The sequence below is a fragment of the Zootoca vivipara genome, chromosome 14 (genome assembly GCF_965207765.1).
Source record: "Zootoca vivipara chromosome 14, rZooViv2.hap1.1, whole genome shotgun sequence".
Lineage (NCBI taxonomy): Eukaryota > Metazoa > Chordata > Lepidosauria > Squamata > Lacertidae > Zootoca > Zootoca vivipara.
Window position 1 is genome coordinate 32,472,870 of NC_142597.1, and position 284,463 is coordinate 32,757,332.

At 47.5% G+C, this 284,463-nt stretch overlaps 6 protein-coding genes, 1 long non-coding RNA gene and 1 pseudogene across 13 annotated transcripts; 5 read left to right on the plus strand and 3 right to left on the minus strand.

Moving 5' to 3' along the window:
* Positions 1 to 2,462: 2,462 nt before the first annotated feature.
* POR (cytochrome p450 oxidoreductase) lies at positions 2,463 to 62,691 on the plus strand. 4 transcript variants are annotated; one of them, XM_035138969.3, is made up of 16 exons: positions 2,463 to 2,702; positions 24,163 to 24,357; positions 41,161 to 41,209; positions 42,595 to 42,723; positions 43,093 to 43,242; positions 44,275 to 44,399; positions 45,292 to 45,381; positions 46,349 to 46,447; positions 47,942 to 48,058; positions 49,451 to 49,569; positions 54,168 to 54,349; positions 56,056 to 56,205; positions 57,240 to 57,507; positions 58,270 to 58,415; positions 59,631 to 59,716; positions 61,136 to 62,691. In XM_035138969.3, the coding sequence occupies exons 2-16, from the start codon at positions 24,176 to 24,178 to the stop codon at positions 61,278 to 61,280; spliced, it is 2,037 nt and encodes a 678-aa protein (XP_034994860.3). In that variant the 5' UTR covers positions 2,463 to 2,702; positions 24,163 to 24,175; the 3' UTR covers positions 61,281 to 62,691. The 4 variants fall into 4 exon arrangements, with proteins under 4 accessions (XP_034994860.3, XP_034994858.3, XP_088513861.1 ...); XM_035138967.3 differs by lacking the exon at positions 2,463 to 2,702 and adding an exon at positions 6,083 to 6,232; XM_088657735.1 differs by lacking the exon at positions 2,463 to 2,702 and adding an exon at positions 11,527 to 11,575.
* A 2,368-nt stretch (positions 62,692 to 65,059) lies between these two features.
* Positions 65,060 to 83,840, minus strand: TMEM120A (transmembrane protein 120A). Its single transcript, XM_035139333.3, has 12 exons — positions 83,708 to 83,840; positions 79,953 to 80,071; positions 78,158 to 78,286; positions 76,984 to 77,043; positions 75,040 to 75,135; positions 74,152 to 74,241; positions 72,966 to 73,031; positions 70,874 to 70,935; positions 69,927 to 70,019; positions 69,601 to 69,665; positions 67,364 to 67,432; positions 65,060 to 66,222 (listed from the first exon to the last, which is right to left on the minus strand). Exons 1-12 carry the CDS (start codon positions 83,795 to 83,797, stop codon positions 66,118 to 66,120), a joined length of 1,044 nt encoding a protein of 347 aa, XP_034995224.1. The 5' UTR covers positions 83,798 to 83,840; the 3' UTR covers positions 65,060 to 66,117.
* A 25-nt stretch (positions 83,841 to 83,865) lies between these two features.
* LOC132591167 (uncharacterized) lies at positions 83,866 to 96,753 on the plus strand. Its single transcript, XR_009556801.2, has 3 exons — positions 83,866 to 84,003; positions 94,097 to 94,222; positions 94,839 to 96,753. It is a non-coding gene; the product is annotated as an uncharacterized LOC132591167 (long non-coding RNA).
* On the minus strand, positions 85,337 to 97,344 carry STYXL1 (serine/threonine/tyrosine interacting like 1). 4 transcript variants are annotated; one of them, XM_035139337.3, is made up of 10 exons: positions 97,001 to 97,344; positions 95,470 to 95,763; positions 94,945 to 95,006; positions 93,466 to 93,610; positions 93,243 to 93,299; positions 91,682 to 91,827; positions 90,043 to 90,188; positions 88,461 to 88,558; positions 86,196 to 86,305; positions 85,337 to 85,748 (listed from the first exon to the last, which is right to left on the minus strand). In XM_035139337.3, exons 2-10 carry the CDS (start codon positions 95,570 to 95,572, stop codon positions 85,617 to 85,619), a joined length of 999 nt encoding a protein of 332 aa, XP_034995228.1. In that variant the 5' UTR covers positions 95,573 to 95,763; positions 97,001 to 97,344; the 3' UTR covers positions 85,337 to 85,616. The 4 variants fall into 4 exon arrangements, 3 of the variants coding, with proteins under 3 accessions (XP_034995228.1, XP_088513865.1, XP_088513866.1); XR_015946999.1 differs by having other exon boundaries at positions 86,196 to 86,301; positions 94,945 to 95,763; XM_088657739.1 differs by having other exon boundaries at positions 94,945 to 95,763.
* Positions 97,345 to 98,631: 1,287 nt separating this feature from the next.
* On the plus strand, positions 98,632 to 115,530 carry MDH2 (malate dehydrogenase 2). The gene is made up of 9 exons (XM_035139831.3): positions 98,632 to 98,799; positions 103,694 to 103,862; positions 106,358 to 106,441; positions 108,330 to 108,439; positions 108,605 to 108,730; positions 111,003 to 111,080; positions 112,086 to 112,185; positions 114,337 to 114,488; positions 115,207 to 115,530. Exons 1-9 carry the CDS (start codon positions 98,734 to 98,736, stop codon positions 115,336 to 115,338), a joined length of 1,017 nt encoding a protein of 338 aa, XP_034995722.1. The 5' UTR covers positions 98,632 to 98,733; the 3' UTR covers positions 115,339 to 115,530.
* A 27,076-nt stretch (positions 115,531 to 142,606) lies between these two features.
* On the plus strand, positions 142,607 to 155,194 carry LOC118097254 (10 kDa heat shock protein, mitochondrial pseudogene; annotated as a pseudogene).
* A 49,536-nt stretch (positions 155,195 to 204,730) lies between these two features.
* LOC118097252 (kelch-like protein 25) lies at positions 204,731 to 210,759 on the minus strand. Its single transcript, XM_035139985.3, has 4 exons — positions 210,666 to 210,759; positions 209,083 to 209,161; positions 207,017 to 207,244; positions 204,731 to 206,239 (listed from the first exon to the last, which is right to left on the minus strand). Exons 1-4 carry the CDS (start codon positions 210,757 to 210,759, stop codon positions 204,778 to 204,780), a joined length of 1,863 nt encoding a protein of 620 aa, XP_034995876.1. The 3' UTR covers positions 204,731 to 204,777.
* A 10,163-nt stretch (positions 210,760 to 220,922) lies between these two features.
* On the plus strand, positions 220,923 to 278,092 carry SRRM3 (serine/arginine repetitive matrix 3). Its single transcript, XM_088658214.1, has 14 exons — positions 220,923 to 221,146; positions 237,443 to 237,544; positions 240,803 to 240,937; positions 242,008 to 242,088; positions 246,596 to 246,625; positions 247,269 to 247,337; positions 248,598 to 248,633; positions 250,262 to 250,330; positions 251,621 to 251,725; positions 253,594 to 253,771; positions 269,928 to 270,277; positions 270,508 to 270,723; positions 272,080 to 272,217; positions 275,553 to 278,092. Exons 1-14 carry the CDS (start codon positions 220,923 to 220,925, stop codon positions 275,740 to 275,742), a joined length of 1,923 nt encoding a protein of 640 aa, XP_088514340.1. The 3' UTR covers positions 275,743 to 278,092.
* Positions 278,093 to 284,463: the final 6,371 nt, after the last annotated feature.

The window sequence follows — 284,463 nt, forward strand, 5'->3', positions numbered from 1 at the left end:
CAGCTCATAGCTGCTCCTGGAGAGCAGGTGAGGAGGAGGAGGAGAGGCTGCAGCTGTTGTGTGACAGGAGGGCAGAGGGCAGGGCCGCCCTGGGTGGGAAGAAAGGGGGAGCGGAGTGGAGCGCAAAATGTCTTGATTTTTTTAAAAAAACTATGCATCCACATCTAATCTTGCTCCTTTCTAAAAATTTATTGGTGTGTGTGTGTTTTGCAAGTCTACCAAAGAATGAAATAACATAGGGTTTAAAGGGTTTTTTCAGGACGATGGAGGGCATGCATGCTGCATTCTGTTGTTGTAATGGTGGTGACACTCGCACTTCTTTGGATAGGAAATGCTGGGGGGGGGGGAATGAGAGGATCAGTTGGAGTGGGGGACGACGACTGAGCAATGCCCCTATTTTCATCTGAAGAATGTTGGAAGGTATGGGGTTCCTAAGGTGGGGGCATCAGTTGTTGTTGATGTTTGGCCACCAGCCGCCATTTTGAATCAAGTTAGCAAAGCAAAGCGTCACTTTGGCATGACTGTTTGGGTGCTGGGCACTATTTTGAATCAAAATGGTGGACCCCAGTGCGGCTTGGCTGTGGCTTTTTTGGCACAGGTTTGGCTGCCTCACGATATATTATCGTCAAACTCAGCACAAGGGTTTCCAAAGTGGCCTAGCCCTCTTCATTGATGTTTGGATACCGGGATGTTTGGAAACCCAGCCAGATGAACGGGGTAGAAATATTATTATTATTATTATTATTATTAATCAAGGTGGCAGGCTGAAATATAACTTTGGAGTGACTTTGCCCAATTTCTGGTGTGACAGGTCCAAACTCACAAATTGCACTATCCATTTTAAAACCATAATCTTTTTTGATTCCTACAAATTCCTAGACAGCACTATATCTCTCCCCGCTAGTGCCCCATAAAGATCAGAAGTTTGAAAGCCATGTGATCTAATGAAGACAAATGTCACTTCTTCTTTTTTTAGCGTAGTGGAGCAGCAGCTAAAAAAGCCAATGCAATTCTGGGCTGCATCAATAGGAGTATAGCATCTAAATCAAGGGAAGTAATAGTACCACTGTATTCTGCTCTGGTCAGACCTCACCTGGAGTACTGTGTCCAGTTCTGGGCACCACAGTTCAAGAAGGATACTGACAAGCTGGAAGGTGTCCAGAGGAGGGCAACCAAAATGGTCAAAGGCCTGGAAACAATGCCTTATGAGGAACGGCTTAGGGAGCTGGGTATGTTTAGCCTGGAAAAGAGAAGGTTAAGGGGTGATATGATAACCAAGTTCAAATATATAAAAGGATGTCATATAGAGGAGGGAGAAAGGTTGTTTTCTGCTGCTCCAGAGAAGCGGACACGGAGCAATGGATTCAAACTACAAGAAAGAAGATTCTACCTAAATATTAGGAAGAACTTCCTGACAGTAAGAGCTGTTCGGCAGTGGAATTTGCTGCCAAGGAGTATGGTAGAGTCCTCCTCTTTTGAGGTCTTTAAGCGGAGGCTTGACAGCCATCTGTCAGGAATACTTTGATGGTGTTTCCTGCTTGGCAGGGGGTTGGACTGGATGGCCCTCGTGGTCTCTTCCAACTGTATGATTCTATGATTCTAGCTGGTTTGGAGAAAATGCATCTTTTTCTCTCTCCCAGGGTGAACTCTGAAAAAACTGACCCTACAAGTCTCCAGTCTGAACACTAGGAAATGTTGGCTGTGATACTTAGGGACCTACTGGCTAGGGCCTGTAACGCCACTCGCATACCTCTCCCTGACACCTGGAACACTTTCCCCAAGTGCATGCACCCTAATCTCTGAGTGGTGAGAGACTTTGGGGTCCTTGAGCTTCTCACAGCTTGGCTTCCTTGGAATGAAGGTCAATGGAGACTGTGGTGTCTTTTGGATATATGGTTTTATTTACACATCTATACCACCTGAGCATAGGATGGAAGGGCTCACAGCATTAACACCCCGAAAGATCTGGTCTCCTTATAAGGTTTCTGGGGAAGCCCCACAGTCAGCTTTGGGTCTAGCTCAGAGCAAGACATGCCTATGTGTCTCCAGCTTCCATAATCAGCCTAAACTTACAAACAAAACTCTAACCATTGTTATTCTATTTTACAAAGTGATGTCTCTTGCAACATGACTGTGGCAACAGGGCAATCTGGCCTGGAAGCAAATAGGCATGAATTACCACATTCCACCAGCAAATAATAATAATAATAATTTATTATTTATACCCCGCCCATCTGGCTGGGCTTCCCCTGCCACTCTAGGCAGCTTCCTACAAACATTAAAATACATCAAATATCACAGATTGCAAAGGGTTGCACACTGTTCCCTGGGGTATGGCTCATTGAAGAGTTTGCCACCTTTCCAATTTTGGAAAGCCTTCCCCATTGGGACGAAGCCAGCTGTGCCAGCCAATCAGTCTCCACCCTCCTCCTACATAACCTCCACCCATTTCCACAACTGACCTCTGGCACAGGCTGAATCCAGCAGGAAGAGGCTTCAGGATAAATAAGAAACTCCAATGCGAAGCTGCGTATTAAGATCCAGAGCAAGGGGCAAAGCCAGCTCGGATAAATCAAGTTCATCATTCATCCAGTGGCACTTTTCCCGTGTGGACTTTGCAACGTTTACGTCAGCTGGGTTGCATAAGAAAGAACTATCGCTGGGGATCCTTGGAATAACTTTCAATTCCAACTTCAGAACAGGTTAGTGGCTCTCAACCCCCACCAAAATCAGAGCAGTATACAACAATTGGGCATGGAACCACACCAGAAAAACAGTATCAGAAAGCTGAAATCAGAAATCAGCTGGCTTTTGTGGAAAGATGTGTTGACAATTGCCTGTCATAAGCCTGACAGGATAGCAAAATTTTCAGTAGGTGTTTAAAAGTTGGCACAGAAGCCGCTTGCTAAATCTTCAGTGTCAGAGCATTCTGCAAGACTGGGCTGATGACACTAAAGCATAGCTGCCAAGTTATCCCTTTTTTAAAGGGATTTTCCCTTATGCTGAATAGGCTTCCTCGCGAGAAAAGGGAAAACTTGGCAGCTATGCACTAAAGGCTCAGCTCCTGGTTGTTGTCAAATGAGTCTCGCCAACCCAGGGAATGACCAGTGGTGCTCTTACAGATGATCTCAGCGATTGAGCTGTGATATAAGGGTTCAGCAAGTCCCTTGTTCCCTGGACCCAAGTAGTTCAGGGCTCTGTAAATTACAGCCGATTCACAATTTACATGCATTTAACTTGTGCAATTACAGCTTTACATGCTTGGGGGGGGGGGAAGGAGGGACTGTCAGTAATCTCACCCACTATCGCACTCAGCTGGGGGAGTGTGGTAAGTGCTGTGCTTCTTATGGTTTTTAAGGGTTGTTTTGACTATATCTGATTCTAGCTTCAGGCTCTATTCCCGGAACATAACCCCAGTGTAAGCCAAGAGTGGACTGCAATGCAATGACCTCGAACTTGGATCAGTGGTAAATGGGCAGCCAGTGCAGCTGTTTTTAACAAAGGTGTTGCATACTATTAGCCAGCTGCCTCCATCAGCAATCTGGCCACCACATTCTGCACCAGCTGGAGCTTTTGACCAAGACCCAAGGCTAGCCCCACACAGAGTGCATTACAGTAATCCAGTTTCGAGGTTCTCCACGCATGGACTACTGTGGTCAGGCTATCCCTGCCCAGGAATGGCTGCAGCTGGTGAACAGAACACCACAAAGCTGGCGAAAGGCTCTTCTGGCCACAGAAGACTTTTGAGCCTCTAGCAACAAAAATGTATCCTCCTCTCACTCCCAAATGTGATTATTTGACAGCAAGTCCCATGGATTTATGGGGGTCTTTTTATTTTATTTTACGGAAGTGGGCTGAAAATGGAAGCGGCAGAATCCTTTGCTTAGAAGAAATGCTTTTCCGTGGGAATAGCTGCTGAGTGTGGTTTAAAAGGTAAAGGGACCCTGACCATTAGGTCCAGTCATGACCGACTCTGGGGTTGCGGTGTTCATATTGGCAGAGGGAGCTGGCGTACAGCTTCCGGGTCATGTGGCCAGCATGACTAAGCCGCTTCTGGCGAACCAGAGCAGTACACGGAAACGGCGTTTACCTTCCTGCTGTAGCGGTACCTATTTATCTACTTGCACTTTGACGTGCTTTTGAACTGCTAGGTTGGCAGGAGCTGGGACCGAGCAATGGGAGCTCACCCCGTCATGGGGATTCGAACCACCGACCTTCTGTTTGGCAAGTCCTAGGCTCTGTGGTTTAACCCACAGCGCCACCCGTGTCCCAGAGTGTGGTTTAGATTTGAACAGAAGGACGCCAACTGATTGGTTAAGTTTCTGCCTAGCAAACGGAAAGTCCCATGTTCAATTCCTAATGGCATCTTCAGGTAGGGCTGGTAAAGATTCCTGCCTGAAACCCTGAGAGTTGCTGCCCATCAATGTAGACCAGAGGTGGGGGACCTGAGGCCAGCCAGATATTACTGGATTCCAACTCCCATCATCGCTAACCAGCATGGCCTTGGAGAGTAAGGATATCAATAGCTCCTAGACGCAATAATGGCTATGTTTTGGCTCCACTATGGGAGGCATCAAATGCTTCTGTTGCTGGAAACCACAGGAAGAGGAGAATACTCTTGCACTTATGTCCTGCTTGGCGATTTCCCACAAGCATCTGGCTCGCTACTGTAAGAACAAGGATAAGGTTGGCCCTGGTGAATGATGACACCCGCAGACATATTTGCCATAGCCACCAGTACCTTTAGATGCGTTTATGCCAGGTTCAAAATGTAACACACTGGGTTTGATTTGTATCGAGGCAGAACATCTAATTCTGGGCAGAAAAGCTTTGCTGTCTCTTCTAGGCTTATCCTGATAGCTCCAACAGGATACCTGAAAAAAAGAGGAGGGTGGGGAGAGAGAGCTTGATTGATTGACTGATTAATCAGTATCAAACAACAGCAACAAAAAAATATGGTCCAACCCATCTGGATTGCTTCAAAGGAAGATGGGACAAATTTGTGGAGGGGGGAGCTATCCACGGCTACAAGCCATGATGGCTACAGATCGCCTCCACAGTCGGAAGGCAGCATTGCTTCTGGATTCCAGTTGCTGGAAGCTGTGGGAAGGGAGAGAGCTCTTGTGTTCAGGCCCTGCTTGTGGGGTTCTACCTACTGAACTATTAGTTAGCACTTTAGAGCATCTGTGAGAACAGGATGCTGGACTAGATGGGCAATTGGCCTGATCCAGTAGAGCTCTTCTTATATTCTTGGAACAGGAACAAAGGGGAAAAGATACTTCAGAGGTACGCTAGAAGCCAACCTGAGTGTGAGGACAACCTTTGTCACAGAGCGCGCAGTGCTGTTTGAGCTGGCCCTGGATGAGCTTGGCTCAAGAGCGCAAGTCAGGATGTAAAACGCTGCGCACAATGGTGCCACCATATAATTAAAATCATCAAGATTACAATGAATAAGGTTACATATTATTAGCATACAGTTTTATATAATTACTTATATAAAGGCAGCCCCATGGCCTTAATAAATTCTCCTGTTGATTGAAGCTCTGGAATTGTGAGGAAATGTCAGCAGCCCTCTCCTGGGGGCCTGTTTCATGGTGAGGCTGAACTCCATTAGAGGCAAAGAAATGGGTTTTGCCATTTCCTGAAAGTAAACTCCACCCCCGGTGAGTCAGTGATGATATTACTGTATTATTATTATTATTAAGCCTTCAGAAGGGACTTTTGGACCAGTCAGCCTGGCCAGTTTGGCACCTTGCTGCTTTGTTTAATGCATATTTTCCTGCTGCTTCTGTTCCAAAAAGAAGGCGCCATAAATGTTTTAACCTAAAACAAAACTTGCAGTCTGGTTCCCCTTGCAAAAGGCCCGACTACTTGGCCTTCTGGAATCCCACTCCCCCAACTGCGCATGCGCCGTCCCTTTAAAGTCTGACTCCCTTCGTCTCCGAGCAGCATAGGATGTACCATTACGCGCGCATATAGAGTGGGAGAGGAAGATTGAGAGGCACGTTGGGAGCGCCCGCCTTGCCATGAACGGGGACGGTGGAGGGGATGCCGTTTGCTACTCCCCCGCGTCTCTCAGTGGTAGATTCCTCCCGCCTCTAGCTCCGCCCCCTCTCCCCTCCCTCCCTCCCTCTCTGTTTCTCGGTCCGTGCGCGAAGGGAAGGGCCTGCTCGGTTCTGCTGCTGCTGCCGGCTTGCACTTCCCAGCGCCGCTTTCTAGAGGGGGCTCCTAGGTGAGTGGCGGGGGGAAGTGGCCCGGACGCCTGGGTTCTTGGCGGGGGGCGGGGAGGAGGAAGAAAAGCAGGACGCCTGGGTCGTTCTTGCTTTAAAGAGGCTGAGAGCTGAGGCCGGACGCCTGGGTCCCTTTTAGAAACTGGGTGGGTGGAAAGTGGAGAGTAGAATCTGCCGGACGTCTGGGTTCCTTTTGTTTTTGAAAGAAGGAGGGAGAGTAGAGGTCGGTCTCCTGCGTCCTTTTAAAAAAAAAGGGGGGGGGATACAGAGTCAAAGCCCGACGCCTGGGTCCCTTTCATTTGTAAAAGAGGAAGAGAGTTAGAAGCCGGATTCCTGGGTCCATTTTGCTTTGAAAAGGAAGATGTGAGCGGAGGCCGGACGCCTGAAGGCAGCAAACAAATAAATCAGGCATCTCCAAACTTCGGCCCTCCAGATGTTTTGGACTACAATTCCCATCTTCCCCGACCACTGGTCCTGTTAGCTAGGGATCATGGGAGTTGTAGGCCAAAACAACTGGAGGGCCGCAGTTTGGGGGTGCCTGAACTAAATAAATCGGGGGTCCCCTTTTTAAGGGGGCGTTGCAAGGGTGTCTTACAGAACCAGGAGTCATAGGGTTTCTCTTAAAGTTAGTTAAATGCGAATGGTGCTGGACTCCTGGGTTCACTTGGGACGCGGAGGAATGACGTGAACTCAGACCTCTTAATTTTCTTTTAAGGTCTTAAAGTATATACTGTATTATGTCTTTGCTAAGTCTGCGACTTCTGAGTTCCTTTGGAGCTGCTGCTTCCGTCTTCTTTGAGGAACAAGGAGTACGCTTCGAAGAGCCAGAGTTCCCCAGCATAAACAGATAAAAATCAAAGCCTTTTAAAAACAGCAATCATACGCACAGATTTTTACTGTTGTGGGGATGAAATGTGTATAGGTGGGAGGAGAACCGTATATGTGTCCTTTGAGGGAAAAGATGGGATATAAAGACAATACTGTAAATGGATGTGTCTCAAGGTTGGACCGCCTGTGCCGCTCTGAATGCTGCTGGACTGCAACTTCCACCATCCCTGTCCATTGGCCATGGTAGCTGGGGGCGGGGAGCCCGAGTCCAAAAAACGTAGTGAGGACTACAGGGTGTTCCCCATCCTTGGTGTTGAGGGTGGGCTCCTTCCTTCTGGACCTTGGGGCTTTGATCCTGGCTACATGTATACTTTCCTAGAATTGTCTGTCAGAGAGAGCTTGTGTTCTGGAAAGAAGCTACAGGGGAAAAGGCAGGGGATAGATAAATATGTAATAATAATGATGGGGATGATGATGACAGCTCAGTCAGTAGAGCGCGAGACTCTCAATCTCATGGTTGTGGGTTCATGCCCCATGCTGGGCGAAAGATTGCAGGGGGTTCGACTAGATGACCCTTGGAGTCCCTTCCAACCCTACAGTTCTTTGAATGGAGGCCAGATTCTGGAGCATTGTTTGCTGTGGGGGTTATGCAACGTGGACACCAGGGACCTCCTGAATAAGCACAGTGTTTGTGAGCCAGGAGCACGTGTTCAGTTTTCTGGACCGTGGATAATAAGAACCAACTTCTTTGGGATTAGATGTGACAGCAAGGAATGTTTTGACTATCATGCTCCCTGGACTCCAGTCTTTTCTGGAGCATGGGCATCAACAGCTTTTCCCCAAGCAAACCCAGACGTCTTTCACCTGGTTTTGCTTGGGAGTTCTGGTAGATGGCTTTTTATTCCCCTTGCCTTTCAAAGCATGTTTTACTTGTATAGGTGGGCTGAGAACTATATGCTGTCCCCTGGTGTCGGAGGCAGTATGCTGTGGATCTTGAGCGCTGTTGTGTTCAGGTCCTGCTTGTGGGCTGCTACAAGGGATCTGGTTAGCCACTGTGAGAACAGGTTGCTGGACTATAACCCCCCCCCCCAAATCCCTTTGGCCTGATTCAGCAACCAGGCACGTCTTAGGGTCATGTGACTCTTCAATGCTAGGCGTGACTTCAGATGTCAGTAGCAGATTGTAGTGACTCTGATTATAGGAGAATGTTTTATTAGGCCACTTTTGCACCGCCCGTCATTCAAGGCCTCCAGCTGATTTGCAAAGTACTGTAGTAAAAACAAGAAACTATGCAATGCAACCAATATTTTGTAAAAAAAAAATCAAGATGTGAAAAACAGCGCTGGCTAGGGCAAACCCAGCCAAAGGGTGTGTATGTGGGTAGCTTAATGAAACCCACAAGTACCCATTTCCTTCCCCATGCCTGTTTAAAACCAGTAAAAGATTGGGGGGGGGTAATTAAAGTCACAAGACCTTCCCATAGTTTTGGTCCTCTCTTCTCTCTATAGCACTGAAGGAGGATAGTCACAAAAAAGGGAATGAGTCCCCTGGATTAGTTTAACAGAATTGCTTTGCTGGATCAGGCCAATGGCCCATCTAGTCCAGCATCTTGTACTCACAGTAGCCAGGGAAACCTGCATACAGGACCCAAGCACAAAAGCACCCTTGGACTTCCAAAAGTTTCCAGCAACTAGTGTGTGTGACCTTGATCACTTAAAAGCAGGCTGATCAACACCCACCATCAGTGATCTTTGACTCCTGCCATTCCTGTTCGTGGAACATTGGTTTGGCTCTTATTAGTTTGTGACTCCATGCACATATTATATGTCTTCTGTTTATGAATTTTGAAACAGTATAGTGTCGTCATATTATTGGCCGATGTGTTGCTCGTTGTTTGTTGTTCAGAGTGTTCTGCTTTCCACCCCTGGCTGCGCTGACCTGCTTTGGGTCCAAGCTTCCCGAGCACATTGTTTGTTAAAGCCGCATGGTCCATCCAGTGATTCTTGGAAATTATTTCTCTCTTGTTGCATAAGGCCCTCGACTTTGCTTGTTCCTTCCCAACACTTGAGGAAGGAGCAACTTCAGGTTTTTGCTTAGGGTCTGGCTCCTTGCCAGGCAGCTGGATTTAAAAGGACAGTGCCACCTGTTGGCTCAAGGGCGTCATTGCTTCCTTTAGGACACGGCCTCCCAGCAAGCCTAAGCTGTTTGGGCAGTCCTGGTCTGGCACTGACTGTCCTTTGGGATAACCTTTGCCATGACTTGGCAGGGTCTCTGTGCCAGCCAAGCTTGGCATGTCCCCCAGAATGCACTGAAACTGGCCCTGGAATGGTTGGCCAGGTGCTTTGAGCATCTCCCTCCCACACCCCAACCACTTTGTCTCATGAAACTTTTGCATTGCGTAATATTTCTCTTTCCCTGCCGTGAAGTTCTTCTAAGGGAGAAAGTTTAGGGTAGGCGTAGGCAAACTCGACCCTCCAGATGTTTTGGGACTACAACTCCCATCATCCCTGACCACTGGTCCTGTTAGCTAGGGATTATGGGAGTTGTAATCCCAAAACATCTGGAGGGTCAAGTTTGCCTATGCCTGGTTTAGGGCCACGGTCATCCCATGCATTCACAGTGCTTTGATGCCACTTTAAGCGGTTGTGGCTCCCCCCCCCCCAAATTCTGGGAGCTGTAGTTTAAGGACGCTGGGAGCATTTGCATAAAAATACCATGGAGACCCACCACCTGGTTTAAAGAGTGGCCCCATTTTAGCCATGCGCAAACCAAGTGTTAGACACTCAGATATATAAGCTGGGCAACAGTCACCAAAACAGAATGCCTAGTTGCCATTTTTTGGCCAGATGCCTCAAAAGCCGTATTTTTCAATACAATTTTTTGGTTCCTGAATTTCATTCTGATTGTGCAGATAAAATTTAACGGGTAGAATTCTACAAGATGTGTTGCTGGTGTGTGAAAAAGCAGTAAAGATCCAAGGATCCCCAGGCATGTTCCGCCAAATGGTGGAAATGTCAGGGGCCATCCTGGCAGTATTTGGGGATAGTCAGATTATTTGGATATCTAAGAAATTCAGAAATCAACCCAAGATATATTGGAGACCAAGTTCCTCAAGCATTTGGTAAATAATCAACTGTACAGCATAACTTTTACTGGCTGGGGGCTGAAGGCAAATTGTGGACAAAAGTATCAGGAGACCGTAGGCTTAATAGACAATAGGGTTGTAACAGCATTCAAAATTCCCTAGGCAGTGAGCACATTTTGGTATTGGTGTGGGTCCAGAGGCAACCACAAGGAAATCTCTGGATGCCAAGTTGGTGACTGACATCTCTCCATCTGGCTGGCCTCTCCAGCTTTCTTAACCAGGCAAACAGAAGAGTTTATTTATTGCATTTATATTTCACCTTTCCCCCCAAGAAGTACATGGTTCACTCTCCTCCTTGGCTAATCCTAGAATGACCCTGTGATGTAGGTTAGGAGGCTGTGACTGGCCCAGGGTCACCCAGTGAGCTTCATGGCTGATGGGGATTCAAACCCTGATCTCCCAAGTCCTAGTCCGGCGCTCTAACCAGTACACCCTGCTGGCTTGCTAGAGTATGGTATGGGGCAGCTCTATAAATTAAGTAGGTAAATAAATATGAGGAAAGCAAGATGTCACTTAGAGAAGGATCTGAAATCTTTTCCTTGAAGCTTGCATTTGTTATATTCTGGATTGTTTACTTTGATGTTTTGATGTGATGTAAACCACGTAGAGATTTCTGCTTTAAAATATAAAGCAATATAGAAATGATATTACTCGGAAGTCGAACGCTTTGCGAGGTGAACGTTTTGGCTCCCGACCGCCGCAAACCTGGAAGTGATTGTTCTGGTTTGCGAACGTCTTTTGGAACCCGAACATCCATTGCGGCTTCAGATTGACCGCAGGAGCTTCCTGCAGCCAATTGGAAGCTGCGCCTTGGTTCCCGATCATTTTGGAAGTCAAACAGACTTCTGAGGTATGACTGTATAATTATTATACATTGGCTCCCAGTACGTTTCCGAGCACAGTTCAAAGTGTTGGTGCTGACCTTTAAAGCCCTAAACGGCCTTGGTCCAGTATACCTGAAGGAGCGTCTCCACCTCCATCGTTCTGCCCAGAAACTGAGGTCCAGCGCCGAGGGCCTTCTGGCAGTTCCCTCGCTACGAGAAGCCGAGTTACAGGGAACCAGGCAGAGGGCTTTCTCGGTAGTGGCGCCCGCCCTGTGGAATGCCCCTCCCATCAGATGTTTAGAAGACATCTGAAGGCAGCCCTGTTTAGGGAGGCTTTTAATGTTTAATAGATTATTTTATTTCATTTTTCTGTTGGAAGCCGCCCAGAGTGGCTGGGGAAACCCAGCCAGTTGGCAGGGTGTAAATAATAAATTATTATTATTATTATTATTATTATTATTATTATTATTATTATTATTTATTAATCCCCACAGGAGGAAAGATGGCACCTAGACATTCTGTTGTGGCAACCGTAACCTAGGTTTAAGGTACCATTTGGCAATTGGCTTATATATCTCTGTTTCTATCAATGGACCTCAAAAGCGTAATCAAATCTACCCCCCTGCAATGCAGGAATCATAGCTAAAGAGTCTCTCGCAATGTTGGGGACAAGTCTTTCTCTGAGCTTCTTTTGCAAGCCATTTTGGAGAGGCTTGTGTTGAGTGGCTAAGCTGTAATTGATCTCCCTGAGACTCTGTTTGAATAAAGAGACTCTCATCCCCACCCTGGTATTGAGATTGTGTTGCTAACTGGCATTATGAATGCATAAATGCCTCCTTTGGTATTATATAACTGCCCTGTTGCTTATGGCTGTATGTTGCTCTTAAAGCTGTACTGGAGCCGTTCTGGGGGCATGTGAGGTGTTATTTTCCCAGGTTTGGTGGGGCATCTTGGTCTACTTGAGGTGCGATGGGTGGAATATACAGACCATGCCCACCTCACTGGCACTGGGCACCACCACCCTGACAATCCTCGAATCTTGCCTTGGTCATGTTCCCATAATTCCATGCAGTCTTCCCATAATTCCTCTCAAATTGCTTCTGAAAGTGGAAATTGCCTTGTAGGGACAGCCCGGGAAGCTACAGCTTTATTTCTTTTTACACTTTTGTAGGGCTGCCATCCATATATGGGATTTGTCTGTTGAAAACAGCGTCTAGGAAAACCCGGGCGTATGGCAACCCACGTCGGAAGTGTTGAATTTTTGTTGGTCAAATTTCTTTAAAAATAGCTTTACAAATAATTTTTTGGGGGGAGATTTTGCAAAAAGAACCAACCCAGCAGCTTTGCTCCCCCCCCAAAAAAGATAAAAAATATTGTCCATTTTTACTTTTTGAAATATGGCAACCCTAACTTTTATAAGTATTCAATTTTCACATACGTTGGAAGTTTTTATATTGACTGCTGTACACAGCTGTTTGGTCCTCCTTGTTGTTGTTGTTTAGTCGTTTAGTCGTGTCCGACTCTTTGTGACCCCATGGACCAGAGCCCGCCAGGCACTCCTGTCTTGCACTGCCTCCCGCAGTTTGGTCAAACTCATGTTCGTAGCTTCGAGAACACTGTCCAACCATCTCGTCCTCTGTCGTCCCCTTCTCCTTGTGCCCTCCATCTTTTCCAACATCAGGGTCTTTTCCAAGGATTCTTCTCTTCTCATGAGGTGGCCAAAGTATTGGAGCCTCAGCTTCACGATCTGTCCTTCCATGGTCCTCCTTATGAAGTGCAAAGTGATTTATTTGTGTAACAAGTTTTATATACCACTTGATTGTAAGAAAACCTCTAAGTGGCTGGCAAAAATATAAAGCAAAGCCTTAAAATTATTGATAAACAATCAAAGGCAAGTACTGTATATATAAAAAATGGGTATTATGTTGCCCCACAGTGCTAGTTCTGCGGTTGGAGTGGTTGAGTGGGTGCATATGGGGTAAGGTTTGGGTTTTTTTTAAAAAATATGGGGCAATTTGTTAAGGGCTTTATATACCTTCAACTTGACCTGGTAGCAAATTGGCAACTGGTGCTTTTCCGTTTTTTGTTTTTGCTGAAAAGGTCTCACTCATATTAGCAATCTGATTGCAGCATTCTGCACTAGCTGCAGCTTCCAGATCAAAGGGCAAGGGAAGCCCCACACAGAGTGCGTTGCAGTAATCCAATACTGAAAATCACCTTCCCTGAACTATTGGGGCCCACGCCTCCAGGTACATTATTTATGTAAGGTAAAAAAACAGTAAAGGACCCCTGGACAGTTAAGTCCAGTCAAAGGCGACTCTGGGGTTGCGGCGCTCATCTCGCTTTCAGGCCAAGGGAGCCGGCGTTTGTCCGCAGACAGCTTTCCGGGTCATGTGGGCAGCATGACTAAACAACTGAACACTGCAACCGAAACCAGAGCGCACGGAAACGCTGTTTACCTTCCTGCCGCAACGGTACCTGTTTATCTACTTGCCCTGGCGTGCTTTCGAACTGCTAGGTTGGCAGGAGCAGGGACAGAACAACAGGAGCTCACCCCATTGCGGGGATTCGAACCACCAACATTTTGATTGGCAAGCCCAAGAGGCTAAGTGGTTTAGACCAGTGTTTCCCAACCTTGGGTCTCCAGCTGTTTTTTGGACTACGATTCCCATCATCCCTTACCACTGGTCTTGCCAGCTAGGGATGATGGGAGTTGTAGTCCAAAAACAGCTGAAGACCTAAGGTTGGGAAACACTGGTTTAGACCACAGCGCCACCCACTTCTTTATCTCACCCTTCCTCCAAAGCATGTTGCCCTCCAGATGTTGAGAGGGGGGGGATTTTATCTACCTATTTCTGTCATGCCATGCATACTTTTTAAAACTAGATCCACATTCCTCTTGTAGTGTGATCAAGGATGTACAGTGCAGGATTTTTGGAACGGCTCGTTCCAAAATGTGACTGTAACCTTAGAAATCTGCCTCATTGAGTTGAATTGGACGTGCTCCTAAATGAGCGCGCCTAGGATTGCAGCCTAAGTGAGCTTGTGGGGGCTAATGCTGTTATCATATTAACAGCTAGGCATATGGTTGTGTCCTTGATAGTATCTCATCTGTTAACTCGGATAACCAGTTGGACAGCTGGGTAGCTCAGTTGGTTAGAGAGTGGTGCTGACGACGCCAAGGTTTGTAGGTCCGATCCCCGTATGGGACAGTTGCATATTCCTGCATTGGAGGGGGTTGGACTTGATGATCCTCAGGGTCCCTTCCCCCTGTGAGATATTTGTGAGATAACTTTCTTGGTTCAAGGGGTCCAGTTGGCTGGTGACAAATTGCCAGTGGAAGACCCTTTGTCAGACTCTTAAAATGTGTGGAGTTAGACATCATGGTTTGGCTTGTCCAAAAGCAGGTTTCTCTATGTAACCTATTGTGGACTGATAGAATTGAACAGAACCACCATTTAGAACAGTGGCTCTTAACCTTTTTGGGACCGCAGATCCCTTTGAGAATCTGATGGAAGCTATTTGCCAGAAAAATGCACAGAAACACAAAATGTTGCATGCAAATTACTTTATTGCACTGGGGGGGGAAATCTGGTCCACAGACGCCCTGAAGCCCATCCATTGACCTCCTAGGATCCATGGACCCCTGTTTAGGCATCCCTGATCTAGACCCCCTGATTAGTGGACTGTTTCATTCCATACAAACACTGCCTTTGACAGAGTTGGACCATTGGTCCATCTAGCTGAGCATCATCTACACTGACTGGCAGTAGCCATTTAGGCTTTCAGGCAGGGGTTTATTCCAGCCCCATGCTGGGGGATTCAATCTGGAATCTTTTACAAAAGCAGGTGCTCTCCCAGCGAGCTACAACGCTTCCCTCTAAATCAGGGATGGGGTCCACGGGGTCCTCTGAAATGTTGCTGGACTCCCATTAGCCCCAGCCAGCACGGCCAAAAGCCTGGGATGATGGGAGTTGTAGTCCAGCAACATCTGGAAGGCAGTAGATTAAAGAACACTTTAATGATTCTTTGTGTGTATTTGCATACAATTTAGAGCAGGAGGTAGGGATTGTGCTGGTTAGCTGTGTCTTCTGGTCCAGAGGAATGGGTTCCGCACAGGGTGGATTTGATTTAAATCAAACTGATCACGATTTAAATCACGATTTAAATCACTAGTCAGTAAGGCTTGATTTAAATCATAGTTTTCTACATAAAGACTAATTCTTGCTGGTATAACTTTAATATGCAAGTAGATGAAGATTTTTAGAATAACAGCTTTTCATATTAGTTTTTTATCCCCAGTTTAATAGGTTAATCATTCATATTTGGACAACTTTACTGTTGAACTTAGGAAGGAGAAAAATAATCATTACCTTAATAACAATTTAAATAGATTCATTCAACTGAAACAATAACATTGCAGCATATGTTATTTGCTTAAACAAACATCCATGTTTGTTAACTAATTTGGCTAAACAAAAACAATATATATATCTTTTAAGAAACTTAGACTGTCAGCCCAGCCTACACATGAAAAACTTAAATACTGTCCACTCCAAACAATCAGAAAAATATTGTTTCTATTCTATTCACTGAACGTCTTGAAACTTAGCACTGAAGGGGTTGTTTCTGTATTCATAGGTTTGTAGAACAATAGGTTTAAGGTCTTTTTCTCAACTCTGTTCATGTTATAACATTTTTGCTGTGAAGAAGAGGCATGTGATCTCTGTTGAGTCAAATTCAGTTTTGAGAACTGCAAAAGTAAACCAAGCATCTGTGATAATATCTTGTAGGCAGAGAAACTGCCCAATAATCTTACAAAAACCTCTGGAAGAGCATGACATTGTGAATGGATTAATGGAATTTATTTACCCCAAAAATTAAACATATACAACCTTATTCTACATAATTTAAAAACTAATCTTTATTTCATGATGGAATAACCTTCGGACGGTAATATATTTTCCTCAAAAAGCATTTTATTTTATTTTTTAAAAATCATTGATTTTTATCTACCCTGGTTCCCCACATCTTCTCTAGAAAAGGAATTCAGAAAGCAGGAGCGTTGGTTTCAAAATCGCTTTTCTTGAATTTTGACTTCTTTATTTTTAAAAATCTTTTTGGCGAAAGAGCTGGGGAGGATCTCAGTATTGTTCAAGAGGGGCTGTCAGGAAGATGTTTTCCTATCTCAGGCTGAGTGTTTAAATGTCAGATCGACTCCATTTGAGGTCACTGCAACTACTTCTCTATTCTCTATATGAAATTCTGCGAATTGCGCCAAATTATGTACACTCAGGAAGTTCTTTCAGTCCCATTTTGCTTTCTATAGCCTCTTGTCTGAATAAAACCCAAATTACATTTAGTGGGCAGATTAAGAGGAGCAGCTCTCAAAAAGCAAATATGCTCGGATAATATTTCTTTGCTGCCTGGAGTCATTTGTGTGTGTTACGTGTACGCCTGCTGCAAGAGACCCAAAGAGCCCTGTGTTTAATGGCTCTTACGTAAGACACGTGGGGCAGAGAATGTAACTTGACCCTAACTCTACAGCTAATCTTTGCACAAAACATTATAGCTGGGCGGGTTCTGTGCATGCTCTCGGACAAGGTGTGCTCTTCAAAATGGATCAACACCTGAGCGGTTTGGGTTTTGCGGTGGCCAACCCTGCAACGTCAGCAGAGACGACATTGTGGCTTTCAATGTTTTGGTGGCATGTGGTTTTGAAAGCCTTGCCTTGCCCCTTTTCAGATGGTGCTGCCCTCTCCTCTTTCAGATGCACCTGGCTGGTATTACTTTTAACCAGCCAGGTTTAGGGGGTACAGCATCTAGCTTAGCATTGTCTACACAGGCTGGCAGCAACAGCTCTCCAGGGTTTCAGGGCAGGGACATTCTCAGCCCTACCCGGAGACGCCATTGGGGATTCAGCCTGTCGCCTCCTGAGAATGTCCCTGCCCTGAAACCCTGGAGAGCTGTTGCTGCCAGCCTGTGTAGACAATGCTAAGCTAGACGGACCTTCGCCCTAGGGTGCCAGGGCAGGCGGAAGCAATTAAAACACGATATTAAAAAAACTGTTTAAAGCAACTTCCAATCGCAGAAATAGGGTGGACCCAAAAAGCGTACACCTGACTTCAGGTTTCAAAAGCCAGGGTGAAGAGGCGCGTCCTCGGCATTTGCGAGTTCATAGCTCAGGGGGCTACCACAGAGAAGGCCCGCTCCCAACCCCACTGAGCCTCTGAGGATAGGGGAACAGCCAAGAGGGACCCCCTCTGCTGATAGCAGCACCCAAGGGGGGGGGAGTCTGTAGGAAAAGAAGCTTCCAAGCATTGGGAGGCCTTAAAATGCTAATATGAGCGCCTTGAATTGTGCCTGAAAATGGACTCTCATCCCATGCAGCTCTTTTAGAACAGGGGTTTTCTGAGATCTAAACGAGACCCCGGCCAGTTTCTGCATCATCAAGGGTAGCTGGATAAGCAAATGGGTCCCTGCCCCAAGGACCATGCAGTCCTAAATTTGGAGCGGGTGGGGAGGAAAAGATGAGGGCTCTGATTTAGCTGGAGTCTTGCGTAATGAACATAGGAAGCAACTGATATGAACTCAAGCCACTGGTCTATCCAGCTTGTACCGGTATTGTCTGCCCCAGGGATGGGGAATCTGTGGTTCTTAGGGGGTTGGGCTCTGTCTGTCAGCAGGCTTACAGTCTGAAAGGACCAATAATTATAATTATAACAACAACAACAGCAATAACACATATAAAAATATAGTAAAGCGTCAAACATTACACACTTCCTGGTACTAGCCTGTTACTGGCCTGACATTCTTAATTTTAAAAATAATAATAATTCCCTCTGCAATAATGCTGACCAGTTTGGGAAGAGTCAAAGGCTTCTGTTGTGTCATGGGGTTACAGCACATTTCCCAGTGGGTGGAACTCGCACCCAGATCTGGGTGGGAGGCGAGAGTGACAGGTGAAATCCTAGGCGTTTGCGTGCCATCCTCCTCCTCCTCCTCCCACTGCATCTTGAGTAAGTTAGTTGCCTGCCCTATCAACAGTTTCAGTTGTTCCATTCCACTCATCCGCAACCCTTTGCACTGGTCTACCTGGGTGGTAAGTGGTTTATATTTGCTTCTATATAGGTGAGAGGTAGGAATTGCCACACTGCTCGGGGGTAGAGCACCCACCTCCCATACAGAAGGGACCAGGTTCAAACCCGGACGCCTCCGATTAAAAGTATCTGGGGGGTGGGGGGTGGGAACAGGCCATGGAACCTTCCTTTGCCTGAAGAACAATGTTGGATGAAGCTGGATTATAGAATTGGAAGGGGACCTCAACGCAGCCAGGCACCATGTGCATTTTGCACCTGACGATCAGGCCCTTGCGACCAAGTGAAGATGCCCAGGGGCCAGGATGGCGGCTGACGTCTCCACCATCTGGAGATGCATGCCTGGGGGTGATCATTGGTTCTGGACTGTTTTCGCACACCAAGACCACGTCCTGCAGAATTCCATCAGGTGTATTTTATCTGCACCATCCGAACGAATTCCAGGAAGCAAAACGCTTTTTCGGTGCGTCCTGTGCAGGAGCAGCGATCAACGTTCTACTTAATTGTGGTCGCTTGTCTTCAGTTATCCCACCCCACTGCCCTGCTCAGAGTTGGGAAGAGTATCCCTACATTATGAATGGTGGGCGTCCCCATTAAGAAAAAAGAGGTAGGAATAGACCGTTTTATATATCTGGACTGTCCCTGGATCAAGCGACTTTTCTTCTTTTACGTTCTCAAAGCTCTTAACCTAGCTCATGATTGTCATCTGAAATAGCCAGGTGTTTAACAGAGAATCAATCGCAGTCAGTCCATCGTTTGAAAAAGAAGTCTTTAGAGCCGTCTTGCCCCCAAATGACAACTAGACGTTCTGTTTTGGCGACTGTAACCTTGGTTTAAGGAACCATTTGGCGCCTAGCTTAAATACCTGAGTTTCCAACACTGGTTTGTGCATGGCTAAAATGGGGCTACTCTTTAAACCAGGTGGTGGGTCTTCATGGTAATTTCAGGCAAATGTTTCCTTCAGATGTGGATGGCAAAGGCAGGTCTGTGGCAATAAATCAATGGGTTGCTATTCACCAAATAAATTGGGACTTTGGGGTCACCATGCTAGAAAGGTTGGGAACCACTGGGCCCAAAGTCATGCACTTAATTTAATTTCTTTTCTGGGTGATAAAAAACTTTGTACAGACAGTTAATGCTCTTTTTGACGCAGGAAGTTTGATCTGAGTCGAACAGTCCCAGTGTTGTCTACACAGACTGGCAGCCGCTCTCCAGGGGGGGGGGGGACATTCCTAGTCCTACCTGGAAGATGCCATTGGGGATTGAAACTGGGAGCTTCTGCCTCCAAAGCAGATGCTCTGTCACTGAGCTGTTGCCCGTCACCTAAAAGCAAACTAAGGTTCTAGTCCTCATGCCTCCGGACGAATGACTGAATTAAACAGGAATGCGGGATGCTGCTTTATTAAGCCACTGGGTCCATTTGGCTGGCAGTGGCTCTTCAGGGGATATTTGCAACCCTCCGTAGAGATGCCAGGGATTGAACCTTCTCCATACAGAGCAGAGCACTGAGCCTACAGCCCTTTCAGATTGGGATCTGTGACAGGCAGCAAAACAAAAATAACATCACAGAGTTGGGAGGGACACCAGGGGTCATCTAGTCTGACCCCCGCTGCAGTGCATGGCTCACAGCCAAAGAATTCCTGACAGGTGGCCACCCAACCTCTGTTTAAATGCCTCCAAGTTCTTTCTAATGAGCAGAACTGGTTTTCCATAGTGCTAGGCACTGTTCAGGGAAGCTTTTGCCCTGGAGTCCTTTGTCCCTCTTCTGCCCTCTCAGCTGTTCACCTGGCTCCTGAGGAACGTGACTCTCGGCTGCCCTTCCCAGACACAGGCAGATAAGCCTCCCTTGCGTTGCTCCACGGTTGCATCAACCCTGCTTGCACAACGCGACTCCGGAGCGCAGAGAGCCGGCACGATGTCTGAGGGAGGCTGGGCTCAGCGGCCCGCAGGAGGCATTTCCGTTCTGTGGTGGTTGTGCGTGGGCCGTTGTGCCGGGAAAAGTTGCCACGCCGGCCTCTTTCCTCGCCCACGTTTTGATGTCAAGTTTACCAGCTGGCCTGGAATAGGGGAAAGTACCAGGTTGCCTGCCTGGAAATGGGGTGTTGGGTGGATGAGATGACGGCAAACCACTTCTCTTCCTGCAGCTCTCCAGTGTCACCTGGTACCTGCACCACTCCAAGCAGGGTGAGGAAGTCCTTTGGCCACACATCACACTCTCAGGTCTTGCTTGTTAACACTCTCCCAAGAAAATCATAGCTTTGTAGGGAATTCTTGGCCCCGTTGCCCACGCTCAGCAATAAGAACGGCAGGGAGAAATCCAGGTGTTTTATCTGAGAGGCCAGGCCAGCAGGGAGAGGTAGGAGTTCCGTTTTTATGGCACCGATCTGGACAGTTAGGAAGATGTCAAAGTGGCAATCCTTAGCTGGAAGATTTTCCCCCCTTTAAAATATAAAAATGGCGTAGAAATGAAATGGACATCAAGAACCACAAGCCCCACGGGGAGAAAGAATGGCGCCTAGACCAGGCACCCCCAAACTTCGGCCCTCCAGATGTTTTGGACTACAGTTCCAATCATCCCTGACCACTGGTCCTGTTAGCTAGGGATCATGGGAGTTGTAGGCCAAAACATCTGGAGGGCCGCGGTTTGGGGATGCCTGGCCTAGACATACCATAACCAAGCTTTAAGGTCCTATTTGGCGATTGGCTTATATATCTGAGTTTCTAACACGGCCCCATTCCGTTCGACTCCCGAAAACCAAGACGCGGCTTCCGATTGGCTGCAGGAGCTTCCTGCACTTGAGCAGAAGCTGCGTCGGATGTTCGGCTTCTGAAAAACATTTGCAAACCGGAACATTTACTTCTTGGTTTGCGGCGTTCAGGAGCCAATTTATTCGGCAACTAAGCCGTTCGGGAACCAAGGTTCCACTGTAGTTTATGCTAAGAGGCAGTGGCTGGCCCAAGGTCACCCAGGGAACTTTGTGGTCAAGTGGAGAGCTAAACCCTGGTCTCCCAAGGTCCTAATCTGACACTCTAACCACTACACCACTACTGGCTCTCGAGTCAGAACATTGATCCATCTCATCCAGTGTTGTCTACACTTACTGGCAGCAGCCCTCCAGGGTTCTAGACAGGGAACCCTCCCAGCCCTACTTGGTGATGCCCTTGGTGATGGAACTTGGGACCTTCTGCATACAAAGCACCTGCTCTACCCCTGAGCTATGGCACTTCCTAACCTGCTTTATACGCAACTAGACTATTGGTTCCTCTAGCTCAGGCACCCTCTAGGGTTTCAGGCACGGGATATTCCATCCCTACCTGGAGATGCCAATTGGGGATTGAATTTGGGGCCTTCTGCATGCAAGGCAGGTGCTCTTCCACTCAGCTGCGGCCTTTCCCAAAGGATGCTGGACTAGGTGAGCTTCTGACCTGATATAAATTGGGGCTCTTTTCATGTCCACAAGGATTCTTTGCTTTCAAGGCACAGAAGCATGACCACCTGATCTAATCCAGCTGCATTCTTGCACCAGATTGGAATACAAATGTTGCCCTCTCTTGAACTCTGCCTCCTTTCTCTCTTCACCAAACTTCTCCAGCATTCTCCTCATTCCTCTGTGCCACTCCCGCTTCAAATCCTTTCTTACATATACACACACATACCTTGGTCTTTAAGCTGCCTCTTTCTCTCTCTCCGCTTTGCCATTTCATCTCTCTCTCACTCTTTTGGACCCCACCCTTTGCCCTTTCCTGCCCCTCAGGCTTGCCATTGGCTGGAATGCTGTGACATCAGAGCATCCTTTGTCTTAAGACGTCAGAGGCTGCCACCATTTATTTTTACCACCTCCAGATGTTTTGGACTGCAGTGGGCTGGGGCTGAGTAATTTGGGGTCGCAACTCCCACCAGCCCCCAGCCTGCTGAAATTGGCAAAGGTTGGCTTGAAATGCAGATGAATGCATGCAGAACAGAGTGTGTCCTCTCCGTTTACTGTTATAAACACACCTGTCAGGTCACCAATGCTGCCTGGCCTGTTTAACTGCTAACCGCCATGCTCTATCAATTTCCTGCCCACTTCTCTTCCTTGCAGGGAAAGCTCTTTTCAGGAGGCAGAAGGTCAAAAATGCACTCGGTAAAGGGCTGTGCCTTTTACATCACCTGAGGACATTTTTGGGTCTTTGAGCCTCTTCCCCCGCCGTCCCCCTCCCACAGCTCAAGCAGGAAAGGTGCGCACTGAGGAGCCATGGAAAGTGCCCCCCCTTACACAACCTGTTGGCTCTTCACACGCCCTCAATTCCAGAGTCACAGCTTTCTTGGAGTCTTTCTGAAAGTTGAGATGTAGGAAACAGCCCTAATCAGACTCTGCTTAGCTTTGCATATTATCAGGGCTTGCCTCAGGCGTAGGTCAGCAACAAAAATCACCCCAGGCCAGTGAAGTTAAATCTTTATTCAAGGATATGAACCACAGAGCTCAAGCCTCCACAACTCTTCCTAGCAGGACTTGCCCCGATGATGCAGTTGCAAGGACCCCTCTCTCAGACTCCTCCTCTCTAGGCTTTCCCCCATGCAGTCTGCACACAACAAATCTTTGCTCTGCTCTTTTCATTCCTCTGTGTGTCCTGGGAGACCAGGAGGAAGGGGAGCTGGTTGCAGCAGGAGACTTCCTGGATTCTTCAGCTGCCTCTTTACCCCTCTCCTCTCCATCCTTTGCTTCTGCCTCTGAGTCTGGACTGCTCTCTGCCACAGCCTCTTCCTGCTCACTAAACCCTGTTGCCTCTTCAGCTTCCGGCACCTCCTCCTCCCAGTCTGCTCCCTCTTCTCCCTCTGACTACTCCTTGCCCATCTCACCACCAGTCCTCTGGCTCTCAGCTGCCTTCTCCTGGGGGTTCCCTAGGGGGTCCCCCAGCTGCTGCCTCGCACCGCTCCTCTGCATCCAGACAGCCCATGACACATATGTGCTAGGTTTTATTTATTTTAGGATGTGAGAGGGGGGTTGCTGGGTGAGAAAGACAGCGAGCGAAGGGACTGTGGAAACTTCAGTGATGGAGAGGAGGGACGATGGCTTTGCACACAGGCAACCAATTTTTTTGGTCTGCTGTCAGGCTGTGTCTTTATCACATCCAACCCCCAGCTAAAACACAGAGGAAAAGCCCAGGTGCTTCATTGTCACTAATTTCATTTCTATACCACTTTATATTTTAAAGAAGAAACTGCAAAGCACATTAAAACATCAAATGAAGCAATCCAGAATAAAACAAATTCTGGAGCGGGCGCCACTGTCATTTTCTTTCTGTGGCCCCGTGAAAGCCAAACACAATCCACACGCAGAACAACAGGGAAAGGCTCAAGTGTCTCGGTGGTTAGAGCACCTGCTTTGCAGGCCGAAGGTCCCGGGTTCAATCCCCACATCGGTTTGGGAGAGACCCTGGAGAGCCGCTGCCAGTCAGTGCAGACAGTACTCAGCTAAATGGGCCAGTGGTCTGACTCAGTATAAGGTGGCTTTCTTTATGAAGTTGTTCTTCGGTGCTGCTGGATTGTGTGTCTCTTTCGGCCGTCACGCCATGCTCTCTTTTGTAGCAAAGAATAACACGAGCTGCCTTGAAGTTGACATCTAGAAAGGCAGGATAAAGCTTGTGCCGTTGTGAGAGAAAAGGAGTATTTGCCCTCTCTTGTGGAGTAGACTCACCGATGCACTCATGATCCTCCCACATGCCTTGCGAAATTTTATAAGGTGTGGCAGTGCTGACAGTGTGCTGTCAAACTCTTATCTCAACTCAAATCTCCTAAAGTTGTAGCATATACATCACACTACCTGCGCCTCTCTGTAGGTGGCTGTGGCTACTCTGTTTAAGAAACTCTGGCTATGCTCAGAGGTGCTCTTTATTATTATTTCACAATATTCTGAGGCTGCATCTCGCCACTACAGAGCTGATCCCTGCTCGTGTCCCCGGGAGGTTGCTGTGGTTCCAGAATGTCTGCTTTCCTGCCAAGACCTGAAACCGATATGTGACATGTGACGGCTATCTCTTTCTCCTCCTCGCTTTAGTTTTCCCGTTGCCATGGGGACAGCATCATCCAAGGATGACTCTCCCTCCGCAAAGACCCCGGAGGCTTCGGTCCCCTTCAGCATGATGGACGTCTTCCTCTTCTCCATCATCATCGGCCTGCTGACGTACTGGTTTTTCTTCCGCAAGAAGAAAGAGGAGGTCCCCGACTTTACGAAAATCCAGCCGCCAACGGGGTGAGTGGGTTGGTGGAGAGGTCCATGGGTTTCGCCCAGGGCGGCATACACCCAACAGCTTCAGAGGGGCGAGTGCTGGAGTCGCGTTGCCCATGTAGCCTTTGGAAAGGGTTTGGAAGCTGGTGTCTGGGCCCAGGTACAGGAAGCACGTTAAGACAACTTCAATGGCTAGCAGTCTGTTTCCAGGCACAGTCCAAACTGACGATTATGTCCTACAAAGTGTGGGAATGTTAGGGATGTGGATTAGGATATATTATTAGATAGATCCTATCCAAGCTTGTGTTATCAAGCTTCCAATATCAGCAGAGTGACATTGCCCTTTTTGTGCGCAGCAAAACGTGAGTGTTAGGTTTGTTAGAACCTCTACAACAATATTATACTTCCTGGCAAATCCCCTGGCATAATCTGGCATAATCTCAGAAAGCCAGGCTTACGTAGAAAAGTTACAAATATGTACATCTGGGGTCTACTTAGTAGAGTAAGGCTCCATCTGGTCTCACTCTTGGCAGCAGGCCGAGAGGGAGAACCATCCTAACTGTAGATTCTCTGGAGATGTGTTCCCATTGAAGAAGAGATGGCTAAGAGAGAGAATGGCTGCTGGCTAGGGGCTTATCTGCCAGCTAATCCATCTCATCTGCGTGTCTGGAGGAACAGGAAACTGAGCCTTGGTCAGGTGTCCCTCCAGGTGAGTCCTCCATGTGGACACTCTGGGAATTGTTGTGACTTGTCTGCCCCAGTATTCCATCCCACACAAAGCCCTAGGTGTCTTAGGCGCAGGCTACCTGAAAGATTGTGTCTCCCTACACAAACCTGCCTGGTGAGCCCCTTCTCTTGACCCCATCAGCACCAGAGGTGTAGCTAGTGGTGACCCAAGACAGAGCCTTTTCTGTGGCTGCTCCCAGATTGTGAGATCCCCTCCCAGGAGAGGGGACTCCCTCCCTTCCAGTGATCCTTCCACCAGCAGGCTAAGACCTTCCTCTCCAGGCAGGCCTTTAGAAACTCATGTGAAGGCAATGCAAATCTCTGGGCTTTAATGAGTTTTAGTTCCCACTTTTAAATGTGCTTTTATTGTATTTTGACTACTGCTTTCGGATCCTTTGTTTTACGATGCGTTCTATCATGTTTGCTTTTGAAATGCAGCAAGCCGCCTCGAATCCCAGCTTGGGGAGTTAAGCCGGGAGGGAGAGTTTCCTGAATATGCCTCAGAGAGGACAATTCCTCCGCACGATACTAGCATATTTCTTTTCAGCTGGAATTTTTCACGAAAGCGATTCACGGTATGAAGCGATGAGGTTCAGAGGCAGTTGACCCAGAGGGCCAGGTGCTGCGGGCTGGCATCAGTCAACGATGCTTCAGGGCTTGTGGCTCTCCTCCTCTGAAATGTGGTGGCAGCAAAATTTGGGGGTGGGTGGGTTTGTCTATGCAGAATCCTTTGCCCGGTTCACCTTCCATCTTTGCTCCTGCTATGTGTAGATGGCATCCATTCCTGCAGGGGTGGTAGCCCTCAGGCCTGGAGCCAGAATGTGGCCCTGCAGGCAACTCTGTGTGGCCCCTGAATCTCTCCTCAGGCCGCAGACCCTCCCTAGCCCTGCTTTGTAGCCCAGATATTTTTGCCTGGCTGGAATGTGTCCTTGGACGCTGATAAAGCCCTTCGCTGGCCTGGATGGAGAACAGAGAGGGGTCTGTGAGGATGTCTACAAACCAGGCTAAGGTAAAAGTCTCAGTTGCAAGTGTCCGCCTTAAAGCTGGGGGTAAACTCAGGTCTGCATTTAAGGGCAAGCAGGGGTTCTGGATCCTGCAGCAACCGTACAAGGTAACCTTAAGCGAACCGCTCTCTCAGCCTCGGTTTCCCCCATCTATAGAATGGGAAGAGCGACTGAGTTTAGGGATGATGCAACTCCTGCGGGGCTGTTGGGTTCTTACTGTGTGGAGCAATTTAACAGTGTTTTGCAAGTGCTGCACAAGTGCTTTGTTATGATTTTAAAGCACTTGCAAAACACTGTAAGCAGCTTCCTAATCCCAGGAGAGTATTTGAGGAGAATTGCTTGTTAACCACCATCACCTCCAAATTAGCTCAGAGGGGCAAAGCTGTGTGAGAAGGGAGCACATCTAGATACCAAAGGATTGCAGCAGAGACCACGTGGAGCGTGTTTTCTGAGGTCAATCTCTTGAGGCTTCCTGTTTCCGCTGGTGAGAAATAGCTCACTCCCATACAATCGGACCTCAGCCGTGCCAGTAATTCAGGGCTGATATGGGGGTAATTAGCCCTGGCAGACTCCCCAGGGTGGGGAAGGACTGTCTCGTAGACCCGCAGATTGTCCGAGATTCCCAGCTTGCATCAAGGTGCAAGCGGCAGGACGCTGGGTCCCTGAACACGACACAGCTGGCACTCTCCGAAGCCACTCATAGCTGGAAATATATGTTTGATAAAATAATTAGATTTGGACAATAAACAAACATAGTCTGGACCGAAGAAGACTGAGAAAAAATATGCAGAATGGCACAGTTCCTGGTGTTTAAGCTCGGACTTCAAAGAGATTCTTATCATTGTGTTTGGATTATGGAGGTGATCGGTATGTTCTTTTTCTCTTCTCAATTCCTACAATTGTTTTTCTACGCCAAGCCTCATTAAGAAACTTATTTTTTGAAAAGTACAGATGGACTTCTATTTATAATTAAGTATTCAATTGCGCAGCTTTACTTAGACTTGAAAGACTTGATAAAGATAAAAGAAGAAACAAGATGGCGCTTGTTAATATGATACAGCACAGAAAAATGAGAGTTCATCCCTTTTTTGAGGGAAGTGGGAGATGCTTGCTGGCTGACTTTGTAGAGACTTGAGACAATAATTTGGGATAACATACAGTGTATCTGTTTGCAGAATTTCTTCATTATGAGAGAGAAGGCTAAACGGATGTCCAGCAGCCCCCCTTCTAGGGCCCAGAAGGGGGGATTGTGTGGTCTCCGAAAGCTGATCGGTCACCAAATGACTTATATCTGTGGAATACAGTTCATTTACATTCCAATATTGCAAACAGTATGCGTAACATCAAACGACAGGCTTGGACAACAGCCCGGATTGGAATAACTTAACAACATGGGAGTTGCTGTGTCATTAAACTCTAAACGATAGACTTGGAGAACCGCCCGGATTGGAAGATTGGAATGAAGTCAGGAAAAGCTGCACTGGCAAATAGGCAGAAAAATACATATTTACAAATAAAGCTGTATTCGATGGATGAAAGGATATACGATTTCTGACATGATTAAGAATCGCATAGCCAGGGATGGAGAACTTTAAAGCTTTAAGATCGGAATGTGGAAAATATGAGAACAACAAGAAGAAGGCAGTAAAGAAAATATTGGAGATATACTTCAAGGAGGTCCAGGCTATGGGGATCCCGGAAAAACTAATACCGTAATTAATAATTTGGACTGTAATGTGGGTTTTTTATTTTAGTTTATTGTTTTTAATTTTCAACTTTTCTTTATGGTGTGGAGGAGGCCTAGAGGGTGCCCCAGGGCTCTCTGTGTGAGAATGCTGTCATTTTCCCCCAGCTGGGATCAGCAACTGGACCTTCCTCGAGGGATTGGATTTTGTTTACAAAATAGCCCGGGGAGCAGGGGGAGGAATCTGGACCTGTGGTTTGGTTAATGCACCTGTGAGAGGTGGAATGCCACGGTCCCGGTTCGCAAAAGAAAGCTCCTGTGGAACTCAATCCCACAGGAGGCAACGATGGGCGCCAACCTAGATGGCTTGGAAAAGGGATAGGACAAATTCATGTAGCAGAGGGCTGCCGTTGGCTATGAGCCACCTTGGCTCTGCCCTGCCTCCACAGTTTGCTGTGGCCAGGAATGCTTCTGAAAAGCAGTTGCTGGAAACCACAGGAGAGGAGAGGGATCCTGCTTTTCCACAGGCATCTGGCTGGCCGCTGTGAGAAGTGGACGCTGGACTGGATGAGCCATTTATCGTTCTTCTGATAAAAGATGGAAGGAATAAGTATTCTCCAGAATGCAAAAGGTATTATCCGAAAGGGGAACCAACACTGCAGTCCTTTCCCTCCAGGCAATCTCCTTGTTTTGCCATGGGGCTGGCTGGCTGTTCCTGCGGGGTGATGCCCCCATGTCGCTTCGTGACCTTGCAGGGTGATAGATCCCCCTACTTTACAGACATTTTGTCCCCTGTTGCTGTCTAGCCGGAACGTGTGCAGAGGAGGGCAAGCAAGAGGATTAAGGGTCTGGAAACGAAGCCTTATGAGGAATGCTTGAGGGAGATGGGCATGTTTAGCCTCGTGAAGAGGAGACTGAGAGGTGATATGAGAGCCATTTTCCAATACCTGAAGGGCTGTCACATGGAAGATGGAGCGAGCTTGTTTTCTGCTGCTCCGGAGGAGAGGACCCAAGCAAATGGATTCAAATGACAAGAAAGGAGATTCTCGCTCAATATTCTGACTGCAAGAGCTGTTTGACAGTGGAATGGAATCCCTCAGTTCTTTGAACGGAGGCTGGATGGCCATCTGCCAGGGATTCTTTAGCTGCGATTCCTGCATTGCAAGGGGTTGGATTAGATGATCCTTGGTGGCCCCTTTCAGCTCTCCGATTCTGTGATTCTATCTCACAGCCTGTTGGCCTCAGTCTCTCCTTTCCGGATGCACTCCATACATCAACAGCTGTCTTTTCTTCTTCCTCCTCACTAGAGGAAAATGCATTAATTTCTCTTAATAAATGGAGCAGAGGAAGTGTTCATTCACACTTACAATTTGCCTCCTTTTCCCCCCCAGGCAGAGGTCTGACCAGGCATGACCTTTTGGGGGTTTAAAGGAGTTTGTTGAAAATGCATCTTTTACTTCGTTTGACTATAGCCAAGTCTGCTGTCAATTCACTTGTTCCTGTTTCCCTTTGACTGTGAATAATACCCCTTTCCTGCCTCTAATCTTGGCCCCTGATCGCTGCCTTTCCTTTCTTTGCCTCCTCTTTCTCACGACCCTCCTCACCGATCGCTTCTCAGGTGGCCAGGCCTCTCCAAGTCCAAGAATTGAAGCGATGGTTTCTCCAGCAGCAGCCTGGTGGGAGTCCAGAGTCCCAAAACATTTGGAGAGCCCTAGGCTGGTGGGGGTTGCCTTACAAACTAGACCCACATCACTCCCCAAAACAATTGCTCAAGTCATAGAATAAGAGTTGGAGGGGCCCCCGAGGAGCATCTAGTCCAACCCACTGAAATGCAGGAATAGGCAGCTCAAGTCATAGAATTGTAAGAGTTGGATGGGCCCCTGAGGAGCATCTAGTCCAACCCCCTGAAATGCAGGAATAAGCAGCTCAGTCATAGAATTGTAAGAGTTGGATGGGCCCTTGAGGAGCATCTAGTCCAAACCCCTGAAATGCAGGAATAGGCAGCTCAGTCATAGAATTGTAAGAGTTGGATGGGCCCTTGAGGAGCATCTAGTCCAACCCCCTGAAATGCAGGAATAAGCAGCTGTCTCATAAGAGAATCGAACCTGCAACCTTGGCGTTATCAGCACCACACTCTTATGTCCTTATGTTAACTGCAGCTCCCAGGATTCTTTTTTTTGGGGGGGGGGACCATGAACTCTTTAAAATCATTTGTTGATGCTGCTTTAAATGCAGATGGGGCTACAGCGACGGAGGGTCTGTGAGTCTGGAAGCCCTGCCTGTATTCAACCATTCCTTCTGTCGCAGATTCCGCAGCTTGCCTTCCATGCAAAAGCAGAATAATACAAACCAGCTTGTTCCAAGAAGATATGCTGCGTGTTAATTCTGTGGCCCCCTTCCTTCTGCGCGCTGCCTCCCCCCCCCCCCACACACACCGAGGCCCATGGGGCAGGCTGGCTATGGGGAACAACTTTTTTTTATTTTTAAATTAAGTTTGGGGGGGGGGGAGAAGATTGCCCTTTTAGGACACTCTCCCCTCCCTCCACACCTCCCCTTGAGTTATTGTTCTGAAAAAGGTCCTGCAGGGACAAGAGCTGCGGGGAAGTGACAGAGATGCTTTTAATTATTTAATTAAAAAATAGTGCTGTGATGTAAACCTGTTGTTAGGGCAACGGGCGTTTCTCTCCATGAGACGTCTCTCTCTCTCTCTTCCCCCCCCCCCACCCCCTTCAACCTTTGAATGGTTAGAGAGATGGGGAGTGTTGCAAGGGACCCTGGGAGTTTTCATTCTTGAGTTTCTCTCTCTCTCTTCCTCCCCCCCACTCCCGCTTCGCCACTCATTCCTTTCTGCTCCTGCCAGATGTTGGGAGTATAGTTGGGTTCGTGCCGGACCCTCCGGGTAACTTTCGCAAAGGCAGCCGGCACGAATCCCAGAGGGATCGAGCCAGTCTCTTTTGCAGGGACTTGGTATGCAGAGCTCTGCTCTCGGCTCTTAAACAAAAGGGAGGCTGTGGCCGCTGGCTTTTTAAGCTCTGGGAGAGGGCTCAGGGGGGCGAGGGACCCCTCGCGTGCCTGCCTGTCTCGCGGCGGAGCGCAGCTCAGCCCTCCTGGCTCCCTGCAGCTGGCATGAAAGCACAGGGTCGAAACCCACCATGGGCTGCACATACTCGTCTCCTCCCGAGGAGGCTCCTCCGGGGAGGTAAGTAAGCGGATGTGCCCTTTCGGGAGGTTTTGTGGCTCTGCGCCTCGGATGCAAGGCTGGCTCTTCTCGAGCTTGCCTGAGCCAACCTTTTTGGATGCAAAAACTTGCCTGGAGGCTGGCGGGGGGAACTCCGTTGAGAGAAAAGCACTCTGCAGTTCGCAGGGATGCTGCCATGCGAGGCTGGTTTTCTTCTGTGCGGGTTGCAGGAAGGGCTCGATCCTCTTCCTTTTCCTCTCTTCTTTCCCCAACCGTTTTTGGGGAAGGGCTGCAGCCGAGTGGACAGAAAAAGAGCATCTGCTTTGCATGCAGAAGGTCCCAGGTCGAAACCTCAGTGGTCTCTCCAGGGAGGACCGGAAGAGTTCCTCGCCTGAATCCCTTGCTGCCAGTTCGTGTAGATAATACTGAGCTAAAGGTAAAGGGTAAAGGGGCCCCTGACCATTAGGTCCAGTCGTGACCGACTCTGAGGTTGCGCGCTCATCTCGCATTATTGGCCGAGGGAGCCGGCGTATAGCTTCCAGGTCATGTGGCCAGCATGACAAAGCCGCTTCTGGCAAACCAGAGCAGCACATGGAAACGCCGTTTACCTTCCCGCTGTAGCGGTTCCTATTTATCTACTTGCATTTTGACGTGCTTTCGAACTGCTAGGTTGGCAGGAGCAGGGACCGAACAACGGGAGCTCACCCCGTCACAGGGATTCGAACCGCCGACCTTCTGATCAGCAAGCCCTAGGCTCAGTGGTTTAACCACAGCGCCACCTGGGTCCCAAGTTAAAAGCAAAAGGGCGGGTTAAAAAGGAATGTTTTTGCCTGATGCCTGAAGATATGTAATGATAGTGCCAGGCAAGCCTCCCTTGGGCAGCATTTCACAAACAGGGAACCACCCATGGAAGGGGCACAAGGGCCTCAGATGATAATCTCATGGTCCGGGTAGGTTCATATGGATAGAGGCAGAGAAGAGTGTTTATATATACATGTACTGTATGTATTTTTACATGTATGAGCTTACTTTTCCTTCAGTTTGCTCAAAGCCCCCCACTTCACCCTCACAACAACCCTGTGAGGTACGTTAAGCTGATAGAGAATGACTGGCTCCAAGGTCACCCAGTTGAGCTTCACGGCAAAGCAGGGATTTGAATCCTGGTCTCCAAGGCCCTACATACATGCATACCTTTATCTGTATGATGAGTTTCCATGGTTAAAACCATGCTGAAGGTGACTTACAACATAACAAAACACATAATTACAAACATAACGAAAGTAAAGGTAAAGGGACCCCTGATCATTAAGTCCAGTTGTGACCGACTCTGGGATTGCGGCGCTCGCCTCGCTTTACTGGCCAAGGGAGCCGGCGTACAGCTTCCGGGTGACGTGGCCAGCATGACAAAGCCGCTTCTGGCGAACCAGAGCAGCACACGGAAACGCCGTTTACCTTCCCGCTGTAGCGGTTCCTATTTATCTACTTGCATTTTGACGTGCTTTCTAACTGCTAGGTTGGCAGGAGCTGGGACCAAGCAACGGGAGCTCACCCCGTCACAGGGATTCGAACCACTGACCTTCTGATCAGCAAGCCCTAGGCTCAGTGGTTTAACCCACAGCGCCACCTGGGTCCCCACAATACTGAGCTAGATGGACCCAAAATCCAACACCACCAGGTTTTGCGTTCCAGTTTGCTAAAGCACCCAAAGGCCCAGGTGTCGAAATGTTTAGGAGGAGGGGTCCTGTGGCTCAGTGCATGGCAGGATGCTGGCTCCTGGTTCAACACACACCTCACCCTGCATCCCCAGTTAAAAGATCCTGGGGAGCTGCTGCCAGTCAGAGTTAAGTCCAGGCTAAGCTGGATGGTCCATTGCTCTGACCTGGCCCCATACAGTGAGGGGGGAAAGTATTTGATCCCCTGCTAAATTTGCCCGTTTGCCCCCTGACGAAGAAATGACCAGTCCATAATTTTAATGGTAGGTTTTTTGTAGCTGTGAGAGACAGAAGAACAACAGGGGGAAAAAACCCAGAAACCCAGAAGACAAAACTTCTGGGATTGATGTGCATTATAATGGGTGAAATAAGTATTTGATCCCTTTGTAAAAGATGACTTAGTGGCAAAACCCGTGTTGGCAGTTACAGAGGTCAGGCGTTTCTTGTAGGTGGCCACCAGATTTGCACACATCTCAGGAGGTATTTTGTCCCACTCCTCTTTGCAGATCCTCTCCAAGTCAGTAAGATTTTGAGGCTGATGTGTAGCTACTCGAACCTTCAGCTCCCTCCACAGACTTTCGATGGGACTGAGGGCTGGAGACTGGCTAGGCCACTCCAGGACCTTAATGTGCTGCTTCTTGAACCATTCCTTTGTTGCCTTGGCCGTGTGTTTTGGGTCATTGTCATGCTGGAACACCCATCCTCGACTCATTTTCAATGCCCTGGCTGAGGGAAGGAGGTGCTCACCTAAGATTTGACGATACATGGTCCTGTCCATCGTCCCTTTGATGCGGTGAAGGTGTCCTGTCCCCTTAGCAGAAAAACACCCCCAAAGCATAATGTGTCCCCCTCCATGTTTGATGATGGGGATGGTGTTCTTGGGGTCGTAGGCAGCATTCCTCCTCCTCCAAACGTGGCAAGTTGAGTTGATGCCAAAGAGCTCAATTTTGGTCTCATCTGACCACAACACTTTGACCCAGTTCTCTTCTGGGTCATTCAGATGTGCATTGGCAAACTGCAGACGGGCCTTTACATGTGCTGTCTTCAGCAAGGGGACCTTGCAGGCTCTGCAAGATCTCAGTCCTTCACGGTGTAGTGTGTTACCAACTGTTTTCATGGTGACTATGGTCCCAGCTGCCCTGAGATCATTGACAAGTTCCCCCCGTGTAGTTCTGGGCTGCTTCATCACCGTTCTCCTGATCATTGCAACTCCACGAGATGAGATCTTGCATGGAGCCCCAGACCGAGGGAGGTTGACAGTTATTTTGTGTTTCTTCCATTTGCGAATTATTGCACCAACTGTTGTCACCTTCTCACCAAGCTGCTTGGCAATAGTCTCGTAGCCCAGTCCAGCCTTGTGCAGGTCTACAGTCTTGTCCCTTACATCCTTGGATAGCTCTTTGGTCTTGGTCATGGTGGCTAGTTTGGAATCTGCTGGATTGATTGCTTCAGGTGTCTTTTGTACAGGTACTGTAACGAGCTGGGATTACAGGTAAAACCTCTCCCTTACAGCAGGTGCTTCTAATCTCAGCTCGTTACATACAGTGAAGATACCAGGTAGCCTGGCATCTGGCTGGTTGATAGGGGATCAAATACTTATTTCACTCATTATAAATGTAAAGGTAAAGGGGCCCCTGACCATCAGGTCCAGTCGTGTCCGACTCTGGGGTTGCGGCGCTCATCTCGCTCTATAGGCCGAGGGAGCCGGCATTTGTCCAGAGCAGCACACGGAAACGCCGTTTACCTTCCCGCTGGAGCGATCCCTATTTATCTACTTGCACTTTGATGTGCTTTTGAACTGCTAGGTTGGCAGGAGCTGGGACCAAGCAACGGGAGCTCACCCCGTTGCAGGGATTCGAACCGCCGACCTTCCGATCAGCAAGCCCTAGACTCTGTGGTTTAACCCACAGCGCCACCTAGGTCCCTATTTCACTCATTATAATGCACATCAATCTCTGACTTTTGTCTTCTGGGTTTCCGGGGTGTTTTCCTGTTGTTCTTCTGTCTCTCACAGCTACAATAAACCTACCATTAAAAATTATGGACTGGTCATTTCTTCGCCAGAGGGCAAACGGGCAAATTTATCAGGGGATCAAATACCCCCCCCCCCTACTGTAAGTCTCTTTTCCAGACTAATAATAAATCTGTAGGTCTGGAGGCACATGAAGCCACCAGCCACTGAGTCTGGGAAGCCTGTATATGCCACTCTGCGTTCCGCAACAGAAGAAAGGCAGGGTATATACATTTAAGGAAATTATATTAGTAATAATTGTTCTTTGTGCAAGTTCACTGACATCAGCCTCGTAAGGTGGGTCAGTATCGTGTCTTCCCACCCACCCCTTATTTTGCACATTTTTATTTAATCAGGGTTCTCAATATTCAGCACTGGTTTATTTGTTTGGAGTAGTTAGTTTCCCTTAATAGATTCATTACCATGCTGGCTCATATCAAGCCTCCAGGTTGGGAGGCAGTATATCTGTTAAGTTTCTGGGGAGCACCAAGATGGGGAGGGGCTTCTGCCCTGCCTGGGAGCTTCCTGATTGGCTAAATCTGGATGGGTCCATAGTCTCATCCTCCAGGGCTCTTCTTTAATGTCATCATTAGTCACAAGAGGAGTGGAACCTCCATTTACAAAACCAGTCTATCTTTGACGACCAGATGTAACAGGGATCTGCTGCTGCCTCCGCCTGTTCGATTCCCAGAAGAGGCGTCTTGGCTGGATAGTGTGGGAAACAGGATTTTGGACCAGAGGGGCCCCTGGATCTGATTCAGCAGGGATTTTCAGATAGTTTTTTTAAAGCATTCAGCTATGCAGCTGCTGTCACAGTTAGGATGGCAAAGGCGAGAGGAGAATCTCATTTCTGATTCATGCTTGCAGATACCCATTGGGCCATTGGGCTTGAGGGCAAGTCTTCCAAACAACTAGCCAGGGTGGTTTTTGTAAACCAGAAGAATTGAGCCAAATCTGTCAGTATTGTATGAGTCATGAATGATGAGTTCTCAGATTTTATCTCCTGTGGACCTCACTAGCAAGGCTGTTTTAATCTGTTTTAGAAAGTTTCCCTGCAAGGAGCCTGCAGATTCAATTTCTGGTGTAACTGCACTTCCTGCTTAGAAACAGGTCCCATTAAATTTAAGGGGAATAGCTATCCCAAGTAAGAGTGTACTGTATACCTGGGGTTTCCAAAGGCATCCCTTTACCTCCTTCTAAATTGTTTAAATTACATTTTGCAGTGTTCGCTTTTTCTTTTTTATCTTTTGGCAGTGTCCGGCAGGGTGGGCTGATATTTTTTTTGTTTTTAATTTTTATTTTACATCAAGGTGATTTTAAATCTGCAGCAAGAAAATCTTTCTTGGTCAGCAGAGCTTGAGATTCTACTGATGGCTGGTTGACTTTGATGGCCCTCTCCTCCGCAAATTTGTCTAGTCCTCTTTCAAAGCCACCCAAATTGGTGGCCATCACTGCCCTCCTGCGGGAGGGAGTTCCACTGCTGTTTATCTGTTCTAAATAAACCTGTCCTGTCCTCTTTGCATGCCAGGGAAAAGGGCTCCCACGCTCTTTGATGCGAGTGCTGTGAAATGCTGATCCACGATGGACCAGCAAAGACGAGGGGTGTGTTGTTGACTGTTTTAGCTTACAGATTCTCTGACCATGGCTATACTGTTGGCCACAACAGATTGGCAGCAGAGTTCCCCGCCTGTAAAATGGGAGGAGAGAAATGTACCTTAAGAGTAGCGCTCTCTCTCTCTCTCTCCCCCTCCCCCTCTCCTGAATCTGCAGGGTTAATATCCTGTCTTATCCTTCTTCTTTTTTACTACAGCTCCCATTTATTTTTGCTTTCATTCATTTGTTGTGTTTATATCTCACCCTTTTCTCCGAAGGGCTTTTCCTCCCTATGAGGTAGGTTAGGCTGGGACTCAGTGACTGGCTGCCAAGGTGACTTTCGTGGCTGAGCGGAGATTCGAACCCTGGTCGCTCCCAAGTCCTAGTCCGGCACTCTTAAACACTCCACCCCCATTGGCTCTCTTGAGATGAAGCTTTGGCCTATCTGCCTTGCCCATCTGCCTTTTGCCAGTTGTAATTAACAACAACAACAACAACAACAACAATTCATTATTTGTACCCGACTCATCTGACTGGCTTGCCCCAGTCACTCTGTGGTTGGTGAAAGCTGCTCTGAGTTCCGCCCACCATCTGACTCCTCCCCTCCCCTTTGAAATCCTTTCCAAGCTCCACCCTCACCCCCTGGCCCCACCCACTCCAGCTCTGACCCTGCAGATTGTGTGTGTGTCATAGAATCAAAGGGCTGTAGAATCAGAAGGGTCCCCAGGGTCATCTAGTCCAACCCCCTGCAATGCCTCTTTGCGTGTTGTGCTGTGAAATCCAAAGCTGGCAAACCATGCTGATTCCCCCCCCCCTTCCTTTCCCTGCCTGCCTCACATTCTTCTCCTATTGTGAAACAGGAATGGGAACCAATTCCATGTCTCTGCTCTTGGCTGCTGTTAGGAGCAGGCAGGCAGCCAGCTCCTCTCCTCCTCCTCCTCCTTTGAAAAGGATCCTCGCCTCCTGCGGGATCCAATTAGGCCTCTCGCTCGCTCCTCCTCCTGTCTCTCTCTCTCTCTCTCTGTCTCCCCCATGCAAAATAAAAACATCTCCATCTCTTTCGCCTCTTGAGGCCCACGCCTCCCACATCCAGATGTGTGCTTTGTTCAGGCCAATTTGGAGATCCCTCTCGGATGAGCTGTCCTTGTTGCTCACCACCGAAAGCGCTGCTTGCAAAGCCTCCTCAAGAACAGACCCTGCTCGACTTTTTTGAAGCTCGGTTTGCTTGCCTGCCTAATGAGCTTGGCTTTCTAATCCCCTTCTTCTTCCTTTTTTTTGGGGTGTGTGTGTTTGCCTCCTCCCCCTCCAGAGAGCCTTGCCTCCCTCTCTCCAAGGCTGCTGCGCTAAAAGGCCTTGGTGAGGCAACCTCCTCCCCCAGGACAAGGTCTGTTGACGCAACAGTCCCGCCTGTGGAGCATCAGAGTTGAAAGGGGGGTCCATTGGAGGCCAGCCAGCCAGCCCCTGCTCAGGGTGCAAGATCTGCAGTGCTGGTTGCAACACAGCCACCCCTAGAATCATAGAATTGCAGAATTTGGTGGGACCCCCAAAAGCCATCTAGTCCAACCCCCTGCAATGCAGGTAGCAGCCCGGTCTCTCCAGCAAAGGAAAAGCAGCCAGTTCCACTGTCAAAAAGCCTTTCGCCCTTGCAAAGTGTTTCTGAACGCTCACCCAAAACCTGCTCCCTTGCAATGGGTCCCCCGTGGGTCGTGCTCCTGCCCTCTGGAGCAACAGGGGACACAAGAACAGGCTGCCGAATCAGGTCAGTGGCCCACCTAGTCTGACATCCTGCAATTGGAGAAACCCGCAAGCAGGATTCGAGCAGAAGAGCCCTCTCCCCTCCTGTGGCTTCCAGCAACTTGTATTCAGAAGCATTGCCTCGGTCTTGTATACCTGAAGGAGCATCTCCACCCCCCATCGTTCTGCCCGGACACTGAGGTCCAGCTCCGAGGGCCTTCTGGCGGTTCCCTCACTGCAAGAAGTGAGGTTACAGGGCACCAGGCAGAGGGCCTTCTCAGTAGGGGCGCCTGCCCTGTGGAACACCTTCCCATCAAATCTCAAGGAAATAAGCAACTATCCTACTTTTAGAAAACATCTGAAGGCAGCACTGTTTAGGGAAGTTTTTAATGTTTAATACTGTATTGTGTTTTTAATATTCGATTGGGAGCCGGCCAGAGTGGCTGGGGAAACCCAGCCAGATGGGCACAGGGTAAAAATAATAAATTATTATTGTTGTTATTGCTGCCTCCGACTGTGAAGGCAGAGCAGAACCAGCATGGCTAGTAGCTACTGATAGCCTTCTCCTGCCATGTGAGTTGGTCCAATCCTCTTTTAAAGCCATCCAAGCTGATACCTTCCTGTGGAAGCGAGTTCCATAGATTAACGCTGCGGTGCGCGAAGAAGGACTTTCTGTTCTCCGTCCTGAATCTTCCATGTTCAGCTCCATTGGATGTCCAGAGAGTTCTAGTGTTATGAGAGAGGGAGACAAAACCTTTTCCTACCCCCTTTCTCCCGGTTGTGCATCATTTTACAGACGTCTGCCATGTCGCCTCTTACTCCCAAATGCTGCCGCTTCTCCTCATAAGGGAGTCATCCCCTTGATCATTTCGGTTGTCCTTTTCTGAACAGGGTCAGAAATCCACTGTGAGCCCTATAAGTCTAGCTCTTTGTGTGAGGAGGAATGATATAGTAGGAGACTGGGTCAAGAGCTAAAAAAAATGACACTTTGCTTCAAATGCCTGTTTGGCCATGAAGGTTTTCTGGGTGTTCTTAGCCTACGGTAGTCACTGTCTCTCAGCATAACCTTAGGACTTGATTTATTTCTGACTTTTATATTCTACCCATTCCACATGATCCTCTTCCATCTTCTACTCTCTTAGCTATGACATTGTTTTGTCTATTGCTTTTTTGCTGATCCTGTTTCATTGTGCCCTCCTGAGCTCCTCCTGCCCCAGACAGTGTCTGGTGGGGGGGATTTTAAATTGTGGTATGCAAATCCTCTGGGTTAAATAGTCATAGCTCACCTCAAAGGGTGGTCGCTGGAGGAAAAGGAGTGGGGATGCAAAAGCTGCAATAATTTCACCGCTGCCGATGGTGTCAGAACTGCCCCTGCGTATCGTTTTCTTGTAATCCTTAAGAGCGACCCTGCAAGGTAGGCCAAAATTGCATAGATTCATAGAAGATTCATAGAAGATTCATAGAAGATGGAAGAGACCACAAGGGCCATCCAGTCCAACCCCCTGCCAAGCAGGAAACACCATCAAAGCATTCTTGACATATGCCTGTCAAGCCTCTGCTTAAAGACCCCCAAAGAAGGAGACTCCACCACACTCCTTGGTAGCAAATTCCACTGCCGAACAGCTCTTACTGTCAGGAAGTTCTTCCTAATGTTTAGGTGGAATCTTCTTTCTTGAAGTTTGAATCCTTTGCTCCGTGTCCGCTTCTCTGGAGCAGCAGGAAACAACCTTTCTCCCTCCTCTATATGACATCCTATGCAGCCCCCTCATTGCTGATGTTGAAGCCTGAGAGAGTGAGACTCCGGAAGCAGAGGGCCGGTTTGAGCTGGGGACGCCCCAGTTCCTACCTTTTGCTGCTATCTTTCACCACCATTGTGTAAAAAACAGGGGTTTTTTAATAAAAAAAATCTCTCTTCCATGGCCCCTGGGAGAGTAGCTCTCCGCAAGCGTGAGAGATTCTTGCACAGTGAGGGAAACTATGCTCAAGACCAGGCATAGGCAACCTTGGCTCTCCAGATGTTTTGGAACTACAACTCCCATGATCCCTAGCTAACAGGGCCAGTGGTCAGGGATCATGGGAGTTGTAGTTCCAAAACATCTGGAGAGTCAAGGTTGCCTATGCCTGCTCAAGGTTTGGGAACCTCATGCCTGAGCAATGAAAGTGGCCCTCAAGCCCTCTCTACTTGGCCCTTGTATCCTCTCCACGCCACACCTGTCGCTAGCCCGGATTTGCACCCTTGTTGAGTGTTTCTGCCTGGCTGGAATGTGTCCTTGAACTCTGATCATGCCTTTTGCTTGCCTGGATTGAGGAAAGATGAGGATTTGTGTGCGTAAGAACTAGCCTGCTACGCAAAGCTAAAAGGCCCGTTTGCTGCTTTGTCCCATTTTTGCTCCTGCCTGCCGCTGGAATGTGGCCCCTGGAAGGGACAAGACCCTTTTGCATGGCAAAAGCATGGAACAAAAGTTACAGAGTTGAGAATTATCGACATCAGTGGAGTTGGAGATCCAGCCACTAGCTCAGTGAATCTTGATGCCGTGAGACTTTGATAACTTTATCTCTCTTATATAATGAATTGAAAAAGATGTTTAAAATAACATTTGTAACAAACAAACAAACAAACAAACCCAGAAGCTTTCCTTTTGGGAATTAAAAGGGCAGAACTACCTAAACAGCATAGAAATTTATTCATGTATGCGACTACAGCGACAGTAAGAATGTTTTTTGTCCAAAAATGGAAAGAAGTCGCCCCGACGAAAGAAGAATGGAAACAAAAACTTATGGACCATGCAGAAATGGCGAAACTTACCAGAAAAAAAATAAGAACTCAAGATGATAAACTTTTTATTTAAAGAATGGATATGGTTTATTGAATATTTACCAAAAATAGTAAACAGATAAGGACATTGGCAGGATTATTGTAATGACCTGCAGTTTCGTAAGAGTATATAAGTAGATGAATAAAAGCATACATTGATTTAGAATATGTAGGAAATGATAAAAATGAATATCAAGGAACCGCAGAAAGAGGAAGAAGGAAGTCAAGTTTTGAAATGTTAAAATGATTGTGAAACTATTGAAATGTATATATAACTGAAAATCATATGTGTGTGTGTGTGTATGTATATGTATATGTATATGTATATGTATGTATATATTAAAGATAACTCTATCTCTCTTTCCTCCAGAGAGAAGACAACAAATGAGGGCAGCTTCATTGAGAAAATGAAAAAGACGGTATGTTCGACTTTTATTATGTTCATACTTTTCAGCTAGTAGGCCAGAAATGGAAGCTGCCTAAGGCATTGTCCACAAGCCTTGATCCTCTGCTATGGAGTGACTGAGCCAGCTGAATGGTGATACTGGTCAGAAATGCAGGAAGTAGCTTTGTCCCAAGTCTATCTAGCTCAATATTGCCTACACGGGGTGGCAGCAGCGGCTCTCCAGGATTTCAGACTGAAGTCCTTTCCCAGCTGTTCCTAAGGATGATTCTAATCCTTGTGGTTCTTAGGAAAGGGCTGGAATGGGAAGATAACTGCCATACAGAGTCAGATCGTTGGCCTGTCTAGGTCAGTATTGCCTGCACTGGCTGGCAATAACACCAGGGTTTCAGGCAGGGAATATTTCCCATCCCTACCTGGAGGGATTGAACCCGGGATCTTCTGCATGCAAAGCTGATACTCTGCCTCTGAGCTATGGCCTGTACCGGGCAGGGAAGAGCCACCTCTCTGCCAATCAGGTGGTATATAAACGTTGTTTAATAAAAAAAAAACCACCAAAATTTATATTGCATGCATTTCTCCCTAAAATACCATATATTCCGGCGTATAAGGCGACTGGGCGTATAAGGCGACCCTCTACTTTTCCAGTCAAAATATAGAGTTTGGGATATACTCGCCGTAACGAGTATATCCCAAACTTCCAACGTACACCGAATAAAAAATTTCTGTATCTCTTCCAGGCACCGGGGCGAGTTTGGGGGGGGGGAGAGAGAGAGTAAGCGGCTGCCGCTTTCTTTCCATGCAGGGAGGAGGGGAGGGGAGGGAGGAAAGCCCCGCACATCCCCTCTTCCTGCACGGAAAGAAAGTGGCAGCCGCTTACACGGTTGCCGCATACGGCGGGGATGCGGCCGTGGCTGTTTTTGAGCTCCCCCCACCGTTTGCAACGACCGCAGATCTTATACCCGGCGTATAAGACGACCCCCAACTTTTGAAAAGATTTTCCTGGGTTCAAAAGTCGTCTTATGCGCCGGAATATACGGTGCTAATATTTTTGCACTCATCCCTCCCCCCACCCATAAACTCTGAAAATATGCATTTCTTGAAATGAGGACCACTTTGCAAAACTCAGAGGAGCCTGTGGAACTGTGGTCCAATCTGCGTACTGGGTCAGGAAGTGCAAATTTGGGTTGATTTGTGTCAAGCCCCCACAAAACTCTCCCCCATACCTTCCTGCTGTCTGAAATGGAGGGTTTTACCACTTTCAGCTGCTGCCGCAGTCTGGAGCAGACCAACTTTGCATAGAGTGATTCAGAAACCCTTAAGGCGGAGGTTGGGACCAGGCCTTTGGTGATGAGCGATCCGAGAGTTTTTGAACTGACTTGAGTTTTCTTTCCTTCTCAGGGCAGAAACATAGTGGTGTTCTATGGATCTCAGACGGGAACTGGTGAAGAATTTGCCAACCGCCTTGCTAAAGATGCCCATCGTTATGGGATGAGGGGCATGTCTGCTGACCCAGAGGAGTACGACCTGGTATGTTCCCTGCAAATCCAGCCCTTTTGGGTCCTTGACTTGATGAGGGACAAGCCCTGCTCTGCTTTTCCCACAAGCAAGGCCTTCCCTGAATTGCTTCAGTAATAATACTTTGTGCAACTTTGCCTTCTTGCAACCTGAGCATGGTCCTCCCCTTAACACTGGAGATGTGGGACATAATGTGCCCAGCCTTTTGCTTTCAACATCTGTCTTGCACACAAATACTTGGCTCGTCCCAAAGAACGTTTTCAACCAAAGGAAGATAGTTGCTTAAGATCTCATGCCCAGGGGTGTTTGGGATTCTTCTAGGGGAACTCTTGACATCCTCAGGAGCTGTCTCCTTATGTGCTGCCCCACTCTCATTCCCAGGCCGACTTGAGCCGCCTCTCTGAGATCGATAAGTCGCTAGCAGTCTTCTGTATGGCCACTTACGGAGAAGGGGATCCCACAGACAACGCCCAGGATTTCTACGATTGGCTGCAGGAAACGGACGCTGATCTCTCCGGCCTCAAATTTGCAGTGAGCATTTTTATTTCTCCCTCTGCCATTCTTTTTCCGGGGCCCAGGTTTGACATGTCTAAGTGGTATGTGTGTTTGTGTAAAAGAAGATGCGTTGAGGCTATTTCAGGTTCTTTGCCTTGAAATCTAGATGCATCTCCCAGTAAATCTGAATTCTGAGTGGCAAATAACCTCTGTGATTTTAGCATTGTAACATACCCACATTACCCAGCCCCTTAAACCTGCAGAGTCTCCCCGCCCCCTGCTCTTGCCGCATTGCGGCTCTCATGGAAACTTGATTAAATGAGCATCTCATCAGAAGATTGTGGATGTCATGGACTGGCTGGATTCAGAGGAGTGGGGGGGGGAGGCACCATCTGGGGAACCCCCAGGGGAAGAAGGGTCAGAGCCTGGGGATTGGTGGTGGGATGACGATGAGTCGTCAGAGTGAGAAGGAGGAGGAGGAGGTGTCGGAAGCTGAAGAGGCAACAGGGTTTAGTGAGCAAGAAGAGGCTATGGCAGAGAGCGGTTCAGACTCAGAGGCAGGAGAGGAAGGGGGCCCAGGAGACAGAGATGAGGCAGGCTGCTGCAGAATCCAGGGCATCTCCCCCTCCTGCTGTGACCCACTCACCTCCTACCCAGTCTCCCCGAACACGCAAAGAAATGAAAAGAGGAGAGGAGAGCTTGGTTGTGCACAGGCACAGTCTCCGATCGCATGCCAAAAACCCAGGGGACCTTCAGTCCTTCCAGCTGCCTCATTGGCGCAAGCCCTACGGGGAAGAGTTGCTGGAGCTCAACATGGTGACAATGACTTTAACACAACCTCCCCCAGGGTATCCTCATGGACCTACCTGTGGGTCCAGAGCGGCTGCCTGAAGACCTGTGGCTTTCTACACCCTGCGCACAACACGCCTCTCGCGGTGTTGTTTTCCTTTGCTAAACAAAGCCACGGCCTTTGAATCTTTACCAGACCGAAACCAGAGAGATGCGCCTTTTGCAGTGGTTCAGAAAGAGGCAACAAGCTGACGCCGGTAGTTTTTGTTGCCTTCTTAGGTGTTTGGCTTGGGGAACAAGACCTATGAGCATTTCAACGCCATGGGGAAGTACGTGGACAAGAGGCTGGAAGAGCTTGGAGCCCAGCGGATCTTTGAACTCGGGCTGGGAGACGACGACGGGAAGTAAGTGAGCCTTGGTCAGCCTGGATAGCTCAATTGGCATGGGTTGCAGGTTCGAATCCCCGAATGGGACAGCTGCGTATTCCTTCATCGCAGGGGGTAGGACTAGATGACATCTTTAGGACCCTTTCAACTCTATGATTCTATGATTTTAGGACTTCAAGTGCTGAATTTGTCCTTCTCTTCTCACCTTTTAATAAATGCTATTCTGAATGCTTTTAAAAAAAAATTCTGCTGGAACTGCTGAGAAGACTAGAAATGCAGCAGCCACGAAGTTGAGCATCTGTGAAAGTGGCTAGATGGAAATGGCTTTAAACCAGCCGGAAGAGTTCGAGTGGCGGGTTTTGCTTTGAGAAAAGCAGCTCTCTGACTTTAAAGAGGCATATCTGTGATTGTAGAAAGGGCTGAGCATGAGAGAAGCAAAAGAAGTCGGGGGGTGGGTGGTGGGTGGAAATGAACCTTCTCCCTAACCTGGGCATGCAATAAGCTTTTAATCCATGTCCCTGAAACAAGGCTTGAGACGCTGGGCATATAATAATAATAATAATAATAATAATAATAATAATAATAATAATAATAATAATAATGAAATAAACAACCAACTGACTTTTAGAAGACATCTGAAGGCAACCCAGTTAAGAGAAGTTTTTAGTGTCTAATGTTTTGCCATTTTTATGTGCTGTATGCCACCCAGAGTGACTGAGGAAACCCAGTATAATAAAATAATAATAATAATAATAATAATAATAATAATAATAATGCCCTCCAAGGATGGTCTGGCATCTCTCCTCTCCCTTGGGGGGGGGAGCAGCACTGGCATTCAGTTTGCTGCTGTTTTGCTCTATATTTCAACTTCACTTCCCACCCCCTACCCCGCCATCGCTTCTCTCGACAGCCTGGAAGAAGATTTCATCACGTGGCGTGAGCAGTTCTGGCCGGCAGTCTGTGAACATTTTGGCGTGGAAGCCACAGGAGACGAAACCAGGTCAGTCCTAAGAGATGGTGGCAGTAGCGAGATTGAGAACCGCTGCAGATGGAGCATCAGTTTGGGTGTGGGAGACGTGGCTTTGCTGCTGGCTTGCCGTGTGGCCACAGCTAGGCCCCTCTGGGGTGTATGCATCTACCTTTCACTCTGTCCATTGTTTTCAAAGGATGTACTCTGAGTATATCTGATGCAACCCATTGTCTCTGTCTCAAGATTGGCACATGGGAACAGTAAACTCTCTTGAACCTGGTCCTGTCTGCTGATGATTAATTTTATTTCTTGAAAATCTATCCCACCCTTCCTCCTCAAGGCAGCAAACAGCGTACCGTTTAAAACAAAAGCAAAACGACATTTTAAAGCAGATTACAACAATCTAGACACATTTAAAACAACAAACACCTAAAATCAATTACAGTTCAGTTTTTTAAATAGCAGTTTAAAAAGTTAAACACATTATTTCATCTGGTTGACCCCATGGAGTTGCTTGGAACAGTAGCCTTCAGCCAGCAATGCGCCTGAGTCCACAGGAATGTTTTCAAATGCCTGCTGCAAGCTAATAACGATGGAGACAGGTGCACCTCACTAGGGAAGGCATTCCACATTTGGAGAACCACCACCGAAAAGGCCCCGTCATGAGTCAGCACCATCGAGGCAGCCCCCCAGTGGCAGCAGCACCAACAAGGCCTCACCTGTTGATCGCAGGCACTCTCTTAGCTACTAAGCTCCCAAGCCATTTAGGGTTTTATACGCTAGTACCCATGTCTTGACTTTTGCCCAGGGGACCACCCCCGAAAAGGCCCTGCAACGCCACGGGTCATGCACACAGGCCCCTGTTGGTGTTTCCGGAACAGTTCCAAGTCTAAGAACTGGGCAGTACCAAATGCTTGGCTCTCCTCTGTTGTCCTCTGGGGAGCTGAGAAGCTGGCCGTTTTGTCCTTGCCTCTGACTTCTCCTTCTCCTTCCCCAGCATACGGCAGTACGAGCTGGTGGTCCACACGGACATCAACCCCGACAAGGTTTACACGGGCGAAATGGGCCGCCTCAAGAGCTACGAGAATCAAAAGCCGTAAGTGCCACATTTGTGCGAGCAACAGGGTTGGTATCAGAACTGCCCACCTACCCTCCCAAGGGTTGCTGTAAGTTTGGGCCCCAACAGCATTGCAGTAATTGACTTGCAGGTTACCAGAGCCGTAGTCCACTGCAGTCAAAGTGTAGGTGCTTCCACAATCTCTTGCAAATGTGGAACGGGTATTATATGGAACCGGTAGCAGCGCTAGTTCCGTAGATCGAAGAAGTCTCGTGTGTGTATATTGGGTAAGACAATCTCGGAGGTAAACTGGTCCCAAATTGTTAAGGGCTCTATATATACTAATAGTAACACCTTCTTTCTTTTTTTTAATTATTTAGTTTTTCAGGTTTTAAAATTTTACAATTATCCAACAACCAACATAAAAACAAGATTCCAAAGAATCTCCTGAACTTCCCCCTCCCCTTTGTGGGTATTAACATTTTCCTCCTGCATCTTTTATATTAATCCAAATCTTTCGCATCTCAATTATACCCAAAATTCAGCATTAAACTACTGTACAAGTGTTATTCCAATCCTCCTAATGTTTTTAGTTGTTTACAATCATTTTTAAGGTAAATTATGTATTTTCCCCATTCCTGATTAAAATTTTGGTCTTCCTGGCTTCTGATTCTTCCGGTCATTTTTGCCATTTTGGCATAATACACCAACTTGCCGTATTTTTTGCGCCGTAAGACGCACCTGACTGTAAGACGCGCTTAGTTTTTAGAGGAGGAAAACAGGAAAAAATAATATTCTGGATCAAATGTTGTACAGTGGTACAAGTTAAGTACTTAATTGGTTCCGGAAGTCCGTACTTAACCTGAATCGTACTTAACCTGAAGCGAACTTTCCCATTGAAAGTAATGGAAAGTGGATTAATCCGTTCCAGACGGGCCTGCGGAGTACTTAACTTGAAAGTACTCAACCTGAAGCGTACTTAACCCAAGGTATGACTGTACTAAACTATTGGGAGAGGTTGTCGGTGGCTGCAGTAGAGGGAGGAACAGCCGTGCCTTCGCTCCATAAGACACACAGACATTTCCCCTTCCTTTTTAGGAGGGAAAAAGTGTGTCGTATGGAGTGAAAAAATACGGTGATCTGCCATTCTTCTCTGGCAGGGACTTTGTCTTCTTTCCATCTCTGGGCCATTAACATCCGAGCAGCAGTGGTCGCATACATAAATATGCATTTTCTGGTCCTTTGGAATTTCGGCATCTAGAATGCCTAAGAGAAAAGCCGCATTGCTGACCAAGGGTAATGATTGGAATAAAAATAACATTTTGGGCAATACCTTCATTTTGATTACCGATATCCTTCCCAATAATGATAAGTTCAACTTGGGGTGAAGGTGTTACTGTTACTGGGGTCGGGGAACACATTCATTTGGGGCCATCCTTGGTGGTGTCAAACCCAGTGTCCCCACTGCAATGCAATCGATGACTTCAGGCTCGTGGGGCAGTACGTCTAATGGGTCTTGTTGGTTCATTCCAGGCCGTTTGATGCCAAGAACCCCTTCCTGGCGCCTGTTTCTGTGAACCGGAAGCTAAACCAAGGCGGGGACAGGTATCTCATGCACCTGGAACTGGATATTACAGGCTCCAAAATCAGGTAAAATGGCTAAGAATGGGTTTGACCCACCTGCATATACCCCATCTTCCTTGAGTTTGTTGCATGACTTGAAATCTGAAGAGCTCTCCTGGAGCAGGAGAAGCAGATCATGTCTGGGGCTGTCCCCTGATTCTCACAGTAGACAGATGTCTCTTCCAGGGATCCCATCTGCAGAACATGAGAGTGATAATAGTCTCTCTCCAGTCCTCCCTGCCAGCAAGTGATGTTCGGAGATAGACTGCCCCTGAAAATGGCAGTTCCATTCATTTTACGTTGCCCCCCCAAAAACAGTTCCTCTTGCCTTTCGTGAACCTCTTGCTTGCCTGGTGTTTAATCGACACAAAATTTTGCTTTGTACTTCCAGGCATTTTAACCATCTTGCATTTTCCGAGGGCCTAACTGAGCCCTGAAGGGTACAAATACTCTGCTCCCCGCTCCCCCCCCCCCAAACTTGAGCTAATTCTCCTAAAGTAAAAGTGTGCCTGTTTTTCTCTGGTGTTTCAATCCTTTTCCCATACCCAGCTTATGATTTCGCATAAAGGAGGATCGGAGCTTGGGAGGCCTCTTATTAAGATGCATTTTTTTGCGGGGAGGTGGGAAGGAAATGCCAAGGGTGTGTGATGGTCAGGGATGATGGGAATCTAAGTATCCCTGGAGGGCCACAGATCTCCGTCTCTAGCCTAAATGAGTGCAGCATGCTGGAAACTCTCCCTTAGGCTGTCCTCCTGCATTCTCTTCCTTGGAAATAAGCTCTGCTGAACTCAATGGGACTTCAGTTCCAGCTAGAAATGTGCAGGATTTTGCAGCGAGCAATACGACGTCTTCCTTAAGTTGATGCTGCTGTTTAGACAATGAGGTGTTGACAGCTCAGGTTTTTTGAAATCGTACTTCCAGGAAGCAAAGTGCATGAATGCAGAATAGGGCTGCAATACTTCTGGAATCAGCTTTTGATATATATGACAACCCTAGAGATGGTCCAAGAGGTTCCCGTAGGAATTATTTTCACAGATCACTACACAGGATCTAGATCCCAGCCTTGTGCAATAATCACTCTCTTATACAATCACATGCTGAAACCTGATCAGATGCATTTATTCCACTCTATTTCTTCAATTGCGTTTTAAGTGGAATATAGTCAGACCCATGTTCCATCTAGCTCAGTATTGTCTACACTGACTGGCAGTGGCTCTCCAGGGTTCCAGGCAGGGTTTCCGGTCTCTCCCAGCCCTACCTAGAGATGCCACCTGGGTCTCCTTGACCCCAATGCCATGCAGCCTGGGAGAGTTTTGTCCATGGCTGGTGCCGTGGGGCTCTTGAGTGGAGGGTGGGGCACTCGGCTCTGAAAGCCAGACCAGGTGAGACAAGGCCTCTCTCTCTCGATCTCTTTGCTAGGTACGAATCTGGGGACCACGTCGCTGTGTACCCAGCCAACGACACTTCGCTGGTCAACCAGCTTGGGGAAATCCTCGGTGCAGATTTGGATATGGTTATTTCTCTGAACAATCTAGATGGTGAGTATTCTCTCCCCAGAAAAGCAGTCCTTGCAATTGATTCCTTTTCGTTTTGTCAAGCTGACGAACCCGTCCAGGCTCCAGAACAGCAGTCCTCAAAATGTAAATAGCTCACGTAAGCGTAGATATGACCTGTGCTCAAATGATCTTTCATCCCTGCATTTGTTTACAAGACCCTTCACTGAGCTGACTGGAGGGAGGCGAGCTCAGATCACCGGCTCCCTAGGAGATGAGACACAGGCACCCTCCTCCGAGAGCAGTGTCTGGGCAGAAATCACTGAAGTGTCCAGGACGTATGGCAGGCCCTGTCGGAAGTCTAGATTTTGGTGGATTTCCTTAAAAATAGCTCAAAAACTTCTTCTTTTTTTGAGATTTTGCAAAATAAAAATGAAAAAGCTCAACAACTTTGGCCAAAATGAAACAACCCTCAACAACTGTGCCATATTTTTTTTAATATGGCAAGCCTTACCCAAACCTCCTTCATTATTATCATTTAATGCCTCACAGCATACTATGGCCACACACATTCACACAATACATTAAAAGCACTATGATACCACTTGAAGCAGTCATGGCTTCCTTCAGAGAATTCTGAGAGCTGGAGTTTGTTATGGGTGCTAAGTCTCTAGGAGTCCCCTATTCAGCTCCCAGAGCTAAAATTCCCCATAGTTCTTTGTGAGGAGGGTTTGATTGCTTAACTACTCTAGGAATTGTAACTATCTGAGGGGAATGGGGGCCTGCGAACAACTCTCAGCACCCTCAACTACTTGCACTTCCCAGAATCCTTCATTGCAGGGGGTTGGACTGGATAACCCTTGGGACCCCACCCAACTCAACAATTCTATGATTATAAGATGAACCCTTAATCTTCTTCCCTCCTCGGTGCTCCTTTGCATACCAAACAGAGGTCCACCCGCCTTCTACAGCACAGTAGGCGTAACTCTCCAAGAAACTGATAAAATTGTCTACTCCCAAAGGCATTTCCAAATCTGAACACTCTTTATGGCATCGCGCAGAGTTGCACTTCCGTTACAACACTTGCTTCTGTTTGCACAATCTTAGTTCCATGTTGGTGCAAAGAAGCTTTTTTTAAAAGAGAAAAACAAAAGAGCTATTCAAGTTGGAATGAGCTTTCTGGCAGAACCAGTTTCTCTTCCCATGGGGTTCTGGATCTAAAGCTGTTTGGCGCCCAGCTGTCCAGTCTGGTTCCTGGGCTTGAAGTGTAGCCTGCCTTCCAGAATCTTTTCCCATCCTCTCTATGAACCTGAGATCGTCCACGCATTTTCTGCGGGCTGCAGAGCTCGCTTCATCCCATTGAGTTCACAGTTAAGTGGCGGTGGAGTGCCTTGAGTAACTTTGTCATCTGTAGTTTCTTTGCATTTGCCCAGAAGGTTCCTTTGAGAAGTTTGGCTTTCCTTCAGGCCGGCTCCTTGCCCAGTGGCTGATTGAGGCGGATTAAGGCTGTTCAGGGAGTCGGTTCTCGTAACGCTCATTTCTTCTTGCAGGACTTCCTTGTCCCATTCATTTGCTGTTAGTTTAGTTTAGTGATACGGTACTCGACCAGCATACACATATATACATAAAACAATCCAAAATACAATCTAAAATATAAGCAATAAATATAAACCATTTTAACCATTATAAAAATTATTAGATAAAAGAGGGTATCACTACTTGGGAGGGTACAACAAATTTTTGGGCACTACTAAGTAGGTTGGCTCAGATTTTTACGGCTCTAGCGCAGAACCTGGCTACCTTTGCTGCCACATTAGAGTTGGCATCTGAAAGAAGCCACTCTATATACAGTGGTGCCTCGCTAGACGGATTTAATTCGTTCCACGGGTCTTTTCTTATAACGAAAAATTCGTCTAGCGAATCCCATAGGAATGCATTGAAATTTTATTTGATTTTTTTTTTGCCCATAGGAACACATTAATTGAATTTCAATGCATTCCTATGGGAAACCGTGATTCGCTAGACGAATTTTTCATAAAACGAATTCGTCTAGCGAGGCAACCTCCACTCGAAAAATCCTTTTGTTAAGCGGAAATTTCGTTAAGCAGGGCATTCGTTAAGCGAGGCACCACTGTAGAAATTGTCCGAGCGTCCAGGAAGCTCAGCCAGCGTCGTGTGGATGAGCTCGCCTCGCACCTCCTCGTAGTAGCTGCCTCGCAGGAGCATGTGGCCTATAGTTTCCACTTCCCCAGATGCACATGGGCAGCATCTCTCGCACATTGGGATCCGTTTGTACTTCCCTTGAAGAACTGCTGAGGGCATTATGCGATTTCGGGCTAAAGTGAAAGCTCTTCGATGAGAGGGTATTTCCAGATGGGGATAGGTACGTAGCTGGGCGAGAGATGTATCTCCTTTCCTCCTGAATAAGAAAGTGAGGTACTTTACTCAGATCCTTCTGCCTTTCTATATCTGTTATCCTCTGTTGAACAATGATCTTTTCTGAGTCAAGGTCACGTGACCTCAGGCTGGGTGGATGAAGGCCTGTACTTAGCATCTTATTTACTATGGCTTTACTCCAAAGGGAATGATACTTATCTCTTGATAACGGCAAGGTTGCTGTTCCTTTTCTTCAATTGAGCCGCTCTGGTTTCAAGCGTGAATGGGCTTGCACGAGTTCCCTTCAAAAGAACATGAGAAGAGCCTGCTGGATCAGGCCAGTGACCTCTCTATCTAGTCCAGCATCCTGTTCTCACAGGGGCCACTCACATGCCTGTGGGGAACCCACAAGCAAGACCTGAGCCCAAGAGCCCTCCTCTCCCCTCCTGTGGTTTCCAGCAACTGGGATTCAGAAGCATCTTTGCCTCCAGCTACGAAGGCAGAGCATAGCCATTGTGGCTATTAGCCCCTGTTAACATTTGTAAATCATCCAAGTTGGTGGCCATCACTGCCTCCTGTGGGAAGGAGTTCCATAGTTTAACCTAGTGAAGGGCTTTTTTTTCTGCCTGTCCCAAAACTCCCAACATTCAGTTTAATGGGATGTCCATGAGTTCTACGGCTATGAGAGGGAGAAAACCTTTTTCCTTGATCCACTTTCTCCATGCCATGTGTCATTTTATAAACTTCTTTTTTTTTCCTTTTCCTTTTTTTAAATAAATTGTTTATTTGGTTTTCAGATCAAAAGCTTTACAATCACATACCCAATATGCAACATAAAAACAAGATTCCAAAGAAATCTCCTGTACTTACCTTGTCCCCTTTGTGGGTCCTATTGTTAATCATTTCCTCCTGCATCTTTTATGATAATCGAAATCTTTTACATCTCCATTAAGACCAAAATTCACCATTAAACTACAAGTGTTATTCCAGTTCTACTAAGTTATAAAATTCCCCCATTCCTTATTCAAAATTTGGTCTTCCTGATTTCTGATTCTTCCGGTCATTTCCCCCCCCCCCCAATTTGGCATAATCCGCTATTCTTCTCTGGTAGGGACTTTTATCTTCTTTCCATCTCTGGAAAACTTCTATCCTGTCACCTTTCACTTGCCTTTTCTCTAAACTAAAAAGTCTCAAGAGCTGCAGCCTTTTTTTTTCATAGGGGAGTCACTTCTGCCACCAAACCCCAGTGAGAGTGGTGGGGTCTGCCTTAATCTCAAGAGAGAGAGAATGGGAAAATCGCAGGGTGGGAGAGACCACTGTTGAAGTGGCTGTATTCTGAGCCCCAGTCATGTGGGCTTCCATAGCTTATGGAACAGCTCACAGGGCACCCCCAGGGGTGGTTTTGGGGGGCATCTCTATAGGGCAGGGGTGGCCAACTCCCAAGAGATTGCGATCTACTCACAGAGTTAAAAACTGGCAGGGATCTACCCCCTTTTTGGGGGTTCAGGTCAAAGTTGTTGAGCCTTTTTTTAGGAAGGAGGAAGGCCTTGGGGTGGGGTGGGGTGGGGGTGAAAGTTATTGAGGGGTGATACGATAGCCATGTTCAACTATATAAAAGGATGTCATATAGAGGAGGGAGAAAGATTGTTTTCTGCTGCTCCAGAGAAGCGGACACGGGGCAATGGATTCAAACTACAAAAAGAAGATTCCACCTAAACATTAGGAAGAACTTCCTGACAGTAAGAGCTGTTCAGCAGTGGAATTTGCTGCCAAGGAGTGTGGTGGAGTCTCCTTCTTTGGAGGTCTTTAAGCAGAGGCTTGACAGGCATATGTCAAGAATGCTTTGAAGGTGTTTCCTGCTTGGCAGGGGGTTGGACTGGATGGCCCTTGTGGTCTCTTCCAACTCTATGATTCTATGAGTTTTTTCAGGGAGGAGGTAAAATGCTGAGCTTTTTTTTTAGGGGAGCCACAGTTGTTCAGCTTCTTTGGGGGGAGCCAATTATTTACCAGTGATCTACCGCAGACGTCCAGTGATCTACCTGTAGATCACGATCTACCTGTTGGACATGCCTGCTATCGGGGAAGCCCAATTTCCAAATTGAGACCACAAACGGCAGCATCAAACTGCTTTGATAACCGTGGCCCATGCAGGCCCACCAAAGGGTTGGGGAGCTCCTTGGACTTCCAGAAAAAGACCCCCGCAGCTGTACTTTGTGGCAGCGCAGCTCCCAAACTCTCCCTTCTCCTTCTCCGCCTCCTTCCTGCAGAGGAATCCAACAAGAAGCACCCGTTCCCTTGCCCCACGACCTACCGCACAGCCCTGACGTACTACTTGGACATCACAAACCCGCCCCGCACCAACGTCCTCTACGAGCTGGCGCAGTACGCCACGGACGCCAGCCAGCAGGAGCACCTGCGCAAGATGGCCTCCTCCCACACTGAAGGCAAGGTAGGTCCCGGCCACACCCTCCGCAGCTAGCTCCCCCTAGTGGCGTGGAGGCGACGTCTCGGAAACTTCGATTGGGGTTCTGCCATTCCGGAGCTGGCCGTTGTGTGTCGGGGGCGTGGTGGGCCAAGCTGAGTGGGGCAGGGGCTGCTTTTCAGCCGTGTGTGTGTGTGTGTGTGTGTGTGTGCCTGCCTGCTTAACCCTTTCACTACCAAGTTAGAGGAGTCTTGTTCAGTGGTCCAGCAGGAAAGAGCGTCTGGTGGTTGGGGGAAGAGAATCACATACTCCGTCTGTTGCTTCACCTCACTGAATGTCCGATTCCTGCTTTGATTGCTGAGAGGCAAAAAACTCGTATTCTCACCCCACCCCACCCCACCCCCAAACCAGCAGTCCTTCCAATTGATTCCCTTTTGTTACGTCAAGCTGATGAACCGTCCAGTCCCCAGAACGGCAGTTCTTGAAATTTAAATAGCTGGAGGTTTGCCCTGATTTTGCAGCCCAGAAGGACTTGTTTTCAGCTCACGTCAGCGTAGAGATGATCTGCGCTCAAATGATCTTTCTTCACCCCTGTGTTTGTTTACAAGACCCTTGACTGAGATGACTGGAGGGAGGTGAGCTCAGCTCACCAGCTCACACTTAGCTTGGTAGGACAGGGAGCAACAAGGGGTCTCCTACCGGCCCTTTCCGCCAGGATTCTCCTTGCAGACCAGCAGTGTCTCTCCAGGGCTTTGACCAGGGAGAGAATCCCCTTTGTCTCCCCATCCCTACCAGCTGGGCTCCTTCATGGTGCTGAAAACAAATTCTTAAGCTGAGCACATGCTCAGGTCTGTTCAGCCTTAAGTATTTGCCTTCTGCAATAGAACGGACCTTACAGTCCTTTTGCACTAAAATCTCCTCTTAGTTCTCTGTATCTGCATGCAACATTGCGGGTCATTCTAACAAGTCAGGGCAGGGAGGCACACCTCTTCAGGGGACGGCCTATAACTCAGTACAGTAGTTCCCAAACCATTTTTGGGCCGCTGCCCCTTTTGAGTTCCATAAACTCACTCCCAGTGCTCCCTACCCTCCAAAAAGCATTCTTCAGAAGAGCGGTTTGCACAGCCCACTAACACAGGCATCCCCAACCTGCGGCCCTCCAGATGTTTTGGCCTACAACTCCCATGATCCCTAGCTAACAGGACCAGTGGTTGGGGAAGATGGGAACTGTAGTCCAAAACATCTGGAGGGCCGAAGTTTGGGGGTGCCTGCACTAACAGAATAAAATTTAAAACAGTAGCAACGAATGGCACATTTAATTAAAACTATTTAGTTTAATTCAACAAAACGGATGAACTTGATCCAGTGATACCAGCTTTTTGATACATTATTATTATTATTATTATTATTATTAGTAGTATTAGTATTAGTATTAGTATTAGTATTAGTATGCCACCCTATGCTTGTAGATCTTGGGGCAGTTCGCAATATAAAGTTACAATATAAAAACCACAAAATACATAGCTAAATGTACACCTCTGGGACCACCCTTCCCAACAGTCCTCCTTTCCTCTTAGCATCCCACCCCCAGGTCATCCCACTGCTCCTGCCCCCAGGAGGCGCTACTGCTCCCTTTAGGAACCCCTGACAAGCAAGTGCATCTCTTTGTGGGCCTGCCCAGCATCCTATGTGGCTCACTGGGGGGGCGTCTCTTTTTCCCTTGATCCACGCAGACGCTGTACCTCAGCTGGGTCGTTGAAGCCCGGAGGAACATCCTGGCCATCTTGCAGGACACGCCCTCCCTCCGGCCCCCGATTGACCACCTCTGCGAGCTGCTGCCCCGCCTGCAGGCTCGCTACTATTCCATCGCTTCGACGTCCAAGGTGAGCACCGGGAGGCGTAGGGAGAGGGTGGGAGGGAGGTGTTTTCCGGGGCTTCCTCAGGTTCCCAACCTAGCAGGCCTTGTCTGCTGGTTTAATGTGTGGCATTCAGTTCTCTCAATCTGCCAGCGCTAGCCTTTAGTGGAGGTTAGGGACACGGGTGGTCTGAACCACTGAGCCTCTTGGACTTGCCGATCAGAAGGTCGGCGGTTCAAATCCCCGCGACGGGGTGAGCTCCCGTTGCTGTGTCCCAGCCCCTGCCAACCTAGCAGTTCAAAAGCACGCCGGTTCTAGTACAGTCATACCTCGGTTTAAGTAGGCCTCGGTTTGAGTATTTTCAGTTTAAGTACTCTGCGGACCCATCTGGAACGGATTAATCCACTTTCCATTACTTTCAATGGGAAAGTTCGCTTCAGGTTAAGTACGCTTCAGGTTAAGTACAGACTTCCGGAACCAATTGTGCACTTAAACCAAGATACCACTGTACTCAAATAGGTACCGCTGTGGCAGGAAAGTAAATGGCGTTTCGTTTCCATGCGCTCCGGTTCCTGTTGCGCCAGAAACGGTTTAGTTATGCTGGCCACATGACTCGGAAAGCTGTCTGTGGGCCAACGCCGACTCCCTTGGCCTGAAAGCGAGATGAGCGCCGCAACCCTGTAGTCACCTTTGACTGGACTTAACCGTCCAGAGGTCCTTTTTTTTTTTTAGTGGAGGGTTCCTCCCACAGGACTGGTCAAACTGACCTCCTCCTTCCCTCACGCCAGCTGCACTGACAGTTGGCATTCCGTGCCTGGCACCTTCATAGTGTTTCATTTTAATTCTGCAGACTGGAGACTTTTGGGGGCGAAGGGTGGGGGAGAGGAAGGCAGGGCTTGCAGAGTCCTTCTATCCCAGCTTGGTCACTGGGATCACATGCAGCACCGCCGTTGGTTGTCCCCCAACTGCACCTCCGGTGTCATCGGCCCAGGCATGGGACTTGAAGCTCCTCCACCAACCCTGCCATCAGCCTTCTCCCTCTCTTCTCTCCCCCTTCCCAGGTGCAACCCAACTCTATCCACATCTGCGCCGTGCTGGTGGAGTACAAGACCAAGACGGACCGGGTCAACAAAGGGGTGGCCACTACCTGGCTGAAGAACAAGCAGCCCAACGAGAATGGGCACAAGTCCACAGTGCCCATGTATGTCCGGAAGTCCCAGTTCCGCCTGCCGTTCAAACCTAGCACTCCCGTCCTGATGATCGGGCCTGGCACTGGCATTGCCCCCTTCATGGGCTTCATCCAGGAGCGGGGCTGGCTCAAGCAGCAAGGTGGGTGCCGTTCCAAACAAGCCCACCCTCTTTACTGGGCTCTGATTGGCCATGTCAGTGGACAAATGGGGTGGCTTGTTGTTGAATTCCACAATCTGCACTAGGGGATGAGGGATCTCAAGGCCTAGAGTGCTGCGTCTCTCCCTTGGGGCTCTGGCCGCTCACTGGCTGTGCTCTATGCCTGCTGCAACTGCTCTTGCCTGCCTGAAATTTGGATGGAGAGGTGTCCCTGTAGAAACCTCTGGCTTCTCCATGGCTTCCGCAGTTCTTTCCCCCTGTAAAATGGTGGGGTGGGAGCATGAAGCACTGTTTCGCTCTGATTTGACTTAACGATGCTTTTTAGGCCAGTGCTGCCAGGCGGCATAGCAATGTTCTGAAGTCAAATCGGAGCAAGGGCGTGAAGTGTTGCCCTTGCTCTGAACTGACTTGCTGATGCAATGGAGCTCAACGCTGCCTGGCAATGTTGGCGTTGCCTGAAACCAAATCGGAATGAGGGCAGTCCTCCCTGTCTTGGCTCTGGCACCTTGGGAGGGAAAACTAGATGCCACCCTGCAACCCACTTCTTTGTCTCTGAGCTCCTTTGTAAGGGCACGATACAAGTTTAATAAAAAAAATTAAAGAATGAGCCTCACGACGATTGGGAGGCCAGCTCAGAGCAGGGCTTCACGCAGAGACGCAGTGGGCAGCCTCCATCACAAGGGGGCGCCCTGTCAATAAGTTGCACCAGAGTGAAGGATGGCTTGTTTGTTTCTTGCGTTCCAGGCAAGCAGGTGGGCGAGACGGTGCTTTATTACGGTTGCCGGCACGAAAACGAGGACTACCTCTACAAGGAGGAGCTGGCCAAGCTTCACAAGGAAGGGGCCCTCACTCAGCTCAACGTCGCTTTCTCCAGGGACCAACCTCAGAAGGTATTCCTAGATGACCCTCTGGGCTCCTTCCAACTCTGTGATCCTGTGCACCTCCCTTGGTTTTTGCAGGGCTTTGTGTCTGTCAAGCGTAATTCTGGTACTGCAGTGAGACCATCGCCCTCCTCCTTTTCATTGTTGTTTTCCTCCTCTTAATTAATTGGGTGTGCTGTCCTTCATCCGAAGGCCACATGGCAGTTCACCGCATGCAACATAAATTTCACAACGCCCTATCTGTCCGGCATAAGGATCAAAACAGTTCTATAAATGCAACCTCAATGAGGAATGCAAGGTGAAATGCAAATTGTCATAAGAGTATCAGCATAAGGAGGAGGAGGAGGTCAGCAGTGGGGCAGCACACAAATCACTTCTAAGGGTTGGCAGGCCTCTTCAGGGGGTGGGAAAGGCGATTGCACTGATGGGAGAGGAGGGGCGCGTCCTTGTCTCTCTCGTCCCCCCCCCCCCCGCCCCCGGTGCAGCTGAGAAACATGGCATCATGGCAAAGAACTCTTGCCAGGCCGATATTTATGCTCCCCAATCGAGTTTGTGGTTTGGCCATTGCGATTGTCCACAGAGTTGTCATCCTTAGCTCCTCTCTGTTTAAATGTGCCAAGTCACCTTTGCAATCATAAGGACTAGAATCTTTTCCCTATGTGTGTGTGTGTGTGTTTTAATGAAGCAGAGGATAAGATTCTGTAACACCTTCCAGGTGTTGCTGGAATACAACTCCCATAAATCCCTGGCCATTGTCTGTGCTTCCTGGGGGCTGGAGTCCATCAACACCTGGAAGTTGCCACATTGGCTGCTCCTAGTGGATGCCACACGGTATGCTAACCCAGCACCCTCCAGATGTTTTGACTACAACTCCCACCAGCCCTAGCAAGCTTGGAAAGGGCTGAACTAAAGTGTTCAAGGCAGGCATAGGCAAACTCGGCCCTCCAGATGTTTTCGGACTACAACTCCCATCATGCCTAGCTAACAGGACCAGTGGTCAGGGATGATGGGAATTGTAGTCTCAAAACATCTGGAGGGCCAAGTTTGCCTATGCCTGGTTTAAGGGCTGCTTTGTTTGGTTTTTTTGCGAGAGAGTTAGGGTTGGTGGGAGGTTGCTTTGTGCATCTTACAATGCGAGTGCAGAAGATACAATTGGGAGACTTCACAAGCTTGAACGGCTTCTGTTGCCCATCCCACCCCCTAAATCTGCTTCTGCTTCTCTAGATTTACGTCCAGCACCTGCTGAAGAAGAACAAGGAGAATGTCTGGAAGCTGATCCACGAAGGAAATGGGCACATCTACGTGTGTGGGTGAGTACGGGGCTTGGTTGTGCGTGTGCAGAGTCCTCTCTTGAGGCAGCTGCCGCAGTAGATGCAGCAAGCAGGAAAAGGAGGAGGCTGGGAACTGCCCAGGAGCAGAATTTTTGGCTAAACCTTTGGGTTTAGCTGGCTCAGGAGGAGGTCAACTCTCCTTTAGTGAGGAGGTTTGCAGGCAGAGGGCAGTTGCTGTATCCTGCCTTGAAGAGCCTGCCTTGAGCAAAGGAGTTGGCCTGGGTGACTATCTTAAGGCAACTTCCAGGTCATCAATTCAGCTCAGAAGTGAGGCTACTCTACACTCCTGGCAGTGGCTCCCTGGCCCTACCTGGATATGCTGTTGTGGATTGAACCTGAGACCTTCTGCATGCAAAGCAGGGGCTCTGCAACTGGGCTAAGGTCCTTTCCAATCGCCAGTTATATCTGTAAGAGGAGACAGTCCTGGGCAAGGCAGACCGATGGCCTGGCTTACGATAGTCAGCTTCACGTACAAGTATTTACTGAAAGTTCTCGAGAAGTGGTGAAGCTGAACTTCTCCACCAAAAGGCTGTGTATCTCAAGAGCAGTGTTTTAGTTGAAAGAAAATGATGCCTCTGTCTCCCAAAACAATGGGGAATCTGTCTTCAAACCCAATATGAGTTCCATTTGTTGAGCAGGGTTTCCTCCCAGAACCTGGTGCCTTCTGCTCTGTCACTGAGCTGTGAGCCTTTAAAAATTAAGACTTAGGATTTGAATTGTCAAATTTTAGAGTTGGAAGGGAGCCCAAGAGCAGGCATCCCCAAACTTTGGCCCTCCAGATGTTTTGGACTTCCATTCCCATCTTCCCCGACCACTGGTCCTGTTAGCTAGGGATCATAGGAGTTGTAGGCCAAAACATCTGGAGGGCCACAGTTTGGGGATGCCTGCCCAAGAGTCATCTAGTCGAACCCCCTGCAATGCAGGAATCTCAACCAAAGCATCCGTGACAGATGGCCATCCAACCTCTGCTTAAAAACCTCCAGTGAAGGAGAGTCCACAACCTCCACTGTTGAACAGCTCTTACTGTCGGAAAGTCCTTCCTGGTGTTTAAATAGAGGGCTTGCTGTTGTTTGCTCACCAGATTTGGATTCGATGAGCCCTCTGCTCATTTTCCAAAAAAACATTTCCCCATGAGGCTACATTAAGTTGCATAAAACTTTCACAGTTTGCTTCAGCCCTAACCTGAAGCTGCCCACTGAAATGTCACCCCTGTGTGTGTTTCCCCACCCTGCCCGCCTGCACCCAAAACCTGCCCTTGAGTCAAATCTGAAGAGACCTTGTGTGGTTCGATTGTCAAACTAGTGAGCGACCCGGTTGGGTAGGAATGCAATAAATAAGGGCTGCACTTGACCTGACGGGACCTCCCCCCCCCCTCTGCGGGGGTCTTCCTCTTTGCAGCGATGCCCGGAACATGGCCCGCGACGTGCAAAACGCCTTCTACGAGATCGTGGCTGAATATGGGAAGATGAGCCAGCAGCAGGCTGTGGATTACGTCAAGAAGCTGATGACCAAGGGACGCTACTCCCTGGACGTCTGGAGTTAGGGGGGGGCGGTGCTTGCTGGGTAGAGGGGGGCGGTTCTCAGTGGGGGGCTGCAGGAGGGGCAGGAAAGGGACTCTCTCACTTGGCTGCACATTCTGCCCCCCTGTGGGGCTGTGCGCAGGTGTGCACACCTGGCTCCCTCCTTGCTACCTCCCATTCATTCCATGCTAAGAGCGTGCCGCAGGGCAACTTGGATGGCTTTCCAGGGGGAGGTTAGGCCACCTCAGGCCAGAATTGCCAGTCTCTCTCTCTCTCTCTCCCTTCTCTCTCTCTCTTCCTTCTCTCTCTCTTCCATTGCTGCTGCTGCTGCTGCTGAGAGGACTTCTGGGTGTGCAGTGCGTTTCACCCTCCCTTCTCTACACGTCAAAACTTACTTTTCTGGGAAACGGAACTTCTCTCCTGTCCCGTCTGGCAGGCTTCTCTGCATCAGGGGAAGCTGCAAAAGCGGGGCTCGGGTGCTGACCCCCTCCCCTTAACTCCTCGGAAGTTAGCCTGTGGGAAACGATCAGGCTCTTCTCCCCCACCCCAACCCCCACCCCTTTCCCAAGCTGCTGTGAAGGGTACTCCTGCCACAGCCGGAGATGGCATTGCTTTGGGTTTTAGTGACCAGTGACCTGTGCTGTTGGGGGGGGGGTCCACAGTAGGATAACAGGATGGGGGTCAAGTGGAGAGCGAAACGGCGTATTTAAGAAGCCAGCAGTGTGAGCCGAGGGTGGCTCTCTTTCTCCCCCCCTTCACTGTGCCTAGAACAAGCTTGGAGACCTTATACCACCTGTGTGAAATTGGATCAAAAGCGGGAGGTGTTCATTTGGGTTGGTGGCTGTCCTAATCCCATACCTGTGCTGAAGGCAGATTGGTGCTGCATGCTGGCATGTCCCAGGCTCACCTGTCTGGGGATGGCCGTGCTGCCTCTTTTGCCTGGGTCCCCTCCTGTTACAGCCTCATTGGATGAAACTCTCCCCCTCTCTGCTGTGCCAGCAGACAGCCGTGGAGGGTGGCAGTGGATCAGGGTGGCGCAGTTCAGTCTGGGCAGGAGGACAGTACCTGGCTGTCCAGCCCTCTTTTGTTGGCACTTATTTCCCCCCCCCCAATAGTGGGGAAGCCCATTCTGGACATGGCGGCCCCCTCCGGCCAGTTCCTAGGCCTGCCTGTCATTTCCCCCTTGCTGAGACCGATGGGGTGCTGCCCCTAGCATGAAAAATGTGTGCCGTGGCCGAGCCCAGCCATGGCGCTTTTCAGTCCCAGCGTGGCTTGCCTCCCCAGCCATGCGACTTAATGGTTCATGTTGAAGCTGCCGGCGTGTGCCTAAGGATGTACGTTTGGATTGGGTGCTGGGGAGAGCAGCTTGTCCGCTGAATGTACATAACTGTAAGGAGACTTTGCTCTTGGAATAAAATATGGCCTGATTCTTTTGCTCTGCCTCCTTCGTGGCCTTGCGTGGGGTGGGGGGGCTTGTGGAGCTGAAGCTGGAACTGGAGTGATGCCCCCAACCTTACCTTCCACCAAACCATTCGTTGGTAACATTATCAAGGCACGTGTAGTGGGCAGCAACCCACTTGCCAATGCTGCTAATCTTTACAGACCACTATTTGGAGAGAGCTTTCACTACAGGGTTTCCCAGGCTGAGAGGTCCACTTGGAGTCCACAACGTGGTCTGAAGAAGTGTGCATGCACACGAAAGCTCATATCAATGACAAACTTAGTTGGTCTCTAAGGTGCTACTGGAAGGAATTTTTTTTGTGTGTGGATTTGGGGTTGGAGATGGGAGGCAGCACAGCCAATGCACGATTTCTTACGCTGAGTTACCATTTGAATTGTATGAAATGTAAGGAAGGAATCACAGAATTATAGAGTTGGAAGGGACACTGAGGACCATTCTAGTCCAACCCTCTGCAGTGCAGAAATATGCAGCTGTCCCATATGGGGCTCGAACTCGCAACCCTTGACACCGTGCTCTAACCAGCTCAGCTATCGTGTGCTTAGGAAGCCACAAAGCCAGACGGCATCTGGCACGGTGCATTACAACAGGGAAATGCAAGGATCTTCAACTTTCAAGTGGGGTGTGTGTGTGTGTGTGTGTGTGTGTGTGTGTGTGTGTGTGTGTGTGTGAACGAACCACTGTTACTGTCATGATGAGGGGAAGAGGGGGTGGTGTTCTGCTTCTCCTTTTCAAAGCCCCCTAAGCTCATAGGGGCTAACCAAGCATCTTTTGGCATCCACATAAGAGCCTGCTGGATCAGGCCATCAGAAACCTACCGTACTTCCTCCAATAGTGGAGATGCTTCACAGCCATTGCTTGCCCTCATCCTCCATGCATTTGTCAATAACGTTTTAAAGCCATTCACATCGGTGGCCATCATTACTTCATCAAAAGGCTTACAGTTTAACAAAGACCGTAAGTGAAGAGCTCATAGGATCAAAACTGTAGACTGCAATGCAGTAAATGCAACTCAAGAATCCACGACGGACAGCCACCCTAAGCTCTGCTTAAAAACCTGCAAGGAAGAAGACTTCACCACCTTCCCAGGTAGCCCATTCCATTCAGTCAGAATCTCCTTGTCATTTGAATCTATTGGCCCAGGTCCTGCCTGCGGGAGGAGCAGAAAACCAGCTTGCTCCACCTTCCATGGGACAGCCCTTTAGATAGTTGAAGACTGCCAAAAGCTCACCTCTCAGTCTTCCCTTCTCCAGGCAAAGCACACCTAACACCCCTCCCTGGCTCTCTCTGTGTGCTGTACAAAACGCTGCATCCCATGTGAAAATCCCACAACACGGAACAACACTTGCATTTTCTCTCTCTCTCTTACTATTTCACATATGCTGCTTTCATGGGAGAAGAAAGGATAATGCAGAAATTCAACACAGCCACCTCGCTGGCTGCTTTAGGACTGCAGCACATGGGCGATACCTGCTATCCTGCGAACTGGAGGCATTGCTTCAAAAGAATGAATGGAAGCTGAACTCTGCACTTCCCTCAGATGTTTGATGCTCTCCCAGAAGCTCCTGCTCAGAGGCACCTTGGCACTTGCACAAGACACCCCATTAATTCCAGGAATCTCTTTCAGCCTGAGGACTGCATTTGCTTCGGGCAACCTTTTCGAGTGGGTACGAGCAGAACAGACTAGTAGACTGTGCTGCCCTCCCCCCAAATCAGGTTTTTTAAATAAAAAATGCTTACACAAGCAAGAGGCATTATCGCACTTCAAGGACACATTCCCATCACAGGATGTCAGGGAGAGAGAAAAGAGTTCTTTCCAAATGGAAAGGCACGCAAAGGAAGCTATCCTTTTCTCTTGCTGCCCAGATAAAAAGGCAAAGGTAAAGGGACCTCTGAACATTAGGGCCAGTCTTGACCGACTCTAGGGTTGCACCGCTTATCTCGCGTTATTGGCCGAGGGAGCCGGCGTGCAGCTTCCAGGTTATGTGGCCAGCATGACAAAACTGGCAAACACCGTTTACCTATTAATCTACTTGCACTTTGACGTGCTTTCGAACTGCTAGGTTGGCAGGAGCTGGGACCGAGCAATGGGAGCTCACCCCGTCGCGGGGATTCAAAACGCCGACCTTCTGATCAGCTGCCCAGATACCTTGCTGTAAAAAAACCACCCAATGTCCCATCTCTCTCCTCTCATCACCATGCAATGGCCCCAAATGTGCCTTCCTGTTCAGCTGGACCCATTAATAGCCAACCGTGCTGGCAATTGCAATGGAGATTGTGCAAAACCCTGACCCACCCCTCCTCTCCCCTGCTGGTTGAAAGGCATGAGAGGCAACAAAGGCATTTCCCTCTTTTTCTTTTATTCCAATAGTTTTTTTCCCCTTTTTTAAATACGACATGCGTACATTCTTTGAGACGACTGTGACACAGACCAGCTCCTCCCAGCTTCCTGAAGACATCGATATGCACACAAACACACAAAAGACACCACAAAGCTTGAACAAGACACTGTCCCCCTACTACACCACCATGTAGCAAATTCAGACCATGCTGTTTCCTAATCCCCACTTTCCTGAAAGCCTTTGGAGGCTTCTGAGCAATGGCAGTGCCGGACCCTTGGCAGTGGAGGCATGCCAACCACTTCTCACTGCCCACCATCCGCCAAGAACCATCCCTGGGTCACAGGAGGGGGAAGGCTGCTTGTGTGCAAGGCTGGGGAAAACCTCCTTTCTGCCACCCATGCACCCTGGCCTCGGGATGTAAGAAAGCAGACAAGGGTGCAGGCTGAGGGTCCCTTCTGAGGAGCAGAGCAGCACCCGTGAGACAGGAAGTGATGCTCTGTATGGCAAAGGCAAAGATTTCTTGCTCTGGCAAAGGGGTTCAAAATGGGCCAGGGGAGGCCCTGCACAATATCCTCACTACTTACACATACTGTGGCTTCAGTTGAGCCTGCTTCCTTCTTAAAAGTCTGCTAGAAAAGAGCATGGGGGCAGTTGGCAATCCATCGCCTGCTCTTGTAGGAGGGCTGGGCACAAGGATACCATAGAGAGTCATGTCCAAGTGGGTCACTCTAGGCCTCCAGCATGCTACTATGATCCTGGAGAATCTCCTCCCACTGTTGAGAACAAGGTCCTGTCCTCGGCGGAAAAGGTCACAGGAGTTTGCCCATTCATGAGCCGCTTTGTTTGAAGCACTGGTTCAAAGTCAGTGGATTCCGGGAGAGTTGCGCCCAGCGCTGAGCGGATCATCTGTTCAAGACCAGCTGGAGCAGGACCAGCGCTGCCTCCAGCCAGGCGAGAAAATGCCAGAACGGCAGATGGCAAAGACAGTTTTGTTGGAGCGGGTGGGGGGGAGAGGACAAGGAGAGTGGGGTGGGACAGGCCCCATAAGCCCTTCCCCCTTTACTCCACCTTGGCCTTGTCCTGGAATTTCTGGTGAACAACACGAAGGGTGGTGAAGAAGTTGCCGGTGAAGAGGACGAAGAAGGGGAGGCCACACATCAGCACCTGCCGGAGGAATTTAAGACTTGGTGAGACTTTGCACTGCCAGGAAGGGGGGGGGGAGACGGCAGGGGGTCACCCCAGCAGTTCTCCCAGGCAGCGGGTGGTACTTCTTGGAGATGAGTGGACATCCTGTCCCCATCCAAAGAAAGAAGCGGTCACAGACCAGCATGATGAGTGAATCGATTTATTGCAGTCAAGGACCAGAGTGTAGCATGATGAATCTCTTTTTTTTTAACTTGTTCCAAGAGCTGTTCAAGAGAACCTCTATTTCCTCTGTTTTACATGCTGTTTCCAGAGCTCCAGCAAGTTGTGTATCGACCCCTCTCCTGTCTTACTTGCCTTTTGGCTCGTGGTCCTGTCCCCCCCCCCCCAGTGAAAGTACCGTTAGGACATTTATAGAATCATAGAACTGTAGAGCTGGAAGGGACAGCAGCGGTCATCTAGTTGAACCCTCTGCAATGCAGGAATCACAGCTAAAGTTTAATTTAGCCAAATTGCATTACCATCTATCCCATCATAAATTTATTTATATCCTGCCTTTTTCCTTGACAGGGATGCAAGGCAGCTTACAGATAAAATAAGAACAGCTAAAGACGTTTTTAAAAATAGTTTAAAAAAACAAAACACTAATAGAATTCAAAACTTTAAGATCTATTGAAAACCATACACATAATTACAATAAAAACAGCACAGCACCAACCCTTTCATAAAAAGCAACCAGTTCCCAAAAGTCTGTTGGAGTAAGAAAGTTCTCACTTCCTTATTCAATAATTTGCTAGTTTTCTTATTTAATAGGATCTAGAAGTTGCACCTGGCCTGCAGAGAAGCCCACGGTTGGTTCACACAGCGGCAACCAGAATCATGCACCCTGCCCCTCGCACGGAAGGGGGGGGGGAAAGGAGTTATCGGAAGCTGGTGTTGGAAATGACGGCTCCACCCAGGGGTTCCCCAGCTCCCCCCCCCAAGCAGCCTTCAAAATGGGGAGCAGACCTTGAGATAGAAAAAAGAAGGGCTTTCTGTCCTCAGGAGGGTTGGTGTTGACAATCCTAGCCTAGCTGGGCCCAATAGCCTGATGCTGCACATATGGAAGCTTCCTCTGAACATTTCACAGGGTTAAAACAAAAGAGGCAAAAGTAGCTCTTACCTGCCACTCCTTGCATTCTGGGTGCCTGGCCAGTTGGAAGAGGGCGAGGGCATTGTAAAGCTGCCAGAACTAGAGGAGTCGGGGGAAGAGAAGGGAGCACAGACGTTTTATTTTATTTGCAACATGTTACACAAGCCAGTGTGGACCAGCGGTTAGAGTGCTGGACTTTAGGGATGGGGAGACCAGGGTTCAAATCCCAACTCAGCCATGAAGCGCACCGGGTGGCTTTGGGCCAGTCGCTGCCTCTCTCAGCCTAACCTACCTCACAGGGTTGTTGTGGGGATGAAATGGAGAGGGAGGCCTACGGGCACCACCGCCTTGAGCTCCTGGGGGTGGGGTGGGGTGTAAATGTAAGTCAGTAAATAAATAAATAATACCCCAGTTTCGGCGCCACATGAAAGTGACAGGTGGTTGGTGGAAGGACCCCGAGTGAGAGGCAGGGGATTGAAGATCTCCCAGGGTGAGAGATGGGGAAAGGCAAAGGGAGATTGGGGTCGCTTTCACTGAGAGAAGCTTCTGTACTTGTGTGCCGCCTTTGCTGTCAAGATACCGTGTTGCTCGTTTTCTCGCCTTTTTATGCCGTTAGGAGAATCTGCACTGTACTATGCACTTCTTACAATAACTGTTTTTATTTTCTTTTATGTTGCATCAATATGACATTATGTTATTTGCGGCATACGTTGTAAAAACGCCCCGTGGTCTTCTGACGAAGGGCGGCATACGAATATAATAAATAAGAACAAATCCAATCTTCTTCGCTTCCCCACCCACCCACTCCCCTGCAAAGGCAGTTTAGGAGCATCTCAGTGTTCAGCCCCCCCCCCCCCCAAGGCCACAGCCACAGCTTCTGATTAGAGAAACACACACTCCTTGCGGGCTGCAAGCTGAGTGCTTTCCTCAGACCTTTCCCTCCAAAACCTTCTCTTCCTCTATAAAGCCCAGTGCAAACTGGTGTGTGTATGACTGGAAGACAGTGACTGAATGAATCCCAAATCTACCCTTCAGATTACTATTTATATGTCCTTTTTGTTCCACCTAGTGCCCCCAAAAAGAGAATCATTTTTCCTCACTGCTAAGGGAGGGCTGTAGCTCAGTGGCAGAGCTCCAGCTTCAATCTCCATGTAGTGCTGAGGGAAAACTCCTGCCCCAAACCCTGGAGACCCACTGCTAGCCAGTGTTGACAACCCTGGGCCAGCTGAACCAGTGGTCTGACTCTGTAAATGGCAGGTTCCTCTGTATAGCACTTTTTTTTTTAAAGGCAAAAGCAGGCATCTGTCACAAGGACCTCTCTCCTAAAGGAACAATGCATCTGCCCAGTATTATTTTAGGATCCGCAGGCTGTTGTTGATAAGTTTGTATGCGGTGCCCAAGGAGACCCACACTCTGCCAGGGTCTTTCTCCAGCCCAATGGGAGACAAGGGTCCTCTCCAAACCTCCTAATCAGCAGTGCTATCCTCTGTCAGGCTTCGGGGAAATCAGTTCCTTCCCACAGGGCAGCCCAGAATCAGAGAGACGATAAGAGTTCTTACCAAGCCATTTATTCAATAATTCACAGAGAATGACGAAGGAATGCAGCCTTCCTAAAAATGGAGATGCTCCAACTGAACTCCTCCCCCCCCTCCTAGCAACAACACTTCCTCTTACGGTGGCTGCCAGGGGCTAATTGTCTCTGAGTCCTTCGCTCTTCAACTTTCAATGCATGCTGAGTTCTGGGAGAAGGGGCCCCAGAAATGTTCTCCAGTGATAATGTGTCAGCCGGCTGCTCTGTCTCTGTCTCCCCCTTCTCTTCTCCCAACACCTCCCAACTCTTCTGTTCGCCTGTCTCTGGGCTGTGACCTTCCTCAAATCACTGCTGTGATTCAACACAGTTGTACCTCAGCTTCCAAATGCCTTGGGAGTCGAACGATTGAAAACCGGAAGTGAGTGTTTCGGTTATCGAACGTTCTTTTGTAAGCCGAACATCTGAAGGGGCTTCCGCAGCTTCCCAATGGCTTCAGGAGCATCCTGCAACCAATCAGAACCCGTAATTTGGTTTCTGAGTGTTTTGGAAGTCGAACAGACTTCCAGAATGGATTCCGTTCGACTTCCGAGGTACCACTGTACCGCCTTCCTCTTCTCTGGGAAGTTAGGGGGGGGCGGTCTCCACCATTCCTCCTCAGTCTCGTCTCCCTCAGCCCAACCCCTGACATCCCACCATTCCTAGGCGCCCTCCCCCCAAAATGCCATGGCACACTTACCTGGCCAAAGAACAGGAACGGGAGCAGGAAGGTGAGGCCTCTCCACATCCAGGACTGGAAGCCCTCTGCGGTTGGTGGGACAGAAAAAAAAGAAAGATATGTTGCAGAGGAGTGAAACTAGCTGCGTCTCTTGCACTACACCTTGCGGCAGGAGTCTTAAGCAGTGGCGACGATCTCACAGCTGGACTGCAACTCCCATCAGTCCCAGCCAGCAGCGGCGATGGGGAACGCAGAGTCCAACAGCTTGAAGGGTCACAAGCTTGCCTCTCCTAAGCTTGGGCTTAGGAGCAAGAGGAGAGGAGGCCAAAGCAAGAGATGCCACTTACCCACCGTGAGGTCCATGGTGTGTCGCTCACCCAGGGCTCTCAGCCGGTACAGGCAACCGCTCTGGTAATAATACTGGAGGAACTGGACAAAGCCTGTCAGAAGGAGTTGGCGAGAAAGGTCACTGTTGGGGGCAGCTTGGAAGGCCGATTCCAAAACCTGGCTTCTCAGGCGTTGCAAAGGCTTTCAGAGCATCAGAGGTTAAAATAATAATAATAATAATAATAATAATAATAATAATAATAATCTAGTGGGTCCCTTCCAACTCCCTATTTTTCAAGAGGGTCCTGGGAATTTGAGCTTTGTTTCTTTAAACAGACTTTTTTGCTTGCTAAGAAATGGGACAAAAGTTTGATTCGTAAAGAGGCAGCGTGATGTTGTGGTTTGTGTTGAACTAGGGCCTAGGAGAGACCAGGGTTCAAATCCCCACTCAGCTGTGTAGCTCACTGAGTGCGACCCTGGGCTGGTCTCAGCCTCTCAGCCTAACCTATCTTACAGGTAGAGAGATGTGCGTAGAAACCAGTCAAATGTAGGAAGGTAAAATTGACATCATCTGCTCCGCTCAGTTGCCTCTGACCCTGCCCACGGCTGTCAGGTGCCCTGAGAAGACTGTCTCGAAGGAGTTTGGCCCACCAGGGCTATAAAAGACTTCCTCACACCTGCCTTCCCGTTCTAGCCAACAAACCCCTTTCTTTCTTAACAAGGAAATCTGGAAGTTTCGCTAGTCTCACCTGGACAATTCTGCTTGCAAGCTCATGTGGTGGAACTGGAGGCCTCTATCCTACTCAAGAATGGAACTACTGAAATTAGCACTACTGAAATTAGTTCACGTAGCCCACTTCTGAAAATGGGCTTGGCTAATTGAGCACGTTGCCCCACCCACATGGTTCCGAGGCTCAAAGGTGCCCTCGGGTGACCTTCCTGCTTCCCTGTGGGCAGCTTCACTTACTTTGATACATGGAGAAGGTGAGAAACTGGTTTCTGAACTTCTGGTACATGAGACCGTCTGGCCTGCAAGGACACCAGGAAAGTGAGATCAGGTGGAGGGGAGGGCGGAGAGAAAAGGAGAAAAGGAAAAGTATGCTCATTTAGAAATGAATAACCCATTCTCCTAGTGCAGGGTGGGGACCCTCCACCCCATGGGCCAAATTGGGCCCCCAAACTGTGGCACCCGCCCTGTGGAACACCCTCCCACCAGATGTCAAAGAGAAAAACAACTACCAGACTTTTAGAAGAGATCTGAAGGCAGCCCTGTTTAGGGAAGCTTTTAATGTTTAATAGATTATTGCATTTTAATATTTTGTTGGAAGCTGTCCAGAGTGGCTGGGGAAACTCAGCCAGATGGGTGGGGTATAAATAATACATTTATTATTATTATATTGTTGTTGTTATTATTATTATTACTATTATATAAACTGCTCCAATTGTGGAGCAGCTATTCATTTCATACAATTTATATAACACTTTTGAGGGTTTGTTTGTTTTTACCCTTTTTGAAAATCACTTTGTGGTTTTCTTTAACAGTCGTAGACTCAGAGAACCGTAGAGTTGGAAGGAACGCTGCGAGGCTGGTAGAGCCCTCCAGCGCACCGAGACCAGGTCTTCTCAGAGTCGGGTAGCTTGGGAACGCAGCCCAAAGTGGGTTCAACTCCATTGAAGGGAGTTAGACGAGATTACCCTGTGCGTTCCTTCCAACTCTGCAGTTCTCTGAGTCTGTGATTGTTAAAGAAAACCACAGAGTGATTTTAAAAAAAATTGAATAAAAACAATGAGTAAAAAAACAAACAGCTATGCAAAACATTCAAATAAGAATTAATTTTTTTTAGCTTATCACTGATTTTAAGATTAAAACACGTGTAAAGATTCTACATATCTGGACAGGCTTGCCTGAACATAAATGCTATTAGCAGGCGCCGAAAAGAGCACAGGGAAGGTACCTGACTGGTATCAACAGGCAGGGAGTTCCGAAGTGTGGGAGTTCAATTCTACCTGATGTCCTAACATCAGACAATTGGCAGGTGGGGCGGTCCAACCCACTTGTAAAAATTGGCTAGTGTGGTGGTGTGATTCAGATAAAGTTCTGGCCTGCTGGGCCAAAATTGCTCCCTGACTCCATTTAATGGCAATGCTTGCAGCAAAACAAACAAGCCAACAGGAAAATGAAGGATGGGCACAGCAGATGAAACTTCAATGAAGGTTCAAGAGAGCTTCCTCCAACAATGCTGGGGTAGACAAACTTCCTATGTACATATGTTTAACCTATGTGGTGGCTTTAACTAGGGGAGCGCACAGAGCTGTGCAGTGTAAACCATACATTCACAGAGACATACAGTCTTGAAATATACAGCACAAACCTACATTTTCTCAGCACAGGGGAAAGTTTGTAGCTGAGCTATAGATCTTGTGCTTTGCATGCAATAAGGTCCCAGGTTCAATCACCGAAATCTCCAACTCTGTAAAAATCGGCTTCCTATGCTATTACTTATTTATACGCTGCTTAATGCCATGGGACAATTTATACGCTGCTTAATGCCATGGTTTCTAAGCAGCATCCCACGAGGTTACAGGAAACCTTGCAGAAGATGAAGTCAGTTAACTACAGAAATCAGAAAATGATTATTTAAAATGACTACTGAAATAATAATAAAAGAAAGTCTTGAGAACCTGTGTGATATGCTGATTAGAGTGTTGAACCGGGGTTCAAATCCCTGCTTAGCCGTGAAGCTCACTAGTTGTGACCTTGGGCCATTCACCACCTCTCAGCTTAACCCACCTCACAGGGTTGTTGTGAGGATTAACCGAGTAGGGGCGAATGATGCACGCCAACCTGAGCTCTTTGAAGGAACAGGTGGGATATTAGTGCAACAAATAAAATGAAGGGGGCCAGCCAGCCAAGAAGGAGTTCTGCAGAGTTAGGCCCCCAATACTGAACGCAGAGCTCCTGGTGAATGTGACCTGGGCCTCTGAGCCACAGGGCACCACCGACGGCCACCAGGACGTCATATAATGGCAACAGAGAGGATGCTTAGCTGAGGACTCACCAAGTCAGCATGACGCCGGAGAGGAAGGTAGAGATGTAGTGATGGAGAACCCACCAGCCTTTAATTCTGAGGAAACACACGGGATGCGGGGTGAGGGGGAGGGGAAAAACTTTCATTAGAGAGTGTGAACTTTAAGCCCTGTAGCTCAGCACACTTGCAAGATGACAAGGGAACATCAACAGGCAGTTGCAACATGGCTCCAAGGAAGGCCATCAAGCAACAGCCAGTGGCAACCTGCAACACCTTGGCTCAGAGGTGACCAAGCAGGTGCCTGTGCCCCAGACTCTCAGCTTTCATTTTCTTCTCTCTTTTAAAAGGAAGTTTCTAGGCCTTGTAGGAAAAGTTAAGGGGCAAAACATGCGGGTGCTGTTCTATGCAATGTATTTGAAATGCCAGCCTGCCCAAACATGCCTATCAGTCATAGCTGCCAAGTTTTCCCTTTTCTCATGAGGAAGCCTAATCAGCATAAGGGAATTTCCCTTAAAAAAAGGGAGAACTTGGCAGCTATGCTATCAGTGTGAGTCACAAAGGGTCCTAGAGGAGATAGGCAAACAACCAGGCTGTTAACATTTATATTAATGCTACCGGTAGCAGCCTGGCATTATTTGCGCGTGCTAAATGACAAACAAACAAACAGTGCCGTTTTGAAACCAGTGGTTAAACTCAGTGCAGTTTTGAAAGCTTCAGTCTGCTATCTTGATTCAAAATGGCATCCAATCATGGAAGGATATCTTCTCCTTGATCTCAGGAACTATCATGATGAATGGGCTTAAGATCTCTTAAGAGGTGTCTAAATGCATAGCGAAGAAGCGACTATCCAAAATATACAGCTGTATGAGGAGAGGCCATGGAAAAGTTCCCAGGCTCCACCTTGTAGCCCTTCTAGTTAGGGGTCAGACAGAAGGTCTAGCAATGGCTTCTGTCTGCCCAGAATCCAGGAGCAACTGCTGCCAATCACAGCAGGCACAGCTGCGCCAGATGGACCACGGGCAGCTTCTTATCCTACCACCGTCTCTGTAAGCACAAGAGTCCCTAGTTCCGCTCCCGGCACTGCCGGTTAAGGTTGATCTGAAGAAGCGAGACTTGAAGAAAGTCTTGGAAAGCTCAGCCGGTCAGAGGACACCGGCCTGGCTCATCATCTTTTCAGCTCTGCCTCCAGAGCTTTCAGTGGGTCTGGACAACTTACTTGGATCCGTTGTTGATCAGGATGCTCTCACGGATGGTGAGGGTGCAGTAGTACCAGACCAGGAGGAAATTGAAGACGGCATCCGTCACCCTGCGGCAAGCGGTGAGAGAGGGAAAGGGTTACTGGGCATAGTGGAACAGAAGGGGTTCATACTGGTCTTCCTTCTTTTGCCTGCAAGGCGCCCTGCAACCTTTAACAACCTCGGGTTGTTGGAGAGATGGAGTGGAGAGATGGGCAGCTCCCTCCGTGGGCTCTGCTGTGACAGGCTGGCCCTATCAGGCCTCCTCTCCCCTCAACTGGTGCCTGGGGGCAGCCAGCCCATCAGGCAGCGTCAGTAGAAGACATCTGAAGGCAGCCCTGTTTAGGGAGGCTTTTAATGTTTAATAGATTGTTTTATTTTATTTTTCTGTTGGAAGCCACCCAGAGTGGCTGGGGAAACCCAGCCAGATGGGCGGGGTATAATTAATAAGTTATTATTATATTATTATGGGCAGTAGCAGGATTCGCACCATCAGCTTTGCCGAGAGACCAGCTCCATCAGGCACTTCCCAGCCCTGAACGGCGCTGGCTGGTCTTTATGAGAACAACTCTCTAGGAATGTGTCCCTCAACTTGATTTCTGCCTCCCTCCCCTTCTCTCCCTCCCTGTTTTTCCTTGTGTGGTGGTGGTGTTTCTAGATTGTAAGCCTGCAAGCAGGGCCTTTCCTGTTTATAACTGATTGTACATAAGGCTCTCCAGAAGCCTTTGGGGCCAAAGAGCAAGGTGCAAACGCTCTAAGGAAGAAAGAAAAATCACTGCTTCAGAGGGATGTCATTCAAGCGAGCAGGGATAGGAATGACAGCTCACTTTTAACAGTGCGGTCCCAATCCAAGGCTGCCGGAGACTCACCTGGAGTTAAGCAGGAACCGGCAGGTGAAGGAGATTATGAGCAGGATGATCGTGAGGTACAGCTTGAACTTCTCATACTCATCCTTGTACCTGAACCTAGAACAGGGAGGCAGAGCAGTGAATGGACTTGGCCCAGCACCCAGCTTCCAGGGCTCAGCCTAAGCTTTTATTTGTGGCATGGGACCCAGGCTTGGGCAACCCCCAAACGAACCTGCCTAGGCATTAAGATCATGGAAGATGCCTTTCTCCAGGTAAGCTGAGGAATGCAGTAACTGGGTTAATTCCCCATGAGTCAGCAGAGATGCTTCACTCCCCACAATGCACCTGCAGGTATCTGGTGACTGTTATCTGTGTTACTGGGCAGATCTGGCAAATAACTTGGTGTATAAAAGGGCTCAGGTTACAGCAAACTGTCTGAGACGCTCCTACATTGGCTCCCAGTACGTTTCTGAGCACAATTCAGAGTGTTGGTGCTGACCTTTAAAGCCCTAAACGGCCTCTGTCCAGTATACCTGAAGGAGCGTCTTCACCCCCATCGTTCTGCCCGGACACTGAGGTCCGGTGCTGAGGGCCTTCTGGCGGTTCCCTCGTTGTGAGAAGCCATGTTACAGGGAACCAGGCGGAGGGCCTTCTCGGTAGTGGCACCCGCCCTGTGGAACACCCTCCCATCGGAGGTCAAGGAGATAAACAACTACCTGACATCTAGAAAATACCTAAAGGCAGCCCTGTTTAGGGAAGTTTTTAATCTGTGATATTTGATGTATTTTAATGTTTGTTGGAAGCCGCCCAGAGTGTCAGGGGAATCCCAGCCAGATGGGCGGGGTATAAATAATTTGTTGTTGTTTAGTCATTTAGTCATGTCTGACTCTTCGTGACCCCATGGACCATAGCACGCCAGGCACTCCTGTCTTGCACTGCCTCCCGCAATAATAATAATAATAATAATAATAATAATAATAATAATAATTATCATTATCATTATCATTATGGGTTGTGGTAGATTTCAGGAATTGCATGAATTGTTGAAGGCTATCTGTTGCAACTGCGGATTTGAGTGAAAAGTATCATCTGAAGAAGCAGCTGGAAAATTGCCAGGCTTCAAAACTCAGTGAACTCTATCAGTTGCAGGACTTTGCAAGCAACAGAATTCAGGGCTTGGCTGTGGACAAATAATGAGATTCATCTACGTTCATGAAGCCTGGAAAAATTCTGCATACACGAATACACAATACTGTAGTTCTGAAAACGTGCTTTTTCAAAAGGACATTTCTCCATGTGTCTCATCAATCACCATGTCACTTTCCCTTCTCTAATTTTGTGGAAAGGTGGTCTTGATTTAATCACCCAGTTATGCTGATTGATTAATCAGCTAAACATTGTAGCTGTTATATTAATGAAGCTTCTAGTCCTCATGGTGGCAAAACACACTGGAATGCAGGTGAGCAAGGCCGCTTGAAATCTTAAATCTTGAATAATGGATGGCTAAGATTTTCAGTGATGGTGGGTTTCAGTGTGTGTGCCCCTCTTATAAGTAGCAAAACCAGAAGTTATGCAAAATAGTAACATGACAGTATGCAAAATGAGAAATAATGTAAGCATTTGCTTATTTGCATAATTAATGCAGACCACAGAATTCAGCTTCTGCTGGTGCAGAATTCTAGCTGGCTGTCCCACCTCTCTGCCCCCACCCACTTCAGCCTCTAAATTCTCCTTCAGCTACAAACATTTCCTGTAGCCCTGATTGCAAGCATTCTGCGATTCCATGCAACTGTATGGTGGAAGAAAGGAAGCAGCACTGGAAAATGAGCATGACACCAAGCATTCCAAGAACCTCAGCCTTCAACAAAACAAACAAACCCGCCCCAAAAAACAAGTTCATAGTCCATTATGAGTGCAAACCACAAGGCAAGCAATGAAGCAAAGCATTAGGAGATCAGCATTTACTTTGCCTGCTTGCTGAGCAGAGTGACATTCACGTTCCCCAGCACGAGACTCAGGTACAACCTGGATCACAACAGAAAGAGGAGATAATTAAATACACCTCTGCAACACATCCCCAAGCCAAACTGCTCCCACACGCCAAGTGCACTCAACATCTCAGACTGCAGGGTAAGTCTGCTGTGTTGCACAAGAGTCATGAAAAATGAAAGTCCCAAGAGCTGAAGAAGAGCAATGCTGGATGAGGCCAGTGGCCCATCTAGCCCAGCATTTTGTTGTCACAGTGGCCAACCAAATGCCTGCAGGAAACCCGCAAGCAGGATACAAGCACAAGAGACTGCTACCCCCTCCTGTGGTTTCCAGCAACTGGTCTTCAGAAGCATTATCGCCTCTGACTGTGAAGGCAGGGCAGAGCCATTGACATAGCTGCCAAGTTATCCCTTTTTTAAAGGGATTTTCCCTTATGCTGAATAGGCTTCCTCGCGAGAAAAGGGAAAACTTGGCAGCTATGGTCATTGATATAGCCTTCTCCTGCATGAAGTCTCAGGCCTGCTTGTGTTTAGGGTATGAAATGTTAAGCTATGAAAACAGTCAAAAGCAGAATTGTAAAGGTGTGTGTGCGCTCATTACAGACACTGAATAATTAGGACAGGACTGAGGGATTTGGGAGCCCTCCAGATTTGGGACTCCCGTTGTCCCCAACCACTCACCGAGGCAGATGGGAACTGTAGTCCAACATCACCCCCCTGATGTAGGACCACACTAGGAGGAACATTTTCCTGTTCTATTGACAGCAGTTAGCTGCAAATGGCTAAAAGGAAGTCTCCCTTAGAATATAAAAAATTCAGAACCAACCAACCAACCAGGGAGGGCTGCTTCTTTCAAGTGAGTTCCCTCAAAGACATCTGATGGGCCACTTTTGAGAAAAAGGGTTTTGGGTGGGAGCCATCAGAGTCCCATTAACCTCCCAGCTGCTGGACTTCCAGAGCTAACCTCCGTTCATTATAAGTACTATTTAACTTGGAAAGAACCGGCAGCTGAGTTTTGCTTCCCCCTCGTCCCTCTCTGTGCCTTTTCCCTCGTGCGCTACAGCTTGATTGTATGCATCTGCTCTGGAAGCGTTCATTGGTTGAACAGCAGAGTTCTGATGCTCTTATAAATAGAGGGTGTGGGCCCTTACCCATTCTTCTTGGGCAAGTAGGCCTCCATTTCAAAGAAGACATCCTGCCGCTCTTTGATCATGCTCTGGAGCTCCTGGAAGGACTCCTTCGGTTCCTCCTCATTTTTGTCGGCAAGAGAGCACTTGCACCTGGGCAAAACAGCATAATAGAAGTCATGCAACCACCCAAAGCACAATGAAACAGCAGCAGAAACACGCCACAAACAAACAGCAAAATAATCATCCATCAAACGCCTTGTGCCAAAGACCTCACTGGGGAGAGCGGACAGCCACAACCGAGAAGGCTCTTGCAGTGTAGCTGGAAGCCAAGTGGAGCTGCTATCCTATTTCTTAAAGAGGGTCAGGCAGAAAAGGAGATGAAACACCCCATCTACCAGTCCCTCTAATGTCAGAATATACAATACAGTAGTTTATTGCAATAGTTAATTTAGGATTTGGCTGTGGACCAACAAAGAGATCCATCTACGTCAGGCATGTCCAAAGTCTGTTTTGGGGACCTAATCTGGCCCACCGGTCGCTAATAAAAGCTCAACAACTTTGGGGTTAAATCCCTTGAAATTGAAAAAAAAAATTGAAAATTGAAAAAAAGTCCAACAACTTTGGGGTTAAATCCCTTAAAAAGCTCAACAACTTTGGTTGGCCTTCACACATGTTCACTCCATCAAATCTGGCCATCTTTGAAAAAAGTTTGGGCACCCTGATCTAGTTTGGGCACCCCGATCTACATTCATGAAGCTTGGAAATTTTTTGCATTTAAAAATACACAATAGTTCTGAAAATGTGCTTTTTCGAAGGGATTATTTCTCCATGTGTCTCATAAATCACCATCGTATAAAAAGCACTTTCCCTTCACTCACACAAGGAATGAAGGCCTCTCCTAAGATCTCCAGATCTTTGCGTACTTGCATTAAAACTGTATATATTGTAAATGACACATGGCCTAATTGCCTGGAAAGGTGCTCTTGATTTAATCACCCAGTTAACCTAGTTGATTAATTCGTTCTTCTGTTAATGAAAGCTTCCAGAGGTGTTGAAATCTTAAATATTGGATAATAGATGGCCAAGATGGTGGTGGATTTAAGTCCCCGCGTCCCTCTCATGATGAGCTAGAAGGGCAGTTAACTACATTTCAGTAGCCCAGAAAATCTGCATTTTTCTTTGCAGTGTAAGAACTTATGGACTTTGGCTGTTGTGGAAGAAATAACACATAAATCACATGTCACTAGAGGGATGGAGGACTCAAGAATGTGAGAATTTATTTCTTACGCTTCAGGCTTAGATGCCCAACATTCACCCTCCATGCCAGTTCAGGAAAAATTGATACCTTGATTCTTGCTGGTATGTTACCAATTCTTCATCTTATTATTGTTTGCTTGCTTTGTATATGGTGCGACAGAATACCCTGCTTTTGCAATGTAGGGTTGTTAGCAATGGTCATTTATAAAAAGAATATAATTGCTGCTTGCAATCCTTAATTGGTATGATGAATACCTCCTACACCTTTGTTTCACTGGCCTATAATCTTGCTTTGTTGATACTCGTGGCAACAAACAACTGGCGGGTCACCATAACAAATAAATTCGGACTTGTGAGTCGCCATACCCAAAAGGTTGCGAGCTGCAGGATTAGATGACAGTCCCTGCCCACCTGGTTGCTAAACCCACATTGCTCAAGTGATGCTTGACTCAGCAACGCTCAGGCAGTCCTGGTGGCTCCGGTAGCCAAGCCACAAATTGACCCGCAGCAAACTCCCCCAGGGAAGCAGGCGCTGCTGCCGCAGTTGCCCTCAACATACTTTTTGAGGGCCAGAGAGAGCTCCTTCAGCTGCTTCTTCTGCCGGCTGATGGAGCTGGAAATCCCATCTTGGAGTTTGGTCAGCTCCTCCAGCTTCTGCTTGTACAGCCTGTGAGTCTCCTAGCCAGGAAGGAGAGAAAGGGTGTCAACTGAGGCTGGAGCCTAAAACCTCTTTAATGGGAAGGGAGCTAAGAACATGTTTCATTATTACATCGCCCTCATTCCAATGTATTTTATCATTTATTGCATTTACACCCCACCTTTTCCTCCAAGGCACTCAAGGCGGTGTTCATGGTTCTCTGCTCCTCACTTAATCCCCACAACAACCCTGTGAGGTCGGTTAGGGCTGAGAGGCAGAGACGGACTCCCCCAAGGTCACCCATTGAGCTTCGTGGCTGAGTGGGGACTTGAACCCTGGTCCGGAAACTCTAACCGCTAGACCACACAGGCTCTCTCTCTCTCCTCTTGAATGAGTGAAGACCCAGGAGACAACCTGTTTAGGGAAGTTTTTTATGTTTGATGTTTTATCGTGTTTTTACTGTTCTGCTGGGAGCCGCCCAGAGTGGCTGGGGAAACCCAGCCAGATGGGCAGGGTAATTATGATTATGATTATTATTAACCACTCAGGGCAACACATGCGCACACACTTTGACATTGGAGCACCAAACCAAGGCTCTCTCAGCCCAATGGTAGGATTCAGAACAGCAAGGAGCCGTGTGAGGGTCTCGGGCACAGCAGAGGAGCAGGGGCTGCCCAGTGTTGGCCCCTGTGATCAGGAAGCAGTGCAAAGGTCGGGATTTGGGCACCACTGCCCCCAACCCCAGGATCATGATAACAAGAGGAAGGGGTGGGGGTGGAGAGGTAACATTTTAAACCAACCTTCGACAACCTGGTGCCCTTCAGATTCTTTTTTTTTACAGCCGTGACCAATGGCATAGTTGGAATCCAAAAGGTTGGGGGAGGGGGTTGCCTGGTTGGCAAAGGCTACCTTAAACAGACAATGGGCTTACTTGCAATGGGCTTACTTGCAATGGGCTTACTCCGAGGAAATTTTTGGCAGTGTTTACAAAGATGTTTGCTTGCATTCCCCACTTATACTCTATATACATAGGCTTGCTGCTTTCTCATCCACAGTTGGATGTATGTAACACATTTCTTTCTATCTACCCTTTCTGTCTGAAAGTCCCCAAAGGCAACAAAGCATCTACTGTACTTGAGAATGGATCAAAATGAAGTTTCTAAGCACCTCCTCTTGCACGCATAGGAAGGGGGAAAGGGAGTTGCCGCAACTGAGCCTCTTGGGCCAAGGAAAAGGGGAGGCATTGCTTAATCTGTTGCATTTTGCAAGAGAGTAGAATAAACTTTCATCTGATGCAAATGTACATCAGAGAGGCAGAGAAACGAACTCTGTCATTATTTTAAGTTTCAGTGTGATCATTAAAAAGGTGTGTCCTAATTATTCCAGATTCCAGGGTGGTCCAGAGATCACTTGCATCTCTGTGGTGAGCACACAAAATGACTTTAAGGCCACACTCCTCAGTCATTAACTCACAGGGCACACAAAGACGGCCACTAGCCAGATGTCAACAGCGTATAGCGAACCTGACAGTGCTGCCATGAGATTATGTATGCAAACGAAACAACATCAATTATGGCTGTGATGCTTAGCTGATCAACCAGTTAGCAATCTGGAAATATTTTGATCCGCGAAAGCAGCCTCCTCTGACCTAGTATTACCCAGATGTTTTAGATGACAACTCTGATCAGCCCCAGCTGGCTGAACAAAAATGATTTCTTTTTTAAGTTGAAGGGTTTTTAAATGAGGGTTTTTTTAAATACTACTCGAAGTTTATACAATTATGCATTACATGGAGCAAGTGGATAGAGGAAAGTTGTTCTCCCTGTCATAACACAAGAACTCGTGGACATCCAATGAAGCTGAATGTTGGAAGATTCAGGACAGGTTAAAAAAAAAAAAGTCCCCCTTCACACAGCACATGGTTAAACTATGGAACTCACTCCCACAGGAGGCAGGGATGGCCACCAACTTGGATGGCTCTAAAAAAGGATAGGACAAATTATTGGAGAAGGCTATCAATGGCTGGGAGCAGTAATTCTTTTGAATGCCAATTGTTGTGCTCACATCCTTCTTGTTGGCTTCCTAGAGAAGGAATCTATAAGATCCGTTCTGAATTGCTGGTGGATAGCCCTTTCTTAGAAATGGCATGACCCACTCTTTCGCAAACTTATGTAGTACATCTCCAAAAAACTACAGAAGATGCTATCATGTTGCAATACAGCATCGTTTACAAATTCTGTCCTAGTTCTTGCTGCAGGACATTTTTTTTTTGGCTGTATAAAACATTTGAGTAGGACACTGTAAGGCAGGATTGTGTGCGCAGATTATAAACAACTGAGCTACAAGAGGGCATGGCTACTTCAAGGGTCCCAAGAGGGACGAAACTAATTAATTAAGATACTATGTCTAGCACAGTCTGCTTATTAAGACCATCATCTTGTTTTTGACAGTGGCCCTCTATTTTCATGAAGGAAAAGGCTGTCTGTGGCTTCTAGCCACAACAACAACCATGGTTTACCTCCACAATCTGAGGCAGCCTGCCTCTAAATGCCGGTTGCTGGCAATCACAAGTGAGAAGAGGGCTGTTGTGCTTGCAGGCTTCTCAATGGGAAAACTGCTTGGCCAGTATGTTAGAATAGGTGGGCCATTGGCCTGATCCAGCTGCCTCTGAAAAGCTTACAATACCCCCCCCCCGTCCCAGCCCCAGCAATTTTGTGTTCAGAGTCATGCTGCTTCTGATAGTAGAAATATGATTAAAGCATCAGGACTAGTAGCCACTGATTAAAAGCCTTATTGTTAAACTGTTATTATTTAATACTGGGGAAGGATACTCTGTATGTGCTCCTTGGTAGCTTCAACCATGTTGCCAGGGAATGCACTCTGCATATGCTCAAAAGCACTCCATCCCACAGAGGGAACAGAATTAGAAAGCACTCTGCACATGCCCAAGGATGTGCTCCTCTTCAAAGTTATGGATGGGATAGGAAAGCACTCCACACATGCTCATAAATGCTGCTTACTTTTCACACACAGCAGGTGGAGGAAAGAAAGAAGGGCACTTCCTTCACATTCACGTGCTCATGCTTATTTTTAAAGTCCCAAGTGAGACAAAGGAGTCCAGATGTATGCTCAAAGCTGCTTTCCTCTTCACACAAGCCAGGCAGGCACTCTGTACGTGCCCAGAAGCACTCATCACACACAGTCATTCAGCACACCCCAAGAGACATTTTGCTATAAACACAGAGGGGGAGGCATTCTGGACATGCCCAGAGGCACTCTCTGTCATATGCCCAAAGAGCTCTCGCCCCACAGATATACATAAAACACGGGAGGCATTCTGCACATGCCCAGAGGCACTCAACACACAAGTCACTCAGCACATCCCCAGGGGCACTCTAGCTACACAGAGAGAAAGGGGGAGGCACTCTGCACATGCCCAAAGGTACCTTCTCTTCACACAAAGAGGTACTCCGCACATGCCCACAACATCTCTAACATTTTTATACAGAGCTAGAACCCCCACCCCCACCCCGCCTAGCAAAGGGTCCCCGGGCTCAGGTCCCGCCACCTCACCACAGCACGAGTGACGTCATGCCCCTCCCCATTATGTCACTTCCCGCCACCTCCCCACCCCTATGTTGCCCTCCCATCGCCTGGAAGGTGGGGGATTGCGGCACCTGCACGCGCTGGAAGCCGTCCTGCAGCTCCTCCCAGTCCCGCAGGCAGTCGCTGACCGAGGCCCGTCGGCTCATGGCGGCGGCAAGCATAGCGGCGAAAGAAGTCCTCAGCGGCACTGGGGGGCCGAGCAATAAGAAGGGGAGGAAAAGAGAGTGGCACTTCCGGAAAGCAGCTCCAGCCAATCCGCGGCGGAACCCCGTCTCGCCCTGCGTAGGCGCAGCCAATCGACGCCGCCTCTAGGCAGTAGGGGGCGGGACGTATCGAGGGGCAACCGTCGTCGCGAGGGCACAGAGAGGTGAGGGGCTGTGGGCGGGGCTTTCCTTTTGTCCTAGAAGCACGATCAAGGAGGGACTTTGCCATGCATCATATTGTATTAATTCAGGCATGCATGAAAATTAGAAAATTAAAATTGTTGTACAGCCTTCCCCAGGGAAGTGTATGCAAGCATGAATAGCCATTTCAGGGCTTCTGTTGGAAGATTCGGGAGAGATGAAAGAAAGTCCTTCCTGCCACAGTTGCATTGTTAAATTGTGGAACTCCTTCCTGCAGCTCAAAACATCTGGAAGTTGCCAGGTTGGAAAAGGTTTGTTACATAGAAAAACCTGTCTCCCATTTCTCCACCCACCCACAAAATGAGTTGCCCACTGATAGTGGTAGCTCAGCAATATCTGGAGGGCCAAAGGCTCTCCACTCCTGCTCTAGCATGAGCATACAGTGGTGTACCTTCATAGCTGCCAAGTTTTCCCTTTTCTCATGAAGAAGTCTATTCAGCATAAGGGAATTTCCCTTAAAAAAGGGGATAACTTGGCAGCTATGGTACCTTGGTTCCCAAACAGAATGCGTTCTGGAAGTCTGTTCGACTTCTGGAAACCAAGGCGCGGCTTCCGATTGGTGCAGGCGTGCCAGAAACAATAGAGGAAGCCGAATTGGACATTCGGCTTCCAAAAAATGTTCAAAAACCGGAACACTCACTTCCAGGTTTCGATCATTCTGGAGCTGAAACGTACGAGTACCAAGGTGTTTGGGAACCAGGGTATGACTCCATAACTTCCATCGTATGCTGACACACCTATTATCCTGGCCCTTGGCAAATGAGCACTCTTTCTCTCTGGATACAAGCTTTTCTTCTGAATATAAATTGTTTTAACTGATTTTCAGCCGGAACTCAATCTGGCACCTCTCAATGCCCTTTTCAAATGTGTTGGATTATTCAGTGTGATGTTGCCTTCAAGCATGGGGTCATGCTTTCCCTTGTGCCGTGGCTAGAGACAGGAAATCTTTGGTGATGGTGACAGTATCCTGGCTGTGGGATGCTCTCTGTAGAGATACTCTGCTATCGTCTACTTTACTTGCCTTGCTGGCCTAATTCTTCCCAGGTTTCCACAGGGAAGTGATTTCTTATCATTCCTGTCTTTGTGTTTTTACGGCCTTTTAATTTCCTTCAGTTTTTAATATCCCATTATTGTTGTTTTCCATGCTAATACTTGCATTTTTCTCTTTTGTTTGGTGCCTTTTGAAAAGCTTTTGCTGAGAGGCGGGACATAAATCCTTCAAGTTCATAAACAAATAGACAGGCCATAAAGCTCCCTGGTGCAAGTTCTCAATGATCTTGATAGACAAGTTCCAGATACACAGAGGCGGAAGGTATTTATTTCTGAATAAAGCACACAAAAGGTCCTAACGCCACTCAGCTCTGTACACGGGAGTAAAGAGAACCTGTGAGATATGCCATAAACCTGGCAGGATAGAGATAATGATAATGAAAAATAAATATTATTATTACTATTTTTTAAAAAAAAACCCAACTCCCAAAACTTCTGTTTCAATCACCACCACTCGAAAGCCGTCAAAATTCCATTGCAGGAAGCCAACAGTGATTCAGGGACTTTCTCTGTCACCCGCTCTTGGTCAGTAATTCGGTTCAGCAATATCGGTGATCTCGCTCAGGTAGATGCGTGCCTCCCATTCTGACAGCTGTCGCACAAACCCCCGATTGGGCCGCATGTTGATTTTGCACTTCTGAACATAGCTCCAAGCTTTCTACCAAAAAAGCAAGCAAATAGCAGAAGTAGCAGGGAGAGTGGGGCGGAATCTGTCTTCTGACAACAGGGAGAGGAGGGATCTGGACACTCCACCCCGCCCCCTAGCATCTTGGTCAGGTAACTAAGCGGCTTAGCATGCTGAAGGTCCCAAGTTCAATCTCCAGCTCAAGAGTCTGGTGATGGGAAAGACACCCTTACCAAAGAACTTGGTCTTTCTTCCCAGCCTTACCTGGTGACATTCTTTGTGCAAAGCCAGCACTACTGTTGTGATTATTTATATCTGCCTTTGCTAAGTACATGGAGCTTTACAAACAACGAGGGCAACGTCATTTTGTCGTGCTTCTGGATTTTGGCAGCCAGAAATGAGCACCCCAAGGAGGGTTAAAAGGCAGGATATATGGATTGTAAGGAAACAATCCTGCCTGCCCCCTCCGCCTCCACTTACCTTTAAGTAAAGCCTGCAGGAATGCATGAGATAAGCTATGATCACTGTGCTGCACCTGCTTATGCCCATGGTGGAGAAAACCAAGATTCTTTCCTTGTGGACATGACTGTCTAGAAAAGAGGAACAAAAATAAATGCCCACGTGGTAATTGGACATTCTAAGCAAAAGGCTCTTTTCAGCTTTCACTGTGGACGTTGAGTTGGCGAAAGTGACCAGGAGAGGCTGTAGGGTTTGGGTAAGATTTGCTGGCTAAATGGTTACAGGTAGGTAGCCGTGTTGGTCTGCCATAGTTGAAACAAAATAAAAAAAATTCCTTCCAGTAGCACTTTAGAGACCAACTAAGTTTGTTATTGGTATGAGTTTTTGTGTGCATGCACACTTCTTCAGATACACTGACACTGAGAGGGTGGGGAAGGGTATTACTCAGAAGGGTGGTGGAAATGGTGATTGGCTGATAGGTGTGGTAAACCTGTTGACAACTGTTAACGACTGCAATTGGTCTTACAGGAAAAAGCAAGGGGTGAGATGGCTAGAAATAGCTTTATCATGTATAATGAGCTAAGAATCCAATGTCTCTATTCAGAACAGGTCTCTCCATGGTTTTAAGTTTGGTAATAAGTTGCAATTCAGCAACTTCTCTTTCCAGTCTATTTCTGACATTCTTTTGTAATGCAACAGCTACTTTGAGATCTTGTATAGAATGTCCTGGGAGATTGAAGTGTTCTCCTACTGGTTTCTCTGCCTTGTGATTCCTGATGTCAGATTTATGTCTGTTTATCCTTTGGCGTAGGGTTTGGCCTGTTTGTCCAATATAGAGAGCTGAAGGGCACTGTTGGCATTTGATGGCATACACAATGTTAGAAGATGAGCAATGTTAGAAGATGGCTAAATGTGGTCAGCCCTACCATTAGGCAGAATGAAGCATCCACCTTAGTCAGGAGATTCTGGGAGACAGCTGCCCCTAAGACGGCCCACTGCTCACAGTTGTGGTGGAAGACATTGCCTCATCATCAGGGTGGAAGGAATTTTCAGTGCCAGTCTGCTGCCAAGTCAGCTTCAAAAGGGCAAGCACACCATTGGGTTGCTAAATGACTGTGGTGCCCCCCCCTTTCCTCAAGTGCATCTGCCTGGCTGCAGTGCGTCCTTGAATTGTGATAATCCCTCATGCTTGTGCTGATGAAAAAGTGTTTGTGTGTGTGTAGAAAAATCTCAGGCTTTTGCGTGGCCAGAATTTGGTCTCAGGCTGTTGGGAAATGTAGCACACACTGCATCTGGTCAGCACCAGACCGGCAGTGGCTGATGTATAACTCTCTGAGCCACATGAACCCTCACTGACCCCGACACTGGACTTCATGGCGAGCTGGGGAGATTAAAAAAGAAAATTCTGGGTTGATGGGGATATTTTTGGACTGGGGAGAGGAGTATTGGTGTGTTGAATTTTTATGTTTATCTGTTGCTGGGTGGGGGTATTGTTTGGTTTATTGTTGGTGTACTGCTAATGTTTTTTGTTACTGTTATGGGGGGAAGGAGCTGGTGGGGTTGGGGTTTTTTTTTGTTTGTTTCCCCAATATGGAATCTTAATTCCCCTCACCCCTGCTATTCTATGGTATAAGGCATATATATTTAATATAAGTCTCCTGGAGATCATTTGGGTGACAAGCAACTAATAAATTTAATTAATATGATTAATATTTCCACAACCAGGAAGACAAGTGTATAAGATTGTTCTACAGGGCTTGGGAAGTTCTGGCCTGCAGGCCAGATTTAGCTTGGCATGGGTCTTAATTTGGCCTGGAAGGCTGTCCTGCCCCTCCCCCCCAAAAAACCACACCCACCTTTCCCTGTAGCCTGATATCATATGTGCATCAGACACAGGGGTGGGGGGTGGGAGGTAGAGACACAGCTGGATCAGCTGCGTGACCAAGCTCCCCATGGGGAACTCAGGCAGACAGGTGATTCTGCAGAAAGCATAGGACTGGCAAAGCTCCTTTGGCTTGTGCTTTCTGAGCGTCCAACTATAAGCCGGGTTCTGGGTGCTTGGGAAGCGCTACACAAGGGTTTTTGACACAGCAGGTGGGATCATCCAGCTATCAATTGGGCATCTGATAGGTGAGTTGTCCCAACCCAGTTGGCCTGCAATGGTACGATAGTGATGAAAAGGCTCCCCACCCCTGTCCTACCAGTTCAAGAGCTTGGTGCACCTCCTTGGCGTTTCCCCATGCTTAGGGCCTGGGGTTAGAGGAGAAGCCACCTTGGTCTACTCACCAATGAAGTGGCAAATCTTGGGAAAGAAGGAAAAGATCTCTGCATCTGGAGAATCCGGAATGGGGATATGAAGCAGTCTGTCATCGTCTTCAAGGAAACTGGGAAACAGCAAAGGGAAGACCTGCTGGGGCACTTGCAAAAAACTCTACCAGCCCAGCAAAAAAATGGCAAATGATGCCAGTATAGTCACCAACCTATTTGCCCAATGACCAGAAATGATGGGAGCTGGAAGTCCATCAACATCTGGAAAGCCACAGATTCCAGTGTTTAGTTCAACTCCCCAGCCCACCTTGAAGCCCAAAGGGTGGCATTGAGCCAGTCATTCTCTCTCACCATACCCTACCTCATGGGGTGGGGCAAACTCTGGAAGGTTAGCTCCCTGGGGGAAGGGGAGGGGATAAAAAGGCAACAAATAAAGGGGGGAGGGGACAAGGGCCCACAATCAGACACCAAGAACAGTGTTGATAATGATGAGCCCCAAGAGGTTCATGGCTGAATGGGGCTTTGAACTGGGATCCCTTTGATCCCAGCCCAACACTCTAACCCAGCGGTTCCCAAAGTGGGCAGTACCCCCAAGGGACAGTGAGATTCCGGGAGGGGGCACTAAGAGGCAGTGTCTCCACCCGCTTCATTCAGCCCAGATACTGAGGTCCTCCCCAGGCAAAGGGCCTTCTCGGCAGTCGTGCCCACCCTGTGGAACGCCCTCCCAGCCGATGTCAAACAGATAAACAACGATTTGACTTTCAGAAGACACCTGAAGGCAACCCTGTATAGGGAAGGTTTTGATGTTTGTTGTTTTACTGTGGTTTTGTAATTTGTTGGAAGCTGCCCAGAGTGGCTGGGGCAACTGAATCAGATGGGCAGCCTAGATATAATAAATTATCATCATCACCACCATTATTAGGCAAGGGGGCAGCAGGCGGGCTCTGGAGGTACAAATGACTAACAGGCTTTGAAAAGGTGGCACCACAAGTTTGCCCTTTTTCGGTAGTACCGGTACATACTATTTGATTCTTAGTTACAAAACACAGTGCTTTTTTCTGGGAGGATGCAGGGGTACGTATACCCCTAAACATTTTGTGAATCTAAGTTTGGCCTCATTGAGGGGCAGTATTTCAAAATGAGTAGGAAAATGAGAGTACCCCCAAACATTTTTTTTAGAAAAAAAGCACTGACAAAATGTATAACATTAAGGTACATACCTAACAGGTTCACTGATTAATTACCGGTAGTCCTCTCCATAGGCAAGTTCATCCATTTTGTTGAATTAAGCAAAAATTAATTGGATTCTGAATAAATATGTAATTAATTATTACTGTTTTGAATTGTATTGTCTTATTATATTCCTTTGTGGGTTGTGCAAACCGCTGCAATGCTTTTTAAGGGTAGTGAGCAATGGGGATGAATTTTGGGGACCAAGGGGGTAGAGACCCCCAAAAGTCTGGGAACCACTGCCTTAACCTTTAAACACAACTCTGGTCTAAAGATTATTTATGGGCTTGTAACTTTTGTGGCCTTCTTTGCAAGCCTGGAAAAGAACGGACAGCCAACTACTGCTCAGCCGGTTGTCACTGGAACTTACAATGTGCCAGCTTCTTCGCAGACATTGAGATGGGCTTTGATTTTCAGATCCTTCTGTATCTGGCTGTCACAGGCCTGGGTGTAATTTCCCATGTACAAGCGAGCAGGCAGGATCTCCACTGGGTAGGGCTTAAAGGCCTCTAGCTCCTTTAGGGGAAGGACATATCATCAAAATCAGCAGCAGCATCTTCCTATTTATCACTCGCCCATCACCACCAGGACCATGGCATGCTCAGATTTAAAAACAGTTAAAACATATTACATCCACAATAATAGGGTTGATCCCAAAAGTATTCTTAGAGTGGTTTAACAAGCTTCCCTCTGATAATTTTAACTCTGTGAGGGGAACAGGGGCCTCCGAACAACTCTCAGCACCCTCAACATACTACAGCTCCCAGGATTCTTTGGGGGAAGCCAAATGTTGTGAATAAGGCCTAGGTGAGTTGAGGAGAGTGGCCTAGAACATGCAGAAATAACGAGTAGACCAGGGGAGGATGGGTCTCCTGAGCTTCTCTGGAGGCAAAGAAGTTCCAGGGACTGCCAGCCTGGTTTCCTCTTCAGCACAGGGTTGCCATACATCCAGATTTTCCCAGCCGGAATACTGCAGTCAGAAGCAGCGTCCAGGTGGAAATCCCCAACATGTATGGGAAAATCCAGGCGTTTGGCAACCCATGTCAGCAAGAGGTCAGCAACTTTTGTGTCTGAATTTTCACTTTTCGAAATATGGCAACCCTAGATCAGCAAAAAGTGACTATAAGGTGTCTGAAGAGGCAACAGAGTTTAGTGAGCAGGAAAGGGCTGGGGAAGAGAGCAGTCCAGAATCAGAGGCAGGAGAGGAGGGGGAGCCAGGAGACAGAGATGAAGCAGGCTGCTGAAGAATCCAGTCGTCCCCCCTTTCCTCCTGCAACAAGCTCCTCTCTCCCCTGGTCTCCCATAACAGGAATGAAGCAAAGAGAAGAGGAATGAAGCAAAGAGAGGCATGATGAAGGAGCCCCAGGTTGCTTGGGGTGGACTTGGAGGAGGAATCTTGGAGAGCAGTGGAAAGCAGGGGTCCTTTAGTCCTTGCAACTGCCTCATTAGGGCAAGACCTTCTGGGAAGAGTTGCTGGGATCACTAGGCCTGTGCTGTTTGGGTTTCTTTGAATAAAGAGTTAACTTCACTGACACTGGTGTTTCAGTGCTAACCTGTTCCTGAGTCCGGCTCCTGACAGCTACTCTATCTGGCACTTAGAACTCTCCCCAGGCCATCTTCACTGGTGGGGCTTCACACCAGGGTGTTTTGGCCCAGCTGGAAGGAATCCCTGAGCTCCGATAATGCCTCGAATGACTGGAGGCTAGAGGGGTAGTGACCTTGCGTAGAAACCAGTCTACTGCACAAAGGTATACATTCATTGGTCTGCCCGCTCTTTCTTCTGGACCTGCCAATTGCCATGTGGCCCTGGAAGGTTGCACTTTAGGGAATGCAGCCCCCCACCCTGGCCTGAAGGTCCAATCAAAAGGGGGGCGTGCACCCAAAGTTACACCAACACCCCATACCCTGCCAAAAATAAGCACACTGAGAGCAGCAGCCCAACCTGAGGAGGAGATGGCAACAACCCCACTAAGAAGTTGAGAGCCTGCTCTCCGAAGTCTCCCTCTCACCTGAGGCATCCAGAATATCTTCTGGGTCCGCAGGTAATGGTAAGTTGCTGTGAACAATTCGTACCCGCCCCTCAGGACCAGGACTGGAGAACTGGTGAACTGCTGCATAACCCTGGCACAGCGAGGTGCAGATCCCACTGGGGCATCTAGATAAATTGTGAGAGGCATTTGTTTTAAAAGAAAAGCACTCCAGAGGCATCCGCTTCTGGCCTTGTCACCAGTGAAACCATTGGATTTGCTATGTATTGCATTTCTCCCATTACTTTTTTAGCGCACCATTCAAAACAATCGGATGACAATTTCTGTTACCTTTTCCTCCCACCATTCAAGACCACCTGCCTCTGAAGCCATGCCTCTTCCCATATACTCCCTCCCCTGGGAGGGGCACTTGTAGTGTGTTTGGCGATATCACATAGAGACATAGGAAGCTGTGTCAACCTAGCTGAGTACTGTCTACACCGCGGTTTCCCAAACTTGGGTCTCCAGCTGTTGTTGCACTACAATTCCCATCATCCCTAGCTAGCAGGACCAGCAGTCAGGGATGATGGGAACTGTATAGTGGTACCTCGGTTCTCAAACTTAATCTGTTCCAGAAATCCATTCCAAAACCAAGGCGCGCTTTCCCATAGAAAGTAACGCAAAATGGAGTAATCCGTTCCAGACTCTTAAAAAAAACAACCCCTAAAACAGCAATTTAACATGAATTTTACTATCTAACAAAACCATTGATCCATAAAATCAAAGCAATAATCAATGTCTTGTACTGTACTATAAAATATATAAGACAGTATTGTAGATAATTTTTTTAAAAAAAATTCTTACCTGCACTGATTATAGTCATTGTTTGGAAGGGGGGGGGGTACACAATCAATCAATCCATCAGTAGCTGAACTGGGTTCCACACAGTGACACAAACAAATCAACCAAAAAAGCCTCAAAAGCAAAAATACAAAATAAATAGCAAAAACAAAAGTGCCAAACTTAATCCATTCCGGAAGTCTGTTTGACACAGCTTCTAATTGGTGCAGGCTCCCCGGATACAATAGCCGACACCCACATCGGATGTTTGGCTTCCAAAAAACGTTTGAAAACCAGAACACTTACTTCCAGGTTTTTGGTACTTGAGTACCAAGGTGTTTGAGAACCAAGGTATCACTATAGTCCAAAAGCAGCTGAAGACCCAAGTTTGGGATACCCTGGTCTACCATGACCAGCAGTGGCTCGCCAGGAGTTCAAGCAGGAGTTTTTCCCCAGCCCCATCCTGGATATGCCTGGAACTGAACCTGGGACCTTCTGCATCCAAATCTGGTGCTCTGCCAATTAACTAACCACCCATCCATGCTGATATCCACAGGGGGCTTTTTGATCAAAACCTGCAGAGCCACTTTCTTTTGCCCTCAGAACTCAATAATGTGTTTTGTTCACACCAAGTGCAGTGAGGAGGACACTTCAAAACCAGACCCTTTGGCTCAACAGAGTGTCTGCCTGTTTCGCTCGTAGCTCCCTGGCTTGTCTTAACAACCTCTAGACTGCCACCATCATGATTACAGATAGAACTTACTCTCCTCAGAAGATCGCTTGGTTCTTAATTTTTTGATGTCCTCTCCCTTGTCAAATGCTGGGTGGAGGAGAAAAAAAATATGAGAAAATTTGTAACAGGTTATTAAGAGCTTTTACTTCAAGATGTGTCCCAGCTCTTTTTAAGCTTTGCTCTTGCATGAGCTAGGATTATGAGATCAAAACAGCAAGGCTGCGCAACCTGCAGCAGAAAGAGGAAGACTTACGGGTTAGATCTTTATCCACTTCATACAAATCATAATCCATGTCATAAGCAGCCTCCACCGAGGTAGATTTGCCATCGTATACCACGCAGTATCGAACACACTCCAGATTGACGGACGGAGGAACTATGAATTTGCCCAATGGATTCTTTAGAAAGAAAGAAGAGTGGGGGGCTGGATTAATGACTTTGTGAAAAGTAATATACTTCTTACTGTGTTGCATGAAAGATACTTGCATTCTGAAAGACGTGTCTGCTTGGAGCCCTTTTACCTCTTAGGCCCAGGTCAAATCTTGTACCTTTCGCATCAACGGAACTGAAAGGCACAGAGATCCTTTCAATTACCTTTCTGTTGTTTTGTTACCATTAGCATTCTTTGTTCAATTTATGTCGCCTGCTCCAAAAGTCTCTTGGCGACAAATTTTACATAAATAATTAAAGAAAACAGCCGGCAAGTTTAATGCTAAAACAAATATCCGTCCCCCGCCCTAAACAAATAATGCATTACACCTGATTCTCTCAAAAGCCTGGTAAAAGAAGTATGTGAAGGGAGGGAACCTCAGAATTGGGGCCAAATGCGGTCTATAGACCTTGGGACTCTCCACAGGCTAAAATTCCCCCTCTCTTTCCCTCAGGCCATGCCCCACACCGGCCCTACTTTGTACTCTCCTTGAGTGTTTTTGCCTGGCTGGAATCTGACAATGCTTCTTGCGTGCTTGCTTGGAGAATGGAGGGGCAGCACACGAGAGTCAAACATAAAGGTAAAATTTACATCTCTACCCACTTTCCTCTCTGGTTCCATTTCCTGCTGGCATGTGGCCTCTGGGAGTTTGCTCAGAAAGCAATGTGGCTATTGGCCTGAAAAAGGTTATTTCTCTTAACTCTAAGGCATGTCATATAACCAATATGCTTAAGTCTAATTAATGCAAGAAGAGATTAATACCATATGTGAAGAGGTTTGAGCTGGTTGCTCCAGCTCAAGAGCATGGCTCTCATCAGTCATTCTTGAGTTCGTATACCAATAATCTAGGAACTTTGACAACTTTGTAACTAACCTAAGTTTTACTGCCTATGCAACTTCTCTGAAGCGCATGAACATAAATCATTTGTGGTCTTTTCTTATCCTGTGGGAAGAGGGAACCTTTGGGGAAAAAATATTTTCAGGGGACATTTTGGAACTCACTTGAAAGAGCATATTATAAAGGTTTTACAGCCTGCATTTACATACATATTTTGTGATGTTAAATCTCTGCAGGGGTTCTCTCACCAAAAAGAAATTTAGATCTCAGAATCCAATGATCTATTGCACCCACATATATAACATAGTTTTTTTTTATTTTAATGGTTTAATTGCTCCCGCCAACCTTTGCCTTACAGTGAAAGGGCTCCGGCAGGGGAGAATCTAATGCTTCACCTAGGGTCTCTCCAAGCAACAGGAGGTGGCTGCAAACAAACAACCAAGACACCCTAAAATGTCACTCGCCTTTCTGACTCGTATCGCTGTCATCAAGTGGCTTTCATTGTACTCCCTCCTCGTACGAGCATCTGAAAGAAATGCAACAGGGCAGAAAAGAAAGACACGAGGAAAGCAAATGACTGAATTAAAAACAGTGAGAAATTTGATTCCACCTTTGCTATTTTTTTTCAAATGCTTCTGCATTCTCTTCATTTCTACTCTACATGAACAGTTTATCTGCAAAACAATGTGATTTACTTTTGTGAAAGGGTAAGAATTCCCCCTTGCCCTGTGTTTCTGCCTGAGTCACTGGTTTGGCCTTACCTGGGGCAAGTAATCCTGTTGCAGGTCTGCAATTGGAAGGGACACTTGATGCACAGGCAGCAGAATGGCAAAGCCCCATAGAATATGGCCTACAGTTCAACGTGCTAACAAGTATTTATACAAAATACATAGACAGAAAATATATCAGAGTCACAAATAATAGAAGTCATATAAATGTTCAATGAACAGAAATAGAAGACGTAGTCAGTATGAAAGAACATAACTTACCCATTAAACAGAGATAGTTTGGTTCTGCTAGTCTAGAGATTTTTGTGGACTGGTTCAACATATTATACAGTTCTGTTGGTTCACACAATGCCACCCCAGCCATAATGCTAGACAAGAATGATTCAACACTGAGGACACAACTGTATTCTCAAACTGAACTCTTGTAAGTAGACTACTTCACATTCAGGTAGTTCGTCCACAAACAGAAAAAGGCCCCTTCATATCTCAGCTTGCAGTCTGGAAATCCAGGTAGTTTGTTCTGTGCAGGAATCTGGGTGTCTGGATACTGTTCGACTGAAAAAGCAAAGGGAAAATGTGGGTTGTTAACCAGGGCTTCCTTCTAGTTATAGAAATCACACCACCTTTAATGAATTAAGAATATACGAAGAGCCTGCTGGATCAGGACAATGGCTCATCTAGTCCAGCATCTGATCCTCCATTGTCACTGAAGACAGAGAGACGCCAACAACAATATAAAATAAATAATACAGATGCGTATAGAGATATGCAGTTCCTAGTTAAGCTCTGGATAAGCAGTGATGGCCCCCAACTTGGATGGCTTTTAAAAAAAGGATTGAACCAATTCATGGGGTAGACTATCAATGGCTGCTAGTCACGATGCCTATTTTCTGCCTCCACAGTCAGAGGTGGTAATGCTTCTGAATACTAGTTGTTGGAAACTGCAGGAGAGGGTGATGTTTTGTTTTGTGCTGCCCTCCCATGTGCTGCCCCCTGCAGCTTGCAAAAATAAGAAGACTCTCTGTCTCTGGAGGTTCTTGGTTGTAACTAGTTAAGATATACTCACTGAAATCAATCGAGTCAGTGTAGTGCAGCGGTTAGAGTATCAGACCAGTCACTAGAACATGCAGTACCAGGGTTTAAATCCTCAATCAGCCATGAAGCTAACTGGGTGACTTTGGGCCAGTCACTGCCTCACACAGCCTAGACCACCTCACATCATTGTTGTGAAGATAAAATGGGGAGGAGAAGAAGCTATGTATGTATGCCAACTTGAGCAGCTTGGAGAAAAAAAAACTGTGATACAAATGCAATAAATAAAATAAAATAATCACGCCCCTTGGACCTGCCCACTGCAGGAATGATGTAAGGGTGCAATGAGATAAAGCCTGCAAACCACCCTTTAAGGAAAGATGGGTTATCAATGTAATAGCAAGATTTTAACTGTATGCTTCTGAAAAAAAGGCGAGACCAGACCACAACAGGCAGATTGTGACCATTTTGTCGCTTTGTGTAATAAATATATGCTCCATCTTGCATCACAAACTGGTACAATTATTTTTTTAAAAAAAAGGAAAAAAGGAAATGTTCCTCAAATATCAATCAATCCAATTCATGAAAACAAATAATACTAATAATTGTTATTATTAATGACTGAATTATTATCATCAGCACAGCATGATGATAGTTACAGGCAGGTAGCCGTGTTGGTCTGCTGTAGTCGAAACAAAATTAAAAAAATTCCTTCCAGTAGCACCTTAGAGATGATGATGAATGATGGAAGCCCACCAACCTGAGTGTCCTCGGGTTCCCGTTGCTATGACACCTGTGGCTCCCGTTGCCATGGTGCGTTTGTCAACTGTTGCCACGGTAACCATGGTCCCTTGTATTCCACAATGCCGGCGGCTGCGACGTCATAGTCACGGAACGCTATGGGAACCCATCGACGGGCGAGCAGGACACCGGGATCTATCTCTTCGTTATCGGCTCGGCTTCTTTCCATCCGCGAGCTCACCGCCCCACGCCCTTCCCTCACTTTCGTTAGGCCCATCATCTCGCTCTTGCTGTTGCTGTGGAGCGAGGCTTCACGGTACCCAAGGCTTGACGCCATTGCCGGTCTTCTCACGCTCGCTGATTATCGCGATACTTTGGCGCAACGTCTGCCGCTAGCATACGGGGTCCTACACGCAACAAACTCTCGCGAGAGTTGCAAAAAACCCTATTCCCCCCCCGCACCTTGCTCTGTTCTATTCGTAGGACATCAAAAGTACCTTTATCGGTTTTAAATGTCAAAAGGATTGTTGTTATAAATTAGCTTCAGCTCCATTCATCCCCTTCCCCATTACTCTACTCTCAGGATAGTTTAGGCTGAGGAAAAATAAATCAACTGACATTCTCAAGAACCGACAAGTACTGTATTCTGTATACAGGTAGGTAGCCGTGTTGGTCTGAGTCGAAGCAAAATAAAAAAATTCCTTCAGTAGCACCTTAAAGACCAACTAAGTTTATATTTTGGTATGAGCTTTCGTGTGCATGCATGCACACGAAAGCTCATACCAAAATATAAACTTAGTTGGTCTTTAAGGTGCTACTGAAGGAATTTTTTTATTTTGTATTCTGTATATTGGCTTTATGCCCCTTCGCTGTATCTGCATAGGAAAAATAATATGAGGGTCTCAATCTTCAATTGTACTTTATTAGGGTTATTCCCACCCCCCTTTTCTGCTACTGTGCAACTTCACGGAAAAATTAAAACATTTATATATATTTTAGTGTTTACAGGTTATTAACATGAAGTTTTCTGTCTTTGTGTGAATGACACCCAGGGTTTAAATCAGCATTTAGGGTTAAAATGGAGGGGATATATTAATTTCTGCAGGCCAATCGCTCTTTTAAATGGATAAATGTAAATTTGAAAGTTACAGGTCTCTGAAATAAAGCCTTTGTGTATCCAGTGAGACTTAAACTAATCCAAATTAAGGGACATGATTTAACAGCGCATTCCTAACCAATGTATATGCAGAAATAAGTCCCATTGAATTCAGTGGGGCGTTACTTCCATGAAAATGGGTTTAGGATTGCATCCTCATTTAAATCCATTAATTTAAATGGATTTACTCTGAGTTTGCAATTCACTGTATATTTTTGTGTGTGTGTGTGTGTGTGTGTGTGTGTGTGTGTGTAAGATTCCTCCACCACCGCCAAAATGTATTTTTGATTACTATATTAACACATATATCAAATATACAAAAATATTTTTAAAAAGTATATAAAAATTAATCAGATTCCCCGAGAGGTACATATATTGCGAGGCAGAGTGCAAAAACATCGCGAGAAAACGCGAGAGGGGCTTAAACTTTAACTGGGTGGGCGCGGCGAGCGTGAAAACGGAAAGCCCAAAGCGGCAAGAGACCGAGCTCTCGCGAGACAACGACAGCGAAGTCTCGCGGTGCCCTCGCTGCCTGGAGGTCGTTCCCGAAGGAGAAAGAAGCCGCCGACTTCCCACGCCGTTCGCAGCTGACGACCATGTTCTCCCGCCTCACCCGGCCCGCCTCCGTCGCGCTCCGCAGAGGGTTCGCCACCTCCTCCCAGGTAGTTGAAGCGGGGAGCCGACGGGGGCCCGTGAGGGTTACATGATGTGGGGCGACGCCGCGGCGGCAGCGAGTAGCCGTGGCTTGGGCCTGCTTGAATGAGAAAGTGCGCATGCGTTTGGGGTGTTCTGTGCTCGGCGCTGTGCAAGGCAGCCAGTTTCGGTGGCGCTGCACCCCGCGTGGTTACGAGGGCTGGTCGGCTGTTGCCCACTTGATTATTTTTTATTATTACTCTGCTGCATTTTAATCCAAGGAGCTCGAGATGGTGCACATGGTTCTCCCCCATCTCCATTTCATCCTCAAAACAACCCTGTGAGGTAGGTTAGGCTTAGAGGCAGTGACTGGCCCTCAAGGTCACCCAGAGAGCTTCATGCGAGAACTGGCCTCCCCCAGGTTTTTAACACCACACTGGCTCGGTGTTGGAGGTTATAGCTGACTTCATCTTTTCCCTTTGGGTTGGTTGGTGAATTCATTCAATCACATACACTTTCAAATGAGAGAGAAACTTCCTAATGTTGAGTGGAGGTGTGATCCATTCATCTGCATAACGTCTTAATAGGCGTTTATTTGCTGCAGCTTGCAGTCATTGCAGCTTTTATGTAAAATGCATTTAGCATATACAAACACAACTGAGCGGTAACGCTTTCAGATTCAGAATTATACAAAGGTAAGATTCAGAGAGCACCATGGGTGCTCCTTATTTTGAATAGCAGCTGCTGGAAATTTTGCAGTCTTTGCTGTTACTTGATTGTGTCTCTCCGCAAGGGGAAAAGTTGCATAAAAAACAGCTGTGTGTCCTGGATGAGACCATTATAATAAAAAACATTTTGTCTTATTTTGGTAATCCCCTTGATAAGTGTGGTAGTCTTCATTTTAAAATAATTTGTTTTAATTCATTTTATTTATTCACACCAAGAGCCAATGTGCTGTAGTGGTTAGAGTGTCAGACCAGGACCTGGGAGATACCAGGGTTCAAATCCCCACAGCCATGAAGCCATGACCTTGGGCCAGTCACTGCCTCTCAGGTTAACCTGCCTCACAGACTTCTTGTGGGAATTAAATTGAGAAGAGGAGAAAAATATATGCCACGTCAAGCTGTTAGGAGAGAAAAAAGGTGTAGGATAAATGCAGTAAATAAATTAAATTTTATTTCCAGAAGGAATCTATGACCTCTGACAAGATAAGATAAGATAAGATATCTTTATTGTCATTGTCCCCTTGCTACATCCACTCAGATAAAGCATTCCGCATAATCCAAAATTACAAAAAGCTAATTAAAAACAGTAAATATACTACAAAATAACAAGTAAAATAAGATGACTTCAAAGTCCGGGCTTTCCATTTAAGGCCAAAATTGCTCTAGAGAAGAAACTGTTCCTGAGACGGCTCGTTCTTGCCTACATTGTTCTATATCTCCGTCCCGATGGCAGGAGCTGAAAGAAATGGTGACCAGGGTGCGTTGGATCTCTTGATATATCTAGTGCTTTTCTATGGCACCTGGTGGTGTAAATTTGTTCTAAGGTGGTGAGTGAGCAGCCAATAATGCTCTCTGCTGTTTTAATAATTCTACACAGCCCTGCTCTGTCCTGGGAAGTACAGCTTCCGTACCACACACATAAACCGTACGTGAGCACGCTCTGTATGGCACAGTGATAGAAGGCAAGCAGCAGCTTTTGTGGAAGATGGTTTTTCCTTAAAATTCTCAAAAAATACAGTCTCTGCTGCGCCTTCTTCACAAGCCCCCTTGTATTAACACTCCAGGACAGATCCTCCTGTAACTCAGTGCCTAGAAATCTAAACGTTGTTACCCTCTCCACACAAATTCCGTCAATCAAGAGTGGCTGGACCTCGTTCTTCTGTCTCCTAAAGTCCACCACAAGCTCCTTAGTTTTCTTTGTGTTTATGAGCAAGTTGTTGACTCTGCACCACTGTCAGCCGCTCCACCTCATCTCTATACTCAGTTTCACCCTCCTTATCCTTATCTTCCTTATCAGAGATGAGCCCGATCACGGTTGTGTCATCTGCAAATTTGACAACCCTATTTCTAGGGTGGGCAGCGACACAATCATATGTATAAAGAGTATAAAGGAGCGGACTAAGCACACATCCTTGTGGTGTTCCTGTGTTAGTCCTAAGCATGTTTGACATATAAGGGCCCAACCGGATGATGTTTGTTGACCTAAATGTTTTTTAATTGATCGGGTCTCTTGACTAAGGCTCTAGAAGTCTTGGTGAGTAAACTATTGGGAATGGAGGAATGTGCTTCTGGAGTAGAGGAAGAGAACTGCTTGTTGAAAGTCCACTGGTAGGATCTTCAGTAAATTGCTTAGTTTGAATAGCTGCCTATTAGCCCAGCAAGATGTGAAAAGCCAGTTCAGATAAAGATTTGGGCTAATACTGTGTTTTAAATCCCATTTAGATGGTAGGAAGTGGGTGGCGCTGTGGTCTAAACCACTGAGCCTCTTGGTCCCAGCTCCTGCCAACCTAGCAGTTTGAAAGCACGCAAAAAAAATGCAAGTATGTAAATACCTTCTGGCGGGAAGGTAAACAGCGTTTCCGTGCACTGCTCAGGTTTTGCCAGAATCAGCTTAGTCATGCTGGCCACATGACCCGGAAAAACTGCGGACAAACGCCGGCTCCCTCGGCCTGTAAAGCGAGATGAGCGCCACAACCCCAGTCGTCTGCGACTGGACTTAACTGTCCGGGGTCTTTTACCTTTACCTTTTTAGATGGTAGGAATTGCATGACCCTTTTGCAGATGACTGAGCAGAGGCTAGATTGAAAAAGAAATGTGGAGGAACATGCATTGGCAGTGCCATTATGGGGTGTTAATCAAACTAGTGATGGAGGAGCACAAGTCAGGCTAGCATGGTTGGAAGGTTTGCTGAGGAAGTGAGTCTTGTTTCGTTGGGGGACCAGGGTGGAAGGAGCAAGACTTGGAGGTGTGTGTTGGTGGAGGGGCAGGTTCCTGATGGCAGGTGATCTTATGGTCAATAAAGTTTCATGGCATTGTCTACAGTCTACACCACTTCCTTTTAGCTTGATGCGCCTCTCAAAATAACACAAGGACTCTCATCCTGTTACTTTTTTTTTTTTTTTGCTTTGTCCCTGATCAGTGCTCTGCTTCTTGGTTGTTTGCCAAGAAAGCACTTCATTAACAAGTTCAGGCCTTGCAGTTAATTTGTACAAATGTCTTGCAACATCCCTCATCCTGGCCACTTTCCAGACCTTTCACCCTTCCAAGTCAGGGCCTTTTGCAACTCCCACCTACTAAGGGTAACATTTCTGCTCATTTCTTTTCAGGGTTGGGGGCTCTCCTGTTCTTGCACAATTGCTGCTAGTACTTCCCACTGGGGCAAGAACACTCCATTCTGAATCATCTGTGTTCGCTGCAGAAAGCTTTGCAATATCACTGGCACCTGATTACCTACATTAAATTCCTGGGCTTTGCAGAGGGAGGGAGGTGGAAGACAGAATCTGTTACTCTTCAGTTCACTGCTAGCCTTAAACTTGAAGAGCTTTTGCTCGTGCCTGTTACTTTTTGTCAACTTTCCCCCTTTTGCTCTGCTTAATTCTATTTATTAAAAGATTTATAGCCAGACTTTCATTATGAAATAACAAGACAGTTAATAGGCTAAAATCAGTACTGTACAATAAACAAGTAAAAGACAAAGAAGCACATGGAAGTAATTGGAGAACTTGGCAGTGGCTTAACTTTTCCTTGGCCCAGAGGATAGAAGTCTCTCTTGTCTATCAGCAAAGCTGCTTACAAGTCTCCTATGGTCCCTAATCAATTACAGCTAATATATAGTGGGGAATTCTTAAAGAAATGAAGGAGAAAGGTTTGGTGCTCAATTTCCAGCAGGATTTAGCTCCTGAGTTTTGGGCAACTCTTGTCCTGATTGTGCTTTGGGTGACGCTAGTTAATTTCTTCTCTACAAGTTAGTGGTCAGAAAGCAGGGCATTGTTTTGGATATGACAAAATGGGTGGGGGCTCTAAATCACCTTTAGGCTAATATTTTCTGCTGCTTTTAATCCTCCCGATGTTAAGAAGTGGTAATGTGAATAGAGAAGTGTTTTGCTGAGGCTGTCTATTCTTATTGTATCTTATTTATACCATGCTTTTGGCATTCATGGTGTCTTTCAGGGTTACATAGGTCCCTGCTTTCAAGCAGTATACTGTCTAAAACAGTGGGGAAAATTTAGAGGCAGAGAGAGGCAAGGGTACTGTAGCAAGAGAAGAACATTGGCACATGCCAGTCCCCTTATTTAAAGTTTGGTCGTTGTTGGGGATGAGGGATAAGCCAAGCCAGAGTCTGTGCTGAACAAGTGTGGCTTAAGGAAGGATTTGAAGGAAATGCAATAAGCTGCATAATTTTTTTTTACAGAAACTCCCATATAGGATATAGGGTGCTCTTCCAAATTTGAGATCTTTAATTCCAGGAAGGTTACAAATTCTAACCAGAGAATACCAATTTGCTTGGCTATTGCCATAAACATATAAAGTAATTTGTATACTGATCTCTGGTGTATGTTCAAAAACTTTTCCTTAGATGGGGAAAATACTTAGACCTCTGGTGCTTGGGATAACCGGGGTACTGTTTTGTATGTCTGGAAGTGAGGCAGGAACTGTTGGGTGATGAAGCGAGATTTGGACTTACGCTGTATGGCAGCATTTGCCAAGCTGGTACCCTCCAGAAGTTTTGCACTACAGCCAGCACAGGGCATCCAGGCTGTCATGCAAGCTTCAGGTGTTCTTCGTGTTATGATGAAGGATGTGATGTGACCATGTAAAGTTTTGGGAAGCTCTGCACAAGAGCATCACTTCACCACTTCTGGTTAGTGCCTGAGAATATTCAATTTTAAATCATTTTCTTCTCTTTGCCTGCTCTTAGAACAATGCTAAGGTGGCCGTGCTTGGTGCTTCTGGTGGCATTGGCCAACCTCTCTCTCTCCTACTGAAGAACAGCCCCTTAATCAGTCGCCTCAACCTCTATGATATCGCCCACACTCCTGGTGTAGCAGCTGACCTCAGCCACATCGAAACGAGAGCTGAAGTGAAAGGTATGAGTTGCTGGTTAAACTTCTGGCCTAGTGCTCTGTGTTTATATATAATTTGTGTGCTCCTAATCCACAGCATTTATAGATGTAGTTGGTTGTAAGAACCCATAATGGATACGTGTTCCCCAGAACTAGAGTGAGCCAAAGCTGACAGAAGGCACTTTGTGCCACCTGAGCTTCAAGCAACATTGATGGATTCAGAAGTACCCCTATGCAGGTACATCCGGTCCAGGGAACCACCCGCTAACCGTGTTTCAGTTTTATCTGGCTTGAGCTTCAGATTATCCTGTCCATTGCTTTCTCTAAATGATTGTAATTCATAACAGGAGCAGGGAACCTGTAGATGTGGATTAACGTGGACTCCCAGTGCCATAGCCACTATGGTCAGTGGTCAGAAATTGATGGGGCTTTGTAGTACAGCAGCAACTAGAGGATCCTGGGTTCCCACCTCTGATTCATAGCCAACCTCCCATGCATCCGGTCTAGGGAACAGCCCACTAACAGTGCCTCAGTCTTATCTGGATTGAGCTTCAGTTTGTTGGCTTTCATCCAGTCCATTGAAGCAAGACAACAGTCTTGCACATCCACTGCCGATATAAAGGAGAAGTAGAGCTGTGTGTCATCAGCATATTGCCCAATGCAAGGAATACACACTTTAGATTCTCCCCACCCCACAAAACTGGACAGAGATCCTGGAGGGGGAGAGAATTTCTATATACAGCAACTCCCCTTCTCCAACCCTCAAGTCTGCCCTGGTGCTGCATCGAGTACCTAGGTGAGCACAGCCAGGTAGGACCAAATATGGGCTTTAGGCTGATAAATGTTCCCCACCCCTACAGTAATCCATAGTTTAGCATTGCAAGAATGAACTGCAGTGAGCCATTGGTTTGGGTGCTTCTCTGGTGTGGCTGTAGAAATAGATTGCTGTGCTGAAAAAACTAGAAAAGTATTGGGCTACCTACCACTACAGGCTTCCCACAAATGTACTTGCCTAGTGGGAAAGTGTGTGTGAGGTCTTGGAAAAAGTTCCTGTTCTTCTCTGCTTTGGAAAAGGTGGAGATGCTTGTCATACTTGTGGTTGGACAAAGGGTGTTCAGGCTGGTGATGTGGCATCAGTGTGATTTGTGTTTATTGCAAAGGCATATCTGTGCCAAAGTGCAAACTCATGAATGCTCTGGAGTATAGAACAAGGGAGAGCAGGGTGGTTCCTTTTTTGTGTTGTAGCTGTTAGCAGAGTTGAAGGTTTAGCCTCATCCTTCCATTTCCCACCATGAATCATGTTTGTGGGAGGTGGAACCACAGTGACAGAGAATCTCTGCTTATCTACCTCTCCTGATCTACCTCTGCCCTCTTATTCCTAGAGGACATTGTAAGAAATGCAAGTTTGTGTGTGTGCGGCTGCAGTGGCTATGAATCTCGCCATGAGTTCCTCTTTCCCTGTTGGAAGGTTGCTTAGAGAGAAACACATTCCCATTTGCAGTATCCCACACTCTGAATTGAGCAAGCAGCAAAGAGTGGTCCATTGTTTGTCCTCCACAGTAACCCAATCTCTGTGTTGGGAAGGACAAAGCTTCAGTCACACTCAACTGCAGGTTTAATTAAAAATGATATAAAGCTTATGGAGAGGCTTCTGTTGGTTGGTTCTTGAGCTTGATCAGCTCAGAGCTCTTTGTAGGACACCCCCCCCTCCCGGTCTGAATATGCCTTCCCAATTTGAGTAAGTGAAGTGAAGTTGGCTGGCTAGCTTGCTTGACATGCTATCGTCTGCTGCTCCATGAAGCTCTTAATCTGCCTATATTTGTGCCCCATTGAGGATCAGTTTATAGTGCTGTTAATAAAGCCATAAAGGGTTTGGAACCCACTTACCTGAAGAGGCATCTTGGGCTGCCCATGTCTTAAGATGAAGGTTAAGACATTTTTATTTATCCAGATATTTTAATTTGTGTAATCTTCAGGGTGAATATTTCAATGTTGATTCCCGATGTTAGCGTGCGTTGTCTTAAGTTTTAATTATAAATGATGTATTGGGTTTTAGTTAAGTGTATTGTCTATATCAGGCATCCCCAAACTTCAGCCCTCCAGATGTTTTGGACTACAATTCCCATCATCCCTGACCACTGGTCCTGTTAGCTAGGGATCATGGGAGTTGTAGGCCAAAACATTTGGAGGGCCACAGTTTGGGGATGCCTGGTCTATATTGTCAAAATCTGTTTAGGTGAAGGGTGGTATAGAAATGTGTTAAGTACAGTATTGACTGGAAGCTGCAAGGTGCTGCATCTTGATGCAATGGAATACTGCTCCAGGATGCTACTTTTAAAATAAACAGTAGGAAAAAAGTTAGCTTCATCAACAGCAAATTCCTAAGCACCGCTCATGTTGTGGTCTAAATGTGTCTTCAGTTCCTGCACACACACATAATTCAGCATGTTGAATTCATCTGGATGAATGATCTGCCAATAGAAAAGTGTAAATACAGCTATCTCTTTTTTTCACTTCAGGTTTCCTGGGACCCGAGCAATTGCCAGAGTCTCTGAAGGGCTGTGAAGTTGTTGTTATTCCAGCCGGTGTTCCTAGAAAGCCGGGTAAGTCTTTTAATCTACAGAAATTCTAAAGGGGTGCCAAGTCGCGTGTGATTGTTGGGTGACTGCACCTGGCATCTCCCGGTGCCCCTGTTGAGGCACACAACTTTGTGCCTGAGGAATAGGTATAGTATTCCGGGACAACTCGTACCTCTGCCTCCCCTGGTAGGCCATTGATCAAAACAGTTCCTGCTTGAGCTTCTATTAGACTCAAAGGGCTGTGCATAAGTCTTCTCTTGGTGGCTGTTTAGTGAAGCTGGAATAAAGCGCTTGACACCTTGTATTTTATTTTTATTTATTGTATACAATTATTTATATCCTGCTTTCTGAGGCAGCTTACAGGAAACATTTAACTGCATTTTTAGAAACCACAGTAAACAATGTCAGCATGCATAGACCGTAACTGGGAGTCTTCCCACAGGGCAGTTGGCAGGAGAATGGCCTGAGGAGAAAGCTCAGCAAACTTAAAATAGCTTGTAATATTTTATTAATTCCCTCCCTCTCTATTCTCCAGGCTTCTCCCAGTTGCCATAGGAAGGCCCATAACTCAGTGGTAGAGCAGCTGCTTTGACTGCAGAAGGGCCGTTGTTCAATCCTTGGCATATCTAGGACTGGGAGAGATGGATGCCTGAGACCCTGGAGAGCCACCACTAGTCCAGGTGTAAATAATACTGAGCTAGACTGACCTTTGGTTCAACTCTCCATATAAGGCAGTTTCCTATGTTCCCTTAATTTGTTACCTTGTTCAACATTTGCTAGCCTGAATTCCTTCCTGCAGACCTTCAGTGCTTCTAAACCCCACAGTCCAAGAATGTTTGGCGGGGAGGAGAGAGGTAGGCTGGAGCCCTTTTAGGCAGTGCAAAGTCTGTTTTTCCTTGAAATACTTCCCCACTGGTTGTGCCTCCTGCCACTGTCTCCATCTGACACTTGAGAACTTTGCTCTTGGGCTACCCAATGCTGCAGGCATCCACAGACATGCTTGCCAACTTCTGGCAACCATGCCTTTTAATTTAAATTTGTCAAGAGCTCCTGCCCTCTTCTCAAACCTTGGGGGGGGGGAATCAGTGTGAGGCCTTGGGGAGAGACCCTGCTCTTTCTTCAGCTTTGGGGAGGTATGCTTTGTTTGGCATTCAAAGTGGTTCAGTGCAGTGCAGCTGAATTCTGACCTTCAACCCAGCTTGCAGTTGGGAAGAAAGGCGGAGACCTTCTGCAGAATTACACTGCGCCTCAGAGGTACTTGGAGCACTCAGTGTGAAATTGCCACCAGGGGCGTCATTCCTCCCTCCACTCTGGAGGGGATCAGGAGGAGCCGAATTTTTTGCTGCCTGCTGCTGCCGGGGGGGGGGGGTGGTGCTTCAGCCTACTCTGTTCCATGCTGGCAACCAGAGATGGTTGAAGTGCAGTTGTGTTGCAGACAAGGGAGGCACCTGCCTTTTCCTGGGGCATGTATGTCAACAGCACAGGTGGAGCCTCTTTTTCAGCCCAGGGACTTCATTCCCTCATGGGCAGCCTTCTGCCAGTCAGTGATGGGCAGGTCAATGGATATACAACTCTTCTTTTGGTGTGGTAGACTACATTCCAGCCATGCAAAAGTCTCCACATCTCTCCATTGCCCTTCTAGGCAAGCAAAGAGGCATTAGCACAGTTCAAAGGCACTCGTGGTGGATGTGTAGCAGGAGCAGAGAGAGGCATGGCCTAGGGAGTGCCGTGAGGGCCAGAGGGATATGGAGGGCCGCATTCATCTCAGACTCTCAGGTCCCCTGCCTCTGGTGTAAAGTTCCCAGCTGGGGACTTACCTTAAGTGTACCTATGATGTGATTTCTCTTTATCTGAATGGGGGTTAGATAGATACTGGAAAGCAGCTAATAAGTTTCTCCACTGTGCTCTGTAGGCATGACCCGTGATGACCTTTTCAACACGAATGCCACTATTGTTGCAAACCTGGCTGCCGCTTGTGCCCAGCACTGCCCTGAAGCCATGATCTGTGTGATTGCAAATCCGGTAAGCAAATTCCAGCCTCCCTTTGCTGGGAGTAAAGGAGTGCAGTGTGTCTTGACAGTAGCCAGATTGAGAAACAGGTGTGTGCCTTTCTCTCTCTTCTCTCCTGATATAGAGGGAGCTTTTGTGCATTTAAAGGGGCAATGATTTTTTTTCTTCCCCTTTCAGGTCAATTCTACCATCCCAATTACTTCTGAGGTCTTTAAGAAGCATGGGGTATACAACCCCAACAAAATTTTCGGCGTCACAACACTGGACATTGTCCGAGCAAACACTTTTGTGGCTGAACTGAAGGTATGTTGTTGCAGTCTGGGCTCACATTTGGCATTCAGGACTCCACTAATGTCCTTAGGTATCGCTGTAGCATAAGGATTTGTGGTGATGGGACTTCGCCAGATTCCTGTCTGTGGTACAGGTCCAATTAGAAAATGAAATTTTGACTCTGTCCTTTCGTAAGCCCAAGTCCTTGAGCTGCCTCCACCCCTGCCAGAAATGGCTCTACTGTAGAAAAGGTACCTGGATTTTAATTTTCTTAAACCAGTTTTTAATGCTACAAACTTGGTTACTGAGTACAGATTTGGGACGTGTCTTCCAGCATGTGGATAATCTAAACAAGGGACTGTGAACAGAATCCTGGTTCAGAGAGTAGCAGCTGCAGGAGGGAGTAGCCAGTCGAGAGGGCAAATCATATTGCACCTAAGCAGGGGCAGCCAACGTGGTGCCCTCTGGATATTGTTGAACTGTTGTTGAACAACAGCTGGATTCCTTGTACCCTTTAATCTTTCCTCTGCAACTACAGAGGGCTGAATCAAACCTATAAAAATTACAAGCTGCCATGCCCAGCAGGCTGTTGGCTGGGTGGCAAACACCCTGCCGTGGGCGGCACATTAGCTGTTACTTGGGTGATTTGGCATTCAACAGCCTGGTTGCTGCCTCAATGTCTGCTAGGATCAACACCCTAACCTTAGACTCTGCGGGTCCTGTTCTCTGCCTGTCCAGTCACAAAGCAGAAGAAGGCAGCTTGACGTTTCAACACTCTGTGATCTCTTTGCCAGCTAGGCACACTTTGTGAAAGACATGGAAGGCCTATTGTCCTGGGCCAAAGAAAATCAGATCTCTGGCCAGCTGCTGTCTGTTGAAACAGAACAGCATGTCCTCCCTTCACCTTGGCATAAGGTTGCAGGGATAATAAATAGAAATCCTATGATGTAGTTTTGATTTACTCCTCTGCACTTCGGCTGCAGGCCAAAACATTTCCAGATTATCTTCTGCATATTATTAACCCGCTCTTGGGGTTGGGAAGAAGCGGTGGCCGAAGAACCTCTGAGCGCAGTTCAGTGGCACAGATTGTGGGTTCAAGTGCTCAGCTGTATTTCCAGAAATTAGGCCTCTCAAATCTGTGCTCATTGTTCTTTTGCAGCCAGGGCCCTTTAAATACCTGCTTTTTCTCAGGGTTGCAGGGTTGGGTTACCTTGATGTTTCTGTTCTGCCCCCATCTGCAGTTCATTTGCATTTTGCAAATTAAATTTAGTATCGCTATATTTTACAAAGGTTTTTACCTTTTACCACTTATTTTTGGGAAGGAAAGATAGGCATGGGAATTAGGAGAGACAGAATGGCAGAGGTGCTAGAGCAGGCACCCCCAAACTGCGGCCCTCCAGATGTTTTTGGCCTACAACTCCCATGATCCCTAGCTAACAGGACCAGTGGTCAGGGAAGATGGGAATTGTAGTCCAAAACATCTGGAGGGCCGAAGTTTGGGGATGCCTGTGCTAGAGCCTCACTTTTTATCACGCCCAAGTCTTAACCGGACATTTCCCACTAATTCGAGTGTTTCTCAGTTCCATGAGAGATGGGAACTCCCCCACCCCCACCACCCAATCATAAAATGAAAGTCAGGATCTTGGGAATATTGGTTCTGTATCATCACAATCCATCTGCAAGTGCAGAGAGCATGTACATATCATTTAATTTTTTTAAAAAAGAAAAGTATGTTCCGTCAACAACATGCATCAGATCATTTCCAGAATGGAAGTGGATATACTAATCTTTGGCTGTGTTCACACCATATATGTAAAGCACTGTGATACCACTTTAAGCCAGCATGACCTCCCCCAATGAATCCTGGCAGATGTAGTTTTTTAATAGTGCTGACTGTTGTTAGGAGGCTCCCTATTCCTCTTCTCAGACTACAATTCCCAGAGTTCCATGGGAAGAGGATTGGCTTTTAAATCACTGTGAAGTTTAGCTCTCTGAGGGGAATAGGAGTTTCCGTAACAATTCTCATCGACCTCAAAAAAACTACAACTCCCAGGATTCTTTGAGGGAAGCCATGATGGTCATAGTGCTTTCTCCTAACCCGTCTGGCTACCTGCCCATCGCTAGGCACAAGTTTAAAGGGCTGGTGCACTTGCAATACAATTGTGTCTGCTGGCCTTATTAGTTCATAGGATTGCTGCTGATTGTGGCAGAGACAGTGTGCCAATTCCTACTTCTCAATGAGCCCATCCAGCTTGTTGCAGATGTTGACTACAGATTCTTGCTGAAACCTGGCTCTCTTCCACAGGGCTTGGATCCAGCTCGTGTAAACGTCCCTGTGATCGGCGGCCATGCAGGAAAGACCATCATCCCTCTGATTTCTCAGGTTTGTGTTAGAGTCCTAACTGTTCCAGAGTCTCATGATGGCTCTGGAAAAGTTGCCTGTGTGTATATGTGAGAAAAGTGTCTGTTATCGTCTTCTAGGAGAGTTTGGCTATGAATGGGAAGGGAAAGGCTTATGTGACCAATTGGAAAGAGAAACTGAAAGCACTACAGTCAGTCTCATTTTAGGGCATGCGATGGTGAGTTCAGAGGGGGCATGCACAGGAGGCAGTGATGGCTATTTGGGTGGCTTTAAAAGAGAATTGGATAAATTCCTGGAGGAGAGGGCTATTGATGGCTACTAGCCTTGATGACTATGCTCTGCCTCCACAGTTGGAGGCAGCCATGCTTCTAAATAGCAGTTTCTGGAAACCACAGGAAGGGGAGAGTGCTCTTGCGCTCAGATCCTGCTTGCTGGTTTCCCACAAGCTACTGTTTGGCCACACTGAGAACAGGGTGCTAAACTAGCTGGACCATTGGTGTGCTCCAGCAGGCTCTTTTGTTCTTGCACGTTAAAATTCTCCTGATCGACTGATGACAAAATTCTGCATTGGGAGCTCAGTGACAGTCGATGCCAGAAGCTTGAAGTCAGTGGCTGTCAGCTGATAGGCACTTCCTTCAGGCTCTACTTCCTGCAAGATTTGGGTATGCTACTGATTTCCCCATGGGGACAAGCGAGTGTGATTTGGAGGAAACATCCTTGTGGGCCAGATAGGAATCTCCGTTGAGCCTCATTCGACCTGCAGGCTGGAGATTCCCCACCCATGTTGTTGTATCCAGCCAAACTCTACTTGGGAGTCAACCCATGGATACCAGCAAACCTGAGTTATGTCATTTAATTTCAGTGGGTCTCCTCTGAATGTGACACATGTTGGAGACAACCCTTAATCTTATAAATGCTTAAGCAGGGTACATGTAACGCTCGTTTAAAATAATTTTAATAAAATAAACAAAACTTAATATATGACTCATACATGGGTGAATCATAAATCTATTCCTCCTCTTACAGTGTACACCCAAAGTAGATTTCCCTCAGGACCAGTTGACAGCCCTTACTGGGAGGATTCAGGAGGCTGGGACAGAGGTTGTCAAGGCAAAAGCAGGTGCAGGTAGGTTGACTCATGGGAACGTTCCCCCTCTGGATTCCCATGTAGTATCCTTAAATGGGGCAGTGTTTCCAGTGGGGCTTAGTGAGTTATCTCCTGCAGATGTCCTCCTTGTGCCCCTTCCTCACCAGGTGTTTTGCCAGCCAGCAGTGCAGCTTGTTGAGCTTGTTGTTCTTGTCCAGCTGGACTGATCCCTCTCCCAGCCCAGCAACCACAAAGGAAGCAGGTGAAAATGCTACAGCTGAGGCGAGAGTGTTGAGCTTCCCTTCAGCTCTGCAGTCCCAAAATAGCTGGCAGCTGGGAGTGTTCTTTGTGGCAGGGCCAGTGGAAGCAATGTCCCTACAGTTTCTTAATCTGACCAGTGGATGGAGTTTAGACTGGTCCCCCCCCCCGGCCTTCATATTCTTCCTGAGAGACAAAGTGGTGCGATGTCCCAGTGACCCTTGTTCCCATTCAGTGAAACTTTAGACACTTCATAAAGGGCTGTGTGAGACGGTTATTGCCATGAAGGTGACAATCCAGATTTTAAGACATGACATGAAAGGAAAAAGGAAAAGGAGTAAGGTGTAAAAGGAACAAAGTTCCTATAAGGGCCATCTGAAATGGGGGGAAATGGTTCAGGAGGAGGAGGACCCATATAGTGGCTGGTATGTAGTTCAGCTGATGAGTGTGGGTTTCTACTGTCTCATCTCCCATTGCTGCAGATGAATTCAGTATTTTGCAATCTTTAAAGCGGGGGTGGGTAACCTGTGGTCCTCCAGGTGTTATCAGACTCTACCCCCCCCCAAAAAATAATAATCCCAGGCTATTGACCATACTGGCTGCTGGGAGTTGGGAGTCCAACCACATCTAGCGGAGGGCCACAGATGTTTCTCTCTCTTGTCTTAAAGCAACCCTGTTTAGTGGGGGAGGAGTATTACTGTCCTTGTATTGCATATCGGGGTATCCAGCGTGGTGCCGTCCAGATGTTGTTGGACTCTCAACTCCCATCAACCCCACCCAATGCGGTCAGTGGTTGGGGATGGTAGGCATTAGGAGTAAAAAATAATCAAGAGGGCACCATGTCAGCTATTACAGATGGGTAGCTGAGGCCGAGAGAGAATAGCTGGTCCATGGCAAAAGTGAGATTCAAATTCAGGACCCCTTGATTATTAGCTCATGTTGTTAGCTAGTAGGCTGCACCAGCATACACCTTCTGAGGCATGCTGTGTGCTGGGAAGCTTTGCTGTATTCCTTTTGGGGAAACAATTGGCCTGTGGGGGGCAGGGTTCACCACTGGAACATTTCCCACATCACTCTGGATGATGATGTGCAATATTTGAAAAAAACATTGTAATATTTAGAAAAGTGTTTCCTTTGTGAATATTATATAGGCTATAAGCGTTAAAAATAAGATTTTGAAGTAGATTTAGCAACGGTAGAATTTAAATAATTGGTTAATAGATTAAAGGTAAAGGTAAAGAGACACCTGACCATTAGGTCCATTCGTGACTGACTCTGGGGATGTGCGCTCATCTTGCATTATTGGCCGAGGGAGCCAGCATACAGCTTCCAGGTCATGTGGCCAGCATGACAAAGCCGCTTCTGGCAAACCAGAGCAGCACATGGAAACGTTGTTTACCTTCCCGCTGTAGCGGTTCCTATTTATCTACTTGCATTTTGACGTGCTTTCAAACTGCTAGGTTGGCAGGAGCTGGGACCAAGCAACGGGAGCTCACCCCGCCACAGGGATTCGAACCGCTGACCTTCTGATCAGCAAGCCCTAGGCTCAGTGGTTTAACCCACAGTGCCACCTGGAATAATTAAATTAAGATTTGGTTTTTAGATGATGGGGAATAAACTGCTAAATATGTATTATAATGAAAATCAGAAAGAAGGGAACGAGGGAAGTCATTTGATGATGTGAATGAAAATAAGGTTTATATAGGAAATGTTTTTATGTATTTTTGTTTTTAGTTTTGTTTTTTATTATTAGTTTGTTTGTTGCATTTTGTTCATTTATTGTTTGTTAGAAATGTTATTTGTTTGTGGTTGTTTCTTATAAAATGAATAAATATTTTATTTTATTTTTAATTGTGCTGGCATGATAGGTAGGTAGACCCCTTGTCTGTGTTCCTCCACGGTGTTGAATCTTTTCCCATTTCCCCCCAACAGGATCAGCCACGCTCTCTATGGCTTATGCTGGTGCACGGTTTGTTTTCTCCGTCCTGGATGCGATGAATGGGAAGGAGGGGGTCATTGAGTGCTCTTTCGTACGGTCAGAGGAAACTGAGTGCACATATTTCTCCACGCCACTGCTGTTTGGGGTATGGAGCTATGGTGACACTTGTGTCTATTTGCATATATGTGTAGAACACCTTCCAGCCACATGATTCTCGAATTCTGCCTCATCTTTTTATCTGACTTTTCAGGCATATATCTGTCACTGGCATTGTGTTTGAGAAGCCTTGGTCTCAGGCTCATAAACCTAAAAAGACAAGATACCCAAACTAGGGGAAGGGGGAGTGGAAGGAAAAAGGATAGAGGAGGGAGATAACTTTGACAATGCCAGAAGGAAGTGGTGGGTTGTGAACGGGCATTGAAATCCCTCTGGGGCCAGGCTAGGTGACCTTGCTTGGACAGAGAGAGAGCAGAGTTCAGGGCTGGGCAGATTTTGCAAAGGAGGTCTTCAGCATTACCCAACCCTAGGTAGTTTAGGGAAGCCTTCCCCAACCTCCATGTGTTTTTCCTGCTAGGACTGGAATTGTTGTCTTTTAAACATGGTGTGAATGTGGCCTTTGTAACAGAGACTTTTCCAGCTAAAGCAGGCACCCCCAAAATTCGGCCCTCCAGATGTTTTGGACTACAATTCCCATCATACCTGACCACTGGTCCTGTTAGCTAGGGATCATGGGAGTTGTAGGCAAAAACATCCGGAGGGCCGCAGTTAGAGGATGCCTGAGCTAAAGCAACATTTGTCTCTCTAGCGTCTGCTTCATTGTGCTAATCTCCCCGCCCCTCACTTCCCCTTTCCTTCCCTTTTAGAAAAACGGCATTGAGAAGAACCTAGGCATTGGCAAGATTTCTCCTTTTGAAGAGAAGATGGTGGCAGAGGCAGTTTCGGAGCTGAAAGCTTCCATCAAGAAAGGGGAAGAGTTCGCCAAGAGCATGAAGTGAAGATCTGTTGATGACAAAAGAAGAGAACTGAAGCCCCCTTAATTTATTTTAAGGTGCATCATGTCACTTTAAAGGCTCCCGGAGCAAAGCATTGAGTTCTGCTTCCAGGCCTTGATGTTAGCCCTGCCCTTTAAATCTGTTGATTGGAATTCCGTTCCTCAATTAAAAAACAACCTGTTTATTTTTCCCCAATGTGTTCCCTGGGTGTAACCAGTGTGTGGTGATGTGTGGGCGTGTGTATGGGCGTGTTCACATGCATGTGTTTTTGTGTGTTATCTGGACCTGTTCCCTAAAAGAGGCACCCCAAGATCAGTGCTTTGAGACTCAAGAGTTTTTCCGAAAGGAAGTTTTGGGGTTGTAGTAGGCTTATCCCCACATACCTCTGGGCAGTTGAGGTGGTTGGAGGGGAGACCTTAGATAGCTTTGCTTTTGTATGAGCAGATTGTTATGCTTTCAGCCCTGTGGTGGAGACGTGGCCCATCTGATGTATCTGCACATATACCTCTTGATGGGAATCAGGTTCCCCATGCCTGATAGAGCAGTACATAGCCTCCAACATTTCTCCAATGAAAATAGAGACATCCCATTCAATAATGATAAACTTACTATTTCTACCTCACATACCTTACTAAGTTGCCCCAGCTACTCTGGGCAGATTCCAGCATATATAAAAACATAATAAAACATTAAATTTTTTAAAAAACTTCCCTAAACAGAATTGTCTTCAGACGGCTTGGGGGTCAGATAACTCCATAGCCACCACCGTTTCTCCAATGAAAATAGGGACATCCTAAGGAAAAGTGGGACATTCCGGAAACAAATCAGAAACCGGGATGTCTTCTCGAAATCAGGGACATCCCTGGAAAATAGGGACTCTTGGAGGGTCTGACTGTGTTGTACAGACTATAGGTAGAAAGGCTGGGTGTTTGAATACTTAACACATGGAACATGTCTGACAAGAAGATAGCAAAACAGTTTCCCTTCTGGGCTTGTTGTGTATATTCAAGGAGTTTTACTGGAGGGCAGGGTCTGTAAAGTTGTGACCACCGGCAGCTTGGAGGAGAATAGCCTGCAAATACTTCCTCCAGCACCCTGAATCTGTTGGTTCTGCCTGTAGGTGTCATGCTGTCCCTGGAATGCAGATTCTTTCCCTGCTTGTTTATATGGTGGTTGAAATTTGGCAGTGAGATACTAAGACCCTCATCACATCATAAAGCCACTACAATACCAATTTATGATATATTCTGAGGTTTATAGAATTGTAGAGTTGGAAAGGGACCCCGAGGGTCATCTAGTCCAACCTCCTCCAATGCAGGGAATCTCAACTAAATCATACGTGTGAGATGGCCATCCAACCTCTCCTTATAAACCTCCAAGGAAGGAGAGTCTGTTCTGCTGTCAGAAAGCTCTTCCTGATGGTTAGTCGGAATCTCCCTGTAACTTGAAGCCATTGGTTCTGGTCCTACCCTCCGGAGCAGGAGAAAACAAGTTTGCCTCATCTTCCATGTGACGGCCCTTATGATGTTTGAAGATGGCTATTACACCTCATCTCAGTCTCCTCCGTTCCAGGGTAGACATACCCAGTTAACACAAGGACCAGAGATGGGGGGTTGGCCTGATTCAGCAGGCAGGCTCTTAATGTGTTCCTGGACAGGGGAAGTGGACAGCCAGGAACAGCAAGGATGGAAAGTGGATGCTGCAGGAGTCAGCCTAAGGCAGGGGTCCCCAGACTTACCGGGCTTCGGGCCGGAGGGCAGGGGAGTGCGCGCCAGTGCGCATGCGCACACGCACACGGTCGGGGGAAAAATAGCCGAAAATCGCTTGTGCGCATGCGTATGGGCCTCGCCCGACCCGGAAGTGCATCGGAAATGACCTCTTCTGGGTCGGGAGAGGCCCATACGCATGCGCACAAAGGATTTTCGGCGATTTTTTGCCGATTTTGAAGATCGTTGCCGCACCGTAAGAACAGGCGGCGGCAGCGGGCGGCGGGGGTCGTCGCGGGCAGGATTGGGAGGCCAATTGGGCCGCATCCGGCCCGGGGGCTGTAGTTTGGGGACCCCTGGCCTAAGGGAACCCACACTTCAGGTGCCCAGCCCTGACACCAGCCTCAGAAGCCTCAGTTTTCTGTGTGCCAGCCTCTCAGATGTTTGCCATGCCCTCCTCATGCCATCAAGCCTAACTCAGCAGGAGAGATGTCACCAAGGAAGGACAGTCTCACTTTTCCTCCATTTCTTCCTGGTTGGTGTCAGTGATGCAGGGCAGGGGGAGCGAAGATGCCCAACTCTAGAGCAGCCTTCCCTGCCGTTCACCAAGCATAAAAGACTCGACTGCCATCAATCAGAGTCCCCTAGGCTGGCAAGAAGCAGCCCCCCAGAGGAGGCTGAGACAAAATCATAAACCTGTAACAGACCGGAGAAGCATGAGACGCGTATTCACTTAATAACAGCCATTTGGGAAGCACCAAGAAGAAAAGGCGGAGATAAAGGAGAACGGGCTTTTTAAAACACTGAAATCAGTTTGGCAGTTACTAGGGTGTGCAGATTCTGAGGCCTCATTCACACCATGCATTTAAAGCTCCAGGATACCACTTTCAACAGTCACCGCTCCACACAAATAATTCTGGTACCTGTAGTTTGTTAAGGGTGCCAAGAGTTGTAAAATTAATAATAAAAATAAGTTTTCCTCCTATCTCCTCTCCATTTTTAATCAAGGCAGGACACTCAAATTTCATCTCTCAATCTCGATAGTCTGATTCATATTACAACTGCCTGTCTCCTCTGGAGGCACCTTTAATTTTGATCCAATATTCCAAATTGTGAAGCAGCTCTGCCTCTTGCAATGGCGGACTTGGAGTGTACCTCAGTGGCGGAGGGCTTGAGACCCAGCATCTTAACCCCCTTGCTTCTTCAGCAGCAGGAGCAGGCACAAAGACATCCACAGGTGCCCTTGTCCCCCGACTGCCTTCAGGTGTTTTTTTTTTTACAGCCTCGGGTAACCCCCTCCCCTCCGTCTGAGTCTGGTCCCAGAATGGGAGAGACGTTGCCATTTTTGTAGCTGGAGTCAGTCAGGGCCCTGCCTTCTCAGGCCAAGTGGGAAAGGCCTGCAAGGCACAGTAAATACAGCAAGAAGGCCTGGGATGTCTTTCTTGGGCACGAACAATAAAGCTAATAAGTGAAAAGTCAGCTCCGTGGACACACTCTGCATCCACAAGGTGGGGAGATTTGGTTACCTCCTTCGGGTGCTGGCTACATGCGTGGCAGCTGTCGTTGGACTATTGCCTTCTGCAGAGGAAAAAGGAAGCTGGATCAGACGCCTTTCGTGACACTACAAAACCCACCATGAACAGGTGCAAGAGAGCCCACAAGCAGGCCCAAGCCAGGAAAGACTGGCCTCCCTCAGGCTTAGGCCCAATCCTTTGCCCCAAAGGACCTCCATGGGCCCTGCAGCCTCCTGGGCAGAGGTGGAAGGGCAGCACCAGGGAAGAGGGCCGTACATGCCTTTGGCATCATCCTGACACCCCAAGGACACGCCACATTATTTGCATTAGTTGCTGTGGGAGCCTCTTGGAGGGTGGAAGTATTCAAAGAAATGAGTAAACGAAAAGCGGGCTGCTTACTTTGAAGTCGGGACCTTTTGGCATGGGCAAGGAGCAAAGATACGCTGCTGGCTGCCAGCTCCCTCAGCTTCTTCTCATTGGCAGCTGCGTAACGTCTGAGGTCCTGTGGGAGGAAAGAGCACCTCAGAGTTGGGGCCAGTTTGAGCCAAAATGCCAAGCACTGCCCCCACCAGGGAGTTTCTTGCAGTCCTTAACAACCCCTCAGGCCATAGGCGTCAACTTCCGGATAGGAAAATAAGGGATCAGTGGTGGCGCGGCACTGGAAGTCGCTTCTACACATGTCTGGACATGCGTAGAAGCGACTTCCGGTGCCGGCTCTGCCCGATTTCCGGTGCCCAGACATGGGCAGAGCGGCACTGGAAATCGGTTCTGCGCATGTCCAGACATGCGTAGAAGCGACTTCTGGTGCCGGGCTGCCCGTGTCCGCATGTCTGGGCACCAGAAATTGCTTCTGCACATGCTGGGGCATGCACAGAGGTGATTTCTGAAGCCAAGTGAGCGAGCAGCCAGCCGGGAGCCGGGATATGGCTGCCGGCGCCGGCAGGAGCTGCAAATCTGAGGGATTTACGGGATATTTTTCAATTCGGGAGACCAGTGGGAAACAGATTTAAATCCAGGGGTTTCCAGCGAAAAATGGGAGACTTGACAGCTATGCCTGAGTCCATCAGGACACTTATATTCAGTAGCAGGACCAGATTGCCATCATACGGGGCCTCACTGAGGTGGCCCCACAGCAAGCGCTGAAAATGTCCCTTGAGCTCCTGTAGGTGATGCCCATTTTCATCCCAGCGGGTCCACGGAGGGCGAAAAGGGAAAAGAGAAGAGATTTTGAGTTATGGGTTAAATCAGGCATCCCCAAACTGCGGCCCTCCAGATGCTTTGGCCTACAACTCCCATGATCCCTAGCTAACAGGACCAGTGGTTGGGGAAGATGGGAATTGTAGTCCAAAACATCTGGAGGGCCGCAGTTTGGGGATGCCTGAATTAAAGCCTTGTAATGTGTGAAGAAGAAAGAGCCACATAAAGGGAACTCAAGACTAACAACTTACCTCCTGGTCCCCTTCATTGTCTTCATCCGCAGCTGCCTGAAAGGCACAATGCAGGATGGTCCTGCGAGCTTCAGGGGGGAATTACGACTTCATGAAGCTGGAGAGATGGAGGGGAGAGTGTTACTCTGCCTCCTCCGAGTCTCCCTTGCCCCAGTCTCCCTCCTCCCACCGCTGTTCCCCACACTGAGCTTATCACACAGAGCTCTGCCCTACCACAACAACCCTCGCCCGTTAAAAGAAACAGCTTTTCAAGGTCCAATGGCTGAAATGGCAAAGGTCAGGCTGTTAGTTCATAGTGAGGTTCAGAGACAGGAGAATTGGGGGCAAAGACCACAGTCAGCGGGCAGAGGGTCTGAGGGATCCAGTCCCTACTCTCTTGTTTTCCCTAGTACTAACCTCAGGCCTTGAAGAGCTGTGGCACAACTGCAACAAGAGAAGGACATGGGGACAAGTTAGTTAATCCCTTAGCAGCTTCCAAGACTATTCCAAGAAACTTCTCCTTGATTTCCCTGCTTCTACACTCTTACTACAGGGGTGGCAAACCCCAGACTTTGGAGGCCAATCGTGGCCTGCAGCCCCCAGAATGTGGCTCACAAGAGAATGTGGCCCTCTAACTGTCGCCCAGGCCTATCCAATCGGCTGCCTCTCCCTCCTGCTTCCACTAGAAAAGCTTCCTCTCCTCTCTCAGTCAATAGCATCTTCATCAGACCCCACAAAACTGGTTGGCCAGTGGGGTGGGTCCAGATGAGCCTTGGGTCAGATCCAGCAGTCTAGCTCTTCTGATTTTTTTTTTTATACTAGCTTCAGCTCCCCCCACAAATTCTATACCCTGAGCTGCCACCCTAGCCTATTCCTGCCCTTTCCTTCCAAAAAATGGTGGCGGGGGGGGCACTTGCTCCCCTTTTGCCACAGGCTGCTCCTGGCGCTGGAGCACTTTGTTGCTCCTTCTTAGTGTCAGAAAATTTCTCAGTCGCCTAGGCTCAGAAGAGATGATGCAGAACAGAAATAGAGAATTGCCGGATAATGAAGAAGAAAGGGTTAATGAAATAGAGGAAGATGAAAATTTATAAGAGGTGGAAAATGATTTAAGATATAATATGAAAATTGCTAAAGATGAATTAAAAATGGAACCAGTGAGGGAGGAATCGAGGAAGTCTATATAACAACGTTAAGTAATGGTTACAGGTAGGTAGCCGTGTTGGTCTGGGTCGAAGTAAAATAAAAAAATTCCTTCAGTAGCACCTTAAAGACCAACTAAGTTTTTATTTTGGTATGAGCTTTCGTGTGCATGCACACTTCTTCAGATACAGTGAAATAGAAGTCCCCAGGCACTTATGTAGAGAAGGGGTGGGGAGGGGGTGGGGAGGGGGAGGGGAGGGGGGATCACTCAGAAGGGTGGTGGAAGTGGGTGATTGACTGACTGATAGCTGTTGATGACTACTTCTAGGTCAAGAAGTCAGGTTGCTAAATGCAAAACCTCCCACACAGAAAAACCATCCTCCACCGCTGCACTATCAAACATCTCCCATATCTCCATAGACTGGAAAGAGAAGTTGCTGAATTACAACTTATCACCAAGCTCAAAACCATGGAGGGACCTGGTTTGAACAGAGATATCGGATTCTTATCTCATTATACATGATAAGCGATCTTCAGCCATCTCAACCCTTGCTTTTTCATGCAAAACCATTTGCAGTCGTTTTCGGTCATCAACAGCTATCAGTCAGTCAATCACCCACTTCCACCACCCTTCTGAGTGATCCCCCCTCCCCTCCCCCTCCCCACCCCCTCCCCACCCCTTCTCTACATAAGTGCCTGGGGACTTCTATTTCACTGTATCTGAACAAGTGTGCATGCACACGAAAGCTCATACCAAAATAAAAACTTAGTTGGTCTTTAAGGTTCTACTGAAGGAATTTTTTTAACGTTAAGTAATGTAGATTGTCGATGTTGTTATTCTTTTTTCCTTTTCCTTTTTCTATTTTTGTATTATTTTCTTTTTTCTTTCATTCTTATAAAATGAATAAACATTATTTGAAAAAACAACAACAATACTTCTATAAGCAGCAGCCTAACCGACCAGGGGACCAAACTAACTGACACATAGTGGCAGTTGGTCCTCTCTTAGAATGTTGGATTTGACTGACATATCCCACATTCATAACATATGCAAAGAGGCAGCCAAGAGAATTCAGGGCTCGGAGAGAAAGGGGGTACCAGCTCCTGCCAGTCCAGATAGTTCATGCCCTTATTGCCTCAAGACTGGATTACTGCCATGCCCTGTACGTGGGGCTTCCCTTGTGCTTGACCTGGAAGCTGCAGTTAGTGCAGAATGCTGCAGCATGATTGCTCGCTGACAGGAGTGAGGCCTTGTCGACATACAACACCTACAGTGTTTTACCTTTTTGTAAACTGCTTTGAGTTTTTTTGTTTTGTTTACAATGAAGTGGTGTGTGAATTTTATGAAACAAACAAACAAAATAAACAGGGAGACGGGGGAAGTTTTTGCCCCATCGAATAGCAGAACTCTGGGTCATTAATTAACATCGATGGGGACTTCTTCACATAATGTTTAATTGGTTTGTGAAATCAGCAGCCGAAAGATGTGCAAAGGACAACCAAGGTTGGAAAGAGGGGGTCACACCTATTCATACTGTTCTATAGTATGTAGAACTTCCAGGTTTGGAGGCAGTCTATCACTGAAGCCACCTGTCAGAGGACAATCAACAGGATTGGGCTATTCCTTGTAGGCTTCCTGGCTGGCCACTGGACCAAACGGGCCTTTGCTCTGGTGTGAAGCCCTTTTTCCTGCCATGCTATATCCCATGAGGGATTGCAACACTCCACCCCAAAGGAAAGAGAAGCATTGCCAGCATTTAAAGGGCACCCCTGCCTAGTCTTTTGAGGACAGCCCTGCCCAGAGAGGGAGGAGACCTCTAGGTGGGTCCAAGAAGATGAGCAGAAGAAAGTTGGGCGGCTGAGAGAGAACGGTGGTGGAGTCTTGCTTAGAGGCAGAGAGACCCACAGAAAGGGGGGAGAATGCCTATTGGGCTTGACTGTTGGAGAGATGGAAGATGGAGGCGGAGAGACATGTAGTACTTAGAGTGCTGGACCAGGGTTCAAATCCCCATGAAGCTCACTGATTGACCTTTGGCCAGTCTTTTCCCCCTCAGCCTTGCCTACTTTGCAGGGTTGATGTGAGGGTAAAAACTGGTGCTGGGGAGAACCATGTATGCCATCTTGAGCTCCTTGGAGGAAAGCTGGCCTATGAATGTAAATAATGAATGTAATTGATGAGATGGGAGAGGAGAGGAGAGGAAATGGGAAGGCAAGGAAAGAGTGTGGAGGATCTGAGCTCTTCGGGAGGGGAGCTACTGGCCAAGACGATTTCAGGGGGCTGAGGCTGTGCAGGGGATCCCAGGACCCCACCTCAGGAGACATAGAGAAGGGGAAGAAATCCTACTTACAGTCTGAATGTGGTGTCCAGAAGAAGTCCTCCCCTCCTTTCTACACTACCTAACTAGCTAAGATGCCCACCCAAGCCTAATTCCAACCCCCAGCCCAGCCCAGCCCAGCCCTAAGCCTAAACCCTAACCCTTGCCCTAATCCTATGCCTAACTCTACCTATCCCTCTATATACAAAATGAATATAATATGCACAGATGTGCACGAAAATAAAAATGTAAAATAAAAAATATTTTAAAAAGAATAAAAAATTAAAATACAGAGCAAAAGTAAAAAAATAAAATCTATTTAAAAATATAATAAAACATTTAAATTAATGTTTTATTTAATAAAATATTAAAATAAAGAACAAAAGTAAAAATAAACAAAAAATATTAAAATATACAATTGAAACAATTAAAATCAGATTTAAAAAAAATCAAATAAATCAAATAAAAGTCAAAATGAGAAAATCCAAATAAGAAAATCCAAAGCCTCTCCTAAATCTTCCCCCAACCGCACCCACACCTCTATCTCTCCTGATCTCTCCTCACTAACCCACAGTGGACATCTGTAGTTGGTGGCTTTTAAGGGAGAAGCAAGAGATGTCACAAAGGAGGGCAAGTCATTGTTACCATGGCAACCCATCCACATTGACCCTGGGCCAATCTTGCCCCTCCTGATGTTTCTTCAGAACTTTGAAGCACCTGCTGTTCCGTCTGCAGGTTTGCTGAATCTTCTCTTTTGGAGTTCATGTTGTTATATCAGATCAGCCACATTTCCAAAGGGAGACAATCCCAAAGTCCCTTTAAATGCAGTAGAAGATTCCCAAGTATAGGGGTGTCCATAGCACAGGATTAGACAATCTGCTTTGCATGCATCAACATCCTCATCCTCATAGATAATCCTGGACGACATCTCTGAAACCCTGGAGAGCTGCTGCCGGTCAGTGTAGACGATGCTGAGGTAGATGGGTCCATGTCTGACTCTGTCCAAGGCAGTTTCCTATGAATATTCCTCGTAAGTCATTTACCCTGAAGACAAGCAAGCTAACTTGGAGTAAGGTCAGTGGATGTAAGAACAGAGGAAGAACCTCCTAAATCAGGCCAATGGCCCATCTAATTCAGCATCCTGTTCTCACATTGGCCAACCAGATGCCAATGTAATTCAGAAGCTTCGCTACCTCTGGCCGTGGAGGAAGAGCATAGCCATTGTGCTTAGTGGCCATTGAGAGCTTTCTCCTCCGTTAATTCCCTAAACCTATTTTAAAGCCATCCAGGTTGGTGGCTATCCCCATAGCTGCCAAGTTTTCCCTTTTCTCACGAGGAAGCCTATTCAGCATAAGGGAATTTCCCTTTTAAAAATGGATAACTTGGCAGCTATGGGCTATCCCTGCCTCCCTGTCGGAGGGAGTTCCATCATTTAACTCTCTGCTGTGTGAAGAAGGACTTTCTCTTATATGTCACGAGTCTTCCAACATTCAGCTTCATGGGATATCCGTAAGTTCTAGTGTTCGAAGAGAGGGAGGGAAAAAAATTCTCTACCCACTTTCTCCATGCCATGCCTAATTTTATAATCTTTTGTCTTGTCACCTCTTACCTTTTCTCTAAATGAAAAGGTAAAAAAACTGCAACTTTTCTTCATAGGGGAGTTGACCCTTCATAGGGGAGTCAAACGGTCCACTTTCAACTCCTAAAGAAGTCCAACTCTATAATTCTGTGATTCTTTGATTCTAAGTCCTGACACTTGCTAGGTCCAGGAAAGATGGTGGCCGAAAGGGCCCTACGGAAAACAGGGCTATGCACTAGGAATTCCATCGTCCAGGCCCAGGGCCTTCTTTAGCAGATGCAGTGCCAGGGTGCAAATATCCACCCAGCGCCCCCAAATTACCACGGATAGTGGGGTGGGTGGGTGAAGCTGCTCACTGTCAGCCATCGGGGGGTGCAGCTCTCCCCCATGCCGCTGTGGGAGAGCGATCCCCACAGAGGCCTGGGAGGGAAGCTGCATGCCCGCCAGCCATATAGTTGGCGGGACGCAGCTGGCATGCATGCAGGGAAAGGGGAGGCAGCCGGCAAAGCCACACAGCTCCCCCACTCGCTGGGGTGCCCCTGAGAGGCCGGCACCCGGGCGTGACACACCACTAAGCCCTATGGGAAAGACGGCTCTGTCCAGACCTCTGGTCTGAAGCCACTCTCATTGATTATCAATCAGAATAATGTACCACTTGTCCTCACCATGCTAACGTAGATAAATCTGTTAATTTCGTTTTCTCTCTCTCCAATTTCTCATTCCCCCACCCACTCTTCAGTTCAGTTCTCCACATTCCTGCACCAGTTTTGCAAGGAAACCAAACCCTGGGTAAACACTGGAACCCCTAGAGTCTTTCACCGCTCAGGGAGCGATCCAAAATCAGAACCAAGGGTCTCTAGTCGGTGCTTTGGCCCATCGCCTCATTTCCTCTAAATGCCCTGGCTCTTCGCCCAGTGTTTCACCACAGAACTCACTCGTTTTATTTCTTTATTGCTAGATTTCCCTTCTCAGAATGAAGGTCACACGGTAAAACGCTTGTGGAGATTAATAGCTAATTTCTGCTACAACCAATGCCCAACGTGTGTGGGAATCATGCCAACGGCATGTCACCAGGGCACAAGCAATACGTCTCCATTGCTTTGCTTGGAATCTCAGAGAGTTGCAGTGTTCCTGGCTTAAGCCAAGAGGAGCCTGAGGTGGTTTGGGGAGAATTCTGGGTGGTAGATTATAGACTCTTATATGCATCCCCAAACTCTGAGTGGCAAAAGACTCCGAGGTTGCCTGCACTTTGGTTTCTTTGGCATGAAGGTCAATGGAGACGGTGGTACCTTTAGGATATTTTTATTTACACACATGTACAAGCAGAGCATGGGACGCAGGTGGCGCTGTGGTCTAAAACCACAGAGCCTAGGGCTTGCCGATCAGAATATTGGCGGTTCGAATGGGGTGAGCTCCCATTGTTCGCTCCCTGCTCCTGCCCACCTAGCAGTTCGAAAGCACGTCAAAGTGCAAGTAGATAAATAGGTAACACTCCAGCGGGAAGGCAAACGGCGTTTCTGTGCGCTGCTCTGGTGTCGCCAGAAATGGCTTTGTCATGCTGGCCACATGACCCGGAAGCTGTCTGTGGACAAACGCTGGCTCCCTCGGCCAGTAAAGCGAGATGAGCTCTGCAACCCCAGAGTCGTTTGTGACTGGACTTAACTGTCAGGGGTCCCTTTACCCTTCACATTTACAACCAGAGCATAGTGTCAGGGACTGGGCAGAGGAGAAATGGTGGAGACTGCCTCCCCATCCTGACCCTTCCAGGGAGGAGGAGGAAGAAGACAGTACAGTAGTATCTTGGTTCTCAAATTTAATCCGTTCCGGAAGTCCATTCCAAAACCAAAGCGTTACAAAACCAAAACGTGTTTTCCCATAGAAAATGGATTAATCCATTTCAGACTTTTAAAAACAACCCATAAAAAAGCAATTTAACATGAATTTTACTATCTATAGAGACCATTGATCCATAAATTGAAAGCAATAAACAATGTACGGCAGTCACACAATCAATCAATCAATCAATCAATCAATTGGTAGCTGAACTGGGTTCCACACAGTCACAAAAACAAAGCCGCAAAAACGCAAAATAAATAGCAAAAACGGACAGACCTCAATGTAACACTCAAATCGGAAGCATAACACTCAAAACGGAGCATGTTCGGCTTCCAAAAAAAGTTTGCAAACTGGAACACTTCTAGGTTTGCAGTGTTTGGGTTCCAAGTTGGTTGAGTACCAAGGCATTTGAGAACCAAGGCACCACTTTTACAACAAGGGTTTGAGGGATGTAGCAGGGGAATGACACGTTGTCATTAGAAAGCATTCCAGACCCTCCATCTCCCAGAACCTGACAAGCCTTAAAAAGAGGAGAGCAAAGAGCTCGAAGACAGAGGGCATGTAGCAGCACCCGTAGAAGTGACAAATGAAGATGTGGGAGAGACCACGTGTGTGTGTGTGTGTGTGGAGATTCACTCGGGACAATGCCATTATCCAAGAGGCTGGGTTCTATAGCCTCTCTCTGTAAAGATTGAAATAAAAAAGGACGGTAAGAAACTCCCTTGTCTTTATACTTTCCTGGGCAACCAGCCGGGGGCCGCTGACAGCATCCTGACACAGTATGGAGCATCTCACAACATTAATGGTCCCAAAGATCTTGCTTCTCCATTAGATTTCTAGAGAAGTCCCAAAGTTGAGCTTAGGCTCAGCACAGAGCCAAACATGGCTGTTTCTCCAGCTTCTAGCATCACTCCATGTTCTCATATATACCCAGCCCTGCTTTGGCCTCTCGTTCTTCATCTTAGGTAAGGGGAATGGGGATAATGCCTACCCCTGCTTCCTGGAGAACACCATGACTTAGCTTAGCAGGAGCTATTGCTTTGAGATGCTGATGCAAACGCTTACCTGGCCTGTTCTCATAACACTGGAATTTGTGGACACCCAATGAAACCGAATGTTGAAAGATTCAGGACACATAAAAAGAAAGGACTTCTTCACACAGCACATAGATGAACTGTGGAACTCACTCCCATAAGAGGCAGCGATGGTCGACATAATAATAATAATAATAATAATAATAATAATAATAATAATAATAATAATAATATTATTTATACCCTGTCCATCTGGCTGGGTTTCCCCAGCCACTCTGGGTGGCTTCCAGAAGGATATTAAAATACAATAATCTATTAAACCTTAAAAGCTTCCCTAAACAGGGCTGCCTTCAGATGTCTTCTAAAAGTCTGGTACACAGTTGTTTTTCTCTTTGAAATCTGGTAGGAGGGCATTCCACAGGGCGGGGGCCACTACCGAGAAGGCCCTCTGCCTGGTTTCCTGTAACTTGGCTTCTCGCAGCGAGGGAACCGCCAGAAGGCCCTTGGCACTGAACCTCAGAATGATGGGGGTGGAGACGCTCCTTCAGGTATACTGGACCGAGGCCATTTAGGGCTTTAAAGGTCAGCACCAACACTTTGAATTGTGCTCGGAAACGTACTGGGAACCAATATATAAAAGTTGGACAGATTCATGGAGGAGAGGGCTATCGATGGCTCCTAGCTGTGAGGGCTATTCCCTGTCTCCACAGCTGGAGGCAATAACGCTTCTGAATCCCAGTTGCTGGAAGCCACAGGAGGCAAGAGGGCTCTTGTGCTTGGATCCGGCCTGTTGGCATTTGGGTGAGAACAGAATGCTGGACTTGATGGGCCAACTGGCCTGATCCAACTGGCTCCCCTTAGGTTTTCATGTTCTTTGAAAAAACAGACATTTCATTTAGCTATGTTGGTTAATAGATACATCTAGTTTTAAACTCATATTCAAATGCACCCACACATACACCCCCTCTTCCAAGTCCAACATTTCATTTATTCTTCCCCACTCACAATACTAACTTGGCCATTCAGCTTTATTCAAGTGTATTGCATTGTTTCACAAGCTGGCATTTCACCGCGTCAGCAAGTTCCCTGTGACTGGTTCAGAGGCTTGTTTGACCACCTGTGTCACATGTACCAAGACGTGTTGGCTCAAAGTTCCCACCAGCGCCCTCAGCCCTAGAGGAGGACTCTGTTCCTTTCATAAGGGCAAACAAAGGAAAAATAGCCTTCACCACCAGCAAAGCCAAAGGACGTAAATCTCAGCGGGTATGCTGGGAAGCTACGTCCTTGATGGAGGAGCACTGTAGAGATTGGAAAGCCCTACATAAAGAAAATAAATGAACTATCCTCCATGCACACAATATGCATGCTAAAAATAGATTAGATGTGAAAAATGAAACAAAAATAAACAAACCTGCACCCAGAGAAACAGGAATCGGTGACCTGTATACATGATGCAAACCGGGGAAATTATACATCATTTATCTTCAAAATAACTGAGAAACTTCAATTGGTCCAAGATGCAGTGGCCAGATTACTGGCTGGGGTTCCATTTAGATCTCGAATAACCTCTTTTCTAAATGAGCTGCGTAGGGTGCCAGTTCATTTCCAGCTCCAGTTCAAGGTGCTCATATTACTGTAAAGGTAAAGTAAAGGTAAAGGGACCCCTGACCATTAGGTCCAGTCGTGACCGACTCTGGGGTTGCGCGCTCATCTCACATTATTGGCCGGGGGAGCCGGCGTATAGCTTCCAGGTCATGTGGCCAGCATGACAAAGCCGCTTCTGGCAAACGAGAGCAGCACACGGAAACGCCGTTTACCTTCCCGCTGTAGCGGTTCCTATTTATCTACTTGCACTTTGATGTGCTTTCGAACTGCTAGGTTGGCAGGAGCTGGGACCAAGCAACGGGAGCTCACCCCGTCACAGGGATTCGAACCGCCGACCTTCTGATCAGCAAGCCCTAGGCTCAGTGGTTTAACCCACAGCGCCATATTACTGTATGAAACCCTAAATGACTTTGGTCCCCAATACCCGAAAGTACATATTTTTAGAACCCACCTTATTTCTGCTAAGTTGCTTTAAACTGTTTTTAATATGACATTTCAATTTCTGTAACCTACCCTGGGAATTCAGGGTGATGGTCCATTTGGCTCAGTATTGTCTACACTCCCTTGGCAACAATGACTCTCCAGGGTTTCAGCCAGGGGACATTCCCACACCTACCTGAAGCTACTAAACAGGATTCAAATTGTGTAGTTTTACATTGGCTGAAACATTTTACATCTGGAATTATAAATTGTGTGCTTTTAAGAGAACAGGATTTTATTTTTCATTACTGTCATTTTACAACTGTGTTTGAGATTAGTTTATCCCATTAGAATTCATTTGTTATTTTCATTTGTAAGCCGCCGTGCCAGATAAATGCCCCTAATTCAACCCACAGCACTGGAGGAAAACAAAACAAAACTCCTCATCATTATGAAAGATGATAACAATATCAATTCGCTTCAAAGTGTAATGTGACAAATCCAGCTACACACCTCGCTTTTGGTAGCGCAAACATTTTGAATTCGTTGTAAAATAGGCAGTATCAATCATGATTATACATCCACATGACGATTGGAGGGAGTTTGCGTCTCAACACCTGTTGCAAGCGGGGAGAGTGCTCTGTGACTCAGATTTTGCTTTTGGCATTTCAATGAGGAACTGGTTAGCTGTTGTGAGAACAGGATGCTGGACTGGATGGGCTCCCACTGGCCTGATCCAGCAGGCAGGCTTTTCTGGTGCTCTTATTTTCATTCATTTAATTTCATAGAATCATAGAGTTGGAAGAGACCACAAGGGCCATCCAGTCCATTTCTATGCCACTTTTCACCCGCATGACTCGCAAAGCCGTGTGCATACAATAAATAACAAGGACATCACGATGACAACACAAATCGTATAAAACAGGCATCCCCAAACTGCGGCCCTCCAGATGTTTTGGCCTACAACTCCCATGATCCCTAGCTAACAGGACCAGTGGTCGGGGAAGATGGGAATTGTAGTCCAAAACATCTGGGGAGGCCGAAGTTTGGGGATGCCTGGTATAAAATAACGAACAAATACACAGTTAAACAATTACAAACCATCAGTTCAACAACCACCTTCTATGAACCACTAGAGTGGTGCCTCGCCAGACTAATTTAATTTGTTCCGCGGGTCAATTCATTTTGCGAAAAATTTGTCTTGCGAATCGAGGTTTCCCATAGGAATACATTGAAATTTCTTTTTTTGCCCATAGGAACACATTAATTAAATTTCAATGCATTCCTATGGGAAACCGCGATTCGCAAGACGAATTTTTCGCAAAACGAATTCATCTTGCGAGTCACCGTCAGATCGCAAGACGCATTCGTCTTGCGAAAAATTTGTCTTGCAGGGCATTCGTCTTGCGAGGTACCACTGTATTAACAAAACAACTTAAAAATAGGCTCAAAAACAGCAAAACCACAAGGGAAGTCATATTATAAAATTCACAAAGCGTTACAGCACTTAGAACCCACAAAACAGTATTAACAACATTAGCAAACCAACAAACAAAATGAAACTAAGCACTGCTGAATTCACACTTTCTCTTTCTCTTGCCACCCCCACAACTCATAGTCTTCCACTCAGTTCATCAAAAGACACAGAAACATAAGGACCGTGGCAGCCATATAAATTGACCCCTTTCTGAAGGAGGATTGGTTGTTAAACACTCTGGAAAGTGTAATTCTGTGAGGGGAATAGGACAGGCATTCCAAACTGCGGCCCTCCAGATGTTTTGGCCTACAACTCCCATGATCCCTAGCTAAGAGGACCAGTGGTCAGGGATGATGGGAATTGTAGTCCCAAAACATCTGGAGGGCCGAAGTTTTGGGATGCCTGGAATAGGATGCTCCTGGCAACTCTCAGCACCCTTAAAAGACTACAGCTCCCACAGGCCTTTGCAGGAAGCCACGACTGTTCAAAGTGTTATCATGGCATTTTAAATGTATGTTGTGCTTTTACAAAAGCAATGTACACAAGTAAATAAATACATTAGCAGGATTTTTTTTTTTAAAAAAAACCCAACCACTTGTAATATTATAGGTAAGGTAAAGGGACCCCTGACCATTAGGTCCAGTCGTGACCGACTCTGGGGTTGCGCGCTCATCTCGCATTATTGGCCGAGGGAGCCGGCGTATAGCTTCCAGGTCATGTGGCCAGCATGACAAAGCCGCTTCTGGCAAACCAGAGCAGCACACGGAAACGCCGTTTACCTTCCCGCTGTAGCGGTTCCTATTTATCTACTTGCATTTTGACGTGCTTTCGAACTGCTAGGTTGGCAGGAGCTGGGACCAAGCAATGGGAGCTCACCCCGTCACAGGGATTCGAACCGCTGACCTTCTGATCAGCAAGCCCTAGGCTCAGTGGTTTAACCACAGCACCACCTGGGTCCCCCTGATATTATAGACAATGTACAAAAATCAGAAGTAATCAGAGATAAAGATTTTATTGACATGCATGAATGAGAATACAGGGACCAAGTATAATAAAGGAACCAAGGAACCAAGTAGTATAAAGGAACCAAGGGAGGGGGTGGAGGGAAGCCAGGGGATTCAAGTAATCCCATACTGTGGATTCAATGTGGATTGTATATATAGTTGTTTTAAATGTTTTATTTTTTTGCTCCCCCCCCTTAAAAGTAATGTTTTTGTTTTTGTGAAAATTAATAAAAATATTATAAAAATGAATGAATGAATGAATGAATGTTGTGAATGTGACCTGAGAGAAACCAAAACTGGCAGATGACTTGTTCCTGGGATGTGCCAGGGGAATTGGGCTCTCGTAGGCCAGGCCTGTTGATGCCAAGCATTCTCTCCTTCTCTGTGTGGATGACCTCATTGGTGCCCCCACACCCCCTGCCATCATCAGCCGGTGGAACCTGGACCATATTTGACTCTGGGGATTCTGAACCTTCTTCGTAGTCAAATGAGTTACCATCTATTGAATGGCTTTTCCCTGTGCAATTATTTACAGTACTGCCTTCCTAAATCTATAGCCGTATAGTCACTTTCAGTTTATCCTCATTTCCTTCTATTATTATTAACGATGATGGTTATTTCTTTCTGCTATTATTATTATTAATTGTTGTTATTTCTTGATTTCTTCTCCTGCGTGCCTGGCGCGACCCAGATTATTCCTTGCCTCTCTCTCCAACACCTACTGATCTTGGGTATATTATTATTTATCATCTTCATCCTCATCTAAACAGCAGCGCTGCGTTTCCCCCCCCGCCAAAGAATCTTTTCTTCCCTCCGGCACGTCCCCACCGGGACTTGGATTGGAGCAATTTATCTCAATTTGACCTGCCGGGCTCCTGGGCTAGTGATGTCACACAATTCAATTACAAGATGGATGGATTCCTTGCAAGGAGGAAGGGAGTGCTGTGGCGAGTGATTAGGCACAAGCCGTGTGTGTGTGTGTGTGTGTGTGTGTGTGTGTGTGTGTGTGTGATACTGAACCTGTCGCATAACATTGCAAAGTTTTCTCCTCCGCGAAAGAGGAATCTGTATTTCTATCTCATTTGCAGAGCTCTCCAAGACTCCTGTAGAATTTTGCTGTTTGAAGGGTTGAGCTTACCCTATCATTAGGGAATGTTGGTGTGGGTCGTGTGCTCGTGTGTATCTTGGGAGTGATACCTAGGTGTGCCCTATTTTTTTTGGGAGGGGTGCGGGTAGTGCTGTGGTCTAAACCACTGAGCTTCTTGGGCGTGCCGATCAGAAGGTCGGTGGTTTGAATCCCTGCAATGGGGTGAGCTCCCGTTGCTCTGTCCCAGCTCCTGCCAACCTAGCAGTTTGAAAACATGCCAGTGCAAGTAGATAAATAGGTACCACTGCGGCGGGAAGGTAAATGGCGTTCCCATGTGCTCTGGTTTCTGTCACGGTGTTCTGGAAAGCTGTCTGTGGACAAATGCCAGCTCCCTTGGTCTGAAAGTGAGATGAGCGCTGCAACCCCATAGTCGCCTTTGACTGGACTTAACCATCCAGGGGTCCTTTGCCTTTTACCTTTTTTACATAGGTGTGCCCTAATTTTTTTAATAAATAGAAATGTAGATTGGGGAGAGGGTATGGAGTGTCTCCCTCAACTGCCTCGACCTGTGGGGAAGCAGCAGTAGAGGAGACACAAAGGCGGAAGGGAAGCAGAGAGAGATGCAGGCAGAATAAAAAGTCTGTCTCATGGAATCCGAGATGTGCTCACCCCCTTTTGCTCCCCACAAGTGCTGAACGATGTCTCATTTTCTAGGGCAAGACGATGAAGGGATCTTAATCTGTCTTGGTCAATTTGGGGTTAGCTCACAGACTGGTCAAAGATTAAGATCATGGAAACTGATTGTAATTTTGGGGTCCCAAGTTCTGCTCCGAGGGTTCCTTTCAAGCAAGTACGCGTAGAGAGAAAAGCACCAGAGGCCAACAAGACGTACCCTCTGAACATCTGATGCTCTGGAGGGGAGCTCTGGCCTAGCAAACCACCACCGCTTACACAGTGGCAATTTGCAGTTTTTAACTCTCCTGAAAATTGGCCAGCATTGTAGCGTGAATTTCTCCGAAAGCAGTGACCAGGAGCCGTCTGGCCTCCACATTAGGAGCAGCTTCATAAAGGTAAGAGGTGTTTGGCAGTGGAACAGACTGCCTCAGGAGATGGTAGGCTGTCCTTTGCTGGAGAAACCCCACTTCCCAACAGCTCTTACCTTTGGGAAGCTTCTCAAAAATTGCTTCCCTGCCATATCCACCTGCTGCTTCCATTCCTGCCCTCTGAAGCAGCAGAAGACGATTACGCATGATGGATATTTGAGAATGGCTATCAGGACTCCCCTTAATCTTTTCTCCAGAAGCGGTATTGCAGTGATACTCTATTCCTTTCATTTTTGTAAGTTGCCCTGAATATTTATTAGAAATGCTGAAAATAGATAAGATAAATGCTTCCTGAATACCAAAGGAGTGCTGAGGAGGGATTTTTAATCCTTGTCACCAGCTGGTTCTAGTCAACGGCCAAACTGAGGAGGTGATGAGGGTGGGGGGGGGGCAGAGATCCCCTCCATATGTGGCCTCCTTAGCTTCTCTTTCTACATGTACGTGTTTGTAGAAAGAGCCATTTGAGCAAGAACTTGGGATCCCAATCAATTACGATCTGAGCACGAGCCATTATTGTGATGAGGCAGCGAAAAAAGGCTTACACAATCTTTTTAACAGAACCATAGTTTCCAAGTCCTGGGATATCATTGCTTCCCTTTATTCTTCACTAACCACCAGGAGGAGTGCATCCAATTCTGAGTGCCACATTTAAATAAGGATGTAGACACATTTGGACGGGTTGAGGGGAGGGCAGGAAAGATGGAAAACAAGTCCTAGGAGGAAAGGAGCCTGGATAAGAGAAGTTTCTTCAAATGCCTTGAAGGCCTGAGACATAGAAGAAAACAGATTTTGTGTGTGTGTGTGTGATTTAACACGCTCTCATATGAAATATTCCCAGGTGAGGTACAGCCTAAAAACACTCGAATAAAAACAAGGAACACATCAGTAGAATTTGGTACAAAGTGTCCCTATTTTCCAGGGACAGTCCCAGTATCTGGTTTGATCTTGGAATGTCCTACTTTTCCTTAGGATGCCCCTATTTTCATCAGAAAAATGTTGGAGGGTATGGAGTTATGCAATCCCTGAGCCAAGGAGATAAGTAACTATGCAACCTTTAGGAGACATCAGAAGACAGCCCTGTATAGGGAATATTTTTTAATGTTTAATGTTTATGTTTTTATATCTGTTGGAAGCCGCCCAGAGGGTATGCTGGTGGACAAAGGATCTCAGGTTCGAAAGACCTCTGTCTGAACAATACAGGTTTCAGAAGATGCCTTAAGGCAAGCGGGGATGGCCCTTCCGAATTCCTGTTGTCAAGGTATCTCACAGGCCTGCTGTGCTAAAGACTCAGCCCCTGGTAAACGTAAGCCCCTCTATGTGGCAGGATTCAGCCCTGCCCCTGCTCCTGCTCCTGAGGTTCTTCCTGAAGCTACCGCCTCCATTTGCAGGAAATATCTGCAAGACGTTTCTACGTGCCCAGCGGCATCCGATTTACGGATACTAGGAGACGGCAGAGAACTGACAGCTCCTTCGGGGCCAGATGACGGATGTCTTAATCACTGACCAAGAACGGTCAGCTCACCTGTCAGGGGAATGATATAGCGATTCAGTCAACTGGAGGAATGGAAGACAAACCTGGCACAGATCTGGAAGCTGTTTTCGTTCCCTCACTAATTGGTCGATCTTTTCTGTTTCCTGAAAATCAAGAGAAGTGGCCGTTACTGGTCTGCGGAGGGCACCACAGATGTAAACAATTTTCCCTGTGTAGTCTCTCGACCTGACCCGAATCTCCGGTTTTAATTGCTGTGATGAACACAAGAGCATAAGAAGAGCCAGCTGGATCAGGCCAATGGCCCATCGAGTCCAGCATCCTGTTCTCACAGGGGCCAACCAGGTGCCCCAGTGGGAAACCCACAAGCAGGACCACAAGCACAAGAGCCCTCTCCCCTCCTGAGGTTTCTGGCAACTGGTATTCAGAAGCATTATTGTCTCTGACCATGGAGGCAGAGCAATCACGGCTAGTAGCTCTTGATAGCCTTGTCCTACTACATGAATTTATCACATCCTCTTTTTAAAGCCATCCAAGTTGGTGGCCATCACCACCTCCAGTGGCAGGGAGTTCCAAGGTTTAATTATGCATGAAGAAGGACGTTATCTCCCAACACTCAGTTTCATTGGATGCCCATGAATTCTAGTGTTATAAGATAGGAAGATAGGGAGAAAATTGTTTCTGTATACACTTTCCCTATGCCATGCATTTTAATAAATTTATAAATTTCTATCAAGCCACCTCTTAGTCGCCGTTTCTCTAAATGAAAAAGGTCACAAATGCTGCAACCTTTCCTCATAAGAGAGTTGCTCCGGTCCTTCAGCCATTCTGTTGGAGCTTTAATAGGATTGCTTTAGTTTAGATTTTAATTCATAGAATCATAGAGTTGGAAGAGACCACAAGGGCCATCCAGTCCAACCCCCTGCCAAGCAGGAAACACCATCAAAGCATTCTTGACATATGGCTGTCAAGCCTCTGCTTAAAGACCTCCAAAGAAGGAGACTCCACCACACTCCTTCGGCAAATTCCACTGCCGAACAGCACTTACTGTCAGGAAGTTCTTCCTAATGTTTAGGTGGAATCTTCTTTCTTGTAGTTTGAATCCATTGCTCCGTGTCCGCTTCTCTGGAGCAGCAGAAAACAATTATTATGGATGCTTATATTTCAATGCATGCATAACTGGTTTTTATACTTCGTAGGCCACTTAGAAGCCTAGGATTGTGTCAAACTAAGTCTCAGACCCATAGAAATTAATGTACCTGTTACTTGCATCCATTAATTTCAGTAGATCTGCTCTGAGAATGACTAAGGCCTCACCCACACTATGCATAAAAAAAGTATCATACCACTTTAAATGACCATTGCTTCCCCCCAAAGCATCCTGGGAAGTGTAGTTTCTTAAGGGTGCTGAGAATGGTTAGGTGACTGCTTTTCCTATCATAGAGCTACAATTGTCAGACCATAGCTGCCAAGTTTTCCCTTTTCTCGCGAGGAAGCCTATTCAGCATAATGGAAAATCCCTGAAAAAAGGGATAACTTGGCAGCTATGTCCCAGACTTCCCTATCAAGCCATTCTGCAAATTTTAGCTCTGGTAGTGTTAGACCCTGGACATGCAATAAGCCCCACACCACCATTAAAAATTGGGCTTGGACTGGCAGGCTGAAACAGAGGAAGAAGATAAAGCAGGTACTTTGCCACCAGTCTGAGAGACACAGCATAAAAGGAAAAAGGGATGAGGAGGGCAGAGGAAAAAGAAAAGCAAACTTAGGCAGCAGTTCTTAAATAGCAGTTGTTATGAAAAATGTACCCCAAAATGCGTTGCCTTTTAAGAAGGACAGACGCGGGTCGGAAGCTCCAAAATTTGCACTAAGTTCAGCTCCGCCGGGAAAATGACAGAGACCACACGATGCTGTCAGGAAAAACAAACTGATCCCTTTATTGCAGAATGCAAAGCTACAGCTGTAGGGTCCCTGCCTCTGGAAAGAAGGAAGGAACCCCGGGAAATGGTGAAGTCCCCCTATATACCCTCCTGTTCATGCATGGAAATCTCTGGACTAGGAGGGAGGGGGAGACAAGGGCGACGGGTGGGAGATCGGATTAGCTGGGTGCGGAGATGACTTCTCCTTTCAGATGGAGAGATGTCAATCTCTCTTCTCCTGTCGTTGATGGTGCTCCCTGTTGTTTGGCAGGAAGGGCAATCAGTCGAGATGGGTGCAGAGGTGGGGCAGTTCCTGGCGATTTCCATGGGGTGGAAGTCCGCCCGGCAGTGTTTTCCTCCAGGCCATGGAAGGGTGGGCTACGTTGAGGATGGCAATTTATTTGAATAAAGTTGTTCCAGCTAATCCCTCTATTGTCCGTGTGTCCTTGAATGGGTATAGGGTGGTAGTAGGGCAAGGTTCAGGTGGGTTGGGATCATACAGGGTTCATACAGAAAATATACCTGGAAAACATACCTAATGCAGGGATTTCTAATTAAAAGGTAGCAGTCCTGACATATACAGTTCTAAGATATAAAACAGCAATTCTAATACAGAGGCAGCGGATAGAGATTTCATGGTAAGAGAACATATAATAGGCTGTATTATTAACTTGAGTAGAAAAGTTTAACTTTGGATTTGGGCGGTTTCCCCCCCCCTTCTGGAAACATTGTTTTGTTCTGGGCGGAGGGGAGGTGGAGAGGGGAAATGTGTGAGTTTATGCTAACTGTTGTGCATATGCAGATCCTTAAGCCTTCCTTCAGGCAGGGTCGAGTCCTAGCTGGAGGGGTGGGGAGACAGGGAAGATGGCATTGAACAGGATTCTGGGTATTGCAGCTGTCAAATTCTGTCACCCCTCTCTGTTCATTAATAATGGTGTCCTGCAACCCCCCCCCAATATGATTTTATAACAATTTTATAACACAGTCCTCATAATGACCAGCTGTTGGGGCACCAGTTCATGGGCAGGAAGAGCCCAATAGAGCTGTCTGAATGAACTGGTGTTCCTATCTCTTCCACTGAGGCAGCTTCCAAGCAGCAGTAAAGGAAAAAGAAAGATTGTGGGACCACCCCCAGCTAACCAATAAAATGGGGTGCACCACACCAAGTTGCTTGAAGGAAAGGCAGCATAGAAATGAAATGAAATATAATGAACTAATGAACAAACGGTAGCCCCAGGAGAATTTCTTTCTCCATTTAAAAGGGTATTAGCTTCTTGTACCTTCATTTCCTAATTAATGCCTGCATGCAAAAAATGAAATAGAATTCACCTCCACTTCCTTTTTCCAGTTCCTCCTTTGGTCGCTGTTGCAGAGCAGATGGTTTAAAAGGCAATTGAAACTCTCCCCTTTTCCAGAAATCATTTAAGCGAACGGTTAAGTGATTTTGTTAAAGGGGGGGGGGGGACGGATCTGTGTTTGCGCAGCAGCCTTTGAACTGGAGTTCCTTTGATGTGTCACAAGCGCAGAGGGACCATCGCCGTGTTGGCGGGTCTCCTTGGGACTCCAAAGGGCTGAGGAGATGAAGGCAACTCGGTGATCCATCAGTGCCGAACAGGATGAAAGGGCCTGGAATGGTGGAAGATGGGGAGACGGCAGAGGAAGGGCGGGGGGGGGGGTCTCAAAGGAAAACGGAACGGCCTCGCAAGTCGCAAAGCAAATTGGACAATCGCAGCCATAACTGGACACACCTGGAGTCAATATGAATAAACTTGGGTCTCACATTCTGAGACAATGTGACTTTTAGGTGATTATATACACAAATTGTGCCAATATCAATCAAATCCATGTGCCAGCCGGCAGCAGATTTTCAGTTAGCAACAGCTCCCCCCGCTCTGCTGCCCAGATGGATTTGGTAATCTGTATCTCTCCTCTTCTTTTGCAGCATTTGACTTGCATCCATCTTTGGATATACATCTCTTCAGGTTTTCTCCATGGTTCTCTGTTTAGCTTGTCCACCCAATGCATGGGTGGTGGTGCTCTCCAGGGCTGGGCTTGCCTATGAGGTGAGGCAGTTGCCTCAGGCGGCAGGCTGAGGGACAGCTGGGAAGAGCGACAGATCCTGGCCCTGAGGAGTGTGCCGCTTGCTGTCTTCTGAGCTTGTTGACCTCCTCCTCCACCTCCTCCTCTTCTGTTTTGGCTCAAGTGGCAAAATGTCCTGGGCCAACCCTGGCTGTCCTCTTGGTCTTTCAGAATTGTAGGGTCTCCATACTAACACTGCTTTATTCCATTGACCTGAGTTGTCTCTTCTTGTTCTTATTTTTTTCTCCTCCTCCTCCTCTTCTTCTATATTTATACTCTGTCTTTTCCCCTTACAGAGACTAAAGGCAGCTTACAGATAAACATTAGAACAGCTGAAACATGGGGTGGGGGAGAAGAGAGATAATTAAAAAACAATAAAACATTGATAGTGATATCGGCAAAAATCTGCCCTTATTCCCTTATTGGGTTCTCCATCGGTTGGAGAATATAACAGAGGCCAACCAGAAAAGTTTGAGAAGCAAAGCCTTTATTTGCTGTTGCAACAGGGTCCTTCCCCTCATGCAGGAGAACAAGGAAGGAACCCAGAACAAAAGAGAACCTCCACTTTTATCAGTTTTCCCATCACCAAGAAACACCCCCAATACATCATTCCTACATCACAGCTATGTAATCAATACCTCACAAAAAGGAGGGTTCAAGGTAGAAATCTGAGCACTTTTGACATCTCAACTCACCCCTCCCAGGTGTGAAATCCTAAACACAAAGAGAAATTAACATTTTTGTAAGAGTTGATCACTGTCTTTTGTTTGGAGGAGTCTTCCATTGTGAATGAGATGGCTAGCAGTCTGGCACCATTTATGGGGAAATGTCCAGTTGGCAGAGCCTCCGGCTGATAGGATTATGGCTCCCAAGTTGCTAGTCATGTGGAAATGTGTGTGTGTGTGATTCAGTGGGGTGGGGAAACTCCTACAACAAGATGGATATCACTTTAATTCTGGTCAATTTGGGAGAGTCAAAATGGTTTTCAGGCCTGTCTTCCTGTACTGTTTGCATGGTACATTTATGAACATTTATTATATATGTGTGACCTCAAAATTCTTATAACAATAGAATTAAAACTCTATCTCGTGTCTGTCTGTCTGTCTGTCTGTCTGTCTGTTTGTCTATCTATCTATCTATCTATCTATCTATCTATCTATCTATCTATCTATCATCTGTCTATCTGCATGGGACACGGGTGGTGCTGTGGTCTAAACCACAGAGCCACTTGGGCTTACTGGTCAGAAGGTCAGCGATGGGTGAACTCCCGTTGCTCTGTCCCAATTCCATTCCCCCCCTCATTAAATTTTCTGTTTTACAATTGAGAGTATTCATTTAAACAACCTTAAAATATCAATGGGGGTGTGTGGGTGGTGCTGTGGTCTAAACTACTGAGCCTAGGCCCTAGGGCTTGCTGATCAGAAGGTCGGCAGTTTGAATCCCCGCGACGGGGTGAGCTCCTGTTGTTCGGTCCCAGCTCCTGCCCACCTAGCAGTTCGAAAGCACCTCAAAGTGCAAGTAGATAAATAGGTACCGCTCTGGCGGGAAGGTAAACGGCATTTCCGTGCGCTGCTCTGGTTCGCCAGAAGCGTGACCCGGAAGCTGTCTGCGGACAAATGCCAGCTCCCTCGGCCTATAGAGCGAGATGAGCGCCGCAACCCCAGAGTCGTCCAAGACTGGACCTAATGGTCAGGCGTACCTTTACCTTTACAATATCAAATTGCCATTCTTCTTTGGTTGGGGCCTCGCTCGTTTTCCATTTTGGGCCTAACGAAACACTGGCCGCAGTAGTAGCATACATAAATAACATTTTTTGACACCTGGGAATTTCTGTCTGAATTATCCCCAACAAAAAGGACTCTGGTTTTTTGAGGGGTGGTGGTGGTGGGTGCTTTTAAACATCCCCCCCCAGTTCATTATGAATTATTTCCCAGTTCTCCCACATATTTATGCCTGAAACCTTCAATGAGCCTCCTCCACCCAGCACTGCATGGATTTGTGCCAACTTCCTCCTCCTTGTTCCCAGAATGCCTTGCCAAAAAACCCTCTGTGGAAAAGGACATCCTCTTTTCCTGCAGTGACATCACGCCATCCCCCGTTACCCTGGCAACCTCCCTCTGCGCCTGGCAGAGCCTTGTGCCTGGTTGATGACTTCCACTGAAGGACCAATGGAATGGCCATCAGCTTTATTGTTTCTTCAAGGACCCACCGTCCCCAGGCTGGCTTCATCAGGGAATTAGCTAGTGCTATTCGCAGCCCTTGTTAAATCCAGGAATCCATGGGTTTGCTCAAACCCTGACCTTTCACTAAATGGAGGGATTATGGGGAGGCTGCCCCCCCCCAAATTCACAACAATATCTTCAGTTAGCTTGGACCTAAACCATGTAGGGCTTTATCAGTCATAATCAGCACTTGGAATTGTGCCTGGAAACAGACCAGTAGCCAGGGGACCTCTTGTCTGCTCCCTATAACCGGCCCTGGTCAATAATCTGGCTGCAGCTATTCAACTGAAGCCCAAACTCTTTCTTTTAGGGTTAATGGATGCACAACTGGAAAAGGACTATGAAAGATTATTGCCATATGATTACGGCGGTGAGATATGCACAAAGATGGAAAGATACAGCCCTACCTACTACGAAGGGAATGGTTGATAAAATTATCGGACTCAGCTAAGATGGCAAAGTTAACACACTTAATTAGAGAAAAATCATTACTGACATTTATCAAGGATTGGCATCTTCTTGTGGACTTGAAAGAGAATATGAACTTGCAATATCAGGATTTGGAGATTGAAAAATAAATATTGGCTTATTGAATAGCTGGATTTTAATGAGTGACTACTACTTTTAGCTGCAGTTAAGAGAAACAGAAGTATTTATTTGCTTTTATTTCCTCCCTCCCTTTCTCTTTCTCTCTTTTTCATTTCCTTCCTTCCTTTCCTCTTTCCCCCTTTTCCTTCCCTCCTCTTCCATTCCTTTTTAGGTAAGATTTTAGAAACATTTCTTTTATTTGGATGTATGATAAAAATATACTTTGTATTTAGTATGAACTTTTGCATAACTTTGGATAAGTATTTACCTTTATCCACCCAATCCATTCATTCACCCACCCACCCACCCACCCATCCAATCTGGCTGCAGTTCTCTGAGCCAGTCAAAGTTTCTGACCATTTTTCAAAGGCAGCCCTATCATGTGGGACTGCATCTCACTAATCCAAATGTGATGTACCTAAGGTGTGTTTCATTGTGTGTTTCATTGTGGCCAAATCAGACATCTCATATGGCTATTCAAACTTCTCAGCCTTTTCCACTACATCCATAACTTTTGATCCATACTGTTTGTGGGGGACAGGAGGCAGGCAGGTGTGGAGGACTCCCTGGTACTGAATGGGGTAACTGTGCCCCTGAAGGACCAGGTGCGCAGCCTGGGAGTCATTTTGGACTCACAGCTGTCCATGGAGGCGCAGGTCAATTCTGTGTCCGGGGCAGCTGTCCACCAGCTCCATCTGGTACGCAGGCTGAGACCCTACCTGCCTGTGGACTGTCTCGCCAGAGTGGTGCATGCTCTAGTTATCTCTCGCTTGGGCTACTGCAATGCGCTCTATGTGTGGCTACCTTTGAAGGTGACCCAGAAACTACAACTAACCCAGAATGCGGCAGCTAGACTGGTGACTGGGAGCGGTTGTCGAGACCACATAACACTGGTCCTAAAAGACCTACGTTGGCTCCCAGTACGTTTCCGAGCACAATTCAAAGTGTTGGTGCTGACCTTTAAAGCCCTAAATGGCCTCAGTCCAGTATACCTGAAGGAGCGTCTCCACCCCCATCATTTTGCCCAGTGCCGAGGGGGCCTTCTGGTGGTTCCCTCGCTACGAGAAGCCAAGTTACAGGGAACCAGGTAGAGGGCCTTCTCAGTAGTGGCACCCACCCTGTGGAATGCCCTCCCACCAGAGGTCAAAGAGAACAACAATTACCAGACCTTTAGAAGGCATCTCAAGGCAGCCCTGTTTAGGGAAGCTTTTATTTTATTTTTAAGCATAATTTTTATTGATTTTACAAATTACAAAAAACGGTACATACATGAACACCTTTTCCACCTTCTTCCCACCCCCCTCCATGGGTCCTCCCCTGCCGCAGAAGTATCCCACGCAGGTGAACAGTCAGAGATGGTCCATTTTATGGTTGGATTTCTGTCCTCCTCCCCCTCCCCTGCCCCCAAAGCCCCCCCCCCCTGCCACCAGAGAGCTTCAGGAAACCAGGGCAGTACGCAGGAAGGCATCCATCCAACCATCTGTTCTCATACCAAAAAAAGAGTAAAAAGAAAAAAGAAAAAAAGAGGGAAAAAAAGAGACAAAAAAGGAAAAACAAAACAAAAATAATCTTTTTTCCATTCATAATTAATAAACCATATTTTGTGGACTTCCCCAACCTCCCCCCTTCCCCGGTTTTCATCCCTTTTTTTATCCTCTTCAACAGTTTCTTATTCTATGAAATAATTACCTTTATACCTTATACTACTTTAAAACTTGACTATTATCATTTTCACCAAATATCCAAATCACTGAAAAATCAAACTCCCATTTTTTCTTCCCGTGCCTAATTTCCCCCCCCTCTATAAGCCTCCATATTTTCACCTTTTTCCAAAATCAATTCACTTTTAAACTATAACTATTCCCAATCTAACCTTTCATCCCCAATTTCCGGCTCCAACCCCCCAATCCAGCAAGTTCCGTAGTCAGCAGTCCAGTTTTAATCCTAATAATCCATCCTATTAATCACAACCTCACTTTCCCTTCACCCCACCCCCTTTTTGCAGTATTTTGCCATCCAGGCCTCCATACAGCACCCCTGAGTTTCTTCTCTTCTCTGCTTATTTTTTTCCTCTTCCCTGTGGGTATTCTGGAGTTCCAGTAAATCCAATCGTACCCCCCTCAAAGGAGGGGCACTCCACCTGACTTTTTGTAGAGTAAAATCATCTTTTCTTTCGTGGTGGGCTTCATTTTGTATTATATTGTCACAGTCCTCATCTTCATCTTTTCGTTCCAAGTCACAGTCCCCATCATTGTCAAAATCCTCCAAATCACTGTCACTGTCATTCTTACACTCGTCTTCCTCAGTTTCAGTATCTTCATCCTCTAAGAAGTCATATTCTGCCATCACCATCTGGAATTGTTGCTTTAACTCTTGCTGTTGTGTCTCCTCTTGACATAGTCCTATTCTTACTTCCCACATTATGGTCAAAACAGTCCGCTGGAACTCAGGCGAATACCTTTTTGTTGACATAGTTCAATCCTGTCAAGGTCAAAACTTGTCACATGTGGTGGAAAATGGTCACAGTTTATTTTCTCGACTCCATTTTAACAAGCTGGCTGCATTCTCCAAATCTTATTAGAAATAAAGTTCAGACTCACATTTCAAAAGCATATAAACCGAAAAAGGATTTCCAGAAAGTCCAAAAATAGAAATAAAAATAAAATTCCACTTGTAGATCCTGATCAGCTCACTGGGTTGTCTGGGCTGCCGGCTCCCGGGGAAAAGAAAGGTCTTTCTTGATCTTAACCTCTTTCTGCAGGGTATTCACAACCGCAGTCTTTCTCCCCTTTTACCCTGCATCTAGGGGAGATCCTCTTTGATGCCTTTGAGGGAACCTTTTAAGTTGAAATCTTCTATTTACGGCTTCAGATTTCTATTTACTGTCTCTTAGGTTGCCGGTGGGGGGTGGTGGCTTCCTCTTTTTTCCCCTCTCTCCCAAATCCAAATTATTTTATAATCCAAATCGTGAGATTACTTACACTCTTATTTCCAATCGTTTTTTTTCCAGAAGAATCCAGCGCTCTCCGCCTTCGGCTTGAAGCTTCTCTCCGCTAGGGTAACGTTGTCGCTCAAGATGCCCCCCGCGACTTCTACCCTCCTCGCTCCGGAGCTCTTATTAGAGCTTGCCGGAGAGTTGGGGAGTCCGGATTGGGGCTCTGCCGAGCAAAATTCGCCCCCGGGACGCTCTTCCCGAGGTTCTAAGGGGCACAGCGTCGCTCTCGCTGCCCTCCCCACTCCTAGCAGAGACGGGCCGTCTCAGAGACGAGACGGGACCCCGCCGATCGGCGCTGGCGCTGAACCGGAAGCCGCCTGTTTAGGGAAGCTTTTAATGTTTGATGGATTTCTGTATTTTAATATTTTGTTGGAAGCCGCCCAGAGTGGCTGGGGGAACCCGGCCAGATGGGCGGGGTATAAATAATAAATTATTATTATTATTATTATTATTATTATCATCATCATCATCATCATCATCTTTGTCGTATCCAATTTTTAGTTTTTCTATCTTTTAACGCTATTCCTAACACCACATGTTCCATGGCATGTTGTGTTATTCTTAAACTGTTCTTGTTTCTCCAATTCCCCACTAAAGGTAATACTGTATGCATGTACTGAATACTTTAGCTTTCAAGTCTAAGGAAATATTGTCATTTTTTCATTGTAAAGCTGAGTTTTCCAAAGGCCGCCCATGATGGTTTTGTTCTTCTCTTTATTTCCACTGTTTGTTTTCCTCTTCCCTGTGTGATTTCTTTCGTCCAAATAGATGTATTCTCCAACTTGCTCCATTTATTTAAACCACAGTTTATTGTTGCCTCAGTAACAATGGTTTGTTCAGGCGAAACATCCTGGACCCAGAGACATCATGCTAAGCTATGCCCACTGTGGAAAGTGCGCAGTAGGAAGGCTGACCTTCTGCACAGTCAGGTTTTAATAAAGCCAACTTTTAAGGGTTCACATGCTGTGCAAATGTAGCCTTTGTCTGCTCCAGAAGGACTCTCTTTCCTATCTCCTTACACATTTGCACACTCCTCTTATTAGAAAAATAAGACTTAAAATGGCATTTCAAGGTCACGCCGTTGCACCTCCCTGTCGCTGGGGAATCCTCACTTTACCAGCTTCTGCTGAAGAGGCTATTTGTGAGGCACCAGCAAACCGAGAGGCAGAGAGGCGATTGTCTCCTTTGCACGGCGGTGAGACGCGCAATGGAAATGGGATTCCTCTCGGCTTTACAAAACTAGCCTCCTCTGGGAATGCGAGAGGACAGAGACAACGTCTGCTGCAAAGATAGCTGGCTGTGTTTTCATTTCCCACTGCCTCAGTCTCCTTCCTTCCCATCCGATCTCTTTCTCACTCACTCAGCCAGATCTCCTTATCTCTCCTCAACCATTTCCCTCTTTGGTCTCTTTCAAATAATCTGGGAGAAATATTCTGTTCGGGGCCTCTGGATGGTAGGAAGTTCTAGGGTCAATCTTTGGCTCCAGGTCCAGTGTGTGTGTGTGTGGCACCTCAGGCCTATGGGCTAGATGTGGCCCCCTAGGCTGCTCTATCAGGCCCCTGGCATAGCTCCTGGGCCATGCCTCTCACTCGTGATTTAACCAGGAATGTGTCCCTGAACTGTGACAATACCTGAATGGAACATGGAGAGTGAGGTGTGTCTGGCCACACCCCATTTTGTCACACCCACCACTGGGATGATGTGGCCCCCAGAAGGTTAGCCAGGAAGGAATTTGGCCCTCTGGCTGAAAAAGCTACCCCTCCCCTGCTGAAGCTGCACTTTGTTTGTTTGTTTTTAAATATGATTTTTATTAAATTTTCTGTTTTACAATTTCAGATAAACATTTTACACACTCAAGATGTCAATGACTTCCCTTCTTCTCTTTCCATGGTTCATTTTACATATCTTATATCCCTGCATAGTTTACAAAAACTATACCAATCAGTTTTCCATTATTACATCCATCAAAACTTATTAACACTGTTGAATTTATCTTAATGCAGCCAGCGTTTTCAGCTGTATGTAATTATTTCCCATATATTCAATAAACATTTTCCGATCTTCTTTAAACATATGTTCATCTTGTTCTCTTATTCTATACGTTAAGCCACAATTTTGACAAGGCTCAGCTGGTGATTTTGTGAGATTTGTTGAAAGTCAGCTTGGCATAGGGGTCAGAGTGCTGGACTAGGACGTGAGAGACCAGGGTTCATAGAATCATAGAATCGTAGAGTTGGAAGGGTCCCTGATGATCATCTAGACCAACCCTCTGCAATGCAGGAATATGCAGTTGTCCCATACGGGGATCGAACCTGCAACCTTGGCATTATCAGCACCAACTGAGCTTTGTTGTTGTTGTCGTTTAGTCGTTTAGTCGTGTCTGACTCTTCGTGACCCCGTGGACCACTGTGTCTTGCACTGCCTCCCGCAGTTTGGTCAAACTCATGTTCATAGCTTCGAGAACACTGTCCAACCATCTCGTCCTCTGTCGTCCCCTTCTCCTAGTGCCCTCAATCTTTCCCAACATCAGGGTCTTTCCAAGGATTCTTCTCTTCTCATGAGGTGGCCAAAGTATTGGAGCCTCAGCTTCACGATCTGTCCTTCCAGGGAGCACTCAGGGCTGATTTCCTTCAGAATGGATAGGTTTGATCTTCTTGCAGTCCATGGGACTCTCAAGAGTCTCCTCCAGCACCATAATTCAAAAGCATCAATTCTTCGGCGATCAGCCTTCTTTATGGTCCAGCTCTCACTTCCATACATCACTACTGGGAAAACCATAGCTTTAACTATACGGACCTTTGTAGGCAAGGTGATGTCTCTGCTTTTTAAGATGCTGTCTAGGTTTGTCATTGCTTTTCTCCCAAGAAGCAGGCATCTTTTAATTTCGTGACTGCTGTCACCATCTGCAGTGATCAAGGAGCCCAAGAAAGTAAAATCTCTCACTACCCAGTTCAAATCCCCTCTCGAGCATTCAGCTCACAGGGATAATCACAGTCTCTCAGCCTAAACCTACTTTGCAGTGTTGTTGTGAGGATAAACATGGGAAAAACCATGTTCGCCACTTTGAGTTCCTTAGAAGAAAAGTGGGACATAAGGATATAACATAACTACGACAAAAACAATTTGCAAATATAGAAGTAAACCCTGAATGGGCAGGCTTTTCCAGATTAGTCTAACCTGTAGTGAGGATCCTCAGGCCTAGAAGGCCCAAATATGCTTCCCCCCCCACTCCCTATCTGCCCCTTGAAATTCTGTCTAGGCCACACACCCCTCTTCCTACCCCCCCCTGCCTCACTGTACCTTTCTCCTGCCTTTTCTGTTTATTAATGATTGAATCCCACCCCCCCCCAGTTTATATCCTGCCCTTCCAAAGGAGCCCAGGACAGCAAGCATGCAAATACTAAAACAAAAGGCAGTGTGGTGTAGTGATTAGAGTGTTGGACTAGGAACTGGGAGACCAGAGTAGCCTGATGGATCAGGCCAGTGGCCCAACTAGCCCAGCATCCTGTTCCCACAGCGACCAACCAGATGCCCATGATCAGAAGCCCGCAAGCAGGATCCGAGCACAAGAGCAGCCCTCTCCCCTCCTTTGGTTTCCAGCAACTGGTATTCAGAAGCAATACTGCCTCCGACCATGGTGGTGGAACAGCAACCATTGATATAGCCTTCCCTCCATGTATTTGTCTAATCCTGCTTTAAAGCCAGTTTGGTGGCCATCACTGCTTCCTGCGGGAGGGAGTTCCATTGTTTAACCATGTGAAACTTTCTTTCATCTGTCCCCCACCCCACACCCAGGCGAGCCCCCACGTCCACTTAGCTCAGTCTGCAGTTTCGCTCTTGTCCAGCAGGGGTTCCCTGCAAACCTGAGCTAAGCTGCTTTGGAGAGGGAAGCGTTGGTAGCTGCAGTATCAGTGGAGTTGTCGCTAGGGGGCGATGTTTTGAAACCTCTCCTGTTCCTGTTTTTCTTGTTTCCCCCCCAAAACATGTTTTTACCTGTGACAGGTGTGACATCTGTATAATCTAAGTATATGGAAACACTCGCGTATTCGCATGTGACATTGTGTCCAAATTTCAAGCGGTTTCAGAAAAAAGTGGAGACACACAAACATGGACATTTTACATTTCTATATACAGTACTGTATATAGATGTGTCCGTCTTTAAGGCGCTACAAGAACCTACTTGTTGATTTATCCAGGACAAGGATGAGACATTATAAACAGAGGAACTTGGGGTACATCATATTTAATCTCCAAAACCCTACAGCCCTTGGCCTTTGCTCTCTGAGGCAGGTTGGCCCAGCTTCAACCTGGGCACGCCAGCTATCATTTAGCACCCTCCCTCCTCACTCTGCCAGCACCCACACAGGGAGGAGAAGTTTCATTTAAAAGCACTTGATTCACCCCCTCTCCCCCTCCCTCTCCTCCTCCGATCGGCAAGATTAAAAAGCGTGCACCAGAGGTTGTTTTCAAGCAGAGTTGACCTTCTGTTCTGGCTCCTGATTGCCGCGGAGAGCCGAATGTTTTAATGGGCTGGCGTCTTGGAGATAGATGCCGCCGGGAACATAACGGACGACTGCATCAATTTCTAACAGTCCTAACTAGTTCACTCGACACTTCTGGAATGGCAATGCTGCTAGGCGGGTGCCGCTGCATTTTGTTGGGGTGGGCTTTGCCCCCCAACCCCAAGTCAGTGCAACCTGGTGCCCTGTACTACAGCTCCCATCAGCCCCACACAGCACAACACGGTGCCCTCCAGACAATGACTTCAAAAGAGGAATAAACAAATTCATGGAGGAGAAGGCTACCAATGGCTGCCAGCCATAATAATAATACAATTTTTTTATTAATAATAATAAATTTCTAGTTATACCCCGCCCTCCCCAGTCAAAACCGGGCTCAGGGCGGCTAACACCAATAAAATTACAATATGACATAAAAGAAAATTAAACAATTAATTAAAATACAGATTAAAATTTAAAATGCAGCCTCATTTTAAGTAGTCCATAAATCCAAACCATGAGGGAGGAAAACACAGGGGTCAGACTGAATCCAACCCAAAGGCCAGGCGGAACAGCTCTGTCTTGCAGGCCCTGCGGAAAGATGACAAATCCCGCAGGGCCCTGGTCTCCTGTGAGAGAGCGTTCCACTAAGTTGGGACCAATACTGAAAAGGCCCTGGCCCTAGTTGAGGCCAATCTAGCCACCTTATGGCTCGGGATCTCCAGAATATTGTTGTTTGTGGACCTTAATGTCCTCTGCAGGGCATACCAGGAGAGGCGGTCCTGTAGGTACGAGGGTCCCAAGCCGCATAGGGCTTTAAAAGTCAAAACCAGCACCTTAAACCTGATCCTGTACTCCACCGGGAGCCAGTGCAGCTGGTAAAGCACTGGATGAATGTGATCCCGCGGCCGGGACCCCGTAAGGAGCACCCGCTGGAGTTTCTAGGTCAGTTTCAAGGGCAGCCCTGCGTAAAGCGAGTTACAATAATCAAGCCTTGAGGTGACCGTCACATGGATCACTGTGGCCAGATCAGGGCGAGAGAGGTAAGGGACCAACTGCTTGATACGGCGGAGATGGAAAAATGCCACCTTAGCTGGGGCTGCAACCTGTGCCTCCATGGAAAGGGAGGCGTCGAAGGTTACACCCAAGCCCTTGACAGAAGGCGCTGGCACTAATTGAGCCCCTGCAAGAGATGGGAGTTAAGCTCTGCCTCCTCTGTTGGAGTCAGCAATGTTTCTGAATACCACAGGAGGGCTCTTGAGCTCGAATCCTGTTTGCAGGTTTTCCCATAATGGGCATCTGGTCGGCCATTGAGAGAACAGGATGCTGAACTAGAGGGGCTGCTGGCCTGATCCAGCAGGCCCTTTTTATGTTCTTGTGATTACACTTGGGGCTCATCCACCGGATCCTGGACTCAAGGAACCCACCTTGGGGGCCCCTGCAGACAGGGCCAGATTAAGGTCTTTAGAGGCCCTAAGACCTCCACATGTAATTCCGAATAAAAACAACGGGGGGAAACAACAAAGTACACACTCGTTTTATGTATTAATTATAATGATATGATATGATGATATGATATGATATAAAAAAATTCCTTCAGTAGCACCTTAATGACCAACTAAGTTTTTATTTTGGTATGAGCTTTCGTGTGCATGCACACTTCTTCAGATACACTTGAAACAGAGTCAGACCCTTATGTATATACAGAGGGTGGTGGGGGTGGGTGGGAATGGGTGATGGGCTGATGGGAGTGGCAAACCTGTAGATGGCTGTTAACGACTGCTAATGACTGCAGTTGGTCCTGCGGGGAAAAAGCAAGGGCTGAGGCGCTAAAGAAAGCTTGATCATGCATAATGAGATAAGAATCCTATGTCTTTGTTCATCCCAGGTGGCTCCATGGTTTTAAGCTTGGTAATGAGTTCCAATTCAGAAACTTCTCTTTCCAGTCTGTTTCTGAATTTTTTCTGTAATAAAACAGCTGCTTTGAGATCTTGTATAGAATGTCCTGGGATATGTCCTAATAAAAACATAGTTGGTCTTTAAGGTGCTACTGAATGAATTTTTTTATTTTGCTTCGACTCAGTCCAACACGGCTACCTACCTGTAACTATGATATGATATGATATATAGAATTCAAACCCAGAACTCATAATTCAGAATAATGAAACATGGATTCATTGCCACACATGCAGAATCTGATTCCTTTGCATTGTTTTGATTTAACTTTAATAGGACACTCACACCATGCCAATTCAGGTGGGGATGAGTAATGAAAAGAGACCAGAAACAGGGGGAGGAGTGTGGAGGGCAAGGAATTCTAAGAAAGTCCTGGTTCCACAACCCCACCAATGTTCTTTTTGAAATATCAAATCCTTTCCTTTCTTTTCCTTCCTTCTCCTTCCTTCCTGTCTTAAAACCTTATCTCTTTTTGGCCTGTCTCTTGGGGTATAATCCAGCACAGCTTGGAGAGGCTCTTTCCATGGTTTTCTAAGGGCTGGCAATGTGTGGGGTGGGGTGGAGTTTCCTGCCCCCCAAGTCTCCAGTTAGGGGGTGAGTGCAACAGGAAGTTGCAGCTGGGGAGCCCAATAATGACCCTTTCCCACCTGCCTCTGTTGTTCCCTCTATAAACACAACCCCTTGCCACATTTAGGCTGGGGGGGTGGGGTGGGAAGCCCTCTAATAGGACAAATAGAAGGCTTTTTTCAAGCTTACTTGTTCATTTTGGGGAATGTATCTTCCTGAAGGGAAGCCTCTTGCCTCCCCTGCTGCAGATCTCCAGGAAGATTTTTATTATTATTATTTTAAAAAGTTAAAACATCGAAAAAAGAAAGAACATTTTTTTGTTGCTGCCGAATTGCTGGCAGGGAGCATGGAGTGGAATAAATGTCTGTGTTGGCAGCCCAGAACAGTTTATCCAGTTTGCCAATCAGCTCATGGGCTTAAAGATTTTGGTGTGCTTGCATCCTGCACTGCTTTATTTAACAGGGAGTTAAACTAGATGATATCTGAGCTCCCACTCTGTGATTCCACAGCTGGCCCAGGAAGACTTGTGCCTAACACACACACACACACACACACACACAATTTCATAAAATTTATACACCAGTTGTTTGGGGGGAAAGACCCTCTACGTGGTTTGCAGAAAAGCTAACACAATAAAACCACCCACAAAGAAAAATTAACAACAATCATTTAAGGCTTATGAAAGATTTAAAATAACAATAGACTAAAAACAAATAAAAACTCGCACCAACCATTTGGACAGGCTTGCCTAAACAGAAATGTTCTCAGCAGGCACTGGCAGAAGTACAATGAAGGATCCTGACTGATCTCAATAGGCAGGGAGTTCCAAAGTGTCGGTGCTGCCACACTAAAAGATTGAGCTCCTATATGAGCCATCTTCTCTAACACACAGGTCATTGCCCCTTTCTGGGTAACTTTATTTGCTGGTTCCCCGTTTGAGTGACGCCCCACCTGGGTGTGAATTGCAGCGATGTGGGCGAGACGCCACAGCTCTTGGCTTCCCTCTCTGCAGGAAAGGAAAGGAAAATTAATTACCGGCTGTTAGCATTTGGATCCAGCTCCTTGTTTTCGCCACGCAGTGCTTACGGGTAGCCCTCCAAAACAACATGAGCCAGGTGCTTGGAAATGGAAATGGAAGTTTTAGCGCAGAAGGAGCTGGCAAGGGGGGGAGAGGGAAGGATCCCAAACCCATGTGAATCATACAGGACAAAGCCCTGTTTACTAATTGCCACCTTCCCCATCACTTGTGAGATTTAATATGGTGGAGGTGGATAACCATCATTCAGGAAAAATGCAGGGCCTCCAAGCTACGCTTTTGCTGTTGTTGATTTGATTTGATTTATTATAGATAGATCAGATATAGATAGATAGATAGATAGGTAGGTAGGTAGATACTTTATTGTCATTGTACATAGTACAACGAAATTGAATGCCATCCCATAAAAACAAAAACACAGTTACAACCACACATACACATACATGATAAAAAAAATTCCTTCAGTAGCACCTTAAAGACCAACTAAGTTTATATTTTGGTATGAGCTTTCGTGTGCATGCACACTTCTTCAGATACACTAGAAACAGAAGTGTCAGACCCTATATATATACAGAGGGTGGTGGGGGTGGGTGGGAATGGGAGATGGGCTGATGGGAGTGGTAAACCTGTAGATGGGTGTTAATGGCTGCTGATGGCTGCAATTAGTCCTGGGCTGAGGTGCTAAAGAAAGCTTGATCATGCATAATGAGATAAGAATCCGATGTCTCTATTCATCCCAGGTGCTTCCATGGTTTTAAGCTTGGTAATGATTTCCAATTCAGCAACTTCTCTTTCCAGTCTGTTCCTGAAATTTCTCTGTAATAAAACAGCTGCTCTCCAGTGGTAAAGAAGGACAGAAGCTTACTCTGTGGGTTCCTCCTCTCTAAATATTGATTGAATGATTGAGTGGATTGATTACATTCCTATCCCACCTTTCCTCCCAAAGACGCTGACACTGTGGGTTCAAAAATAGAATCAAACAGGGCGTAAATCCATGTCAGGAGTTTTATCCCCTCTTTGGCCATGTTCTGGCTGAAAGCTGTGCACCTAAGTCTGTAACCAGAGGGAGCATTATGACCTCAGAAAAATTCCAAGCAGAAGTTCAACAAGCCACTATTTTGGCAACTGGCTCTAAAGGCAAGGATGGAGACCCTTGTCCTCTTAGCGTAAAAGTTCTCCTACCTGAGTACGTTGGAACAAAGGACAACAAGAACCATTTCATATTTAGAGATGGTGATATGCTTGGAAAATGCAAAGACTGAGCAGATCCCCTAGCTGCATCATTGTGAAGTTTTCATTTGGCAAAGAGTGATCCAATGGTTTTGTTCCATCATATAAATAATTTCTTTGTTCTCTAATAAATACAAAGTCTCCCAAATTACCATGTACCACCGTGACTTCAAAATAAAATATTGTGTATTAAAAGAAGAAGAGGAAGGGAGAGGAAGGAGCATCTTTGGTTTCTGTTGTTTTTAAAATGAGAAATGTTGGTTAGTTAACTGCTACCCAAACTCTGCTTTCTCACCCTGCTCTTATCAATGTGATTTTGCACAGATGTCCCTTGCAAACCTTAAACCCCTTTCCAATAAATCTCTTCGCCCTCCTCTCCTTTCCAAAACAATACCAATATTAATAATACGTACTAATAAACACAATGACATAAGATGAGCCCTGCAGGATCAGGCCAGAGGCCCATCTAGTCCAGCATCCTGTCCTCACGTTGACCACCCAGATGCCTGTAGGAAACTCACAAGCAGGATTCGAGCACATGAACACTTTCTCTTCCTGTGGTTTCCAGCAACTGGTATTTGGAAGAATTCCTGCCTTTAGCTGCAGAGGCAGGGCATAGCCACCTGGGCTAGTAGCAAGCGACAGCCCTCTCCTCCAGTAATTTCTCCAATCTTCTTTTAAAGCCATCTAGGCTGGTGGCCATCACTCCCTCCTGTGGAAGGAAGTTCCACAGTTTAACTATGTGCGAAGAAGTCTCTTTTTTAATCTATCCTGAATCTTCCAACATTCAGCTTCCACAAGTTCTTGCCTTATGAGAGGGAAAGAGGGACGATTGCCAATTTTTAAAGAACATTTTTGTCACATGTATATCGTTTTCTTTATTTCCAATATATAACAATTACAAAAAGAGAGAGGAAAACTAAACAAAAACAAAATCCCAACTCACCCTATTGCAGGACGGATCAATCTAGTTAAGTTTGCCAAAGTCCGATCTGTGACTTCGGTAGTTGCTACTCTTCAGGGTTATCAGTACAGTATTTTATAAAAGGTTGCCATATTTCAACAAAATTGTCTACATCATTTGTCTTATTCAATGCATGTAATGTCTTTGTTAATTTTTGTGATAGACCATACATTCTGTTTCCAATGAGAGATGCACCGATGTTCCAATCCTTTCCATTTTTATGCTACATCTGTTTGCCGCTCTGAGCTCTTTGGAAAGGAAGGGTGGGATATAAATTCAAAATTAAAAAATGCTAATTTAAGAAAACAAACCTTGCAACCACTTGAAAGAGAGGAAGCAGCCAGTGGCCAGTGACATTCACCTGCCCCGTGAATGTTTTTGTGCATAAATTTAGTGGCTGAATCTCCTGGGGAGCAAAACCAAACCAATGGCACACCCTCCCCAATACAGACATTTCCAAATTTGAAGTACGTGCATCACTCGCTTTCAAATTGCATGCAAGGTCTCAAATATGCAAGCCATTAAAAAAGAGGAGAGAGAGAGAGAGAGAGAGAGAGAGAGAGAGAGAGAGAGAGAGAGAGAGAGAGAGAAGCTAAAGCTCAGAGTAGGCTCATGAATTTTTCATTGTCAGAGGAAAGAAAGGGCAGCTGAAATTGGCTAGGTGGGCCTCACACTGTTATCTTGCATGGCTGCTGCGACAGTACGAGGATTGCCAGACCTCCAGGTCTTGCCTGAAGACGTCTCCAGGTTTCCTGGCTCCCAGCTGCTGTGCCTTCTGGCGACATCCAGAATGCACAGCATTGGTTACCCCCCCCCCACCGTAGTAGAACAGCATATGCCCCTTGTCCAAAAAAAAAGACAGTGTGGTGCAGCTGGTAGAGTTTTGGACTAAGACCCGGAAGACCAGGGTTCAAATCCCCACACAGCCAGAAAGCTCACTGAACGACCTGAAGCCAGTCACTGCCTCTCAGCCCAACCTACCTCACAGGGTTGTTGTGAGCATAAAACGGCATGGAGGAGCACCATAAATGCAACAAATATTTTCCCTTTCCTTGCTAGTTTCGCTCCCCTCTCCAACTTCTCCGTCAGCCTCTTGTCTTGGGCTGAACCTTTGCGTGTCGAGGTCACCGGGTTTCCCCCCAATAAATTCACACACACACGTTAATTAAGTTTAAGGTTTTTGGCATTATTTTGGCCACAACTTTATTAAATTACAATCAAATGTGAGTGGTTGCTTAGGCATTGGTTAACCCATCTGTTCCCCGCCCTGGGACAGATTCTGCACTGACTTCCTCTAGGCATTTTGTGGAAGTCAGTAGGTAAACATTCCCTGAGGGAGGACGGAGCCGGGTACCCCTTCCTTTGTCCTCCCTCGAATGTTCCCCGAGGCACAATTTGCTCTTTGTTAGGCCCAATCCCCTACCGGGGTACTGACGAGAGCCGTTCGAGCCCCAGGATTCCTTTAACGGAATACCTCTATAAGCAGCTGCAATTTAGCGTAACTTTCCAGCCTTTCCATACTCCTCTTACCAGCCAATCTCTTACCAGCCAATTTTAACCAATGCCTAACCGCCAACCTTACAAGTTGTGACGATTTGCTATGCAGTAGGCAAAAACCAAATGGCAACGTTCAATCAGCCAGATGGCAAAATTCCTACCGAGGCCCCTGTCCCAAGGCAGGCGACCCCATGAGAGGCACAGCAATGTCAATTTGCAAGACACCCTTTAAAAAGGAGGTGGGTGGGCGGGAGATCCGAAGCGCTTGGCAAAAGCGAAACCAATATAGGCACACAGTGGGTTTATATAGGCTAGGGGCCGACCCTTACTCTAGCTTGCAACAAGCTTTTCTTCCCAGCAACAGCACCAAAATACCCAGTCATCCCGTGGCCATCTTGCCTAATCTGCCTAGCAACCCAGGGTCTTCCTGATTCCCCTCCCGGAACGCGTGCTCTCCATGATTGGAGAACCAGTTTTCTGAATCATCCTATAAAAATACATTTCTTTGGTGGTTAGCAACAGGAAACCTCCAAGTCCTCGTATGCCACAATAAATGTACAGTGGTACCTTGACATACGAATGCCTCGACTTCCGAAGGTTTCGACTTACAAAGTCGGCAAACCCGGAAGTCTTTTTGCCGCGCAAGCGTTCTGCACCTGCGCAGAAGCGGCGCGCATGGTCTGCGCATGTGCAAAGCACAAAACCGTGCTTCGCGCATGCGCACAATGGACGCTACGACAACCGAAGGCTTCGACTTACGAAGAGCGCCGTGGAACGGATCGCCTTCGTAAGTCGAGGCACCACTGTATTTGTCTTCAAGGTGCCACATGGCACACACACAATTTCCTACCTCTCTGTGTGTATATCTCCTCCTTTGTCTTTCAACACACATCATCCCCACTCCTATCCAGGAAGAACACAGATACCTTTTGGGCACACAGATGTTTATTTTTGGTTTCTGTTAGTGTCATGGGCAGAGATCTCTCCTGGCAGCTCCAGGGGGAAATCTCAGAAATGCATCGTTAGAGCTGACAAGTGTAGCAGTGTGTGTGTGTGTGTGTGTGTGTGTGTGTGTGTGTGTGTGTGTGTGGTGGAAGGTGGGGTGGAGAGTTTTTTTTTTTGTTGTTGCAAAACTAGCATCATCTTAGCACAAATATTTGAGGGCCAGGTTGTTCCAGCTCTACCGCTGATGGCAGATTTGAATGACTGCTGTGACACAGTGGAGACCCGTGGCCTTTAAAATGGTGTTGGGCTCCAACTCCCATGAGCCTCCACCATAATGTTCAATGGTCAGAGATGATGGGAGTTGATGTCCAGAAAATATCAGGAGGGTCACAGCTTCCTCATCCTTGCTTTTAAAAAGAAAATGGTCAGGTTTCTAGTCCTTATGCTTGTAGGTTGGTATACAATGGCTATTGTTATTTTAGAAGCCAGAAGATTCCAACTCCCAGCAGCCTCAGCCAACATGGCCATTCCGATGAGAGTCGGAATCCAACTACACCTGGAAAGCCACAGCTTCCTCATCCTTGCTTTTAAAAAGAAAACATCACGTTTCTAGTCCTTGTGCTTGAAAGCAGGTACACAATGCCTATTGTTATTTAAGAAGCCGGAAGATATCAATTCAGCCAGCATCGCCAATTGTCATCAGGGGGTTGGAGTCCAGAAATATCTGGAGGACCATAGATCCTCCAATTTGGCCTGCATGAGCTTTTTTCCCCATCACCCATCAAAATTGTTGTGAGCAATCTTTTGGGAAATTACAGATAAAAATACCCCCATGGGCAGGCATCTGCTGGGGGGGGGAACAGAACCTCAATTAATTGAGTACTTTCAATGCTTTTCAATAATTTTTGTGGCTCTAGGGGGGGCAGCTACCCTCCTGACCCCCCGGCTATGCCCATGTGCTTTACCACTGAGCTACAGCCGGTCGCTTCACTTCCTAAGTCCTGCAAGCATCCAGCTGCTAGTTGTAGTTTTCTGTGAAGTCCACAGTCTTTTAAAGGGTCTTTTGCAATGCAAGTTTAATAATAATAAATAATAATTTATTATTTATACCCCGCCCATCTGGCTGAGTGTCCCCAGCCACTCTGGGCGGCTCCCAATTGAATATTAAAACAATACAGCGTTAAATATTAAAAAGCTTCCCTAAGCAGGGCTGTTTTCAGATGTCTTTTAAAATTAGGATAGCTGTTTATTTCCTTGATATCTGATGGAAGGGCGTTCCACAGGGCGGGTGCTGCTACCGAGAAGGCCCTCTGTCTGGTTCCCTGTAACCTCACTTCTCGCAATGAGGGAACCGCCAGAAAACCCTCAGCTCTGGATCTCAGTGTCTGGGCTGAACGGTGGGGTTTGGAGACGCTCCTTCAGGTATACAGGACCAAGGCCGTTTAGGGCTTTAAAGGTCAACACCAACACTTTGAATTGTGCTCGGAAACGTACTGGGAGCCAGTGTAGATCTCTCAGGACCGGTGTTATGTGGTCCCGGCAGCAGCTCCCAGTCACCAGTCTAGCTGCCGCATTCTGGATTAGTTGCAGTTTCCACGTCACCTTGAAAGGTAGCCCCACGTAGAGCACATTGCAGTAATCCAAGCGGGAGGTAACTTCTTTTGTAAGAGAGGTTTCTTGATGAAGTCCTCAAAGCAGTAAGGAATCGAGCTCTCGAGAAAGGCAATCGTCCTGAAACACATTGGGTGTATCTGCAGTAAGGCACCTTGGAGACACCTTTGTTTTCCTCGTCCAGTGCTGACTGGAAGAAGCTCTCCGAGGTTTCAGACAAGCAGCCTCCCCCAGCCCTGCCTGGAGATTCCACCGAGGATCGGGACCTGCTGCATGAAAAGCAGATGCCCCCGGCCAAAGCAAGATTCTGGCCATTATTCTGAATAAAGGGCTGACTTATGGAGAAGCATAGTAAACCGCCTTCTACTGACCATTTGTCCATCCAGTTCAGTATCGGCGACAGGCGTGTCTCTCAGCCACACCTGGAGATGTCAGGGATTGTACCTGTGTCCAAAAGGAGACCAAAATGATCACGGGGGTGGAACAACTCCCCTGTGAAGAAGGCTGCAGCATTTGGGTTTTTTATTTCAGAGCAGAGGATTTCAACCATCTCCCTTGACCAACCACATTCTTTCTGCAGCACCCCAATGGGGCTCAGGAGCCCAGTTTTGTCACCCCTTGCCTGCAGAGCCGGCAGCCCTTCACCCCCTTTCAAACACCTTCCCTTGGGGAGTGTTCCCTCAGCTTCTTCTCCCCTCTCCTTGGGTCTCCTCCAGGCAGCTGCAACTGCCACTCCTGGTCTTTGAGCTGCCCCCTCTGTTCCAAAGACAGGTGCCTCCTCACACTGCCCCACAGGGGCCTGGGAAGCACCCCCTGGCCAATCCTAGAGGCACCATTCACCTGCGGAGCTGCTGCAACAAACAGCTGTGCAAGCCTTTGGGAGGCAGAGATGCAAGAGGGCATCAGAGGAGGGAGGGAAGGAAAGAGGAACAGAGGCCAGTGTTTCCCACGGCACCCCTGTTTATCATTCAAGGCACTCCAGGGTGCCATGGCACACTGCTTGAAAACCACTGGTTTAGAGAAACAGTGAGCAAGAGGTGACATTAGAACAGGCATCCCCAAACTTCGCCCCCCCCCAGATGTTTTGGACTACAATTCCCATCTTCCCCAACCACTGGTCCTGTTAGCTAGGGATCATGGGAGTTGTAGGCCAAAACATCTGGAGGGCTGAAGTTTGGGGATGCCTGCATTAGAAGGTCATAAAATTATGCATGGCATGGGGAAAGTGGTTGGAGGAAAGTATTTCTTCTTCTCTCGCAACACTAGAACATGCGGACATCCAATGAAGCCGGATGTTGGAACATTCAGAACAGGTAAAGGAGTCCTTCTTCGCTCAGTGCACAGTTAAACCATGGAACTCCCTCCCACAGGAGGCAGTGATAGCCACCAACCTAGAAGGCTTTGAAAGAAGACTGGACAAATTCATGGAGGAGGAGAGGGCTATCAGTGGCTACTAGCCACGATAACTCTGCTCTTCCTCCACACTTGGAGGCTGCAAACGCTTCAGGATACCAGCTGCTGAAACCACAGGAGGAGAGAGGGTTCTTGTGCTCAGGTCCTGCTTGTGGACTTCCCAAAAAGAGGCATCTGGCTGGCCACTGTGAGAAGAAGATGCTGAACCAGATGTGCTATTGGCCTGATCCATCAGATTCTTCTTATGTTCTTATCTTCTGCATGCAAAATAGATGCTCCACCACTGAGCTCCCTTAAGGAATGCTGCACCCTTCTTGATTCCAGCTGTGTATCTGATCATGGCTTGCAACATTCCGTTTGTGCTCCGACCCACAACTTTCTTTCTCCCCTGCCCCACAGGGATCCATCCACCCCACAGTCACCTTCCTTCCCCATTTCAATCTTCTCTCTTCTACTCAAACTGTCCTCAAGCATTTGCTCTAACCCAACCCCTTCCTCAACTCTACTATATATATATATATATATATATATATATATATATATATATGGTTTCCCTTCCTGATTTATGCAGGTTGTTTGCAGGTTTTATGATTGCCATTTACCGGTTTATTTAGGGATTTTAATTTCTCTGGCTGTGATTTACCGCACCGCACAGCAGCAGCAGCAGCGACGACGACGCGCCAGGCTTCTCTCTGCTACAGTTTTGGCGTTCTGCTAATGTGAGGAGAGCTGCACACCAGATACCAGAAGTTGCCTCAAATTAAAGAAGCGTCTGGGAGAATAAATGGATAGAAATGAGACAAGGTTTCACATACACACACCCCACCCAAAAAAATCTCTGCTATGGAGGAGTGGAGAACTCTAGAACAGCCTTTCTCAACCTGGCGCTCTCCATATGCTTTGGACCACACCTCTTTTCAGCCCCAAACCAAAAGTTTTGGACTACAGCCCCCAGCAACTTGCAACAGATCCTGCCCAAATGCTTCTGACCACAACTACCACCTGCCTCAGCCCAGATATTTTGGACTGTAATGTCCATCAGCCCCAAACCCAGATGTTTTTGACCACCGCTCCCATCTGCCTCAATCCAGATGTTGTGGACTACAAGGCCTATCAGCCCCAGCTGGCGCAGGGAAGCCTGATCTAGAACAATGGCTGGCAACTACTGTAGTTTTAAAACTTAAGCTCCTTGGCCCATAGACCTGCTTCTTCGTTACAAAGCTCTAACAATATCAAATGGGCTTTATTAACAAACAACAAGGGATCCTGGGAGTTGTGCATTCAGGACTGGCCCACCCATGAGGCGGGGTGAAGCAACTGCCTCAGGTGGCAGAAACCCCTGAGGTGGCATCTACACTGCCACCTCCACTGTTGGTGGAGAAAAGCCACAGGCATCAGTGCCAATTTCGGGTGAGATGTTGGCAGAACCTGCTGCTGCCACCATCACACTTTGCCATGCCTCCACATAACCTAGGTAAAGGGTGCTTTGGCAGGGGCAAGGAGTGGATGGCAGCCGGGCAGGATGGCCCTTACTGCATTGGTTCCAGCAGTAAAACGAGACTTGCTGCCCCAGTGTGTACTAAAAGACAGTTTAGAACAGGGTTTCCAAAACTCGGGTCTCCAGTTGTTTTTGGACTACAACTCCCACCATCCCTAGCTAGCAGGGCCAGCGGTCAGGGATGATGGGAATTGTAGTCCTAAAACAGCTGGAGACCCAAGTTTGGGAGACCCTGATTTGTAAGTGCAACAAATAAATGCAATCAGGATGCCCTCCCACTAGTCTTTTCTCACTATTCCTCCCCCCCCCCTTTTGGAAAAACAATAAACTGAGCAAATGCACAACAATTACCTACGAAAATATGGCAACTTCTGTATCGACCAAACGTCGATTTCCAAAGAGGTTCTCTTTGATTCCTGCGGTTTATTTGGCATTTCCCTTTTTAACATTTCCCTTTGCCCTTTCCCTGTCGAATACTTTCGGAGCGGCTTTCAAAGCCGACGGCGCCGAGTGCAATAAACCGAGAAGCCAGACTCTTCTCCAGAATCCAGCGTGAATTTCCCCCTTCTTTCTCCTGCGCCTCCCGCTCTGCTCCTCTAGGGGGCTCTGTGGGAAGCGGCGTCGGGGAGGAGGCCGTCCCTTCTTGCACCAAGCCAGGGCCGGCTCTATGGCACTGAGCTGTCCAGCACTTCAGGAGGCGAAGCTCAGTAGTGGAGGATGCTGCAAAGAGGGAGCCAGAAAGAGCCTTGAGGGGGGTGCGCTTGAGAGTAGAGAGAGTGGGCTTTGGGGAGGGTGCAAGAACAGGGTGGGGTGGCCCAGGGCCCTGGGCTGGAGGGCCCAGGGAGCCAGGAGAACCGAGCTCCAGTGGAACCAAGGAGAACGAGGCTGGCAAGAGCGAGGCCAAACCCCATCTGCAGTTATTGGCACGGACACAAGATTGCGCTTCCTTCTCCAGCAAGGTAGGGAAAGGAGATGTGGGGCGGGGGAAATCCTGGCTGGGGGGTTTGGGGGGCGGCGGCTGAAGGTGTACGCTCTGCCTGCGTCTGCTGGGGGAGTGGGGAACCATTACAGATTGCAAAGGCTATGTTAGAAGACACAGCAGTTTTGGTGTCAGCGTCTGGGGCGGAGGGAGGGAGGCAGAGCTAGCAGGAGGTACCTTGGCTGCAGTCCCATCTGCTGTGTGCTTGATATTTCTTTGCAAAGAGCAGGTGGGGAGGGGGGGGGAAGGCACCATGCAAGGGCTGGGGGTGGGGAGGGCTGGCCGCCGTTGTGTCTCCCGGGAGGGGAAGGATTAGAAGGCTGGCCTCTCCCAACAACCCTGTTCTCCGGCATGCGTTGGAAAACAAATAAGCTAGGCTGGACGGTATGAGAGACTCTGGTTGGGGTTGGGTCGATGCAAGGGGAGGAGGGGGGGCCATGCCTCTACCCAACAACACACGCCCAAGACTTCAGTTTTCTAGGATAGAGAAGGGGGAGCAATACTCACGGAGAGAGGGGAGGGAGGGAGGGAGAGAGGGAGAGAGAGGGAGACAGATGGAGGGGACACTGAACTACAGCAATATTTGACAGCTTTCCTTCAGAGACTGGTGGGGAGAAGGACAGGCACGGGTCGTCTCCTTGACTGGCTGAGCTCAGTTGTCTAGGGACACGGAGAGTGGATGTTGGGATGTCAGAGGCATTAGAGTCGCTTTGGTGTCCCCTCCCCCCCAAAAAGAGGTTGGGTCTCTTTCCCCCCCAACGGGTTTTTCTCTCTAGGTTTGCAGCCAGGAGCAAAAGAGGGGAAAGTTTTCCAGGGGAGAGAAATGCCGTTCTTAGAGGAGAGGAGATGGAAGGGTTTCCTCAGGGGTCTCTCAGATGTCCTCTAGGATCAGGGGGCGATATCTCATCGATGCAATTTTGACCCAAGGTAGCCGGGAGAAGAAGTTTGCTCAATTTGAGGATGGTGTGCAACCTCTGAATTATTCATCGTGGAGGGCTTGGAAGGATTCCCAGGAAATTCTGAGCTGTAAATTTGAAGGGGCGTTGCTTGGAGGGCGGTGGGTTTCAGATGGTATTAGATCACTGGAAAAACTGCTCTTCTGATAATAGCGATGTGCCTGGGTTTTTTTTTTTTTGGTGGAGGTGGGGGAGGTGTGTATGCATATATCTATATTTATATATCTGGGCATGTGGGAATTTGCACAGTAAATCAAAGTTTTGTGTATTGAATGTGAGTTGACGTACAAGAACACGGAGAGGAGAGGGAACCCTCACAAACTTTGTCAACATTTAAGGAAGCGGGGAAGGCTTTTGTATGAAATTATTCTTAATAATAGTTATCATAACAATAGCTATTATCTAACAATTATCTCACGCTTGACGTTTTTAAAGTGCTCTGCATATGTTAAAAGGTGAGCAGTCCCCACCCCTTGGCTCACAACCTAATAGACATGACACAAAAGGAAAAAAGGAATGAGGAGGGAAGAGGAATGCAAGCACTAGGACACCTGCTCCTTCACCAGCTGGAGGATGAGGCCAGACTGCTTCTCGCTTTGACATGGTGTTCTTCCTGGGGGGTCATGGTGGGGGTTCAGCCTCTCAGTGGCCCTGGTTGGTGCTAGAGCAGGGATCAGCACCCTTTTTCGGCCATGGGCCAGTCCACCGTCCCTGAGACCATGTGGTGGGCCGGACTATTTTTTGGGGGGGAGGGGAATGAACGAATTCCTATGCCCCACAAATAACCCAGAGATGCATTTTAAATAAAAATACACATTCTACTCATGTAAAACATGCTGATTCCCAGATGTCCGCGGGCTGGATTGAGAAGGCGATTGGGCTGCATCCGGCCCACGGCCCTTAGGTTGCCTACCCCTGTGCTAGAGGACAGTCTGCTTCCTTTCTGCTCTGGAGCCCCAGGGCAACTGACAGTTGAAGCAGAGTCTGTCTCCCACCCCCACCCAGGAGGCAGGGAGGAAGTAAAGTTACTGCTGCTGCTTCTTTGGCCAATGGATGGGGCCAGGCTGCGATGCTCTTCCTGGGAGGCAGGAGATGCATCTTTTCCAGGGCCCCTAATGCCCTGACTAAGGGCAGAAGGGACAGTGTGCTGCTCCCCTTTGGTTTTGTTGTCCTGGGGCATCAAATAATTACAGGAACAATTGCAGTTTCAGGCAGATGCTGTGGCAACAACACAGCATAATTATACCCAAATAGAGGATAAGCCTGTGAATGTACTGTAAATGTTAGCTAAATGGAGCCTTCATGGACACAGGCACTGTACCTTGGAGTCCCAGGGGCCAGGGGCAAATAATCAAGGTACAGTCTTTACCTTCATGCCTGCCTGAGGGTACTCAGGGTAACCTGGCTGGCTGATAGAGAGAAGTTACAGTGGTTCAATGCATATCTGAAGCTGCCTTGTTGCCCTTGGGGTTGGTCTGGAGCAGGCATCCCCAAACTTCGGCCCTCCAGATGTTTTGGACTACAATCCCCATCATCCCTGACCACTGGTCCTGTTAGCTAGGGATCATGGGAGTTGTAGGCCAAAACATCTGGAGGGCCACAGTTTGGGGATGCCTGGTCTGGAGGCTACAGCTGCCGCAGAATGAAGTAGCTTGGTTGCTTATGGGGGCAAGCTCCCACCAGTATATAGCACCTTGCTTGTGGGATCTGCATGGGCCGCCAGTCTGCTACTGAGCCAAATTCAAAATGTCGTTACTAAAACACAAGTCTCCATGCAGGTCAGAACCAGGTGACTTAAGAGGTCGCCTCCTCCTTTATACACCCAGTAGGTCACTGCAGAGGAGTTTGTCCTGCGAGTTCCAAAGATCTCAGAATCCTTCTCTGCAGGACCTCAGAGCAGGGCCTTCACGGTGGCTGCCCCTGTTTCTATGGAACAACATTCCTGACAACATACAACAGGCAGCCACTATCTGCATTTTCCACAAATGGTTGAAGACCTCTTTGTTCTCATGGCCTTTGTTCTCATGGCCCGCTTGTTGGGGTTTTAGTCTTAGAATCATAAAAGTGTAGAGTTGGAAGGTACCCTGAGGATCATCTAGTCCAACCCCCATGAAATGCAGCAATATGCAGCTGTTGGGGATCGAACCTTGGCGTGATCAGCACCACGATCTAACCAACTGAGCTATCCAGGCTTGTTTTGAGCGTATTGGTTGTTTTTGTCTGTTTAACGGTTTTAATTATCATCGAGTTGTAGTAGAGTTGGAAGGGACACCAAGGGTCATCTAGTCCAACCCCATGCAATGCAGGAATTTCAGCTAATGAATCCCATTATCATCATAACAGTGATAGCGTCCCACCGTTACAGCAACTCGCCCATGATTGTCAACTCCAGCAACTGGCATGTTTGGAACTTTGTAGGTACCAGTCACCAAAGAGGGGTGTGTGTGGCACAATGGAAAATGGGTGCCACTTTGGGAAAGAGTGGGAAAAGAGGCAGGGCCACAAAATGATGCCCCGCCAATCAGCCGCCTCATCAATTGCGGGTGGGGAGCCCACCTCCTCACTTGTTCACGGAGAGATGCTCTTTCCACATCTCATCTGTTCTAAACAGAAGGGAAGGGGGGTTCCCAGTCCTGGCATCCAGTGAAACGTGGGTATGTTTGAGGAGCTGTGTTCAAGGTAGGAGGGACCAAGCCAATGCGCACAGGAACTGAGCAGGAAGAAGGACCTCTTGGATGAGGCCAATGGTCCATCTGGTCCCGCATTCTGTTATCACGGTGGCCAAGCCTGTGGGAAACTTCCAAGCAGGATCTGAGCAGAAGAGCCTTCTCCCCTCCTGTGGTTTCCAGTGACTGGCATTCAGGAGCAGTACTGCTTCCAACTGTGGAGGCAGAGCATAGTGATTGTGGCTAGTAGCCATTGAGAGCAAAGTGTCTCCTGCGCATTACGGTTTTTGGAGGGGCTGTTTATCTTTTGCAGGTGCACAGTGGTGACCACGAGCCCTGGTCTGCCCTGGCCGGCAGTGGCTCTCCAAGGTTTAATGCTGCTGGAGATCCTCTTTTGATGGATCAAACCCAGCCAGGGGGCACCCGCTCAAGCAATGAGCTGTTGCGTCTCTTCATTTCATTTCTGAATCACATCACATAAAGCATTCCAAAGCGATTTAGCAATAAGACATAAAACATAAAACAATTTTGAGCCCAGCACAGATCTAAGTCAAAGACCATTATGTCTTTTACAAAAGTGCAGTTCAAGTGCCCAGAATGCTTCATAGGCATGGCCTGAATAATCCTCACAACAACCCAGTAATGTAGGCCCACACCCATAATCCAACCAATCTCTTTCCTGGGCAGTTTCTCCAGCTATTTATAATTTCTTGCAAAGATTTAAGCATGTAGCATTCCCAAGGGCTTTCTTGGGAGCCATTAGGTTCACCCAAACTGCACACCCATCTGTCTGGAGTGCACTTCCAGGGATGAAGTCAAACCGCTGTGTTAGCAGCCTCGAAGTGACTTTCCTGGGGCGCAAGCCTGGGCAGTGTTTATGGAGGTCCTATGCTGCTCAGGCAACAAGACCCCCCTCTCAGCCCTGATGATGTGGCCCAAAGGAAAGCAGAACAATACATTTGGCACCAGCTTGGCTGCAGGAGTTGCTGGAAGGAGGCGTACAAAGCGCCATCCAACCGTCTTAGGGACTCCACTCCAGATTTGCATAGGGTTTACTCCTTAGTCTTTTCTTCTCCCAAAGATGTCCCACAAGACAACAGCAGAGGGTTACGATTAGAATTTTTCTTCTCCTAGATGGGCTGCCTTTCCAGGTGGCCAAGCCCCATCTGCCCCTCACTTCCCCTCTACAGCAGGCATCTCCAAACTTCGGCCCTCCAGATGTTTTTGGACTGGTCCTGACCACTGGTCCTGCTAGCTAGGGATCATGGGAGTTGTAGGCCAAAACATCTGGAGGGCTGCAGTTTGGGGATGCCTGCTCTACAGCATGTGCAGAAACTGCCTTCTTGACTAGTGAACCCACTATTGGTCTCTGCTCAATCCGCCAGAGCCTGTCTTCACAAGCAGAGGAAGTCCCTAATTCACAGAGGGTTTGAGACTGATTGGCTACCCTCATCTGGCTTAGCCAGCCAGTCAAAGTCTTTCCCAGGGTGTGGCCACAGTTGCATGCTGACACCTTCTAGGAGCCACAGGTGAGAGCTGACTGAAGGGTGGGGACCAAAGGTGAACAAACTCCCCCAGAAGGGGCATGGCGTGTTCCCCACCAGAGGTACTACCCCTCCCCTAACACCCCATACAGCCCAAGAGGGATATAATACTATACAATTTTTGTAGTGTGATGCTCTGGAGCTCTGCTTTCAGAATATCTCTAATGGGGGGATGTATTAAACTATTGTTGATATACCTGAAGGAGCGTCTCCACCCCCATCGTTCTGCCCGGACACTGAGGTCCAGCGCTGAGGGCCTTCTGGCAGTTCCCTTGCTGCGAGAAGCCAAGTTACAGGGAACCAGGCAGAGGGCCTTCTTGGTAGTGGCCCCTGCCCTGTGGAATGTTCTCCCACCAGATGTCAAAGAGAAAAACAACTACCAGGCTTGTAGAAGACATCTGAAGGCAGCCCTGTTTAGGGAAGCTTTTAATGTTTAATAGACTACAGTATTGTATTTTAATATTCTGTTGGAAGCTGCCCAGAGTGGCTGGGGAAACCCAGCCAGATGGGTGGGGTATAAATAATAAATCGTCATCATCATCATTATCATCATCATCATCATCATTACAGCTATATTCCACCCATCCTCCAAAGAACCCCCATTTTAATTCACATCAGTCCTGCAGAGTAGGCTAGGTGGCAAAATGAGAACAATGGGCTTCATGGTGGCTGAGGAAGGAATCTGACATTCGATTTGCCCCCCCCCCCAGCCCTGATTACACCAGTCTAGCTAGACAACTGAACCACCCGTAGATGAAGCTGCCACTGAGGTTAGCAATTTCTTAAATATGCCCTCACTTCACAGGACAGAGGTGGGGGATGCTTTTCAATTCGACAGCCACATTCCTTCCAGTGTGGGAGGTGAAAAGTGGGCGGGGCACTTCCCACCTAGGCAAAAACACTTAAGGAGCGGGCAAAGAAGGGCCAGTGAGGGGTGTGGCTTGGGGAGGGTGGTGCCTAGAAAGTAGGTGTGGCCCAGGCAGAGTGGGTGTGGCCCAAGGCGGCATGGCCTGGGGAGATTTCTGAGTGCCAGATAGATCAGCCAAGAGGGTCACATTTGGCCTGAGATTCCCTGTCACTGTCCTGTGACTCATATATTGGGATGTCTTAGGTTTTGCTTGTGGGTTTTGCTTGTGGGGACCCAGGTGGCGCTGTGGTTAAACCACTGAGCCTAGGGCTTGCTGATCAGAAGGTCGGCGGTTCGAATCCCTGTGACGGGGTGAGCTCCCGTTGCTTGGTCCCAGCTCCTGCCAACCTAGCAGTTCGAAAGCACGTCAAAATGCAAGTAGATAAATAGGAACTGCTACAGCGGGAAGGTAAACGGCGTTTCCATGTGCTGCTCTGGTTTGCCAGAAGCGGCTTTGTCATGCTGGCCACATGACCTGGAAGCTGTCTGCGGACAAATGCCGGCTCCCTCGGCCAATAATGTGAGATGAGCGCGCAACCCCAGAGTCGGTCACGACTGGACCTAATGGTCAGGGGTCCCTTTACCTTTACCTTTTTTCCCACCGAGGCAACTGGCTGGCTACTGTGAGAACAGGATGCTAGTCTGGATAGCCCATTGGCCTGGTGCAGCTGGCTCTTCTGGGAGCTGTAGTTTGTTAAGAGTGCTGAGAGACAACAACAACAACAACAACAACAACAACAACAACAACACCCCGCCCACCTGGCTGGGTTTCCCCTCCCAGAACTATAATTCTCAAGGTAGCTTAACACTCAGTCCCTCTTTACAATGAACTCCGGGGACCCATAACAAACTACAGCTCCCATAATTCTTTGAGGGAGGATATGACTTTTAAAAGGCGTATCACACTGCTTTTAATGCATGGTGCGGCCTATGCCTTCCTGATAACTGTTTTATATTATTTTATACATGGAGCTTAGACGCCCTTTTATTATTAGAATCATAGAATCGTAGAGTTGGAAGGATCATCTGGTCCAACCCCCTGCAATGCAGGACTCCCAACTAGATCATACCTGTCAAGTGGCCCTCCAACCTCTGCTTAAAAACCTCCAAGGAAGGAGAGGCCACAACGCCCTGAGGGAGTCGGTTCCACTGTTGAACAGCTCCTACTGTCAGAAAGTTCTTCCTGATGCTTCGACGGAATCTCCTTTCTTGTAACTTGGTTAGAGTCCTACCTTCCAGAGCAGGAGACAACCAGCTTCCTTCCTCTTCCATGTGACAGCCCTTCAGATATTCAAAAAAGGCTACCATATCTCCTCCCAGTCTAAACATGCCTAGCTCCTTCAAGCGCTCTTCGTAAGGCTTGGTTTCCAGACCCTTGATCATCTTTGACTGCCCTTCTCTGCACCCCTTGCAGCTTGTCAACGCCCATCTTAAATGACTATATTATTAATATAGTTATAACACTTTCTCAACAAAACAAATGAAATGCTGTATTAGGGGGAGGGCAAGTGACAGAAAGAGAGGGACGTAGTTGCATGGGGCATGTCACCCTCTCAGGACTTCCTCACCTTTGATCCTGCTCACAGTTGCTGTGGAGGAAACCACTGGGGTGTTTTAGGGCCATCCAGTGAAGGTGAACGTTAGAAGATGTGAGCCTCAAGCCTCTCTGCCTGGGCCTTGGAACTGTCCCTGGCTATGCTCCTCAATGTGCCTCGCACTTTCCTTAAGTGTTTTTCCTTGGCTGGGATGTGCTCTTGAACCCTGATCTTGCTTTTATGGGCATGGGATGGAAGTTTGTGCAAAAAGAAAGTAGCCGACTTTGGATAGGCAAAATTGCCCCCCCTTGATGGACCCATCTTTGCCTCTGAGAAAGAACATTGCCCTCAGAACGCGGCCCTCAGAACATTGCCCAGACCAGAATTCAGGCCTCAGGTAAAAAATAAAATAATGTTCAGGTTTCTTCTTCTTTTGGCTAAGGCAGGGGTGGCCAACTCCCAAGAGACTGCGATCTACTCACAGAGTTAAAAACTGGCAGTGATCTACCCCCTTTTGGGGGGTTCAGGTCAAAGTTGTTGAGTTCTTTTTATGGGCTGCAGGGCTAAAATGTTTAGCTTTTTTCTTCTCTTTTTCTTTTTCTTGGAGGTGAAATAAATTACCTGCTAAAGGGAGGGGAGGGGGTCAAAAGCTCGGCGGAGCGGAAAGGTTTTATTGTTTGTTATTGTATGGTTGTATGTTGTGAAAGTAAGAAAAAAAAATTATTAAAAAATGTTTAGTTTTTTTAGGGGAGCCAAAGTTCTTGGGCTTCTTTGGGGGGAACCAGTGATCTACCAGTGATCTACCACAGATGTCCAGTGATCTACCAGTAGATCACGATCTACCTGTTAGACGTGCCGGGGCTAAGAAAAAAAAACCAATCTACATATATACATGTTGTCTGACAGTTTCCCAGCTTTCATACTACATGCTGGAGGAGGTCATTTTAAGGAGAGAAGCTAAACAAGGCAGAGGTTACTTTGGGTGTACTGGTGTGTCGGCGTGAGTGTTTGCAGAGCTATAGATATATATTTTTCTCCCTTTCCACCCCTTCCCCCACCTCGCACTGCTGTCGCCATTCTCTGGACAGGTGGCACACCAACTTACATAATCCTATCAGCCCAGGAATAGCTGCTTCTCTTATATAACTGTGATCAATGAGAGACAAGACGGGACGGAAAGCCGTCAGACAGAAAATAAGCCAGGTGGGTCAGAGGAAATGCATGCTGGCAGCAGCTGCAGATTCACGCAGCACAGGGTTAAACTATGGAACTCAGTGCTACTGGATGCACCTATGTTCTTGTTATGCATACATATTGGGGAGGGGAGAACCTTTGGGCCGGATGTGGCTCCTCAGCCTTTGCTATGGATGTCCTCAGGGCACATACCCCTCACCAGCTGTGTCTACCAAAGTGCTTTTGGCTGCCAATAATGTGTCCTTGAATTGTGATTGCAGAAGGGTCATAGTTCTGTAGTAGAGCATCTGCCTTGCATGCAGAACATCCCAGGTTCAATCCCCTGTGGCATCTCCAGGTAGGGCTGCCTAAAAACCTTGAGAGATGCTGCCAGTCAGTTTAGACAATACTGAGTTAGATGGACTAAAGATCTGGTTCGGTATAGGGTTGTTTAACAATGTATTGAGAATGCCTTTTGCTTGTACAGATGAGAAGATCTATCCTTTTCGTTTTTGTCCTTTCAGAGGAAATTCATTCCTCCACCTTATGCAACAATTTGAAATTATCTTTTTTGGAAGAAAAAAAAACCATTGTGAAAATTCATCAGCATCGTAATGCAAATTTCTCCTAATAAACACATTTGTTTATGCAGATTTGACTAATTTGCACATTTTTGCAAACAGTTCCCCCTAATGTAAAATATATTTTCGCATGTTATTTCCCGGCCCCCAGCCCCAGTGCATGCGGTTTGGGTTGGGGGAATGACATTTGCAAAATTCGGATAGGTGTGGATTTCAAGGGGAAAATGTGATTCAGTTCTCAGATTGTTTTGGAAAGTGTGTATTTGATGCATGCGTCTATCATTGTGAATTGAATCAGATTTCTGTTCTATCAGTGTTCTTTATGGCATGAATGTGGCCTTGGGTGACATTCCCAACCGTGTTCGTATGGGGAATGCTCTCAGACAAGAAAAAAAAGAGAGATCTAGGTCCAACCATGCAATAAACCCCTTTAAAAGTTTCCACTCATGATAGGACTCCCACATCACTAGGGACCAAGGGATCAGCTTTCCACATTCCAACATCAGTTTGCAATTTCTTTTGGTGGGAATGATTGCATGAAAACCCACCGGTTTTTTCATTAGCGTTTTCCCCGACTAAACACATGTTCCTGCGCAACTTTGCACCCATTTCTGCAAAGCAGCTTTCTTTCACAGCATGCATTTGGGTCTGTTAATTTTTTTTTTGCTAATCTGTGCATTTATCAAAGCACACTTTACCCCAGTAAATGCATGTTTGTGTATCTCACTTGGCTGGAGAACTGCATTGCAAATTTCGAAAAAGTGTGGGTTTCGAAGGACGGCTGCATTTTGGTTGGTGCATTGCTCTGGAATGTGTAGATGAGGGAGGTTTGCTTTGAAAGGTGAACTGAATCATCTCTCTCTCCCTCCCTTACGGTGTCACCACCTACTGAGCTGGCACACTGTCCCAAACCCGCTTTTAACACTGCGGCTGACACAACCAACCCCCGCTGCCTGTTGTTTGCTAGGAATTATGACACTTAAAGGGAGAACGACAGGGAAAGAGAGACGGAGAGAAAGAAAGGGAGCTGGACCTTGATGCGGGGAGAGCCAAAATGTTTTTTTCTAGCCATTGCAGCCCTGTCAGCACATTCCTGCCAAGAGATGAGATTTATTGAAGCTGTTTACCTGGCGCTCTTCTGACTCCCGAGACTTAAGAATGTTTGAACAGAAGAAGAGCTTGCTGGACGAGGCCAATAGCCCGTCTGGTCCAGCATCCTGTTCTTACAGTGGCCAAGCAGATGCTCCAGTGGGAAACCCACAAGCAGGAATTGAGCAACAAGAGCACTCTCCCCTCCTGTGGTTTCGAGCAACTGGTATTGAGAAGCATTGCTGCCTTCAACCATGGAGGCAGAGTATAGCCAGCATGGCTAGTAATAATAATAATATAATAATTTATTATTTATACCCCGCCCATCTGGCTGGGTTTCCCCAGCCACTCTGGGCAGCTTCCAACAGAAAAATAAAACACAGTAATCTATTAAACATTAAAAGCCTCCCTGAACAGGGCTGACTTCAGATGTCTTCTAAAAGTCTGGTAGTTGTTTTCCTCTTTGACATCTGTTGGGAGGGCGTTCCACAGGGCAGGCGCCACCACCGAGAAGGCCCTCTGCCTAGTTCCCTGCAACTTGGCTTCTCGCAACGAGGGAACCGCCAGAAGGCCCTCGGTGCTGGACCTCAGTGTCCGGGCAGAATGATGGAGGTGGCCATCAATAAGCCTTGATCCTCCACAGATTTGTCCAATCCCCTTTTAAAGCTATCAGTGTTGGTGGCCATTGTTGCCTCTTGTGGGAGTGAGTTCCACAGCATTAATGTGGCACTGCATTAAAAAGTCCTTCCTTACATCTGTCCTGAATCTTCCACCATTCAGCTTTCTTGGATGTCCATAAGCTGGTCTGACTCAGCCTAAGACAAGGTCCTCTTTTCTTATGAGAGACTAGGGCTGCATTCACATGGCAGTTTATTCCGTCCCCCTGACATTTCTCTCTACCTGTTGATCTCCACATCAGGGGTGCCAACCTGAATAAAATATTGGGTACATCATGAGACGGGGTGGGTAGAGCAGTTGTGCTTTGCATGCAGAAGGTTCAGTCCCTGGCACCTCCAGGTATGCTCCCATCTGGGAGGGCGGGGAGGAAAAACACAGAGAGGTGCTGCTGGTCAGTGCGGACAATACTGAGCTAGATGGACCAGTGTTGCAACTCTATATAAGGCAGCTTCCCTGTGTAGGTTACGGATGAAATCTGGTGCCACCTGGCATTCCAGACTTGGATTGTCACATTGCTGCCTGCCTGGCACTCTGTATTTTCATGTTTCACAGATGGAGGACTGCTCTTGTTTTTGCTCAGCACGTATCATGTGTGCTCACCGGCCTGCAATTCCAAGGGATGAGGAGTTGCTTAAAATGGAGTTAAGGTAAAGGTAAAGGGACCCCTGACCATTAGGTCCAGTCATGACCGACTCTAGGGTTGCGCGCTCATCTCACATTATTGGCCAAGGGAGCCGGCGTACAGCTTCCAGGTCATGTGGCCAGCATGACAAAGCCACTTCTGGTGAACCAGAGCAGCACACGGAAACGCCGTTTACCTTCCCGCTGTAGCGGTTCCTATTTATCTACTTGCATTTTGATGTGCTTTTGAACTGCTAGGTTGGCAGGAGCTGGGACCGAGCAACGGGAGCTCACCCCGTCACAGGGATTCGAACCGCTGACCTTCTGATCAGCAAGCCCTAGGCTCAGTGGTTTAACCCACAGCGCCACCTGGGTTCCTCAAAAATGGAGTTAAACAATAGCAAATAAATTTAGAATGTGTGAATGTCAGAATGACCCGTTGGATTGGGTCAGCTGCCTACACAGTCCAGCATCCTGTTCCCACATTGGCCAGCCAGATGCCTGTGAAAAACCTGCAGGCAGGATCCGAGCACAAGAGCCCTCTCCCCACCTGTGGTTTCCAGTAACTGGGATTCAGAAGCAACCATGGAGGCAGAGCCATTGATAGCCTTTTCCTCCATAAATTTGTCTAACCCTCTTTCCAGGTTGGTGGCCATCACTGCTTCTTGCGAAAGGGACTTTCCTCATCATTAGCCATTTTTGTGGGAGATGTCGGGGATTAAACTGGGAGCTTCTCGGGTGCTCTACCCCTGAGTGATGCCCCATTTTATATGTGAGCATTTGAAGGTGCCTTCTGCTGAGCCAGACCAATGATCTATGTAACCCAGGGCTGTCCTATGGCGGGGAAACTGTGGAACTCAATGCTTCAGGGTGCTTTTGGAATGGCTTCCACACATGTGTGTTAAGACACACACACACACACACACACACACACACACACACACACACACACACACACACACAACACACGGTCTAACTTCAGCTGCGATTACCCAAATGGAGAATCCACTTGTATACATTATCAGACCCTCCAAGTGTGCCTATTTTCCAGGGACAGTCCCAGATTTACATAAGCTGCCCCAGTTTCTGAATCGATCCCAGAACATCCCGCTTTTTCTTAGGATGTCCCTATTTTCATTGGAGAAATGTTGGAGGCTATGAAGTTATGTGACCCCTGAGCCAAGGAGATAAGTAACTATGCAGTGGTACCTCGGTTTAAGAACAGCCCTGTTTATGAACTATTTGGTTTATGAACTCTGCAAATGAAATGGATGAAAGGGGAATGAGCTGGTGGGCCTTTGTCAGGGGTCCCAGCCTCTGAAAAGAAAGTTGATAACAGAGCTGGGCTGGGGAGGATTTTTCAGGCTGAGGGCCACATTCGCTTCCGGGCAACCTTCTGATCCCCAGATGTTTTAAATAAGGTGATTGACTCTCCTGCATTGGAGGGTCTGAAGCAGAGGTTGGCTGGCTTCTTTAGCCGTGATTCCTGCAATGCCAGGGGCAGGACGCTTAGTTGGCTCTAAGGACCCCTTCCAACTCCGCAATTCTAAGCAACGGGGCAGGTGTTGGAGTTAAAGCCCTTTTCGTAAGCCTCCTAAAAGCATCCCACTGACCACTGTTAACAGAAGGAGTATCAGAGTAAACATGGCCACTGTTTGCTCCAGGAACGTGATCCCTACATTCTGCAGTCAATGGCTGATATGCAGCCAGGTTGCCATGGGGAGAGGCAGGCACCGTGTTTGCAGGATTCCCCTGGGGGACTCTCACAAGTGAGTGTCAGGGTCTGTTTACTAGCATCTGTTTGGCAAGCGACGGAGGGCTTGCACCTGGGCGGGGGGGGGGGGGAGAGCAGCGAGACATGTCGCTTCTCCAAAAGGCTCATGGGCATGCCACTTTAAATAATGAATATGCGTAATAATTTGTTGCACTGTATATTTTAAATGAGGGTGTTTTAATGTCCTGATGGATTTGCTGTTTTGTGTTTTAATTATGCATTGATTATAAATTTTATGAATAGAATTATAAAACCCACTTAGAAGCCACTTTGGCCCAGATCTGCCAGTGTCACAGGTGTCACAAAATACCTGTTCTGCATTTGTAAGAAATCAATCTTTTAGTGTGGCATCACCTGCACTTTGGAACTCCCTGCCTCTTGACATGAGGCAGGCGCCGTCACGGTATTTTTGTCAGTGCCCGCTAAAAACATTTTCATTTGGAATGTTTATTACTCTTTTCAATTGTTTCTACAAATACTGCTTTATTGGTTTTTAAACTGCTGTGAGGTTTTCTACAATCCAGCGGAATATAAATTTTATGAAACAAGTAGGTAGGTAGGTAGGTAGGTAGATAAGCCATATATAAAACAACAATAATGGTTATTATTTATTAATTAAGCTTAATAATCTATCTTATAAACAAAAGTATCTCAAAGTGACTTTCTACAGCAAGCAAACAAACAAAGACATAGACATACATTTAAACCAGCAAAAAATAGAACAAAGGAAAAGCTAAAAGATGGTCCCATTTTTAGGATACACCCGCTTAAGGAGGCAACAGGTAACCAACAGCCAAAAGTTTGAAGGAAAAGAAACGTTTCTGCCAGGCACCACCACCACCACCACCACCACCACCACCACCAACAACAACAACAACCTGCCCTTCAACTCAAGATTTCAGTAGCTGGGTATGAAAAAGCAAGAGGCTTATGACCTCATACTTTGCTGCTGTTGTCTCATTCCGGATAGAATCCACAGGAACAACTAGAAAAGCAAAGTGAGGGTCCAGGCAGGAGAGCAGTACCATGGACAACTCCAAGTGGAGCTACAAATGAATGTTGCTCCAGCAAAGACCCAGATCCAATTGTGGGCTTAAATAGGCTGGGTCCCATGCCATCTGAGGAAGGGAGGCCTCTTCTGTGATGGAGTGCACCCCACCGCTTGCCTCCACTCTTGCCCTGCCTTGAGATCTTCGCTGCCACCAGATAGGACATTAATTATCTTCCAGGCTGCTGCTTATCAAACAACCTCCAAGCATTCCCTGGGGTCTCTCTGTTGCTTCCGTAGGTGGCACGGGCGAAGGCTATAGCCATGAGGCTGTTTGCATTAAACTGAGACCACCCAGGTTTATGAAAGAGGTATTGATTTACTAAGGGGGGGGGAGGTAGAGAATATGGAATATAAAACATGCAAAATGTTACAAACGTTTGAAACCATCCCCCCTTGCTCTTTCTGTCTTTCTGCTACTTTACCTCCCTCCATCAACCCTCTTCTCTTGGCACCCTTCCTCCCTGTTTCTCTCTTTCTGTGCTACCCCTTCCTCCTTCCTTGCTGTCCCCATGAAATTACCCTAGATCCACATGAAACTGGGGCAAGGGTCAACATGGCTCTAGGGGCACTCTAGGGAGGGAGCTGAAGCCTGAAAAAATGACAAAAAATAACTACCATTATGTGTGTGTGGTTTTTTTTTTAAATGGCATTAATAAAAGACACGAATATGGATATAAGTAGAACAAGGATTCATCAAGGGATATCACTTCTGAGTAAAATCAGGATTGTCCCTAGTAAATCAGGTCAACCGCGGTGTGCACAACTTCAATGTTTCTCCCCCTATCTGAGAAGTCGCACCTGCCAAAATTCTCTCTTTTATTCAGATGTTTGACATTTCTCCCTCTTTCCCCGCCTCTCTCTCTCTCTCTCTCTCATTTTGCAGCTGGTCAGGCTCAATTCTAAAACAAAAAACCCACCTGAAATGAAAATCTAGTTCACTTACAATAAGAAGTTAAATGCCATGGGAGGGTGGTGTGATGTGGTGTTGGGGTAGCATATGTTAACTTCTGACATTCAGTGGATTTTAATAACTACCGGTTGGGAGGGGGCAGCATCAAAACACACTGGGGGGGGGAGATGTAAGCTGGGATTTAGCGCATCACTGGAAATAATATAAGAAGGATTTTAGGTGGAATTATAAATGGCTGGGGGGTGTTATATAAAAAGTGAGGGACATCTACCACTGGGTACTTCTCTGTTATTCAGTGTTTCGAGAGCACTTAAATATGTGTAAGATGCTTGGGAAATAAGAAATAATCACCCCTCATTCAGGACTCCCCGTTGGTGGTAGAGACGGTGGAGAGTCTCATCTGGGCCATTTTTTAAAAAATGAACTAACCCAATCTGCACTTCCCAGGCAAAAAGTGAGTCAGAATGAAGTTCTCTTCTTCTTCTTGCACATCGGCAAATTTTGGGATTTGGTTTCCACCTGGAAATAAAAGCAACCCCAAGATGCATACAAAGAGCTATGGCTGTGCTCTGTCTCCACAGTCAAAGGCAGCAATTCTTGTGGACACCAGCTGCTGGAAACCACAGGAAGGAAAGAGGCTCTTGTGCTCGGATCCTGCTTGTGAGTTTCCCACAGGGATCTGGTGAGAACGGGATGCTGGACTAGATGGGCCATTGGCCTGACCCAGCTGCCGGAGTCGTCTTATGTATGTGATACGTAGCTTAGGATAGCAAGTTTTTTTGGGGTGTGTGTGTGCATATTTTAGGGTACAATGCAGTTGAAAATGACTATTTTGTGGAAGAGGCACGTTCCCAAACAATTCAAATGTCTGTGCGGATTTTACAAATAAAATAAGATAAAATAATTTTTTTCAGAGGTGGATACAGAAATGGAGCAGGCTTATGACAGAGCATGGACAAAACTGATGGGGGTCAGAAATAGATGGATCTGTCCATCCTTTGTTGGTGGAGGCCTGTAGCCCACAGGAATCTGTCCATACACATTCAGATGCCTTTGAGAAGGTGATGCTGAGATGCCTACTATCTGTGGACATCAAGGTTCAGAGTTCAAAAGGAGAAAGCAGCTTCCTCTGGAGATCATGTTCCTCTCCCCGATTTTGGAAACAGACATCGAAGCTTTCTTATATTGAGTCAGACCATTGGTCCATCTAGCTCAATATTGTCAGCACTGGCTGGCAGCAGTTTTCCAGGATTCGGGGCAGGGGTCTTTCCCAGCCCTACCTGAAGACTCCAGGGTTTGAACTAGGTACTGAACTGTGGTGCTTCCATTAAAAGTAATACAAGTCACTGGTCCTCATGGTTCTGATTTAAACCAGAACATAAATTACATAGGAAGCTGCCTTACATTGAATCAGACATTTTTGGTTTCCTCCAGCTCTGTACTGTCTACACCAGACATGGCCAAACTTGGCCCTCCAGCTGTTTTGGGACTACAACTCCCACCATCCCTAGCTAACAGGACCAGTAGTCAGGGATGATGGGAAATGTAGTCCCAAAAGAGCTGGAGGGCCAAGTATGGCCATGCCTGGTCTACACTGTTTAACCTCTAGCCCTAGGTGGAGATGCTGGGGATTGAACCTGGGACGTTCTGCAGGCAATGCTGGTGCTCTCTGTCGCTGTGGCCCTTCACCTCGCTTGCAATACCTCAGTTCCCACCTCAACATGCACTGGGGCAGCCCCACTTCTTCCATCGTGCCATGCCATCAAAGGCTGTTGTCCACCTGAGATGGCATCCATTATTTTGCTCTGCATTCACCCAACATCTGGAACTTTAGAAACCAAGGGAATGTGGTGGTTTTTGTGATGTAAAGCAGTAGCAACAAAAACAGGCTGGAGGCTGTATGATACATTAGATGCACACACTTCTACAGTATTATAATCGAGGTTGTAGTTTCATTTCATTTCGTACCTGGCCTGCGTCTTGAGGGCTGTCACCTTGCAAGGTTCTTGTAGGGATAACATGGGGAGGGGGAGAAGTGAGTACCTTGGGTCTCACATTTAATCCATTCCGGGAGTCTATTCGACTCCCGAAACTGTTTAAAAACCAAGGCGTGGCTTCTGATTGGCTGCAGGAGCTTCCTGAACTCAAGCGGAAGCTGTGTTCAGGACATTCAGCTTCCGAAAAACATTCACAAACCGGAACACTTACTTCCGGGTTTGCGCTGTTCAGGAGCCGATTTGTTTGACAACTAAGCCATTTAGGAACCAAGGTACCACTGTACACCACCTTGAGCACCTTGGAGAATAGATGGAATATAAATTTATGGAAGGACACACGCCCCTTTTTGGATTCCTGCAAAGGTCACACACCCCAAAGTGACATTTGCTTGCCCTGGTTTGAGGTGCTGTGTGTGGTGGGAAAGATGGCAAAGTATGCCATTAGAAACTCAGAACTCCAGGGTTCCTGTGACACCTCTGCAAATCTAAAGCAGCTTCAGATGAGTCCAAGAGGCGGCTCATTCTGTTCCTCTTCCTTTTCCACCCATCCACCCTCCCAAACTCTGACTAATGGGAATGTCAGGGCATGGAGGGAGAGGAGGAATTGCATCTCCTATTAGATTGATTGGCGCCCATCACTGGTTGCTAAGCAACCTGGTTGCAGGTTCACCCGGCTGTCTCCAAATGGGCTTAGGAGCCAGGGTGAGGGGCATGAATTGTGGGTATATATATATATATACACACACACAGGGAGAGAGAGAGAAAGAGAAAGAGAGAGGAAGATGAACAAACGCACACAGGAGGATGCTTTCCCTGGTCCAGCAATGAGGCAGTTGCTAAGCAACAGGACTCCTTCCTGACTTTCCTTCCGCAGAATCCACAAGCACATATTTTTGGAAACAGCGGGGGGGAGGGATATTATATAATTGAGGTGGGAGGAGGAAGTTAATTTAAACCACATCTGTTGGCCGTAGATTTGGCAAGAAGTCCAGACCCACGGCAGCGGAGTCCTCGATCGGCAGTTCCAAAGGAGATCTTACTTGGGATGCGGTCTAAACTCTGTTGAGAGGAGTAAAGAGGTTAAATTCCTTTGCTCAGAGTGGGCTCTCCAATGTGTGCCCCAACTAATTTCCCCGGTGGTTTTTTTTTAATTCCACTCTCTCTCTTCTTGTTCCAGCTGTGTACCTCCATTAACAAAAGTACAACACGGGTTTCCCTCTCATCATCACCTTTGAAAAGGGCGGCATGTTTGATGATATTTGTTTTTGAGGATAATTTTGTCATCATAACAGGCTGCTGTGGATGTGCTCTGGTCCTGCAGAAGCACTTGTTGTTTAGTCGTTTAGTCGTGTCCGACTCTTCGTAACCCCATGGACCATAGCACGCCAGGCACTCCTGTCTTGCACTGCCTCCCGCAGTTTGGTCAAACTCATGTTCGTAGCTTCGAGAACACTGTCCAACCATCTCGTTCTCTGTCGTCCCCTTCTCCTAGTGCCCTCAATCTTTCCCAACATCAGGGTCTTTTCCAAGGATTCTTCTCTTCTCATGAGGTGGCCAAAGTATTGGAGCCTCAGCTTCACGATCTGTCCTTCCAGGGAGCACTCAGGGCTGATTTCCTTAAGAATGGATAGGTTTGATCTTCTTGCAGTCCATGGGACTCTCAAGAGTCTCCTCCAGCACCATAATTCAAAAGCATCAATTCTTCGGCGATCAGCCTTCTTTATGGTCCAGCTCTCACTTCCATACATCACTACTGGGAAAACCATAGCTTTAACTATACGGACCTTTGTCGGCAAGGTGATGTCTCTGCTTTTTAAGATGCTGTCTAGGTTTGTCATTGCTTTTCTCCCAAGAAGCAGGCGTCTTTTAATTTCGTGACTGCTGTCACCATCTGCAGTGATCAAGGAGCCCAAGAAAGTAAAATCTCTCACTGCCTCCATTTCTTCCCCTTCTATTTGCCAGGAGGTGATGGGACCAGTGGCCATGATCTTGGTTTTTTTGATGTTGAGCTTCAGACCATATTTTGCGCTCTCCTCTTTCACCCTCATCAAAAGGTTCTTTAATTCCTCCTCGCTTTCTGCCATCAAGGTTGTGTCATCTGCATATCTGAGGTTGTTGATATTTCTTCCGGCAATCTTAATTCCGGCTTGGGATTCATCTAGTCCAGCCTTTCGCATGATGAATTCTGCATATAAGTTAAATAAGCAGGGAGACAATATACAACCTTGTCGTACTCCTTTCCCAATTTTGAACCAATCAGTTGTTCCATATCTAACTGTAGCTTCTTGTCCCTCATAGAGATTTCTCAGGAGACAGATGAGGTGATCAGGCACTCCCATTTCTTTAAGAACTTGCCATAGTTTGCTGTGGTCGACACAGTCAAAGGCTTTTGCATGGTCAATGAAGCAGAAGTAGACGTTTTTCTGGAACTCTCTAGCTTTCTCCATAATCCAGCGCATGTTTGCTATTTGGTCTCTGGTTCCTCTGCCCTTTCGAAATCCAGCTTGCACTTCTGGGAGTTCTCGGTCCACATACTGCCTAAGCCTGCCTTGTAGAATTTTAAGCATAACCTTGCTAGCGTGTGAAATGAGCGCAATTGTGCGGTAGTTGGAGCATTCTTTGGCACTGCCCTTCTTTGGAATTGGGATGTAGACTGATCTTCTCCAATCCTCTGGCCATTGCTGAGTTTTCCAAACTTGCTGGCATATTGGGTGTAGCACCTTAACAGCATCATCTTTTAAAATTTTAAATAGTTTTTCATCATGCAGCACATCATTAAACTATGGAACTCACTTCTGCAGGAGGCAGAAGCACTACAACACCACTTTAAACAGTCATGGCTTACCCCAAATATTCTTGGGAGGCTGAGAGTTGCTAGGAGACCCAATTCCCATAGTGGTTTAGCAGTCAATGCCTTTTCCCAGGGAACTCTGGGAATTGTCATTCTGTGAGGAGAAAACGGGAGTCTCCTTATGACTCTCAGCACCCTTAAGTATGTTAGAGGGAAGTGAGTATAAAAATGAATATATTGGACAAAATAACACAGAGAGAAAAGCATTATATTAGAGAATAAAGCTGGCAGAAATGTGTGCCTTAGTCAAAAATGTTGTTTATTAAGGGAACCTTTGCACCAAAGTGCTGATGGATTTTCATGAGGATTATTGTAAAGAAAACTCACAAATTGCTGTGGGAAATTGAATTTTAAGATGGGGAAAATGAGAAACAGGGAGTTGAAATTGACCCTTTTAGCCATCTATGTGGATAAAGAATGACTATTAAACTGGTGGTGAGTATGTGCTAGGGGACCTCTCCACTCCTTAGTGGATGAATATATTGACTTTTCTTGCGATGCTTAAAAAGGATCCCTTTGCATACAGGCATATCATTTTCTTTACGTACAGGATCTCTTCAGCCACAGCTTGCAAAGGGGATCTCATTTGCTCAATGTAGGAAGCACACCGATGTGGGGTGGCTGTTGTGGAGGGAGGCAGCCGATGAAACCTTCAAGTGGCTTATCTCCCCGTCGCCACACAGAGGGATCCACCGGCATTTTCCGGATTTAGACACACTTAGGTCAGTGCTAAATTGGCAGCAGAGCAGTAAGGCATTTGCAAATCCAGAGGGAAAGGTCAGGCACGGCATCAGCAGCAGTGGGGCGGCAGAATGCGGCTGGGTTAACCCAGAAATGTGAACCACACAGGCTTTGGAGCATGCTGCAAAGGAGGTCAGAATGAAGGAAGGGGAAGACACATCTGCCTACACTCAGAGAGCGAGAGAGAGAGAGAGAGAACGAGAACATTGCACCCTCCAGTATTTGGCAGGTGAAAATGGGGACATGCTTCTCATTCCTTCCATTTCTGATGTTGAGGTTCTGCATTCCATTCATTTTGTAATCAGAATGACACCACCCAAGTCCAAGGGGTGGGAAATCCTTCAGGGTCGGTCTCCCCCCCCACAATAGCCCAAAAGAGGATGGAGGAGGAGTGGATCCAGTTGGACTACTGTGGACAGTTCTGATCACCTCGGAAAGGACATTGCAGAGTTGGAAAAGGTTCAGAAAAGGGCCACCAAAATAATCAAGGCAATGACGTGACCTCACCCTATGAGGAAAGGTTGCAGGGCTTTTCGTTGAGAGAAAAGGCAAGTAAGAGGTGTCATGATAGAAGCGTATAAAATTAGGCATGGCATGGAGAAAGTGGATAGAGGGAAGTTTTTCTGCACCTCTCATAACACTCGGACACATGGACGGGTTGGGTGTGAGGATCAGAGAAACAGAAAGTCTCAAGAGAGCGGATTATATATAAAGAATATTTAAATCTTTATAGTTTCAACAATCCCATATTGACAGGACTGGAATGATATTTGTAAAGGAAAAATAAACAAAGTGTTTAAGAGAGAGAAAAAAAGAAGACATAGTAACAAAAAACCTGTGAAAAAAATAAGGATGGAAGATACCAGGTATAATGAAAAGGGTTGGAGGTGCCACATGTTTAAATCTGGATGTAAAATTTTGGAAGTGTTTTAGGTCTTTTTTGTTTTGTTCAATCTTTCTTTATTCTTATGTGTATGAGTTAAAATGTACGAGAATTCTTTTAAAACATATGTTTGTACATCTGTGTACTTTTAAATAATTTTCAATAAAGAATATTTTAAAGAAAGGACACATGGACATGGCATGAAGCTGAATGTTGGAAGATTCAGGACAGAGGAAAAACCATCCTTCATCATGCAGCACATCATTAAACTATGGAATTCACTTCTGCAGGAGGCAGCGTTGGCCCCCAACCTGGATGGCTTTGAAAGAGGATTAGACCAATTCATGGAGGAGAAGGAGGGTGTCAATGGCTACTAGCCCTGTTGGCTATTCTCTGCCTCAACGGTTGGAGGCAGTAATGCTGGAAACCATTGGAGGGGAGAGTGCCCTTGTGCTTGGGTCCTGCTTGTGGGTTTCCCGGCAGAGGCATCTGGTTGGCTGCTGTGAGAACAGGATACTGGATTAGGTGGCTCACTGGCCTGATCCAAGAGGCTCTCGTGGGTACCAGTTACCAAGTGGGAGCTCTCCTTGGTGCTGAAACAACCAACCTGCCTCACCCTGTGAACTTTTGCACTGGGTCAGAGCAGGACAGTTAAGTCTGGGTTCTCTCTGGCTGTATAGATTGCATCCATTCATGGCAAAACCTACCCAGATTGCCTTGCCCCATATATGCCCACAAAACCACTTTGCTCGGCAGAACGAGCACTTCTTAAGATCATTGCTACTGAATGTACATTCCGCTGCAAGCCACAGCTAACTGTGGCTCCCAGATGTGTGTGCATGTAGACCCCACATTTTTTTCAGACACAGACTATGTCACACTTGGCAGCTCCAAGTACACACTTAGTGTGTACACGCCCCTCCCCAAACACAGAAGAAACAGCCCGAGAAACTGAAGCTCCCCCCAAACATGTGAATTGACCTCCAGTGTCTGAAAGAGGGCAGAACTGTGATTTACCCCATTAGTTGCCTTTGAGGACAAGGCAGCTCAAGATGGGTCAGTGCCATGCTTATTAAAAGAGCTGCATGAATGATTAATAACTCTCCGGAAAGCGAGATGTTGTCCAGACAAAGCTGTGCCTTTCAGCTGAGATACAGCCTCGCGTCAGCTGGATATCTGAGACAATGCCTCGTCTACCCTCGCCGGAGCATCGCCATCCTCGGGCTATTCTCTAACTGTGCCACTTCCAGCTGGAGCAGCATTGTGCGGGCCCACATAACTGTTCTTTTAAACCACGGTAGGGGACCCTTTTTCAGCCAGAGGGCCCTGCCCACCATTGCCTCTGGCCTCTTCCACCCCTGCACCAAGATATGATTCTTACCTTTGTGCTCTGAAAATCGCCCGCCAAATTTCCAAGGTCAGAATTCTCCATGGATGATTTCTCAACTGCATTTCTGAGACCAAGTGAATGCTAGTAGCCACCTGGGAAATTCTGGATCCTCCCCCCCTTTTTGGTAGCCACCAAAAACAGAGGCCTGTACCTAGAGTAGACCTGTTGAAATTTATGAATGTGACTAACTTAAAGCAATTAATTCCAGTAGTTCCAAGTATTTATTTATTTCATACAATTTCTACACTGCTTGGTTTAAGAAAACGACACACCTCAAAGTGAGAATAAAGCAATATAATGATCAGTAAAAACTGTTAAATACAACTAATTGCACCATTCAAAAAATAAAGAACAGATTAAAACATGTAGTGACGTTCTGCATGTCTGGGCAGGCTTGTTTAAGCAAATCTGTTTTTAGCAGGCACCAAAAAGAGTACAGAGAAGGTGCCTTCACAGTATCAATAGGCAGGGAGTTCCAAAGTGTAGCTCCTGCCACATCAAAATATTGATTTCTTACAATTGTGCAGTGGGTATCATGGGGCATCTGTAATAGTGGTGGTTTTGCAGTTCGAAGTGGTTGACTGGGCATATATGGGGTTAGGCCACCTCTCGGGTAAACTGGTCCTAAGTTGTTAAGGGACCTAACTTGGATACAACCCAGAGGGAGGGGGCAAGTCGGGGGGGGGGGTCTGTGCCAATTTCTTTTCTTTAATCATGTATTATTATTTTTTATAAAAAAACATAAACTGGGAGGGGGGGGACCCACAATCCTGTACTCTCATTTTTATTTGCTTGCACAAGCTCAGCCGCAATCCAAAGGAGCTTTGATCTTAATTATATTTCCTCTGCCAAACAAAGTATGACATTAAAGGAATGTGGGAGGGGGGGGGAACCCCTTTGTAGCATCTAGCTATTCCTCTTCTCACCCAAGATTATTGTCATCAGGTGGATTTTGATGCCTAATGAGATGGCAAAACCACCGTCCCTCTTTTTTTCTTCCTCTGGAGGCCGATTGTAGGGGAGGGCCGCTAATGTTTTTGAGCCAGTGGGCACCAGTAAAATTGCAGTCTATTGTTTCTTTCCACACAGAGACCTAGATTACATCCTCCTTAGTTAGCAATGGGAGGGAACAGGCACCCCCGGAAAAAACCACACACCTGTTTTCAGCCAAAATGTTCCCTTCCAGATGGTGTTGGAGTCCAATTCCCATCACACTCAGCCAACATAGCCAACAAAGAGGGGATGATGGGAGTTGTAGTCCAACACCTGGAGCATACCATACTGGCTACCCTTGACCCAGCCATTCAGGAGGATTCAGGAAGATCCAGCTCTTGGGAGCAAATGAGCCCATCTCCAAAACAAAAGAGGCAGTTGCGTTTCCACAGCAATCACTTCTAAATTGGCCGTAAAGGTAAAGTGACCCCTGACCATTAGGTCCAGTCGTGACCGACTCTGGGGTTGCGGCACTCATCTCGCATTATCGGCCAAGGGAGCCGGTGTACAGCTTCCAGGCCATGTGGCCAGCATGACAAAGCCACTCTGGCGAACCAGAGCAGCACACGGAAATGCTGTTTACCTTCCCGCTTGGAGCGGTACCTATTTATCTACTTGCACTTTGATGTGCTTTCGAACTGCTAGGTTGGCAGGAGCTGGGACCAAGCAACGGGAACCTTCTGATCGGCAAGCCCTAGGCTCAGTGGTTTAACCCACAGCGCCATACCATAGATGCATCTAAATTAGGATGTGCAAATTTTATGCACTTCTGTGCTCCCTTTTGGTCTCCCTCTCTATATAGTCAGTGCATAACTGGCCACCATATCCTTCACTCTTCTGGGCTGGCCTGTGGTTGTGCAAGCCATCTGTTGCCAAATGTTGCCTGGCCTCAACGTGTCAGTCTGCCTTTGCCTGCCTTGTACCCACTGGTGGAGGAAAGGGTGGGTGGGGGGAACGCACCGCCCCAGCACCATTGGGGAGGGAGGTACCATTGCGGCTGCTCCCCTGACATGTGCCGCGCACCCCCCACTGCGCCGGGTGCCATGCCCCCAGCATGCATGTTATGCCCCTGCGGACGGCATGCCACACCCCCGAGACATGAGTCACACTCCTGGGACGTGCGCCAGCCACGCCCCACGCCTGCTTTCCGCCCCCAGTGCTGGAGCATGCCGCTTCGCCACTGCTTGTTCCCTCTGCTTGCTGCCATCACAGCCTTCCTCTGGGTTTTTCAGCTTTTTGAGGGATGCATCCAGGAGCATAGCGACAAATGCTGAAGTGCAGGGTCCCTTTGTAAGAGTCACAGCCATGCCTCCTCCCAGCTGCCACCCCTTCTAAGATTATACAGCCTTTTGAGATTGGGGGGAATAATTGGGGGTGCACAGCAATGATCACTGCTAGGTCTACTTTCTGGGCACATACATGGGCTCAGGATTTGGAATGCTCCATTATCTTCTTTTGGAGTGACTTAAGTTGTAAGTTCCATTGCATTTAGCAGAACTTGCACCCCATTCTCTTGAACCCAGAGCACTTTGTGTTTTCAGGGTCCCTAAATTCTTAGCTTTGAAGCATACAGAGCAACCCCTCCCCCACGGTGTTCTTTCCACACATCTTCTCTTCAGTGGCCAACTCACCTCCTTTCACTCTGATTGGCTCCAATCAGCACAAAGGGCGAGAAGACTTCTTAGTGGCTCCCACTGTTCAATGATGGAGACCTCAAAAAGCTGCCTCCCTTTGCTGAATTATACTGCTCAAGCAAAGTAAGATAAAGGATTATGAGCTCAGTTCAAGTGCCTAGACCAGTCATCCCCAAACTGCGGCCCTCCAGATGTTTTGGCCTACAACTCCCATGATCCCTAGCTAACAGGACCAGTGGTCGGGGAAGGTGGGAATTGTAGTCCAAAACATCTGGAGGGCTGAAGTTTGGGGATGCCTGACCTAGACTCAGAATGTGCTCAGAGGCACTTTTGCTCTTTAATTCTACTCGTACATCCTTTGCATCTGGCCTTGCTTTGTAGATCTTGGGGTTCCAAGAAAGTAGATCTGACCAACTGGATGTCTGTCCTGCTTTAAGACGTCTAGTCCAAACACTTCCATCCCTGATGGTCCGCAAGTTCTCTTAAATTAGCATTTTAATATATTTTTTCTTTGACTAATATACACCTTTTTGCAAGCACTTTCTCCCAATATAATGATTTTTGTGTGTTATTTTCACTAACATGTACACAATTTCTCCTAATGGATGCATTTTTGACAGTGATACGTTCTTGTCAATTTTGTTACGGCCTCAGCCCAGTATACCTGAAGGAGCGTCTCCACCCCCATTTTTTTAGCCTGGACACTGAGGTCCAGCTCCGAGGGCCTTCTGGCAGTTCCCTCCCTGCGAGAAGTGAGGTTACAGGGAACCAGGCAGAGGGCCTTCTCAGTAGTGGCACCCGCCCTGTGGAACGCCCTCCCATCAGATGTCAAGGAAATAAACTACTATATGACTTTTAGAAGGCAGTCGTGTTTAGGGAAGCTTTTAATGTTTGTTGTTTTATTGTGTTTTTAATATTCTGTTGGGAGCCGCCCAGAGTGGCTGGGAAAACCCAGCCGGATGGGCGGGGTATAAATAATAAATTACTATTATTATTAACATCTTTTGGTTGGAGGAAAGCTTCACAAAATTCAGATGAATGCCAATTTCAAGGAACAGCTGACTTTCAGTTCAACCTAAAATTCGCATTTTGGTTCAGCTTTTGAGCCAAAGAATCTATGGCGTACTTTGAAGGAGTGTGTGATCTTTAGGTTATCTGCATTGCGTTATTAGTCTGAGGAGTGGAAAGCCATTCAGTTTGCTGAAAAGGTGGATCGAATAAAATCCTTAAGTGCCCCTTGGCCGGCTGGCCTCTGACATTTTTTACTGAATTGTATTTTGGGGATATTGTGAGGCAGGGGGCATCTCTGGGGATGTTTGGGGGAGGCACGGCTAACTTCCCTCCAGCCACCTCTCTGGGAGATGCTGAATCCCCTGCGGCCAGCCTGGTGGCAGGATGGTTGGTCAGATGGACAGGTGATTGACAGATCCCAGGCTCCCCGGGGAACGGTGGGTGGAAGGAACAAGTTGCTAAATAATTCAGGCAGCACTCCTGCCTCCCTTGACACCCCTTTTGTTAACAAACATCATCATCCCTTCCGGAAAAAAACCAAACCTAAGCATGTAAGCGAGGAGACAAAGGAGAGATGTACTGTATATTAAAAGGTAAAGGTAAAGGGGCCCCTGACCATCAGGTCCAGTCGTGTCCGACTCTGGGGTTGCGGCGCTCATCTCGCTCTATAGGCCGAGGGAACCAGTGTTTGTCCGCAGACAGCTTCTGGCTCGTGTGGCCAGCATGACAAAGCTGCTTCTGGCGAACCAGAGCAGCACACGGAAATGCCGGTTACCTTCCCACCGGAGCGGTCCCTATTTATCTACTTGCACTTTGATGTGCTTTCGAACTGCTAGGTGGGCAGGAGTAGGGACCGAGCAACGGGAGCTCACCCCATTGCAGGGATTCAAACCGTCGACCTTCTGATCAGCAAGCCCTAGACTCTGTGGTTTAACCCACAGCGCCACCTGGGTCCCTATGTACTGTATATTACCATCTGCCAAATTATACTATCTGTAACCCTTGTCTTGCACTGGGAAGGGCAATCAGGGGGGGGGAGAGACCACTTTTCATGGTGGCACCAACCAAGGTAATTGGGTGGGGGATCCAAAACATCAAGGAGCCAATCTGTATATGTGGACTGTACCATTTTCAGGCAGCAGGTGGGAGGCCAAAAGAATCCTATACAAAGCCCTGCTTTATCAAATCATAGAATCGTAGGGTTGGAAGGGACCCTGAGGATCATCTAGTCCAATCCCCTGCAGTGCAGGGATATGTAGCAATGGCCCATCTAGCTCCTACGTGTCCTGCTGAACATCAGAATTTTTCCAGGAAGCCCGCATAGAAGTATTGAAGGGAATAAGCCTCCCCTTGCTGTTTTGCCACCCAGCACTGAAAGCTAGACTGCCTTTCAGCATGGAGGTTCTGCTTCACCAACAGACCTTGCAGCCTTTGCATTCTGATCCTCCATCCATTTGTCAAAGATGCTGCAGTCGCATCCTGAACCTTCGGTCCTTCAGGGGGCTGAGCTGGACGACTTCTGAAGACCCCGTCCAGCTTGACAATTCTTTTCAAAGTTGTGAAGTGTGGGTAGGGGCTGTAGGCCAGTGGTAGAAAATCTGCCTTGGATGCGGAAGCTCCCAGGTTCAAATTCTCAGCACCTCCAGGTAGGACTGAGTAAGAACCCTGATTGAAACCCAGGAGAACCACTGCCGGTCAGTGCAGCCAGTACTGAGCTGGAAGGGCCCAATGACCCGACTCAGCATGAGGTAGCTCCTATGATTTGTCAAAATCTTTTTTGACTAATAAGCCTTTCCTCTGGTTAAAAAGGCAGGTGAGGCAAATCAATGTTCTTCGATCGCTCAATGGCCCCTTAATGGAGCCACCTCTTTCCAGCCAGACCCTTGCAAGGTGTGTGTGTGTGTGTGTAGAGAAGCATTTTGCTATCCTTGAAATTAGCTTCTGGAGAAGAAAAGCCCACGTCTGCCCGTGCCAAAGAAAGCCAAGCCCCTTCCTTGGCTTTTGAGGACAGGAGGAAACCACATTCATCAGTGATTAACTAGGTTTCCCATTGAATAAGCCGCGCTGCCCTGCCCGGTCGTGCCCCAGGTGTCTGCCTTGCTAATCGGCTTATCGAGAGAGAGCAGCGCTTGCGCTTTGGGCCTGGCTTGTGCTTTGATGCTAATGCAGGCAAGTGGAGCGTTATCAGGCGTCCCGGATTCCACCTTGGCCGGATGCTGCTGGAGATGCTGCCTCCTGTTTTGCCTCGCTGCCAACCTCATGTTTCGCCAGTTACAAGAAATCGCCTCCTGGGAAAATAAGATGGGCCTTCCTCTGCTCTATTTTTTCCCTCCTTTAAAAACTAGAACCAGCGTGAAAACATAAGTAGAGCCTGCTGGATCAGGCCCACCTAGCCCTGCGGGAAAAAGGGGACATCCTGTTTTTTCATGGCCATTTTGGGTGTTGCTATCTCTCACACTGCGGATGGTGAGAGCAGTCACGAAATTAAAAGACGCCTGCTTCTGGGGAGAAAAGCAATGACAAACCTAGACAGCATCTTAAAAAGCAGAGACATCACCTTGCCTACAAAGGTCCGTATAGTTAAAGCTATGGTTTTCCCAGTAGTGATGTATGGAAGTGAGAGTGGGACCATAAAGAAGGCTGATCGCTGAAGAATTGATGCTTTTGAATTATGGTGCTGGAGGAGACTCTTGAGAGTCCCATGGACTGCAAGAAGATCAAACCTATCCATTCTTAAGGAAATCAGCCCTGAGTGCTCACTGGAAGGACAGATCGTGAAGCTGAGGCTCCAATACTTTGGCCACCTCATGAGAAGAGAAGAATCCTTGGAAAAGACCCTGATGTTGGGAAAGATTGAGGGCACTAGGAGAAGGGGACGACAGAGGACGAGATGGTTGGACAGTGTTCTCGAAGCTACGAACATGAGTTTGACAAAACTGCGGGAGGCAGTGCGAGACAGGAGTGCCTGGCGTGCTCTGGTCCATGGGGTCACGAAGAGTCGGACACGACTAAACAACAACAATCTCTCACACTCACATCCTGCACTCTCGCCACACACAAAAACACACACGTTTTTGGGCGCTGCACAATATCTTGCCCTGAAAAAAGTGCTTTTTTGGGGGGGATGAGCATAAGGTGCAGGGTAAGTGACTCACCTGGGAGAACATCCCAGAAGATGTGCATCCTGGTTTGGGGCCTGAAGGAACCTCAAGAGACAACTATGTGAAGCAGTCTGATCTTGCAGAGCTCTTCTGATGTTCTCACTAGAACCAAGAGAATGGTTTGCAGCGCACTACAGCCTCACATCACAACAGGGGCATTTCAGATGGCCGGCGGGTGGCCATCACATCACCCAACTCCTCTGTTTCCCAGTGGCTGCTCCCGGGGGAAATGGCTCACTCATGTTTACATGGCAGAAGGAAAAGCTGGAGTTATAAGATTGGTGGGAGCTTCAGGGCACAGTGAGTCCCCTCCGCCAGGCCCAAAGCAGCCGCTTGACTTTTAAAACAAGGAATTCCGAAGCTGTTTCCCCCCCAAAGCTGCTGGTGCTTGGGCAAATGGGTCAGTTAAGAAAGAGAAAGTCAGAGATCACGATAATTGCTGCATTTTAGATGCTTTTCTTGCTCACTCGATTGAAACTGCTTGAGGGGCGCTGCAGATGGTGGAGGAGGAGGATAAATGGGTTGGCTTAATTAGATTTATGGCTCATCCTGTTCCCAAAGACTGGGGGCAGATGTCATCGCCCTTGTATACAAGGGCTGGATCACTACCCCACTCCATATTGTATCAAGGAGGAATGGCCATGCTTGGATCCAAGCCGGGCTCCTTGAGGTAACTCTCCAGTAAGAACATAAGAAGAGTCCTGCTGGATCAGGCCAATGGGCCATCTAATCCTGTTCTCACAGGGGCAAACTAGATGCCCCAAAGGGAAGTCATCAAGTGGGACCCGAGCAGAAGAGCCCTCTCCCCTCCTGTGGTTTCCAGCAACTGCCATTCACAAGCATTGCTGCTTCCAACTGTGGGGGCAGAGCAGAGCCATCGTGCCTAGTAGCCTTTGATAGTCCTCTCCATGAATTTGTCTAATCTGCTTTTAAAGCCATCTAGGTTGGTGGCCACCACTTCCTCCCTTGGGAGGGGGTTCCATAGTTTAACTCTGCGCTGTGTGAAGAAGGACTTTCTTTTTTTTTATCTTCCCTGAATCTCCCAACATCCAGCTTCATTGGATGTCCACGAGGTCCAGCGTTAGGAGAGGGAGAGAAAATTGTTTCTTTCTAAACTTTCTCCATGCCCTCCAAATTGTTATAAGCCACTATCGTGTCACTTCTTTCTCGTCTTTTCTCTAAACTCCAACATCCCAAATGCTGCAGCCCTTCCTTATAGGGGAGTGTTTCCCCATCTGGTCTTTAAGCTGCAATCATGGACACTCTTGCAAGGGAGAAAACCTCCTTGATCTCTCTGGGACTTACAGCTGAAACTCAGAAAATTAGAATATCGCCGAAAAGTGCATTTATTTCAGTAATGCAACATATATATATATATTAATTTTTACAAATGCTTTCTTTTGGAAATTCCACAGTAATAAAACAAATAGTTGTTGTTGTTGTTGTTTAGTCGTTTAGTCGTGTCCGACTCTTCGTGACCCCATGGACCATAGCACGCCAGGCACTCCTGTCTTGCACTGCCTCCCGTAGTTTGGTCAAACTCATGTTCGTAGCTTCGAGAACACTGTCCAACCATCTTGTCCTCTGTCGTCCCCTTCTCCTAGTGCCCTCAATCTTTCCCAACATCAGGGTCTTTTCCAAGGATTCTTCTCTTCTCATGAGGTGGCCAAAGTATTGGAGCCTCAGCTTCACGATCTGTCCTTCCAGGGAGCACTCAGGGCTGATTTCCTTAAGAATGGATAGGTTTGATCTTCTTGCAGTCCATGGGACTCTCAAGAGTCTCCTCCAGCACCATAATTCAAAAGCATCAAATCTTCGGCGATCAGCCTTCTTTATGGTCCAGCTCTCACTTCCATACATCACTACTGGGAAAACCATAGCTTTAACTATACGGACCTTTGTCGGCAAGGTGATGTCTCTGCTTTTTAAGATGCTGTCTAGGTTTGTCATTGCTTTTCTCCCAAGAAGCAGGCGTCTTTTAATTTCGTGACTGCTGTCACCATCTGCAGTGATCAAGGAGCCCAAGAAAGTAAAATCTCTCACTGCCTCCATTTCTTCCCCTTCTATTTGCCAGGAGGTGATGGGACCAGTGGCCATGATCTTGGTTTTTTTGATGTTGAGCTTCAGACCATATTTTGCGCTCTCCTCTTTCACCCTCATTAAAAGGTTCTTTAATTCCTCCTCGCTTTCTGCCATCAAGGTTGTGTCATCTGCATATCTGAGGTTGTTGATATTTCTTCCGGCAATCTTAATTCCGGCTTGGGATTCATCTAGTCCAGCCTTTCGCATGATGAATTCTGCATATAAGTTAAATAAGCAGGGAGACAATATACAACCTTGTCGTACTCCTTTCCCAATTTTGAACCAATCAGTTATTCCATATCCAGTTCTAACTGTAGCTTCTTGTCCCACATAGAGATTTCTCAGGAGACAGATGAGGTGATCAGGCACTCCCATTTCTTTAAGAACTTGCCATAGTTTGCTGTGGTCGACACAGTCAAAGGCTTTTGCATAGTCAATGAAGCAGAAGTAGACGTTTTTCTGGAACTCTCTAGCTTTCTCCATAATCCAGCGCATGTTTGCTATTTGGTCTCTGGTTCCTCTGCCCTTTCGAAATCCAGCTTGCACTTCTGGGAGTTCTCGGTCCACATACTGCCTAAGCCTGCCTTGTAGAATTTTAAGCATAACCTTGCTAGCGTGTGAAATGAGCGCAATTGTGCGGTAGTTGGAGCATTCTTTGGCACTGCCCTTCTTTGGAATTGGGATGTAGACTGATCTTCTCCAATCCTCTGGCCATTGCTGAGTTTTCCAAACTTGCTGGCATATTGGGTGTAGCACCTTAACAGCATCATCTTTTAAAATTTTAAATAGTTCAGCTGGAATATCATCACTTCCACTGGCCTTGTTATTAGCAGTGCTTTCTAAGGCCCATTTGACTTCACTCTCCAAGATGTCTGGCTCAAGGTCAGCAACCACACTACCTGGGGTGTACGAGACCTCCATATCTTTCTGGTATAATTCCTCTGTGTATTCTTGCCACCTCTTCTTGATGTCTTCTGCTTCTGTTAGGTCCTTACCACTTTTGTCCTTGATTATGGTAATCTTTGTACGAAATGTTCCTTTCATATCTCCAATTTTCTTGAACAGATCTCTGGTTTTCCCCATTCTATTGTTTTCCTCTATTTCTTTGCATTGCTCATTTAAGAAGACCCTCTTGTCTCTCCTTGCTGTTTTTTGGAAATCTGCATTCAGTTTCCTGTATCTTTCCCTATCTCCCTTGCATTTTGCTTGCCTCCTCTCCTCCGCTATTTGTAAGGCCTCGTTGGACAGCCATTTTGCCTTCTTGCATTTCCTTTTCCTTGGGATGGTTTTCGTTGCTGCCTCCTGTATAATGTTACGAGCCTCCATCCATAGTTCTTCAGGCACTCTGTCCACCAAATCTAAATCCTTAAACCTGTTCCTCACTTCCACTGTGTATTCATAAGGGATTTGATTCAGATTGTATCTTACTGGCCCAGTGGTTTTTCCTACTTTCTTCAGTTTAAGCTGGAATTTTGCTATAAGAAGCTGATGATCTGAGTTACAGTCAGCTCCAGGTCTTGTTTTTGCTGACAAATAGTTACAATAATTCAAAAATAACCAAAAATAAACATTGCTATTACATTTCATTCATTCCATTCCCTTTATAATTGACCCGCCTAATGACAAATAATTACAATTGCAACAAATAAAGGCTTGACATATCTTGCTTTGCATATCATGCATCTATCTCATTTATTGGTTTCACCTTTTAAGTTGCATTACTGAAATAAAGGCACTTTTTGACGATATTCTAATTTTCCGAGTTTCACCTGTACTTGTAATAAATAAGCTTTGATTGCTTGGGTATTTGGATTTTGCTAGATTCACTCCCTTGCTGTCCAGGAGAGCTGTCCAAGGTGCTGAAAAGCTCTTGTGCAGAGGTGGAGAACCTTGGGTGTGTAGGTCAGGCATCCCCAAATGTCGGCTCTCCAGATGTTTTGGACTACAATTCCCTTCTTCCCCGACCACTGGTCCTGTTAGCTAGGGATCATGGGAGTTGTAGGCCAAAACATCTGGAGATCTGTCACCTGTAGATCACCTGCCATCACAATGATGTCAGGTGACCTCTTTCCACCTGTGCAGCTTAAAACCAAACCATGTGAGAAGAAGATCAGTGCTTTGTGAGGCCTGACAATCAACTGATCTTTGGTGCTTGCAAAGTGCAGGCTTTTGCAGACACGGACAACCAGCTGATTGCTGACATCCTGCAACCCTAGCCTGAATGGACAGCAGATTCTACCTACCTACTATCTATCTATCTATCTATCTATCTATCTATCTATCTATCTATCTATCTATCATCTATCTATCTATCTATCTATCTATCTATCTATCACATTTATAACCCACCTTTCCTCCAAGGAGCTCAAGGTGTGCCCATGGCTCTCCTCCTCCTCATGATTCTCTTCCAACAACCCTGTGAGGTAGGTTAGGCTGAGAGACGGTGACTGGCCCAAGATCACCTAGCAAGTGTCATCATGACCAAGTGGGAATTTGAACCCTGGTCTCCCAGGTCCTCATCCATCACTTATAACCACACTGGCTCTCAGTCAGGGGTATCAACTTGAATAAAATATTGAGGCCCCCAGGTATGCCCAACCCTGCACAATCAATCACAAGACACAGTGTTCACGCACCATTTGAATGGCAGTGCCCATCAACTTTGGGGTCCCCCATTCCCTTCAAATATTTTTTTGGGGGGGAGCAAAGGGACCTCGGCCCTTAGGAGTTGGCTCCTATGCTCTCAGCGACTTGGGAGGAGCCCACCGGTTCATTCAAATGGACTCGCGTTCTGACTTTTTGCCATTCAGCGTTGCACATTCTGAATCTAAGGGGTGACGCTGGAGGCGGGGGAAGTTCCCCTTGAGGGGGTGACACTGGGAAAATTTGGAGACCAGCGACTTAATTTGATCCACCTCTGAAAATCTCCATTGCCAACCCCCATCTTTTGGATGGGGCAGGGAGACAAGGCAGCTCTTGCTCTTTCCAGAATGGGGTCTTTCAAGGCCTTATGCTCTGCTAGGATTATAGTTGGAGAATCTGCTAGTGCTGAGCCTCTGAGCTCGTGTGTGTGTGTGTGTGTGTGTGTGTGTGTGTGTGTGTGTAGCAGCTATTTATAATAGGATTGTTCTTTGCTGCGTAGCCATCTCTCTACACCCCCCCCCATTGCCCGGCACCACATCCATGCCTCCTGTGTAATGCACCGGCTTTTATTAGCCATTAGCCCTATTACTCATGTCTGTGACTTTATTTCATCCCGCCTCTTTCCCTTGCATTGTACTTGGCTTGCCTATAAAATGCCCCCGACTGAGATTCTGAAAAGGAGAAAAGGGATCATAAAGCCCAAAGTGGGCACCGTGGGGAGTAGGGGCAGCGAAGCCCATTAGCGGTGCTGTTTTCCAGGATCCCTCCCACAAGTCTGCCAGAAATTCAGATTATTTTTAAAACGATGGCTCTGGATTGGAGGGAGGCTAATTAATTTCACCAGCCCATGGTTTCTTTCTTCTTAAAAAAATAAAAATAAAAATCAACAAGGTCTGGGACTCAGATCGGCCTTTAGGTCAGGCCCTCTCGTCTCATTTTGGTACCTCAGTCAAGAGATGAAAGTGACAGGGAGTCTGGCTGCACCAGGAGATAGATCCATCAGTTTAGCTTGTGCATTTCTCCATTCTTAAAACATCTCGTGGAAATTCATCAGCATCCATTCACATTTCCCTTAATATACTTGTTCATACACAGTCTTGCCTAACATATACAATAAAGCTATGTAAAGCTTTTCCTGTGAATGCATTTCTGTATAGCATTTTGTTATTATAATCACCATAGTCATTATTTATTGTGTTTCTTAGAGGTTCGTTGAAGGTGCTGAGATTTCTTAGGAGACCCCTCTATTCCCCTCACAGAGCTGCCATTCCCAAAGAAGTTTAACAGTCATTCTCTTTTCCCAGGGAATTCTGGGAATTGTAGTTCCATGAGAGGAACAGGCAGTGTTTTTTTTCCCTGGGGGGGTACGCAGGGGTACGCATAACCCTAAACATTTTGTGAATCTAAGTTTGGCCTCATTGAGGGGCAGTATTTCAATATGAATAGGAAAATGAGAGTACCCCTAAACTTTTTTTTTAAGAAAAAAAGCACTGGAAATAGGGGTCTCATAACTCTCAGCACCCTTAATGAGCTCCCAGAATCCTTTGGGGGAAGCCATGACTGTTCAAAGTGATATCATAGAGCTTTCAATGTACGGTGCGAATGTGGCCTATGTCTACTCTGGAAAGGATTAGCACAAGAAATGACTTTGAGGGCACAATCTTATCCTCAATTGCCACACACACACACGCTGAGGTGGAAGGTGAGAGGGTGGGTATGTTGATGTGACACCAGGCCTTGATTGGGCGTGATGCCATCATGTGACATTGGTGGGGCTGGCGTGGGAGTCAATGGGATTCTGGGCCAGCTCAGTCCCTCCCCCCATCAACCACCAGAATGTCCTATTTGGGGCTCCCTATTGTTGGGGATCCTGCAGGTGGGTACTTCTACCTGCCCATATATTTGGTAGGAAGCACAGGGAGGTCTGAGCTGGCATTGTGACGTTGGCATCAGATGCAAGAGACAAATTCAAGCTAGCACCAAGCAGATTGCTCCATCTAGAAGAAATGCTTTGTGGGTTCTCCTGATCTCTCAGGAGGTGTCAGGGCAAAGAAGAGGGGGGGGGTTAGCTCTATTTCTCTATCAGGTCATTGTGTGGGCTTCCACTGGTGCAACCAGTTAACTGAATCTGGCCCGCTGGTCAGTTGGGCTAGGTAAAGAGACATCTCCACACAATCTACCATGCCTGGTGCAAATTGTGGTTTGGACTGCACCTCCAAATCTCTCCCTTGACTTTTCACAATTTGCCAGGTGGTTTTGGGCAGGTGTGCATGGGAATATATTTAGGTTCCTCCTTTTCCATCCTCCCACAGGCTTTGAAGCATCAAGCAGAGGGGATCCCAGTTCCTGGAGGAAATGTTTTCATGAGGAGAGAAGGCCAGGAGCCTGCTCAGTGACGTCCACCTAAGGGTAATGCATCCCATCCTTTGAGAGGTAAGCTTCCGGGGTGACGGGAAAAGGGTATTGCTCCAGGGATGTGGACTGTATTTCTGTGCTAGGAAGAGGATTGGTTTGCAAGTATAAAAAACCAAGGACAGTAACAGTGTGTTGCTTGAACCTCTGAATGCTTCTTTATATAGAAAATGCACAACCAAAGCTGGGCTGGGTGGAAATCTTCCTGTCCGACACTGGCGGAAGCTCAAACTGTGACTGTATTACGGGCAAAGCAGGGAACTGTTGTTTTTTATCTAGGCAGCAGGAGAAATTTGACTCTTCCCACCTAGAAACAGGACAAAGGTAAATACGGTGCCTGTTGCTCCACCCATTTTTGCCTGCCAGCTCCTCCCACCACTGACATGTAGGCCTCAGAAGGTTGCGCAGAGGGGAAGAATGTGACCCTCAGGTTGAAAAGGGTTCCTCACCCCGGTGTACTGTTTTGGGGGAAGTGAATTAGGTAGGCCCACAGGAAAGAGGTTAACATCTGGTTACCGTAGCAGCCATTTTCTTTGAGATCCGCCACAGCCCAGAGCTTCAGAAGCAGAATATCAGCTGGGACATCTGAAGTGTGGGGGGCATATCAATGCCTTTGCCCCTCCCTAGAAAATCTTGTATGTTTTGCTTCATTTTAAAAATTATTTTAAGCCACTTTGGGGGCTCCAGTTGGTATACACAGCTTAAAAGGTAAAGGTAAAGGACCCCTGACAGTTAAGTTCAGTTGCAAACAACTCTGAGGTTGCGGCGCTCGTCTCGCTTTACAGGCTGAGGGATCCGGTGTTTGTCCACAGACAGTTTTCCGGGTCATGTGGCCAGCAAGACTAAACTGCTTCTGGTGCAATGGGACACCGTGGTGGAAAGCAGAGCGCACGGAAACGCTGTTTACCCTTCCACCACAGCGGTACCTATTTATCTACTTGCACTGGCATGCTTTCAAATTGTTAGGTTGGCAGAAGCTGGGACAGAACAACAGCGGGAGCTCACCCCGTCACGGGGATTCGAACTGCCGACCTTCTGATTGGCAAGCCCAAGAGGCTCAGTGGTTTAGACCAGTGCTCCCCAACCTTTTTATCGCCGTGGACCAGTCAACGTTTGATCATTTTACTGCGGCCCGCTGAGGGGGGACGACGTTGATTGCTTATATTTTATTTAGATCAGTGGTTCCCAACAGGTGGTCCGCGGACCCCCAGGGGTCCGCGAGCTATGCCAGAGGGGTCCGTAAGATGCTATTAGAATAAAAAATATATTAAATATATTTTGTATGATAACAGATTTTTTGTTTTGGCCGCTTCCTGCATGAGCAGAGTCTAGCGCAAAACTAGAATTAGATAGAGGCAGTAGTTCTGCTGTATGCCGTTAGGTGGCGCTTTACAAACACTACTGTTTTGCAAAGAGGCAGCACGCGCATTCTACTAACGCTCACCTCCCCAAGATGCTTTGCGCGCGTCGGCTTCATTTGTGCGCTACTGCGCAGGTACCCTGTCTTCTCCATTCCCCTCCCTCCTCCCTGGCGCAAGCTACCTCTTTGCAAAACAGTAGTGTTTGTAAAAAAAGCGTTGTTTTTCGTGGAAGCTACAGTTCGCGTAGTTAAAAATGGACCGTTGGTTAAAAAGTGGTTTGTTAAACAACAAAGGCCTATAGATGAAGAGGAAGATAATGCATTTGATATTTCAGAAATAATGGACTCAAAGGACAGATTTAACTCATTTCATTAAGAACTGAAAATTAAAACTAACTGTATACTGATGGAGTACTCTGTTGTAACTGTAAAAAACGTATAAATATAAAATATAAAAAGACTCTTAACTTGGCTCTCACTTTTTAATTTTAGGTTTAGGAATTAATGGGGGTCCTTGTCACAATAGCGGCTCGATGAGGGGTCCTCGAGAAAATTTTGTTGGGAATCCCTGATTTAGATTGTTTTGATTTAATCATTTTAATTTAATTGTATTTAATGTTCCTTGGGTGGCCCGGTACCAATTGATCCATGGACCGGTACCGGTCCGTGGCCCGGGGGGTTGAGGACCACTGGTTTAGACCACAGCACCACCCGCGTCCCAGCTTAGAAATGCTCTAAATAAATGAGGGAGTCTGTAAGTAGTCCTATCAAGAGTGCTACAAAGTGTAACACAAAGCGGTTGTGAGGTCAACCTGCAATTATGTGAGTGAAAGGAAATGCTCATAGGGCCCAATAATGTGCAGTCTACAATAACGCTGGCCACTGCCTGCCTGCTAGCTGGACTCTACTGGCTCAGAATGTTCTAGGGTGCCAAAGAATGTTCGCAGACATTCCAACTTCTGAGTGACATTGAAGATCAAGTCGGTTCCTGTGAGGGTAATGGGAAAGCCAGTTGGGCCGAGGGAGGAAAAGAAAGGAGCTCAGAGCATCAGGGAATGTTCACAAACATTCCAACGGTTGAATGACCATTTCAGGATGTCAGAAATCAGGGAAATGGAAGGTCAGTTGGGCTGAGGGAGAAAAACAAGCCAACTCGCAGAGCTTTGAGGTGTGGGCTTTGGGAGCGGAAGCAAAGGATCAGAGGCTTCGAGGAGTCAGGAATAAGAGGCAGGTGATGAAACCACACATCGGATAATGGGGACCGCATCCTCTTGTTTGCAGAGGGAGCTTTAGTGGCGGGTGTGCGGTGGAGCTGTGGGGCTGCCCTCCTGAGTCCAGTATCACCTCACCTTACCTGGCTGCTGCTGCTGGGGTAGGACCATAGCTGCCAAGTCTCTCGTTTTCCCCGGGAAAACCCCTTTTTTACTTACCTTTTCCCAGTGGTCCCCCGTATCACTTCGTCTCCCGTTTTTCTCCGTTATTTTCTCCTGCCAGCGGCCATTTTTTTCCTTTCCGGTCTGCCCTTCTATGGGCACCAAAAATGGCCGCCACCAGCTTCAAAAGTCGCATCTACGCATGTCCGGAAGTGCATAGACGTAACTTCCGGTGTTGGCGGCGGCCATTTTTGGTGCCCATAGATGGGCGGAGCGACACCGGAAGTTGCGTCGGCGCACTTCCTGACATGCGTACAAGCGACTTTCGAAGCCGGCGGCGGCCATTTTTGGTGCCCATAGAAGGGCAAAGCGACACCGGAAGTTACATCGACGCAACGTCCGGTGTCAAATGGCTGCCGGTCCCGGATTCTGCAGTCCGGAACTTGGAAGGTAAGGGTAGGGCATGGCAGTGAGGAGATCAGGGCTGGCTCAGAGCTGCCCCGCCATAATCCCAGAGCCATCTAGGTAGGCTGCAGTGATGCCAGTGCTGGGACAGCTCCAAAGCTCTGGACCAGCACACTGGCCGCTACCGAAAGGTAGGTTTAGCAGTCACAACAACAGCGACAACTGGGTATTTGGCTCCTCTCTCTTTTTAAATAAACCAATTAAAAATAACAAGGGCCAAAAATGTGCTAAGTAAGGTTGGCCACCGGGCTGGGTTCCAAGCTGTCTTCCGCCTGCTCCTCCACCTCAGAGGCGGATCCCCGGTGGAAGACAGCCAGGATGTTTTTTCTTGGGACCTTGAGCGGAATGCAGCCAAAGCCAAACGCCCCATAGTGGGGGTCAGGTAAAGTTGCCCCGCACTGGACCCAGTTCTGCTGGCCTGGCTCCCAGTAATGGATGGCGCTGGAATAGCGGTCGTTGCTGTCGCCCCCGAAGACATACACCCTCTTCCTCCAGCAGACGACGCCCGGGTAAGAGATGGCGATGGGGAGGAGAGGGACGGAGAGTTCTTGGTTCACCGTGCCATCGCTCAGCAGGCAGACGCAACGGCCGGTGAAGTACCGGGACCCTTCGTTGCCCTCTCCGGAAAGTCCCCCGACCACAAATATGCAGTCGCCCAAGGTGATGGCGCTGGCCTCGTAGAATTCAAAGGCCATGGGGACCTGGGACCAGGCGCCGGATTTGATGTCGTAAACCAGGAACCCCTTGTGAGGGACGGGAATTTCGGAGTCGTCCCTTTCCCCGCCGACGAGGTACAGTTTGCTCTTGAGCGTCACAGAGGTGAAATAAGTCAAGGCAAAGGGGAGGCTGGAGATGTCCGTCCACTCCTCGCGCTCCAAGTCGTAGCTCTCGGCGCACACGAGAGTCCCGGTGCTGTCCCAGCCGCCGGCGGCGTACAGCCTTTTCTGACATAGGAGGAAAGCGTGCCACGCCCGGGCTGTGGTCATGGGAGGCAGCTTGGACCAGTGGCCCCCAAGCGTGTCGTACACCAGCAGGTTGTTGGAGTAGGAGCCATCTAAATGCTGCCCGCCGGTGATGTAGAGCTTGTGGCCCAGAGAAACGCAGCTAGGTGAGGTCAGCGATTTCAGGTCGGGAAGCTGCTCCCACTGCTCATTGGATGGGTCAAAGAAGTGCACGTGAGAATCCAGCTCCTCATCACCAAGGTTCATCTTGCTCCATTTGGGAAGCCCCACGCACACAATGCCCTTGTGGTACATGCCTTGCCGTAGGCCTCTGCTGGCCCACAGCCGTTCAGGGACGCTGAGTTCCTCCCATGGCAGTCGGACGCACTCATAAAACTCTTCCGTCTCGGCGCGGACCTCGGCGAGTTCCTCGGGGCTCAGGAGAGAGAGGCGGATGTGGTCCATCAGGGCTGCGTGCTTCAGGAGGCGCTCGTCAGGGTTGTGGTACACCCAGCGGCGCATGGCTCTGTAGACGGTCAGTTCGGAGTCCACCTCCAGGCCGTCCGAGGCAATTATGCTGACCAGGATGCTGAAGTCGAGGGCAAGGAAGGCTGTGAGCGCGACGAGGTGCTCGAAATGGAAGGCAATGTAGCGAGAGGCCGGGCGGAGGAGAGGCTGGTGGTTGTGGGAATACGCGAGCACGTAAAGACCTAAGCAGTTCTCCATGGAAATCCTCTCCACGAGGAACCTGCAAGGAGCCAAGGAAGAAAGACTTTTTTCACGTATGGCTTGGTGGAGAGGAAGCAGGTAGACCGGGACATGCTTTTCTCCCTCTTTCGTAATATCAGAACATAGCAGAGCAATTCAAAGTGCTGCTTTTGACCTACAAGCCGCCCAGAGTGGCTGGGGAAACCCAGCCAGATGGGCGGGGTATAAATAATAAATTATTATTATTATTATTATTATTATTATTATTATTATTATTATTACAAAGCCTTATGCCTCAAGGACTGCTTTTCTCCATATGAACTAACCTGAACCCTGCAGCCATCATTTCAGGCCCTTCTTCATGTGCCCCTTCCATGGAATGGTGGCAACAGAAGAACAGGGCCTTTTCAGTGGTGGCTTCCTATTTCCTCTCACCAGGGAGGCCCCATCATTACATATCTTCAGGTACAAAACTTCCTTTTTAAACAGGCCTTTGGCCTTGAACCCCTTAGAGTAGATGGGATGTTTTAATGTATCCCACCCCCTAGTCTTATGTATTGTTTTTGTTGCAACTCATTTTGTAAGCCATGTTGATTTACCATGGCAAAAAAATAAGGAGACTGAAGAGAACATGCTGGTTCTGAACTGGCTGTGCAAGCCCACAGGGATGTGTCTTTAGATCAGGAATGGCAAAGTTGTGGCCTTCCAGCTCTTTGGACCCCATCAGTGGCCAGGAGTGACGGGGAAGTATATAGTCTGGAAACATGTGAAGGGCCACAGTTTCCCCTTCCCTGTTTTTGATGCCCTTCCTTATTACCTGGTGATGATTTCCAACGCGGACATGATTTGAAGCCTGCTGGCTGCTGTGAACAGCTCTTCTACGTCTCCAGAGAGGAGGAGCAGCTCCCCTGTATAGATGTAATCCAGGAGCTTCTGGAGGGAGGAGGCGGTCAAATCCATCAGCACAATTTCCCCCTCCCGGGATTCCTTGAAGGTGCTGGTGAACATTCTCTGGAAGTAGAGGCTGATGGAAGCCAAGAGCGTTCTGGAGGGAAAGAGGAGAGATGCGCTAGGATGCATCACACAGAGAGAAGAGGCGACAGAGAACATGCTTTGCACCTGGGCCAATTCTACCATTAGAAATAGCGAGGCTGCTGCATCAGGCAGGAGTTGCTGGGGGTGGGGGTGGCAGGGACCGGCAGCAAGGATTTGAAGGGCAGGGCCGTTGGTGTCATGTGTCCATCCCTCTACTCCTGACCTAGCCAGCCGCTCGTGGATGGGACAGCAGTTAAGGATGCTGTCCCATCAGACGTGTGAGAGTAAAGCTTCAATTTCTGGTCTAGCTTTCATACATACACTGGGGTGGAGGGATCTTGCCTGCTTCAGGCAGCAAAATGTCTTGAGCAGGCATGCAGACCGTCTGGGCCAAATCCCCAGCACCTGTGGTTAAAAGGAGCTTAAGGAGCAGAGTGAGGAAATAATAATAATAATAATAACAACAACAATAATAATAACAACAACAACAACAACAACAACAACAACAATTTATTATTTACACCCCGCCCATCTGGCCGGGTTCCCCCAGCCACTCTGGGCGGCTTCCAACAAAACATTAAAATACAGAAATCCATCAAACATTAAAAGCTTCCCTAAACAGGGCTGCCTTGAGATGCCTTCTAAAGGTCTGGTAATTGTTGTTCTCTTTGACCTCTGGTGGGAGGGCATTCCACAGGGTGGGTGCCACTACCAAGAAGGCCCTCTGCCTGGTTCCCTGTAACTTGGCTTCTCGTAGCGAGGGATCCGCCAGAAGGCCCTTGGCGCTGGACCTCAGTGTCTGGGCAGAATGATGGGGGTGGAGACGCTCATTCAGGTATACTGGACTGAAGCCGTTTAGGGCTTTAAATGAAAGAGGCTGATGTGCAGCTGCCTGCCATGTAAGAGTGGTCTGACTCTGTTTCTAAGGAGGTTTCGCATACTAGGGAAGCACAGCACAATCTCTCTTCTGTGGACCTCACTCAGTATAAGGGAGCTCTCGGTAAGAAGGGCTGTAGCTCAGTGGTGGAACAACTGCTTTACATGCAAAAGGTCCCAGATTCAATACCCAACAACATCTCTGGTAGGGCTTGGAGAGCTCCCTGTCCGAAATCCCAGAGAGCCACTGCCAGTCTGTAGACAACAGAAGGACATAAGAAGATAAGAAGAACCTGCTGGATCAGGCCAATGGCCCATCTAGTCAAGCATCCTGTGTTCACAGTGGCCAAGCAGATATCTGTAGGAAACCTGCAAGCAGGATCCAAGCACGAGAACTCCCACCCCCATGGCTTCCAACAACTTTAGCATTTCTGACTCTGACTGTGGAGTCAGGGCATAGCCATTGTGGCTCGTGGACATCAATAGCCCTCTCCTCCTCCATGCATTTGTCCAATCCTCTGTTAAAGCTAACCAAATAGGTGGCCATCACTGCCTCCTGTGGCAGGTAGTTCCATAGTTCCATAATATTGAGCTGGATTGATCAATGGTCTGACACAGCATAGGGCAGCTTCCAATTTTCTGACCCCGCCTTGATGCAGGTCAAGTCCACTTTCTGTGTGTCTCAGCCAAAGTAACTTTGCACCTCTTCTCCTGGAATGCCTCAGCATATACTCCTACTTGATAAATGGCCTCCGTCCTTTCCTCAAAGTCACTCCTGAGATGCCCCTCCCCAGCAGAGCGTGGCTTAGAGCAGTGTTTCCCAACCTTGTGTCTCCAGATGTTTTGGGACTACAACTCCCATCATCCCTAGCTAGCAAGACCAGTGGTCAGGAATGATGGGAATTGTAGTCCGAAAACAGCTGGAGGCACAAGGTTGGGAAACACTGGCTTAGAGTACTGCTGGCTTCTTACCTGTGGCAAGGGAACTTTTTTCCTTCGGCCACCAGGGTGACATCACAGAGCTGTTGAGTCTGGTACAGCTGCCTGATACCTGCAGGGGTGAGAGAGGATGACATGAGGGGGTTAAAGGAGGCCGGTGAGCAGGTTTCACTTCAACACACCAGGTGCTAGTGCAAGTACATTAAAATGTTAATCATGAGGTTGCCGGATCAGGCCACATTGCAGTAAATAGCATAAAATGAAGAGGACAACAGAGTGGCACATAAAATTTGCATGTGCTAATTAATGCACCCAACCCTTGCTAAAAACAGGATTGAATTCCCCACGCATCAGCTGATGTGCGGGGAACTCAAACCAGCTTGTTCGCTGTCTCCCCTGACACCAACTGTGACGGGTGGGAAGAAGCACCTGCCTCCCTATCGCCTGACATCATTGTGATGTCAGATGACTGACAGGCAGCAGTACTGCCCACCTGTCAAAGTTGGTGGAGAAGGGGTGGGATAGAGAGAGATGAAGATCTGACCCCCCCCCGAATGAAAAAAGGTTCCCCATCTTTGCCCTAGAACATAAGAAGCAATGAAAAAAGAACAGAATGTTTCAAGGAAAAGGTACAGCATCCCTTTCCTTTATAGCTGGGCACGTATAGGAAGCTACAAAATGTTTAAGATTAGGAGGGAAGGATTCTAGGCAAACTTGCTTTCCCAGCGAGCATTGATAGTGGGAATGATCCTGCACAGAACTCCTGCAGCCAACCCGGTTCTGCTTGCTTGTCATGCAAAATCGAACATACAGGGATAGGGGAAGTCCCTGCCAACCCTTTAATTTAGTTACTACTTATTTTGTAACATTTATAAACCACTTGATTGCATTTTTTTTTTAAAAAAACACCTCTTAAAGTGGTTTTTAGAAAAGATGAAACCATAAAATTACCAAGAAGAAAAAAGAACAACAACAATTGAAGACTTCCAACAAGTTAAAATAACAACAGGTTAAAAGCAGATTAAAACTGGGAGCAACTTTCTAAGTGTGTGGACAGGCTTGCCTAAGCAAAAATGTATTTAGCAGGTGGCCAAAAGAGTACCGAAAAGAGCAATCTATGCTTCTTGAAAAAGAACTGTCACGAATCTTCCAACATTCAGCTTTGCAGCACGTCCTTGAGTTCTACCGTTTTCAGAAAGGGATACATACTTTTCTCTATCCACTTTCTCGGGCGCAGGGGAAAGACACCGATGAGGGTCAAGTACTGGGAGTGCTGGTGTTGCAAGATCTGATTCAGGGGCCTCCTGCTGGCAGCCAGCTTCAGGTTTGGCGAACCCTCCAATTGGCAGCATTGGGGAGCATAGGCGCCGAGGGGGGTTCAGCCCCTCCAATAAAATATTTGAGTGGCCGCCACCCCCAAATTTGATGGCCATTCAAATGGTTTGTGTGCACCATGTCATGTGATTGGTTATGTGGGACCGGGACTTATTCCCCCCCAATACTTTATTCACGTTTGCACCCCTGTTAGGAAGCCACTCTGGCTCCTTAGCCTGCAACTCTGTAGCCTCTGGCTCAGTGTCCCAGTCACAACTGGACTCCAGGGTCATCACACTTACCCTGCTTGATGATGTGTTTCAAAGACAGTAGTTCGCTTTGGGGGTCATCTGACCCCAATTCTTTCTCCCTCGGAGCCTCTGTAGTCTTAGCCATTGGGGGTGTCTGGCGAGTAAAGCTGTTATCCCCATGAACAAAGATACAGAATGTTAGGTCCTTAATGTTGGGGTTATTCAAAGGGGTGCATTCATTTCAACCTGTTCACACAGACCAATAATAATAATAATAATAATAATAATAATAATAATAATAATAATTTATTATTTATACCCTGCCCATCTGGCTGGGTTTCCCCAGCCACTCTGGGCGGCTTCCAACATAAAAATAAAATAATCGATTAAACATTAAAAGCCTCCCTAAACAGGGCCTGGCAGTTATTTTTCTTTTTGACATCTGGTGGGAGGGCGTTCCACAGGGCGGGTGCCACTACCGAGAAGGCCCTCTGCCTGGTTCCCTGTAGCTTGGCTTCTTGCAGCGAGGGAACCGCCAGAAGGCCCTCGGCACTGGACCTCAGTGTTTGGGCAGCACGATGGAGGTAGAGATGCTCCTTCAGGTATACTGGACCGAGGCCATTTAGGGCTTTAAAGATCAGCACCAACACTTTGAATTGTGTTCGGAAACGTACTGGGAGCGTTTCAACACTTTCAAGACCGGTGTTATGTGGTCTCGGCGGCTGCTCCCAGTCACCAGTCTAGCTGCTGCATTCTGGATTAATTGTAGTTTCTGGGTCACCTTCAAAGGTAGCCCCACATAGAGCGCATTGCAGTAGTCCAAGCGAGAGATAACTAGAGCATGCACCACTCTGGCGAGACAGTCCACAGGCAGGTAGGGTCTCAGCCTGCGTACCAGATGGAGCTGATAAACAGCTGCCCTGGATACAGAATTAACCTGTGCCTCCATAGACAGCTGTGAGTCCAAAATGACTCCCAGGCTGCGCACCTGGTCCTTCAGGGGCACAGTTACCCCATTCAGGACCAGGGAGTCCCCCACACCTGCCCGTCTCCTGTCCCTCACAAACAGTACTTCTGTCTTGTCAGGATTCAACCTCAATCTGTTAGCCACCATCCAACCTCCAACCGCCTCCAGACACTCACACAGGACCTTCACCGCCTTCACTGGTTCTGATTTGAAAGAGAGGTAGAGCTGGGTATCATCCGCATACTGATGAACACCCAGCCCAAACCCCCTGATGATCTCTCCCAATGGCTGCATATAGATGTTAAAAAGCATGGGGAAGAGGACAGAACCCTGAGGCACCCTTAAATGCAACCTTAGAAACGCAACCTTAGAAACACAGGATCATAGAATAGAATCATAGAGTTGGATGGGACCTCAAAGGTTCTTCCTGTTGTTCTGCTACTAATAATAATTGCATTTATAGCTCATCTTTTACCCCCCCAAGAAGCTGAAAGAAACTGACATGGTCTTCCCACCCCTCCTCATTTAATCCCCACAACAACCCTGTGAGGTAGGCTAGTCTTGAGAGGCCGTGACTGGCCCAAGGTCACTCAGTGAGCTTCATGTTCAAGTGGAGGGATTTGAACCTTGGTCTCCCAGTTCCTAGTCTGACACTCTCACCACTACACCACACGGGCTCTCTAGGAAGCCGCCTGATATTGACCAGACCACTGGTCCATCTAGCTCAGTATTGTCTGCACTGACTGGCAGCAGCTCACTATGGTTTCAGCCCTACCCAGAGTTTCCAGGAATTCAGCCTGGGATCATCTGGTGAAGATAAGGTGCTCTACCACTAATCTATGGGCCATTTCCCTAAGAATAAATCAAGATTCCAGTCCTCATGGTTCTGATGTAAATAGGAATGCAGGAAGCTTCCTTATACTGAGTCGGGTTTTGGTCTCTCTAGCTCAGTATTGTCTAGAGCAGGCATCCCCAAACTTCGGCCCTCCAGATGTTTTGGACTACAATTCCCATCTTCCCCGACCACTGGTCCTGTTAGCTAGGGATCATGGGAGTTGTAGGCCAAAACACCTGGAGGGCCACAGTTTGGGGATGCCTGGTCTAGAGAGCCAGTGTGGTATAGTGGTTAAGAACAGGGGACTCGTAATCTGGTGAACCGGGTTCGCTTCCCTGCTCTTCCACATGCAGCTGCTGGGTGACCTTGGGCTAGTCACAATTCTATGAAGTCTCTCAGCCTCACTCACCTCACAGAGTGTTTGCTGTGGGGGAGGAAGGGAAAGGAGATTGTTAGCCGCTTTGAGACTCCTTCAGGTAGTGATAAAGCGGGATATCAAATCCAAACTACTCCTCCTCCTCCTCTTCTTCTTCTTCTTCTTCTTCTTCTTCTTCTTCTTCTTCTTCTTCTTCTTCTCCTCCTCCTCTTCTTCTTCTCAGTGGTAATGGCTCTCTAGGGTTTCAGGCAGGGGAACATTTCTGGCCTGACCTGGAGATATATCTGGGATTCAACCCGGGGACCCTCTGCATGAAAAGCAGATCCCCTAACCCCTAAGCCATGTGGACCTTCTCATAGGAAGCTGCCTTATACTGAGCCAGATCCAATTAATCTAACTCTGCAACATTCATTCATTCATTCATTCATTCATTTACACACACACACACACACACACACACACACACACACACACAGAGAGAGAGAGAGAGAGAGAGAGAGAGAGAGAGAGAGAGAGAGAGAGAGGTGTACCTATAGGCTGTCTTTTTAGCCCCAATAAACAAAGCAAATCAATAATGGAATCAAGTTAAACCCAAGCAGCTGCATTACTGTTGTTGTTTTTTAAGCATAAAACAATCCAGAATCAGACAGCATTTTTAACGCATTTTCTAAGAGGGTTTTGTTTTTTTAAAGAAAGATAGTCCCTGTCCATAAATATGCAATCCAGAGAAAAGGACAGGAAAGAGGAAATTAAGCTGAGGAGAGCCTTCACATTGAGAGGCAGTCTACCTTTATATTGCCCTTATCGCACTTATTTCAAGATGGGGAAAGCTGTGAGCTTGCAGGTGTTGTTGGATTCCTAACTCCCAGCAGCCCTGATAATTGAGCTTGCTAGCTGGGGCTGGCATTGGTAGGGGTGAGAAACATCAGAGCTTCTTCTTCTTCTTTTCCTTCTCCTTCTCCTTCTCCTTCTCCTCCTCTTCCTCCTCCTCCTCCTCCTCCTCCTCCTCCTCCTCCTCCTCCTCCTAGCTGAGGTTGGATGGCCATCAGTCAGGGATGCTTTAGTAGCGCTTCCTGCGTTGCATGGGGTTCGAATAGATGACCCTTGGGGTCCCTGTCAACTCTACAATTCTATGAGTCTATGATTATTTATCGATTTATTGATTTCCCACCCTTCCCACCCCAGGGCAGATTGCAGCATTAAAACACAGTATTAGAAACAATTCAAAACAACAACTTAAAACCATAAAAAACAAGGCAGGTCCTAAAAAACATACACCTCAAGTGCCAAACGATCACAGTAAAGTAGTACAACATCAGCAATCTCCAAAAACTGTATAATGAAGGTGTCCAAATGCACCTCTGTGGGGAGGGAGTTCCACATCTTAGGGGCCACCACAGAGAAGGCCCTCTCCCCTTGGCCCTCGCTGAGGGTGGAGGAAATTTGTCTATAAGGAAGGAGGTAACCTTTCAGATATTTCAAATGTTCTCCACTCCCAAATGGGTGGAATGGAGGATCTAAGGGTTTCTCAAGCTAAATTAAGTATTTGTTTAGTAGGATTATAAAAATAATCATATTGTGCTATCAACATACATCACAAAACAATGCCCAAAACTGGCAGGGCCCTTCGCTCCAAGGAGCCTAAAATTTGTGCTTTAATTGGTGGGCAGGGAGCAACTGAGGAGGGAAGGGAGAGAAGGTAAAAAAGAGGTGGTCAAATGCAGACAGACTGTAGGCAATGAGGACCACCATACCTGGGCCAGGGGGAGGAGTCAACAAGCCCATGGGGGAGAGAGCTAGACAAGTGAGCTGGGGGAGAGATACCTCACAGGAGTGATGAGGAAGCATCATCTCGGTTGCCGGGGTAACCAGGATCCAGTGGGTTGGGGACACATCGGCCTGGTTGCCATGGTGACAAGGGCACAGATGCCTTCTACCTTTAGGCCCAGCAGAAGTGAGAACCTTGGGTGACACCCACACCACGCAATATCTTTCTGCAGAGCTAAAGTTCCCAGCTCCTCATGGAAGGAACCATGTGCTTTAAATGTGTGTTAAAAGGGTGTGGATGTGACCTTTAGGGATCTCAAGCGAGTTGTGAACATCGTTCAAAAGGAAGCAGGCGGTCAAAATCCATTTTAGGGCTGTGGGGGACAGACATTGAGCAACTTTAGCCTACAGCAAATGAAACACATTAAGCTCCCTCGCTCCTCACCAAACAGTACGGTTGGCAATTTACCTGGGTTTGTAGCAACAACAGGTGGAAATGTAAACCAGTACATCTTCTAGGATCACTTGGAAGAGGCAGCGTGGTGTAATAGTTAGAGTTTGGGATTTTTTGACCTGGGAGACCAGGGTCCGAATTCCCTCCTGGCCATGAAGCTCACTGGCTGACCTTGGGACAGCCACTGCCTCAGTATAGACCAGTGTTTTCCAAACATACAATAGCTGCAAACCCTTTTTGAGAGTCCATTCTTTATGGCGTACCCCACTTCTTGCACAAAGGTGATAGGGGTAGTTTTAATAATACTATTTTATCTATAATAAAGTAAAATGTGAAGAAGGTGTTGTGTACCTTTTGAAACCCTTTCATATACCCCCCAGGTATGTTTCCCACACTTTGGGAAACACAGCACTAAGGCGAAATAAAAATGCATACATTCATAGTGATAATATAGAGAATTTGCATTATATTATTATTATTATTATTATTATTTAAAAAAACAAACTTTATTTTATATCACAACAAATACAATCGGTCAAAATCAATAATAAAATAAAAAACAAATTACAACCATAACAATGTTGCAATTGTCTTATTTTCCCCCTCTCCACCCCCCCTCCTCCCACCCCCCTCCCCTGCGACTTCACAACCTGGCCTGAACTAATCCCCTTTATCTTCCTTTTTATTCTTAATATACATACCTTATTTCAGTATTTACAATAAGTTCATGTCATTCTTCTCATCTATCAAATTTCCTAGCTCAATCTCTCTTATCCTACTACAGTTAACACATTATATTTCTAAAGAGAGAAAGAAAAAGATAGAACCTTTAAACATTGGAGGTAAGGCTTAAGTTATCTACCTTGGTCTGCATATAGTCTGTAAGTGCTTTCCAATTAGGCAGCGTGGTGTAATAGTTAGAGTTTGGGATTTTTTGACCTGGGAGACCAGGGTCCGAATTCCCTCCTGGCCATGAAGCTCACTGGCTGACCTTGGGACAGCCACTGCCTCAGTATAGACCAGTGTTTTCCAAACATACAATAGCTGCAAACCCTTTTTGAGAGTCCATTCTTTATGGCGTACCCCACTTCTTGCACAAAGGTGATGGGGGTAGTTTTAATAATACTATTTTATCTATAATAAAGTAAAATGTGAAGAAGGTGTTGTGTACCTTTTGAAACCCTTTCATATACCCCCCAGGTATGTTTCCCACACTTTGGGAAACACAGCACTAAGGTGAAATAAAAATGCATACATTCATAGTGATAATATAGAGAATTTGCATTATATTAGAGGGAATTGCTTGTTAGAGAAAACTGCATACAAAAATGTACATATTAGGAGAAATTCACACTGAAGGGCTGACGAATTTTCATGAGATCTTGTGTTTTTGTTTTTAAAATCACCAACTGATGTGGAGAACTGAATATTGCAAAAATAAATGAAAATGAGAAGCCTAGAGGACCCAAAATTGACCAGTCGTGCCCCTCCTTCCCTGTCAAACATCAAAAGCAAACCAAACACAATGCTGGTTTAAAAAAGAAAAAAAACATATTGTTGGGCACCAAAAATCAATGGCCGTCCATTACAAATGTGAGCTGCTGAATGAAGATCCAGTACAATGTGCAAACATTCAGGGAATACCCAGCGAACAGTCAAGGTCAACCTTTGCAGAGGAGAATGCAAGGGAACGGGGATGTGTTACGACTTCTAGAAGAGGGCGTCTGTTTCCAGCACATTTTCAGGCTTGCCTGAGAGGGCTGCTTTCACACAGGCGCGGTGCTCCACCTCTCCTCCAGTAATTCCTGCCCAATCATTCTTATCTCCTGCTGAATCCATCTCCATTAAGTGGCTGATTGCTTAATTATAAGCCTCTATTCTGCCCTCATTCCCTTCTGTTCCTCGCTAGCAGCCGGCAACCGTCTCTCTAGTCAATTCCGCGGCCAACAGGGTTAGACAGCTGTATTTATATTTCTGCTTGGTGTTTGAGCGCTCCTTCAGAATTAGCTGAAAAGCACTCCCGGGCTGTGTTGTGCCACAAATGCCCACTGCCGGTAATATGCCACCAACGTGGGCGGAATTGCCAATGGAGGCACGAGGCAGTCCCTTGCAAGGGGAGCGAGGAATCTCATTCAGCCTGAGGACCGTATTCCAACTAGAAGGAGAAGGCTACTCCAAATATCCCATAGTGTAGGAAGGGACCCCAAGAGTTATCTAGTCCTGGAATGCAGGAATCCCAGCTACAGAAGCCCTGACAGATGGCCACCCATCCAACCTCTGGTTAAACACTCGTACCCCCAGGAAGTTCTTCCTAATAGGCTGCCTCATTCATGGGCCAACTTTGCTGAGTCATGTAACAGGGGTGGATTCTGGTGATGGAGGTTAATTGGGAGAAGGGAGCAGAGGAAAGCAGGACCCCGCCCCACCCGTTCAGTGTGTCTGTGCCATAATTTGCAACCAGCACCTGCCAAGTTGCATGCAGCTTTCTTATTAATATTTTTAAAATTATTATTAAAGGGACTCTCACCCACCTGGAGAATCCAGCCCTCCCTCTGCCACCTGCAGGGGGCTAGGCAAACCTGGAGACTTCAAACAAAATAAAAAAAATTCCTTCCAGCAGCACCTTAGAGACCAACTAAGTTTGTCATTGGTATGAGCTTTCGTGTGCTTCTTCACATACCTGGAGCTCTGAGGCAACCCTATTAGTAGCATAGCGCTGCATTTGCCTTAGCAGAACAGTCCAGCTATACGGGCTTCCTGGTCGGGGCGTAGAAGTTTGCCTACACAGCATCTTCACTCCCCTGCATTCACACAGCGGTTTATTCCATCTCCCTGGCGATTCCCCACCTGTTTATTTCTGCATTATTCTTCTTTGGCGATCCCTTGTAGCCGAGTAAGATTGTCTTCCATAAACACGGTTTTAACAATGAGTCCGTAAGTGACTGTGCAGGCCAATTCTGGATCCACACATCCTTCCACAGTGGGGACATGGGTTTCCGGGCGGGAGTTGATTGAGCTTTCACTCCACAGAAAAGCGACTTCCAGTAATATAGTAGAATACGGCGCAAGTTTAGTGCTCGTTTCCGCATCACTGCTCCCAGAGACAATCCGTCTGCAAATAGCATGGAAATGGGCTATATTCGGCTACATGTTCCTGGAACTGGCTTTTGTGTGAAAACGCAAACATAATGCAGACACTAACAGGTACGGAAAAAGAATAATCTGCTCGTAGGAAAATAGGACCTTTCTTTACACCGAGTCAGACCAACTCGAGGACATCCAATGAAGGTCGGAAGATTCAGGAGACAGATAAAAGAAAGGACTTTTTCATGCAGCACATACAGTAGCTGAATTATGGAAATCACCCCTCCAGGAGACAATGAGGGCCACCAACTTTAAAAGAGGACTGGACAAATTCATGGAGGAGAGGGCTATCGATGGCTACTAGCCATGAAGGCTAAGCTCTGCCTCTACAGTACACGATGCTTCGGAATACCCGTTGCTAGGAACTGCAGGAGGAGAGAATGTGCTTGTGCTCAAATCCTGCTTGTGGGTTTCCCTTTGCAGCATCTGGCAGATTTAGGGCAGCGTGGCCGGTTCCCCCACACCGGGCGTTGAGCCGAGGGGGTGCTGCAGGGCGGCACAACTATGACGCCGTAGTGCATGCGCAGAACAGAAGGTGCTGGGTTTGGGCTCTGCTGGAATTTGAAAGGCCAAAGGCCACTCTTGCACCTGGTTGGCCGCTGTGAGAACAGGATGCTGGACTAGATGGGCCATTGGCCTGATCCAGCGGGGCTCTTCCTATCTTCAACTGAATCGTTCATCTCAATATCATCCACACTCATCAGTCGTGGCTCTCCAGAATGTCGGGCAGCCTTTTCTCCTAGCCTTACCTGGAGAGGGATTGCAAAGCAGATGCTCTGTCCCTGAGCTAAGCCCTTTTTTCCTCTTGCCAAAGCCGACCCCGTCAAAAGCTTCCAATCTGCAGGGAAGTGGGGGGTGGGGAGAGCTATGGAGCAATGTTCCAGATTAAAAATAGAACTGGGGTGGTGGTGGTGGTAGTTATATTCTCAGATCCTCTTTCCCTTGCAAGCCACACACTGTTTGGGTCGCTCCTTTCCAGCCTAATTGGTGTTTTCCGTCGCGTTCAAAGCCGCCAGATCCCTCGGGTGCATATGCTTATTTATTGGGCATTTCTCTTCTCCCGCGTTCTCTCGCTCTCGCTCTCCCGCACCCCAGTGCCGCCGCCAATACTTTTGCACGCAGGAAGATGGAGCTGGCAAATTAGCATCTTGATTGTGCAAAAGCAGAAGAGGAGGAAAATGAGGCAACGTGTCTTCTGCAGAGTCCAGAGCGGTGTGTGTGTGTGTGTGTGTGTGTGTGTGTGTGTGTGTGTGTGTGTGATGCATAAGGAAGATACAAGCAATTACGCTGCCCCTAATAAGAGGCTCATCAAATGCCAGGGCAAACTCCCCTGGGGTATCCCTGCTGCTTGCACTTTCAAGCCAGGACTGGCATTAAATATTCTGATATCTGGACAGGAATTCTGATCAAGGTCCGGGAACTGGGAGGAGAACACACACACACACACACACACACACACACACACACACACACACACACACACACCATAGCTGCCAAGTCTCCCGGTTTTCGTGGGAAACCCCTGTATTTTAAACAGTTTCCCGCTGGCAGCCCGGTTGAAAAAAATCCCGTAAATCCCCCGGATTTCCTACCTGCCAGGGAGGCTCCATTTTGAGTCCTGGCGCCACCCAATTTACGGTGTCCATACAAATGCTGCTGATCCCGCATTTTTCGGCGGGAGACTTGGCAGCTATGACGCACACACACCAGCCTCATTTCTCTCTGAGCTGCTCCAATTGCTCAAGTCCTTTAATCAGCAATGCTGCGGCTGGCCACTGTGGTGGGAGACATACTGCCAATCCAGCCACTACAGTCTGGCTGCAGAATAAGAGGCTGAGCCAGTGGTGAACGGATGGGGAAACTCAGACTAGCAGCCTCAGGGCCCAGTAGAACCTCAGTGGAGCCTCAGGTCTCAATTGAGCCTTAGCAGACCCTCAGGCTTTGGTGGAGCCTCAATGGAACTTGGAGCCTCAATGGAACTTGGAGCCTCAATGGAGCCTCAGGTTTCAGTGGAGCTTCAGGTCTCAATAGGGCCTCAGTGAACCCTCAGGCTTTGGTGGAGCCTCAATGGATCTTCAGGCCTCAATGGAGCTTCAAGCTTCAGTGGAGCCTTGGTGGACCTTTGGGTCTCAATGGAGCCCTCAGAGGATCCTCAGGATTTGGTGGAGTCTTTGTGGAACCTCAGGCCTCAATGGAGCCTTGGTGGATTTCAGGCCTCAATGGGGCTTCAATAGAATGTCAGGCTCCTCAGTGATAAAGTTGGGTTATTTTATGCTTCGGGGTGAATGGGCTTGTGAAAGGCAGGGATGAGGAACCTCAGGCCCAAGTGCCAGATGTGGTCCTCTAGGCTTTTCTTTCTGGCCCTTAGGACTCCTCATATCATACACCCTTCTTCTCCGGATGTTACCCTGTTTATTTATTCACATCACCTGTACGTCTCCTTTTAGCCAAAAAGGCTCCCAGAGCGGCTTATGAAAAGCAATCCTAAGGCACTCCCCTGCCCAGTGGCTCACAATCTTAAAAAAAAAAAGACAAGACAAGTCACACAAGAAAAAAAGAGGAGGAGGGAGGAGGGAAAAGTGAGCCTCCTGAGAAACTTCGCTCCCAGAGCCTCTGAGTAAGAGAGCACCTGGCCTTTTGCTTAACTCCTGCTGTGTTTTAGGATGCAGAAATAAACATGCTTTTTTCTTTCTCCCTTTCTTCAATCTCAACAGGGTCTGCAGAAGGGCCACCCACCCACCCACCCAAATACACACCCAGCATTCATGGCTCTCTACAACAACGGTGCCAGGATGCCTTCGCCACAGGAGGCCTCCAATGGCTTCCCCCAGGCGGGGGCCTCGGGCACATGGCACAAGCCAGAGGACGAGGTGAGGCTGGTGGAGGCCGGTTTGGTGAAGAAGGCTCACCGAGAGATCCTGGACCATGAGAGGAAGCGGCGGGTGGAGCTGAAATGCATGGAGTTGCAGGAGATGATGGAGGAGCAAGGGTGAGCTCAACATTCATTTACTATGCATTTACTACTACTACTACTACCACCACCACCACTACATTTATATCCCATCTTTCCTCCATGGAGCTCAAAGTGGCATGTATAGTTCTCCTCATTTTATCCTCCTAACAGCCCTGTGAGGTAGGCTAGGCTAAGAGTGAGAGCCTGGCCCAAGGTCACTCAGTGAGCTTCATTGCTGAGTGTGGATTTGAACCCTGGTCTCTACCACGTCCTTGTCTCCTTGTCCATTATGTTACTGCTGACTGCTATTATTATTATTATTATTATTATTATTATTATTCCAATTCTATTTATTGACATAGCTGCTAAGTTTTTCCTTTTCTCGCGAGGAAGCCTATTCAGCATAAGGGAAAATCCCTTAAAATAAGGGATAACTTGGCAGCTATGTTTATTGACTTAGTTTAGAACATTTGTAAACCTCTTAACGTTTTGAAAACCTCTAATATAAAAGCAAAAAATATCATCAAAGCAAAAATACAGCCCAAGACGGGTAAAAGAGCAGCACAAAAGCATATCATTCTAATTATCGCCGTCAACACCAGTGTTGTGAGATGTGCATCTGAACCCACACTTGCACACATTCAGTGCACAGCTCTGAGATGATTGGAATCGTTTTGCTAGAGTCAGGACGTGCCTCCGTTCTGAATATGGGCTACATAGGAGGGAGTATAAAACCACCAGCCTCTGCTTGTCCTGTCGCCTTCTGGCTTACAGTTCCAGGGGAGGCCAAGTATACAGTGGTACTATTACTTCCCTTGATCTATAGCATCTAGATCAAGGGAAGTAATAGTACCACTGTATTCCGCTCTGGTCAGAACTCACCTGGAGTACTGTGTCCAGTTCTGGGCACCACAGTTCAAGAAGGATACTGACAAGCTGGAACGTGTCCAGAGGAGGGCAACCAAAATGGTTAAAGGCCTGGAAATGATGCCTTATGAGGAACGGCTTAGGGAGCTGGGTATGTTTAGCCTGGAGAAGAGAAGGTTAAGGGGTGATAGGATAGCCATGTTCAAATATATAAAAGGATGTCATATAGAGGAGGGAGAAAGGTTGTTTTCTGCTGCTCCAGAGAAGCGGACACGGAGCAATGGATTCAAACTACAAGAAAGAAGATTCCACCTAAACATTAGGAAGAACTTCCTGACAGTAAGAGCTGTTCGACAGTGGAATTTGCTGCCAAGAAGTGTGGTGGAATCTCCTTCTTTGGAGGTCTTTAAGCAGAGGCTTGACAGCCATATGTCAAGAATGCTTTGATGGTGTTTCCTGCTTAGCAGGGGGTTGGACTGGGTGGCCCTTTGTGGTCTCTTCCAACTCTATGATTCTGTCCTCCTGTTTAGTGGAAAAGTCATTACCCTGTTAGCCACTGTGAGAAGAGGATGCTGGATTAGAAGGGCCAGTTGGGAGGTTTCCTAAAATACGTATTTTATTTTCTGTATGCACCTTATGTATTTATTTGAAGAATTTTTGCCCTGCTCTTTCACGGACACCCCCGAATACCCGAGACAATTGTCCCACACACCCAATAACATTTTGAACAGCTTGAAGGATGTACCGTGGCAGGGGCCTCCTTGGCACAAAAGGAAGCTCTAAGCGACCCTAATCCTGCACCATCCCTCCCTTCCTGTAATGATTAATCCAGCCCCAGACAGAGCCCCATAAGAAACAGGCCTCCTTACTCCCCCCACCCCCACCCACTGAGAGCTCTGTTTAAAATGAAAAACAAGCAGGCGCTCTTTGGATGGGAGAACCTGCTGGAGAAGACAAATATTTGCAGTGGCACATTATTCATGGCATGGTCTTGGCAGTGGGGCTGGGCATCAGAGGGATTGAGCTATGCTGGAGACGGCAGATGGGCCCCTTGCTTCTCATTAGCTGTTTATTTATTTTGCAGAGGGAGGCTTTTGTTTTTTTTTTGAGAGCGTGAAGGAAACAACCCTGAATCGGAAACAAAGAAAGGAATTACTTCCTTTGTGGCTCTTGGTAGGGCGTATGGACCCTCCCAGTGGACACACCACAAAAATTGTTATACTAAATTCTGGGGTTGGCTTTTACAGGCTCCCTCCCCCCCCCATTCAGTTCCCCCCTAGGTTGGAGAAGATTGAGTGGAGGCAGATTAGATAAATAAAGGTCTTTATTTTTCTGCTGTGACAGAGTTTCGAGGACAGTAAGAGCTGTTCGGCAGTGGAATTTGCTACCAAGGAGTGTGGTGGAGTCTCCTTCTTTGGAGGTCTTTAAGCAGAGGCTTGGCAGGCATATGTCAAGAATGCTTTGATGGTGTTTCCTGCTCGGCAGGGGGTTGGACTGGATGGCCCTTGTGGTCTCTTCCAACTCTACGATTCTATGATTCTATGAGGAGGCAAAGACCCAGAGCAAAGGTGTGTAACAGCATTTAAAGACTTTAGAGATTGCCCAACCCCTTAGCCAAAGACCACCCAAAAGCATCATATAAGCATCACAGAAAGAGGCGACTGCAACACAAATTTGAGAGTGTGGATTGTCGATCTGATAACCCTTGCTGATTGCATTATCCTGGCCAGTCCGGGCCATTCTTTTCAAATGGTTGTTGTTGTTTAGTTGTTTAGTCGTGTCCAACTCTTCTTGACCCCATGGACCATAGCACGCCAGGCACTCCTGTCTTGCACTGCCTCCCGCAGTGTGGTCAAACTCATGTTCGTAGCTTTGAGAACACTGTCCAACCATCTCATCCTCTGCCGTCCCCTTCTCCCTAGTGCCCCCCCATCTTTCCCAACATCAGGGTCTTTTCCAATGATTCTTCTCTTCTCATGAGGTGGCCAAAGTATTGGAGCCTCAGCTTCACGATCTGTCCTTCCAGTGAGCACTCATTTCTGAAACCATTGTCACAGACCTCCTCTATTCAATCTACAAAATGTGCTCTTTTGACAGACTCTGAACAATTTGTAAACGAAAAGAACGATTGGGAAAGGCTTTTCCAGGATACACTTCTGCTGCAGAGGAAATATTTGGGGTCATTGAGAGAGCCAGGATGGTTTTGGGATTTTTTCAGGGAATATTTCCTAATTTTGAAGGGCGAAGGGTTGGTTTTCAGTGGAATGTGGCCCACTATGTGTGCACACCTTAAAATTATTATACAGTGGTATCTCCAGTTACGAACTTAATTCGTTCCGGAGGTCCGTTCGTAACCCGAAACCGCTCGTAACATGAGGTGCACTTTCACTAATGGTGCCTCCCGCTGCTGCCGCGTGAATTCTTCTCGCATCCCGGGGCAAAGTTCACAACCAGGGGCATCTACTTCCGGGTCAGCGGAGCTTTGTTACCCGAAGTGTTCATAAGCAGGACGGTACGTCACCCAAGGTTCCACTGTAATACCATAGGTGGGGCAAGCTTGTTTCTCCTGCTCATTGGTCCCAAACCAATGGATTCAAAGAGAAGGGAGGAGATTCCGACTAATCATTAGGAATAACTTTCTATAACGGAGAGTTGTTTGACTGTAATCCAGCTACTCCTGGAGGCTGAGTCTGGCGGATCGCTTGAGTTCAGGAGTTCGGGAGTATCTTGCAACTTATGATAAGGTGCAGGACAGGAACCTTTAAGATATACTCAAGATGTAACCCCTGACCCTTTATGTCCATTAGTTTTATCAGTATTATTCCTGGGGATTCCTGAGGAAGGGGGAAGAGAGCCCCAAAAGTGTATAAAACCCTCATGCAAACTGTCTTTCTTTGTACTTGCTTGTGAGTTGATCACGCAGTGCCTTTCTGCTAGCAGAAATAAACCTCTTTCTCTGAAGCAACCTCGGTGTCTTTTGACTCCTCCCTCCCTCCCCGGGAGCAACGCCACGTTCCTAGCTAACCGGAAAAGGCTACAGGACGGACTCCCTCTCTTTCATTGGAAGTTCTTAAATGGAAGTTAGATGGCCATCTGCCAGGGATTATTTAATGCTGCAATTCCTGCATTGCTAGAGGTCAGACTAGATGACAACTAGGGAACGCTTCCCCACAATTCCATGTTTCTGTTATACTGTTGCATGCCCCACCCCACCACCAATCTCTGAACGGTGCATTCCAGGGCCCCCAGGCATATACCCAGGCTTCAGTTTCCTTGGAATGAGGGACAGCGGAGACTGAGGGGTCTTTAGGGCATATGGTTTATTTGCACATATATACAACCTGAGTCTACAATGGAGGGGCTTCTTCCATAGCCACAGCCTTGGATTCCAGCAGAAATCAGGCATTGCTCTGTCTCTCAGCTGCCCAGCCTGCAACCTGCTTCTAGCTTCTAGCTCACCCACTTCTACTCTGTCCTTCTCACCAGAACCACTTCCTTTGTTACCCTAAAACCCTTACTTAGCACATTGCCAAGAAACTGGCCTGGCTATTCCAACAACCGAATCCTTGCTGGATCCAGGAATTGGAAGGGACTCAGGCATGCAGCCTAACCCTGCCGCTAAACTCATAACAGTCCTAATTAAATGCATGCTTGCCTCTAGGAGCTAGAGGGCTACACAAGCACTTTTTGCCACATATGCAACAGAGCACATGCATTTAACACAACACAAGCATCTGCCTTCCATGCAGAAGGTCCCAGGTTCAATCCCTAGCATGTTTTGGCAGGGCTGGGAAAGACTCTCTTCCCCAAATCCCGGAGAGCTGCTGCCAGTCAAAGTAGACAGTGCTGAGCTGGATGGGCTGATTCTGTATAATGCAGCTTCCTGCGTTTCTATTTAAACCGACCCTTTACTGAGAACGACGAGGGCTGGTCTTACTTTATTAGAAGGGGCCATAGCTCAGTGGCAGAATGCCTGGCCGGCATGCATGAGGTCTCTGGTTCAACCCCTGCCATCTTCAAGCAAGTTTGCAAAAGACCCTTGTTGCAGAAATGCTACCCGTCAGTGTCGGCAATGCTGAGCTTGATGGGTCAAGGGGTCTGACTTTCCTAATAGGAGGCTTCTAGATGGGAAAGAGAGAGAGGGAGAGAGAGAGGGGGAGAGGGAGAAGGAAGGAAGGAAACGAGCTAAAACAGCTGTAGACTCCCCCCCCCTCCAGTAGTATCCTGGGGTGCTGAACAGCCTCAGCCAATTTGGGTCCATTTCCAGCCTCTCCAGGCTTGTGATTTACAACCAAATTCACAGTATGTTTGGATGAAAACTGCAGCAGCTGGAAGGACTGTTGTTTCAAAAATATACGTAGAAAGATTGATTTGGTTACCTGTGGCAACACGGCAAATTCTGAAACGGTACTTCCCAGCGCCACACACACTGCCTGGCCCCCCACAACCACTGGCGCTGCGAGAGTGTCACATGCCACCCCAATCTCTGAGTGGCAAGAGACTCCAGAGGTTTCAGGCATCTGCCCAGGCATCTGCCCAGGAAGGTCAGCGGAGACTGTGGTGTCTTTAGGATACATGGTTTTATTTATACAGATATACAACCTGAGTATAGGATGGAGGGGCTCACAGCGTTAACACCCCCAACCTTCCTGCTTCTCTATTAGTCACAGCTTTAGATCCAGCACAGAGCAAGCAAGTTTCTGTGTATCCAGCTTCCCACCTTGCTTCCGTGCTTTGATTAGAGTGCATCTGTGGTCGTGGTAAGATTCGAATGCAGGTCTTCCAGCTCATAACTCATCTTACGCACCACACCAGCTTCTAAAAGCCCAGGCCGTCTTGATACCCCCAGACTCTCCGCTGCTCTGGGGCTGACAGTGCGCCTGTTCCTTTGTATCTGCCTTCCTTTGAATTTTACTTTCCGCTGTTGAATTTTGATGTATATTTCAAAAGGCAATGATTTAACAAGTCTGTTGGTTCCTGCTTTCTCTCTCTGCCACTCGCCTTGCCGGCTTCCTTTCATCTGACAACCGTCCTGAAGCATCTCGAAGCCACAGACTGTTTTCATGTCGTGGGACTTCAGAGAGATGGGGAAAGGGGGGGGGGCGACCAGGAAGCTGCTAAAACAGCACAAAAAGCCTTTACTCATTCAAGCCGTGTGCCGTGGCAAACGTGTCTCTCTCCCTGCCACTTTGCCACCATAATTGCCAGCCCGGATGAGAGCAGACAAACGCATTGAGGCTGGATCTGTCGACAGCTGCTAACCATGAGAACTAAATGGAGCTGCCATATTTAATGGCAGTCTATCTGAGAATTTCAGGTGCTGGGCAGGGGGGCAAACAGGGGAGGGCCCATATATACCTGAAGGAGCATCTCCACCCCCATCATTCATCCCAGACACTGAGGTCCAGCTCCGAGGGCCTTTTGGCAGTTCCCTCACTGCGAGAAGTGAAGTTACAGGGAGAGGACAAGGAAGGGCCGGCCCTTTTAAATATTGTTGCGGGATGAGCACTTTTAGTTGATAATGTTGCCATCTCTTTTTGATGCATTTTAAATTTTGCGCTTTGTATGCTTTTATAACTGTAAGCCTCTTTGATACATTTTACGTAGCAATAATAAATACAACAAATTATTATTATATTGGGGAAAATGGAAAAAAAACATATTAGGCAAAATAAAAGTCAAATGTGTGTACAGTATATTAGCAGAAATTATTCTTAAAGGCTGATGGCGACTTAAAAAAAAAAAAGAATAAATAAATAAATAAATAAATAACTGATCTGGGAAATTAGCAAACTGAAGTGAAAAGGGAGAAAATGAAATTAACCTGTTGGTCCATCTGTATCCTACCAGTGTTGAAATAAAATCCATCTGCTAGTCCAGTCAACTCCTGTACATGGAACAGGATTTGAGGGGGTATGTGTGTATGCATCTTATCCTTTGCCTCAAAAAGCTTTAGTCCAGCCCTAGATCTGGCAGGGAGCTTCTTGTGATTTTAAAGGTAAAGGTAAAGGTAAAGGGACCCCTGACCATTACGTCCAGTTGCGGACAACTCTGGGGTTGCAGCTCTCATCTCGCTTTGCTGACCGAGGGAGCCGGCGTACAGCTTCCAGGTCATGTGGCCAGCATGACCAAACCGCTTCTGGCGAACCAGAGCAGCGCACGGAAACGCCATTTACCTTCCCACCGGAGTGGTACCTATTTATCTACTTGCACTTTGACGTGCTTTTGAACTGCTAAATTGGCAGGATTGATGCTTTTGAATTGTGGTGCTGGAGGAGACTCTTGAGAGTCCTATGGACTGCAAGAAGATCAAACCTATCCATTCTTAAGGAAATCAGCCCTGAGTGCTCACTGGAAGGACAGATCGTGAAGCTGAGGCTCCAATACTTTGGCCACCTCAGGAGAAGAGAAGAATCCTTGGGAAAGACCCTGATGTTGGGAAAGATTGAGGGCACTAGGAGAAGGGGACGACAGAGGATGAGATGGTTGGACAGTGTTCTCAAAGCTACGAACATGAGTTTGACCACACTGCGGGAGGCAGTGCAAGACAGGAGTGCCTGGCGTGCTATGCTCCATGGGGTCACGAAGAGTCGGACACGACTAAACGACTAAACAACAACAAGTTGGCAGGAGCAGGGACCGAGCAACGGGAGCTCACCACGTCGTGGGGATTCGAACCACCGACCTTCTGATCGGCAAGCCCTAGGCTCTGTGGTTTAACCCACAGCGCCACCCGCGTCCCATTTTATGTGATCTTACAAATCCATATAAGCACATATGCTATACTTCTAGCATTGCTGTTGGGATCTGGGACTTCCAATTCACTGTGCAAACAAACAGAAGAAACACAGGAGAGTAGATTTGAAAACATCAGCGCCAGATCTGACCAGGTGTGCAAGGTGTCACAGACTTCATGCTCCCCCCCCCCCCGAGATTGATTCCAACTCTGTTGCAGCTCAGAGAGTGTGTGCTTTTGGAGACAGGGGAAATGATGCAACTCTGTGCTCAGATAACACAGATCTGAGTCCCAGATCTGAATCCGTTCCAGCCTGGTTTTGGAACACAAACCGCCCTTGCCATCCCCGTGGGCGATGTGTGCCGAGAGACAGGCAAGGGGGAATGCTACCTGGGTGATTTCCCTGGATCCTTCCATCCCTTTGGATGCAGCAGCAACCAGCTTGGGTGGTTTCTGGAAAAAGAGGCTTGGGCAAGTTGATAGGGAAGGCTATCAGTGGCTACAAGCCATGATTGCTGTGTCCTACCTCCATCATCAGAGGCAGTAGGCTGGGGATCATGTGCAAGAGAGAGTTATTATGCTCATATTCCACCTGCAGGCTTCCTATAGGTATCTTGTGGGTCAATGCTGGAATTGGTGGCCTTTGGCTCTTCCCATTCCTCAGCATCTCCAGGTAGGGCTAGGAATGTCCCCTGCCTGAAACCCCAGAGAGGCGCTGCCAGTCTGTGTAGACAATACTGAGCGAGATGGGTCCATGGTCTGATTCTGTATAAGGCAACTTCTTATGTTCCTGTGCTCCAGGTGTTTACATTATAGGAAGGGCTGGGAAGGTATACATTATAGGAAGGTTACAATATAGGAAGGTAGGACTGGGGATTTCTCCTGCCTGAAGCCATAAATAGAATCAAAGAATCATGGAATTGTAGAGTTGGAAGGTGCCCCCAAGGGTCATCTAGTCCAACCCCCTGCAATGCAAGAATCTCAGCTAAAGCCTCCATGACAGATGGCCATCCAACCTCTACTTTAAAGGAAGGAGAGTTCACCAGTTCCCAAGGGAATGCATTCCACTGTCAATCAGCTCTTACTGTCAGAAAGCCCTTCTTGATGTTTACTCGAAACCTCCTTTCTTGTAACTTCAAGCCAGTGGTTTGAGTCCTACGCTCCAGAAAACAAGCTTGCTCCATCTTCCATGTGATACCCGTTTAGATATTTGAAGATGGCTCTCATATCATACCATACTTGTCAGTGCAATCCTGAGTTGGGTAGGCTACAATGGTCCAAAGCGGCTTCCTCTGATTCTTTGCACTGCACGCCGGAAATTTACGCAGAAACTAAGAGCTGGGCTTTGTGTGTTGCAGTAATGCAGTGTTCCTCCTGAGAAGGGGGTGGGGTGGGGAACTACCCAATGTAACAGCAAACAAGGCAAAATAGGGAGCAGTGTTTGTGTGTGTCGGGGGAAGGAGCTGGCTGTCTCTTCCGCACTACCTGAGCTCCGACACTCAAGGTGAACTGCTCAATTATTGAACGGCGAAACACGTCTGGAGACCATGAAATATTCAAGAGCCCTCAGATGCCAAGCTGAGCCCACACAAGGCTTTCGTCTGAGAGAAGAATGAATGGGAGCTGCTGCCCCTTTTCAGATCAGTTGGTTCTTCTGCTCCAACAAGCAGGAGGAAAAGTGGGACATCCTTTGGGTGGGTCCAAGGCAGAACGTAAGAAGGCTGGGGGGGGCTCAAAGGGGGGCTCATCTAGTCCTGTTCTCGCAGTGGCCAATCAGATGCTTGTGGGAAACCTACAAGCACAACGGCGTTCTTCCCACCTGCGATTCCCAGTAATTGGTATTCAGAAGCATTACTGCCTTCAACTGCAAACCCAGAGTATCGCTTCTGTGAACAGAAAGAGGCCAGGCATGCACCGGAGACAAATGAAGATATGGGTGCCTCTGAGCATGCATAAAGAGGACTTTGCATATGAAAATTGTAAAACATCAGACGTTAAATAAATTTCCCGATACTGCAAGTGAAAATCCGAAAGCATAGGAGAATAAGGATGTATTTGCCTGGTGCCTAAAAGCTGGCAATATTGGCACCAGGCAAGCCCTCTAGGGGAGGAGCATTCTGTAGCTGTGGGGCCACCACTAGAAAAGGCCCTGACCGCCCTCCACCCTTGGAAGAGGCACACAAAGAAAAAGCTTCTAATGATGATCTGAGGCCCTGGGTCTGTTCATGCAGGGATATGAGGCCACTCAGCAGGATCAATATTTGAACTAGGTGGCTTACTTCCTCCTTCCTCCTCCTCTTTGTAAAGATCTTTTATATAATTTGATAACATACTGCATATAAAACAGGGAGGAAATTAAAAGACGAAAAAGCAAACCCTAAAATGGGCACATAAAGTACGATTGCATATGGGTTAAGTGACAAAGTCCAAGTCATGAAAGTTAAAAGCAAGAATAAAAGTTATCTGCACATAAATAATGAATATTTGTCTTATTTAGTTCCAGATTTGCCAGGCGTGGGACGAGGGTTGTCTTGAAAATGGTGCTTTTTCCATATATGAATTTAAAAAAATGTCTATAGCTTCCAATCCTTTGCCAAAAATATCAGATGATGATCAACCCTTCCTTCACATTGAAGCCCCAGGGTGTGTTACAACATTAAAACACAGCATTTAAAACAGTTCGAAATAATTGGCAATCATAAAAAACAAGGTAGGTCCTAAAATTATACACTTCAGGTGTCAAAAGCCAGTGTCAATAGTGAAATGAGGCATAATTTTCTCCATTGCAGGTATATTACAGAGTGAGTGGAACCAAGCATGCAGTGTAAGATTTGGGGCTGTTTCCCACCGAGTTGCAATTGCTAATCAAGCTGCCGAGATCATACATAAAGCCAATTCTTTCGACAAATGCATCTGCACCATCAAAAATATCCAGCAACATGCATTTTGGGCAGCAAACTAGGGAGCTTTTAGATTTGGAGCTGAGCCTATTAAGTGAATCCGCATATGAGCTGCCACACCTGAGCTCTCGGGATCAACCCAACAGGAGGTTTTTTTTCCTGGGCACATTCTAGAAGGCAAAGGTGTGGGTTCTGAAACGTCGTGAAATTTCAGAGGTGTGCAAAATTGCACTTCTGTACTAACACCACCCTTCTGGCTCCAGCTGTGCTCACCTCCCAGCCTGACATGCCCACATACCCTACTGAGCGTAGCTGAGTCACCACGATATCTTCCCAACAGGACGCTTTGCATCCCTTGAAGGCAGATGAAGGAGAATTATTGATGGCCTCATTACCCAAGCTTCTGCCTGCATGGGGGGAACCCCAGGGTGCTGCCAAGGGGTGAGAAATGAGAAGGAATGCTCAGCATCACGCAGGATCAGGCTCTAAGCATTACCCAAAGGCACATTACTTGTGGGTGGGCGCAAGTGGGTGGGCGACCCTGTTATTGAAGCTTCTCGTTGGCCCTGTGTCTGCAGCCTAACACAGGAAAGCGCATTCACGGACAGGAAGTGGAAGAGAAATCAGGATGCCGTGTTTCTCTGAAAATAAGACACCGTCTTATATTTTCCCCCCTAAAATAACAACACTATTTTCAGGGGATTGTCTAATTTTTTTCCTTCTCCTCCTGCCGCGGCCTGCATTGCTGCTGCGCCTATCACTATGTCTTATTTTCGGGGTATGGTTTATGTTCCTTGAATGCTTAAAAATCCTGCTACGGCTTATTTTATGGCTACGTCTTATTTTCGGAGAAACAGGGTAACAGCAGTCCAGCTTCAGTAGGGATACACCAGCCCTGCTCTTGAATGAAATAACAGGAATCTATTGCAGCTGCCACCCTCTATATACCACCACATCCCTGGGAGTAAGCTCTATATTACACAGTGGGGATTACTGGGGAGTAGACATTCCTAGAAGTGTGGAAATAAACAGTACAGTAAATTGCAAGAACTCGGGCCAGGAAGAAGATGAATTTCAAGTAAATCTTCAAAAGGTTTTATTTATGTAATGATGAATTCAAATAGGAATCAATTCCAGTATGATAGTGAGGCAAATAGAAATAAATTCCAATGAAAAAATCCCAGGACAAGGCCCTGTTTTGACAACTCTTCATCAGCAATGTTTTAATGGTCAGAGTGTACCAAGTATGTTTGCAGGCAAATTGTCTGCAGGAATTGCAAGAATTCATCATTACATAAATAAAACCTTTTGAAGACTTACTTGAAATTCATCTTCCTCCTGGCCCGAGTTCTTGCAATTTACTGTTTGTTCCTAGAAGTGCAACATTTACATTGACTTACTACCCTCCCTGGAACCCTTTTGGCACCCGCACCGTAACATTTCTGGCGGAACTGATAGCTGCACGAGAGAGCTTCCGAGCAGGAGCAGTCTATCTGATATGTGAGGACTTGGGATTTCAATGTCCTCAGCTGTGCTGATTTCACCCCATTGGGGTGTGAAACTGGATAGTAAGCTGCCTTATGCTAAGGGCTCACCCGCTCTTCCTTTCATGTCATGTTTCCAGGTACAGATCTGGGTTTTCTGCTGGGTTTTGCTTGTTTTCTGTCCTGGCACCTATTTGCTTCGATTCAGCAGCAGTAAAACATGGATTTTTCCGGGGAAAGCACCGGAACAAAACAATACTCGACCTCCGCCTAGAAAAAAAGCACAGGGCAAAAGTAAGTGTGGGTGAGCCCTGAGACACACCACTGGTCCACCTAGCTCAGTATTGTCTACACTGACTGGCAGCAGCTTCCCCCTGCCTTACCTAAATACCTATACATAATAATAAAATCAGTGCTTTTTTCGGGGGGGGGGAAGGTGCCAGTACTTACCACACAAGGGAGGGCTCTCAGACACCTGCCAGAGCATCTCGCCTCCTCCCTAAGCTGGGCAGAAGCTTCCTGGGCTCGGGGAAGGAGGCATGAGGCAAGGAGAAAAGCACTGAATAAAATGATAATGCTGATACTGTAATGTTAATGAGAATAATACCTGGCAATGCTGGCAATTGAACCTGGGACCTTCTGCATGCAAAGCAGTGGCTGTTTCATTGACCTCCAGTTCCTCCTCCTCTAATAGAGAGCCTGGCCTGCATATAGGAAGGATTGTGGTGCTGGGCTTATGCACGGCTGCTCAGTACAGCAATGGGCATGGCCAGAATCCTGTTTCTTTTTAAGGGGGTTGGCAAAGCTCCTGCCGAGCTGCTGGGCGCCCCCACCCCCCAATCTCCTCTTCTCCCCGCCTCTCCAGGATGTTTCACCAGATGCTATAAATCATTGAGCTATCGACCCACTGACTCTTGAGGCATGGCAGCCGGAGAGAGGGGGCCTCTGGTTCCGAGCAGAGAGCAGCGTCCAGCTCCTTTGGCTGGCCCGTAACTCAGAGTTAATGGGCCATGAAAGCTGTGGAAGCCAGGCTGAATCACCCAATAAATACTCGGCCGGGCCTCTTAAGTCAATTGGGAAGGAAAAACAAAGGGGCCCTTTTCGCACCGAGGCCAAACGCCAGAGATAAAAAGCAGCACCTGGGCAGGGGGAGACCTGCCCACCCTGACTATATTTCCCCACTTCCCCCTCTCTCTTTCTGCCTCAGGCCAATGGCCCACCCACTCCAGCATCCTCTTCTCGGAGCACAAGAGCCCTGTTCCCTCTTGTAGTTTCCAGCAACTGGTATTCAGAAGCATTGCTGCCTCCAACCGCAGAGGCTAGTCGCCATCAATAGCCTTCTGTTCCATGACTTTGTCCTCCTGTAAAGCCATCCAAGTTGGTGGTCATCACTGCCTCTAGTGGGAGGGAGTTCCATAGTTTAACTATGTACCGTGCAAATGAGTACAAAACCCTCCCTAGGTGCCTGATCAGATTTGCCTCCCTACCCCACTTCCCCACTGAAATGCCTGGGTTGTTTTTGTTTTTTTCAATTACATGAGAGCCTAAGCATGAATCTTCCTAAGGAGATGAAAGATGTCGGAGACCGGCTGGGCTTCTGCAGCACAGTTGATCTTCCCAAAAGATTTGTCTGTGACGCGTTCTTTGTGGGGCTGCCCTTGAAGGCGACTTGGTCCAAAATGCAGTGAGCAGAGCTCAGCAAACACCCATTTTTAAATCTGACATCAGGAACCACAAGACTGAAAAACCAGTAGGAGAACACTTCAATCTCCCAGGACATTCTATACAAGATCTCAAAGCAGCTGTTTTATTACAGAAAAATTTCAGGAACAGACTGGAAAGAGTAGTTGCTGAATTGGAACTCATTACCAAGCTTAAAACCATGGAGCCACCTGGGATGAATAAAGACATTGGATTTTTATCTCATTATGCATGATCAAGCTTTCTTTAGCGCCTCAGCCCTTGCTTCCCCCCCCCCCCCCAGGACCAATTGCAGTCATCAACAGTCGTTAACAGCCATCTATAGGTTTACCACTCCCATCAGCCCATCACCCATTCCCATCACCCCACCCCCCACCCTCTGAATATACATAAGCGTCTGGTGGATTCTGTTTCAGTGTATCTGACGAAGTGTGCATGCACACGAAAGCTCATACCAAAATAAAAACTTAGTTGGTCTTTAAGGTGCTACAGAAGGAATTTTTTTATTTTGCTTCGACTCAGACCAACACGGCTACCTACCTGTAACCATTTTTAAACAGTTATCATCATCATCATTATATTGATAATGACTGGTTTTCAACACAGATAAAATACAAAAGCTAATCACCGAATCGTACTTAAATTCAAATAGCGTTAAAAACACAAAAAAACCCCAAATCTATTGAAATACATGTGAGGAAAAACAGCAGAGCATTATAAAAGCCCTTTCCTTTTTTAAAAAAAAAACACGACAACAACCAGTTCCCAAAGGTGTGCCAGAATAAAAGAGTCTTTGCCCGTCAGCGGAAGGACACTTGCCAGTTTGTTTCCAAGCCCATTTCAAGGACCTCACATTAGTGTCTAAAGCCCCCCAAAGGCCCCCAAATATCTGAAATAGCTTCCCTACAGATACTTTTAGGTGCCCTCTTGGTAGTTCCACTGCCCTCAGAAGATTGGGGGTGGCAGGTGGACAAGGGCCTTCTCTGTGGCGGCCCCTCAGTTGCGGAAATCTCTCCCAACTACCGTGTGTCTGGCACTTTCATTGCATGGTTTTCACCCGAAGCTGAAGATGCACCTCTTTACCCAGGCTTTGGCTACCTGAGAGAGAAAGAGATTTTAGGACCCACCCCGGGTTTTTTGGATGGTAAATTGTTTTAATTGAGTTTAAGGTTCTATTTGGGAGCCGGTTGAAGTTAAATCCGAAGACAGAGTTCCTCTGGCTGGGTCAGGACGACATGGGGTTGGGGGGCCAACTCCCATCTCTTGAGGGGGCTCAATTAGTGCCAGCGCCTTCTGTCAAGAGCTTGGGTGTAACCTTCGACGCCTCCCTTTCCATGGAGGCGCAAGTTGCAGCCACAGCAAATGTGGCATTTTTCCATCTCTGCCGTATTAAGCAGTTGGTCCCTTACCTTTCTCGCCCTGATCTGGCCACAGTGATCCATGCGCCGGTCACCTCCAGGTTTGATTATTGTAACTCGCTTTACACGGGGCTGCCCTTGAAGCTGACCCAGAAACTCCAGCGGGTGCAGAATGCCACGGCGAGGCTCCTTACGGGGTCCCTGCCACGGGACCACATTCATCCAGTGCTTTACCAGCTGCACTGGCTTCCGGTGGAGTACAGGATCAGATTTAAGGTGCTGGTTTTGGCCTTTAAAGCCCTATGCGGCTTAGGACCCTCGTACCTACGGGACCGCCTCTCCTGGTATGCCCCGCAGAGGACCTTAAGGTCCACAAATAACAGCATTTACTAATTTTCCTTTTGTATCCCCTTTACGTTATTCTTACTGCACATTTTTATGTGAGTCCTGCTAATGTTTTAATTTGTTCACATCTTCAAATAGTCTGTACATTTCCCCCATTCTGTATTAAAAAGTTTGTCTTCTTGGTTTCTTATTCTCCAGGTAAGTTTTGCCATTTCAGCGCAGTCCATACATTTTAGTTGCCAATCGTCCTTCATTGAAGTTGCTTCTTCTTTCCATCTCTGGGCGTAAATCATTCGGGCAGCCATAGTACATAAATAGTTTTTTCCCCTGTTCTTTCAGTACTTCTCCACCAATTCTATCTAAAGGGAAAGCTTCTGGGTGTTTTTTTTTATAAAAAAAACCCAAAAGTTATCTTTAGCATTTTTTCCAACTCATTATAGATCATTTCCCAGAAAGCTTTGGTTACCTTAGATGGCTCTATTTTTATAATGTTCTTATCTGTCCTGGGACACTGAAGTGAAGGGCAGGTAAGAAATGCAATGAGATGATGATGATGATGCCACAAAAAAAGCCAAAATCAAATTCTCCCTCGACTGTGAAGCTCACAGGGTAACCTTGGCAGGCCATTCACTGTCTCTTTCAGGCCAACCTTCCTCACCAGGTTGTTGTTGAGATTAAATATAGAGGGGGAGAACTCTGTATGCCTCCTTGAGGTCCTTGAAGAAAATTGGAGAGATAGAAGTGCACTTTTTTAAAATAATAATAATAGAGTCATCGAATCATAGAACCTTGGAGTTAGAAGGGACCCTAAGCGTCATCTAGTCCACCTGGCTACCAGGCAGGAATCATAGCTGAATAATGGGCAATTGTGGGGGGATGAAACCATGAGTATTCCTGACTAACTCTGTCCCCCACGTTCTTTGCTTTGTCTGCTACGGCAGGTATTCCGAAGAGGAGATCCGTCAGAAAGTGGGGACCTTCCGGCAAATGCTGATGGAAAAGGAGGGTGTGCTCACCCGCGAGGACCAACATGGGCGGCAAATGTGAGTAGGAAGGGATTGCTTGCTCATACCAATCACTTGCCTAGCCCGTGTGAATACACCTATTGATATATATCTGTATAGGTGCTGCAAACTCTGCTTGTTTTAATATCTCCCTCCTGGCTTCCGGTGTGCCTGAGCCACCAGAGCCTAGTTTTCCCTGAACTCCTTGCATCTAGAAAACTAACGTGTCAGGGCAAAGGATTCCTACCCCCACACAAAAAATCTCCTTTCATGTAGAAAACTAGCATGCCAGGGAGAAAGTCGGGTTTGAAAGCTTCCAGGTCAGGCAACCCAGCAGCTCATTTTCACTGTCCTTGCAGACTGCTTTTCCCCTGCCCTCAAACACAACAAGCTGGTTGGTTCCCTTCCGGATGGACTGATTGCCACCACGGACCACGGCTTGGCCTCCCTGCCCCCACTTGAGAGGCCCTCTCCATCATTAACGCTTCTGAGCTTTCCCAGGTTTGATAGTGACTTAGCTGCCATGCCAGCAAAGCGCATATTATAATCCATTAGCCAGCACTGGGGGAGGGGGCAGGAAAAAACCAGGTCACTGAAGAGGACAGGAATAGAGCTTGCTGATTCATTGCACAGGAAGGCCTCGTTTGGGTGGGGGAACTGGGGCGTACGTGGAACTTGGGACTCCGAGCTGAGAAATGCAGGCAAAAGGTAGAGCAGCTTGTGCGGTCCAGGGTATCATCGTATCACTTTCAATCATACCTTCCAACTTTTTCCGATGCAAAACTGGGCTACGCACGCACTTTCCAGGTTGTGCTCCTGGGAGACTCATGTGACCCACACCTTGCTCTCACCCCCAAAATGTGCTTTTGGGGTGAGCTCTTGCGCGGTGCCCAAAAACTGGGCAACCCAGTCAGATGGGTGGCATATAAATAAATATTAGTATTACAAAATTATGCGTGGATAGAGGAAACGTTTTTCTCCCTCTCTGAAAACACTATTTCTCACGGACATCCCAGGAAGCTGAACGTTGAATGACTGTCTGAAGACAACAGTACATAGTTGATCCGTGGAATTCGCTTCCCTTAGAGGCAGTGACGGTCACCAACTTGGATGGCATTAAAAGAGAATTGGATAAGTTCATGGAGGAGACAGCTACGGTATCAGTGTCTACTAGGCATGATGGTTCTGCTCTGTCTCCACAGTTGGAGGCAGTAATGTTCCTGAAGGAGCGTCTCCACCCCCATTGTTCTGCCCGGATACTGAGGTCCAGTGCCAAGGGCCTTCTGGCCGTTCCCTCACTGTGAGAAACAAAGCTACAGGGAACCAGGCAGAGGGCCTTCTCGGTAGTGGCACCCGCCCTGTGGAACGCCCTCCCATCAGAGGTCAAGGAGATAAACAACTACCTGACATTTAGAAAACACCTAAAGGCAGCCCTGTTTAGGGAAGTTTTTAATCTGTGATATTTTAATGTATTTTGGTATTTGCTGGAAGCCGCCCAGAGTGGTGGGGGAAACCCAGCCAGATGGGCGGGGTATAAATAATAAATAATAATTAATAATAATAATAATAATAATAATAATAATAATAATAATAATGTTCCCTGTAGTCATCTGGTTGGCCGTTGTCAGAACAGGATGCTTGGACTAGATGAGCCATTGGCCTGATCCAGCAGGGCCTTTCCATATCATTTCTGGATTGGATTAGGGAACTCACTCAATAATAGATCGGTTTGTAGCAGCCCCAACCAAACCATATCGTGGAAAAACATGGGAGTCTCATGCTCTGCCTTTGTGCGTCTGTGTTTGCAAAATCGTAAGCGCTTATAAATATCAAGGCTGGCAAATGGTTTTGAGAAACTGACTCACTCCTCTTTTGCCTGGCATCCCCAGGAAAAAAGCTGAAAGGGGGGAATTATATGGGGAGGCCACAGCAGCCTGCAGACACAGCCCGGGAAGCATTAATCTCTGTCACTAAGGGAGCTTAACCCAATTACAAACCGAGTGAATAATTGGCTGCTTTGAGGGAAATGAACCCCAGGATGTTTTGGCTCAGAAGAATACAACAGAGACATCAGTGGGCTGGAGAAGCCAGGGAAGGAAGCATGGTTGTCACGGGAAAAACCTATTCATGGCTTTTGCCAGTGGTAACTGGAGTGCAGATTAGCTGGCTGTGAATAGCGCATGTTGGGTCTCCTCATATACTTAGGGCTCAAAGGGGGGGGAACCCTTTATAAATGGCAGCAGGGTATACCCATTCAGAGCAGGGACAAAATGCATTGCCCTCACTCTGACTTGGCTTTGTGTTGTTCTCCCACACTCCAAAATCATAAGCTGCAAGGGGAAGTGATGTCATCATGCTTGCTAGAGTCCCCTGAGTTCCTCACATAAGAAAAGGTTTGAGAGAGTGTGGATTTGCACATTGTGAAATAGAAATCAAGCCCTCGCACTGTGATTGGGGGAAAGGTCTGTTCAAGACTCTGTTTATTAAGACAAGGCAATTGCATTGAAGAACACCCGCTCTTTAGCACTCAATCGGAGAAAACAGCAATTTCCCGCAGATTGCTGTTTGTTCTGATTTAAAGCTAAAGAGAGGTTTTTTCCTGGGAAGGGAGCGGGACAAGGCGAAAACCGCTCGGATCCATGCTTTCTAGACACAGGGCAAGTGGAAGTGTGGTTGAGTCTATCAAGAGAGGTGTCCTTAAGACAGAAGCCGGCTCAGGCCCAGGAGCAAAGCAAGGTGGGGGCAGTGGGGGTGGTCCGCCCTGGGTGTCATCACCGAGGGGATGACATTTGTTCCCGCCGGCCACCCACGACTCTTGCCTACCACGATCCGTTGGGGAAAGGGGGGTAGTTGCACCGCTTTTCAGTGCTTCGTTTTGACAACCCCGTGCTCCCAGGCTGCTGGAGGAGGCAGGCGAGCAAACAAGTGGAGGGTGGAGGGAAGGAGAGAAGCAGAAGCTATCAACTCAGGACCCAAACCCTGTAACCTCAAAGAAAGCTCAACAACTTTGGCCAACCCTCCGCCCCCCAAAAAGCTCAGTAACTTTGGTCAATCCTTCCCTAAAAAAAGCTCAACAACTCCTAGCAATGCGAATGGGTAGATCACAGCCAGTCTTTTTATACTGTGAGTAGATTGCAGTCTCTTGGGAATCCAACTAGATTTCAATTTTCCTCACTGGGTACCACCTGAGCTTGCTACGCCACTGCTCAGGCCTATTCCAGGCCCGAATCCTTGCAGAGCCCGGATCCATACACGCCGCTTCTGCAACGTCCCCTCCTCCTTTTGTCTTTGGTGCAGAGTGATCGAGAACCATCACGCGGTGGATGACAAAGAGTACATGATGCAGTACCCAGAGTACGGGAAGGGATGCCCTTTGCAGTGCGACTGCACGACCGACTGCTACCAAGACGACAGCAGTCACCGTGAATACAGGTGAGTCTCCCGTGGCGAACACAGGTCATTTCCCACGGTTACAAGAAGGGTCTCTGCGAAAAGGTGTGGAGGCACTTCTTCATCCTCTGATGGTGAGAAACAAACCCTCGGGCAGTGGTTCTCAAAGTGGGCAGTACTGCCCCCTAGCTGATGTGGCTTTACTTGTGGGGGGGGGTGTTTCTAAGAGGCAAGCAGGAGGCAGGAGGACACAGAGGCCAGGGCGTGGCAGGGGGATGCTAAGAGGTGAGGGGGCGGTAGTGGAGCACTGTAGGTGGGCTTCCCCGAACCCATTGATTGCTTATTTACCATTGACCAGTTTAGCACCTAGAGCGAAACACCTTCCTCGCTTCGTATTTAAAGTTTTATTGCTCTGGATCACTTACAAAGCTATTTAATTTGCCACGTTTGTTTGTATTTACGGTTCTTGTCACAAGATAGCCAGTTATGGGAAATAGCCATTGATTTTTCTTATAAATTAGCTACCATAGGTCTGCGGTAAGCGAAGGTTTGTTCATGCCTGCTAAGGAGTTATACATAAATAGCTCATGCTATAAATGTCCTTTGCCCTTGCGTCTTTGCCAGTGATTCCCCCCCCCCCCTGCAATGCCTGGTGCCACTGAATCGCCTTCATCAGTTTTGTTGAATTAACTAGACAGAAGGTTTTGAGTGGATTTTAAATAAATGCTACTGTTCTGAAATTGTTGCTGCTGCTGTTTTTGTTAATATGTCACCCATCTGACTGGGATGCCCCAGCCGCTCGGCAGCAAACTGCTATTCTGAAGGATGTTTTTAACAGGGTAGGGAAAACTGAGGGTGAATTTATGGGACCAGGGGGGCTGTGCCCCCAAAATATTTGGGAATCACTGAACTGGCTTACAGCAAGGTTCATCAACGTGGTGTCCTTCAGAGGTGGATGGACTACAACGCCCACCATCCCTGGCTCTTAGCAATGTCACCTGGGGGCTGATGGGAGTTGGAGTCTTATTAACTTATGGAGTGTATATTGTGTTGGCGACGCCCTGTAAACCAGCAAGTGCCTATCCTAAAATCCTCCTCCTCCTCCTCCACAGGCTGAAGAGACGATCCAGCAGCTCCACCTCTCCTCCACCCAAGAAGAAAAAGAAAAAGAAATCGGGTCATCGCCGGAGCCGGTGAGTCACCCCCCAGTGGCGCTGATGTTGGGTTGGGTTGGAAGGGAAAACAAGTGGATAAGACCCGACCCAGGGACTCTTCAATCCAGCCAGAATGCTGGGCTTTGAGCAAGTCCTAAACCAAGGATGTGGGAACCTTTGACCCTCCAGGTGTCTCTGCTGTTACCGCAATGAATTTATTCATAGCCTTCTAAACCGCAATCTGCAAAAATAAATAAATAACCCCAAAGTTAAAAACAGGCACATTTGAAACAGGACTGAAACCCAAACAAGTGGGCACTCATGGTAAAGACCAGGGGTCAGCAAACTTTTTCAGCAGGGGGCCAGTCCACTGTCCCTCAGACCTTGGGGGGTGGGGGGGTGGACGGCGGACTATATCTTGAAGAAGAAAAAATGAACTAATTCCTATGCGCCACAAATAACCCAGAAATGCATTTTAAATAAAAGGACACATTCCGCTCATGTAAAAACATGCTGATTCCCAGACCGACCGTGGGCCGGATTGAGAAGGCGATTGGGCCGCATCCGGCCCCCGGGCCTTAGTTTGGGAACCCCTGGTAAAGACCATTTTATCCAGCTGGGAAAGCCTGCCGGAACCAAAACGGCGTAATCCGTTTCTGTTAAGTGCAGATAGTGGGCACGCCTATTGTATCACACCGGGAATGCTATTTCAGTTGGTTAGAGCGTGGTGTTGATAATGGCAAGGTTGCAGGTTCGACCCCTACATATTTCCTGCATTGCAGGGAGTTGGACTGGATTGCCCTCAAGGGGCCCTTCCAACTCTTATGATTCCATGTTTTAGATTTCTCCCAGGCTGAAATATACTTGGAGTCGAGAGTGAATTTCATGCTCTTTATTCAGCTCGTAGCCATCAAGGAGAAGAAGAGAAGAAGGATGCCCTTTTCCCAAAACCATCTGCTTATATACATTATTTACACAATGGGCTTTGTGTGATTGGCTACTTCAGGGCTACACCTGTGGGCCAATCAGTTTGTGGATTGACTTATGCCAGCCGCCTGATTGGTTGCTCCTGCAGGCCAATCAGGTTGCGGATTCACTTCCACCTGGAGTTGGATTGGGTGGCTCCTGCGGACCAATCAGACTGCTGATTCTGGATCCTATTGTTCTATGATTCAGCTCAGTACATAACACAGGCCTTTGTGCAGTCACAGAGGCAGCCCCCAATCCTGCCTGCAACATGACCCATTGAACTCTGGGCTCAGCCCAGCTTCCCTGTGGTTGGTGTTGCCAGTTTCTTCTGCCTAACACAGAGACCGGCTCTGCGTCCCCCGGCACAGAGACACTTCTCGATTATTCGCTGTGCCAGTATTCCAAGCCTGACTGTGAAACACATCTATTCTGGATGTAGAAAGGGGAGGTGGGGGGTCTCAGCCGTTCTTCGCCTCCAGTTCTCTCCCCACCCCCCACCATCCTGATTTCAGATCCCTCCGCTAATGATTTCCTCCTCAGAGCTCAGCTAACATTTTAATGAGTGTGGCTTTCTTAAACCAGGCCAGGGGGAAATGAAACTAATGAGGAAAGTAGCAGAAGGGGGTAGGGAGGGACAGGGGAGAAGGGAGCTGTCTCCTCCCTTGAACCAGATGATGATGTACAGCAGTGTTTTTCAACCTTTTTTGGGCAAAGGCACACTTGTTTCATGAAAAAAAATCACGAGGCACACCACCATTAGAAAATGTTAAAAAAATTAACTCTGTGCCTATATTGACTATATATAAAGTAATTCTCCCACGGCACACCAGGCAACATCTCGCGGCACACTAGTGTGCCGCGGAACAGTGGTTGAAAAACACTGATGTACAGGTCCTGCTCGGTTTGGGATGCCAGACAAGCAAGGGAGGGGGCATGTGGTAAATCTTGGCTCCTTTGAAAATTCCCCATAGGGCTGAGAGGGTTCATCCCAGAGGACCACCCTATGGGGGCTCAATCAAAAATCAAAAATCCTTTGAAGCCTTAACCCAGGGGACAAGATATTCGGAAGGTTGCCTGGGTAACTGGGCACAGGAAGTGATGTCACAGGGGTATTTGGGGGTCTTTGGCATGAGGCTTGGGATAGCTAAAGTGAAAGAAAACCATTTTGGCAGGCTTGCTAATGGCAGGCTGGGGGGAGATCATAGCCTCCAACATTTCTCCAATGAGAACACGGATGCCCTATTCAATAATGATGATGATGATGATGATGATGATGATGATGATGATGATGATGTTATTAGTTATACCCTGCCCACCTGACTGGGTTGCCATAGCCACTTGAGGCAGCTTCCAACATACAGTGGTACCTCGGGTTACAAACGCTTCAGGTTACAGACTCCGCTAACCCAGAAATAGTACCTCGGGTTAAGAACTTTGCTTCAGGATCAGAACGGAAATCGTACTGTGGCGGAGCAGCGGCAGCAGGAGGCCCCATTAGCTAAAGTGGTACCTCAGGTTAAGAACAGTTTCAGGTTAAGAACAGACCTCCAGAATGAATTAAGTTCTTAACCCGAGGTACCACTGTATATAAAAACATAATAAAACAGTTAAAAAAACCTTCCCTCTACAGGGCTGCCTTCAGATGGCTTCTAAAGGTTGTCTCTTATCTCCATGCCTTAGGGGGGGAGTGTCACATAACTCCATATCCCCAACATTTCTCCAGTAAAAATAGGGACATCCTAAGGAAAAGCGGGACATTCTGGGATCAAATCAGAAGCCAGGACAGCTTCTGTAAATCTGGGACTGTCCTGGAAAATAGGGACACTTGGAGGGTCTGGGAGATGCCTTACATTCCAGTGCTGCACTGCTGTGCAGAACAAGCCCCTCTTGTGATGACCATGCTGTAAGAACAGTACTTTGCAACAATACAATAAAGTCACTGTCAGTATCCTCGAAGGCTGCATTTCCTGCAAATACATTGTGCTCCCAAATGGTTCCGCGAGTCGATAATTTACAGGCAATCACTATAATTATAACGCAGTACGATAGGAAACGTTAGCAATTCAGCAGCGGCTGCTTATTTGATGCAGGGATGGGGAATGTGGCAGCCCTCCTTCAGGTGCATTTGGTTTCCCCTCCCATCTGCCTGTCAGTGGTCAGGGATGATGGGAATTGTAGTCCGGCAATGGGTCCTGGAGGGCCACAGGTCTTCCCCTTGCCTCTGCTTTCAGCCAAAGGATGGGGAGAGCACCATGGCCAATGGTATCCAAAGCTGCTGAGATCCAGAAGCAGAAACAGTCCCACTCCCCTTATCCCACTCTAGTCAGAGGTCATCAATTAGGGTGCCTATTAGGGTCCCCAAACCACACCTGAACTCAGCTTGAGATGGATCCTGATCATATATATCCTGCAGGAACTCCTGGTATTAATAATAGCAACACTACCCAGAATAGCTCAGTCGGTAGAGCATTAGACTCTTAATTGCAGGGTCATGGGTTTGAGCCCCACATTGGGCAAAAGTATTCCTGCATTTTAGGGGGTTGAACTAGATGACCCTTGCGGCACCTTCCAGCTCTGCAGTTCTGTGATTCTATTATTATACCCCCATTAAGTAAATAAAAATAGCATTTGCCAACCCACCAACCCCCCCCCCAAGAAATGCCTCGACAAATGGGGCAGGGGAGGGGGGAGCATCAAATTGAAATCATTAAATTGCCAGCTGCATAAATGAAATGTTATGGATTGCATTAAGAATTATTGGAAAGATGTCCTCATAGCAAAAGCGTGGTCTTAAGGGAACAAAGCAAGATTATATGGTGGTGTGAAAATTGCAGTATATGCATTTTATACACACGTTACCCAAGTGAATACATTTTGTCAGGTTGGAGACGTGCATTGCAAAATTGGGAGAGGTGTGAATTTTGAAGCGTGTCTGTGTTTTGTTTGCATATTGTTCCTGGAAGTGTGAATTAAGTAAGCTACTACCTAGCATCACCCCAACTCCCTGCTGGGGTAGGTCTTATGCTTAATGCCACCTAAGTAGGGCTAAATTAAAGCAACACACATGAAACACCCCTCCACCACCCTTGCAAAATTGTATAAGCCTGAGGAATGTTGTTCTGTCTTGGACTGACCTACCTCACAGGGTTGTAGTGTGGAAAAACTGGAAAGCCCTAAGCTCCTTGGAGCAAAAAAAAGTAGGGGGGGGGGTACAAATTTGACAGATGGAACTAGAGTTCTCCAACCCCAAATCCCTGGCAATGCTTCTGAACCCCGCAGGTTCTGATGCCTGCTTTCACCTCCACAGGGACTAGCAACTTGCTCGAGAAAGCTGAGATTCTTTGGGTGTCGAATTGAACGCTTTCTGTGTTTGTGCAGGGTCACAAAAACACACACACAGTCCTGATAGATGTGTCCTGTGTAATTTACTTACTGGTTTTAAAAAATATGGCAGGTTAGACACCTGTCCGGCCCGGTCCTGATTTCAGAAGTCTACCCTGTACTCCAAACCGTCCGCTCTTTTCAGAGAGACACTCCTTAACCTCTCCTTTGTCTGTTCCCTGTCTTGCAATCTCAGCAAAAAAAGGAAACCTGGATCTGAACGTAGGTGAGTGCCAACAGAATTTGCATCATCCACATGATCTATAATTCCCCATATATTTATAGAAACCCATCCAAGGTGTTTGGTTTTCACGGTTTCCCCCCACACGGTTTCCCCAGCCACCTAAAAAGCAGTCCCATAAAGTAAGGGGGGCTAATTTGTCTGGGTGCCTTTAACCCTTGGGATGGCTTTTAAAAAGAATTGGACAAATTTGTAGAGGGGCAGGGCCGGCTCTAGGTAGAGTCCCGGTGGCGCGGGGCACCAGGGCGCTGGGCCGGTAGGCAGGGCGCTGCATGGCAAAGCCGTGTGGAAGCCATGCTTGCGCCGGAGCGATCTCCGCCCCTCAGCGCCAGGGCTCACGACCTGCTCGAGACTGCCCTGTAGAGGGGAGGGCTCTGCCTCTACAGTTGAAGGCAGCCCAGCTTCTGCCTCCCATTTTCTAGAAACCACAGGAGGGTAGAGGGGTCTTGTGGTCAGGTTCTGCTTGCAGATTTCCCATATAAAGTATCTAGTTGGTCTCTGTGAAAACAGGAAGCTGGACTAGATGGGCCATTGTCTTGATCCAGCAGGCTTTTCTTATGACATTCCCTCTTGCTGATCAGCTCCATTTCCTCCTGACAAACTGACTTAGTCCTTTTTTGCTTTTCAGCGGCGATAGCTCTTCCCCGGTCCGGAAGGAGAAGAAGAAAAAGACAGGGAAAAAACATCGGAGAGACAGGTAAAGGACTCAGGGCTCCCCCCTTTTCGTCTCCCCCTATCAGTGGGAAGGTCCATAGCTCAGTGGCAGAGCTTTTCATGCAGAAGGTGCCCCATTCAATCCCCAGTGGCATCTCTGGGGAGGGATGGAGGAAAAGCACTGAGAATTCTGGCAGCATCTCTTTGCATCTCAAATGCTTCACTAACAGAGCCAGAACCTGGGTTCCATTTTCTGGTCACTCTGGACTGTGACAGGATTTTGGAAACTTGTATGGGTACATCTGGGCAAGCAGCCAGTTCCAAAGCTGGCCAGTAGCACTGCCAACTGGCCTAGGGATCCGGACCCTGGAGGCAATTGCCTCAGGCTGGTAGGTAGAGGAGGCAGAGCAGTTGGGGGACTGATGCAGCCTGTCCTGTCTGTCCCTCCATGGCTTATCTGGGCTGCCCATCCATCACTAGTCAGCATGCTGCCATCACCAGCCAGCAGCGCCACCTGTTGACAGCCAAGCAAACTGCAGCATGACAACACCCTTCCATTTTTATTATATTCGATCTCCAACACCCCTGGCTAGGGCCCTAGGGAGCCACTGCCAATTGGTGTAGACACTACTGAGCTAAGTGGTTCAATAGTCTAACACAGCTTCCTTTGTTGTTATCTGTCTCTTCCACCAGACAATCTCCTGTTGACAGGAGAGTACATACTTTTTTTTAAAGCAAAAGGTCCCAGGTCTGACCCCCCCGCCCAGCATTTCCAGTTAAATGGAGGCCCCTGGATTGGAAGAGACATTTTTTTTCATGAAATCGAGGTGTGCCACTGCCAGTCACAACAGGTTAGAACTGGGCTGAATGGACCAATGCGCTGCAGAGAACTAACAGAGGCTATAGATTATCGCAGCCTTCAACTCCCATCAGCTCTGGCAGGATGCTGTGAATTGTAGTCCAGGGATAGGGCAACATGGCTGTGTTGCATAGAGACAAGTTGCTGCAGGTTCCGTCAGTAAGGGCCATGGTCAATATTTCTGTTGTCTGGACTGAGATGGTCTGGATGGGCAATTTATTTATTATTATTAAATTTATTGCTTACCATCAGGAGGTCTCAGGGCTGGTTCCAGCAATTTAAAATTCAGGAATAGGGTAATTTGGGTGCTGCATCTTTGGTGTGGCTCTTATACAAGGAAAGAGATATTTGGCTATGCGCTCCCCCCCCCCTTTCTCCTGAACCATCTCAACCAGTGTCTCTCCTTTCCTCTCTTTGTTTCTGTTCTCGCTGGTTGCCCATCAGGTCTGCGTCTGGCTCTCGTAAGAAGAGGAGGCACAGGTGAGGGTTAATGGTGTAGATTCCTTCCCCCCACCACATACCTTGTCTCCCCTAATCCCACATCCACATTCCTCACCTCAGGAATTGCTTCCCCCACCTCAGCCGTGACCGGCAAGGCAAACTATGCACTGCCCTCTAGTGGCCAAAGACCACATTTGATCCTCTTTCTAGAACAAAATCACCACTTACCCCCTTGACGGGCTCAAGGTCTCTTCCTTGTGTGGTGTAGTGGTTAAGAGCGGTAGACTCGTAATCTGGTGAACCGGGTTCGCGTCCCCGCTCCTCCACATGCAGCTGCTGGGTGACCATGGGCTAGTCACACTTCTTTGAAGTTTCTCAGCCTCACTCACCTCACAGAGTGTTTGTTGTGGGTGAGGAAGGGAAAGGAGAATGTTAGCCACTTTGAGACTCCTTAGGGTAGTGATAAAGTGGGATATCAAATCCAAACTCCTCCTCTTCTTCTTCCGGCCAAGCACAGAAGAAACCAAATTGGTGCAGGGCCATGAAAGTAGCTCCATAAAGGCCACCGTAGCCAGGCACGAAAAGGCCAAAGGATCTGGGTTCAAAGGCTTGCAGGGAACAAGGAAGGTCATTTGACTTTCCGGGGTGGGCGTCACCAAGAATTCACCTGCCAGGAACTCCTGGAGGAGTTCGCTCCATAATGATGGGGCCACCACCAAGGAAGTCCAGCCTTGGACATCCAGATGGGTGCAGGGGTTACCTGTGGAATCTGCCGTGGAAAGATGTCATGATGGCCCCTAACTTCAAAGGCACTTAAAAGTTGAGTCGAACTGATGTATGGAAGGAAAGGTTATCAATGACTACTAATCACGGAAAACATGCCTCTGAATACCAGAACAACAGCAGGAGAAATGACTGCGCTCCTGCCCTGCTTGTGCGATTCCCAGAGGCAACTGGTTGCCAGCTGTGTGAAACACGTCACCCAGAATCTGCCATTGGAGGCGGCTACCTCATTTTGTCTAATGGTAGAGCCGGCCATGGCAAAGATTAGTTGGGTCAGCTCTCGGTCTGATCCAGCAGGGCTCACCTTATGTTCTTGCATGAAGTACGGTCTCTGGAGCTGTTCTCTGCAAGCTGGGCAGGGTGTGGTGGCCAGAATGTATATAATAAGGCGTAAAATGCACCAACATTATAATCACTTGGTGAGAACAATGGAACTGCAAGAGCATTCAGTGCAGGCACACAGAGCTCCCCTCGTCTGCAACAGCCTCCCTGTTCATTTCAGCACAGGAAGCTGATTTGAAGGTATAGATAAAAGAGGTGGGCCATGGTGAGGTGAGATGGTCAGAAAATAGCCTGCCCCTCTGATTTCAGACCCTCCCCCTAAGAGTCCATGGAGGGGCTGATAAGCAGGTCGGAGGTTTGGCGCTTGGCAACCTGAGTCAGGTTGTCACCAGGGGAAGCTGTTCCATGAAATATTCTAGAAGGAAAAACTGGCTGCTGATGCTGGTTTCTCCTCTCCTCCTCCTCCTCCTCCTCCTCCTCCTCCTCCTCCTCCTCCTCCTCCTCCTCCTCCTCCTCCTCCTCCTCCTCCTCCTCCTCCTCCTCTTCTTCTTCTTCCTCCTCCTCCTCCTCCTCCTCCTCTCTCTCTTTTCGTGTACGTTCAGTTTTCTGCTGTCTCATAGGTCCAGAAGTCTCAAGAGCAAAAGGAAAGAGAAGAACAAAGACAGAAAAAGGTGAGGACCAGAATTGATTCCGCCCCACCCGCAGAAGCAAATGGCACAGAAATTAGCACACGTTGCATGCTTATTCCCATGTTACTTGCAAGCGGAATCCCCCCCCCCCCCCGGAAGCAAATAAAATGGGAATTAGCCATCTTGAAAGAGCAGGACCCGAACCAATGGATTCAGATTACAAGAAAGGAAATTCTGAATAAACATTAGGAAGAGCTTTCCAATGGTAAGAACTGTTTGACAGCAGAACAGCCTCCTTTGGAAGGTGGTAGACACTCACTTGCTGGAGGGTTTCCAACAGAGGTTGAATGACCACCTGTCGGGGATTCTTTCGTTGTGATTCCTGAATTGCAGAGGGTTGGACTAGATGATCATTGGCAGTCCCTTACAACACTATGATTCTGGGACTAACACCTTGAATTTGGCCCGGTAGCTCACCAGCAGCCAGTGCGATGCTTTCAGGACTGGTGACTCAAGGTCCCATCAGACTCCTGAACCCAGGCTCAGCATCCAGGCCTGGATCCGAATTCAGCCCCTCTGTAGATTGCACCAGCTGGTCTTTCCTCTGTGCCAGAGTCCTGGCTGTAAATCAGGATCTAGGTCATGATGGGGGTAGTCCCAGAACTCCTCCTGAGCCACAGTCATGGACTAGTTGGACACAGAAGAATAGTAGGGGGAACCAGGTGGGGAACCCCCAGGGGAAGAAGGCTGAGAACCAGGGGAGTGGTGGTGGGACAATGGGGTGGGAGGGAGAAGAGGGAGAGGACTGGAAGGAGGTATCGGAATCTGAAGGGTTAACAGGGCTTAGTGAGCTGGGAGAGTCTGTGACAGAGAGAAGTCCAGAATCAGAGGCAGAGGTTGAAGCAGGAGAGGAGGGAGGCCAACAGGCAAAGAGGAGTCAGGCTGGTGCAGAGTCATGTGTGTCTCCCCTTCCTGCCACGACAAGCTCCCCTCCCACCTTGTCTTCTAGAACCATTAGAGGCATGAAAAGGGCAGAGGAGAGATTAGCTGTGTGTAAGTGCAGTCTCTGATTGCTTGGGGGGAAACTCTGGACAGGAGAGCACTTAGGCAGTTACAGGGAGGCGAGGACCTTCAGTCTCAGTAACTGATCCATGAGGCAAGACCTACCAGGGATAAGCTGCTGTGCTCACCCAAGTCTGTGCAGATCGTGTTTTCGCTAACAGTTAACTCCAACTTGCAAGGTGTGATTTACTGTTGGCTCGCTCTTGACAGCCAGGCTGGTGGAGCGCAGGGTTCTGTTTCACCCTTCCCCTTCTCCCCATGCTCTCCCAGGTCACACAGCGAGTCGTCCACTCGGAGGTCCCACAGGCGCAGCAGCTGCAGTTCCCGGAGCGCCTCGCTCTCCTCGGATTACAGCGACTGCAAATTGACAAGCAGGTAGGCTGGGCTTGCGCCTGGTTTTGCCTTAGGTTTAGTGGTGGGGAGGCACAGCTTTGGGAGGGGGGAGTTCATTAAACGGGACCAGTTGTGGGTGGTTTTTTCACTCAAAGAACATACATGCAGAGCTTTGTGGTGTTACAAGTGCCATGTATTGTCCATTGTGCATTTGTTTGAAGTTGATCCTGCTTAGTGTCTATGATATCAAATGGTACAAATGGATGTTGTTGTAATGGACTTTCTTATTATATATTTTAATTATGGATGTTTCAGTGTTTTGCTGTGTATTTTAAGAACGGGGAAGCTGTACTTTTATTACTGGATTTTGTTGTTATTCGTGTTTCATAATGTTTATATATGGCTCGATTGTTTTAAAAAAAAGAGGGGGAAAAAACTTAAAAGCAGTCTACAAAAAAGAATAAAGCAAGAAATCATTGGTAGAAGCAGTTTTTAAAAACAGAATCAGTGATAGGCAAAAACCACATTAAAACACATGCCAACGTATCTGGGTAGGCTTGTCTAAACAAAAATGCATTTAGCAGGCACCAAAGAGAGTACAATGAAGTCACCTGGCTGATGTCAAGAGGCAGTGAGTTCCAAAGTGTAAGTGACACCAACCTAAAAGATTGACTGCTTACAAATGCGTAACAGGTATTTTGTGGCACCCGTAACAATGCCAGTTCCGCAGATGGAAGCAGTCGAGTGGGCGTATATGGGGGTAAGGTGATCTCACAGGTATGCTACTCCCAAGTTGTTCCGGGCTTTCAGTTGTTACTAGTAGTAACACCTTGAACCTGGCCCACTAGCAAACTGGCAGCCAGTGCACATCCCTGAGCAAAGGTGTTCTATGGTAACAGGGTCTCACTCCTGTCAGCAATCATGCTGCAGCATTCTGCAGCTTCCGGATCAAGTGCAAGGGAAGCACCAATACAGCACATTGCAGGAGTCCAGTTTTGAAGTACTGTACAATTCCCATCATCCCTGGCCACTGGTCCTGTTAGCTAGGAATGATGGGAGTTGTAGCCCAAAAACAGCTGGAGGGCCAAGTTTGGCCACAACTGAATTTATGGGTACCTGTATTTCTTTAATAGACCTTGTGGACATCCAGTGAAGCTGAATGTTGGAAGATTAAAATAAGGAGTATGGAAGTTCCTCCTGCAGGAGGCAGTGATGGCCACCAAATTGGGGGGCTTCAAAGGAGGATTAGATAAATTCATGGAGGAGGATAAGGCTAGCTCTGCCTCCACATTTAGAGGCTGTGATGCTTCTGAATACCAGTTCCTGGAAACTGCAGGTGGGGAGAAGGCTCTGCCGCTCGGATCCTGCGTCAGGGCTTCCTACTGAGGCATCTGGTTGGCCACTGTGAGAACAGGATGCTGGTCTAGGTGGGCCATTGGCCTGATCCGAGAGGCTCTTATATTCTTATATCGGCACAAGTTCCTCAGTGGGAGCTCTCCTTGGTGCTGAAACTACCAAGCTGCCTTTCCTGTGAACTCTTGCACCAGATCAGAGCAGGATAGTTAAGTCTAGGTTATCTCCAGCTGTGTTACATCCTTCTGCAGCAAAACCTACCAGGTGGCCTTACCCCATATGTGCCCAATCAACTGGCTTGCCCGCTTCTGTTAGAACAGCTGGTTGGCTACTTTGGGATCAGATGGGCTGTTGGCCTGATCCAGCAGGCTCTTCTTATGTTCCTACTGGATGTTATTCTTCTTCGGTTTCTGTTGCCCTTTATTTGTTTGGGAACAATGCTATTTCTCCTTGAAATAAAAGGGGTTATATAAATCCTTCTAAGAAAGATAGCAACAGTCTTATGGAGGCCTACGTAGCTGCTGACCAACCCTCTCTGTCCTCCCCTTTGCTTGCAGACTGAGTCCCAAGTACAGAGAGGATGCCCAAAAGGGCAGCAGCCACCAGTCCAGCCAGAGCCCCTCCTCCTCCTGTACCGGCCACAGCCGATCGGCCACGCCTCATCAAAACGGGCACAAGGGCGGTGCCCAGAACGGCCGCCATAGCCACGGCACCCTCTCGGAGAAGAAACAGGAGGTATGGACCTTTTGGGTTGGCTTTTCTCAGGGTTCAATCCAACCCCACCTTCCCCAGCTCCTGCCTCTCCACCTTTCCTCCCCAGATTGGCTCTGCCCCATCGTCACGTTGCTCCCTCCTCTTAGGCGTTTTGCTCAAAGCGTGGCGGATGGGGAGGGCTAAGGAGATGTTCCTCCAAGCCAGGCTTTCAGATGCTGCTGGACTCCAACTCCCAATAGCCAGCATGGCCAATGGTTGGGGATGATGGGACCTGCAGCCCCACAGCATCCGGAGGGCTGGGGGGGGGTTGCTCTGGAACTTCTCTCCCTCCCTCCTTCTCCGTCTCTTTTCCCTCTCATCAGACACTGCATCTGCATTGGGGTAACGATGGTACAATTTGGGCTAGATGACCCTTTGGGTCCCTTCCAATTCTGCAGTTCTAGGAGTCCAGGAAGCACTTTGCTGAGATCTTTTTGAGGAGTAGCGTTGAGTCAAAAACCCATCGCCAAATGTTTTCAGGTCCAAGGATTTGGGTCTGTACGCCAAAGGTTTCAATAGTTCTCTTCTCTCCATACTTTTATCACCAACTTTCACTGCTTGTTTGTGGTCTTCAGGAAAGGTCCCAATTCTGGCTATTGCTGGGAGTCTTTTTGCTTCTTCTTCTTTACCCATATGTAAGCTATCTGACATGGGTGGCACTGTGGGTTAAACCACAGAGCCTAGGGCTTGCTGATCAGAAGGTTGGCGGTTCAAATCCCCGCGATGGGGTGAGCTCCCGTTGCTCGGTCCCAGCTCCTGCTAACCTAGCAGTTCGAAAGCACATCAAAGTGCAAGTAGATAAATAGGTACCGCTACGACGGGAAGGTAAATGGCGTTTCCGTGTGCTGCTCTGGTTCGCCAGAAGCGGCTTTGTCATGCTGGCCACATGACCCGGAAGCTGTACGCCGGCTCCCTCAGCCAATAACCCGAGATGAGCGCTGCAACCCCAGAGTCGGTCACGACTGGACCTAATGGTTCAGGGGTCCCTTGACCTTTACCTCTAAGCTGTCTGAAGGCAGGAACAGGCTGTAGTTCGGTGGTAGAGCACATGTTTTGCACAGACCATTGCAGGCTGAATCCTGCAAACCCTGGAGAGCTGCTGCCAGTCAGTGTGGGCAATACTGTACTTAGCTAGATGGATCAAGGTCACACTCGGTTTAAGGCAGCTTCCTGCTTTCACATGTCTAGGAAGCGTTGCCCTCCATGGTTTAGCTTGACAACAGCACTGTGCCTTTAAAAAGCAGAGATGGTGAAGGAAGGGATTCAATTTGTGTTTTAATGCAACAGGGATGGATTTGGAGGCAAGGTGAATTCATCTCACCTACAGCCAATTCCAGGCTTCCCTGCCCTGAAAGCAGCCGTACCCAAAGTATAAATGCCTCAAAACAAGAGGGGTGCTGCCAATCTAAGCATTCTTGCTAAGCCTCATTAGGATTCCCAATCTCCATTCCCCTGCCCCTCCCTTACCATTTTACCTCCAAATTTCTGAGCATCTTGAGAGGAAGGGATTTCTGGTACAATCTTCCCCAGAGGGTTTGCTAGGCCGATCCACTCTCTTTAAGATTATCCATTCCATTGTCTCTTTCTCCTCATCCGTCTCTTTCTCCCTCTCTTTTTAATTTTTTTTTATAAACAACATATATACACATTTTTATTTTCCTAACCATGTGATTCTACCTCTTTTTCCCTGCACACCCCAAAGCACTGTAGTTTGAATATTCCATTATTCATCTCTACGTGAGCCTTTTCCCCAGCCCTGCCCCAGTTCAAAAAAGTGGCATTAAATCAAAGGTGAGGGCTCTGTGACCCCCCCTAGGGTGTTGATGGATTCTAACTCCCATCCTCCCTGACCATTGGGCCATGCTGGTTGGGGCCGATGGGAATTGTAGCTCAACAACATCTGGAGGAGATGTTGCATCCCTGCACAAAGTTTCCTAATCCAGGGATTGCCATACTGTGTGCCAGGGAAGAATGTGAAAGACAACAAGGAGTTGGTTGCCGAGGTTGCCTGGGTCTCTGCATGAGTCACTTTTCTGGTGCTGGGTGGATCATTAACCCCTGCCCTCGGACTCATTTTCCCCAAACTGATTTGGAGTCAGTTACAACTCTGGGCTTACATGTGTGATTGGATCCATCAGCACAATTGTGTCCTCTGGAAATTCACTCCCAGAACAGCAACTCACACAGAGGCGTCAGAGATGAGCACTCTTGTGAACGGGGGGTGTTTCCTCTCTCACACTCTAGAACTAGTCATGCAGTGTGCTTCGTGTCTCAGAAATGTGGGGAACAAAGCAGAATGTATTTCAATGCTTCGGTAAATGAATAAAACAGCCAGCTTTTCTCCAAATTCCCTGATAATACTCGAGTAAACACACATTGTCAATTGCGGCTCCTGCTGTCCTGTGCAACTTTTATTTCCTTTTTCATTTTTAATCCCAATCTGTGTTTTTCTTTAGCCTCCCGTTCGAAATGTGGTAATATAAAAGTTCAATTTCTTGCTCGGCAGAAATCAGGGGACTGGGTGGGCCTTTTGGATTCCTGCATTTTCTTTCTTGTTTACTTCCCTTTTCGTAATGTACAGAAATGCAAACTATATCTTTCTCTTTTTCTTTTTCTTCCATTGTTGTCATGTGGCTCTAGAAAATAAATATTATTTCTTCTATTATTATTAACATCATCATTATTATTATTACAATTTTCCCCCTCCGTTTCGTTTCTGTGTGTGTGTAAGTGTGGAACCCTCCCGGCCAATTGAGAAATGCACAGACGTCTTTCTTTAGTTCTTTACAACCATTGAACTCTGTTGTCTGTTTAAATTTCACATTTAAAAGGGAAGATAACTGGGTAGTTTCCTTTTGCTTTTAAAAATATTATCTGCAGCAAAGCAGAAAGCTCCATTTCCCTCTCCCACAGAAAGTGGTGGGTTTGAGGTGGCTCAAATGAAACCCCCCAACGAATCTGATGCTATGCCTGTGAAGAAAATGATAAAATTATCAGGCCAGTTTGATACTAGAATCATTATCATCTGTGCTATTTTTCTAGAAAAAGAGATGTCGGAACTCACCATGAACACCTCCCTTGTTCTCTTATAATGGTGCCCACCTGAGAGATGCCAGAACTGGGAATAAAATCCCTGGTTATCATAATTATTATTTACGTGTCACCCACCACATTTTAGTCAACCAACTATTTAGATTAATCAGGAGTATTTGTTGCCCCCAATTAATCCATCAGAAGGCTTAAATTATTATTATTATTATTTAAATTTCAGTGCTCATAGAAAAGCCCAGGTGGTTAGCAGCGTGTAAGACGGGGTGGTAGATGTTTCTAGACTACAATTCCCATCAACCCCAACAGCCAGAGTTGATGGGAGCCAGGTTAGGGTTCATGTTTGGAGTCCAGAGACTTCCCCACCCCTGATGTAAGACAAGGGTTTCCCTCTTGTGTGACAGAAAACAGAGAACTTCTCCTAGCAGGGGCGTTGGCTCCTAGGGGTCAAGCCCTTTTGGATCCCCCCTATTTTTTGGGGGGTAGGGGCCGCCTCCCATGCCCCTAAAAACATGGAGCTGAAGAGTGGAACCGATCATGGTGTGCCTCCAGCGGCTGGGTCCTCCTCCTGCCGCAGAAGGAAGGAGGGTTGAATCGAAGCAGCTTCTCATCGGTGGCAGTGCCAAGAGAGCCACATTCGGCTCCTCCCAACGTTCTGATATCACACTCATGACGTCGAGACATTACACATGTGACGACGGCTCCTCCAATCGCAAGCTGGCGCCTCTGTGTCCTAGGAACGCAGGAAGCTGCCTCATATTGAATCAGACCATTGGTCCACGTAGCTCAGTATCATCTATGGGGATTGGCAGCAAGTCTCCATGGTTTCAAGCAGGGTTCTTTCTGAGGCTTACCTGGAGACGCCAGGAATTGGGCAAATGCTCTCCCACAAAGCTATGACCATTCCTCACAGAATCCTCTAAGATTGTGCCTCCTAGGACGTATTCCTATATCACCTAGAGCAGCCTCCACCAACCGGGCACCCTCCAGATGTTTTGAACTACAACTCCCAACAGCCCCAGGCAGCACAGCAGGGTTGTCCTTCCACGGGAATTGCAAGTCCAAGAGATGCTGAACCCGGAGGTCCCCAATAACTGTCATATGGGGAATCCAATCCCATTTCTGTTTTGGCTCTGAGTGGGTGAAGGGACCAATATGGAGACATGCTAAAAACTCAGCTAGAAAGTTTCAGTGATGACATAAGAGGGACCTAGGAAGGAGCATTCAGGGAGCACCAGAACCTTTGGGTAATTTGTGGTTAAATACCATGTGGACATAAGAAGAGCTGGATCAGGCCAAAGGGAGCATCCTGTCCTCACCGTGGCCAACCAGACGCCTCTCTGTGGAAGCTCGCAACCAAGTCTTCCCCCACAGAGGCTTATGGCTTCTGAGTTTGGTGGTACCAGCCATCGTGGGTAGCAGCCATTGTATTTTTTTTTTTTTGCCATGGGCTCAAAGGAAGGTGGTGTGTTTTGTTTTCTTACGAAAAGTTGAGCGTAGGACTTTTTCCTTGAGAACTGCCTCCTCACACATCCCATTCCCTGGGCCCATAGGAAATAAATTTTGCAGGCTGGGATGCAGGGGAAAAAAATAGTTTCAAGGCCAGCCCTACCATTGAGCAGAGTGAGGCAGGCACCTCAGGCAGCAGATTTGGCGTCGTGAAAAGGCAGCAAATTACCAGTTGTTCACTATTTTACTGCCAGGGAATCAGGAGGGATGCTAATGGGATACTCTGCTGGCCTTGAGTATACTATATACCTTAACTTATTATTAATATTAATATTAATTAATAATATTATTAATAATAATAATAATATCAATAAATTAACTTTATTAGTTGGGATGTTTGTTTGTTTTTACAAAAGTCATGCAAAGTGACTTATCACGTAATGAAGGCGTATCTAAAAGACAATACTATTTTTAAAAGGCAGGATTAAAACATCCCACCCATTTGACGAGGCCAACGATGGCACCAGGAGAGCCTCCCTGGGGACAGCATTGTGCAAGCAGGGGAGCCACCACCAAAAAGGCCTGTTTTCGTGTTGCCACCCTCCGGACCTCCCATGTAGGAGGTACTTGGAGAAGGGCCTTAGGTGATGGTCACAGGGTCTGGCAGGGGGTGGGCAGCATTTGCTTCTCTGCTTCAAAATATTTTGAGCTATCCCTGAGTAGAATCAAACTCAAGTGAAGTTGACTTCCCTTTTAAAAAGATGGTTTCAATTTTCATGCCATGTTTTCATGCCGATGGGCTTCCTTGGTGGTACTCTATATCTATTTCTCTCTCTCTCTCTCTCTCTATTTCTCTCTATTTCTCAGCTTCTCTTTCCTCCTCCTCCTCCTCGCCCTCTCATGTACACACTTTACAATTTCTCCCTCTTTCAACGGGACCCCCTTCTAGCTTATCCCAATACAAACAGATTCCCGTCCCTGTCCCCCAACTTGACATTATCTGCCTTCATCCGCTTCCTTTCTTGCATGATCTTTGGGACTTTTTTTTTACCTTTCAAAAATATTTAAATGTTACAGAGAAACTTTTAAAATTGTTTTATTTTCCGATGGCTCCCGCTATTTAGACAACTACTGGTTATCCGTATGCATATATATATTTATTTAAAAAAAGATGAAGAATGATGGCTGCCTGAATTGACCAAGGCCATGTTCGCACCATAAACTACTATCACACCACTTGAAATAGTTGTGGCTTCCCCCAAAGGATTCTGGGAACTATAGGTGTTGGTTGAAGGTTCTGGATGTTTTTAGGAGACCCCTGTTCCCCTCACAGGGCTATGATTCCCAGAGTTCCCTGTGAAGAGGGATTGATTGTTCAACTTCTCTGGAAACAGTAGCTTTGTGAGGGGAATGGAGGGGCTCCCAAACAGCCCTTAACAAACTATGGCTCCCAGAATTCCTTGCGGCGGGGAGCCATGACTGTTTAAAATGGTATCATAGTACACTCTGTGAGGGGAATAGGGGCCCTATTCAGCAGCCCCATAACGAACTGCAGCTCCCAGAATGCTTTGGGGGGAAACCATAAGTCTTTGAATTGGTACCATAGTGCTTTAAATTTATGGTGTGAATGGGGCCTGAAATCCAAAGTGCGGTCAAAGCAAAGCAAAAGTTGATTAGCAAAAGGGGTCTGAAGCACGTTACTAAAGAGTCGTTGTCTTTTTCCCCATTCTGCCCTCCAAATGTGGAGATTACCATTTCTTTTTTTATTATTGCATTCCTCACCACTCCGAAGGTAGGTATTTCTCTCCCTCCGCACGTTCACTTCTACAGATCAGCCTGTTGAAAAGCACCGTAGTTTGATTAAATGTGATTTTTTTCTATCTTCTCTCTCTCTCTTCCTCTCTCTCTCTTCCTCTCTCTCTCTATCGATCTCCTAACGCTTGTCTATTTTTGGTGGCTTTGTACAATTTTTATTTATTTTCTTACGATTAGCTACAAAGTCATGCTTCTCTTCTCCTCCCCCCCCCCCATGGAAATTTATTTAATTTCTTTTTAAAAAAATGATAATCCTCGTTCTGTTGTTAGAATGCATTTCTGTGTGTTTTTTCTGCTCTTCGATCTTGTGTTTGTTTCCATAAATGGTACAGTCGTATCCAGCTGATTTGATTTCCTTTTTGTGATATTATTATTATTATTATTAAGACGGCTTACTATGCAAGCCATTTAATTGTTATTGCCATAGTAAAATCACTAAAGCGGAGGGAGACTCTCCATTGAATTGGAATTATCCTTCCTCTGCCTTGATCACTTGGGTGGTTATTAGTTTCGTAGACGGTGTGAAAAAGACCGTGCCAGTTACAGTGGTCACTGAATTTTGGCAGCAAACTCCTCTCTCTCTGTACAGTCATACCTCGGAAGTCGAACGGAATCCATTCCGGAAGTCCGTTCGACTTCTAATACGTTCGGGAACCAAGGCGTGGCTTCCGATTGGCTGCAGGAAGCTCCTACAGCTAATCGGAAGCTGCAGAAGCTGCGACGGACATTCGGGTTCCGAAGAACGTTTGCAAACCGGGACAATCACTTCCAGGTTTGCGGCATTCGGGAGCCAAAACGTTCGTCTCGCAAGGCGTTCGACTTCCGAGGTACGACTGTATAAACATTGAGCCTTTATCTACTGTATAGGCAACAACATCCAAGGGGATTTCGACAGAAAGTGAAAAGACATTGAATATATACAATTTAAGGCAGAGCGTGGTATTGGTTTGCAGTACAGTATGATCACGTCTTACACATGTCTAACTTGTATGATTTCAACCATACGAAGTTGGAGGCCTCTGGTTGAAAGTTAAATGCATGCAAGGCAGAGAGCTTACAAGCTCTTTATGTGCTGGGAAAACCTAGTGCAAAAAGAGCTTTTAACCTTTTTGCAAGTCCACCAGCTCCGGAAGCCACTGGATGCTCGTTCAGGGGCAGTTCCAAGGGTTCGCGTATATGTGGTTTTGCATATATGTGGAATCCATGCATCTAAATGCCCGCATAAGATGTGATTGTACTGTACATAATCTGGGGGGGAGGCACTGAAAGTTTGAGATTCGTGGCTACTGTGGAGATTCCTGTAGGGCCAAAGAGCAGGAAGAACGTACGAGAAATTATGAGAAGAAGATCAGGCAGCCCCCTTACCTTCCCTCTGCAAAGTGAGGAAACTGATAGTGTGTAACACAAAAGACGTGGAAAGAAATAATGAAAGCTCCTTCTGTCCCCAGAAGGGCCGCCTGGAGAGTGACTGCCTAATTCCAGTGGCCTTCCGTCACTGGGACTGTGTTATTTGCAAACTGGCTATGTTCCAGAAAGTGGCTTTTATGTCATGTGGAATAAAATGTGTGGAAGCTCAGACATAATGCGTAAATTAACAGTTAGGAAAACAGCAGGGAAATGGAATGAACTGGTGTGTGAGTGTATTCTGCAAGTCACTGCCCAACAGTATGATCAGCAATGCTGGTTTTGGAAAAAAATATTCTGCTCTTACGGAGCTCTGCTGCTTCCAGACCACATTCACCTCATGCATTTAGACCTAGAACCATAGAGTTGGAAGGGATCCGAGGGTCATCTAGTCCAACCCCCTGCAATGCAGGGATCTCAACACATAGCTCCCTCATCCAATTTGAAGCCATGCTGGACCCTGCTTAGCTTTGCAAATGTGCGAGCAGTTTTATGTGCCCTAAAGCATTACAATTCCAATTTGAACAATTGTGGCTTTCCCCAAAGAATTCTGGGAGCTGGAGTGTGTTAAAGGTACCGAGAGTTATTATGAGGTGCCTATTCCCCTCACAGAGCTAGAGGTTCCAGAGTGGTTTCACATCCAGTCCCTCTTTGCATGGAACCCTGGGAATTGTAGTTCTGGAACTGTAGTCATTCATTTAAGATCTCCCACAAAATGTGCCATATGGAGTCTTCTGTCCAGGTCAGAAAACATGCAAAAAAAAATGTCACCACTGATTCCAAATCAAATCTTTACGGACAACAACCAGCTTTAAAGGAGAAAACTAAGAGGCATTATCCAGCTGTGTCTATTAGGATAAAATGAAATCCTTTACCTGAATGGCCCCCTGTCCATGTCTCTTCAGGTAATTGACCTGGTAAACCAAATAAATTGGGTCAGGCCCCAAGCTGTGATTATATCTTCCAACCCAGAGTTGCTCAAGACAGACATTGACGGGGGGGGGCCCTCCAATTCTGGCAAATCTCTTCACCAACTGCGACAATTAATTACACCATTGATTCAAAAAATCCAGTTAAAGCTACCTAGTTTAATTAATTCAGCAAATCTGATGAACTTGACTCAGTGATGCCAGCTTTTCAAAGCCTGGTAGTCATTTATACCTCCAGTGCCCCCCCTGCTTCCCCCTTGCCTCTTAGCGCCTCCCCCTACCAGTAATCCCACTGCCCCCTGGGGGCATTACCACCCACTTTGGGAACCCTTGGCCTGCAAGGTCTCAAATGGAAGCGTGGAAGTGATTTGAAATCAAGCCTGTTTGTAAAAGAACCTGGGGAGTTTCAGGTGATGGACTCCGGGTGGGTGTGCAGGTAATCCCATCATAGTTCAGAGGTGGGTGGTGGGCCCATCACCTCCTTGATCAATTTGGGCATCACTGCTTGACTGAGAGAGACCAGTTAGGCCTGCAACGTGAGCCAAATCCATCAGGCAACTCTTCCCAAGAAAAGGAACATGGGGTGGGGTGGGATGGGATAATGGTAACACCAGGATTTAAGTGCATTGCCTTTTGTGCAGAAGACCCCCAGTTCTGGTTGTCCTTCCGTTCTCCCTGGTGTGAATCTGACCCCTTTTTCCTCACATCTCTCCCCACCCGAAAATCCAACAATTACCTCCACTTAAAGGGGCTATAACTATGGGTGCTGCTCCCTAAGGCCATGGTGGTAACTCTGCTAGGTGCTTTGGTGAAGGTGGGGAATGTTAACATTTTAGACCAAAATACTGATTTCCTTTTGTTTTCTTATTCATGCTGAAGCCTCCATAGGGTCTCTCGCTGGTAGGTATATGTGTATCTAGAAGGATTACTAACTCTCTTCAGATTTAGCTGGGCATGCTTTGAACGGGCAAGACTGGCCACTGATTGCATCTCTGGGCAGAGCCCCGGAGGCTCTGCCACTGACCACTAGCAGCCTCAAATCCCTTGCGGTTGACCCAACGCCCTTGCAATTGGCCTCGTGGCCACCCCACAAGGCAAAAGACAAGCCTTCAATGTGTTGCTCTGTGTGATTCTTGCTGTTCGAAGGCAAATCTCAAGATCTGAAATGGTTTTGTTCCAGTGTATACAGAATTCAAGTGGTCTGGACTTTCCTGGGTTGACGGCAGAAAATACCAAAACAATATTCTTGACCATTTGTAGTGTGGGTGAAAATGAAGGCATTTCTCTGACATTTTCAGGAGCCCCCCCCCCCCGTTTACCTTGCTAACAAGCTGGCCAACAGTCCCCCCACCCTTTTATTTTTAAGCACTAAACCGCACATAACAGCACAAAGCTCTCTCCATAGCTCCTCGACTGCCACACTTCATGGCTGCCCCCATGGGATACCCAAGGCATTCTGGAAAGTGCCGCTGGCAGGAAGTAGCCTGAGGCTCTCCCCACTGTTTCCTGCTAGCTGTATTTTCTAGGGAAAGCAGCAACTCCCTCCTGAAAATTTCAGAGATGTCGCTTCCCCGCTGTACACCTCAAGAAAGCTGCAGAAAAATCAGCAACCACTTCTTGCAAGGGGATAATATTTTCTGGACACATGGGCAGGGAATATCCATTTCAGCTTTAACAGGGGATGTTTCCATATCCTGCCCAAGGTGCCTGAGGGAACCCCGATCCACCCTTCTTCCCGTGCTCCGGCCCCATATATTCCAGTTATCCCTACTTACCATGGACAGTTCTGGTTTTCTGTCTCCCATTTAAGGTAATTCAGTGCCGTGGTTTGGCCATTTCTTGCAGTCTGTGTAGGGGGAGATGCCTTCAGAAAATAGTTGCCTACACACATGCATCAAAGTTGCCCTTGGTCAGAGCTCAAGACCTCTTTTCCAGGTCTGTAGAAGTTAATTCTGCCAATGAAGGAGGGGAGGCATCTTAATTCTAGGGTCTATGTAGGTAATTGTACACCTGGGAGTGAAACACTGAGTATACAGCAGCTGGAGAGGTCTATTTCGAACCTTTATGCCTTTACCCAGCTATGACTTCCTGTCTTAAATGTTGATGAATGAATTGCAACTATGTGTATAACCAGACCCACCATGAGGTTAAATATGACTACGTCTTTTCAAAAAGAAAGGACAGGGATCAGAGCTGACAATACTTTTTTTCCCTGAGAAATTGTTATTTTCCACACCTGCTTAGACAAAGAAGGTCACTTGCAGAATTTTCTCCAAATATTCCCCACCATTTTTGTGTGCATGTGAGTGGTAGTCACCATTTCTCTCTCTCTCCCTCTCTCTCTCACAAACACACACAACACACACACACACACACACACACACACACACACACACACACCAGAACTATGCCAGGTCTCTGGGGCATTGTGGAGGATGCAAGATGATTGCTAGGCTATCCATGCAGTTGCTGCTGTCCTCACTTGCAGCGACAAAAGCTCTGAGGGGAGGGGAGTTGTGTTCCTGCTAATGGTGACCCTCGTACGCAAGAAATAGCTGGATAATTTCTCTTCCCCCTGGAGAAATTCACCACCATCCCCTCAGTTTCTCTGCCCAGAAGCAGAATCAACAGTGTGATGCAGCAGCAGCAAAAATAAAAAAAAGCTAATGCTATTCTAGGCCGGGTCAACAGAAGCATAGTATCCAGATCAAGGGAAGTAATAATACCACACTATTCTGCCTTTGTCAGACCCAACCTGGAGGACTGTGTTCACTTCTGGACACCACAGTTGAAGAAGGATATTGATTAGGGTGAAAATGCAGACAGAAAAGTTGTTGAGCGTTTTTTTGGCCAAAGTTGTTGAGCCAGAATTTCCAACGGCCTATTTCTGGCTATGTCTGGGAAGTTCCAGACCTATGGCCACCCTAATATTGATAAGGAAGGTGGGCAGAGGAGGGTGGCCAAGATGATCAAGGGTCTGGAAACCAAGCATTTTGAGAAATGGTTGAGGGAGTTGGGTGTGTTTGGTTTGGAGAAGAGAAGACTTGAGAGGTGATATGGCAGCCATCTTCAAATACCTGAAGGGCTGTCACATGGAAGGCAGAGCTGCTCCAGAGGGTCGGACTTGAACCAATGACTTCAAATGACAGGAAAGGAGATTCTGTGACTAAACAGCAGGGAGAACTTTCTAATGGTAAGAGCTGTTTGACAGTGGAAGGAGCTCCCTTGGAAGGTGGCGGACTCTCCTTCATTGGAGGTTTTTAAGCAGAGGTTGGATGGCCATCTGTCATGAAAGATCTAGTTGAGAGTCCTGCATTGCCGGGTTTTGGACTAGGTGACCCTCAAGAGTCCCTTCCAACTCAAAAATTCAGCAAATACAGAATGTCAAGAGGCACCATTCGCACACAGGTCTAAAGTTGTGTACCAGGCAGTTGGAGAGAATCTCAGGAAGTGATGCTCTTTGTGAGAACCAGGGGTGAGGTTTTACAAAATCCAAGGCTGACCCTGCTGTTTTCATCTGCGAGAAGTTGGAGGATGTTTGGTGGTATTTATTTTGCCCAAATAGGAAAGGGGGACAAAGAGAGGGCTGCCCCTATTTCACACCACCGCCCCTGAAAGAAGATGAAACTGCACACACAGAATTTGACAGTGAGGATGCTTTGAACCCTGAATAAAAGTCTCCCTTTGGGGCATCTGGCTGGCCACTGTGAGAACAGGATGCTGGGCTAGACGGGCCACTGGCCTGATCCAGCAGGCTTTTCTCACATTCTTATTGCCAGTTCCCTTCTGAGCATAGCTGCCAAGTTTTCCCTTTTCTCACGAGGAAGCCTATTCAGCATAAGGGAAAATCCCTTTTAAAAAGGGATAACTTGGCAGCTATGCTTCTGAGTCATTCTTTCTTACTGAAAGCAAGAGCGGAATGAACTGAGAGTAGAGAACTAGAAAAAAGTGGGTTGGTTTAAATGTCAGCAAAGGGGAGATTGCTAAGAGCTTGCCCTCTCCTGTGCTAGCCCTGAAAGCCTGGAACAAGCTCAAACCCTGGGTAGGAAGGAACCATTCCCCCTTTTCACTGTATTTTAATACTGACCTTGAATGCCATAGAACAGGGTGGGCTTTTGGGGGGTGGGGGTGGGGTGGAATTAGAGTAGTTGATAAGGTTTTGCAAAAGTAGAGCAATATTTATTGGTCAGGAGAACCAAAGGAAGCAAATCCCCCCCCCAAAAAAAACCCCAATCCAATGAAGACTGAGCATGCTCAGTAGTTACAGAATGAATGGCCATGTGCCAGAGATGCCAAAAAATGATGGGCAGGGGAATAGAATGGAATAGAGTGTTCTGAAAGAAGGCAGGGCTGGATGGATGAGTTGAACACTGAACAGGAGCACACCAAGCACTGCGACATTTTGTTGCAGACCCCACTTCTTCTCAGCACACTTCCTTTTTCTAAAACAGGTGGGTTTCATGAGAACTAGCAGACCCAGAGTTTTAAGGGTTTCTTCTTCTTCAGCCAAATAGATCAGGCCAGAGTATAAAGGGATTGACCATTATTAGGCACATGCACCCCCCATGTGCCCACCCAGCTAAGAGAAGTAAATGTTTTTATAGGCTAGGATGCCTGTCTTACTCAAACACCTATTACCCTTTTTGGAGGGGGTGGGGTGGGGAGTCATTTTTTGCACTACATTTGATCCCCATAGGCGGTTTTTTTTCTATGTGGGACGTTTAAGATGCCAGCCCAGCTACTGATTTTGGGTGTCTTTGGTTCCTTCCTTTTCTCTGTGTCTAAGGCAGCCTTCTACAATCAGGTGCTCTCCGGATGTCCTGGGCTACTATCAGCCTCAGCTGGCAATGGTCAAGGATGATGCGAGTAGAATATTTGGAGGGTAGCAGGTGGAGGGAAGCTAAGCAATGGATCAGTGGCCCTCCAGATGTTGTTGGTCTCTTCCTCCCATCAGCCACATCGGGAGGGTACCAGAAGATGGAGAAGGCTCAGCTAAAGTCACCAGCTCTCACTCAGCCCAGAGGTTGCAGAGCAGATTCACCCTCTGTTGCCTTTTCCAAGCCGCCTGCTGCCCAAATGCAGGTGGCCATCTCTTCAAGGGAGATTTGAACTGGAGCAGTCATTTGTCCTTCTCAAGGAATCCTGGGAGTTGTAGTACAGTGGAGGAGCTGGGTTCCCGTGGGGAACTTGCTCTCACAGCGCCCTTTTCCTGGTTTTCACTCTCAGCTGTATCTCCACCTGCCCCACACATGACATGGCATAGGTGTGGGGCAGGTGGGCATGGTTTGAGGGAAACAGCCTGCAGTCCAAATTTGAACATCTGGTGGGTTATATTTGGCTGGATTCTGGGGACATGGAGAGAAGTCGCAAGGGTTATAAAGCTGGTCTATGTCTGTCACATGGTCTGCCCCAAATCTACCAACCCATCAGTGTTCCAACAGAATTGTTTCAGCCTCCTTCTGTACAATGACAATTCCATGTTGAATGATTCACTTATGGGGCTGTCCTACACAACTGTGTGCCCCTTGCAGGAAAGGCATAGCTCAGTAGTCCAGGGCCTGCAGGAGGAGGGTGCGAGTTCAGTCCCTGGCAGCATCTCCAGTGAGCAACAGCATTAAGTCACAGGTGAGGAGAAAGATGCTTCTTCCCCGGAGAGCTTGGAGAACAGCCAACGACAATATTGAAGTACAAGGACTCATCACAGCCTGGCCTGGCTGGAGATAGGGCAACTTCCTGCATATCACCAAATATGGGAACAATTCCCATCATGGACTTTTGGGGAAAGTCCACAGGAAGGACATGGCTCGTTTCCCCCTACAATCTTCCCACTTTACTAAATTTCATTTCCGTAAAACTGGGCCTTTGTGTGGGTCTGAGAGAGATGGAGCAGACAGAACCGAATGAGGAGGGGTGGGGAGGGAACCTGTTGGACTCCCATGCCCAACAGCAGCCATGGACAATGGGTGTTGTAGTCTAACACCATCGGGAGGGCCTCAACACTGACCTAGAAGAATCTGATCAGTTGGAAGCAGATTCAGGACAGCATACTCAAGATAAGGATGGGGTAATGGGCAGAAACAGGCCACCATCAGAGAGTTAAGGGCTGTGGTTGGCGCCTGGGCAAAGATGGTGGGGAAACACTAGTCCCAGGAGGGGCAAGCTAAAGGCCAATGGGCTGGCAAACCTATGTACGTCATTGGGCTCCTGCAGCCTTGGGAGGATGTCCGTCTTAAAAGAAAACCCACATTGTCATTTCCACAGAGACTAATTTTAGGAAAATCCCAATGGCATTCCGTTTGTCCTAAAAACAAAAGAGGGGACTGCACACAGGGTCCACCTCATGGCTGTGTGTTGCAAGAGCTTAGGAGACCAGGGTGGATTGGTTTTTTTTATTCCTCTCCTTTCTATCTCTCTCTCTCTCTCTCGTTCTTTCTTTCTTTCTCTCTTCCGCTCTCTCTCTCAATCTCTCTTGCATTTTTTGTCAATCTAATGATTCACTTATATTGCCCAACTTTTCCCTTCTCTTCATACCTTACCTACTAAAGGAGGAAATACCACTTTCTTGGTAAGTGGACGTTAACCAGGACGGACTTAAAAAAAAAAGTGGAAATTTAACAAAAATAAATAAATAACATAAAATAAAAAAGGAAAGAGAATAGAGCGCTGGTGGAGACTCTGCACAAATTTTCAAAACCCAGGAAGAGTTCAGAAACTTTTTTTAATATCCTTTTTTTTTCAGTACTGATGACATTTGTGGAGTTTTCTTTTGGTTTAAGATTTTATTTTCTCCACCCCCCAACCCAGCCCCTGTTCCAATCCCCATCACCTACACATAGCTCTCTCTTCTCTTCTACATGCCTTGATCAAGCTCCCCACAAAGAAATCCATTTCTATCCGAACCCCACCCCACCCGATCCCTGGCTTCTTAACCTTTCCCCCCACCATCCCATGATGTACCCCCTCTTCCACCGATATGAGCACCCTCCCTTTTCTTTCTTTCTCTCTTTCTCTTTGTTTTTTTTAAAACAAAATATAATTTGGGGGTCTTCTTTCTTTTCCTTTAAAAGAAAACACACACACACACACACACACGCACACACACACATATTATATACTTTTCATTTTTCCAAGGTGACCCTCTCCCTCCCGCCCCGTTTGAAACTCTCCGCCTCCCCTTCCCTGTTTCATTTTTTCATTTTGGTTTATTTCCTGTTTTTGCATGCCAGAGATTTTGCATGAGCTGCATCGTTTAAGGTCAAGAGGTTGAACAGGGGAGAGAGGTGCAGAGTAGTATCTGTGTAGCCTGCCTTTATTCAAATCATTGTGCATCGCTGTTGTGAAATTGCAGCTTTTTCCTGCTGGTGAGGGGGTCTCTCTTTGTTTTGTTTTTTTTAAAAAAAAACCCTCTCCTTCCCTTCTTTTTCTCTTTTCGCCCCTACCCTCCCTCTCTCTGTCTCTCTCTCCCCCTCCCTCCGTGTCTTTCATTCTGCTAGAGGCTGGATTCCACATCTCCGTCCACGAGGGCCCACGTCAAGTCCGAAGCCCCGTCGCCCCACTCCAAGGAAGGCCGGTGTAGCAAATATGGCGTCAAGGCCTCACGCCGGTCTGCCTCACCTCCGGGGAGATGCTCGGGTGGAGATAAGCGCTTCCACAGGCGCCACGTGAGGTCCACGTCGACCCACAAGCACAAAGGGCGTGGCAGGGCCAAGCTCTCGGCCGCCAAGGAGTCCCCGCGATCTGTCAGCCACACAGGCTACAGCAGTGACTCAGAGGGGTCCACCTGCTCGCACCCTTACCACGCCGTGGCCGGGACAGAAAAGAACCACGGGGTGCACCCAAAAACGTAAGAACCAGAATGGGGTGCATACTTGCGAGTGACCCATGTACCATACCCTCCAACAGGGCCAAAGTTTGGTCCAATGCGCAGAAAAGCAACCTGCTGAACTTAACAAATTCCCCCCGAATTAACCCTTGTCTGAACCTGATGCCCACACCAAATGCTACCCCCCCCTCTGCTGCTCCCCCCCGCGCTCTGATTGGCCCTGCTAATCTCCACCCACTGCTATGTTTCAGAGCAAAGGAGAGGCACCACCGTGGCAGGTTGGAGAGTTGCTCTCCAGCCCCGGCCAAACACTCCAGGCACAAGTCGGAGCGAAGGAAGAGCCTGTCTCGGAGCAGCACCTGGAGCTCCAGCCGGTCCCCATCGAAATCTCGGTCTCGGTCCCGGGAGAAGAGATCTGCACGCAGCAGGACCCGATCTGGATCCCAGAAAAAAATAACAAGCAGCAGGTAAGGTGCTTGTAATCCCCAGTTCTTACACTGGGGGCAGCGGCAGCACAGAAGGCAACGACCTAGACCTCGGGTCATGGTGGTGGGACACTGGAAAGGACCCTGGGTAACGGACAAGGTGGGAGGTGCTGGAAGCAGGGGGGTTTGAGCGATCAAGAGGGGGGGTCAAAAGAAAGAGGTCCTTCCAGGACAGGGCTGGAGGCTGAGAGTTGCAGTGTGAGCGCACACTTGGATAGAGAGGAGTCAGAGATTGCCCCAGTACTGCAGGCTCTCATCTCCCTCTGACACCCCGATCAAGGAGAGTCCTGCACCTTGCTGAGCAATGGGCCAGACAGGCCCAGAGAAGGAGCCCACACTCCAGCCTTCGTCTGCTTGGGAGGGATCCGGAGTGACAGGCTAGAGGGGAAGGGCGGGGCCCGTGGTCAGTTTCAGCACCGTCCCAAGCTGAATGAGTCAAGCCATGGTAACGTTACTTTCTGCGAATGAAAGCTAATTGCATTTCGTGCCTCACATTCTTCCTGCCCTGTGGATGACCTGTGCTTGCCTGACAGCTCCTTGACACACTGCCACTGCCCTGGGTCTAAGTCTTCTTTCTCTGTGTCATCCCTGGGGGGTTCTTGGGCTTGTGCCTCCCACTGCTCTTCGTTACCCAGCCATTCCCTGACACAGAGTGACCCTAGGAGCCCATCTCCAGGGACTGACTCACCTCCTTTCACCCTGATTGGCTCCAATCAGCACAAAGTGTCTTGATCCCACCCCTTTGTCCCACGATCCTGGAGAACTATACTAGGTTGAGCTAGATCAGGGGTTCCCAAACTAAGGCCTGGGAGCCGGATGCGGCCCAATCGCCTTCTAAATCCAGCCCGCGGACGGTCCAGGAATCAGCATGTTTTTACATGAGTAGAATGCGTCCTTTTATTTAAAATGCATCTCTGGGTTATTTGTGGGGCCTGCCTGGTGTTTTTACATGAGTAGAATGTGTCCTTTTATTTAAAATGCATCTCTGGGTTATTTGTGGGGCATAGGAATTCATTCATTTTTTTTTCAAAATATAGTCCGGCCCCCCACAAGGTCTGAGGGACAGTGGACCGGCCCCCGCTGAAAAAGTTTGCTGACCCCTGAGCTAGATAGACTAATGGTTTGATTCCATAGAAGGCAGATTCCTATTTTCCTCAGTGTTTGCAGGATGGGGGTTTGCAGCCTTTCAATCCCAGGGGCTGGTGTCGCAAGCCGTCATTGTCTTCTGATGCCTTAACAGCCAACTGTAGTTCGCAAGACCCAGATTCCCAGTTGCGCTTCAGAGACTCTCACAATGTGTATGGAAATGAGGTTGTTGTTGTTGTTTTTTCCATCCAGAGAGAAGGACAATGAGCCGCGGGCCCGCCACAGTGACACAGAACCCACGCGGGCCCGGCGTCGCTCCCGGAGCTACTCCCCCATCCGAAAGAGAAGGCGCGACTCCCCAAGCTTCATGGAGCCCAGAAGAATCACCAGGTAAAAACTTGGCCGCAGTAGTTCACACATTGGTGCGTTCGATATTGGATTGCCGCAATGCGCTCTTTGTGGAGCTGCCCTGGCACTCGATCCAAAAGCTGCAGCTAGGACAGAATGTTGCAGCATGATTGCTGGTATAATCACAACCCATTGGGTTCAAGCGTGGGTGGGCTTGCCAGAATCATTTTCCCCAGAACCTCAGCTCCTTTCTGCATCCTTTTACATGCTTGTAAAACTGAATGCACACAAGTTAAATGTGCATAAGTTGTGGATTTACTGTTTAAGGTTTAGGCATTGTTCTGTTTCTGTTTTGAACAGGATTTTATTAAAAAATATTATTATCGTTATTTGGAAGGATGTAAACTAAACCTCTGGGTTCTGTTGATTTCAGTTTTAATTGAATTTAACTGTTGTTTTATTTTACAGAAGTTCCACTGCTGCCTTGTTAATTTTAGTTGTTTTTAGTTTATTTAGTGTGGTATGTGTTCTCTCTCTCTCTCTCTCTCTCTCTCTCTCTCTCTCTCTCTCTCTCTCTCACACACACACACACACACACACACACACACACACACACACAATACTCTGCCCAGCCATGTCCTAGAACAGGCATCCCCAACCTGCGGCCCTCCAGATGTTTTGGCCTACAACTCCCATGATCCCTAGCTAACAGGATCAGTGGTCAGAGATGATGGGAATTGTAGTCCAAAACATCTGGCAGGCCAAAGGTTGGGGATGCCTGTCCTAGAACATCTTCATTATATGTGGAAGCCGCCACCTTGTTTTTCGAGTGGCCTCGTTTCGCTTCCGGAATGATTGGCCCTCAGCCGCCTCAGTCCACTGCTAGAGGGGCTGATGGTCATGTCTCCTCACCCCGATGAAGAATGCCAGGAAGCCATATATGCAAGCTGCTCCGTGTTTGGGCTCCTCAGTCCGCTTCCTCCGCCTGCCTATTCCTCCTCCTCCTCCTCCGTTAATGATGCAAATTTCTCCCTTTTCCCATCCCGTCTCAAGGTTCCTCCTGGAGAAACATCAAGCAAAAGGCTCTAGCTGCAGGGCCGGGTTACCATGGTAACCTTGCCTCCCATCAGGACCCCGCTGTGCATCTCCTTGAATCCGCCACTCTGTGAGGCCTTGTGGAACTAAACTGCGTCTCTCTCTTGTCGTGTCTGTCTCTCTCCCTCTCTTGTCAGTCTCGCTAACAAGGAAGATAATAAATTGGAGGCTGGGTGGGTGTGTTTGGTGGGTCAACGGTAAGGCCGGTGACTCTTGAAAGGGGGACAGGTGCCTCAGAGATGGCCGAGGAAGCCAATTCCTCCCCATTCCCTCCAAAATCTTTATCATGCACCTCCCTAAACACACACAACTCTTCCCTTCTCCACAACAGCTTCAGGCCAGCTTCACCTCATCCATTTAAAACACCGCAGTACCGCTTTAGATAGCCATGGCTTCCCTCAAAAACATTCTGGGAGCTGTAGTTTGCTAAAGGTGCGGAGAATTGACAAGGAGACTCCGATTCCCCTCACAGAACTGCAATTCCCAGATGGGTTTCGTAAGTCATTTCCTCTTCGCAGGGAACTCTAAGGATTGTAGCTCTGGGAGGGGAATGGGGGGGGGGTCTCCTTGACATACTGCAGCTCCCCAAATCCTGATCCTCGGCCCCATAGAAGAGGGCTCTCAGAGCAGCTCACAAACGCTTGAATCGAGGCCGCCGCTGCCCACAGGTGTACAGCCGAAAAGGCACGGCACAAGAGGAAGAAGGGACGGGGAGGGAAGAGGAAGCATGAACGGGCCCACCATCACAGCTAGGTTGCTTAAACGGCAAGAAACATACCAGTAATGTCTAAAAAGGTTGGCTGGGGGGTGGGTGGGCTGCCTCCAGGGCAAAGTTTGCCCTCCAACTAACACCTAATCTCTGTTTTCCTGCAGCTTTAATTCTCCAGCGTCTGGAGCAAAAACACGCAAGCGCTGTTAACCCTTTCACACTCGGTTGTTTTAGCTGGCTAATCCATGACTAACGACTGGAGAGGCAACAGCTTTGGCACTGAGGGCTCTAGGTTTGGAGGGAGGTGCTTGGGGTGAGGCAGAACAACAGCAACAACAAGAAGTTTATTATTTATACTCCATCCATCTGGCCCAAGCTTGTAGCCATGAACTTGGGTCATGTTTGCGAGGTTCCAAATTGATGGCATTCCCTTCTGTCCATGTGGAGCGAAAACCAATATTGAACTGGAAAATTTGTGAATTTTCTGTTTTGAACTGAAAATCTCAAACTCGTGCAAGAAGGCGAGGCTGCTGGGAAGAATTTTGTTTGGGAGTGACTGTGTTCCTCAGGGCTCATTTAAATAACAATAAAAAAGCAACCCCGAAAGCTGAGATTTCAGCTGCAACAGATTAGCTATGGGGTGTTTTTGTTTAGTACATTTGGACCCAGGTCTCCAGTCAAAAAGGTTCCTTGAACATACTACATACAACCAATGAAAACAAGTCACTGCCTGTAGGCCTATAATCAGAAAGACACAGCACAAAAGGAAAGCAGGACAGAGACAGAAGAGGAGGAAAGCAAGATTCTTAAGTTAACCAGTATAATGCACTACTTATTTGTAGGAGATGCCTTGTACAAAGAAATTGACAGTGGCTCTGACCCTCCGGATGTTGTTGGGCTCCAACTTCCATCATCCTCTGCTGGCTGGGACTGATGGGAATTATGTTCCAGCAAACAACTGGAGGGCCACAGGCTTCCCAACCTCTCCTCTGAAAGTGCATTTAGTATGGGATCCCTGATTGGTTAAGGCATGTCCAGATGTTGCTGGACTACAAAGCCTATGATCCTTGACCATTGGCTGTGCTGGCTGGGGCTGATGGCAGCTGGAGTCCAGCCACATCTGGAGCGCCACTCATGATATTGAGCATACAGCCCTTCTGTCTTTAGAGAGTAGAATTTAGGTTGGGTTGGACCAGATGACCCTTGGGGACCCCTTCCATCCTCCTAGAATCATATAATTGTAGCATTGGAAGGTACCCCGAGATTCATCTAGTTCAACCCCCAGCAATGCAGGAATCTTTCACCCAAGGCGGGGCTCGAACCCACGGCCCTGAGATTAAGAGCCTCACACTCTACCAACTGAGCTATCCCAGCAGTGTTCAATGTTCTTTGAATCTGTCTTCGTCCTTCCTTGCAAACTTGGTTTTCACTCTGCTCTGAATTTAAAAGAAAAAAGAAAATAAGTGTTTCTTAGCCCTCAGTGCCAAAGCCCATGCCCTCTTCCTAATCAAATCCAGTTCAGATCACTCTGCTGCTGCCAGGCGCTAAAAATGTCCTTCTCTTTCGCTTCCAGTGCCCGCAAGCGCCCAATCCCCTACTACCGGCCCAGCCCATCCTCTTCCAGCTCCCTGTCGAGCTACTCCTACAGCCGCAGCCGCAGCCGCAGCTATGACAGCTACAGCAGCAGCCGCAGCCGGACTCGCACCCAGAGCCGCAGCCCAAGCTACAACAGCCGAAGCAGTTCTGAGAGCGCTGGGTTTTGAGGGCCAGCTGCCCGGTTGCTGGAGTGAGCTGGCCCTGCCCAGCTGCCCTCCCCACGCGCCCACCCCTCCAAGGCATGCCCAGTTTTAATTCCTCAACCAGCGCCTGCCTCCGCTCCTTCTTCCTTCCTCGTGACTCTGGAGATGCTGGGTGCGCCCAGCCAGCGAGGAGCTGGGAGCTGGCCCAGCCATTAACAGGGGAGTTGGGAAATCTTGTAGGTGGGGGAGAAAACCGCTGAGTCACCTGTTAGAATGCAGCATCGTGGCGGAGGAGGCCTGACACTCGTTGGAAGTTTGGGGTTGCAAAAGGATCAAGGCTTTGTGGGCAAGGGTCCCAGTTGTCTGGCTGCTCACATGGACAAGAGGCCTGTTGGTGGACTCCGTTTTGCTTTTGTTTTTTGTTTTATAAAAAAGCTAGTTTCTACTGACAAAAGGGTAGGGAGGGTCTCCAGGGGAATAATGCCTCCAGGGTTCAGGATCATGCACAGAGCATATGAACAAACACCAAAACCCACCACTGAACTTTGGACTCTAGAACATAGGAGTCCTCGCTATTTGATCGCACCCAGCCTCGAACAAACAGCTCACAGAAGATTCTTCCTCGAGGGGAGTTTGAGGGTTGTTGTTGTTGTCCACCCCACCCCCCTAATTTATTTGTAGTGTTTATTTATTTCGACTCCAGCAGCCTGGAGAGGTTAATGTTTAATTTATATTAGGAGGCAGAAAGGAGAAGGGTGGGTGGCATGGGAGCACAACTCTGTTAATTTCCAAATTCCAAAAGAAAGCTTACTAGGGAGTTTGGAGGGGTGTGTAAAACCCAGGAAATGGATGGGGAAGGAAGGAAGGAAGGAAGGAAGGAAGGAAGGAAGGAAGGAAGGAAGGAAGGAAGGAAGGAAGGAAGGAAGGAAGGAGCTGATCACTTCCAAAAAGTTGCAAAGATGACTACTGGATTGACTACTTCAGAGCAGAACTGATCTGTGTCCCAGGAAAGGACCTGAACTCAACACTAGGACCCGGAGCACAGGATTGATGTTTAGAAGTTTGCAGGTACAAACAGCATTTGTCACCAATGAAGACACAGAGAGAGAGCGCTTCCTGGTGGATGCAGCCACCTAGGAAAGGCCCCAGAATCAACCGCTGCCTGGCAACATGTCCATCTGGTTCCGCGACAGGTGATAGCAAAGCCCCATCTCTGCTCGAGACCCTGGAGAGCGTCTGTTGATCAACTTTGATGATTCTGGGCTTGATAGACAAGCATTCGATAAGTTGGGTGGACTATCAGCCTGACTTGGTTTAAGGCAGCACTTTCATATAAACGTACATCTATGTGTATAGAAGCTTGCAGAGAAAACGAGGTTCTTCCAGCCCCCAGCTTTGCAGGATGACACCTCTGGCGTATCTTAGCACAAAGGGGTATTTTGCTTTCCGCAAGAGATCAAAGGTCAGCCAGGCGAGTGTCACGTAACTTAACACCCTTTCTGTATAACCAGATAGCACAACCGGATCAGTTTCCCTTGCATATATGAGGTGGGGGGGAAAATAAATAGAGCAAGTTCAGGGACACCACCAGATCAGACCTTTGCCTCAAACCAAGGGAGAGAGAAAGAGAGAGAGGAGCAAACCAGGTGGTTGTGAATAAGATTCCCCTTGGCAAGGGCATGAAATCAGTCTGAGTGTCCAAATCTCCTTCTGTCAGATGTCAGATACAAAGATGTAAAACTCACAAAGGACTAGCATCCTGACATGGCCTGTGCTAGAAGGGCAGAAAATGCACTGGGTAAGGAGGAACATCACCCATTGGACATCATTCTCCAATTAGCGTAGCAAGAACAAAACAGAGAAGCCGCAACACCTTTGGAAGAAAACCTCCTGGTTCCGCAGAGGTGCCACCCACATATTATTTAAGGCTCACCATTCAAATTCAGATGCTGTAGACACCCTCCCGATTCTTTGTATTGAGCCTCCAGACCTGAATTCTGTGGTTTGTTGGCCACATGTGAAACTCTGGATTCAGAAGAAGCAGTGTGTGGCCGTGTTGCAGGTGGGACAGAGAGGGAGGGAAAGAGAGGGACGAAGGACAATTCTTTTTAGGGGACATCTGACATTGGGGCCACCCAGTTCTTCCAGTGACGCGTTTAAGCTATGGAGATTCACAGTCCAAGACTGACTTGGCATATTTGGATTTGGGAGGCTTTTGAAGCAAATTGACATCTGCCTGTTGCTGAGTTGTGATTGTGGATCCAGCTATTATGATCTTTATTTAACACTTACAAAGCACCTGATGTTTTCTAAGCACCGTCATATATTAAAAGCTGAGAGAGTCCCTGCCTCTGGTCTTGCAGCCGAATGGACACAACACAAAAGGAAAAAGGGATGGGGAGGGAAGAGGAAAGCAAGCTGCTCCTTACTAGCTGAGAGATGGGGCCAAGATCGTGAGGTTCTTCCTGGGAGGTGCAGCCTCCCAGTGGCCCTTCGCTCCCACATCCCAGTGGCAGAGACCGCGGTATGCCTCCCTTCAGCTCCACAGTCCCAGGCAGCTGGCAATTGGACGTGGCAATCAAGAACTCTTGGAGGTCTTTGGAGTAAGAGGTCCCAGAGTGAACTCTAGGCTAGATCTAGGCAATAGGTCCTACTACATTGATCGAGGAAGGAGGGAAGGCTAGGTTTCTAATATTTGGCCAGCCCAGAGATTATACTGTTGGATCCTGGTGTTGCAGAACAAATCCCTAACCTATATCCAGATGTTGTTGTTTTTACATCCCTACCAGTTGCTGAAAGCTCACACTGGCAGCAGGCAGAGCCAAAGTATCTTCCTCCTATTAGTTCACACCTAAAACACAGTCGCCGCCAGGTGCTGCCTGGGCAACAGCAAACACTGGTTCCATGGGGTTCTCCAAAGATGATGGGCAGCTGGGGTAGCTCAGTCAGTAGAGCAAGAGACTTATTCTCAGGGTCGTGGGTTCGAGCCCCACATTGGGCAAAAGATTCCTGCATTGCAGGGGGTTGGACCAGATGACCCTCGTGGTCCCTTCCAGTTATACAGATCTATGACTCAGTGCCAGCAAAGCTGCGGTTTAGTGGTGCATCAGTCTCCAAAGGAAGGCCCCCAAAGGGCTGCAATGCTGAGATTCCCTTCCAATTCCCAGCAGCAACGAGTGTAGAAAGACGGCATTATCAGGGAAAAAAATGTCCAGTCTTCCTAGCATCCTTTCATAGTCTCTGCAGCCGTTAGCAAACCAGAACAAACCATTCTCTAGAGGAAACAAAAAAAATCTCTCTTTCTCTCTTTCTTCTTTCTCTGAATTGTGAAGTTGAGCTGTAGATTCAGTGAGCTGGTTCAATGATAATAAAATATACAATATATATATTGTAATGGAATCTTCCTGAAGTAGAGCCTATTTTTGGTGATGGTGCGGGGGGGGGGGCAGCTGAGTAGGTGAGCATCTGACTTTGCATGCAAAAGGTCATGGGTTCAATCCCCAATGGCATCTCCAGGGAGCGCAGGCTGGGAATATCCCTTGCCTGAAAACCGGAAGCGTCATTGTCAGTCAGTGCAGCTGGAGGGTGGGCAAGATTTATTTATTTTTTAAGTGCATCAAGGTTATCTGTCAAGGGCCACATATCAGTGGGAGAGAGGCCAGAGGTGAAAAGACGTGGGTCTGGAGTTGAAGCTGTGTCAACGTTTTTTTTGCAATTGTACATCTTTCCAGATGTTGCCCTTTTCTCAGATTTGCCCATCCCTAGAGAGCTGCGCCAGATTAGGAATCGGTTTGGGTTATTACATTCCCATGCTGCACTGCAAAAGCCTCAAAGCAATTCAAAACCAACCTAAGGACGTGGTAATAAAAATCACAAAAGCATGTTGGAATACAAGACTGGAAAAGGGTTCATCCTCTTACCTAGGCGAATCCTACTTCCCTGGTCCAGGCATGTCATGGACTTACTCTTTTATCAATTCATTCGACCCAATTCATTTCAGATGATGCAGACACTTCTATGTGCAACCACATTTCAGGTCTCCCTTGGTGGTAAAAGTATGAGGTGGAGCTGTGTCTATATAACCTTCCCTAACACAATGTAAGGGACCCAGGTGGCGCTGTGGGTTAAACCACAGAGCCTAGGGCTTGCTGATCACAAGGTCGGCGGTTCGAATCCCTGTGACGGGGTGAGCTCCCGTTGCTCGGTCCCAGCTCCTGCCAACCTAGCAGTTCGAAAGCACATCAAAATGCAAGTAGATAAATAGGAACCGCTACAGCGGGAAGGTAAACGGCGTTTCCATGTGCTGCTCTGGTTTGCCAGAAGCGGCTTTGTCATGCTGGCCACATGACCTGGAAGCTGTACGCCGGCTCCCTCGGCCAATAATGCGAGATGAGCGCGCAACCCCAGAGTCGGTCACGACTGGACCTAATGGTCAGGGGGTCCCTATACCTTTACCTTTAACCCAATGTAAGCTAATATTTGTAATGAACACAAGAAGAGCCTGGATCAGGCCAAAGGCCTACCTAGTCCAGCATCCTGTTCTCACCCAGTTGGCCAACTGGAAACCCTGCACCCACCCCTTGCAGGATCTGAATGCAATAGCAACTCTCCCCACCTGCGATTCCCAGCAACGGGTTTTCAGAGGCCTCCCGACAGTAGAGGGACAACACAGCCATCGTGGCTCACAGCCACTGAGAGCCTGAGTTTCAGGAAATCTGTCCAATCCTCTTTTCTTATCCCTGTATATTGATTGATTGATTGATTGATTGATTGATTGTATTTATATCCCATATTTTTCTCCAAGGAGATAAAGGCAGAGTACATGGGTCTCTCCAGGGTTTTTTTTTCTTTTTTCTTTGGTTCTGTTTTCAACTGGAACCCACCAGAACTCAGTTCCAGCACCTCACAGGTGGGCACCCTTGCCTTTATAAGAGAATAAGGGAGGTGTTCAGGGTTAGTTCTGGCCCCTCTGTTTCTATGAAAATAGTACTAGGTCTCTCCCTCCTCATGCAGTCCCCACAACTCTGCAGCGTAGGTTATGCTGAGAGGCAGCCCAAAGTCGTCCAGCTCTCTCCCATCCCAGGTTGTAGTCTGACAACCACGTCCTCACACTGGCTCTCGGTTTTTATCCTATGTAGCAGCTAGGTGAGGGGCGTGAGGTGAAAGGCCCATCCATTTGTTCTACAGACCAAGCAACTTCATTGGATGTGTAAATTGTGGTACTTAACCAGCCAAAGCCATTCCCTTAACAAAGGAATGGGTTCCTTATCACAGGATCACAGGCTTGGAACAGGCACCGGGCATCATCCAGACTGCGCGCGCGCACACACACACACACACACACACACACCCCATAACATTGTATTTTTACGTTATTAGGGGGAAGGTTGGGGGCTCCATTTGCTGTTTCCCCTTTCCCCATTGTAGCACAAGCATCTGGCCAGCAGGAGGAGCTGGATGGTAGCTTTTACTGGCCTGTCGGACGCCCGGCCAGGAGGAAGGAGGAATGGGAATCTGGAGGGAGTCTTCTGGATGCTTCGCCCTCCCTCTTCCCCTCCGCAATCAGCCCTTCTCATCATGCTCCATTATCCTTGCAGCTGGGGGATCTGGGCAAGCAGTGCAGCAGATGGGGCCCGTCAATCTCCAGTAATTGAGACAAGAGAGATATTTATTGCCCGGCTGTCTGCTCAGCCCGTCCTTTGGCTCTGCATTGAGCCTGGGAATGATGCTGCAACCAGCACTGGTGGAAGGAACGCACAGCCAGGGCCACTTCGTCTTGCTTTTGACCTTGCCGTCCTTTCTATTGCAGGACCACCTACGTCCTCCTCCTCCCCTTAATATTTCACCACAATTGTTATGTATTGTACGGTCACAGACCTGCTAAAACAGGGCATGCAGGGAATAAGGCAGGAGCATTAAAACACACACTTAAGATACAGTATGTTGCAAAGAATCAAACAGGCAGACATTTAAAATGCAATATACCGGTAATACAAGAGATTTTTTTAAAAAATGTAGACCTCAACTAGAATGAATGCAACTAGAATACGACTGGGGAGGCCTTTGAGCAGAGAAAAGGAAATTATTAAATTATTATTATTATTATTATTATTATTATTATTATTATCATTTTATTATCCTGCCCATTTGACATAGTATAAAAACACAAGTAAACATCAAGCATTTGTTGTTTTTGTTTCTTTGATTGATTGCCTCACATTCCCCATTTTTTATCCCAGGAGCTCAAGGTGGTAAAGATAAGTTTTCCAGCTTCTCATTAAATCCACACAACAGCCCTGTGAGGTAGGTTAGGCTGAGAAGGATGAGTGGGGATCTGAACCCGTGACCTCTCAGGCCTTGCTGTTGACTTTCTAACCACCACAACCACACTTATTTATTTACTCATTCCGAAACCTTTCTTCTCCGTCCCATTTTATCCTCATGACAACCCTGTGAGCTAGGTTGGGCTGAGAGTGAATTAGTGGCCCGTCGTCACCCAGCCAGCTTCAAGACAAACTGGGGGGGGGGGCGGCGGGGAGGGGAGGATTTGAACGCTGGTCTCTCCCAGATCCTAGGCCAGCACTCACAACTCTACCCTGGCTCTCTCCAAAGCTCTATACAACAAGGGAAATACAAAATGAGAAACACGTTGTTAAAAATCTAATGAAACAATACAAGCCTATAGTATCCCCGCCCGCCCCCCCCCCATGGTCACTCAAGTGAAGTCACACACTTTGCCTTGCTCTGCCAAAGTGGACCTTCCTCTGGCCAGCTTGGCTGAGAGAGAGAGAGGGAAATGAGCCCTGCTTAGGAAATGCTTCTCTGCTTTCTCTCTGAGTCTTTTTTTGGGTGTTAGGAGTCAAAGCCAAAAAATGTTCTGGAGACACTCAGAACCTCCAGGGGTTATTCTGGCCTGCGGCCAAGGATGACTACGACTTCGGGATGGGTGGCAGGGGGGGGGGCTCTTCGTAATCTTCAAGCAGTTGCCTTCCCTCTCTGACTCATCGTCGCTGAGACAGCAAGAAAGATCTTTCTCTCGGTCACCTTCTCTTCACCAGCCGCCACGACTCTGCCTCACAGCCATCCCACTACAGTGGTACCTTGGTTCCCAATCTGTTTAGCTGTCTAAATAATTGGCTCCCCAATGCCACAAACCCGGAAATCAGTGTTCTGGTTTGCGAACGTTTCTCGGAAGCCGAACGTCCAACGCGGCTTCCGCTTGAGTGCAGGAAGCTCCCGCAGGCAATCGGAAGCCGCGCCTTGGTTTTTGAACCAGGGTCATGGGCGTACCCAGGGCGGGGCGGGGGGCAGCTGCCCCCCCTAGAAGCAGGGCCGGTGCAGCCATGGGCAAGAGCGGTGCTGCCGGCGGGGCTGGTGAGCAGAGGCAGAGGCGGAGCACAGCCCGGCGGAGCGCGAGTTCGGTGTTCCCGTCCGCTGCGCCGCGCCCTCCAGCTTCCCGAGAGGTGGCCGAGCTCTGGCCGGGTCCCCCACCGCCGCCCAGCCCAGCCCCCAGCTCGTGCTGCCCCAACAAGCTGGGCAAGGCGCTCAGCATCCGCTCCACCATGTCACTCATGCCCGGGGCCACTGCCGCATCCCAGAAGAGGAGGCCCCAAGCCTGACACCCCGGCGGAGGGAGAAGGGAGAGCGGCCTGCCAGCCGCATCTGCCTCTACCGCCTCAGTGCTCACTTCCAGGCCGCGGAAGAAGGCCGCTCGCCGCCCCCAGGAGGGCTTCCTCCCGAGGAGGAAGGTGCCGGGCAGGGAGGAGGAGGCCGGGCTGGGATCTAGAAGGAGAGCCAGGCGCTGCGAGGAGAAGTTATTTTTATTATTTTCACTTTTATTCTTACATCATCATCACCATCATCATCGTTCTCCGTAGCCCCGCCCATGTTTCCACTTTGTGGTCCCTCCCCTCCCTTGGCCCCGCCCCTTGCCCCCCTAGTTTTGATCCTGGGTACGCCCCTGACCAAGGTACCACTGTACTCAAATGCACTCGCATCTTCCCTGGCCGTTCATCAGGCTGGCTGGGAATGATAGGAGTTGGAGTCTCCAATTCCTGGAAGGCTAGTGGAGGAGCCTTGATAGGAAGGTACAAAATGATGCCTGGCATGGAGAATGTGGGTTGGCACTCTCTCTCTCTCTCTCTCTCTCTCTCTCTCTCTCCTTTCACTCCAACTGGTAGAGATTGGATGAAGCCAAATGTTGGGAAATTCAGGACAGATAAAAGAAAGGGCTTCTTTAAACTGCTACCGGTGAGAGATTCTAAGGGTTCCCTTTAGAAATGTGGCACAGCGGAAACTGTGGTGTCTTTAGGATACATGGTTTATTGGGTACATATTTTAATGTATTTTTAATATTTTGTTGGAAGCTGCCCAGAGTGGCTGGGGAAACCGAGCCAGATGGGCAGGGTATAAATTATCATCATCATCATCAACCTGAGCCTAGGATGGAGGGGTTCACAGCATTCACACCCCAAGGTCCTGCTTCTTCCATAGCCACAGCCTTGGATTCAAGCAGAAATCAAAGCCTTGCTCTCTGCCCCTCTGCTTGCTGGTATGTTCTCCAGCTTCCATAACAGCAAACTCTGCTCACCAACTCAGGCATTGCCCTTCTTGATATTTGGGAGTTGAGGGAAGGGCTTCACCCATTTGCCACTTGGCACAGAGCCGCCTCTGGTTTGCTTCCTTAATGGCCCATCGCCCAGGTGATCACCCAAACACAGAAAGCTAGCCAGGCTTGATTTGCTT

What these genes read in the sequence shown, in the direction of transcription:
- POR (XM_035138969.3), top strand. Translation starts at nt 24,176, where the DNA reads ATGGGGACAGCATCATCCAAGGATGACTCTCCCTCCGCAAAGACCCCG. An exon ending in ACCCAGAGGAGTACGACCTG is followed by an intron (nt 42,724 to 43,092) that starts GTATGTTCCCTG and finishes TCTCATTCCCAG; the next exon opens with GCCGACTTGAGCCGCCTCTC. An exon ending in ATTACAGGCTCCAAAATCAG is followed by an intron (nt 48,059 to 49,450) that starts GTAAAATGGCTA and finishes TCTCTTTGCTAG; the next exon opens with GTACGAATCTGGGGACCACG.
- TMEM120A (XM_035139333.3), bottom strand. Translation starts at nt 83,797, where the DNA reads ATGCTTGCCGCCGCCATGAGCCGACGGGCCTCGGTCAGCGACTGCCTG. An exon ending in CACCATGGACCTCACGGTGG is followed by an intron (nt 69,666 to 69,926) that starts GTAAGTGGCATC and finishes CACCAACCGCAG; the next exon opens with AGGGCTTCCAGTCCTGGATG. An exon ending in CGTTCCTGTTCTTTGGCCAG is followed by an intron (nt 67,433 to 69,600) that starts GTAAGTGTGCCA and finishes CGACTCCTCTAG; the next exon opens with TTCTGGCAGCTTTACAATGC.
- STYXL1 (XM_088657739.1), bottom strand. Translation starts at nt 95,130, where the DNA reads ATGAAGAGAATGCAGAAGCATTTGAAAAAAAATAGCAAAGGTGGAATC. An exon ending in CAAGCGATCTTCTGAGGAGA is followed by an intron (nt 91,828 to 93,242) that starts GTAAGTTCTATC and finishes CAATTTATCTAG; the next exon opens with ATGCCCCAGTGGGATCTGCA. An exon ending in TGCGAAGAAGCTGGCACATT is followed by an intron (nt 88,559 to 90,042) that starts GTAAGTTCCAGT and finishes GCTGTTTCCCAG; the next exon opens with TTTCCTTGAAGACGATGACA.
- MDH2 (XM_035139831.3), top strand. Translation starts at nt 98,734, where the DNA reads ATGTTCTCCCGCCTCACCCGGCCCGCCTCCGTCGCGCTCCGCAGAGGG. An exon ending in CGGTGTTCCTAGAAAGCCGG is followed by an intron (nt 106,442 to 108,329) that starts GTAAGTCTTTTA and finishes TGTGCTCTGTAG; the next exon opens with GCATGACCCGTGATGACCTT. An exon ending in CAAGGCAAAAGCAGGTGCAG is followed by an intron (nt 112,186 to 114,336) that starts GTAGGTTGACTC and finishes TCCCCCCAACAG; the next exon opens with GATCAGCCACGCTCTCTATG.
- LOC118097252 (XM_035139985.3), bottom strand. Translation starts at nt 210,759, where the DNA reads ATGGCTAAGACTACAGAGGCTCCGAGGGAGAAAGAATTGGGGTCAGAT. An exon ending in GAAACACATCATCAAGCAGG is followed by an intron (nt 209,162 to 210,665) that starts GTAAGTGTGATG and finishes TCACCCCTGCAG; the next exon opens with GTATCAGGCAGCTGTACCAG. An exon ending in AAAAAGTTCCCTTGCCACAG is followed by an intron (nt 207,245 to 209,082) that starts GTAAGAAGCCAG and finishes CTTTCCCTCCAG; the next exon opens with AACGCTCTTGGCTTCCATCA.
- SRRM3 (XM_088658214.1), top strand. Translation starts at nt 220,923, where the DNA reads ATGGCTCTCTACAACAACGGTGCCAGGATGCCTTCGCCACAGGAGGCC. An exon ending in AGCAGTCACCGTGAATACAG is followed by an intron (nt 240,938 to 242,007) that starts GTGAGTCTCCCG and finishes CCTCCTCCACAG; the next exon opens with GCTGAAGAGACGATCCAGCA. An exon ending in TCGGGTCATCGCCGGAGCCG is followed by an intron (nt 242,089 to 246,595) that starts GTGAGTCACCCC and finishes TTGCAATCTCAG; the next exon opens with CAAAAAAAGGAAACCTGGAT.